This window comes from Typopeltis vanoorti, chromosome 23 (genome assembly GCF_054136105.1).
Source record: "Typopeltis vanoorti isolate ZY-2024b chromosome 23, IOZ_Tvanoo_1.0, whole genome shotgun sequence".
NCBI classification, from domain to species: domain Eukaryota; kingdom Metazoa; phylum Arthropoda; class Arachnida; order Uropygi; family Thelyphonidae; genus Typopeltis; species Typopeltis vanoorti.
This window is the reverse complement of record NC_143571.1, coordinates 1056319-1344676: the sequence shown is the minus strand read 5'-3', so window position 1 is coordinate 1344676 and position 288358 is coordinate 1056319. Positions and strand designations below refer to the sequence as shown.

The 288358-nt window shown below is 34.9% G+C and overlaps 2 protein-coding genes across 4 annotated transcripts in view; both read left to right on the top strand.

Moving 5' to 3' along the window:
* LOC150093566 (uncharacterized) overlaps positions 1 to 45114 on the top strand; it is a 125313-nt gene extending 80199 nt beyond the window's left edge. For both annotated transcript variants that reach the window (XM_090412882.1, XM_090412883.1), the window contains 15 exons: positions 19525 to 19662; positions 24545 to 24629; positions 25521 to 25609; positions 29676 to 29738; positions 30217 to 30309; positions 31234 to 31293; positions 32980 to 33080; positions 33376 to 33439; positions 34032 to 34195; positions 35818 to 35896; positions 37652 to 37706; positions 38128 to 38204; positions 38883 to 38985; positions 40819 to 40893; positions 44852 to 45114. In XM_090412882.1, coding sequence (XP_090269008.1) covers positions 19525 to 19662; positions 24545 to 24629; positions 25521 to 25609; positions 29676 to 29738; positions 30217 to 30309; positions 31234 to 31293; positions 32980 to 33080; positions 33376 to 33439; positions 34032 to 34195; positions 35818 to 35896; positions 37652 to 37706; positions 38128 to 38204; positions 38883 to 38985; positions 40819 to 40893; positions 44852 to 44904 — 1299 coding nt within the window. In that variant the 3' untranslated portion in view covers positions 44905 to 45114. The remainder of the gene's footprint in view (positions 1 to 19524; positions 19663 to 24544; positions 24630 to 25520; positions 25610 to 29675; positions 29739 to 30216; positions 30310 to 31233; positions 31294 to 32979; positions 33081 to 33375; positions 33440 to 34031; positions 34196 to 35817; positions 35897 to 37651; positions 37707 to 38127; positions 38205 to 38882; positions 38986 to 40818; positions 40894 to 44851) is intronic.
* Positions 45115 to 47393: 2279 nt separating this feature from the next.
* LOC150093565 (uncharacterized) lies at positions 47394 to 219511 on the top strand. Of its 2 annotated transcripts, XM_090412755.1 has the most exons (40): positions 47394 to 47667; positions 61675 to 61856; positions 69479 to 69732; positions 72394 to 72459; positions 73142 to 73252; positions 73470 to 73582; positions 82306 to 82361; positions 84516 to 84568; positions 88527 to 88642; positions 89048 to 89192; positions 89582 to 89637; positions 91928 to 92046; positions 92313 to 92410; positions 92562 to 92600; positions 92859 to 92986; positions 100955 to 101025; positions 104996 to 105060; positions 107140 to 107287; positions 108386 to 108503; positions 110654 to 110754; positions 114050 to 114121; positions 117316 to 117422; positions 120913 to 120985; positions 133445 to 133549; positions 140748 to 140921; positions 145497 to 145631; positions 146593 to 146677; positions 149496 to 149584; positions 150261 to 150323; positions 155103 to 155195; positions 157309 to 157368; positions 159437 to 159537; positions 165085 to 165148; positions 172699 to 172862; positions 176352 to 176430; positions 190265 to 190316; positions 197132 to 197208; positions 200010 to 200112; positions 203646 to 203720; positions 219238 to 219511. In XM_090412755.1, the coding sequence occupies exons 1-40, from the start codon at positions 47610 to 47612 to the stop codon at positions 219288 to 219290; spliced, it is 3921 nt and encodes a 1306-aa protein (XP_090268881.1). In that variant the 5' UTR covers positions 47394 to 47609; the 3' UTR covers positions 219291 to 219511. The 2 variants fall into 2 exon arrangements, with proteins under 2 accessions (XP_090268881.1, XP_090268882.1); XM_090412756.1 differs by lacking the exons at positions 89582 to 89637; positions 91928 to 92046; positions 92313 to 92410; positions 92562 to 92600.
* Positions 219512 to 288358: the final 68847 nt, after the last annotated feature.

Here is a 288358-nt window from a genome sequence, read left to right as displayed (position 1 = left end):
CCCTACTCTATGCAACATTATGTCAATAGCAATGAAATTTGGTCGCATTCATGCCTCAATTTTCTAAATTTCACATTAACTCGCGTAATTGGCGAGTGCTAATTACACGACTTACTGTGTAATTTAGGTCAAAGACAAAATCTGCGTCTCAAATTATAATTATACAAAAGTTTCGTTGCTGAGTACCTCGTTTTTGTTACAGTAAGTAGAATTAATACATATAATTAATAATAACAATAATAATATAAATAATATTTAAAAAATTGTTATTCTCATATGTGCAAACAAATACTCTGCGCGTTTTACATTTTGTGATATGTTTTTGAGTAGCATGGGTATGGGATGTGATTTCACTGCAAGATCGTATGTTGAAGGGTCTAGGAGTGTAAACAGTTGTGGGTGGATCATGTTTTGTGATGTGTATCTCTGTTGTTGTGGAACAAACCTGAAACACTAAGTAATATACTTGTACCTTAGCGAAATTAAGTAGTGTTTCAGATTTATAATGCTCAGGATTTTGTGTGTCTTCATAAGGGTTTCAGTTACTGAATATATATATATATATATATTCAGAATTCATTTTTACTCTGTTGGAATATTATAAAAAAGCTTTAATGACTGTTACCGAGAGATAAAAAGATGACACAAGATATATTTAAAAAGATACTACTAGTTTATTAGTTTCGTTGAATAGATCAACATCCTCAGGTATCACAATCAAAGAAGTATATAAAAAATTACAGAGACTTAAAATTGTACTAACAGAACAAGTATAAAAAAACAGTAGCGTGTTTGAAAAACAAATGCGAGTATGAGTTCCAAACAAACGTATACTATGCGCTGTCGCGAGTGCACCAGTACTGAACAGAAGCAACGTGTGGTTCAGAGAGATTGTTACTCAGGCTCTTGTTGATATGAGAGGAATCTAGAGAAATTTCCCTAGATTCAACAATCTTTCTTTCGAGTTCATCGTAGCACACATGGATGTTAGAAGTTTGAGTCCAGTTTACAATGTGTTGGCGGCCTTCGTCTGAGTTAGGTGAAAAGAGAACGTGGCTAGAGAGAGCGCTAGCTCTAGTCCTGTTATAGGCGATATCTCTACGGTGTTCATCCAAACGTAGACGGATGGATTTAGCAGTCTGTCCATAATATGGCTTTCCACAATCACACAAAATCTTGTACACTCCTGGAAACTGAGTAGGAAGATGTTTCTGTCTATGTTTGCTAAGTAATGAACGAAGTTTTGGAAGCGTAGTGAAGCAAGTTTTGAAGTTAAATTTCTTGAGAATCTTGGCCAGTTTTGGTGAAACAGAGCTGATGTAAGGCAAGGAGATGAAGGCTCTTGGGGAAGAGGGATCTTCAGAAGTAGTTGAGTGCCTGGGGGAAAGAAATTTGTCAATTTTCTTTGGAGAGAAACCATTGTTAATAGACATTTTTTTTAAGAAAACGGAGTTCATTTTCAATTTCTGTTTCTTCTTTAAGTAACGATTTGGCTCGGTGAGCTAAGGTGGAAATAATACCACATTTTTGTGGGGGATAGTGATGGGAGGAAGCATGACGGTATCTGTCAGTATGAGTAGGCTTTCTAAAAATTGAGATTTTAATGCTCTCAGCACATCTGGTAAGTTTGAGGTCTAAAAAGGGGAGGCAGTCATCTGATTCCAGTTCGAGGGTGAAAGAGATTTTTTCATGGCACTTGTTTAGGTGGTCCAAAAATAAATAGAGGTTATTGAAACCGTCTTCCCAGATGAGGAAAATATCATCGATATAGCGGTACCAGACTTTTGGTTTAAAGTGAAAGGAGTTAATAGCTTTTTCTTCAAATTCGTTGAGAAATATATCCGCGAGAATCGGCGAGAGTGTATACTGCCCATAGCCAGACCTGAGTTTTGTATGTAGATCTTATTATCATATTTGAAGTATCCTGACTTTATGCAATGGGAGAGAAGAGCAAAGAGTTTTTTTGATAATTTGTTCTTGAGAAGATCGAGGACTTCTTGAGCGGGTACATTTGTAAAGAGAGAAACAATATCAAAACTGGCCATTAAATCTGTTTTTTTTAAGTTTGATATCTTTGATTTTTAATATCTGAAATATCTTTTAATATCTTTTTGACACATGCTTTATTTCAAGAAACACTGAAAACATGAAACGTTATAGCACGTGAGTATACCAAAAATGTCAGGTTACGCAATATGCGTGAGTCTGGGTTTCGGTAAAAAAAAGTGCGTCTCTTGAAAACTGCATTCATAAGAAAAGCATTCTTCATAAATTATCGAAAACTTCAAAGAGATTCGAAGCGGGAAAATATCTCAGTAATTGCAGAACTGGTTTTCTTTTAAATTTTCAAAAGCAATTAGGTATATGACACAGTTTTGAATCTGTACTATCGATCTTATTGAATTGTTCCTTCGTGCAATAATTGTGAATTTACTGATGCATCTCTAGTATCTCCATGAAAGTCAATTATCAGTCTTTAAATTAATCGTTGTAATTAATTTAATAATTACTTGATAATGATGACTCATAAACAATAGTGTTTCTGTATGTTCTTATGCTTCCTTTATAAACGGTTCTAAACCTACTAAGTGGTCATCCAGAGTAGAATAAAGTTTTTAATATCTTTATTAATTTCTCCAATTGGTTTCTAGTCGATGAATATTTAATGAATTTATCGTTCGCAAATATTTATCGACACAGCTGAATTCAGACACATGCCTATATGTTGGAGAAATTACATGAGAGTCACATGATCAATAGGGCGACATTTACAATGTGGAAAGGGAATAAAATTCTTTTTCAAATGAATTGAAAATTAGTTGCAAATGAATACCGTAATTATCTATGGCAAAAAAAACCCTTTTTATTAACTGTTGGCTCTAACAATGGTTTCCATTTTAGTCATGTGCAGATATAAAAAATAACAAGTATTTTTCTATAAAGATAATTAAAACTATTTTCTCACACTTTGCAGAGCAGCTCTACGAAACTTGTTGTTAAAATACCACATCAAGCAAAAAGGTTTGTTATTGAAGCTCCAGCATTGTTTTAAAGCATGTTGTATGAAGAAACGGTTTGACCGTTTCGAAGTCGTCATCGGAGACCTTATGAGAATTCAATCCTCGCATCTGGGTTACCTTGGATTTCAACATTTTAAATCACGAATGCACATATAACGCAAATATACGGAACCTTCTGGTCAGCTCTCGTGTCGTTTAAGTAGTGTAACCCAATTCAACTCCAATACCGAACAGTTTATGCTCAGAAACTCTCTGCTCGAAGTTTCGAAACCTTCAAAGCTTCTACATACATTCGGATTGGAAATTATGTTGGATCTTGATTTCCATTATTCCTGTATAACTGATGACTCCGAAATGAAGCCGTGTGGCTCTTTTCGACCGATAAATTTCCTTAATCACTTACAGACTATTATGGATCAAATACATCCTCATACGCTTCGTATCCATAATATATTTCAATGAAATATCAGTGGTCTTACATTTTAATATCCACTTCGCATCCATGATAACCTTGACATCTTGACCGGTAGCGAGGTTAAAACAATTAAGGATTAAGGAAAAATTATGACATCTCTATAGTGCTAAATCTGAAGGAGTTGCAGGCAAATTTATGTGACACATGATTTCTTCGAGAAATACCTTTAAGATCAGACATTGAAACCCACATGTTATACAGTCGGTTGCTTTAAAGAGTGACATTACGATACCCTACAAATGCTTGAAGCGTTATGCATATTATTTTAGTAACTTCGGTAATCACCATACGTTTTAAGCATGATGGCTTCTGACATATTATCCTCAAGTACTTCCAGGTAGAAAACAACATTCAGGAATGTGTAATATTGACACTAATATCCATGTACAAATGCATATATATATATATACAGTGTTTCGATAATAGAAAGGTATTTACTTTGATGTAATGAGATAACCAATTACATAACTCTCTGCAGACACATAAATTCATTTTTATTAATCTTTTATACTAAATTAATTCATTAAATATGTGAATATCTACCCCACTTCCAGCTCCATTTCCATTTCCATGACCGTCGAACTACCTACCAAATAGTGATTTAAAAAAAGGTAAATCTTCGTTCCTCTTCGGCACAAGCAACAATCTTCTGCCATCGAACCGCCATTTAAGAAGCGATTCAAAACAATAGAATTGCCTTTCCTCTTCGGCAAAAACAACCTGGTAAGGTTGTTTTTGCCGAAGAGGAAACTACCATACCAGGCAGTGATAAAACGAGATAAAATTACCCTTCCTCTTTGGTAAAGGAAACAATCTTCTACCATCGAACTAGCCATTAAGGCAGATTTAAAAAGATAAAAATCGTATTTTCATTTAGTAAACGCAACTATCTTCTTCCATCAAACTACCAGAAGTGTTTTTTTCGTGAAAGGCAACCATTTTTTGCCATCGAACTAGGCAGTGATTTAAAAAAAAAAAAAAAAAAAATTTACCTATCCTCATCGACAGCAGCAACCCTCTATTCACTCTGACTCACTGATATTAGTTGGTAGTAGATCTCTAATTAAGTTTTACGGCAATCTTAATTAGACCCGCTACACCAACCCCAATTCGCCAAGAACAATTGCCGTTTGCTCCTCCATTTAAACAGCATATTATATAACCAATGTTGTATATAAGCGCTTAGAACTTAGGGATAATAGCACTTCCTTAAAGGAGATTTATTGCACATTCATAGTGAACCAGATATCCTCCATTTCTTTCCAACATTAATCCTAACATCCCTTTGATCAAGCTGTTGATTATACTCTAAAAACTGAAGTAAACAGAAACGAATATAAGCATATTCGTTGTTTATACACGCATGTTTATAATAATAAACATGCGTATTTTTCTCCTGTTACGTTTAATTACAGTTGTAAATCAAGTCCGCAGAGGGTCACTATATCAGTGCAGTGTTAGTTGATATTAGAAATGCAGCAGTTGAATAGCAAAAAAAAAATCTTTTTAGTAACTGTGTCCTCTAACAAACGTTTTTCGTTTCAGTCATATCTATCTATATCTTTACTGGACATCCACAGATGTCCACTGGGCAGTATGGTCACTCCGATGCTCAGTGATAGCCTACCCCTTCCTCTTTTTCCAGGAACTTTACCTTCTATTACTGTTCTGAGAAGTCCTCCTTCCATCCTTTCTGTGTCCAAAATATTTTAACTTTCTTCTATCAATATCCTTAAAGAACCTTAAAGTTCTACTGATCTTTTCTAACACCCATTCATTTGTACGACTTTCAGTATATCCACAGAAGGCTGTTGATATCCTCAACAGCCTTCTGTGGATATACATTCCTATCAACAACAATCTTACATTCTTAACCTTCTTCTGATGCCTCCTGAACAGCATTTCTTCACATTAATAATGGATCCTAGGTACTCAAACTTGCTAACTTCCTCAATTCTTTTTCCATTAAGGTAAACTTGTTTCTCAAGAGCTTTCTTGTTTGTGAACCTTTCTTCCTTTGAGAACCATAATCTTTGTCTTGCTATGATTGAGGTGAAGTCCTCTTTATTACTGATCTTATTAATTATGTCTAGAATTTGTCCTAGTTCTTCCGTGCCATTACAAAGGAGTTCTGTATCATCAGCATACCTCAGATTACTGATCAATTTACCTCCTATCCTAATTCCTGTCTCGAGTTTATCCAGTGCTTCACGCATAATGTCCTCCATATATGCAGTATACTAAACAAGTGAGGAGAAAGTAAACATCCTTGCCTTAATCATTTGCCAACCTGAAGCCAATCAGTCAATCCAACACCTGTTCTTACAGTGGCCTCTTGTTACGTGTATACGTTGGCTATCAACCAGATAGTGTGGTAAGGAAAACCCATTCTTTTCATTACTTCCCACAGTTTCACATGTTGAACACAGTCAAAATCTTTAGAGTAGTCTAAGAAGCACATTACCAGAGGAAGTCTAAATTCTTTATATTTTTCTATGATTTGTCTAAGGCAATGGGTCCGATCTCTGGTGCCATTACCTTTCCTAAAACCTGCTTGTTCCTCAGGCATCTCTGCCTTAACTTTGACCTCAATCCTATTTAACATGATCTTCAATAAAATTTTGCTTGTATGAGACACTAAACTAATAGTTCTATAGTTGTTGCGCGCTTTCATATCTCCTTTCGTATGTAGTGGTATGAAAACAGACTTCTTCCGGTCTCTAGGCCATGATCCTGTCTCCCATATCATTGTAATCAATCTATGAAACACTCTTAACCCCCCAACACCTGTGGCTTTAATTAACTCTGCTGGAATTCATCTGCACCTGGTGCCATATTGCTGTTAAGCTTCTTAACTGCTCTTTCAACTTCATACCTAAGTGGAGGAGGTTCCAAATCAAAATTTTCCTGGTGAGAGGGCTCCGCCACATTTTCTTTATTCACTCTACTGTACAGTTCCTCACAGCATTCTTTCCATCTGTTTTTTGATTTCCATTTCTTCTGTTAGTAATGCTCCATTCCTTTCTTTGATAAGATTAAATTTGGACTTAAAATGTTACTTTAAGTCAAGAACTAAATAAAACATCCTTTCATAATGAACCTCCTCATCTGGAACTTTATCTCTTCACATTTATCAGTATAGAACTTTTCCTGATCCTGCGTGATGGCTCTTCTGACTTCTTTATGTAATCTCTTATATTCTTCGGTCCCTGTGTCTCTTTGCTTTTCCAATCGCCTTCTTTTGATTAGTTCCATGTTGAATCTGATATCCATGGGCCTCTTGGTCTTCTTATTGGGCCGAGATACTTCTTGGCTGTATCCTGTATTATCACCTTGATTCCTTCCGAAAGTATTTCTGGTGAGTTCTCCTCATTTGTCTCCAGAAAATCATCCAATCATGTTGATGTTTCTTCTGTAAATACACTAGGAATTACTCTAACATCCAATCTAGTGGAATGTGCCTGACTTGGAATTTTTCGGAGTCTTAGTCTTAATTTGGCTCTTACTAGCTGATGCTCTGTACCACAATCTGCTCCAGGACAAGTGTGCACATCAGAAATGCTTGTCTTCCACCGCTGGAGAGCCAGGATGTCACCAGAATTGGTGCCTTGACCCATCAATGTTAGATATCCAAGTATGGATCAGTCGTGGGTATTTCTGGAAGCATGTACTGGTAATAATTAATCTGTTAGCATGGGTATATTCTAACAGTCTTTCACCACGGGTGTTGCTTTCACCCAGACTAAACATGCCACACTGCGGCCTAACTCTCCCACTCTTTCCCACTTTTGCGTTTAAGTCCCCTAAGATGTAAAGCATATCTCTCCTTGGTAGACAGTCCAAAACAGTCTGTAAGTTTTCATAGAATTGCTCATTCTCTTCTTCAGGCCTATCTGGGGTGCATAAGCTACCACGATTGATACATTGGTAGGCTGAGCCTAAGTCTAATCATTATTAGATTCATTATTAGTCTATTTTGCATTTTCTATTATTCATTATCTAATCATTATTAGATAATCCTATCATTAATGCGGTTATAACCAAGAAGGCGTCTTGCCTGAGCTGTCTTCAGTATCACATCTACCCCATTTTGTTTTGAGTCACCACCTGAGCAAATAACTAGCTTACCATCCTGTCTTTTGAAATGACCTTCTCCATTCCATCTGGTATTCATATAATTCCCAGGATGTCAATCGTATACCTATCCATCTCTTTACAGACAATCTCAAGAGCCGATCTGTAGACCTCGAACATTCCATGTGCCTATGTAAAATTCCCTTCTAAGATTAATCTTATATCTTCTGTGTTGCTAATTCACAATATCACTGATTTTTGATGGAGATGGAGACTGTAATATACTTCTCGAACAGGACCGTCTTCCTAAGCCCTGAACGCGGCTCTGATTATTCTGCGCGACAGCCGACGCAGCATGAAATGTGTTATAAGGCACAATCATATTAGCAATTTGGAGTGAAGTCACTGCAAGAAGAAAGTGGTACGGTTGCAGAGGCCCTTTCCACATTAGATGAAATAGAAAAATAGGAAAGATTCACCCCAGCCCTCGAATACTCTAATAGCATCGCGGGAAGGAGCAGGAAGAAAAGAAAGAAGGAGAGAAAACAAAAAGGGGAGGAACCAGTCTACAGATAATATAACAGATGTATATTACGTGAAGTAAGGCATGGTCTCCAGCATCGGGTACCTCGGGTTTGCCATGCCCGTACTCACTAAAGTGAGCCCATGAGGTAATTTAGTCATATGCAGATATACAGTATATAAAGAAAACGAGTATTTTTGTACAATCATAAGGGAATGTATTTCCTCGCACGTTGCAGAGAAACTTTATCGAACGTTTTGTTAAAACACCACATCATATAGAAAAGTTTGGTATTAAAGATTGTGCATTTTTTTTCAATTTGAAATGTATGGTAGAAACTCTGAAGGCTTCTAAATTTTTACCATGGAGCTAATGAGAAGGCAAACCCCAGCATCGGATTTGTCTTGGGTTTTAATACTTTAATACGCCCTATCTATTCATTCTCAGGTACTAAAGAGGGCTTTTTTAAACTGATCCCAGAATCCCTGGAGTGGATCCGGGAATTAAGGATTAAGCTCTAGCTCCTGATTCTTAATTTTAATGTTTAATCATTTCAACCTATTGTAAAATGATTTTTACAATTGTTTTTATGCTGATTTATGTAATATCCTGAGACCTGTACATCGTACACTAAATAATATAAATAAATACTTAAATGCACAAACAGTTCCAAAATGCACCAAAAGAATAATATGTTGAAGCTTTTGATCGGCGCTCGTTCCTTTTTACTACTGCAAGCAAGTCAACTCCGATGCCGAAGTTGCATTCTCAGTTGCTCTGTGCTCAAAATTTTGAAACTCAAAATGTTTACATATATTCGGTTTTGGAATAATTTTGGATTTTTAATTTCACTCTTTCTTCATCACTGACATCTCAGACATGAAGCTGTGTGACTTTTTAATTCACTATTAGCACATCTATATATCTTGTAAGAATATTTAGTTTATTTGTTTATTAATTATTTTCTTTATATTGACGTTACGCTGAGTTCCACACAATCAACAACGTCGTCTATTTCGTTCTTTCTCTGCACAACATTTCACTAGTTGCTAGTCGATTCCCTTTTAAATCTCAATTGGGCGGAAGATGGGGTTGATGTAGATGATTGGTAGTTGAGGTTCGGTGTAGTGTGAAGACAGAGAGTTGTACAGTTGGTGTCCTCACGCGATGAGTCTACGTGCTCCTTGGAAGTGTCACGAATAATAATAATAATAATAATTTTTTTTATTGTTCTTTCAAATATTTACATATGTACAATGATCATCTATTCAGTATATTATTTTACAAGGTTCAGTACTTTGTGCTACATATAATGAGATTTAAATAGTAATGATGATAACAGTTTTTTTTTATATATAAAAATCATAATAATAATTTACAATTATATTGTTCAGAGTTACATAAGTTGTATAATATTACATGTTGTGGTTCACTATTTTTTTTTTTCAAATTTGAAAAGGTGTGATTATACAACAGTATTTACACATATGCAATCTGAATATTATGCGTCCTTATTTTCACAAACATACGGTGTAAACTCATGATTTATTTTTAAAATAATTTTTTTTTATATTGCATACATTTGTTACAGTTATTATATACATTACATACATTTGTTACAATTATTATATACATTACATTCATTTGTTTACATATGATACATTACTTACATTTGTTTACATATGATACATTACTTACATTTGTTTACATGTGATATTTACATTACGTACATTGGTTTACATATAATACATACATTGGTTTTCTTGTGATGCGTACATTACATGCATTTGGTTACATATGATACATTTTGAATGTATCGTATGTAACCAATGTTACATATGATACATCTTGGATGTATCGTATGTAACCAAAGGCGTGTAATGTATTTGGTTACATATGATAATGATACGTAATATGATATGATACGTAATTTTTTTTTCCTTTCATCCTCGAAGCTTAAATGTAAGCTTATCTGAGGATGACACCAGTTTTTTATGTATTTTGTATTTTTCTTTTTTTTTGCTGTTAGGATACTACGGAATCTATGATTGAGAAATTCACGCGGGCGCACGCGCGCACGCACGCACACACACACACACACACACACACACACACACACACACACACACACACACACACACACACACACACACACACACACACACACACACACACACACACACACACACACACACACACACACACACACACACACACACACACACACACACACACACACACACACACACACACACACACACACACACACACACACACACACACACACACACACACACACACACACACACACACACACACACACACACACACACAATAAATTGGAATGTACTGATGAGTAGCTGAACTGGAAGCCTGAGCGAATATATTGTGTTTCATTAAGTTTGTATGGTATTTTGGGTGCGGGTTTCTTGTTCGTAGTATGTCTTTAGAGCACTTTTCAGGCTATTGTAGTTTGTAAGGTTTCTGTATTCAAAATTTGTTTATCATGTCTGGGATGTAGAAGTTTCGCGTGGCCTTTCCGTAGTGATTATTGTATTTATATGTGATATAATTAGTAGTCTGAGGTCTTGTTATACGGTATATATTTCTGACTGTCCTGTAGTTGGCATCAAAATAATGTTTTAGCAAGGCTGCATAGTGACGTATATGTTTTGTGTCAGTATTTTGTGTTCTGCCATTGCAATGTTTATAAGGTTGTGATTTTCTCTTTGTTCCCAAAAGATCAGTTTTGTCATTTTGTACTGTATCGACATTAATCTATTTAATTTGTAGGGTACACAGAAAGCATACGTTGTTATAGCGTATCTTAGTATATTTTGGCATAGTGCTTTGTATATTAGTGTTTTTAGGCGTATGGGAACTATGTCTTTTAATCTGTAGAGTTTGCCACTTATTGTTCGGAGTTTGTTGTGTAGATGTTTTATATGGCTCTTCCAGTTCATATCTGCATCGAGGTAAATTCCAAGGTATCGTATTGTTTCAACCTGAGTGATTGTAGTGGTTTTGCTGTTCTGTGTGTTTTTTGTGTTGGAAAGTGGATGTTGGATGGTTATATATTTGTTATCAACTGGTCGAGTCAGTGGATTTCTGAATACAATTAATTTTGTCTTTTCTGAGTTTAAGTGTATGGAGTTTTTCGTGAGCCAGTCTATGATCAGATTTATATCATGTTGCATATTTGTTTGGACTATGCTTGCGTTATTATGGATGGATATTATTGCTGTATCGTCTGCGTACTGGAATATCTTACCTTTGAGTGGTAACTGATTAATATCGTGCGTGTAAATGTTGAATAGAGTTGGGGAGAATACAGCTCCCTGTGGCACTCCACGGGTTATTGGTAGCTCTCTTCTTCGGTTTGATCCGATACGTGTGATATGCTTTCTATTTTGGAGGTAGTTTGTAAACCACCTGTGAAGAGGCCCGTCTATTCGAACATGCCTCAGCTTTTCTAACAAGGTTTGATGTGTAACTGTATCGAATGCTTTGGTTAGATCTATAAAGACTACCATGGCTATTTTGTTTTTGTCTAAGGCGGTATTAATTACGTCTGTAAAGTCTTCCAAGAGAGATGTTGTTTCCTTATTTTTCTGAAAACCATATTGTGTTTTGGGGATAATATTAAAGATCTCAGTGTATGCTGTGAGTTTCTTCAGTATGATCCGCTCCATAATTTGATTTATAATTGGTAATGTTGCTATGGGTCTGTAATTGCTGATTAAATTTCTTTTTCCTTGTTTGTATATGGGTGTAATTATGGCGGTCTTTAGCGTACTTGATATCTGTCCTGTTTTAAATATTTTATTTATTAGTTTTAGTAGCATAGGACTTAAACTAGTTGCATGTTGCTTTATATCTTTAGGTCTGATACCATTTATTCCTGGGCCTTTGTTTGGTTTGATTTGATGTATTGCATAGAGAAGTTCTGCTTCTTTTATGGTAGGGAACCATAATGTCTGTTTTGATCGCGGTCCAAGTGGAGGGTCTGGTTTTGTGATTGGGGGAATATTTCTGTGAAGTTCTTGGATGGAGTCTGCAAAGTATTGGTTAAATTCATTTGCTAGTTGTTGGATAGGTTTTGCATTTTTCATGAAGCTGTGTTTTATGGTTTCGGAAGCAGTAGTGTTGGGAACAGAATCTAGCATCTCATTAATCAGATGCCAGGTTTGTTTCATGTTGTTTTGTGCGGAGGTTAGTTTGTCTCTGTAGCAGCTTCTTTTTGCATTTCTGATTTGTGTTGTAAGGCGATTCCTTATTATCTTATATTCAGTTTATAAAGTTGTGTTATTTGGATATCGCTTTAATTCTTTCCATAAAGCGTCCTTTCTGTGTATTTCTAGGATTAAGATTTGTGTTATCCAAGGATTTTGTGTTGTTTTTGATCGAATTCTGACTTTCTTTGTAGCTTTCTTATATATTTCCTGCAGTGTGAGTTTAATGTTGTTGTATAAGTTTATTTTACATTACAAATACATTTTAGTATTTCTCAGATAAATTACATACATTATATGAACACAATTATGCATAACAAATACTTTCTCGCTCATAATTGTTTTTTAAATAATAATAATTACAACATATCTTATTATAATTTTCATAATGATGATTTTTACAGATGTTTCTTTGCAATTTTACACTCTATATATACAATATCAATGGATATAATCACTCTATATTGCATACTTTTATTACAGTTATTACATACATTTGATTACATATGATACTTACATTACATACATTTGTTTACATATAATACATACATCACATACTCTGGTTTACATGTGATACGTACATTACATGCACTTGGTTACATATGATACATCTTGGATGAGAACTAATTTCGCTGCTTGAATCCTCGAAGCTTACATGTAACCTTATCTGAGGATGGCACCCGTTGGTTATTATTTATTGTTTTTTTTTGCTGTGTTGGGAAGCTACGAAATCTATGATTGAAAAATTCCCGCGCGCGCGCGCGCGCACACACACACACACACTGGTAGCTCTCTGCTTCGGTTTGACCCGATACGTGTGATATGCTTTCTATTTTGGAAGTAGTTTGTAAACCACATGTGAAGAGGCCCGTCTATTCCAACATGCCTCAACTTTTCTAACAAGGTTTGATGTATAAGTGTATCGAATGCTTTAGTTAGATGAATAAAGACACCATGGCAATTTTGTATTTTCTTTTTGCATTTCTGATTTGTGTTGTAAGGCGATTCCTTGTTATCTTATATTCAGTTTTTAAAGCTATTTTATTTGGATATCGCTTTAATTCTTTCCATAAAGCGTCCTTTCTGTGTATTTCTAGGATTAAGTTTTGTGTTATCAAAGGATTCTGTGTTGATTTTAAACTAATTCTGACTTTCTTTGTAGCTTTCTTATGTATTTCCTCCAGTGTGAGTTTAATGTTGTTTTATAATATATCTGCTGAATCTGATGCCAGGTGTTCCCAGTCTGTTTTTCTTATTTCGTTGTTGACTATTTCTTCGTCTATTATTGTTTTATCCTGCAAAATATTCAGACCAGCTGAGAGAATACTGTGCAATTTACAAACAGGATTCACCGCCTTCATAGTCCGTAACTACTTTCGGGTGTAATTTAAAACAGTGAAACTCACAATTGGAAGAAAAATAAATAAAAAAGAAAGTAAAATATTATCTCTTTTGTGAGACATCTTTAAGAAAGGCTGAAATGCTGCACGTTTTCTTTATCTTACCTTTATCTATGATAAAAATTTATACAGACCTTCATTCCACTATCATCTACATATTCCAACGAGATTTAACTTTTAATTATAAAATATTTGCATAATCATGTGTTAATATTGTCGCTTTACAAAATTCTTGTAGGTTATCAAATTGCTCACTTTTTTTTCCCTAATTTCTCTGATTTTCTTACTAGATTTTTTATTCAGTTGTCAAATATACTTTTTGATGAACTTTAAGGAGATCTAATAAACTGCTCATTAGGAAACTGTGTGTTTCTCTGTTTCGGAAACCTCTTCTCTTTGGATTTTAAGGTCATTAATACAGCCTTAAAATTATATCTAATTCCAATATGATTTCTTGCACAAGGAATGGGCGTCCTGTATTAAGGAACAACAAAAATATATTTCATAAAACGAAATGGAGAGCCCAGCACTAATAAAATATCTTATTTATGCTGCTCCTCGTTGGCTGAATGGTTAGTGTTTCCGTTCTTAATCAATAGATTACTGGTGCGAATCCCACCATAAGCACGGATTTGAGTAAATATAAGACCATCACCACCTGCTCATTAAAGGAGTGAATGGACTTGAAAGTACCATGCTTCTCTGCAGAAGGATTTCCAAATCATAATTAATCACTGTAAAATTTCATAATTCATCTTAATTTAATTGGTTGTAAATCACTGACTTCACTGACAGCCAGATAAAGTGCAATTGAACTCGATCAACTAGTTTCTCTAATGAGTAGTTTACAATATTTTAGAAGGATTTCCAAATCATATAACACTTATTTTTTTATGTGGATTCCACGTACATAAAATGTTTCTGCTAACTTATAAGATATATTTGAACCATGGTTAGGCTAAGGATTTATCCCTATTTTTATTCATTCTTATATATATATATATATATATATATATATATATATATATATATATATATATATATATATACTGTACTGTATATTTTTTATTTTTACAGAGTGTGGAAACCCTGCTCTTGAGATCAACATGGAACTTTTTCGAGCCACTTCAGACCTTCAATATATGTGGAGGTTGTCTCACACTGGAAGATGAAACTCATCTCCCACCTAACGAAAATGACAAACATCCATGCACATAGAAGGATTCGAACCCGGGAGCTGTTGACTGTTGAGCAGACACGCAATCACTTGGCCGATCTTTTATGATGTACTTTACACTGATTTACTATCTTTAGTGTGTGGGATTCACAGGTTTCTAAATCCATCATTTTACACATAATTAATTATCTGTATAAACTGATCTCGAGCGGGTTTTCAGTTTTGATTTGATCAATTTTTTCTATTCTTTTTGCATCATTACTTATTAAGATTATTAAAAAACGTTGTAAAACTATTCATTAGAGAAACTAGTTGATCGACTTCAATTGCACTTTATCTGGCTGTCAGTGAAGTCAGTGATTTACAACCAATTAAATTAAGATTAATTATGAAATTTTGCAGTGATTATTTTAATAGTAGTAATGTGACATTTCAACGTAGTTATAATGTTTTATTTTTAAATTAAATGTTTAAAAATAAACTCAAAAAAATTTGAACAAAATAATTAAAAATAATAATTACATTTACGTTTTATTGAAATAAAGTTATATTTAAATTTGTAAGACTTGAAGAAGGTAATTATTAAAAACATAACTTATTATTACATCAATTAAAAATTAAAGATAAATATTTCATTTTCTCTATCTTTCTTTCATTTAAATATTTTGTTATTTAAATGAAAGTTTCAAATAGATTTTTAAATTAAAAAATTGCCTTTCACTTGTAACATTAAAATTGAAATGCATCTTAATTGTACTGAAACATATTTTAAATGTAATCAAGCAAATGGTTCTTACACTTTGCTAATGTAAGCGAATTAATTTTATTTGCATTTTATGAACGTGTTATGCAATGTTATAAATTCTGAACTCAACAACTCTCAAGTCATTTAAATTTTGCATCCCTCAATTTTTGTATATTGTTTTAAATTGATTAATATCGATTCTGTTGCCAACCCCATTTCATAAACCACCGACACCGAACCACCAAATCAAAACATAAATAGAAAAAGATAAACCACTTTATCCCCGAATCAAAAGCCCTTCATTTCTTTCTCTTTGAATCACAGAAATGAACTGGTAGTAGCGAATTACAGTACTTGTTAATTAAGATTATTTCTTTTAATGAGAACAGCTGTAGAGGCCGACAGTAAATACTGTGATTCAATATGATATCGCCTGACCCCTTCCAAATTAAGATTCAGCTGTTTCACCTATATTTTACTAAGGTTTATGCACAAAAAGTAACATAAGTAAAAACCAATTTATTTACATAAAATTCAACAATTGGCCGAAACACTTACGCAATAATAGTAAAAAAAATTGAAATGGTCAGAGCGAAATCAACAGAATATTTTAGCGATGAGAACAATGCTCTCATATGTGTCGGACAATACGTTTATTTGAATCACTGTGGGACATCAAATTACAGGCAAAACCATCATGAATGTACCATACTGTAACGGAGACTTGGAGAACCAATATGTTTTTCCATTACATTCATCTTTTTTTGCAAAGAAATTCGACAGTTTCGATTTAAAATATATGAGCAGTTATTTGTATCTTTCGAAATAAGCCGCCTTTATGATGTGAATTCTAAATAGGATTACGGCCAAGTTGAGGCAGAGATGCTCGAGGAACAAGCAGGTTTAAGAAAGGTAAAGGTATCAGAAATCGGATCCTTTGCTTTAGACAGATGATAAAAAAAGTATAGAAAATTTAGACTTCCTATGGTAATGTGTTTCTTAAATTACTCTAAAGCTTTTAACTGTCTTCAGCATGGTAAACTGTGGGAAGTAATGAAAATAATGGGTTATTCTCAACACACTACCAGGTTGATAGCTAACTTGTACAGGGAGTAAGAAGCCATGGTGAGAACATGTGTTAGATTTGACTGACTGTCTTCAGGTGGGAAATGGAGTTACACAAGGATGTTTACTTTCTTTTCACTTGTTTTGTATGTATGCTAAGGATATCATGCCTGTAGCATTGGATAAGCTCAAGACAGGACTGACGAATGCTGATGATAACGTACTCCTTTGTAATGGAGTAGGTTATGATCAGCATGGAGAGCAAGGACGAACTAGCACAAATTCTTGACAAAATTAATGAGATCAGTAATAACAGAGGACTTCAACTCATTCCTAGCAAGACAAAGATTTTGGTTCCCGAAGGAAATACAGACAGAAAAGCTGTTGAGAAACAAGTGTACCTTAATGGAGAAAGAACTGAATAATTCAACAAGTTCGAGTACCTAGGATCCATTATTAATGTGAAGAATTGCTGTTCAGAAGACGTCAGAAAAAGATTAGGAATGACTAAAACAACAGTCAGAGACGTGTTTAAATCTTGTAAGATAAATCTATCTCTACGGGAACAAAATTGCAGATTTTGGATTCCGTTCTTTTTCCAAAAGCGACTTATGGATGCCAGATTGGAGCCCAAAGAAGTCTGAAAGGAAAAGGACAGCTGCTTCTGAGATGTGGTGTTACAGAAGGCTGTTGAGGATTTGTCCGCCTTTTATCATCTGCTAAAAGGCGGACAAATTAACGGTTGCTAGAAAGGATCAGTAGAACTTTAAGGCTCCTTAAAATATTAGCAGAAGTAAGTTGAAATACTTTGATACATTGAAAAGATGGAAGGAGGATTTCCCAGAACACTAATAGAAGAAAAATTTCATGGAAAAAGAGAAAGGGGTAGATAATCAATGAGATTGATGGATGGTGTTTCTAGAGTGACTGCTCTTCATAGAGTTAAAGCCTTCAGAAAAGCATACAACAAGATCACATGGCAAGGACTGGCATCAGCAAGTATCGGGATGACCATACTGCCCAATGGATGAATGATGATGACATGACTTGAAGGAAGAAAGGAGTATATTCTTCTATTTATTTCCACAAGTTGAGAATGATAGCTGAAATCCTGTCAAGGATGAAAGGAGGTTTTCCACTCATTCACAACCGAAAGTGAATTAGCTTTTAAGAAGGTTTCAGACGGGTGTTGGAAATTTGGAATTTTCCACCAACAAAATGTTGTTTTGAAAAATGTTTCTCCGTTGTCCTGCAAAGCAGTCTAGAATAATTTATGCTTTAGTCGTGTGATTTAGTTGTTTCATTTAATTAAGTTGATGACATAAATACATGCATCTGCCACGTGTTTAAGCCGGTGTGCTTTTCTAATGGCAACTGCTGCCTGCTCGTGAGACCAGGTAACCCTGTTCTTTAAGAGGAGACGCAAATCGCCTCGTATTACTCAGTCTGTCTTACAACTTATATCTACCATAGCTCTTCGCATAGTCTCCCACTCCTGGTTATAACTGTAATTGGAGGATCGTTACATGAATTGGCTGTGTTGATATACGTTGATCTGATGAAGAATTCAGCTCATGTTGCACAGACGAGGATCAGGAAACCTGATGAATGCTCTTGCATATTATTAAGATCCTCCAAACCAGTATGCACTCTCCACCCATAGACCACCAGTATGCACTCTCCACCCATAGACCACCAGTATGCACTCTCCACCCATTTATTGTAAGAATTTCGTGTTTCTTAATGGCAACTCTGCATTACAGAGCAGGAACCATAAGAAAGCGGTGAGCTGATTCAGGCATTAAACCTAATGGACTGAAGTTTCAACTTGACGAAGTAAAACATGTTCGGATGCTATGAAAAAAATGCTACGGGTATCAGTACACATTATCTTACGTTAAATACCAATGGTCTTTACTGTAACGCCAATCTGGTTGGCCAGTAGTCAGCGTGTCCACTCTCCATTCAACAAGGTGTGGGTTCATATCCTGCCATAGGCATGGATGCTTGTGATTTTCTTTAGGTAGGAGATGAAGATCATCGTCGCGTGTGAGAATTTCCTCAGCTTACAGAAGGGCTAAAAGAGGCTTGAAATATTTTCATGCGTTCTTTACGGCAGAATTTCAGGATTACGACGAAATAAAAAATAAAAAAGTATATACAATAATAATAATAATAATAATAATAATAATAATAATACAAAAAAAAACACGGTACTGATGTATTACAACCTTTCATCGGTTGAGAGTCATGAAAAAAAAAAAAAAAACAGCTTGCGCCATTTACAAGCAATCATTGTTTATGCATTCCTTAAAACTGTAAGTAGCTTCCTGTTTTGCAATCGTTGCGTCATTAGTTGCATATCGTTATATTTGTTACGTGTTTTTATTTCTTAAACACAGAAACATGCATTAAGTATATTTTTTGCTTTACCTGAAAAATAAAAAGGAGGTGGAAGACAGAGGAGGGGTTAATCCTTCTTTTACTGGTACAATGTAGGCAAACGTTGTTCTACGCACACAAGTATCGAAAGTTCACTTTATATTACTGCTTGGTAAAGGAAACCTTGCAAGTATCTCTTTTGTTAATGATTCAAAATTTCATTTCCAATCATAATAAAAATACTCAAATACTCTTAAATGTCATAGAAAAAATACGCACATTTGACATAGCATACTTCATCATTCTGAACAAAACAGTTTTATGTTATTATTAAAGTAGTTATATCTGTTTTATTTTTCTACTCTGCGTTATTAAAGAAAACATCGTATTGTGCTTCATTTGATTCTAATTGATTTGGTGTTCGTTTTCAGGACATGTTCAGAGCGCCCAGCACCCTGGATAAAGCAATTAAAGAAGTGTATGCTAATTTTAAGATACCTTACGAAAAATGTACAACCGCATCCCAGACATTTCAAATGATTCTAGATAACTGCACTGTCTTAGCTCCGGTAAGTAATTCAATCCCAATTGCTTGAGCATTGTATAAATTCTGATCCCATACTTTGTTTTATGATAAATTATGTTTGTTGTTTATTCATTTAGTTTAGTAAATAGCTTATTTGCAGTTTATCATGAAAATTTATAAATGGGTACTGATTTGAAATATATACTGATATATAAATTTATGCATTAAATGAAAAAATTTAACATATTAAAATTTTAATTATCTTGATTAATATAAGATATTGGAAGAAGCAGATAGAAATCATGTAAAAAGTAATACATTTAGATTACTTTCGTAATTCATGACATGCATAATTCATGACATTTTAAGCCTAATGTTTTTAAGATATTTATATATTTAATGATAATATAAGGTAATAATGTAATTATCATTACATTATTACCTTATATTATTATTTACATATCATTACCTTATTACATTACACTATCATTTATATATCATTACATTATTATATTAGATTAGCATTTACATATCATTACATTACACTATCATTTATATATCAATATATTATATTATTATTTACATAACATTATCTTATTACATTACATTACATTACATTTTATTTACATATCATTACATTACATTATCATTTAGATATTACCTTATTACATTACATTAGCATTTACATATCATTACATTACACTATAATTTTTATATCAATACATTACATCATCATTTACATATCATTACCTTACTACATTACATTACATTACACTATCATTTACATATCATTACCTTATTACATTACATTACACTATCATTTATATATTAATATATTACACTATCATTTACATATCATTACCTTATTACATTACATTACACTATCATTTATATATTAATATATTACACTATCATTTACATATTATTACCTTATTACATTACATTATCATTTATATATCAATATATTACACTATCATTTACATATTATTACCTTATTACATTACATTATCATTTATATCTCAATACATTACACTATCATTTACATATCATTACCTTATTACATTAGATTAGCATTTACATATCATTACCTTATTACATTACATTAGCATTTACATATCATTACATTACACTATAATTTATATATCAATACATTACATCATCATTTACATATCATTACCTTACTACATTACATTACATTACACTATCATTTACATATCATTACCTTATTACATTACATTATCATTTATATATCAATAAATTACACTATCATTTACATATCATTAGCTAATTACATTACACTATCATTTCCGTATCATTACCTTATTACATTACATTAGCATTTACATATCATTACATTACACTATAATTTTATATCAATACATTACACTATCATTTACATATCATTACCTTATTACATTACATTATCATTTATATATCAATACATTACATTATCATTTACATATCATTACATTATTACATTACATTATCATTTGCATATGAAGGAGAGGAAAATAGTTCCACTGCATAAAGGAGGATCCAAGACTACTGTTGCAAATTACAGACCGATCAACATATCAGGAGTCGTTGTCAAGGTCGTGGAGTAAGTAGTCAAGGAAAAAAATACAGGAATGGATTGATGAAAATGAGATACTGTATGGGGACAGCATGGCTTTGTGAAGGGTAGATCCTGCCTCAGTAACTTGCTCAAGTTTTATAACACAGTGACGGCTGAACTGGATAAGGGTAATGGGTTTACAGTGGTACTGCTGGACCTGGCTAAGGCCTTGACAGGATACCACATGGAATTCTAATTCGTAAACTGCGACATATGGGAATGGATAAAGGGTTGGTGAGATGGATAGGAGGGTGGTTGATGGAGAGATATCAGAGAGTAGTTTATTCAGGAGTAGAGTATAAAAGACGGCCTGTGACTAGTGGTGTGCCGCAGGGTTCTGTTCTTGGACCGCTGCTGTTTAATTTGTTCATTAACGATATAGGGAAGGATCTGAGTGGAACAGCTCATTTGTTCGCTGATGATGCAAAGTTGGGTAGGGCAATAGTGAATGCAGAAGATGTCAAAATCTTGTAGGATGATTTGGATAGATTAGAGATCTGGGCTAAGAAGAATTGATGTCAATTTAATGTGACAAAATATAAGGTTATGCATTTTGGGTGAAAAGATTAGCAACAATATACCACATTGGTGGAACTGTACTCCAGGAGATTGATGATGCCAGGGACTTGGGAGTGTTGGTGGATAGGAAGATGAAGTTTAGGGGGGCACATTACAAAAGTGGCTAAATCAGATAATCATATCGCTTGGTTGCTGAAGAATACTTTGACAAGCAGAGATAAGCAAGTTATTGTTCCTCTGTATCGAGCCTTGATAAGACTCCATCTAGATTACTGTGCCCAGATCTGGTCACCTAGGTTTCTTCTTGATGGGGAGGAGGTTGAGAGGATCCTGAGGCCAGTGACCAAGAGTATAGCAGGTCTATGGAATGAACCTTATGAGAACAGGCTGAAGATTTGTGGGTTGCAGAAATTGGTTGATAGGCAGAAAAGGGGAGATATGATTGAGACATTCAAATTGCTGAAGGGTTTTTATACGATTAATTCAGAGGATATTTTTGAGATCAGGACTGGTGGCGGGAGGACTAGGGAATATCTATGGAAGCTCGGAAAGAGTGTGGTTAGTAAGGGTGTTAGTTACTTTTAGAGTGGAAAATGAGTGGAATAAGCTGCCAGAGTCTGTTTTGGGTGCTAAGACAGTGAATGAGTTCAAGGCAAGGTATGAAAGATACTGTGAGAATGTCGAATAGTTGTGTGGACATGATGTTCAGGGCCTCCCTCGATGAGGCTAAAGACTCCTTGGAGTTGCCCGTAGTAGTAGTAGTAATAATAATAATAATAATAATAATATCATTATATTACATTATCATTTACATATCATGACATTATTACGTTATATTATCATTTACATGCCATTACATTATGTTATCATTTACATATGATTACATTATTGTAAAACAATGACATCCTATGTACAACCCAAGAGCATGAGCTCATCCGAGTTACAAGAAGTATAACAATTGCACAGCATAAATGGTACACAAAATATTGACAATATATTTAGAGAATAACATGTGTGTATACAAATTTAATACATAGAAATACAAAGAGATTAGAAATATTTATTGATTTTGCTAAACCTTAGCTATTTTTGTATGGAAGTGAGGGTTAACAATGAAAAGAAAATGTTGACAAAAAATAAATAACTTGGGAAAGAAATATTTTGAGAAAAACAGAGAGAGAGATATGTATAGAAAAAAATAGAATGAGCATGTGTAAAAAATGTGACTGAATGGACTCGTAAAAAAGTGAACTAAAAACAAAAAGAAAAATGAAGGTTCACGGAAATAAACGAAGGTTGGTAGAAATGTCTTCAGTATATCCATCAAGAAACGCATCCATGACAGCTTGAAGTACGCTCTGAAGCTCCGACAAGACGCTTTTCTTTCTGTGTTTCAAATAGAGAAAAGATTTTAGTAGTTAAAACTTCTACTGTTTCTATTTTTAGCGGATAAATTTGACTGAGAATACAAATATGTCCAATCGACAACATTGCGATGCATTTTTAGAGACACTCTAAAATTTGCAATAATTCTAATAACACACTTCTGTTCGAATGTTTTGGGCATAAAAGATTTTTTCATCGTTTGCTAATAATTTCAGAAGATAAATATTCATCGTTTCTTATCAAAATATAATTTTTGACTACTTTCAACGCATGTAATGTTACAGCCATTCTCTTTGTTATGAGAGAAATTTCAAGAAAGCATTTCAGAGCATGTGTGTTAAAAGAGGATTTTGCATTTAAAGGGGTAATTGTCTTATAATATCCCTCTACATATTTGTATTTGGGTTCTAAAGTAAATTTATGACAGAAAAAAAGAATATATAACACAAATATGCACGTCCCAAACTTCCTTCTACATAGAATCTGACACTATCGGCTTATTATCTCTGTACACGCGTTAAGTTGACATCTGAGAATGTTCCAAAATCTGAGTGAATCTGGGATGAGTAGGACACTGCACTATTTGAAAATATTAAATGAGCTGCAGAGATTTCCCCCCCCCCCAACAATGTACATAGCAATTAAAACTGGCTGAATATTTATAATAACTGACTTAGAGACATATGAGCAGAGAAACAGTTATATAAATTTAATATAAAAATCTACAATTATATGTAAAATAAAAACGCAATGTAAATATAAATTATATATAAATTATATAAAAAAATATATAAATTATATAAAAATTATATATAAATTAAAAACCTAATGTGCACCGTTCTTTGTAGCTCAGTTGATAATGATACCGCAATTTTTGTCGACTTTTATTCCTTGAAAGTCATAAATGTCTATAAAAGAATGCTATCGTCGATACTATATAACTTATTCAGTTTATAAGACTTACCTTTGAAAAAAAAATAATATCGTAAAATAAACATTGTCAACCACATTAGTTACATGTTTAGTTTGAAATTTTTTTGCAAAATTTACATTATGATCAAAATTAAAACAATTATACTCTTTACGTGGAAAGTGCCTTTCCACGCAAATAAATCCTCATATATTCCATTCCATTCTTGCATTAGGCTCTAAAGCCTAGATATGTAAGGAACTTTTTCAACCGAGAAAAAGCCCAGAATAATCTACAGATCTCACACAAAAGTTAACTAGAGAGAGAGAGAGAGAGAGAGAGAGAAGAGCTGCATATACACAAATATATATGTGTTTTAAATATCGAGTACTATTTTGTATTAAAATGGTCTTAATAAAAAAAACATTCTTAGCAGTAGTTCTAGTTTTCTTTTTATCTTGAATATCCTAAGTATACTTTTTTACTTGATTGCAGTCTTTAAAATGTCACTTGGAATGCACTCTATCTTCAGCTGTCTGGAATATCAGCATGCTGACTACATTGGCCACTGCTAAAGGAGGTATTGTAGTTAATCCATTTCTCTCTAAACTTTCAGTTGTATTAATGACATTTTGCAAAAGAAAACAAAATTAGTTTTGGTATTCGTAATGAAACTGAATTTTGGATATTTATGTGTGTAGTTGGAACTACTAATATTAAGCTGTACTGAGGAACAACAATTTAGAAACGTCGTGACATCTGTATTATCTTACAGAATAAACCTCCTTTTTAAAATTGCGCTCATCAACTACGACCTTCTTACAGAGCGCCCTCTAGCTACGTATAAATTCGCATGTGATAAAATAATAATTATTGAGTTAAGTTTGGGAAGCGCAACCACTCACGTAGTGTTCAAATATACTTTCGAATTGTAAATTTTTGGAAGACTGTTTGTAAATGTTTGTAATTTTTTTTATTTCCATAAAAATTTGTAACCATCAATATCTCGCGACACAACTTTTATCTATATCCTGCATATTAATGCTGCAGTTAAGGGTTGGAAGATTTTTTGTAAGAAAACAATTTTTATTTATACCATGAGATAACGTGTGGTGTAATGTTTTCAAGTTTCTATGAAAACAAGTCCTGTTATTACTTGTCAAAGTATTCAAGTGTTAAGATTCACGGTCAAGAGGTAAGATCTCTTGTTATTCAACCTCACTGATATTCTCTTTGCTGTGAGAGAAATTTCAAGAAATCATTTCAGAGCATGTGTGTAAAAAGGGGATTTTGCATTTAAAGAGAGTAATTGTCTTATAATATTCCTCTACATATTTGTATTTGGGTTCTAAAGCAAATTTATGGCAGAAAAAAGAATACGGCAATAATCTGAATATTGCATGTTTATGCTTGTGTTTTATAATGAACCTTGTAAGTCTAATCACTCGCATATACTAACTCTTTTGCTTAGACTGGGGACCCGACGTGTTCTCTGACTTTGCCAGTATACTGACAGCTAGCAGCCAAGTTGAAAGTGCTGATGTTCCAGCAGCTATGCAGGTAATTATTTCTTACTTTAAATGAAATTTATATTTAATAAGATAATAATCCTAATTTTACTCTGATATAATAGTATAAATATTTCGTACTGGCAAATTTATTTTTGCTTGGCTTGAGTCAAATGGTTATATAGGAATGCTGCTCTTCATTATGTGTATTTTCCAAATGGCTTGGCTATTTTGTGGTGGAGATAGACCTTCAGCTATTTCGTCGTGGAGATAGACCTTCAGCTTTCGGAAGAATTAAAAAAAAAACTTACTTTTCGTATGAGATCCAGTAATTTATCTTCAACTGAAAAATCCAACTCATATCTTTCCATCCAAAGGACTAAGGTTAATCTTTCCGACTGTTCCAGCCCTATATCGATAAAAATCGTTTTACTAACCGATCTAGAAAGAAAATAGTTCTTGAGAATGAACTTACGAATTCATTTCTTTTGAGATCAGTTAGTTATTTGTTATGTTTCTGCTACAAATCTGTCTGATTAAATGCATAACTCATTTTGCCGTATATCTCCAATATGAGTCCAATATCGTAGTTTCTAACAAATTTTGTAAATTAATTCTGTCCTCTAACGCCTTTCCCCTATAGGGAGCAGGCGAGTCCATTAACCCCATACAACTTTTGGAAACTGAGGGCATTTCAATCTCCACCGGTAGCCAATCAGAAATAGCCAGTCTAATGCTACCACTAATTATACTCGGCACTAGCGAAGAGATGAGGATAACAAATGCAGCCATCTCGTATCCCCTAATCCTAAATATATATTTTAAAGAAATATGTAATGGTTAATTTAATATTTTTTCCTAAAAATATTTTTTAAGAAATGAGATGTCATAAATTTTCTGAAATTGTTCAATTTGCTAGTTCTTGAAAATACTTCCCACACATAGCAATAAATGCTGTAAAAAATCACTAAGTACATCATGCATTATGGTAAGATATGCTTATTCTAGCATGTGTATTTTTCGTGCACTGGCACCTGCCTCTCTGTCCGTGATACCGTAAGGTAAGCTCATATTTTGCTTTGAAAACATCTCCATGCAACTGAGCGTTATGGTCTGTATAATCCTCTGCTCATCCACAATAGTAATGAACGATAGGATAAGTAACAGGTTGCGTGTCAAATCCCACAATGGTCTTGGATGTTTGTGAATGGTGGGAGATGAATTTCATTGATCGGTGAGACTACACCCTCTGTTCATTAGATGCCTAAAGTGACTAGAAAATGCTTGGTATTATCTGACAGATTAGATATTAAATATATGCCTGAATATGCGGGTTATTTCCACACAGATTCCATAGATTACCACACAGATTTCCATAGAATCTCGCTATTATCATACACACACATTATAGGAATAGACATTACGGTATCACGTACAGAGAGAAAGAGTATTTGCACACGTGCGCACGCTTCTAATAATATGTTTCACTATCGTTTTGCTTTGATCAAAAGACCGATAATATTCCTTCAAGAATCCTCATCAAGCCGTGTCAATGATCAAATCAAGCAGCAAATTCAGCATCAGATATTTGGGCAATCATAAGTTTTTAATCTGGCTTATAGGACAGAAAAGCATGAATCACGATTTTCAATTATTACTGTAACAAGCAGTCTGATCAATTACAACTGTACATAATACCTGTAACTAAATTTCCTTTGCTAGCAGCAAATACGGAGAATATTTTATTGTTCTTTTTAAAGATATGTTCAGAGAAGCGGGTCCAAGTGGATGACTACTCATTATAGGAAAAGCCTTTCCTTCATAAAAATGTCATCATGAAGAATGGTACCCTTCTGATAGTGTGTATGACTTTAAAATCTATTGTGTCAATTCTATTAAAATATTTTATTTTTTCTATGTACACTTCATCTTCCCTGAAAATTTCTCTCGTGACTGAGTAACGGTAAATTTTTTTTATAATTTATTATTATTATTATTAGTATTATTATTATTATTTTAAATAATAATAATAATAATATTTTTTACATATGATACATTATATGTATTTGATTACATATGATACATATTTGATTACATATTTTCTTTTAAAAAACTTCAATCTTTTTTTGTTATTAAAATTATGATTGCATATTGTGATTACACATTTACAACAGGTTTAATTGTGTTTTTTTTTTTTGTAACAATGAAATTCGTAGAGATTTTTTTCTTTCTTTTTCCCCCCGTATAATGTATTAATAATAATAATACAACATTTATTCATTTAACAATGAGGTATATATATTTACAATTTTGATTTTTCTTTTAGTATATTTAAGCGCTGTAACTATAGCAGTTTGTTTGCTGTGTTGGGAAGTAGGCTAATGTTTAATGGGTTTGATTTCCACTGCAGCCGTTGATTGAGAAATTCACGCACGCACGCACGCACGCGCACACACACACACACACACACACACACACACACACACACACACACACACACACACACACACACACACACACACACACACACACACACACACACACACACACACACACACACACACACACACACACACACACACACACACACACACACACACAATAACTTGGGAATATCTTGATGCGTCGCTGAACTGGAAGCCTGAGCGAATATATTGTGTTTCATTAAGTTTGTATGGCATTTAGGGTGCGTGTTTTTTTGTTCATAGTATGACCTTAGAACTCTTTTCAGGCTATTGTAGTTTGTAAGTTTCTGTATTCAAAAGGTAATTTGTTCATCATGTCTGGGATGTAGAAGTTTCGCGTGGCCTTTCCGTAGTGATTATTGTATTTACATGTGATATAATGATCTGAGGTCTAGTTATACGGTATGTATAATGTTTTAGCAAAACTGCATAATGACATAAATGTTTTGCTGTCAGCATTTTGTGTTCTGACTTTGCACTGTATATAAAGTCGATCTTTTCTCTTTGTTCCCAAAAGATCAGTTTTTATCACTTTGTATTGTAAATACATTAATCTATTTAGTTTGTAGGGTTCACAGAAGGCATACTTTGTTATAGCGTATCATAGTATATATATTATATTTTGGCATAGTGTTTTGTGTATTAATGTTTTGGGGCGTGTAGGAACTGTCTTTTAAGTAGAGCGTGCCAGTTAATTGTTCGGAGTTTGTTGTAGGTGATTTATGTGGCTATTCCAGTTCATATCTGCATCGAAGTAAATTCCAAGGTATCGTATTGTTTCAACCTGAGTGATTGTAGTGGTTTTGCTGTTCTGTGTGTTTTTTGTGTTGGAAAGTGGATGTTGGATGGTTATATATTTATTATCAACTGGTCGAGTCAGTGGATTTCTGGATATCATTAATTTTGTCTTTTTTGAGTTTAAGTGTATGGAGTTTTTCGTGAGCCAGTCTATGATCAGATTTATATCATGTTGCATATTTGTTTGGGCTATGATTGCGTTATTATGGATGGATATTATTGCCGTATCGTCTTCGTTTTGGAATATCTTACCTTTGAGTGGTAGCTGATTAATATCGTTCTTGTAAATGTTGAATAGAGTTGGGGAGAATACAGCTCCCTGTGGTACTCCACAGGTTACTGGTAGCTCTCTGCTTCGGTTTGATCCGATACGTGTGATATGCTTTCTATTTTGAAGGTAGTTTGTAAACCACCTGTGAAGAGGCCCGTCTATTCGAACATGCCTCAGCTTTTCTAACAAGGTTTGATGTGTGAGTGTATCGAATGCTTTGGTTAGATCTATAAAGACTACCATGGCAATTTTGTTTTTGTCCAATGTGGTATTAATTAAGTCTGTAAAGTCATCCAAGAGAGAGGGAGATGTTGTTCCCTTATTTTTCTGAAAACCATATTGTGATTTGGGGATAATATGAAAGGTCTCTGTGTATGCAATGAGTTTCTTCAGTACGATCCGCTCCATAATTTGATCGATAATAGATAATTGCTATGGATCTGTAATTGCTGATTAAATTTCTTTTTCCATGTTTGTATATTATGGTGTGATTATGGAATAAAATACAAGAATACTTCTTTGAAATTTATTGACATTATAACATTCATATTTCATTGTTTCTTTTTCTCTTTTGTTTTCTTTAGAGCTTGGCTTATTCTATAGCACACGATATGGACGTAAACAAATTTAAATCCTTAAGTACAGAGGTAAGCATTTCCGAATAATAAAAATAACTTAAAGTTATTTTAATTGTTTCTTATTTCTACATTTTTTTTTAATTTTGAGATACAACGAAGATTAAAGTAAATGTCAAATTTGCTTTTAGTAAAATATTATAAAAATGTAATCTGTTCAAATGCAGTGTAAGTTTTAAAGCATTTTCGTTTATCTCAAATAAAGGAAGTATCTTTCTGAGCAGTGGCATTACTTCTCATGCCACTTCTCAAAAAGCAATGCTAAGGAAACTCCGCGAGTTCAACACAAGCACGCAAGGGATCCCACGAGATAGAAAATATTTCAGGGTTTACCCATTTCCTTTCGGTGAGAAGGCAAAATCATAGTCATGCTGGTGGATTGTCAATAAGTGTTGTTGTTGTTGCCAATTCCAAAATTTAAATAGTTCCACTCATTCTAAAATCACTACTACAAGTCTAAATTGTAAAACAATATTTTTTTTTCTTGCAGGAAATATTAGAATGGTTGAGGACCACAGCTTCTGCTTCTGGTATTAAATTTAGAAACTTTATTCAGAAACATGGTCACAGGTGTCTAAAGGAGGTAATTACCAATTTTTAAATATTCTCACGTCTTTCTTCTTTCGTAACGTCTTTAAATTAAATCAATAACTCAACTAGGCTGTTTACCATCTCTGATGTAATGTTCGAATGATATTATGACGACTAATTCTTCTTCATTTGAAAATCGCTAATATTGATCTTCCGCGTCCTAGACGATACTCGAAGCGAGGTCTTTCTAACCCAAGAGTATCGCAATACTCGGCCATGGCGCTTACATTCACTTGATAATTATTTAGAATATTATAGCTATCCAACAGAAGTCAGCATATTTAGTTAAGCTTTATTCACCATCGTAAAGATCAAAGAAAATAAATATTATTGGAATAGTATTACTTGTTCGTTACACGAATGTCAAATAACAAAAAAATTTCCCACTTAGAAAACGGATAATTTAACTTTCAGTTTATTATATTATATTTTTATAGATATTTTATTGTATCTTCAGTTTATAACAATGAACATGACTTCATAATTATACATCGTTAAATCTTCACAATTATACAGAACCTGAAAGCTTAGTCGGTATCGACAATCTCATTTAGTTGGAAACACTTGGGTTCCGCTCCTGTTTAAGACGATAAAAAAATCCTTTTCGAGGGATTTTAAATTAAAGATATTCTAGCCGGTATGATACCGACATGATAAGATTTTATTCTCGAAATTCGGATTTTGTTTTTAATCTCACAAAACAGACGAGTCGGTCCGAAGAGAATACGCAGTTAACAGACATAATTCATGGGCCACATAGCTTTTTATTTATTTTAGTCATAACTCCAAGTTCATAATTCTGCAATAATTTTCTCATCACTTAATACAAAATGTGCTTAATTTGATAATTTAAATTTTCTTTTTCATAATTCCATTCCCTCAACTGAATTGTCTTTTCTGAATGTAACTTTTACAGTTCGATATGCGTTCCGAACCTTGGGGAAAGAATCCCGAGTCTCTCATCAAGATGTTACAGGTAAATAATTAAGTTCTGCAACTTATGCAAGCAGAAATGAAATATTTCTTAATTAGTAGTTATTAGAAAAGAACTGTAGTGATTCTTTTATGTTCCAAAAATTATTTTATATACCATAAACTAAGTGCAGTTTGATATTTACGATAACAGTGTAAACTATTTTTCACACTTTTGAAAATAATAAAAGTATTACTTTTGAAAAAAGTGCCATGTTTGGTTCTTAGTGAATGATTTACCAGATTGTAAAACCCTTCTTCCGCCACTGCATCCATTCACTAGAGGTTTATAACTTTTCGTGGACGTTTGAAGTTAAATTATGACAATGTACATCTTAAATTTACTATAAAATAACATTACTTTTGAAGAATCGCAGAACGAATACTTTTTTGTGACGCTTCAAAGTAATGTTGTTCATTTCATTTGTTCGATCCATTTTAGGTGTGTTTCGCAAAAAGCGCAGGCCTATATCATTTACTTCTGAGACTTTTGCTGCTGAAGTCGCGTTGCACTCTACGCCACTTGACCGCAAGAAGGAAGACTTTGGTTCGAATCTAGTCGCCGAGTAGAGGAACAATTTTTGTCCTGTTAACTCAAAAAAATCGACCGTCGAACCTACACTATTTACAGACATTAAAAACATTGTTTTAGGACTAGGTACCACGAGATGGCGGCACTTGTTAGCAGTTTCTTCATTGCGTGCCAATTAAATTCGTGATAGCCTTGGAGCAACTATCTCTGATTGGATACCAGTGGAGATTGAACCGCCCACTCAGTCTCCAAAAGTTGGATAGGGCCAAAATGGCCTCGCCTGCTCCTTATACGGGAATAAAAGGCGTTAGCTGATTTTTCAGTTGTACCATTTGCAGTACGCAAAACGTGTCAAAAGTTTATGTTGAATAACTGCTTTCCAGCTAGATTGAATTGGATAAAATTTAACAATTACAATGAACCTAATATGTTAGTATGTTTCATTTGGTTTCCATCAGTGCACTGTTCGCAGCAAACTTTCTAAAATAATCCGAATTAATATTAATAATATCCAACGCCAAATGGCTAGAATTTAATAATTTGATTGCTAATATCTCAATTAAACGTCGATTATTAATGTCTATACCTCCGATGTGTGATAGAATTACTTGAATACAGTTACTTTATTGTGGACGTCCTGGTTGTTCTCGTAAAGACAACTGAAATATCGACAATTCGAAAAAAAAAAAAATTCAGAAGTTCAGACGTTATTACTCGTAAACAATTAGAAGCATCCCTGCTCTCGCAGTATCCTTTCTCGTTTGTTATAATTCCATTTTTATTAGCAAAAGCAATTCGAAATTATATATTTTTGCTATAATAATTTATCTATAATAATTAAAAAAAAATAATTTATCTGTTTGATAAATGTAACGTCGTTTCCTTGTTTGTTGTATATTTCATCGATCAGATTATATATACATTGCTACTAAGTTGGAATCTCTAAAATGACTATAATACTTAGTCCGTTAAAATGGCTTTTATTTGAAACGTGTATTTCAGCGCATGTTGTTCCTTTCTATTATACGAGAATATTCATAGTTATGATATCTAAAATCCGATTTATTTCTTAAAAAAACTTCCATGCGATATGAAGAACATATATTTATCTATCTATTTCAGTAAGCTTAATAAATTGAATAAATGCCTTTTTTTCAGGGACTTGTTGGAAGTGTGAAGACAGAAATGAACGCCAAGGATGAGGCGAAAACTGAAGAAATTTTGTCTAAACTTCAAGTTCCCGTCACCTTTAAAACCAGGTATCATTGAGCAATCGTCTCAAATTGAAATTTCAACTTATTTTAATTAGAGCTCTTGACACAACTGCATTTGAAAATCATGAGATTTACGTCACGTCACTATGAATCACTTTGTAAACCTAAACCTCACTATCAGTTTAATATAAAAATGGGACTTCTATTTCATATATGCAGCAATAACTTAATATAAAACAAGTGATTAATAATCACTTGTTTTATATTAAGTGTCACAATAAAATTGTATACTATCCATTGAACAACGAAATGATTAATAGGAAGAGTTTATTTTAATCAGATTGCTACTGAAGTTCTTAATGCCATACTGTCGGATAGGTGTAAGGAGCAGGGAGAGAGCAAAGGTGAGTATGTCGTGTTATGTTATGCAGAACAAATACTGCTTAAAAAAAATTCGATTTCTATATTTCACTTTCGGTTTAAAATCGACTTCGAATCCAAATTTACTTTTAGTTTAAAAGTACTCTGAAGAAAAGTAACTAATTTTATCTTACAGATTGCATTTATTATTTCATTCTAATAGTTAAGGATTTAGGTTTTTTATAGTTTTTTTGAGCCATCGTTTAAGATATCGTATTAATTAAAATCTTATTCATTTCTTTCCCCATTGATTATTTGATGTAAAATACGTAGATCTTAGTTCCGATATGCTATAATATTTTTTAAGTTAAAAACTACACTATCGGGCTGAAAATCTTCGATATGAGACTTAAAAAATAAATAAAATAATAATAATAATAATAATAATAATAATAATAATAATAATAATAATAATAATAATAAATATTTAATTAAAAAATGATCGATTTCATAAAGAATAGACTGCTGATTTATGGACTATAAACTAATATTAATCCAATAATTTAGGTATCAATTATTTAGTACAAATAGAAAAATTATAATATTGCTATTTCTGCTTTTTTTATTTTTTTAAAGTCCACAATGATCAAGGCAGTAAACGAAATTCGTCTAACCTTCCACCATATGGCTAAATTGATGGTATCTGAAGGAAGATTGCACGATGCCGATCTCCTTTTTTTCTTGACGATTGAAGAAATAAAGGAAGTTCTAGATACTCGAGATCCAGGTCTCATTTCAACGTAAGTCGAAAGAAAAAATTCTAATGTTGCTTGATTTCTGATTTCCATCGGGTCGCCCTGTTCAACACCGAAAACTGCCACAGCTGTGTGTGTGTGTGTGTGTGTGTGTATCGACTAACTAATACATCATTACACATTCTCCTTAGGCAACTTGAGTATTATATACTATTAGTTTGCTGCGGCAGGGGGAGTGAAACAGATGCACGTGTATTCTGTATGTAAATTTCTTCTTCACTTTGGGTGTTTATTCAGGTTTCAGACACTACTTTGTGAGACAGAATGCAGGGTTTTGATGCAATTTAACATCACGTTGGATAACAATAAACTCTTCAGAAACTTCTTCGGGATAATCGGGATTTTTCATTTAATAGTATAATTGTTTCAGCCATTGAGCAGTAGAACTCTTCTGCAAAAATGTTGCTCATTATTTTACTACTAATAATAACAAATAAGTAAAATAATAATCCTCAATAATAATGAAATGCTACGGCTTCGAAGACCGTGTGTTGTTTCCATTATATAATTAGTCTCTTTTATTTTATCTCGATATTCTCAATAACAACCATTTTGCTTCGTGTGATAATAGACTACTCATTTTTTGTTCTAACCGTGTGGCAAATGTAGTTTATAAGTTTATTAAATGTTTAAGCCATGTTCCTTTATATTCTTTATATAAGTCATATTCTCTTTCGCTCAGCTGTTAACATTATACAAATCACAAATCCGCCCAGCTATTAAATGCTGCTCCCACATATGGGGTGGGGCCCCTAAAAGCTCTCTCAAAATGCTTGACTCAATACAGAGGAGAGCAATTAGATTGATTAATAACCCGTCTCTTACCATCTCCCCCCCCCCACTTTCGCACAGATGTTTGGTTTCTGCAGTATGTATATTCTACAAATATTTCCATGGGAAATGCTCATCCGAAATAAATCAATAATTCCTCCACTCAGTCTAAGCTCGTTGGACACATGCAGCTGCTGCTCAGTACCCCTTCACAGTACACCTAGAAACAAACAGAACAAGTTTCGTTTCCTCCTCCTTCATCCCTGCTGCACCGTGGAACAGTCTATTCCCTGCTGTGTTTCTCAAGGAATACAATTTACAGTTATTTAAATCGAATGTAAACAACTGCTTCCTTTCCCAACCCGCCACCTACACACGGTACTAATATACTATAGGTTGATCAACCAACCTCTTGTGAATGAGCAAAACATTAAAAAAAAAAAAGAAGCAAACTTTAAAACTAAAATTTCAAAATTAGGTAGAAAAGTGCAACACCGTTTCCCATTGTGCAGTGGCGTGTATCCTTTGCTTCTAGTTCTATTTTCTGAATGATTAAATAGGAAAATATGTGAAAGAATCAGTTACATGAACAGTTAGGTACACTCCTGAAATTCAGTTTTCCCTTTTCTTAACTTTGAATCACTGACGAAGAATATTAGCCAGCCACTCAGTGAAACCCATTCTCTAAGATTCTTTATAGCAGTACAACAAATGAGTACAACAAAAATAATTTTATGACTCCTATATGGCGTGTTTTAAATTGTAAGCAGAACTGACAAGTGTTCTCATTTAATGCAAAAATAATACTTATAAGTGGTTTTACTATTTATTTTTAGTGCTATAAGAAGACAACGTGCGCATGCACAACTAGATGGACTCCGATTTCCTGAAGTAATCAGAGGTGTACCGAAACCAGTAGGTCACAATTTTAAAATATTTGCTAAATACTTTATTCTTATTAATGTATAGCTTAAACTGATATAATTAATTCAAAAAAAAGTCATTTCCATGTATCATTTGGTCTTATCTTTGAAATAAGTTTTAAATATTCTAGAAAGTGTATGAAGAAGAAGAAAGGCTTCATAGGACTCGTCACCCCTGAAGTGGTGAAGGAGAGGGGTGGGGGCGCCTGTTTCAATGATGTATTGAGATATGCCTGCGCTGTGTTTTCCACCAGGAGGGCCACCCAAGCCGGACAGTTCAATACCGAGGAACCAGACTAAGCGGAATTCTGAATGGGCGCAATGGTAGCACCATTTTCCCAACCGCATTTACGATCCATTTGAAGTGGAGACAGCTAACTACAAATACTCTAACTTACAAATACTGATTTAAATACTCTTGTCTCATTCGTATATATTGCTTAATCATCGCTGTATGGGTTTTTGTTTCTTTTCTCCCACGATTACTAGCTGGTTTGGGAGCGAATTGGCCGTAGCCCCATCAAACTAGAGTTATGAAACACCATCATTGATAATATCACACTTGCAGCCAACAGGATAGGTTCCATTTTTCCCATTCAGAATACAACTCTCTACCACAGCGTATGCCTATATTTGGTTGCTTATAATACGATCACTAATAATAATTTATGCATACAGTCATTCACTTTATACAAATATGTTTACTAAGAAATACATTTGTAGGAACATTTAAAGAGAATACTTGATCAAAACGAGACATTACCTGGTGACCATTATTTCAATTATCAGAAAATCAAATATGAATAATTAAGACGAGAAAGGACTCAAGCCGGCTTTAAGTCATGACTTCAGTCTTATTACACGAATCATTATAGCCAAAATTCATCGGTTGTAATATGTGATATGTAAGCCAAATATCATTTGTTGTAATTTGTAATGTAGTGAAATTTCTAATATGACGCTCTTAATCGATAAAGGTGTTCAGTAGTACGTGGATCTTTTCGTGTTGTATTCATATCAATACAGATTGTCTTCCTCAACTTATTTCTGTATAAATTGGTGGTATGTCTTTGTTGATTAAGGACTTGCAGGACTTGTGAACACTGCAATACAATAGAAACAAGGAAAAAAAAGTGCAATGGAAATTTCCCAGCTACCTGGGCACCTCTAAGGATTGCGTCTCCTCAGATTCAGAGATTTTCACTAAATTTGGAACGATATCTGATTCATATATAATTAATATATATTCATATACTAATTAAGATCCTCTTAGATTGTCAGCACGTTTAGAGTAAAATAAGGATGACGAGAAGTATTTGCTTCCACCTAAGACTCGACAAGCTGCACTGTTGAACCGGTTTATAGTAAATCTGGAATAAATCCGTTTCTTAAGATTCTTTGAAAAGTACAATTGCTGTACAATGCCTTTTGAAACTGACCCGCTGATTTTCACTTTACATTTGATCAGGGTATTGATCAAATAGCAGTTTCCAGCACACTTCACAATCCAAATTTCAAATTTCAGGAAATTTTCCTATTTCCTCAGTACCCGGATAGCGCTTATCGCGATTATATCGTGAAGAAGTGACTGCAGATAAACAAGAGGCAGAGAGAGAGAGAGAGAGAGAGAGAGAGAGAGAGAGAGAGAGAGAGCAAGATGCATGAGTGATGGTATCGAACATGCACGTGTTATAATATTAATATATTACTAATATAATTTTCTGATGAAATATCTCTTCTGTTGTAGATTGACACTTCCACTAATATTTCTGCACAAGATGGATCTTGTTTGGAAATGAAAGGTGAGATGTTATTCACTGTTATGGAAAGATGATTTGCATGAGTTCAGAAAATAATATTGCAGAGATTGACTTAAATGACTTGCCATTTTTAAAACAATAATTAGCGCATGCGCATTTCTTGATAATTTTATTTCCATTGGTGAAAAACAGTTAGTACTCTGAGCAAGCTAGGCTTTTAGGAAAGTTTTTAGGAACTTACAATAGGAAAGTTTGAGCAGTTTTAACACTATCAGCTAATTTATGAATTATAAAAAAATGATAGGAAATAATGATCGATTTTTTTCTAAATTCCATCACAGACTCGTTTTGCTAGTTTTTCTGATTTTACTAATTAATAAATATACAATTTGGTTTACTTTCCACTAGTTGTAATATATTCTATCAATTCTTTGTTCGATTAATTTCCGCTTTTAATACTTAGGTGTTCCTGTTAGTCGTGGTGTAGTTCGAGGTCCTGTTAGGGTAGTCAACTGCATCGAGGAAGCTCCGTCTATTCAGGTATGTATTTATTTTCACTGCAAAGCTGATCTATCGTAATCTATGTAGAAGTGAAAAAAAAATGAGATACTCCTCCGCTGTCGTACTAAAAGATAATATTATCAAACGAAACATAATATAAAGAAATAACGAAATACAACGAAAGAGGGGAAAGGGGTGTTAATATTATGTTGCATTTCTTTACTGGTATTAACTGTATTGATGTTCAGAAAGCGCGTTAAAATGTATCTCTAGTGACGCCCTCTGGTAGCGAATTCTGTAAACGGCTAACTAGCTGAAAATTGAAAAATTATTATTTCTTACGGATGTTTTTAAAGCATATCACGTATCAGAATCATGGGTTGTTAATTTTCCATTCACTCAATCTCACGTATAACTATAATGCACTTTATCCGATGCCTTCAAATCCCATGATAAATGTATGGATTTATTTAAATTACTTCGTCTACGTACGGAGTTCGTTGCTAGGGAGGAGAACTAATCGTCACAAAAAAAAAAAAAAACTGTTTTCTTTTTAAACACGCAGTTTACTCAGTTTGATAAATATAGACAAGTCGACCAGAAGGTTTTTTATGGTATTCTAGTTTCACTTATTAAGAAAACGTAGCTAGTGTAGTGAAGCGGTAAAACAGTACATCGATAATATTTTCTCTGATCTTGGCTATCCATTTCTTGCAGCCGGGAGACATACTAATCACCTACAGTACGGATATAGCCTGGAGTCCATATTTTCCTATGCTAGCTGGGGTCGTAACGGAGATTGGTGGTTTAATTTCTCACGGTAAGTGACTAGGTACTTAAAAATTGTCTGTTAATTATATGTGTAGCAGTGTAATCTGTGAGGGAACAGAATGCTCGAAACTCAACATAAAATAAGTAAAAAAACGTTCACTATATAAAAAAATCACTATGCGTAAATTAATCTTACATTATTTGTGTATTTGTAGAGTAGACGAATCAAGTGTTGTTGGGTATATTTTATATATATTTCGTTTTTAACACTTCATAAAAGTTACAATCGAAGAGCATTAATTAACGAAACCAGACCCAATATGTTCTGCAACGTAGATTCATTTCTTCGCGGATAATTCAATTCTTTGACAATATACCACACACGGTTCTTGAAAGCGACAAATTCTGGCACCACCTTGATTTCAGTGGACACTGTCTGTTAAATAACGGGGGGGGGAGGGAGAGAGAGAGAGAGAGAGAGAGTTTTTTTTAGCCTCTTTGAGTTTTGTTGTGTGAGGGCCAACGTTACTTTATTGGAGGGACAGCCACTTTCGGTTAACCGCCTTACATTCGCGCAAACAGCATGTCTATAGTTGTCAAAAATAAAGGAGCATTGATGACACCCTCTGGAACGATAAAAAGTTACTTCTGTTGACTAACACATTGTCTGCTGCATTGTCGAGAGGACAGTATCTCTGTTGTCCAACCAATGGGCTGTGAGTATCGAATCTATACAAGGATGTTTCTGCTGCCATTACATGGCAGATAAATTTCATCGTTCCATGCGACATGCGACGCTTTATTCGACAGCTTTAAGAGGCTAATAAGAAATACAGAGCGCACGCAGCATAGTTGATAACAGTGATGCTCTTTACTAAAAATATCCAATCCGGAAAGCTGGAGAAATTTATAAAACATTTCAAATAAGTGTGCTTTTGACAGTATGATAAAATTCTTGTGAGACGTAACAGGGTTTTAATACTAGAAGCTTGGGTTTTTTCCTTTTGTAAAAAGTGAATAACTGACCAGAGTACACATACGACTTGACAGGCATAACACGCTATGAATATTGGAATAAACACCTTTCCTGCTTTATGAAAGTCAAACGCACTGACTTTAAATGGCCCTTAAGGCTAATATGTCAGAGAAGGCGGAAACGGGGATTAAAAAAACAAAATTTTAAATAAATAAATAAATAAAAATAAAGGGATATTGTGGTTGTGCAAGCAGAACAAGATTTATTAATAAACATTAAGACGAAGTTGATTATTTTCACCATTACAAAAAAATATGATTCAATATGATTATATCATCATCATGACTACAAAAAACGACTTGTTTCTTAGCCTAATTATTGTGAGTATTGTATATATAAGAAAAATGGAGACCAAAGAACAGTCTTTTCTGTGTCCTCCTTGTAGTTTTTTAGTTGATTATAAGATAAAAAGAGATCTTTATCAACAGTCATCATTTACAGTGAGTAACCAAAGAGAAATCTACATACGAAAAAAATAGAATAAAATAAATCATTGGATACGAACTTAATACAGAATGCCTAGTATTTTTGGAGCACTATCCGAATCATTAATTAATTAGAAAAGCGCTCAGAATTGCTTAGAATGCTTAAGAGAGAGAGAGAGAGAGAGAGAGAGAGGACAGTGGCAATAATTATAGAGTAAAAATCTTCGTTTTTAAGATGAACTTGGTATCTTCAAAATTTCATATGTTATAATAATATAATTCTAGTTCTTTTTCCATTGGAAAGGAATGTCTTTCAAAACAATAGATATTCGTGAATTATTCTTAAAACGGGAAACAATTTTAACACGAATCTATTGGTGTAACTAGCACAAAATCAACAATATATTCTTTTATTTTTCAGGAGCTGTAGTGGCACGAGAGTATGGTCTTCCGTGTATAGTTGGACTTGACTGTGCAACAAGAATATTTCATTCAGGTATAAATAACGTAAAATGATGTAAATCTAATGTTCTGTTTGAGTTTTGCACAAATGTTTTAAATTTTCTTCTTCACGTGGTATTGCGCGATTGACTGAGTAACTCACAGTGAAAAAAATATTCATAAACGCATCTACTGTAATTTTTGGAGAAATCAGAAACAAAATGGTACATTTTCCTGAATATTAAAATCTGCTTCTTCTCGCCAGTTTAAAAGTTTGGCGAATGCCCAGTAAAATGAGTATTCTGCCGACCAGCAAAATACCATTGCCTGTTGTGTAGAGAGGCAAGTATCCCAGACTGGTTTCAACCTTTATTGAGGTCTCATCAGTGAGTAGGTAGACCAAGTAATACTGAGGTTATAGCGAAGAGAACTTTATACTTTGCTATCCTGTCCTGTCAGGAAAGTTCAAATGCTGCTGTTCTTCTGTTTAGATAAATGACTCGATTTAATGTAAATTTAAGTTTTGTTTTTTAATTTCATTCTAATCATCTTAATAATGATAATTCTCTATGTTTTCGATAACTCTATTCTCATCGTACCATGCTGAGAGAAATGAAAAAAAAAAAACAAACAAACATACAGATATTTCGCACATCATGATTCCAAATACGCATATACATTCAAAACAAGAGTCGCCTATAAAATAATGTGATTTCTGTAGGCTGCCTCCTACCGTCAGCATTTCTAGATTAAAGACATAAAAAATCCGATCCTTCAGAAACTTTCATTTGCATGTTTAGACTTTTAAGTATTTAAATCTAACATGAAATACAACGTAGACTGCATGAGACTAAGCTACATTGACACATGTGAATCCCCCATAACAAAAATAAAAATATACATATGCAGAAAGGTGATATATCTCAAAAACTGAAGATTTATCCCACATATAATTGGTCAAAATTTAACAATAGATTTATTATGAACTTCTCATAGTATGACTCCACAGATCTTTAGCCTAAAGGAGGTCAGAAAAATACCCAAATAGCCTCCACAGTAATAAGACTCCTAGTCTAGATTTTATTGCACCAGTTCTATTAAACTATTGTGCGCCAGAAGTAACACTCATCCTGTTTCACCTTTTCAAGCTATCATCCTCAACTGGCATTTATCATGGATCGATGCTCGATAAAAACAGCATGGAAACAAAGGAGATAGCAGTTGATATCAAACAAACAGTTATTCCATTGCTCTCACGAAAAAAAAAAAAAAAAAAACGATAAACATCATTAACAGCCAACTACTTCACCATTTGGGGATCCACCAATGAATTATTGATCCAAATATGGCAATATGGATTCTGCTAATATCCTATTTAATTAACCTTACTCACTTTTAGACATGAACCATGGAATAGTTTGTAGAAACACTTGTAGTCGCACTTGATATTTCCAAAGCATTTGATTTATCAAGTCTGGCGTACCAAGATACCTTCATATGGTCTCTCTCTTCTACCATTTGCAGTTGAACTACCGGCTTCCATTTTGGTGTTTGCTGCGTGTAATGTGCGTTTCCTCTCATCAGTCGTTTTTATATATGCTTTCATCAGTGCAGAAGTAATTCAGAGCGCTTTGCTCTTACTCATACTTTTCCTCCTATACATTCTGTCTTATTTTTCTAAAGAAAGCTCTCTCTCTCTCTCTCTCTCTCTCTCACACACACACACACACTAGATAATATCCTAATTTCCAATAAAGATCAGTTTTGCCTTCTTAGGTTGACTTTCACGTTTGGCCTATCCGTGCACAACGCATCGCTTCTGCGTCCTCATCAGCCTTCAAAACGTAGTGTTCTCTTTCGTTCTTTACATAACTTCTCTTTCCTCTCGACTCCTAACACTTTATGAATCTCTATATCTGTCAGACTTTAGAATATTGTTCTGAAGTCTCACATTTCGGATGTATATGACTCTAAATTCCCCGAATTCGTGACTGTATCCAGAACTATTCGCTTAATAGATGATCCAATCACTTTCTTATAGATGCTCTTTTTATGTATTATGTCATTTCATACGCATTTTCATAAAGCAGTAACTATGGAAATACCTATAAAAGGACATAATGCAAAAACTTTCCACCCTTCCCCTCCATCATTTACAAATGCGAGCAGTATTGGTCAACATCCATATAGAATTCATTTCCAGATTTATCGAACTATCTTCTCATCTGCGTCCTTTATCATATTTCCCAATGGATTCTGTTCCCAGCTTTTTAAGGAACATATTAATAGACCGCTTCCTTATATATATATATATATATATATACGAATTATGTCTGATGGAACCAAGTTAAAACCAATGATCATCTTTCAAACGTAAAACTAGACCTAAGATAAAATTTCCTTCAGGTGTTTTTGTACATTCTCACTAAAAAGGATGAATGAACGAAAATAGTGTGAAATTATGGATAAATAATGTGTGGAACACGCGACCAGGCGGTATAATGAAGAAACGCAGTTTATTAGTATGGGATACGTTTCGTAGTCATTTAACTGAGAATACTAAAATTCTTCTAGAAAAAATAACACAAAAATTGCTGTTATACCAGGTGGTTTACCTTCTATATTGCAACCACTAGACGTCTGCTTGAACAAAACATTTAAATATCACATGCGAGTAGAGTGGAATAATTGGATGTTGACTGGTGAAAAATCATTTACAAACGGAATCTTTTAGATAGAATAAAGTAAAAGTAGAGACTGTAATAAAATCATTTAAAAAGTGTGGTATCTCTAACTTATGCATGGTACGGAAGATGATCTGTTGTAAGACCCTGATGCCGATGAATACGAAATGAATTTACCGGATTCGAACTGGGATTCATATGACGATCATTTAAACAATGAATCTGAAGAACTATTTTCAACAGATGATAGAGAAAATTAACATAAAAATGAGGTTAATAATGGTTATTTGTTTTTTAAGACTTACATCTATTGTAATATTTTACATAAATTTATGTAACAAAAAATAATCTCATTTGTTTATAAACACTACTTATTTTCTTATATATATATATATATATATATTTTTTTTTTTTTTTGCAGTGCTTATCCAAAATAACCGTAACATATGTGATGATAGATAAATTACGCTGTAATGTACGTTGAGTTTCACGAAGTTAGAAGGACTAATAATACTGTACAGTAAGCCCGTATTTTAAAAATAAAATTGACCAATATATCGAATGTGATATTTTCAAGCTATTTCAGTAACTTGAAAATATCAAGTTAAAAATAGTTACTGAAACAGTAATTTCATTTTACTATTTAATAAAATGAAATATCTAGCCATTACGGCTAGACATTTCATTGTGTGACACCACATTATGGGAATATGGATAATATTATTATCCACAATTCATTTTCAAGATCATCTGGTATCTTCTTGCTCATACACACCATAACAGTGATATTCAGGTCGTGAAAAAATCTTTTCGAATTTGGTTAGAACAATATCAAAGATATGTATAATATATGAGCTAAGGGATAAACTGAATAATTCATTCGAAAATTATATATAAAAGTGGTCTGTATTGATTCCTATGACAGTCTATGAAAGCATAGTGGGAAACCCATTAAGCATTTTTCCAATTTGATTGTATTTTCATATTATTGAATAACATTTAAACCTGTCAAAGTGGAGTCTCTAAAGCAATAGCAGTACAGAACCGTTTGTCACAAAGAATATCTATTCAATAGTGTCAAATGCTTTTTGGTGGATTAAAGAAATGAGTGAATTATGATGGGATGAAACCACAATATTATAGCAGATATCAGGTGAGGGAACTTATTTTTAGGAAGGTTAACGTATATTTATTCAGATGTTCACATAATAAAAGATATCATTCTGTTGTAGAAAAGTCTGCTAGCCCTTTGACAAATAGAGTTCAGCATAATATAATTTGAAATACTACTCGATATATAAAGTAAAGTTACTCTCCTTTATTTTTCAGGTGACATCGTTGTTCTAGATGGCAACCAGGGAATACTGAGGAAAGTGAATTGAGTTTTCGATTACCATTCCACAGAAATAAAGTGCTTGTCAAGTTTGTGTAAAGAAAGGCGTCTCATAAATATTTCATTCAACACATAATTATGCAACATTCACAAAGTACGCGTTCAGTGACTTGTCATCGTCCATTTCATGTAGGCTTGTAGAACTATGAAACTTGATCGGCGCAGTGAATGATTAAAGTTGATCTCGTTTTGTGATTCAGTTTTTTGCGAATTAGCCATATATTTCTATAAAAATACTTCATATACTCTCAGGACCGGTGCAAAAGTATCTGACTCCCCTAGGCAAAGAAAATTTAGGCGCCCCTATACAATATCTCTATGCAGTAATTAGTGCGTCTTTTTTTTGATACCCAAATTCGATTAGTGCGCCTATATACATCTTAAAAATAAATGTTACAGATTTTTAAAATTTTCTATCGATACATTTTTACGGCTAACTATTTTAAAAAATCACTCACCAGAATGAAATAATTTAGTTACCGATTTAAAACATTTTACAAAGTTATTTTTAATAACTTTGTAAAATGTTATTTTGTAAAATGTAAAATGTACACTATGTATACCAGGGTTTCCCAAACTGTGTTCCTCGAGAAGTTCCTGGAATGTCATTTTAGTTTTCTAAGCATTTTTTATGAATAAATATTTTATAGTGGAAATATTCTGAGGAGAATAATATTCGAGAATACGTCGAAAAGCTCGGACCCAGAACGCCTAATAACATTTGTGTATCGTTAATTTTCACACATCGAAACCTTTCAACATTTGGGAAAGGGAATACCGCTGTTTACGATCGGTCATAAAGATTGCCTGCAAGCGGATTATAACAATCGGCGGTGTATAATATTTTTCGTACAGGTGAGGTTTTTAAGCAGCAATAGAGAAGCAGTAAAATTTGCAGAAGAGTAGAAGAGGCAATAGGGCCATACCGTTGGTTGTATGAAAAAAATAAAAAAAAAATGCCCGCCAAACTACGTTAGCTCAATTCTTTGTTAAGAAGTAGAATAATAAAATTTATATTCTGAATACGTTTTATTGTCTTTCAGTTTCATGATTTTACTTTAACTAGGCCCTGAGACATATCCTAATTCTTTTATAAAAAAAATTAAGGATCAAAAAAGAAATTTGAGGAACGAATTATACTAATTATATTTGAGGAACGAATTATTCGATTAATGCGTTTTCGATTAATGCGCCTGTTTTAAAGAACGAATTAAGCTCACTAATCGAGGGATTACTGTATATATATTTTGTCATACTCACAAAAGCACACGTACACCTACACATGTGGATATTTATAAAAATAATATCATTATGAACATTTATATATAAATGTTTATATATAAAATTTATTAATCAAAACCAATACATTTGTATACATATATGATTTCTCCTGATATTTGCATAGCAAGAAAATTATTATTTATTAAATATAAAAATTATGAAAAATTAATCTTTCGGGCATTTGCTTTGGCAAAGTTTTCAATTAATTCATCTATATTGATTGTAGATGCAATTTCATGCTCTATAGATATTATTGCTAGACTAGTGAGTCGTTCCTGAGCAATCGTAGAGCGAGTGTAAGTTTTTGTAAGTTTTAATTTCGAGAAACTCCTTTCTGAACTTGCTACCGATACTGGCAATGCCGAAAAAATTCTTAGAGCAATAAACACATTTGGAACACTATTTTCTAATATAAGCATTTCTCGAAACTTCTAGATTGAAATATGTCTTCTAATCATTATAGATTTCTTATTCTGTGATCGATAATAATAAATAGTAGTTCTTATTGAGTAATAGTGACTGACTCGACTGCGACGAGGATCCACAAATCAGTTTGGTAAGTGAAATTACAAAAAGTAACTTAGGCTATGAATCGAGTGCATTATGTCTGATAAACTCGTGTTTTCATTTGCCGGTTTGCTTCTTTTCAAGATTAAAAATGGAGGAGGAACCCCACCATAGCAGTATGAGATTTTTTAAAAAAATTCACCTTTAGCTTAGATGCGTTTATAACGGTTCCTTGACTGTGATGAGAATCAAACTAAAGTATTTAAACCAGGAAAAGGGCATCATTGCTACACGAACTATAGATCAAATCGAAATTATAAATATTGTTCGTTTTTATCTATCGAAAATTTAAGCAATATTTTCACTGGCACAAAAAATTAAATTGAATAATTTCTGTGTGTTAAAATTTGCAAATAATACACTCTGTGGATGAAGATGTTCGTGATTGACCCTTAATTACTGTGATGTATTAAAAAAAACACGAAAAGGTCACAAATATTGTCAGCTACATGAAAAACATAAAGATTAAGTTTACAAATGAACAGCTTTTGTCCTTCAGAGTGATCACGAACCTTGAGATAAATGAGGGATATCTTCTGATAAAGATAAGTGTGTAGTATATATAAACAATTGTCTGTGATAAACTCACTTATCGAGTATTCAGGTCATATGATGTGCACTTTATGAATAGCTTTATCAGTTCACTCTAGTTCAAACAAGACTTGTTAACAACACGTAAATTAAAGGTTTGTGCGTGCGCGTGTGTGAAATCAACGTTCTCACAAAAAAGCACGAGATTACAGCAGACAAGGAACAACCTCTCGGAGACACCAAAAGGATTAGTTCATAGTTCTGAATTCGTGAAGATTTGAATGCTCTAGAAGAGAAAGCCAGCACCGTGTCAGTATGGATATTTTTCTCTCTGTTTTCATAGGAATTCTTACAGCCGGGCTGATTCTAACAGGTAAGTACTTTGCGCTACAGCGTTGGGTGGGTGGGAGTATATTACAGAGTTGTAATTATCAGTCATTATCAATTCCATGAGGTAAAACCTATTGGAAAATATTAAGCGTGATTTTTAAAAGCGCGCAACATTAGTGGCCTCGGTAGTCGACTAATAAAATCCCCACTCTGAAGCCGAGAGCTGTAGTTTCCTTATGATGTTTATAAAATCATTTCATTTTCCAAAACTATTAAGGTTGTTCTTTTTAATAATAAAATTTGGAACTAAGCTACACCAAAGATTAATCAGGAAAACAATCCGAAATACAAACTAAGCCATTTTTCTAATATGTTATTCCTCCTATGAATGATACTGTTAATGATTTACGCTTTTCATAACATTAACAATATCATTCATAGGAGAAATAACATATTAGAAAAATGGCTTAGTTTGTATTTCGGCTTGTTTTGTTCTATCACTCCTTAAAGTTTGGCCCAAGAGTTCCGAATCACCCTGTCAGTAATTCAGAACTCTTGGGCCTAAAAACGTACCTTCTCTCAGGTTCGTTTTTAGAGATGCTGTGATTGTTTTCGCCTCCAATGACAAAAGTAAGTACTCGTAATACTGAACGTTGGGTTGTTTCGTCTCGAGTAGCAAGCACGCCCTAAGCATATATAATCCTTCATCACTTTTACTGAAAATGCATCAATAATTATATGATTCATTCTATAAATATCAAGCATGATGTTTAAGAGAATCGTAGCTAAGAGACGTTCATGTTATTTTATAAATGGGAAGGAGGTGCTGTAAAGTCAACGACTCCTCAAAATTGCTTTAACGCCAATTTTGAGGAGTCGTTGAATTAAACAGCAAGACTTCTAACAAAGACGTCTTGCTATTTGTTAATAATAAACTGCTATAGGGAATGAACTGCATTATATAGATGGAGATTTTGCTACATATGGTGTCTAACAATTATCATATACAGTAATTTAGCTTTAATTATTAATAAATTAGATTGAGAATCCCTTACTGCCGTTTTGTTTTGGGAAAACTGATTCTTTCACACCGAGTGCTTTTCACACAGAAGTTTCATGTTTGGTCTTTAGAGCAGGATTTCTATGTAAAAATCTAAATCTAAATCTAAATATAAATAAATAAACACACACGCACGCACACACACACACACACACACACACACACACACACACACACACACACACACACACACACACACACACACACACACACACACACACACACACACACACACACACACACACACACACACACACACACACACACACACACACACACACACACAGAGTGATTCAGAACTCTTGGGCCAAACTTTAAGGAGTGATAGAATACATGGTTCGGACTCGAGCGGTGAAGCGCTAGAGGGCGCTTTCCAGTGAACATAACTGGTTTTTGCAGTTGACATTTTTTCTACCGTGAAGTGCAAAAAGGATGGATTCTTTCACAAATCGGGAAAAGGCTGACATGCATTTCATTTACGGAACTGCAGACGGGAATGCGAGGAAGCCCAAAGACTGTAACGGGAGCGCTTTCCGACCAGGCCGTAAAACCTTTCAGCGATTGCACCGGTATCTGTGCGAAATGGGCTCCTTTGTCAGCGCATGCAGGATACAGGGGGTGCAAGGAGTGTGAGGACGCCACGTGTTACAGAGGAAATTCTATGCAGGGTTGTAGACCGTCCAGAATGTTACACGCGAGCAATTTCCCATGCCGTACGTGTGCCCCAATCGAGGGTGCACGCCTTGTCACCTGCAGATTACCGGCCTCGTATGGATTTTGCACAGTGGTTCCTGCAGCGCAGCCGGACTCTGATGGACATGTCTTATTCACTGACGAATGCACCTTTGCAAGTGACGGCATTTTTAATACTCGCAGTTATCATGTGTGGGCGAGCAGAAATACGCACGCCACACGTCCACATTCTTACCAGAGGCGTTTCTCCATAAATGTTTGGGCTGGAATCCTACATGACCATTTGATTGGCCCACACCTTCTGCCAGCACGACTGAATGGGAGAACGAACCTCGTATTTGTACAAGAGGTCTTGCCAGAATTACTGAGCCCCGTTCCTGCAAACATTCAAATACGTATGTGGTTCCAACACGACGAAGCGCCATCCCATTCCAGCGTGGATGTGTGGAATGCCTTGGATGCAACATTTGTAGGACGATGGATTGGTCGGGGTGGTTCCATCGCTTGGCCACCACGATCGCCCGATCTCTCATGTCTGGACTTTTTCTTAATGGATTATATGAAAAGCCTCATCTACGATAGCCCAATAGATTCCAATGAGGACCTTATTGCTAGGATTTCTATTGCCGCTGCAACTGTACGAGAAATGTCTGGTTTTCGCCAATGTACGCCAATCACTACATCGAAGGTGTGAAGCCCGCATTAATGTTGGCGGTCGCTCTTTTGAGCAGTTTCTGTAATTTGTTCAATCAAATTCTTTAATTTATGTTCTGTAATTTCTGCAATTATTTCAAATCTCCTCTGTCATTCTTGTGTTTCTTCATTTCCTGACACAGTAGTTGCTAACCCCTAGCGCTTCACCACTTGAGTTGGACTATGAATTGTATGACGAAAAGTGCTTTCTTAGGCGTGTTTTATCACCCCTTAAAGTTTGGCCCAAGAATTCTGAATCATCCTGTGTGTGTGTGTGTATGAAATTAATGAAATAGAAAAAATTCATTATCCCTATCCACGGTACGAATGTACTATAAGTTTACAAATAATCCTTTTGTGAGTGATAATCACATAAAAAATATCCTGGGTTTTGTACCCACAGGACGTCAGTTTGTCCATAGAGTGACCAAATCAGACACTCGTTATAATATTCTCACTCGCCTCTGGATCCTATCCAACGCCTCTTCATCTTCAAGTAATCCAGGCGAAGCGATCTACGCGCAGTATTCCTAGTATCGCCTCAGTAAAGCCCAATAAAGAAGACGGAAAATAATCCCTGCTTGACATGTTCGTCAACAGCCAATCGTATGGTCTACTTGGGCTACCTTTGCAACATATGTCCTCTAAACGTCAGTGTCATTCTACAATCATTCCCAAATCCCTGCCCTAGTCAATCACGTGCAGTTCATTTCGCACAATGTCTTTTCAGAGGAAGTGCTTCCTTATTAAGGTACGTGAAACTGATAGCTATTATTCTTTGTCCATACTGCTGATCTATTTCAGTAATCTTCACCATTTCTATACAGTTTTCATTGACTATGGCTCTTCTGTGTTTGGAGTATTGCAAGCAACTGAATATTTCTCCATAACGCATTTCCTATATCATTGAATTACTTTTAATTTGTACTTCAATGATATGGGAAATGCGTTAGACTGAGTCTGGTATACAGACTGTATACCAGACGCGGGGGGGGTGGAGAGAGAGAGAGAACACAGTAACTCACTGTTGATTCTGATTCCTTTATCTTCTCGCCATTAGCTCTCTTAAAATGATCCTATTGTAGTCATTCTTCCTTTTACTTGCTATGTAATGAAAATAACTCTTTGGTAATTTTTTCTCCTCAACCAGTTTCTCTTGTGCTTTTTGCTGCTCATGAGCATGCTGAGCATACTGATAATCTCTCTCTCTCTCTCCTGATATAGAGTCTGATATACAGTGTGTATACCCCTTGACCATCTTCCATCTACTGCTAACATGCTTTACCTCTACATTCTTGTGCAACCACACTGCTCTAAGCTGTACCCTCAATTTGTTATAATCACCTGTTTTGTAATCCCACATATATCCCATTTTAACTGGAAATTCCACGTGTCTGACAATCTCTCATATCAGGCCGTATGATCCTTCACTTGGGAGATTGCACACCCCTCAATCGGGGCTACCGTGGTTACAGCTAATTTCTCTGATGCTACCACCAGATCCAGCCCTCTCCAATCCCGAATCTCCGCAGTTCCATGCTGTCGCAGGTAATTATCTTTTACAGCAGCTGTATAAATTCTATTTCCTTTTCCTCTCTGTGGCCATTCCTCTTTCTAGGCTATGTCCTCGTAATTGAAATTTCTATAATAATTATAATTACTCGTTCCGAACGCACTAACTTTATCTATTCTTTTTACTGATTCCACATCCTTTCTTGTACTATCTCATCTATCAGCAGCGATATAATCAACTATAATTGATTCAGTAATGTTGGAATTATGTTTGAAAACGTATAACTTTAAGTGCATTTTGATTACTAATTGACAGAAAGCATTCATATGTCTAGAGCAGTGGCATACTTGCGGCACCCTAGGGTGCCGCAAGTATGCCACAAGGGTGCCGCGAAATTTTGAATTGTTTATTTGAAAAAAGCAAACTATTCTATTGCCACAAATAACGAAATCGAAAACAAAAAAATTATATATTTTGATTTTAATGGATGAAGCGTATATAAAAATTATCATTTTTTGTATCACTCATATTATATCCTGGGATTTCATTAGATCACTGCGTGTCGTAGTAACTAGATATGTGACGGCACCTAAATACTGGGGAAAATGAACTAATGAATGGTTAGTTGTCCTGCTGTCTGTTTTAGTATTTCTCTGTTCAGTGTGACAAGTATTATACATGATCATTTCCCCTAAACAAAAGTCATGAGTCTTTTGTCATCGGTGAGAATAAATGAAGTACGATATTAAAGTCGTTAAATTCAGGGAGTAGAGGTTTTTCTTATTGTTATATATTCCACCTATAACGAGAGACATCGAACAAACGTTTTTCCTTTTTCCATCTGGAAAAAAAATTATTTACTTGAAATAAATTTAAAAATAAAATATTACAGTTACATATGCCTTTCAAAATCATGAATAATTTTTTCCTTAAAAAAAGAAGTGAAGATTCTGACGATCAAGAAATGTCTACTTGTAGCAAAGCTAACGAGCCAATTCGCACTAATAAATTATCAAAAACTGATACTTGCATTAATGAAGATTTGACTATTTTTAACGTTCAGCAACAAAAAATCACTAATGAAACAACAGAAACAGAAGGAATAAGTTCATGTAAAAAGGGAACAATGAAAAAGAATGTAAAAACTCGTTTATATCAAGAGAGCTATCTAAAAATGCGATTTACCTGGTGTCGTGATAAATTAATTCCCAGACCTAAGTGTATTTTGTGTGGTTTGGTTCTATCAAATGAGGCTATGGTTCCTAGCAAATTATTGCGACATTTCTCCACAAAACATGACAACTTGTTGAATAAAAATCCTGAATATTTCAAAAAGTTAATAAGATTACAAGAAAAACAAAGTAAAAGTTTTGTAAGAAAGTTTACAATTTCCGACCGACTTCAAGAAGCGAGTTATTTGGTCGCTGAAATAATTGCGAAGGAAATGAAGCCTCGTACTATCGGCGAAACCTTGATTCGTCTGGCCTGTTCAGCAATTGTGAGAACAATTTTTGGTACTGAGGCAGAAGAAGAAATAAAGAAGATTCCATTATCAAATGATACTATGAGTAGACATATTAAGGATCTGTCAGTCGATATTAAAAAGTCAGTTATAACCAAAATAATCGAATCAAAATTTTTCAGTTTGCAGTTAGATGAGTCAACTGATATCGGTGGTAAAGCACACTTACTTGTTTTTACTCGATTCATTGAAAATGATAATATTATCGAAGAATTTCTATGCTGCAAGGAATTCGAAAAAACTACGACGGGAAAAGATGTTCTTGATATAATGAACACATATTTTAATACAAATGGTCTATCTTGAAACACTTGTGTGGGTATATGTACAGATGGTGCACCTTCTATGGTTGGAATTACAAAAGGGTTTGTTTCCTTTGCTAGAAAAGAAAATGAGAACATTATAACGACTTATTGCTTCATTCATCGTGAACCATTGGTGGCAAAGACAATAGGTTTGAATTAAAAAGTGTATTAGAAGAAATCATTCAGATGGTTAATTATATCAGGGCCAGACCATTACAATCTAGAATATTTGCAGGACTATGTGAAGAGATGCAATCTCATTACAAGAATATTTTTCTTCATACGGAAGTAAGATGGCGCGTATTGGATCGTTTTTTTGAACTTAAAGAAGAAATATTAATGTTTTTCCAAAATGAAGACAAACCAGAATTCTATAAATTATTACAAGATGATTTTTGGTGTTCCAAACTAGCCTATTTAACAGACATATTCGATCATCTGAACAAGCTGAACTCCAACATGCAAAGATGACATGAGAATATTTTGACATCTACAGATAAAATTAAAGCTTTTAAAGATAAAAGAAAAATGTGGAAGATAAAATTAAGCAACAGCAATGTAGAAATGTTCCTTAAAGTTGCCTCCAGAAAATGTAAGAACACTGATCTGCAAAAGCTTATTTACAGTCATTTAACATCGTTAGAAGAAAAAATTGACCATTATTTTCCAGACATTTCAGTCAATTTATACGATTGGATTCGAAATCCATTTGTAGAGTCAACATCAGCAATGAGTGAGTTAAGTCTTATAGAAGCCGAAGAATTAATTGATATAAGTAACGATCGTACGCTGAGATTGAAGCATTCAGAAATGTGTCTGAATTCATTTTGCATAACAACTATGAAGGAGTACCCCCAATATAGGATTCAAAGTACTTAACATGTTATTGCAATTCTCTACATCTTATTTGTGTGAACTGGGTTTTTCTGCACTCGTAAATATTAAAACAAAGAAAAGAGAAAGACTAAAGGCCCTTGAAAATGAGATGAAAATATGTCTCTCAAAAACAAGGCCTAATATCAAAGAATATGCAAACAACACCAGGCACATATTTCACATTAAGTTCATATTTTATTATCTGAACCTTTATAATAGCTTTTGTTTTGTATGTTTTGGGGTTATTTGAAAATAAACCAATTTAGTTTAAATAAAATCTGTTTTCTTTTAAACACGCTTTCCTTCATATCTTTAGTATCTGTAACATCAATTTATTTATGGGTTATATATACGAGTCTTTCAGAATCAATTAATCGGCAATTTACTCTCTATAAAAAGCAAACAATACTAGGGGTGCTGTGAAATTTATTTATTGATTTTAGTGTGCCGCCAGACAAAAAAGTTTCAGAACCACTGGTCTAGAGGGCTGTAGCTAGACAGTGACTCACACTAAATATATAAGGTATTGGGCGATGAAATGACCAGTATTGCGACAGGTATCGGGAGTTATCGGATTGGATGTAGCTTTTAAGTACTTCAAAAATAATCAAAGTATACAGAGTGAGCATAAAGTCCAGTAATTGAGTAATCAGCTTCGAAATGTGATTACCGTTTTTATCATTATGAACTAAGTGAAAGGAAGATACGCCTTTTGTATTACCTATTTCCCCAACCGTACATACATATACAATTTTCTGCAACAAGGGAGGTCACTGGTATGCCTATACATTTTACAGATAAGTATTTTATACTTTTTCAATATGGCACCAAAAAAAAAAAAAAAATCGCAGTATAAAGGAATTATCTAAAGAAAAAATTATTAAACATTTAGCTACTATTAACAACCAAAGAAATGTAAAATAGTTTAGTACGAAAATATCAGGATTTCTAAACTAATCACATTGTTTAACTGTTCTGGAGTGACTTAAGCAATCGAACCAAACCAATCAAAGATGAGATTCGCTTCATAAAACGTAAGTGCATTTTTGAAGGCATACTTTATCTTTTCAACAGAATATCTATGAAGTTTTATCAAAATATTTTAGTAACAATAGAAGCAGTTATCTTCACATGCCATTACAAATCTCATGAAACGATAACCACCAAACTCACTTTCTCTGCTGGTAACTATTCATTTTTAAAGTATTTTCTCTGTTGAGTAAAAACTATTAGAAATTATAAATTTCATCAATTGTGACTGTTAGCATAAAGTGCTAAGCATATTAATGATTACAAATACAACAAACTTGCTTAATGAAATTATGAAGCATGTATATCAAAATTAACTGAGAAATCAACTAAGATTAATGGTTTCTGGAACCCACGTAGTTTATGAAACTATTCATTAGAGCGATGGCCTTTGGTGTCGAAGATCTGAGTTCAAATCGCTTCTTGGACACAAAGAACCTTCACAAGAACTTTTCGAGTGAAACGGACTAGCTACTCTCGTACAGTGGTAGAAGTTTTAATTTGTTTTATTTTATTATTATCCCGGAAATTCGGGTTTACGTTCCCCTGAAAGAAGCGAACCATCCAGTATTAATTAGCATGTAATTAGCATGCAGTAATTATGCCACTGCTTACAGGCCGTTTTTATTGCTCATTTGATCACCATCAGACGACCTTCGGGCTCGATTTATTGTTTTTGCATGCCGAACTTTTACATCTGAACTAACGTATATGAGGAGTCATTATATACCTTAGTTTAGATATAAAAGTAACGTATATAAGAAGTCATTTTCGCTCTGTTTTAAGGTTGTACTATTTTTTTCACTCTCATAGTATAGGCTGATTAAAATGCCAGATGGTCAGTTATAAATCTTAATCTCAGTATGAAATCTAAGGCTTAGTTTGAATCTTAATCTGAAGCTACAGAATATGTAGTTTATACTGAAGATTTTTTCAACTTGAAAACGTTGCTGTGCTTTATTCTGCAATAGAATTTTTAAATTCATTCTTATATAACAAATGATTTTTAGAAACATCATTATTTTACTGCTGCAAATATGTGTAGTACATTGATTTTATTCAAAAACTACACAAACACTTTTGTTTGTGTAACGTTTGAATTTGACAGCAGTTGCAAGCCCGTGTAATTTTTCACAACACCGAACGAGAAGCAAAAACTGAAGCACACAGTTAATAATCGCGCTTCGATTTACAGCCTGTGCAATAATGTTATAAGATCATTGTATTAAACCTCTTAATAACGTGTGTTCTCTAGTCTGTTTGGCTGTTTTGTTCAGTGAAAAATTGTATGAGACCTTTCGTATGAGACCAAAACTAACTTTCTGTTGAAACCTCTTACTTTAAAGGTTTTCGTTTTCTAGAAAGGAATCCAACATATGCTTTTGAAACCAGCATCGTCAATACCGACTGGGCCAGTATCAAAGATAATTTCTAATTTTTAATTTCAAAATTATTTTCATTTTTCAACATAATCGGATAATGATAAATTACTACATTTATTCCAGCGATTCTCCAATAAATCCAATAAAGGATTTATTAGGCCTTTAATATTAGGCCTTTCCATGCAGACACTTGTCGATAATATCATCCAATAGGACAAGGAACTTATTATGCAGATATTTTTCGTCTTACGTATCGTAAGACATCATCTATAAAACTACCGAACAACATTAAGGAATTTAAATAAAGAAACAGTGAAACGCATGCGTTGAATTAGAATCCCTCTATGTATCCATGCACCTGTTCGTAGTTAAAACTATTAGGCTGAAAATAAATTAAAATAAGTTGATGAAAAATAAAATATAAGACACTACAACTTTATTTAAGACATGTGAGGATAGCAAGTTCCCAAAAGTTTGGAATAGTAAGGCTCATCATCGAACGAATCATTACGATTCGTTCGATGATGTAGGGCTTTCTTTGATGTAGGGCTTCAGCACGTTCATGTTTATAATATAATTTTTAAATAACGGCTTCACGCATGTAACTAAAAATTAAATAGAATTTATTACTATTATATATGAGGGTGGTCTGAAACGTTCACGGCCTAACAATGAAAAACCTAATTTCTAATTTAAAAATTATTTTCATTTTTCAACATAATCTCCCTTGAGACATTTATTCCAGCGATGCTCTAGCGCCATCATCCCATCCCTGTACTGGTTCTCAGCAGTAAGATCTGCAAAATGCCCCTCTACAGCTGCAATCACCTCTAGATTCGAAGAAAAACGCTGACCCCTTACTTTTTGGGAAGAGATAGAAGTCAGAGGGATCCAAATCTAGGGGAACAGGGCGGATGTTCCAACAGTTCATAGTGCAGATCCCTTAATTTTCCCATTACCAAAACACCTTTGCGGACAGGTGCATTGTCCTGATGAAAGATGATTTTTGATTCGGCAAACCGGGTCTTTTCTCACGAATTTTTTTGTCTTGTCTTGTTAAAAGATCGGAATCATATTCTCCAGTTACTGCTTTACCCTATTCAAGAAAATTAATGTTCAAAATGCCTTCAGCATCCCAAAATACCGAAACCATGACCATTTCTGCTGATGGAACCGACTTTGTCTTCTTTGGTGCTGTTTTGACTGCTGTTTGGATTATGGTGTAATGGTGAAGTGTGTAATGGTGAATCCAAGTCTCACCCATAGTAATAAATCGACGCACGAAATCAGTTTTATTCTTGTTAAAACGTTCGAAGCACTGTCCAGAGATTTTCATGCGAGTGTATTTTTAATTTGCTGTGATCAAGCGCTGCACGCATCTTGCGCAAAGCATTTTCATTTGCAATTCTTCCTGCAAAATATATCATACACGTTCTTTGAAATACCTCAGCAATTTCACGCAATTTGAATCGCCGGTCATTCAATACCCTATCGTGGACTGATGAATGATTTCTGGTGTTGTTACACTTTTGGGGCGTCCTTCACGTGGATGATCTTCAAGGCTGGTATGGCCACGTTGAAACTCTACAGCCCATTCTTAATTGTCTAAAACGAAGGAGAAGAGTGCCCATAAACTTTTATGAACTTCGAATGAATTTCTTTTGGCGTTAAACGTTCTTTTACAAAAATATTTATAACCGCATGATACTCAATTTTATGCATTTCAAGGGACAGCCAACACTTTTTCTTAAGACAGCTGTATAAAACAAACTACTTGATAGAATGACTTGCAATTTCACATGGATGCTTATGACAGATGTACCAACTTTGAAAATGCAAATCGTGCCGATAGTTTTACCATCTATGGTCTAGAACTTTTCCGGCCCCCATGTGTATATATATATATATATATATATAATGATAATACACTATGTTGACAAAAGTATTTGTACACCTTACGTGACATGTAAATTTAGGAGCCTACCACATGCAAATATTCAATAGTTCTAAATAAATCCAGTATAAGTTTGCAGGATTGCTTAACTAAACTGCTATCATCCTGAATTCAGGAATTTATCCTGAATGGAGAAACTAAAGAACAAATGAAGCATTTTATTTATTATACACATCACTATGGTATATGATTCGTTCTTCTAAAAAAACTATTAAAAATATGTAAAAAATAACTCAAATATAGGCTTCATATTGTTCAGTATAATGTACCATTTGTATCATATAATTGCAGCATTTTGAATAACTTTTTTCTTGCTACCTTTTGTCATATGACTTTTCGAGATCTATGAAACCAAACACAGATCAGAATTTCTCTCTCTTTCTCTCTCTCTCTCTATGTTGCTCCGACCCACGAAAAGTTACTTTGTAAACTTATAATATATTTTGTACCGTGGGATTTTTTTAAAATCAATTGTTATATATATTTTTGTATTTTTCATTTATTTTTTATCTTTTACATAATCTGAAAAGCCTGCTCTAGAGACCAAACATTGAACTTTTTCAAGCCACCTCAGGCCTCCAATAAGCGGTGGTCTTACACCAGGCGATGAAATACATCTTGCACCGCAACACAGTCACCAACATCCATGCCCACGGCGATATTCGAACCCGCAGCACACTTGGCCAACTCGGGAAACTCGATGAAGGAATGCAACGCGGCGTGGTCGCTCTTCGCTTGGTTTTAATTGCTTCGCAGTGTGGGTGTTCCTTCTCCCGAAGCATCACGGTAAAAAATTCTGAATTACTTAATTAGAAAATCCCTACTCCTCACCCCAATTTTGGTATCTGGAAGGACCATAAGCTTGCTGTTTCCTAATATGAGAAGGGATTTCTCTTCTTTGTCGCTACGTGCTGTTCCAGAAAAATAGGTTACTCTTAGAAGATAATCTCATTTGTTGCCGTGTTATCAAAAACAAGTGTTCTTGAATCTGTGATAACATTTCACTTTCACTTGAATGCAATTGCCTTCTTTCACATGCTGATAACAAACAGTGAAATATAAACAGCCTATCAAAATGAGTTTATCTGTTGATGTGATTTTTTGCACTTTTGTACTACTCAAAACACAGGAAGAGATAAACAAATGCACTCAGTGCTGATTCTCGGTATATCGATAATATAATTTCGCTTGCTTTAACTAACACTAGAAATATTTGCTGACATTAATTGCAAAATAATAATAATAATAATAAATAAAATAATAAATAAAAAAATAAAAAACATAATTTAGTTTAATAAATCTTATCTGTTGAATTTAATTATGAAAATAACGCAGTTAATTCTTCACATACCATGGGACGAACACATCAGATAATATTTTTATTATGTTCATAAACTTAACATAAACATGACATACTCCAGCATTTGAAGACAACGAAACCCGACCGACTTCTAGCAGAACCTCAGCTGCAACCATAGCAACCCATATGTACAACTAGCATGTGAGTTATTCCTTCGTTCGCCAGATTTATACTGTGCATTTATAAAATCTAACATCCAAAGGCGTACGATACCAAACTTAGAATTGCCCTTTTTTGATATTTCATACTAAAAATATTTTATTTCACTGAATTCATTTGTTGTTTTGTCGCAAATTGAGAAAATCACTCTAATCTTACTAATCGTTATTTCTGAAGCACGGTTTTGTGAAGTTCTTATACTCAAAACAAAGCAAAAAAAATTCCAAAAATGATCACTATGTAAGAAATGACACGGTATTTCCTGTTAGCGACAATTAAATTCTGTTTTCGACTAGAACACCATAAAATTCACACTTCTTAAAAAGTACTGACTTTTGTTACTGGTCTTCTTCTTTCAGATAAGTTATCGATATTAACTTCAGCCACGGTAACTCAGACCCCACCGTCATCCAAGTTTACTTCTCAACGGAACACTTTGCAGAGACTCAAGGCAACTCAACAAAATACTTTAGCTCCTCAGACTCGGCCTATACTGCAGAACAATAGCTTGAAAACAATCAACAAACAATCAACATTCAAGAGAAAGTGCAACCTAAGTGGGAGCTGCTGAAAAGTCAGTTGCACTTTAGTTTCATCGCCAAATCAACTGCACCAAACCTGTGCACTTTCATGCTTCCGCCAATCTCACGTTCAGATGGTATCATCATTCTTTTCCTCCAACTAGTGCATAAACAATCAAGAAAAATTATTACCTCTTACACAGAACAATTTAACGCATGCTTCTTTTATCTTTCGTCACGAAGACATGAGAGGAATCCTGCATAACTTGGATGCGAAGAATGCCAAAATTTTTTTTTGTCCGCAAAAATATCGCTTGAGTTTTAGAATTAACATTTTCCTATTTCGTGTTTGAAATGTTGCATACCCATTCCATCATTTCTAGTTCATGAAACCATGGAAGAACATCTATAAAAAGGCATAAAGCTGGAAGAAACCGTCTGGGAGGGAAGGAGTGTTGGAGTGGGTGGGTGAGAGAGCATCGATTAGCTGAAATAGCATATTTTAGACAGCACCAAGAATTTCAGTTTTTAGCACATCACCACATTTATTAATTAGACAAGCAAGATATTCATGTCTAATAAAAAAAGCTCACTTAATTTTACCTTACCTTGTACCCACATTTCCACGTGAGATCAGATATCTCTTCCTGGGACGACTTATTACTTCTTATTTTTCTTGGCATATCCAAAAAACTTGGCGTCCTTTCCTTTTCATGAAGAATCTTTTCTCCTTTGTGTAACTGCTAACACTGAGGAAATTAAAACCTCCCGAACCTAAAATACTATTCTCGCATTTACTGTGATGCACCAAAAACCTCCGTTGAAAACATCATTTTTATGATTGCATGATATCACTACAACGGTGAGTTTTCATACGTGTTTTGATCATCATGTCCAGTTTCTTATTTTAGATTTTATTTAGATTTTATTTTAATGAATTCTCTGTCCACATTAGTAATAAATGCAATTAACTGCTGTTCCAGGTAACATTCAAAATCTGAAATGGCTTGTTGCTTATCTCTATCTGCATATCATCCGCTTACGCACCAAACGTCGCTTAGACATTTATGACTACGAAAGTGACGATCCATATAAAACAGGAACGCTGGTACCTAACCTTGAAAAGAAACTGGAATTTCCTCAAAAGGAGCATCATCTGAAAGAGGTAATTGTTAGTGCAACAATCTAAAATCAGACTTTAAAAAATAGAGAAGGAGAATTAAACATTCTTAGAATAGATCCCAAAACTTTTCTGCAATTTTTCACACTGAATTGCTAACATTGAAATTTCTCATCTGAAGTAAACAAATAGAACAAGTTTTAATTGAGATTGGCATATATAAAATGTATATTAAATTATCTTTAATATTGGTATATTTTTCTTTCTTTTCATAATTCATATTCTTTAACTAAGAGTTCCACCTCTACTTAAATAATATAAATAAGTCAGAGAGAGAGAGAGAGAGAGAGAGAGAGAGAGAGAGAGAGAGAGAGAGAGATCATAAACATATTTTTCTTTTCTACGAAGAATATCAGACATGGATATTTCCACATGTATAATATCCTACATATTTTTACTGTACTGGTTGAATGGATAGTTTCCGCTAAGTGGGCTGCAGGTTCGACTAGCACTGCGGACATTTTTCATAAATGTTCTATGTGGTAGATGAACTTAATTGCGCTGAAAAAACCATCAGCACCTCACTTATTGGAGGCCTGAATTGCTAGAAAAAAATTATGTTTGGTCTGTAAAGTGTCATTGTCAAGTAACTTTGCTTTAAAAAACCGAATTAATGCTCTCATATAGCGGTCATTACTATCCATCTACATTGTCTTCTGTGCCTGTTAAATGTGTGTACTTATGTATTTACCGGCGGCTTACCTCTTTCCAGAATTAAAAACCACAGATGGGCAATAAAGGCATCAGTTCAGGAGCGGCTACTTAGCTGACACTATTGTTTTAAGATCAGCCGAGAATGCAAATTCTTCTCTAAATGTGAAATGCAAATTCACCTTTGAGCTTTAAATTATTTCATAACTAAAGGCAACAACAATATAATTCATTATTAAAAATAATATCATCAATTTTAAAATTAACTGCTCTTAAAATGTAGCCAACTTCATTTCTAATTGGTGGCTCCCTTCTTTCTATATGATTTTTTGAAATACTAAGGTAAACCTTAGTATTTCAAAAAGCATGTTTAACAGTCTGTTAGTCATAAAAGAAACGCCCATCACAATCTCTGCTAATATCAATTCTCTCGCACTGTTCTTGTATTTTTACATTTTCATATACAATTTAATCATTTTAAAAGGTACACGAACATTTCATGGGTATTTCACCAGATAAATTCCATATTACAATACACAATTCCTTAACAATTTCGTTATTTATTGTGTGTAATTAAAAAAAATAGCAGAATAGTTTTCTATACAAATATTTATTTCATAGTGCAGATATAACGATAATGCCCTCTACACACGCTGTTTTTATGTTAACTGCACAGTTAAACTGAATAAAAATTGGAATCAAAAATTGTGCATTTTTCTCATACAAAAGAGCCAATGAGTTCATTACATTACAATATCGCTCTCCAATCCATGTTAAAGAAAGAGAATAAATAAAATTCAATGAGTCCCAGAAATCATAGAGCATGAATTGTTACTGTATTCATTTGGCATAAATGAGTTCAAATGTTTTAATAATTAATTATACCAATAATCATACTGTCAGACACACATGTCACTTCTTGTTTGTTATTTTTATATTGTTTTCTTTGAAAGAAAAGGTATTTCTGTATCAGTTTTTAGCGCTAATTTCAAATATGGTTTTAAAATTTTTCTATCACGTACCATTCTGGAGAAAACCAATAGCTCCTATAAGAGCTATTGTTGCTTATTGTGATTCAGTCAAATTCTGCTGTTATTGTATCAGCCGTGCTTAGTTAACAAGAGATGACGCAACACGTATGTAACTATTACGTAAGATCAACACATTACATCTTTCCACATTAGCCTATACAGTTCATTTGGTGTGCGAGTCTCGGATATATCTTGCGTCGCAGTCTTTCTGGGACAGAAAAAGCCTCGTATGTGTGCCAATTCTCCTAATTTGTTTTGCTATGTGTGGGAAAAGTCCACCGCGAAGTAAGAAGAAACAAAGACCAGTTACAAAATTAATTAACGAAGCCTAAGAATGTTATTCGGTTGTAAGGTAGGTGATCAAGATTAAATCTGCGCTCCACATGTGTTGTGCAAAGTTGCGTGGTCAATCTTCAGGCTTGGTTAAAAGGAAGACCCTGCACCCTATTGGCTTGGCTGTTTTAATGATTTGGAGAGAGCCATCCAATCATTTTACTGATTGTTATTTCCGCATTAGAAAGCTTCAGGATTTTTATCTAAATGTAAGAAACACGTTGTATTTCCAAATGTTGCATCGGCTTGAGACCAGTACCTCATACTGTTGATTTTTTAGTACCGAAACACCCAAATATCTGCAGATATTGAGTGGTGGCGGAGAAACAGAGGAAATATCTAACATAGATTTTCGGACTCAAAAACTACGATCCACATTTAATCATCTAAGAGGAAGTGAATGATCTTGTAAGAAATGTTAATCTTACATAGGATCAAGCAGACGTGTTAGCGTCACATCTTCAAGGATGGAATCTCCTAGCTGAAGGAACTGAGGTCACATATTTCAGACAATATCAAAGTATCACCTTCACTGAAATAACGGATGTAGTCAGTTATTTCAGTGAAGGTGATATCTTGAAGGTGATATTTCAGTGAAGGTAATATCATTTGCACTAACATAGATTGTCTAATGAAGTACTATGGCATTGAACACACACCATTTGAATGGAGACTTTACTGATTCGTGAAAATCCGGTCTGACAGCTGTTCTTCTTGAAAATGGGGACTTGTATCCATCCATCCATCCCAATAGTACATTCAGTTACTATGAAGGAAATATACGAAAAAATGAAAATAGTTCTGGAAAACATTAATTATGGTGCCTACAAGTGTAGGTTAGAAATAGGATACACTCTCTTGCTTCTTATGCGGATGGGACAGCAGAACCATGAGTAATCATTATGTTGTTAAACAACGGCATTTGCGTACACATTTCACACCTGAAGAAAAGAATGTTAAACATGCACCATTCGTAGAGACTGAAAAAATCTATTTGCCACAGCTTCACATCAAATATGGACTCATGAAAATCTTTGTGAACGCAATGAATCCGAGAGAAGCAGGGTTTCAGTATTAAAAAAAAATCAAAAATCAGCTAACGCCTTTTTATTCCCGTATATACGGGAGTAGGCGAGGCCATTTAGCCCTATCTAACTTTTGGAGACTGAGTGGGCAGTTCAATCTCCACTGGTACCCAATCAGAGACAGATGGCCCAAGGCTATCACTAATTAAGCGGTACGCAGTGAAGAGAGACGGCTCAAATGTGCCGCCATCTCGTGGTCTCTAACCCTAACACAATATATTTAATGTCTGAAATAATGTGGGTTCTACGGTCGATTTTCTTGAGTTTACAGGACGAAAAACCCGAGTTTCCGGGAGGAAAAACCTGCTTGCCCGTGCCAGAGATCGACTAACTCGGGAACCGGTCGAAAAAAGGCTTAGAAAAATTTCCTCTAGTCGCCGACTAGATTCGAAACCAAGACTTCCTTCGTGCGGCCTAGTGCGGTGGTGTGCAAACGCCACATCCACTGAGCTACACAGGCTCGGGTTTCAGTATTTTAAATAAAAATTTCCAAAAATAAGTGATGCTAAAGTAAAAGAAGGCATTTTCATTGGGCCAAAATTTAAATTGTTAATGAACGATCCCAAATTTGAACAAGTTCTAAATCAAAAGGAAGCTAACACATGGATAATTTTAAGTTAATTTAAGAATCCGTTTTGGGCAATCACAAATCTTCAGATTACAAGAATACTCCTTCTGGACTCACATCTAGACTTTTTCTCAGAAAATCTCAGGTTCGTAAGTGAGGGACATGGCAAGCGGTTTCATTAGCATATTATGAGGATGGAAGGGAGATATAGTAGGAAGTGAAGTCGTGCTATGTAAGCTGATTACTTTTGGAGTCTAAAACGGGGAACACAAAGTTCATCTTATAAACGGAAGACGTTAGGACAGTCATTCAAGTTTACTTAAATTCTGGAAATGCGATATTTTTAATACTGTTTTATATCACAAAAAGCGTATAGACTTGTTTCTCAAAAACTACACGTGATAGGAAAAAATTAAAAACAAATTTGAAATCAGAATGAGAAATTGAGTAAGAATCACACACCGCTGGAAAGGAAACCTAAAAGGTTAAAATTAAAATAGGGAATAAAATTTTAATTATTGGATAAATTTAATAAATTATTTATCGAATAATTACAATAACATTAATAATAATATCCTAAACTAATGGATAAATTATTTAGAAAATCACACATTTTTCTGTTCATATTTTGCCTAAAATCCGAACTCAAATTTATTCTGGATTCAGCGAAAGATGGACAAAAATGACAAAGTGATTTTAATCGTTAATCTGTAAAACGTTAAACGTTAATCTGTAAATAATAATAATAATAATAATTTTTTTCATGCGTTTCCTTTTTTTAGACCCAGAAAGAGCCATTACACGCTTATCCTTTCTGTACACATCAATAATAATAATAATAATTTTTTTTAAAACTGTAATAACATTTTATTTATCATCATACAGAGTATTCACATATATACAATAGAGTATACTATTATGTTTTCTGTTGAGTCACTGTACAATAGAGTACAGATTTTTTTATATATAAATATAAATGTACATAATTTTTTTTTCAATATCAATATCATAGCTTTTTATTATACAGACTATTTACATATACATAATTTTTTTTTGCATTTTAATATCAGTATATTCATTATTGTTATACACTTTACTGACTGTTTTGTTACATAATCTGCTTCTTTGGTTACAAGGATTACGTGTGGTTGAGTGAGGCGAGTTAATCCCACCTACTTCGAAGCTTGGGTAAGCTTTTGTGAGGAGAGTGGGATTTAGCCTTCACAATTTATGTTGTTGTTACTATTTATGTACAGGCTGGTGATTTGTGATGATTTATGATGATGCTGGTGATTTGATGTGTATATTTGATGCGTATATTAGTGTTAATGGTATATTAACTTTGTTGATATATTTCCCAGAGTTAGTGTTTTAATGTTCTGTAGTTATCAATGTGTTTTAAATTTCTTGGTAGGTTGTTGAGTTGCGTGGGTATCTGATGTGATCTCACAAAAGAACCGAATGCGTTGTTAAAGGGTGTAGGGATGTAGAGAGTTGTTGTAGGTCGTGTCCTACGATATGTGTCTCTGTTGTTTCGATAGGTGATGTTGAAGTAATTCATTATTAATGTTATATAGAGTTTCAGGTTTTTAATGCTCAGGATTCTGTTTGTCGCATGTGCTGGTCGGATATTCGTTGTTGCGTGTAAGGTGTCCAAATCACTTTGACACAATTTTCCTGTGTAATGTTTCTAATTTTGTTAAGTGACTGTTTAATGTGTTTGCATAGACTGTTATACTGTATCTGGGTAGGGATTCGCAGATACCGTGATATAGGAGTTTTATTATGTTGGATGGAATAACGTTTTTTACTTGGAAGAGTTTTGCTGCGATGATCCGGAGTTTGGGTGTGTAGTTATTCTACATGTTTCGTCCATTTAAGGTGGCAATCTGTGTAGAGACCAAGGTATTTTTCATTTGTTACTGGTTTGATTTTGGGACATTGGCTGGTATTTTTGTTGTTAGTGCAGCGATATGTGTGACAATGTATCGATAGTGATGCGGGGCGTATGATTCTTCGGTTGTGTATTATCAACATCTGCGTTTTGGTGCCGTTGATTAGAATTGCGTTTTGGTAGAAGTATGCTGTGATTTCAGTTAGGTCTTGTTGTGCTTTGGAGAGAGCCGTGTTGATGTCTGTGTGGATTGCTAGTAGTGCGGTGTCATCTGCGTACTGAAATATGTGACTTCTTATGGATTTGTTATGAACATCATTAATGTATATGTTGAATAGAGTGTGTGATAATATGGCACCTTGAGGTACACCGTGTTTTACTTGTATACTCCGACTGTGACATGTACCTATTTTTGTTACTTGTGTTCTGTTTGAGAGGTAGTTCTTGAACACTACATGTATGTAGTGTTCCTCTTATTGGGTATAGGTTTTTGGTGAGTAGTATGTCATGTTCAAGTGTGTCAAATGCTTTGGTTAGGTCCAGCAGTATAAGGACGGCGTACTTGTTTTTGTCAAGAGCTTTGTTTATTGTGTCGGCGATGTCTTCTAATAAAGTAATGGTGCTTTTTGTTTTCTGAAAGCCATATTGGTTTTCTGAGATGATGTTGTACTTCTGTAAATAGTTCTGTAGTTCTGGTGTGTGTTATTTTTTCTAGAATTTTTGAAATGCCTGGTAAGGTAGCTATTGGCGTAATTACTGCAGTTTTAAATTGTTGTGAAATAATGCCTGTGTCGAATATTATGATCAGAAGTTTCAAAAGTATTGGATTTATTTGTTCAAAGTGTGTTATAAGGTTTGCGAGTCTTATTTTGTCTATTCTTGGAGTGGTCTTTGGTTTTAGTTGTAGGATTGCTTCTTTCAGTTCCTGTTTTGTTACGGGTGGAAAATACATCGTTTATTTTTTATTTGTGTCGGTAGTTTTTTGTTGATCGTTAGTAGTTTGTCTTTTTTGAGTTGTGTGATGTTGTTTGTGAAAGCATGGTTGAATGAGTCTGCTACTTCCTCTTGGCTTGTGTCCTGACCGATGCTTTTTGCAATAAAATCTTGTGCTGAAGTTTTCTTTTTTCTAGTTACTATTTCGTTGAGTGTAGCCAATGTTTGCTTCATATTGTGATTATATTCTGCAAATTTTTGATAGTAGTAGCGTCTTTTTTGCTCTACGAATTTTTGTTGTTAGTTGATTTCTTGTATTTTTATATAATCTTTGTGGTTCAGTGTTACTGGGTGACTTTTTTAGTCTATTGCATAAATTTTCTTTTACAGTGATACTATTTAGAATGTTACCATCATTTATCCATGGATTATTGTCTATTTGTTCTGGCGTATATTGGAGCACCTTATGAAATTCATTCAGCGTATTAATATAAGTTTAGTTTCAATTGTAATGAAAGACAAAATGGCTTCTGTTCTAAGTGCTCCATGTGTATATCAATAAATAAATAAACCAGTGTATTATAATCAAAAAAGGTTGAAACCGGGCTGGGTAGTGATCTCTTCTCTATTACTTACACTTGGGCTCGCCGATAGTTTTTTCGGCATGAAACTCTATGGATTCGATGGATTTCGATACGAGTTTCTTACCGGCTATAAAAAAAACGGGATTTACCATCTCCTTTAACTTAAACCAGTATATTATTTAATTATCAGGAAAACACACACAATCAATGTCAAAATTTTCATATAATAATTTTAACAAGTAAAGTTAAAATAAATGTGTCTCTGTATAAAATATAATAATATTAACATAATAAAGTTCATTTGATTATTACGGAACAAGTTTTATGCAGTATTATTATTTAATTGATTATCGAATAAAATTTATGCTAAAATACTTGTTAACAATTATATTTTAAAAGAAAAAAAAAACTGCGCAAAAATGCAGCCTATGAGTGATAAAAATCTTAAATTCAGTTTTGGTATTGAAGATAAAATTTAATTGAATTTTTAGTGAAGTTTTAAGAATATTTATTTTTATATGCATCAAGGCCAGTGATGAGGTCTGTTTTTACGGATGTAACTCCAAAAAGGAGCACCTCGTCGTTAGGATAGCACGCGGACTTCATCAACAAGCCGAAGCATGGGTCCATCTGACTTTGGCTAATGGGAAAACGTATTCTCTTCCTCCAGATATTGTTACTACACAATCGGGAGATTCAAACTGTTATACTGCTGGTGGCCTGAAGATTCAATGCATCCTTCCAATGAGAAAGTGGCGAATATTCTTCAACGGAATGCTCAAGTAGGAACTAAAAGTTTATTTCATCATTCTCTGAATTATTTTTCAAAATAAAATTTAATGATATCTATAATTTATATAACTACCATAACTCGAAAAACTGCGATGTAGGAGAGGGTATAATAAAAGTGAAAATGATTTCTGTTAGCATATGAAAACTGTTAAGAAGCCCATCTAAAATTCTTAAGAGACTCAAAGAAAGACGCTGCCGATAGAGAAAAAAACGAAGTTACACCACTGCTTCAATAAATAATGAACTGCCTTGAGGGGGCAGCGAATCAACAGACTAAGATATATCACTCAAATTATAGCTGATTGTGGTATTCTATTTTGTTTCTATGCAAATCGATTCGTTGTTAAATCGTTTTCCAAAACTACGCAGTCTTAAAATGGTTGCTTCATGTTCTATGGTTTACATTGCTCACTTCTGCACGAATGAAATATGAAATCCAATATTAGAAAGTGTATTTTTAGTATCATTAATATGAAAGGATACTAAATTATAGTATCCTTTAATATTAAATAAATATGCCTCATATTAATACTTTAAGTTGCCGTAAATACCAAGTAGTAAATGTATTAATTTTATAAGTCAACTTATCCAACAATATTAAAGATCGAAATATTAATATTCAGCAAACAAGAGAGCAAAGAATTCCAATTGTGATGACGACATGCACTCACGAAGTAGATATCTAACTCCTATGTTTTATATATAATCAACAGTTTGTATAAAAACAACTTCTTTATATCAGTTACTTTTTTGTGTTTAATAAACTCGTTCATATCTGTAGTCATTAAGACATGACTTTATGTATGGAAAAGGCGAGCATACTCAATTATAAACTAAAAACATGATAATTGTTTTTTGCGGACGGATAAAAATATGGTCTTTTTTATTTAATAAAGAGCCAACAGGATTCATTTCGGCGATGTAAAACATTATTTAATTAAAGGAATATTAGATCCCACATTGTTTTAAAACCGAATAAGAAACTCAAGGATCGGAATCGAAGAGTTTCATGGCGAATATAGTAACTATAAACGTATCAGTGACTACTAGCGTGAGCTAAAGCACGTAGTGCAAACTAGGGCAACCCGTTGCAAAGGTGTAGAAAGTTCTGATCGCTATTCTTAGTATTTTCCATAATGTAAAACCCATCTCCTAGGAGATATATGATGTTATACATTATGGTGGGAGGTCACTACCCAGACCGGTTTCGATCTTTATTGAGATCTCATCAGTGAGTAGCTAGACCAAAGTATAATACTAAGGGTATAGCGAAAAGAACTTATATATAAGTATATATAACTTAAGTAGCAGAGTATATAAGTTCTTTTCGCTAAAAAATATTGCTTAAGTTATATATAAACTTATATATAAGTTCTTTTATATATAATAAACATATATAATATATATAAGTTTATATATATAACTTAAGTAGTAGAGTATATAAGTTCTTTTCGCTATACCCTTAGTATTATACTTTGGTCTAGCTACTCACTGATGAGATCTCAATAAAGATCGAAACCGGTCTGGGTAGTGACCTCCCACCATAATGTATAACATCATACAGCTCCTAGGAGATGGGTTTTACATTATGGAAAATACTAAGAATAGCGATCAGAACTTTCTCCACCTTTGCAACGGGTTGCCCTAGTTTGCACTACGTGTTTTAGCTCAAGCTAGTGGTCGCCGATACGTTTATAGTTACTATATTCGGCATGAAACTCTTCGATTTCGATCCTTGAGTTTCTTATTCGGTTTTAAAACAATGTGGGATCTAATATCCCTTTAATTAAATAATGGTCTTTTTTGTTGGTTTTATCGATGGCATCATACGTTTTGAGATTAATTTCAAGGTCCTGGTTACTTTCTGACATGTAGCAGCAGGATTCACTCTTTAAAAGGGAGGACAAGAAAGCTAAAGATGCTCCTACTATTAAAAATATGGGATATAAAGTATTCCATACAACACCATTGGCCAAATCTCGGCTACGGAGCCATACGTCGCTATTGAGAAATTTTATTTTTTTGATATTTGAACTCCGTTTTTGGATATTTGAACAATATCCATGAACGGAGTTCCTTTGAGTGTTTTTCATTGAGCAGTCACGAAAATCTAGTTTTCAATCCAGCTGTTTTTCAGTTTTGTTTCTATTTAAGATTGTTACAATCAGCTGTCTGGATCTAAGGACACTTCTTTAATTGGAATTCTGTTTGGAATGGATTGGAATGGATTTTATATGGAAGTAAAATCCATTAAGATGATAGGAATCCACTTCTTACGGAAGTGGATTCCTATCATCAAGTTATCAGCTTTAAGAAACTAGACAGCGATAAAAGGGAATATTTCCTACGAAGCATTTAGTCTTAAACACTAGAAAACCATCAGATGATAATAGAATAACAATACATTTATAAATGCAGAAATGAGTGTGGAAATGTGTTTAATGAAAAAATAAAGGCAGTGTGGCTTTCTTAAGCTAAAGGAAGATAACTTATTTAATTTAATGAAGAATTCTTGAAAATGATATCAGCATTGATTTTACTGTTAACTATGTGCAAGACAACTTGTCGAAAACAATTATTAGCATAAATAGCGATTAAATAGAATTACGTGTGTTGCTGAAATTGATTTGCATCAATAATTATCTTTGCAGAGAGACTGCTAATGAAGAATCGGATCAATCGGAAGAGAGATATGTCCATGTGAAGTTTGTCTTTCTGTAAGTTCAAACATTATTTGATTTAGACACCTTTAGAGTTGTTATGTAATTCTTCGCCAGTGGTAGTCACTTGATCTTCATGTTGTTACGTGAGATTCGTAGTTTAGTGTTTGCATCTCCCAAAATTATTGTTCAAAACAGATAATGAAGGATTGTCTATTACGTGACTTGACATGGGCAAATCAATGCAAAGATTCTTCTGCATCATTGGCTTTGATACATGCAAATGATTGTCACAACTAACTTCTAAAATGTCCTATCACAGAAGAATGGTAACTAAAAATTACATATGAAACAAGGAACGTTTATTGGTTACAATTTAAACCATAGCTTCCTAATTAAGATGCGTGCATCCTTCTGATTCTGTTATGAAGCCATAATGAAATTTATATTGTATTATGATATTAGTTAGCATAATAGTATTATTATAATGGATATCAATGCAATAATAAAGCATGAAAAAATCTAAATCATAGCGCAAAACAAGATATTGGTGAGAGAAATCAGAAATTAATGTATTTATATGTGCATGTATGTGTATGTTAGCGAATTAATAAATGACTAATTATCCTCCTGTACACTGCCGTAACGTATATAATGATAGCAGAAATAAAATTTAGCATATTCTAAAACATAGTTATCTAATGTTATTGAAATTTTGAATGTGTTTCTTCTTTTCTAGATTTGTAGCTTCTTCAGATGTCTATGATTTTACTTACGACATTAACAGTTCGCTTTTAGCTGAAGGGTTTGCTAGGGAGAAATGGAAAGGATTTCTACCCCCTGTTTTCAAGTAAATCTCAGAAAAATATTAATTAATTCTTAAATTTAGTTGCACTTATTCTTTATCAGCGAAGTTGAAGAATAATTCCTTGAAGAATTATTATTATTTTTTTTTAAAAAGAATAAGCCTTTTAAAATTATTATTGTTATTAAATAGAAATCAATAGCGATGATTCACAGTAAATTATTAAAACTTATCTTCCCTTTATTAATGCATCTTATTTTAGATTTCAAGAATTATTCGACTCATACGAACAAATGGGAATGTTCTTGGGGTCAGTTAGTATAGAAAACGAAGAACAAGAACTATATCTGTGGGGAGCCCGTTGGCGATTCAAAGGTAAGTTGTCTGCAATTACAAAAATATTCGTAAGCATATAATCGACTATAGAGATATGTTACATTCGGCTGTATATAAAAACAATATTTGTCCGGGAAAAAGATGGAAACATTTTGTGAATTTGTCGACCAGCGATTAATCCTTAAAACACATATATGTAGATGCTAAAAAAATTTACTAAATAACAAATTAGTTGCATGTTTTATGTGAATAATTAACGTATATGCAAAACGTGCAAATTTTTCATATTATAGGTATGGATAAAATTACTCTCAATTCCTGTGATTTATATTTAGAAACCTGTGATATAGTTCGCAGGCTTATAATTCATAATTATATTGGACGCATGCTACATTGTTATGATTCCTGGTCCAGCATTTTACTTATTTTCAAATTAAACATAAACTATGTAATCAAATATATTTGTATGAAACGAGACATTTTCTTGGTTACAATTTAAGCGCGAAACTTCCTGATTAAGGTGTGTGCATCCTTCTGATTCTACTAGGAAGCCAAAATGAAATTAATATTGTTAAAGGATGCTACTGAATTTACGGTAAATTAAATGTTTTCTGAGACTTACTGGGAAATAGGAGATCCCCTAGCAAAGCCTTCAACGTTAATGTCGTTACGTTTGAAAAAGCTGTAACTATCTCTTTTCGGAATGATTCTTACTCTAAACCTTTCCTAGCACGAGCATATCACTTCTATAGCATCGTCAGCTTCCAAAAACTTGGCATTATTTTCCGCTCAATACGGAACGGTATTTCTATGTCGAACAGTTACTTTCTCTGTATAAATCCTAAATCCGATCAACATTGGAAAACTGCTCTCATGTATGGGGGTGGTGCACTAAGACCTCCCTAAAAATTCTTGACACTGTTCTGAAAAGGAAAATTCGGTTGAATGAATAGCACTTATCTTATAACCTCTCTTCTTCCACTATCCCATAGAAGATCACTTTCTGCATTGCGTTCTCTTCTACAGCTATTTCAATCGCTATTTTTCCAGCAAAACTAGTATTCATTATGCCATACATGAACTTCATTTGCAGAGCAGGAACAGGTCATAAAAAGCCTATACCTAAATTGCTCAGATGACTACGATGGTTAACAATACTTCTACTTTGTTGATGTAATCTGTTGGTCTAATTTGTCCGAGAAAAAAGAAGAAAATAACTAATTATATGAAGAGCCAAAGGCTTCAATTCGGTGACATGAACTTATTTAAGTTAAGGGATATTTTATCCCATATTGTTTCTTAGCCGAATAAGAAACTCAAAGAGTTTCATGCCGAATATAGAAACTATATAAAGTTTGGCGATTACAAGCGTAAGCAAATACCTGGATAGTGCAGCAACTGACCCTTGAAGGTAGTGCAAGCTGAGGCAACTCATGTAAAAGGTAGAGCAAGCTCCGATCACTATTCTTGATATTTACCCATAATATGAACTTAGCTCCTAGGAACCTATATTGAGATCTCATCAGTGAGTAGGTAGACCTAGTTAATACCAAGTTTGTAGCGAACAGAACTTACATCCCTTCTATGAGAATTGCCAAGAGGTGTCCTATTAAATTAGTAATTATAATGAAGAGCCAAAGGCTTCAATTCGGCGACATAAATTTATTTAAGTTAAGGAATATTACACCCCATATGGGATGTAATATCCCTTAACTTAAATGCAATATAAGTTAAGGGATATTACTTATATTACATTTATATAATGTAATATAAGTTAAGGGATATTACATTTAAGTTAAGGGATATTACATATAATATGTAATATCCCTTAACTTAAATGTAATATAAGGTAATTACAGGGTGTTCGGGATAAATTTGACAGTTTCGTAAGGAAAAAGAAAATCTTCTTTGTATCTATTAAATTTAATGAATTGACAAAAAAACATTACAGGCAGAGTTAATTACAATACTATCAACAAGATTTACTCAAAATAACCACAATTAGCATCGATCACAGCTTCAATTCTGCTTCGGAACCTCGAACAAGCTGATGCTACAGTCTCCCTGGGAAGGGCCGCAAAAACTGTTTTAATTTTATCCATTAACTGGGCTTTTGTATTACTGGAAGTGCGATTGGTGTCTTTTTCAACTGCGCCCCATACAAAATAATCCATGGGGTTAAGGTCTGGGGAGTTTGGAGGCCAAACATTTGGACTGGTGAAGTCGTAGAAATTTTCAGACAACCATTTTTGACTTTTCCCAGAGGTGTGGCAAGGGGCCGAATCCTGCTGCCATACATACGGCCTACCATTGGCTACCCTTGTTATCCAGGGCTTGACTACAGTTAGCAACTCCACGAACAAAGCCCGAATTCCAATGCCAGGGTTCTTCAACACCTGTTCCTGCAGATTTGCGAGGAATTCTGCTGTACGAACGCAATCAGATCGTCTGCTAGGGATCTTTCTTCTTGCTACATCCTCGTAGTCACCATTGCAAGTCTCTAGTTCATGCCTGATTGTTTTTACTGTATTCAGGGAGCATTGGGCAGCAGTCGTAATATCCTTATTTTGATGGCGGGCACGAATCATCATGATACAAGTTATTCTCTTCCATGATTCAGGTGGGTTCCAGCTATCCATCCTTTCTGACATCTTGTATATGAATGAAGAAGGGTCCAAACTTTTAAATGAAGAGAAGTGTGTGTTAATATATGTAACTTACGGAAAAATATAATTAATTATAAATATGTCAAATTTATCCCGAACACCCTGTATATCCCATATGGGATGTAATATAAGGGATATAACATCCCATATGGGATGTAATATCCCTTAACTTAAATAAGTTCATGTCGACGAATTGAAGCCTTTTGCTCTTCATACAATTAGTAATTTATTAGGACTCCTTGGCAATTCTCATAGAAGGGATGTAAGTTCTGTACGCTACAAATTTGGTATTAACTAGGTCTACCTACTCACTGATGAGACCTCAATGAGTGTGGAAACCGGTGCGGGGCGGATCTGACTTTGAGAGGCTCCACTTGGTGGTAGGTTTTTGCCTGTCTCTGAGTGGGGCCACTGCTGAGATTATGGCTCTGCTTGGTGCTGTGGTGAGCCTAATACTGGGTAGAGCCAATGCTGAGAAATTCTTCTCGGTGACGGGGTGAGCCTGTCATCGAGTGGAACAACGCTGAGTTGGGTGATCTTTCGGGATCGTCTTATTTTTAGCCGCTTGACTTATACATAAGGTTGAAATCGGTCTGGCAATGCTGTAGTCAATGAAGTTTAACTGAGGCTTGGCTATTGCTAATATGAGTACGCTCTCTTAAGATTTTTGCCATAAGGGAGCAATTTGAGTCTCCGGGGAAATGTTTTTTCGGTACGGCCTGGTGAAGGGCTTTGTCAGTGAATGCTTTTCTCCGGAATATGAGCGGTTCTGCTCGGTGGTGGTGGGTGGAAGGCCATCACTGAGTGGAGCCAACGCTGAGATGGACGGTCTTTCGCCCACTATTGAATGGCCTAGGGATCATCCGATTTTTTTTAGAGTCGGCTTTACTTATTCATAAGGTTGAAACCCGTCTGGGTAGTGACCTTCTCTCATAATGTAGAACACTAATACAGCTCCTAGGAACTAAGTTCACATTACGAGTAAATACCAAGAATACTGATCGGAGCTTGCTCCACCTTTGCTATGAGTTGCCGCAGCTTGCACTACTTAATGGGTCAGTTGCTGCACTATCCAGGTATTTGCTTAAGCTTGGAATCGATGAACTTTATATAGTTTCTATATTCGGCATGAAACTCTTTGAGTTTCTTATTCGGCTAAAAAACAATATGAGATGTAATATCCCTTAACTTAAAGAAGAAAATATTTTGTGAATTTGTTGACCAGTGATTAATCCTTAAAAAAGCACATATGCTAAAAAAATTCCTGTCAGATCTATAGGAAGTTGTACTGCAACTGCTTCGCATCCCTTTACAATTAAACTGATTACTCACTGCATCAGCTACTCGCAGTCATCTTTCATTCCTTCCATCCCAATTCTTTGGAAAAGTCTCCTTCATGAAATATTTTCAAAGAACTACAATCTGAACTGTTTAAGAAGAATATCAGCATATTACTGTATTCGTGACACTGAACTCACGCGGCATCTGTTTTCTATAGGCGGCTCTCCTGCCTTTTATGTGTGTGATAAATAAAAAAAAAATTAAGTGGTGATTTTATTAATTAACATCATAAATTATAAAAGTAAATTCTTAAAATAAATAAATCTTGAATGCATTTTAAATACAAAATTCAATAATGTTTGCATTTTAACAATTTAATGCTTTTATTTAACTTTTAATTTAACTTTAAGCTTAAGCAGTTTTATTAAATGAAGCAAAATGAAGAATTTGTTTTCTTTAATCCCTGAAAAAAAATGAAGATCATTATCAGTGTATGATCGGTAAAATACAAGTGCTTTTATAAAAGAATGAAAAACCCACAGTTTTTCATTATCTACCCTAGAGAGTTATCAATCTCTTACTGAAAGTCTGATCGTACTGTTAATAAACACACACAACTGCATTAGCTTAATTGTGACGTCATTTTACGAAGGAAGTTATTACCTATTTGTAAATCGTTCTTATGTCAAGAAATAGAACAGATAGATAGATAGACAGCTGATAGAGAAGGAAAAAGAAAGAGAGAAAATAGATGTTAATGGTTTACGTGGCAATCCAGGCAGAACTCTGCAGAGCTAACAAAGATTTCTTCTTCAACCGGAATACAGCTGCAAATGTGAAAATTCCATAAGTAAGGGCATAGTAATGTTGAAATTAAAGAAATTAAGAAGAGTGTTAAAGGGAATCAGAAATCGGCATGAATGAATACGTAAGAAGCAAATCCTGGATCCCGAAATAAAGACAATGAAGGAAGCAATAATGAGAATATATCAGCTTTTATCTGTAGTTTAAACCATACATAAGGCAACCCATAAAATATTTTAACTGGAACATTTGATCGCTAGCAATTAAAAAATATATAAATAATCAGCAAGTGAGAGAGAGACAAAAAAAAAAAAGGAAACGTTGCTGAGCGTTAAGAAAACAGAAAGAATCAGAGCAGTAACAGCAGCCATAACCGACCAAAGGAGAGAACATGGAGATTAGAACCACTTCAGATCACATAAAATTAATTAGAAATTTAGAGGAAGCGTTCGTAGAAAGCAGATAGGGATTTATATCCTGTGTGGAAGAGACCAGGGAGAGCGGGGAAAAAATGAAAGAACAACAAATTCCTTGATGCATGGACATGAACTGCTTTAATATATATATATATTAAAGCAGAGATGGGACTTGGCATTATCTTCTACATTTCTCGATCATGCCTTTCACCTATATATATATATATATATATATTCCAGTCGTGTGTATATATATATATATATATATATATATATATATATATATAGAGAGAGAGAGAGAGAGAGAGAGAGAGCGCCCTTTCCAGTCATGTTCTCTTCTACGCAAACTCTAACCTCGAATAACGGCCACACCAAGTTGATTGGGACCGCACAACCAATTTAGATATATACAAGGATGAATTTGAGAATCAAAAGAAATAGTTCTGGACCCTTCACACTTGAACAACAATCTAAGCTATAATTTGCCTGATTCCCATAGCGCAGTAATCCAATACTGGAGCTCTAAAATTAGCTATCACAGACATTCAACTCATGCCAACAGTAGCACGCGGTCGCCTATTCAAATATGACTGTTACTATTCTGCTTCTTTTTATTAAGCTGGAAAGTCCATGTTTTTTACCTTGTTATTTTTATGAGTCTTATGTTATTTCTTACTCACCTGAAAAAGCCGGAACACCGATGAAACTAGTCGTGATTTATTAAAGTTTTTATTATACTTTCTCGGGCTCTAGTCAGTTAAATTTTAATTGTATAAATGTATACATCCCGAGTCAATCCTAATTACAACAATATATATCTACCTTCTGACGAGGTTAATGTACATCATATCAAGGATTATGTAAAAACTCTGGTAAAAATTGGACTTTTCATTAACAGGTTAGTTTTTCCGAAAAGATGAAAATTTAACTCTGTCATCCCAAATGTTTTTAGAGTTCAAAGAATCGGTTCGCACTAAACGTGCTTATAATATCTACCGCAAGGCTAAACTTGATTTATTAAATGAAAGAAAATTGCAGATACCAAGTCCTCGTTAGCTTCTTTGTTCTGTAAAAGAGATTCTTTTGAAAATAACTTAAGTTCATCTTTAGATAATAGTTCCTGGATTGATATTAAAAACATGAGCTCTCTCCGTGTTTCTAGATCGCAGCACTCCTTATCAGAAAATTCAACCAACTTAAACAGGAGCAAACTCGCCAACCCCATATCAACTCACAAAATTTAAAAAATGTTGTGATTAACAAATCCTCACACACACTTTCTCCTGCAGAACTTAGTGTGCTCTCAAGAGGTCTTAACTTCGTTCCTTCTCCGACCTCCATTCCTAAAGAACTGTTTCTTACAAAAGTTGAAAAGGCAGTCACCAAAACAAACTGCGAATCTACTTCGGATCGATGCCATCTTTACTATAAACAACAGTCGTCGTCCTACAGATAATCTATCTCCGACAGAAGAAAAGCAGTCCACCAACTTCGTAACAAAAATGACATTATTATCTTACCTGCTGATAAAGAGAATGCAACTGTAATCTTAGACGAATCTGACTATCGTTCAAAGATTAACAACTTATTAAGTTCTGATACCTATTCTATTCTAGAACGTGATCCCACAAAAGAACTTCATAGTCGTACAAAAAATCTTCTGAAATCTACTTCTGAACTTCCTAGACACACAAGACTATCTCTTCGCTCTCTTCATCACCTCATTCCTCGTTTGTACGTCCTGTCCAAGAACCACAAGGTTGACACTCCTTTAAGACCTATTGTGGAAGGTATTGTCTCACCTACGTACAATCTGACTGAATATCTTGCAGCTTCTTTAAAACATCTAGTCGGCAATTCCTCCTCCTTCATCAAAAACTCCGAAGATTTCATCTCAAAAATAAAAAAATTAAATCTCATAGATTCTGACGGAATGGTGAGTTTTGACATCGTGTCTCTTTTTACGAATGTATCTACAGATGAAGTTCTGATTCTTCTTAAGGACCAGGTTTCTAAGAAAATATTTGCTCTTCTAACTCACTGCATCAATTCCGGCTATTTCTGCTATGAAGATAAAACATATAAACAAACAAGCGGGATAGCTATGGGAAGCCCTCTATCCCCAGTCTTAGCTAACATTTATTTAGAAGATTTTGAAGAGAGATTAACTAGAGATTAACGGCGTTCTCCCCTTCTTGGATTTAAAGATCAGCAGATTACCTGACCGTCTTAAATTTTCAATTTTTAGAAAAACCACCCACACTGATAGATATTTGCATGGCTCTTCTCATCACTTCCCTCCTCAGAAACTGGGCATCATCTTCACCCTTGCCCATCGAGCAAGATGTCTCACTTCCACAGAAGAAGACCTTCAAACAGAGCTAAACTTCCTGAAAAAGACCTTCTTAAATAATGGATATTCATCTCGTAACATCACTAAACGTTTGAGACCACCTCAACAACCTCGGCAAGAAGATGAATCCAACCCTATCACTCATATACAGTTATCATTTGTCAGCTCTCTTACCGCCAAAAACTATCTAGGATTATGAAGAAATTCAACATAAAGACCGACTATACTACTCTGCCAAAACTTCGTTCTTTTCTGAGTCGACCAAAATCAAAACACAATTTTGATTTTGGTCGACTCAGAACTGCATTTTCCTGGTGTTTATAAAGTTATGTGCGACTGTGGTCGACCTTATTTTGGCCAGACAGATAAATCTATTTCACTTCGTCTTGAGGAACATAGACGTGACATATTCTACAGTAGAACACGAGCGAGCGCCCTTTCCAGTCATGTTCTCTTCTACGCAAACTCTAACCTCGAAGAACGGCCACACCAAGTTGATTGGGACCTCATCACCAATTTATATATATGCAAGGATGAATTTTAAAGACGAATTATAGAATCAAAAGAAATAGTTCTGGACCCTTCACATTTGAACAACAATCTAAGCTACAATTTGCCTGATTCCCATAGCGCAGTAATCCAATACTGGTGCTCTAAAATTAGCTGTCACACACATTCTACTCACGCCAACAGTAGCACGCGGTCACCTATTCAAATATGACTGTTACTATTCTGCTTCTTTTTATTAAGCTGGGAAGTCCATGTTTTTTACCTTGTTATTAAGATGGGAAGTCCCTGTTTTTTACTTTGTTATTTTTATAAGGCTTATGTTATTTCCTACTCACCTGAAGAAGTCGGAAATGAAACTAAGCGTGATTTATTAAAGTTAATTTTTTTTTTTGTTATACTTTCTCGGGTCAGTTAAATTTTAATTATATATATATATATATATATATATATATATATTGAGTTTATGAAATTGCGGAAAATGTCTTTTCTAGACCGAATAGTATATCCTACTATTCGGATACTACTACAAGATATAATATTTTCATTTTATCTCCAAACTTGGTAGTTGATAGATGCAACAGTGCCTCCTATTGATTTCTGAAACACTTTGATAAAACTTAGGATGGACGATGCGTTTTCATCGCATCTTTTCATACCATCTTTTCTTTCTTTCTTTTATGACTGTGTTCGTTTTTTATATTTATTATTGTGTATAATTTCTTCATTCCACAGGAAAAATAAAGAACATTGATAAGGCAGATTTCTGGCACATACAAGGATCAGCTGAAGTGAGTACATCTTTTTAAAATACTATTTTAACACTCTGAGAAGGGTCAAGAAATCGCTGCAATAATCGGAATATTATATATGTTCCTAACTTAAGCTTCTGTGACTTCCAGGTATTCAACTGTTATTTAGGTGAAATTATTTAGGTGAAGTGTTATTTATTGAAGCAGACTGCAATTACAGAACATTAACATACCTTTTTTATACTAAATATCACACAACACTTTGTGCCACTAACACCTTCTGGATGTAGGAGGCACTGATTTTCTGATCAAAAGTGATCAGTCGGTAATTCACATCACAAAGTTGTAAGGAGTAAGAGATGATCCAAAAAAAAAAAAAAAGAAAAAAACAAGAAAAAACTGGGAATTCTCCAAAAATATCAGCGGCATATTCTTGGATTCATTTAAACGTTTCACTAAAAGATATCAAATTTTAACTGCGTAGCAGATAACTCTAGTTATTTCCAAAATTTAACTTCACAGTTATGACCTCGTTGGCTGTGTATAGTAGATACCTTTAACCCGCAGTACGTTGATTTGCAAATATTCAAATATTTTTAGGTCATAAATGAATTTACCTACATGTTGTGAGACAGGCTGATGTGTGTTAGTTTGTTATTTTATGTACTATTATGTGAGTAGGGTTCTCGGATTATCTTATCATTAGTCACCCCTCCCCCAGTGCCAGTAATCAAAAGGTTTACAACCTTTATGGACAAAGTGGTCACAAAACTACTTACGGCGGTTCAATTACAAAATTACCTACACCAGCGAAATGTTAGAACCTTTGCATTTAGGAGGCCTGATTTTACTTAAAAGGCTGCTAAATATTCTCTAATTATGTTCTTATGGTTCCTAACATAGGTTATTAAAGGTTTCACTGTTGTATAAGAACAATGTTTGTTCTTGTTCGTAATGTTTTCTTTCTTTTAGTGGAGTATATTGTTTTAAATATTTGCATATTCATTACCGTTTTAAGAATAGCACCAGTTTAATACAAGATTAGATATTAAGATATACGCCGAACATGGTGTTGATGTATTGTACACTGCAATCCTCTGATATTTATTTATAGTGATAATATTTTTATGATATATTTTGTAATGAAATTTAGAGGTTTCAATGAAGAAGTGTAGATGCCTAAACAACGTAAAATACGATATTTTAGCGTGTGTTTTTTTTAATTTCAGAATCATGCAGCTATTAAGGTCTATTGACCTTAACATAATCTATAATCTGCTAACTATTTCAGTGATCTTTGTTTCCAACTTCAATTACAATAAATGTTTTATCCCAAAGAGGATGAGAAGTTAATTTTTATATTAATAGCCATGCAACAGCACTTTTATCCTCTTGCAATCATAGGAAATTCTTAAATGCAGAATATTGCACTTTGTAAATTGATAATCACTAAAATTAATGATATTAGTAATTCCTTTCATTAAAAAAATTGAAAGATTGGTATGTATTTTAAAAAGCCGTTTTCCGCTTTGGAAACTGATATTGCTGAAGCCTTCTTACAAGTGGATAGGAATGAACCAGTCGTGAGCATTCGACTAAAAATGTAACTCAATGGTTACGAAATGCACATCTCTTATTCCTTTGACAAGATTGAGATTACTGCAACCGTACTTTTACTAGATTTAGACTAGTGCGAACATTTCTAATTCTACTATAAGGAGCGACGAAATCCGTAGGAATTGATATCACTTACTTCAGAAGTCTAATTGGAAAAATATGTTTATTACTAATACTAGAAGTTTTTCTCTGATTATCGAATTCTTCAACCAATATTTTGTCTTTATCTACGAATGCTGCATTGCTATTAATATAGTCAAATCCAGGAAGAATTGGCTCGCAAAGATATTTGCGAGCCAATTCTTCTATAAAATGAAATGTTTAAAATGAAAGTAAATTTTATACGTTTAATTTTCTTATACTTTTAACCCGTTCTCAATGTATTGTCATGGATCTGATTATAATCGTTAGTGAGTTGGAGAGAATGGATTGTACTAATAAGTATTAAGTAATTGTCGAAGTTACGCAAATTTAACTGATAAAAATTGTTGGAATGGAATCTGAAATTTGACTTATTGTTTTATGGTGCTTTTATGAATATGCATAAATAAATTTAATCATGGATTCATTTTACAGAATGGCTGCTACGCTCACATAGCAGAATTATCGTTTTCAGGACTAGTTAAAAAGTAAGTAAAACATGATATGTTATCACAGGTATTTCGTAAATGGGCTTCTATTTTACTTAAAAACGAATATATTTTAAGATGTTTTCATAATATTTAAAGAACTGAATTTGATATTCTTTAATATCGAATAGGACGCAGGACGCAGGACATATGTGGCGCAGAGAGTGAAGCTTGACGCTTTTCATATTCCCTGTTGTCTGTTTCGGGAGCAGTGATGGGAGAGATTTGTGAGCTATTTTAGCTCGCCCTGAGTGGGCAGAAGTGGTTATTCGTCGTTGGGTGTTAGGATGGCTTTCGGTCTTTTATGTTTCCAGTAGTCATTACCGTCATAGTTTCCGGCTTGTTGTATCAGTTGGTTTGGATGGATAGATGTCTTCATAAAGGATTTTTCTGCTAGGGAGCGTAGTAGTGAAGAGATGTAGGGGATATTTATGTCCCGGTGGATCTGGACGTTCCTGATGAACCACGGGGCGTCCAGAATCATTCGCAGGCATTTGTTCTGTAGTCTTTGTAGCTTGAGGATGTTTGTCTTGGAGGTATGGCTTCAGGCTGGGGAGGCGTATATGACTGTGGAACGGATCAATATCTTGTACAGTAGTATTTTATTTGTTGAGCTTAGTTTACTGTGTCTGTTGATCAAGGGGTATAGCTGGGCGATAACTTTTGAAGCTTTGGTACATATGGTCTTGATGTGGCTGTTGAAGCATAATCGCTTATCGAGAAGTATTCCTAGGTATTTTGCTTCAGTTTTTCAGGGAATTTTAGAGTTGAACAGGGTGATATCTCCTTTGGGGGATGCTCGTCTTCTTGTGAAGTTGTATCATTGTACTTTTCTGGGGGTTTAATTGTAGTCGCCAGTCTTTAAACCATTTTTCTAGATTCAGGATGGTGTCTTGTAGTTTTTTGGTGACGAGAAGTGGTTGACGAGATCTGGCTAGAATAGCCGTGTCATCAGCATAAAGGGCGATGGTGGATGTGAGAGGATTTTGAGGGATGTCTGCCATATAGATGTTGAACAGGATCGGGGCTAGCAGTGATCCTTGAGGAACTTCTGCGACGATTTTCCGTTGGATTGAGACTGTTTCATTGATTTTGACTTGCATCCTCCTGTTGGAGAGGTATGATTTGATCAGGTGTATCATATTTAGTGGAAGGTTAGCGATGATAAGTTTGTAGAGGAGGCCTTGGTGCCAGATCTTATCGAAGGCCTTTGAGATGTCTAGGAAGACAGCTCCAGTGTGTTGATTCCAATTGAATCCTCTGGTGATGTATTCTACCAGTCTATGGATTTGATGGGTGGTGCTGTGATTTTGACGGAAGCCGAATTGTTCTTCTGGAATGATATTTAATTGGTTGACATGATCTTGGAGTCTGATGAGGATGATTTTCTCAACTATTTTCCCTAAATTGGATAGCAGGCTGATGGGACGGTAATTCTCAGGTAGGTGTGGGTCTTTGCCTGGTTTGTGAATTGGGATGATGTCAGCTATTTTCCATGACTGGGGGAAGTGCTGCCATTTGAGGATGGAGTTTATGATGTTTGCCAGATGTGCTATGGCTTTGCGTGGTAGTGCCTTGATGACTTGGTTAATGATGCCATCCTAACCTGGGGCTTTTTTGATCTTGAGATGGTTGATGATGCCGATTATTTCGGTAGGTGAGGTAGGCAGTATAGGACTTGGATTGACATCGGGACGATTTACTGTGAACCTGACTTTACGATGGATCTTGTATACGTGGCTGATGTTTAGGTTATCATATGCAGGACTGCATTGTTTCTCTAGGTTTCTTGCTATGGCTTCGGCTTTGTCAGCATCTGTGTATGCAAGGTGCTGTTCTGCTTGCAGAGGGGGGAGGGATTTGCGCTTGATCCTGAGGTTGTTTAGGAATTGCCATATAGAATGATCTGCTGTGGAGATGGAGGTGAGCTTGTTGTCCCATTGTTGGTTCCTGTGGTTCTGAAGAGCTTCTCGGACATATTTGTTTAATCTGTTGAGGGCTGTTTTGTCCTGGGGAGCACGAGTGTTGTGATATCTTTTTCTTTGTCTGTTTTTTTCCCTTATTAAGTCCATGATTTCTTCCGGGAGACGATTTTGTTTGTGGGTAATCGTGGATACTGTGGCTGCTGTTATGGCTTTATTGATTTGATTGGTGGGGTTCTTTATTACAGTGTCTATTTCTTCCTTGACTTTTATATGGGGAACCGGACCAATATGTTCTGGTAGCACTTTCTTGAGTTTCTCCCAGATGATGGAGTTTTTTTTTTTTGGGGGGGGGGGTGACTGATCTTTATTCCCTAAGTGAAGTAGCATTGGGTTGTGGTCTGATGATAATTCGTTCAGTGCTTGAATGCTGTGCTGATATTTGATGTTGTGTAGAATGGCGATGTCTAGGATGTCAGCTGTGCCAGTTGGGCTGTGGTGGGTTGGTTCACTGGGTCCTGTTACGACAGCGTTGTTTAATACTGTGTAGCTGAAGAGGATACGGCAATTTTTATTTCTGGTTCTGCTGTTCCAGGAGGGATGTTTGGAGTTTAAGTCCCCAGCGACGATGATGGATTCATTTGTGCCCAGTACAGCATCCAAGTCAGAAAATAGCAGGGTCTTAGCAGGGAAGTTGTAGGCAGCGTAGATTTTGTCTTCCAGTTGAATTTGTGTGGACTTCGACACCGGTGAGTTCTAGGTTGGAGGTTGGGGGTGAGTATTCCATTGTGCCTGATGCAGTTCCTGATAAATATGGCTGTAACACCACCTCTGTAGTCCAGTCGGTCGTTTCTGTATAGTGTGTAGCCTCTCAGTTTTGGATTGTCTGCAGGTCTTAGATGAGTTTCATTAATTAGGATGTCGTCAGGGTTGTATCTGTGAGAGAATTCTTGAAGTTCCAGAGTCTTGTTTTTTAGGCCATTGGCGTTCCAAGCTGCGATCTGTAGTGAGTCTGGCATTAATCTAGTTTTATTCATTAACAAGCATTTATAATATGGTTTGAGTTTCTTTTAGAAATCTTTTTGTGGAGTTTCGTGAAGGGTTTGACTTACTGAAGTCTTGAAGCATGTTTGCCAATGAGGCTGTGATGACTGTTGTCATGTTTGGAAGAATTTGGTCCTGCTGGATATATTTGGATGAGCGGGCTACTTCGGCATATGTCCTGCTTCGACGGTGGCTTACCAGACTGTTGGTATTTTCCACTTGTGAGAGCTAATATCGAATATGATATGAATATTCAAGATGTAATTTTCTTATTTCGCCTACTACCAGGTGTATCTATTGACGGTTTTGATGATTTTATTAAAAACCTTTTTGAAACCTAATTAAGAATAACATTAAACAGAAATGTGTTGTATTTTCGAAATGAAGAGGAATTTTAAAAAGGTGAACCTTGATGATCAGTGTAATAAATTTTCAACGTTAAATTATTGTAATATGCGCAAAAGAGAAAGTACAAAACCATTCTGTGTCGATAGTTTAGTTTTCTTAATACGAAAAAATAAAATTTCTTTTCTTATTTTTATTAATAATTATAATACGAGTTTCATTTAAACACTCTATTCGCTCTTTCTTTCATTCTAATATAACATATGTTTTAATAAATATTCTAATCAATACACGACTTTGACAATATATGACAATATGAAATTTTCTTCCTTATTCATCACTGAAGCGAATGAAAGAAGGTTTACCAGTGAACATCTGCTAGAAAATAATCTTCTGATGTAAACCATACCGAGAAGATGAAAACATACTTTTAAACAAACTAAGCAGAATATTGTTGTGTGGCCGTAACTAGATCTGTTTGAATGTACTTCTTCAGAAATCGTTTTACCCAATATGAGAAATTCTCTGGAGGTATAATGTTTAACACTCGCCTGCTACTGGCAACACACTTTTAAAAGGCCTTATTAAATGAATAAAAACATATTCAGGTAAATGTATTATCACGAAATTTTTTTAATTTATTACAGACTGCTATTTGGTTTTGTGTTACAATCCGACGGCAATATTCATTCGATATCCTCTTGCTCCATTGCCACTATAAGAAGAGAAAAAAAGAAGGAAATGCAGCTTTCTTTTCGTGCAGGTAAACTATTGTTAATACATATACATCTCCTTTACAGTTTATTATTTTTTAATATTATTTTTATATATTAAATTTATATTTAATTATATTGATACTTAAGTATTAATAATAAGACATAAGTAATTTTTATCTGTATAAATAAGTTTATAATATAATTAAGCAGGAAATTACAACTCACAGCATTCCCATTGTTTTACAGATAGATAATCAAAAAGCAGATAACAATAAAAATTCAACTATTCTCATTTGCTTGTATCTAAATGCTATCGTAACTTAATATTAACGTGGGGAACATGCCAGCTAATAAATACGACTGCTTGGATAGCACCGTTTTGCATTCACTCTACATATGAAATCGCTGCATGCTTGTCATAGTTCCAACTGCAATTATTTATTCTCTTTCAGGAAAAAGAAACTACATCATGAAAATCGATCATGAAGATAGAACAGCAAATTTTCAGAGTAACTGTGGATGGGATGGAACTCTGAGCAACACACCTGTAACTTTTAAACTAAACAATTTCAATGGAGGCGGTCTTAAATTTGAAGGGTAAGTCGAATAGATGAAAAATAGCACTGCATTTTATAACAAAATGCAAATTATATATATATATATATATATATATATATATATATATATATATATATATATATATATATATATATATATAAATGAAGGCATTTTAATACTGAAAGCTGAATACTAGAAGACTCGATTTATTATATCTTGTCTAGCTATCTAAAGCTGCATATTTCCTAAACATTTTGCTAATGAAATAAATGAAACTTTCAGAGAACCAATCAGTCATTACATTATTTAAATATTGAATTAATTGGTTAAAACTTAATTAAATGATACCTAAACTACTTGTCATTATAATATATGAAATGCAATTAGACTTCTTGTTCTATTTTTCTTCTTTTTTTTTTTTTTTTCAGCCATGCATCAAAATCTCAGATAGCCAAGAACATTATATCAAAAGCAATATTGAGAGGTAAAATAGAATTGAAACTTGATTGTATGTATTTAAAATGCATAGGGGGTTCCTTGTGCAGATATATTCGATTCTGCAATGAATTATTTAGTACACATACCTGTCACTGAATTAGAAACTTCGTAGAAATCAATGCCTTCCATATAAGCATGGGACTTTCAATACCGAGCCTCTCTTCAATTTCCTGCGCATAGTTCGGTGAGATATGGTTATTCGGGAACAGCCTTCGTTAAAAGCTTCGGTCAATGAATGTTATGTTTGCACACAGGATTATGTACAGGATTATGTACAGTGCCTTCTCAGACGACAGCCATCTTGTTCCTGACAGACTGTCTTAGGACCACAGTTACGCCTCCTAGACAAGCAATGTGCGTTCTGTTTCCTCTCATTAAACACCCGTGTCATTAACCAGTAGCATTCTTAAATAGTTGTCAAGCACGTAACCAAGCACTTTGCATTTGCGCTGCATAAGTAACGTTTATGTGCATTTGTGAAAAGGTTTCTAATTCAGTAGCCGGTAAGTGTAAATGCTAACAGCACTTCAGGAAAAAACAGAAAAAGACGTAATTTTTAGATCACACTATTTATGAGCATAATGTAATGTACGGGAAGTATCATTATTAGTTGTGCTTCTAGAAATCTAAGCAATTTATTTAAACTTATAAATTGTATTAATTTAAAATTTATAGCAGTATATTTTAAAGTAAATTAAAGTGTGAAATTGAAATCGTTTGTCATTAAACAGGAAATTGTAATGTTGCTCATCATCACTGGTTGTATGTGGCTTGGAAATTAAGAAGTCCATCAGTATTCTAAACAAATCAATTTCACCAGATGCAAGCGATGAGTGGGAGTTACAGAGCTTCTTCTGCATCCAACTCACACAAACGTTTCTGTTGGATCATGGGTGATGCCGAACATACTCCTTAGGAAGCTATCAAACTGTTGAACAAAGTCACTGATATTGTCTTGTGCGATTTTAATCTCATCTACGAAAAACTGTAAATATATTACATTTAGTACCATGAATGGGATAAGGGTCAGAAGATAATTCGGTTCTCCTACTGCATTTGCAAATGCAGTAGGAGAACCGAATTAAATCTTAAAACTAAAAAAAATCTTTTTGAACCGAACTTGGTTCAAAAAGATTTTCTAAAACTTTTACTCCCTGTAAAAAGAAGATGTGATCCTCACTAAGAAATAGAGTCGTTCATAATTAGTCAAAAGGCAGAGTAGATAGAGGGGAAGTATCCACTTGGTCAACCAGGCCAGCAAAATCTTAGCTGATGAGATTTGACGAACCGCTAACTCTTCATCCAATGTAGCAGTAGCACTGTGCACCACGTTGCACCCACCTGGTTGATATATCGTAGCAAAGTGAGCACTCATTAACTGAACAATACCTCCTTAGCTTCCGACACTATAGCACCATCTGCGTTCAATAAAGTTATTATTTCGCATTCTTTCTCTCTTTTGCTTTAGGGAAAACGATAAAATTCTTTTGGATTGCTTTTAACCTTTAACCTGCATAATTAATTTCATTTTATACTCCGATTGAGCTTTCTGCATAAAACTCGTAACTTTTCTGGCCTCTGCTTTATATATTTCATAACTCCTCTCACTGTTATTCTGACAATATTCTTTCCTTATCATCATCTTTTTTGTGGATCTCTCTCTTAATAAGGTTGCACGTCCATTTCATTCCTAACCAATTCATTTTTCGAACACTAGGGATATATTCGGATACGCTTCATTTACGCACTTTTTAAAAGATTCCCATGCATTGTTGACAGTTTTTGCATTCAGTTACTGATGTCATGGGACCAAACATAGTATTTTCCTAAATTGAAGATGCACGTAATTCCCAGCTCGGTAGTTCAGCATGTTTTATTCATCTCTTCTGCAACAGAAGAATTGACGGGCAATGATTATCTCACACATGCGCAAGCAGTAGCTTTGCTCCTAGTTGTGAATCACATGACACTCAAACTTGGAGATATTTCACTCTAATTTTCGAGATAGAAAATATTCTATGTTAACTCAGAATTCATTAATAAAAAATAATTACTGAAATTCCAGCATTCTTTCTGGGATCGCTATATGGGCAATATATTCCAGTGAGACTGCTCAATAGTGATGTTTTGTGAAATAACTATCGTGTAGTTAATTCTTGGAATATTATCTCCAAAAGTGTTTAATCTACAACATAATAATCTGATTTTTTTTTACTTAGTGATTTTTTTTTCATCTCAATTTCAACTGAATTTAATTTCAATTCCTTTTTCTTCAGATACTCCGCCTCCTTTCGTTGCACTATTTGAAGATCCTCAGTGCCAGTTCTTAGATTTAACAGGAGGAAAGGGATCATCTCTCGCCAAATTAACTGAAATGAGCTCAAAACAGAGCAAGGTAAATCATGTAATTTTAAGTTGTGTGAAAATTGTATACGAATTTTGAAGAAATGTGTCAATTTTGGATCTTCAACAGAATATAATAATACACTGCACATTTGGTTCAAATTAAACAATTGTAACTTATGACATTGTCAGCTCTTGGGTTCTTATTGCGGTTAATTGTTATCCGTGTTTATTTACTATAACTCCAATCAAAATATTAAAATGCATTTTTATATTTTGTAGCAGTGCTTTTATTCTTAGCATTATTTTACTTTCTAGTTCACTGTGCCTCGTGGTCTCGTTGTGACTACGGCTTCCTACGTGGAATTTGCTACAAATATCACTTCTCTCCTATCAAACGTGGAAAATATTTCGAAGTAGGTGACTATATACTCGATTTATGCAAAAATAAGATATCTTACTGGTAATCAGATAGAATAAAATAAACTGAACGGTGTGTTATTAATCATATTTTTTCATATATATACACATAGGAATATTTGCTGAAATTATTTTTTTTACTTACAGCGGCCAAAAGAAAGGCGATTTGCAAGCTGAATGCCAAAAGTAAGACGGATTTTGCATAATTATTCATTTACTTCATGTCATTCGTTTATTTAAGCTATTCCGTGCGTATCGAGTCATTATCTGTTAAGCAACACTTCAAATTGATTTCAGAATCAGTATTTAAAATGCATTTTTATGCCGATAATTTGAAATTATGATTACAATATGATCTCATTTTCCTCTTTTGTATTTTATATTTCTGTTTTAAATTGCGAAAAATGTGTAGTAACCAAGTTCTTCGTATGTGTCTGCTTTTAGAGTTGTGAAGAAAATCGAAAAGCAAATAATTCCTGATCTTGTTTATAAAGAGATCGAAAGAAACTTAATCAAACTCTATGGGAGTAACATAAACGCAATAAAATTTGCTGTGAGGTCCTCTGCTACAGGTATTTTTTTTTCTTTTATAAATCTCGCATTGTCATTATTTCTACGTTATATTCCAGGGTATATTTATAAAAGTAAATTACAAATCACTGTTTGTTATTCAGTTTCATGAATTGCAATGATCAGCAATTGCGATTTGTATTCACTTTAAACATTGTGTAAAATAAGGGCGGAAGCAACATTAATAAATGGTCCAGTGTGGCAACCCTGCTTTCGAGCAGTTGTTCTGCTCCGCAGTAATTTCCTTTTAAATATATTTGGATACCTTTCACAGAGCACAGGAACGATGGGATAGAATTCCTGAATTCTACTGCGGCAGAAATATTCACTATTTTGAATAAGTTGACCCAGTGAAAACATTGCTAAGGTTTGTATTATTTTAAAGGAAATTAACGGCTCAATTACAGAGAAAACAGTTCAAATAATGTTTCACAAAATCCTTCTTTTGTTTCGAATCGAAACAAAAGACTATGGATGGACAAACAAAAGAATCGAGCATTTTCACAAAATGCTCGATTCTTTTGTTTGTCCATCCATATGTAAGTTATTTGTGATTCTACATGACTTTGTTATTTTCTTCTACAGTTCACACTGCAAATATAAAAATAAATAAATAAATAAAAAATAATAATAATATCTTCTTCTTCTTTCCTTCGAAGTTGTGCATTTACCTGTTCCAGTTTCACTGGTCTTCCCGTGTTGGTATCTCTCTCTCTCTCTCTTTCTCTCTCCCCTTTTGGTCTATATCTATTCACCTCTTTTGGTAGCCGATATCTTTCCATCCTAAATATGCCGATGAATAAATTATATTTATTCAAAAACATGAATTAAACTTGTTTTTCCATTTCTCTCTTTCCATTGATCCAACAAGATGTTCTTTCTATTTCTCTCTATGTTTATTGATTGTTTCATTTACATTGTAAATATCTAGCTCTCTTTTAATGTCTTCATCTTTATATGAATTTTACTTTCATCTTTCTTTAAAACAGCCCGTGTTTCTGAGCCATATAATAGAGTTAGAGTGGCTATTACTTCATAAAGATTCAGTTGATTTTCTCGCCTTTCATTCAATGTCCCTTTAATTTTCTGAAATTTCTTTATTTCTTAATCAATATATTTATCTTTTAGATATGTTATGAACCTAAATAAGTAAACTGTGCCAGCTTTTCTATTATTTTATTATCTGTGACTATTTTTGATCCAACATGAACTCGATCTTTAAAAGCCTGAAAGTTTTAAATTATATTGTTGGCTTTATTTCGTTTAATTCATGTTTTTGAATGAAAATTTATTCATCGACATACAGCAGGTTATATTAATAACAGTTCTTCTGGTTAACTGGATACCTTATTTTATTGTTTTCTGTATATATATATATATATATATATATATATATCCCCGAAAATTAATGACAATGCACCATACCCTCAATCCTTGCGGTGACATTGATAGGCTCTATCTGTCACGCAAAAAAGTAGGTAGAGGATTATTACAAGTAAAGCAAGTTGTTGAAGAAGAAAAACGAAATTTGAATGATTATTGGCAGAAAACAACGGAAAATTTTCCTATTGAGGTAAGGAAAGAGGACTTATTTAAACCCATGGAGACAAAATTGGAATACAAAACCAACTAAGTAAAAGTGAGAACTGAAAGATGGAAAAGTAAGGCATTGTATGGAAAATATCTTCACAGCATAGAGAACAACGCTGACAGCAACATGACCTGGTAACGGTTGCGAAGTGCAAAGCCACTAGGCTAACCACGCGGACTGTTACGGAATAAACGTTTATTAAAAGAAATATATGTTTTCACATGATGGTTATGCACAACCACACCTATCGGTGGAATCTTGGTCGAATAACGCATTAACGACTTATCACATTCTCGAAATAGCACCTTGTGTTTCAAGACAGGTTTCGTATGGCATGCAAAGTTTATCTCTCACCTTTGAGAACAAGGGTTTGGGGCATCTGCTGGACACATCATGTAATTGTATCCCTTAGTTCAGTGGTTCCCAACCTTTTTCCACTTGTGTACCCCTTTTAAACCCATTTCTATAAATTGCACTCCTTCTTTTTAAAATAGCTGTTTTTAAATACTGTCATTTACCGTTCCATAACTAACGTTTTGCATTTTGTTTACTTTACTTGTTTTTCCGCCATTACTGATTATTTGTCGTGTACCTCTGAATGCACCCCCGGGAATACGCGTACCACCGGTTGGTAACCGATGCCTTAGTTTATCAAGGTCTGAAGGAATGAGTTATCTTGGTAGATAACTCATTCCTTCAAGATTCCCCAAACGAAGATCCGGAGAACGTGACGGTTACGGGAATTCTGTAAATCTCGAAATGAGCCTCCCAGGTAAGTGTTCTGATAAATTGGCCCTAGAACCACCTGATGTGTGACAGGTTGCTTCGTCCTTTTGGAATATGCACGAAGTGGAATGTTTTTTGCACGACACATTCTATGCAAATCCTGGGTGAACGGAACCAACCCGTGATTCTAATTTATGCTAAGAATTCCTGGTGACTCCGAATACCCTTTGCATTGTGGCAGAACACTCGCAGTATGTCGGAACCTCTCGATTAGGGTAACGATGACACAATTGCTTGGGGAACGCTTATAGAAACATCGAAAAAACAGTTCATAAACATATGGTATGCGTGTACCATTCTCTCCCAACTCTGTATGAACGAAAATAACACTCAACAATAAACTTGTTTTCTTCCAAAGTGAACGCAATTGCTACAGCTAAATGTAATGACGTAGATCCTACATGTGCTCTTCCATTAATGCGAATGCAGTCGAAGGCATATGTTATCAACTAATAATTGTCCGGACACTTTAGCAATTTCCAACTTATACCAGCAGGCGAACCCTAATATCAGCTATGTCCACCTTTGGCTTTTATCACCTCCGGCAGACAAGAGGTGAAAATTTTCCCCATTTATCCAGTCCAGGGTAATCGTTTAACACCCATCTCTCTTCATGTCACTTCATAACATCTGCAGCTTTGTGGCATGGGGCATTGTTGTCTTGAGAGCAACACGGGCCCGTTCCATAAAACTTCCGCAGTGTAGGCAATACGTCATTATCCAGAATATCACTGCACTGCCTTCATGGAAACATGAACAACGACCTGTGGCTCCACTCCAAACCGAATTAATATCCCCCCCCACACATTTACTCCCTCACTACCAACCTTTACTGTGTGTACAACGCACTATGGTAACAAGCGTTCACCAGGCTGCCTCCACACTTACACCCTGACATCTAATTCGAAACAGATGAACCTGGATTCATCGTTCCAGAGTACCGTTTTCCGCCGATTAATTGTCCAGTTCACACGCTCTTTGCATTAGGCCATACAAGCCGCCTGATTTGTTGTTGGGATGTTCGGTTTGTGTGCCGCTGCTCTTCCGTGGAACCCAGTAAATGGAGTTCTTTTCAAACCGTATTTTTTAGTGCTCACCATGGTGTTATTAGCGCTCTGGAACTGTTCACGAACTCTACAATCGACTCATCTGTGTCGATTGTAGCTGGTTTATGCGTGTCACCTGTGTTAACATCCTCTCGTTCTTGCGAGTCATTTTTGGTTAGGCCCTGGGTATTTTCCTGCACTCATGATGCCAGAACGTCTCCATTTGTTGATTACATCGTCACCTGTAGATTTTAGATGAAGTTGAGCGACAATGGCACGTATGGACATGTCACTAATGTGACCCCCCGCGATGACACTTCTCTCGAAGTCACTGAATTCACGCCACGTTGTCATCCCACCCGTATTCAACTGCTACGATGAAATATTACTTTCTATTATCTGTAGAAACTTCAAATAACTTGCCTAACTTCAAATAACAAGGGCGTCCGAACAATTGTTGGTAGACGGTGTATCTCACAGCGAGTGTACTGAAGGGGATGTCGAAGTTCAGTCCTCTTTTTTTCCTCGCCATACATACACATACATACATACACATAAATACCGTCTATAGACGATCTTCCATGTCGGAAACAATTTAGTTCTTCTGAGTGTAGATTGCTTTCAATGCTTCTAAGCCTTTTATTCAGGATTTTACTAATAACCATCATGTCTATCAATGCATTTAACACTGATTTCCCTGTAATTTCCACAAGCATCGCTGTCTCCTTTCTTAAATACAGATATAACTTTAGCTTTTAACCAATCTGATGGAACATAACATTTCCTCCAACAGTTATTCTTTAATTTTAAGAATCTGTGTGATGTAAATATTCTCCACCATATTTTCGAAACTCTGCATTTATGCCATCTAATCCGTCGATTTTCTAGGTTTTGATTCTTCATTGCTACTTTTAGTTCTAATCTAATTGGTTCTATAACAGTACGGATTTCTTCATTATTGTTTTCTGTAAATTAAATTTGGGTCATAGCATAAATTCTTATGTTCTATCCATTGTTTCTCTGGTATTATGTTGATTTGCGCTGTATTCTTTCTTTCTTTCTTCGTTGTTTAATTTCATTAATATTCTGTCGGCTATGTATGCTTCCTCTATTTCATGAACACGTTCGCTACCACGCTACTCAGTCATAGTTTGTTCCCGCATGCCAAGCGCTTTTCGCGTCTTCAAGGTCACTGCGAGTAATCTCGTAGCCGGCTTATCAGATCGAATTTTGTTTCATACGCCAACTACGAGTAATCTCGTATCACTTCCATCGTATCACTTCGTATCACTCGTATATATTACATGTGCTGACGCCAGTGTTTATTGCTTCTAGTTCAGTTTTAGTTTCTAGTCTCTAAGAACCTTCAATTTCGCCATGATCGTAAAAGAAAACTTACTGATATAGAAGTAGAAGCTTATGCTAATATGAGCGATGATGAATTTCATGAAATATTTGGTTCCGATTCCGAAGATGATCCTACAGACGACTCTAGCGCGGTGACTCCGATAATGAAGAAACTTTTGAAGATGAAGTTAGCAACCAGCCAAATACATCAACATCAACTTATTGGGAAAATTCAGAAGCCCCCCCCCCCCACACACACACACAATTTGACTTTGTTGAAACTGCAGGTTTTAAAATTGACACTGGAAATTTCAGTATCAAAAGGTTAGTTGAACTTTTCTTTTCTGAAGATTTTCTCACAATTTTAGTAGAACAAACCAATTTATATGCTTTACAAAATATAGAGGAAAGCCGAGTTTAAAATTGATTTACAAATTACGATGTTATACTACGGATTAACTCGCGCTTGGCATACGAGGTTGGTAATCGACATACGAGTATACTCGTAGTTGGCATCTGAGGCATATACACAATATACTATATTTTAGTTGAAATTATTTCTCCTCTACCAAGCCCCCAGACGTGCTCTCCGCTTTATTCAGAATCCAAGGGTCCAAATTAAGGTAATTATACAAAGGGATAACTCGTGTTTGGCATAGGAGGTCGGTAAATCGACATACAAGTATACTCGTAGTTGGCTTGTGAAGCTCATATACGAACTACGAGTATACTCGTAGTTGGCAGCGAACGTGTTAACAAATCTGTTATTTTATTAACAAATCTTGGTGGACATTATATACTATAGTTTTAGCTATATTTCTTTTGATTTTGTATATTTCTTCTTTTAAAAATCAGGATATTACTTTTCCGATGAATTACTGGAAAATTCATCAGAAAAGAATATACTGAACTGAATAAATAGTTAAATTATTTAAATATAACAAACCATATATATAACAATGCATTAATATTTTATGTTAGAATTAAAACAGTTACATGACTACTGTACTTTAATTATAAAAACGGTTCATATTTTAAACAATAGCTTGGTATTTAAATACTGAATATCAGAAATAGTAGAATTATTTAATAAATCCCATTTTGAACAAACTATCAGCTGCTGAAGTTTGCAAAACTCTTTAAACATCATCATCATCATGCGTATCAAGGCTTAGGCCTAGCGTGGCCTGTTCTGGCTTTAGTCATCGTTGAATCTTTTTAAGAGGACGTCCTGGTTTTCTTTTTCCTAATGGCTTGTTTCGGTAATCTTTCTGTTTTCATTCTTTGAACGTGTTCCATCCATTTATGTTTATATTTTTTAATTTTTTCTATTACTCGTTCTAGGTTTAATTCTTTCATAATTTCTTTTGTGATCAAATAGGGTATACTTTGCAGTTTTTCTCATAAACTTCATTTCTGCTGTTGTTAATCTTTGTTTGTCTTTTTATTTTATTGTCCAGATTTCGCTTCCATACATTAAGACCGGTAGGGCTAATGTATTGTATACGTTTAGCCTGGTTTGTTTTTGAACTAGGTTTGGTTTAAATATAGAGTTAATTACACCTGTTATTTTTAAATATTTTGCAATTTTTATGTTTATATCTTTTTCATTTTCATATGTGATCATACATTCTAGGTAGTTAAATGAATTCACCTGTTCTAAGATCTTGTTATCTATTACTATTTTAGTTCATGCTGGATCTTGCCCTTTAAAGGCCATAGTTTTTGATTTTTCTGTTGATATTATCATTTCATAATCTTTGGCAATCTCATTTAGATTTAAAATAGCTTTCTGTAAGTTATCTTCAGAATTTGTAATTATTAATTTGTCGTCGGCAAAAAGGAAAGCGTTTAAGTTCACATCAGGAGAAAGTTTCATACCTTGATGGAACTCTTGAAACAAGAAATTAATTTTACAAGGAACTACAGAGAGAGAGAGAGAGAGATTTTATACTGCAAGGGATTTTATATTGCTCCATCTCTTTATCAGTATATTTATAAAGTAAGGAAGAAATTCCTTCAAGAGTGAATCAATTAAGGCGCATTTAAAATTGCAATATGATTCTATTAAACTGGGGAAATGCGTCCATCTATCGCTCCAGCTCTTATCATCAGGTTGTGCAGAAAGCGTGACCTATATTCTAAACTTTAAAAATAAAGCACCTTTTGGTTACGTTACCCTACTTTTAAGTATTATAATTACGGCTATTTTGCCTGCTTCCGTTTAGGAGTGCTCCTGTTTAAATGTCATTGGCTATTTACTCACGGATTCTTAGGGCATTATAGATGGAAATGTACCAAAAGTATATATAGCATAAGGAAGAAAAATTTACACATACTTTTTTTCTGGGTGTTGCGGCTTTTCCTCTTTCTGCGATGTCGAAAAACTACTGAGTGTGTGGAAGGGGGGGGGTAGGTATTTGGGAGAATTAAGTTAGAAAAACCCGGGTTTTTTCAGTAATATATATAAAAACATATATATTATATTATATAGGGTGGGGAAAAGTGAAAGGGTTGATTTTTTATATAGGGAGGGGAAAAAGGGGGTTGACGGGGCGCGGTCCGTTTCGACTATTATTGGTCGTCATAATAGTCGAAACGGACCGCACCCCGTCAACTCCCTTTCCCCCCTCCCCCTCCCTATATAAAAAAATCAACCCTTTCACTTTTCCCCACCCTATATAATATAATAATATAATATATATGTTTTTATATATATTACTGAAAAAACCCGGGTTTTTCTAATTTAATTCTACCAATTCTCCAATTTCATTCTCCCAAATTGCCTACCCCCCCCCCCTCCACACACTGAGTAGTTTTTCGACATCGCAGTAAGAAGAAAAGCCGCAACACCCAGAAAAAGGTATGTGTAAATTTCTCTTCCTTATACTACATGTACTTTTTGGTACATCTACAATGTCCTAAGGATCCGTGAGTAAATAGCCAATGACATTTAAACAGGGGCACTCCTAAACTGAAGCAGGCAAAATAGCCGTAATTATAATAGTTTATTAAAAAGAGTAACATGGGATTTTTCCCAGAAATAATGTACATAATCTACTTTTACGTGTTTATTTTACTAACGTATGGTAATAAATAAGAATTTTGCATTCGATTTTGTGTGAAGAAATTATTAAGTGACGTTGCTTTGTTTCTCTATTTTTGTGGACTACCTTTTTTTTTTTTTTTTTTTTTGGTAGGTGAAGACACAGAACAGATGTCATGTGCAGGACAAATGGATACCTTCCTTGGAGTGCAAGGCATTAAAGAGGTGAGAAGAAAATACTTATTTATTAGAGTATTCAAGTGTCTATTATGTAACATATCCAGCTGTCACATACTGCATAAATACGGTTGAGATCAGGGCCATGTGGAGGCCATTCACGTGTGGTGACGTTCATTACTACAAAGCAGTCAGTTACAGCAGCAGCCGTGTGACACAGGGCATTGCCTTGCTGAAAGAGACAATGGTCAGTTGCGTAGAAACGCCACATAACAGGAAGCATTGCATTGTCCACAATGTTCAAATGCCTCTCGAGTTGTGGAGCTTGCATATTGCGGCCCTACCATGGAAACTCATGTCATGAGCCTTGATTCTGAATGTCTGTCTGCTGATTCCTGTTCCACTCTTCGCCTGGAAATGTGCATCAACGTATCGACAGAAGAGTGGCGGTTTTTACATATTATCCTTCATAGCACACTGCGATCGCGTTCGGTGAGTGCGGTGTGTCATCCACTGCGGTAGCATTTGCAGTCGACTCCCTGCGCTTCCTTCTTGGTATGGTGTTACTAATTGTTGACCTGAAATGGCCAAGTTTATAAACAATTTGCTGAACAGATAGGCCTGCAATATGTCATTCTATCAGAACACCTCTTTCAAACTCCGTCGGTTCCCTTCTTGCGGCCATTTCACCTGGTCACAGCTACACTGACTTGATAGAATCATATTCCTTCAATCTATACCAGCCAGAAATACGTCACTTGTTACATGTTGTGTGTGTGGGGGGTTATGTTGACTTCTTTTCAAGCAGCCTAATTCACTATAATCAGAATGATGTGTAAATATGGCAAGGATATTCCCCTTGTTCTTGATTATTGTACTAATCAAGCTATACTAATCTAACATAACAAAGTAAAAAAGCAAGGAATGCACGTTAAATAATTGTAGTTGTATACACCACTGGAGATCGAACGTTGTTCAGATCTGAACGATTTACCGAGAAGTAGATCATTAGATCGCGTCTATTACTCAATCAGTTGCTGCGGTTGCAGCACAACCGGGGCACATCTGTGAAGTCTCTCGAAAAGAAGATCAGAACGTCCAGAGTTGCAGGGGTATTGTGCCAAAAATCCTCACATACTAATCACCGCTCCCTTGTTTTTTCATGGAAGAGCAGTTTAATGCATACCAAATAGCGTTCTTTTTTATCTGATAGATGTGTCTGAAAATATGGAATAGGAAAATCTTATTAATCAGGGTATGAACCATATGTTAAGTATGATGATTATGTATTGGATCTTCTTTCGCTTTCAATTCTACTTCCTACAGAAAACAGCTGTCATTTACAAGATCAAATATGATGGATATAATTATCGCCGTGAGTTTGAGGTGATAAAGTAAAAACACTTCGGCAGATATAAATTTTTCGATGAATTCTTTTATAATTCATCGAAGAACTAATTTTCTTGCGAACTATTGTGTTCGGTAATAATAGTTAAGGATGACGATGAATAATACCTGACGTTACTCAAGATAGTCATTGAGATATCATAATATTAATTGAGATCACAATAACAGTGGTCCGATTAAAACTGACAGATTTTAATATTTGGTTCTTAACTATAAAATTTCTTAAATTTCATTTAAGAAATTTTAATTTACAGAGCGGAATTACTGATATAATTTTGAAACTTCTTTACGAAAATGTTAGAATAAAAGTGATCTAGTTTCGGCACGGTGTCCCTTTTTTAACTCGAATGTAGTTTAAATGAAAAATAAAACAGTTCGACAATTTTTGTAATAATTTCAATGCTAAGCTTTAACTGAATCACAAGTTAATCCAATGAGAACTGCTGTTTGTTTTGATAAATACACTTCACTTCGAGTCTTATAATTCAAGATTCGATGATTTATAGTTTCGGAGAATTGTGATTTTTTGATGAATTGTTGGTTCCCGGTTAATTGCCTTTCGCTAAATTGTGTTTTCGATTAATCGCCATTTGATGAATTGCTTTTTCGATTAACTGTTGAATAACGGATGGATGATTTTTTAAAATTTATAAAATTATGAAAAATAAAATATTAAAAATTCTTCGCCTCTAAATATCAACGATGAAATGTTTTATTTATCTGTTGGTCAGTGTAACAGAAGTTGACACACACAATGTTCATTGAATATTGATTATAAGGAAGACTCCAGGCTGTGTACCTTTTTTGAGAACGAAAGCTAAACTATGTTTGGTATCCATAATCATTTTTGCTAAAAGTTCTAGTTTGGCCTTGCGATAAATAATATGCGGTCGTTTTTTATGGACTCTTTAAATTGTAAGAATTTAGAGATGATTTAATGGAACTTACATCTTTTTAAGAACATAAGTCTGTTTATGAAAAGTCCAATATTTTAAGAGACTTCTGGTACTCTTTTATGAGATGATGGATATCCTCGTCAGAAGGAATATGGTTATTTACAGAATAATTGACTCGGTTTAATGACATGTTTAAACTTATTAACTGACTTAAACGCCGAGAAAAATATAAGAGTTTTAATAAGGTTTCACTACTAGTTTCATCGGAAATGTGACTTCGTCAGATGAATACAGTACCATGGAGAAAACAACATCTTAAAAATATATTGTTCTTCATAACAAAGCTGACAGAATGATTAATTTCGACACAGACCGAAGCTATTCACCAATGTTCCAACCCAGAGTTATCAAGTTATCTAAAATGAATTTCGCCTCACTTGTGCATTGTGTGAATTCAGACTATTTCTTATTTGAAGACAAGCTCTACAAACAGAACAGCGGTTTGGCAATGGGTAGTCCGTTGTCTCCGAACTAGCCAACGTTTTTTTGAAAGAGTTTCAGGAAAAAGCCATTTCTTCAGCGACACTGAAACCCAAAATCTGCGTGCGCTACATGGACGACATGTTCCTAATTTGAGAGCACGGCCCAGAAAATTTACAAACCTTCCTGCATCATTTAAACAATTTTCATCAAAATATAAACTTCACATCCGAACCAGAAGTTAATAGTATTTTGGCTTTTCCAGATATAAAACTTATTAGAACAACAAATGGTGTCAAGATTTCTCTCTTTATAAAGCAAACACACCGATAGATACCTACATGCTTCGTCTCACCACTATCCCCCTCAAAAATTAGGAATTATTTCTACACTAGCTCATTGGGAGAGATCCTTGTTGGAAGAATAAGAGGAACTTCACTTGTTAAAAATATCTACAATCATCTTCGTGTACGTAATCAACATAGTAATGAAGATAACTCAAATCCCACAGCCTACACCTCCTGACCGTATATAAGTTCACTTTCCCCTAAGCTGGCGAAAATCCTGAAGAAATTTAATGTTAAAAGATATTTCTCTACCTTTCCAAAACTCCGATCTTGCCTCGGTCAACCTAAAGTAAACCACAACCTTCGGTTCCCAGGAGTATAAAAAATCATTTGCGGTGCGGCAAATCATATTATGGACAGACAGAAAATTCCTTCTCTCTTCCCCTATCCAGCCACGTTTTATTCTCTGCCAATACTAATGCTGAAAGACGTCAAAAACATCAAATAGACCATAACTTAACTTCAAACATCCATAAATGCTCCGATGAATTAGAAAGACGTATCTTGGAATCCAAAGAAAGAGCTCTCGATCCTACCCATCTAAACTGAGATTGCTGTTTAGATGGGTAGGGTCGAGAGCTCGTGTGAATGATATCCCAATATATCATTCACACGCAAAGTGCTTCACGCCAGAACTAACGCTCGGACTCAATTTCAAACACAACTACTATTTGTCTAAACTCTGTGTTTGTCTAAAAAATAATACATTTTTATGATGTTGTTTTCTCCATGGCACTGTATTCTCCTGACGAAGTCGGCATTTTTCTCGGTGTTTAAGTCAGTTAATTATTTTAAACATATATATATATATATATATATACACACACACACATTACATTTGTTTTTACCGTCCTTCCTAAAACCAGCAATGAATTTTCCTTTATTTAGATACTACAGGCTGTTAAAAAGTGCTGGGCCTCTCAGTTTTCTTTCGTAGCGATACAGTATAAGAGGTAAGCAATACGATATTTCTCTCAATATGTGAAGATTAAATGAAAAAGAGAAAAGAAAAACGATCAGTTCAAAATAGTTTTAGTAAACGTTTGACCAAACAAGACACTTGTTATTATGTTTTGTGACCTCTCGTATATGGGACTAATATTTAAAAAAATACATAAAAGGAAATAAAGAATTAATCAAAAATGAAAAGGAAGTTTTCATTATCTACTTTATCTTTAAAGAGGTAACGAAAGACTCTGCTATTGTCCTCGCGCAACGTGATTGGAAAGTCATGTGTTCGATGCCTGTCTAGGCAGGTGGAAACATTATAGCAATTTCTTTTAAAAATAAATATCTAGCTGGATTCATACAACAGCTTCAGGGATTTTTTCAGGAATCTCAGGGATTTTATTCAGTATAATATACAGTTCGATCAGTGCACATGCAAATTAGAGTCATTATAAAACATTTACAGATTTGTCTTGGTCCTTTTGGAGAAATAACGTAAGTAATCCAATCAAACAACGGTCAATTTCAATTAATGTAAACGATAAAAGTTAAGGGGATAAACATCCCTACTTGTTTTTCAGCCAGTAAGCGAAACTAAGATCGAACACTACGATCTGTAACGTTTCATGCCGACGAACTGTCAGCGTATCCAAGCGTAAGTGACCACTTGGTAGTGCCACACCACGGCAACTCGTTGCAAAGGTGAAGCAAGCTTCCTCACTGTTCTTGATATTTTCTCATAATGTAAAACACAGCTCTTAAGAGATGTAGTACTGTTTTACATTATGAGGAGAGGTCACTACCCAGACCGGTTTCAACCTTTTTTGAGGTCTCATCAGTGAGTAGCTAGACCTAGTTAATATCAGAGTTTAAGTGAAGAAAACTTACATACCTTTGCTATACTTACTGGCTGAAAAACAAGTAGGGATGTTTATCCCCTTAACTTATATCAACCTCGCCAGAAAAAAATAGCCTTTTGGCTTTTCATCTTAGTTATAATGTAAACGATGTTATCACTCTGCATATCACGTCTACTGTAAAAAATACCTATAATCATTATCCTTCAAACACTCTACTAATTGTAATCTGCTTTATGAAATAACCCAAGAATTATCACAGTCACTACCCGGGATTTGTTTTAAATTTTATTTAGATCTTTCCTAAAAAACTCTTTCAACAATATTAAATTACATCGTTCTTTCTAACATAATCTATATGGTCTGTTTACTTATGTTATCATTGAAATAAGAAACTAAGGAAAGAATTACCTCTCCAGTACTTGTGATATTTTAATAAAATATCAAATACCGAAGAGTTAGTGAAGTCACGACAGATTTTGTTTTCATTTAATGAGAACATGGAAAATTTTTCAAACTCGGTGCATTCTGCGTAGCGGACCACTTAACCCTATATGAAACTTTCGATGACATGTTTAACTGCCCACGTGAATACTCAATATACACAGTCATAAAGTTTGCTGTTGGCCAAGGAAAGCAACGGGAAAGCACCTTGTTATATAATCAGTATTATTCCTAGTAAACGTGGCACTGCCGCCTCATCAGCCATCAGATTGAACTTCGCATAATCTTGTCTTTAATTTTAAACCGTTATAATTATTTGTATTTCTAGTTTTCAAATGCTCCCATGTTAATGTTTCTCATAATTCTGTTATTTGAGTAAATTGGATTCATTCAATTCCGTGTTTACAGTCGCGTCTTCAGCTCCCGTCAGAGGACGAACTTTTCACAATAGCAAATCTCGCTTCGCATTCAAACGGAAATCCAGTTAACAAAAATAAACGTGTTTTTTTTTTAAAAAACCAACTGTCATTTTTTTAAAGTTTTGTCGTTGCTATAAATAATTAAACTAAACTTTTTTGAGTTTAGAATTAAGTTTTCTCAAAGTGCATCTAAATTTATTGATGTCTAAACTGCTGTGAATAATTGGAGGTGTCAGGAATAATAATAATAATAATAATAATAATAATAATAATAATAATAATAATAATAATAATAATAAAAAGCAAGTAATCTAATTTATTAGTCTACTTTTGAAAGCAATATAAGAGTTTATTTTAAATCCAGGGGTTACGGACAGCTATTGAACACGCCAATGGCAGTTGTGATTCAAGAAATGGTGTCTTGTGAGGTAGCTGGAGTGATGTTCACGTGTGATCCAGTCACAAGCAATCCATCCATAATTAGCATAACCGCTAACTATGGACTCGGAGAGGTATGTAATTTCTTATTTTAACCAGTTTAGTTCCGTTTGTTACCTTCATTGAGTTTTCAATCAGTACTATAAAATTATTGGATTCCAACATGTCGCAATTTATGCTAATTTTAGAAACACACGCATTTATTACAGATTTTGTATACGGTAGTTAAAATGAACTGTGCGCGAACCTAAGATTTTTTATCCACACCTGTTAGTTTATAAGGACAATATTCTAACAAGCCTTGATAGTCATGTTAGAACAAGTTTTAAGCACATTCGCGAGCAGACTGCACCTATTAGTTTCGCTACGATTGTTTGTTGTCAATCCATCCGCCCATATGTATCGATGAACTTAATATTTAAGTGTTGTATATATAAATATATAAGAAACAAATTGCAGAAAGCAAGTCTTTTACCTAGAGATTAAAGAGGATGCGATACGATAACCGTACTGTTTGAAACGCCTGTATATCAAGGAACGTGAGAGAGTGAGCATTGCCATTGTGGAGAAAAGGATCCTTGGCCGAGCCGCTTCCTTGGTCTTTTTATCGTATATCTCTTCATCGTATGTACATCAATGGCGTTATAGGACACCCTCCTGATCCGTCATTGTTTCATTCGTTTTGCTGGCAGATGGACATCCACAAAGCAGCAATTATTAGTCGATTTCTGAACTAGTAAAACCAATAAATATTTGAGGTCTGTTAATTGTGCCCACTCCGGAAGGGAATTTGAGCGTTTACCCTGCTCTTATTCGAAAAGTAGAATTCGCAAATGACATCACACTCCTGAGGTGGTTCTTTCAACAATTAGGATAAAACTAAAATAAACTGCGAATGACACCCTCTACCTAAGGACAGCGGGCAACCTTGTATTAACTGTAGCAGTGTCATTCAGCAGTGAGTCAGAGAAAAAAATCGACCACTTCTCGGTTCCATTAATACAGAAGTTCATAATAATTAAAAAGTTTATGAATCTGTTTATTTTTTGCATGTTATTTAAATTGATTTTTTTAACAAACAAAACAATTATATGTTTTCAGTAGTTAACTGAAAAACTATTGTTTCATCAGATTCCAATCACCAAATGTAGACTTCTATTTTTCCTTTCTAGTCTGTCGTATCGGCTTCCGCGGAGCCGGACACAATAACCCTGAAAAGAGATCTCAAGAATCACCTTAAAATTTCTTCCATCTCTGTGGGCAGTAAAAGTAAGAAGATTGTTCAAGACGGTAAGATACAAAGAGGTTTTTTTTCGGTTTTGTACATTCGTATTCTATTGTACTTTCAGTTGTTTCATTCATTCAGAATACGTGGATCTCTCAAAAAAATAATACCAAAATGAAATTGTGTATTATTCTTATATCTTAGTCAGAATCAAGTTTTTCACGGAATTACAACGTAAAATAGTTCGCATTTTCTAGTTAAGGATGTTGACACACGTTAGTCAATTTATTGATTTAAAGAGATTTGAATCTCCCATTAAAATAATCTATACTAAACCCAAACACGTTTCGTGTTACGTTCGTTTTGTACCCTTTTCTTAAATGTTGACAAATACTGTGCCATTAACGTGTCGAAATCAGATGGCACTCTCGCTTCTACTTCGTCATCTTGCAAGTAATGGATCGTCAGTAAGAGATGACCACGTGACATATCAGGTATCACATAAAGATTCCCATGCAACACAAAGAAAACTGCCATTCCATTCACATAAAGAAAAATGCGAAAACACAAACATTTTTGCGATCTTATTTATTTTTTAAACACTCTGGTAATATGTATTGCTATTAAAAAATTAGAGGTCTTCGAGTTATACTGATGTCGAAATTTTCTTTATGTTGCGGATGTGTTCTTCAGCAGTGGGAGAAGCATTTGCACTGGAAGATAAGCAACTTCTGGAAAGATCAATTAGATATTAAAAGCTTAAGCTATGACCTGAAAACAAACAATGAAGTTCATCGTTCACATTGCATCACTTGACTGCCACGTGACAGCGATTTAGGGCTTCTTAGTTGCTTTTTATAAGCAATTTTCAATCTAAATTACTTCCAGCAATTTATAAGCGCTAAGCCACCCGACTCGTCAAAGTAATTGCTAAAAAAAAAAATACAATGCTGTGACACATTTTAGTAGAACTATGCTGCATTGCACTTTCAGCTTCTAAATGTAAAATTGAATAGTACTAATCTTAAGAGAAATAATCTTTGAATCTTATTTATTTGAATATTTGGTCATTGTCTTTGTTTATACGGTAGTTTATAATGCTCAAAGAGCTGAAATATCATACACCATGGAAATTCAAATTTCTGTCGTCCTTAATTTGTGAACATTAACCAATAGGGAAACTTATTCACTCCCAGATTGAATTGATATCAAATGATTCACGGAGACTATCTCCAATTGAGATAGTCTCCGTGTATCATTTGGTATCAACAATGCCCTTTACTTGAAAAGACCTAGGTCTGAGTCCCACCAGGAACATGAAGAACTTTTTATAACGACTTTTCATCTCGTCCCCTATGGAAGTACAAAGTTTATTCTCCTAAAAACATGGGTTTTCGTTATATATTTAGTTTAATCCTTTATCCAAGTGTAAGCAAAGAAACTTTGCACCTGAAGTATCTTCAGAACTGAGGCAACTCGTAGTAAAGTTAGTATAAGTTCTCATCACTTGCCTTATTATCTCCCATAATGCAAAGCACATCTCCTTGCGGATATGTATATAATGATATGCATTAATGGAAGGGATCTCAATAAAGGTAGACACCGATCTGGCTAGTGGCCTTTTCCTTAATGCATAGCATTATACATGTCCGCAAGGAGATGTCCTTTGTATTATGCGAGATACCTAAGTCAAGTGATGAGAACTTATACCATCTTTACCGAGAGTTGCCCCAGTCCTGAAGATATTTCAGGCGCAAACTTTGTTTGCTTGTATAAATGACTAACTATATAATTTAGAGTCTAACTAAGTGAAAAACGTCCAACGGATTTTTCGTTATAGCGAACGAAGCTGACAGACATAGGACTGCCCTCATAGATTGCTTCAACCGTAATTCTGAAACAAAAACAACAACTGAATACGGGGGAGAATCATATTTTCATGGCATAACTGCGTTCAAAAATCTCCGACAGCTCTCATTAAGAGGGGCGCATACTGCAATCTTTTCTTCTATCAGTACACTAATGGCATCTTCCAATTAGAACAATTTTTGATTTTCTATGTTTGATCGAAATGATTATTTAGCTATTTCTGTTATTAATATTCCATCATGAAATAATCATTATCATGAAGTGTTTTTTATTATTTTGTCTCTTTCCTTTCTTAAAATCCCAATCCTGATCATGGTAATCACATTAAATGATATTTTTGTTTCAGCCTCCAGCGGTACAAGAGAAGAAGACGTTTCCGATGAGGAGGCTAAAAAGTGTTGCCTGAGCGAAGCACAAGCATTATTATTGGGCGAAGTTGGTGTTTGGGTGAGTTTACTTTAGACTGCACGATTGTGAAATTGCATAGTGAACGAAATGGAAAATTTTTCAGCAGCATCATCTCGATGACTAAAATAGTGCAATAAAAGCGTTGGATTTTAAGGTTTTTTTTTTTTTTTGAAATTTGAAAACAGGATACTTCAGTAAGTTTTATATTATTTTTGATTCCATATGAAATAGCTCATAAGCTAAAATGGACTATTTCATTTATCATACTACAATAAAAGTAATGTTAAACTTAATTGAAAATAACAACATTGCACTGAAGTTATTACTAAAACTTATCTGTCGCTAATATTTCAGCAATTATTCTAAGACAAGCAAAAACGTTAATTGTTTGCGCATTGCTATTACTGATTAAGCCTGTGTCCGTATGATTCTCATGGCAGATAATGTAACAACCTTCGGTTCAGTTGTTGGACGTACAGAAGTACAGCGTGCTTCTGGTTCATCTAGTGAGCGATATAGTACTTTTTAATGTAATATAAGCATATTTTTCTCGCAGAATACATAAAAGATGCCCAAATTTTAGAGATGACAAATTAAATAAAAAAGGAGACTACAAATTTAGCAATGGAATAAGACAGAAAGTAATAATACACTGACGTACAGGCATACATGAGAGAATGTGGAAAATATTATGGAAGTGAACAATTGCCATCAATAGCTGAACTGTATTAAAATGGAGATACTATGAAGGAATTTGTTATATTTGATATGTTTGAATTCGTGTGTGTGCGTGTAGAGCTGATCTCGATCTATATTGAATGGAAGAGGCAAGTTTAAAAAAACTAGCATTTGATGAAAGAAATGCAGAAAAAATACCCAGAAGAAGAAGAAAAGATCAAGATCTGAATATATTCATGCAGTAAGAAGAATCTTAGAAGACTGAAATATAAGATGTGACAATATTAGAATCCTGACAGATAGTAGACTAATTCAGATTAAAAATAGGAAGTTCGCAAAGCTGTACACCTTTCATGTACTACTATCATTGTATTCTGTATACAATTCCCCTCCGAGAATACATTGTTGTGACCTATTCTTCTTATTCTATTCTATTAACTTTCTTATACTTTAAATCCTACCGGCTGCGCCATTTATGTTGTGTCCCATTTTACGATTTTTATTCTATCTAACAATTGCTTCTTATTTATGTTCTCCTTTTATCTACGCACGATATATCACCAAAACTTATACTAATATCTAAGTTATTTCTCCCCTTAGTACCCCTAATATTTGTATTTATACTGCGCCTTTTGGGATATTTAGTTTGAGATAATATATACAAAAACAAGGAGGAAGAACTCAAATATGTCTGAAAGAGTAACTATGCTGCAGTCGTGACACTTTATCTCGTTTCTTAACATTGATTTCCCGCGTGATTAGGTTCGAAATTTTTCAAGTGGTGCATTGGACAGCAATTTCAGACAACTCTTTTATCATTGATCAAAGGTTTATTAAATTCCTTAACATGGTACAAATTCAATTTTTTTGTGATTACTCAATTTAATGCTAAACTAAATACTTACAAACTAACATTAGCTTAATACAAGTAATTAGGCTATGATCCTATAATGAGTATTACGATCATGCCGCCATACACATTCAACACATAAATTCACTTGATATGGACACATAAGATTAATTCACACTATTTAACTATTCAAACTTAAGTAGATTAACTAAACCATTTTTTTTTGTACTAATATACAACTATGACATTTTAACTTTCCAGTACATTACAATAGACATGCAAAATTCTCAGGACACTTAATTATTCACATAACATTAACACTAGCCAGCTTACTTTAATATATTCTGTCAGATACTAAAGTCCTAGTATAAATTTTCCTTGGTCACTTCAACAGTTCCGTATTAGAATAATGATACTTATCACAGACACATTTTTAGTTAACATTAGATATATTTTACAGTACCTTTCTTTCTTGGGTTTTTCACATGGACCTTTACTTTCTTCTGATTGAACTATCTTGATATAACCTCACCGACAATCTGCTTCTCCTACGTTCTTTTTGGAATTGAACTAGGCTTATGCTGGCTTAACTTTTCGTAACTCCGAACACACTCTGAATCATTTATATATCGGCTGTGCAACTCGCCACCTGGACATCGATTTCTTTACCTCTTTCCGTAGTTGTCACTGAAGTTGGAACACAAAGAATATGTTTTCTTTTCCTCGACTATATAGCATTCTTCGCTTCTCACATAGGAAATACGGAACCGAAATTCCGCTCACTTTTGTTTCCGTGTTGTGGCGCCGAAGATATAACTCCAATCTCGCCATTCAGGAAATCACCGTGAAATCCCAACGAAAGAGCTCGCGAAGGACTCCTTTGGAACAGAATCAAAACCAAAACCCAAAAAAGCCTCGTGGGGGGGTTTTCAACCCTTTTATACCTGTTCTCCTAACGGCACTTTTTCTAACTTCTTTTCTCCGCCCCCTTCTTGTTTTTACTTCACCGACCAATTAGGGTGGCGTTTTTCTACCAAACGTCCTTTGATCAGCGAGTCCGTGACGATGTCTCAATCCGGGAATTGACCCAGCGATTTTCTGTTGTTTTTCTTGTGCTAGCCTCTAACTTAATCCCTTTCAAAATTTTTCTACGAATTTACTTAATAACTTAATCTCTAGCCTCTCACATACCATCTTTTATGACCAATCCTTTTCTGTCTTATTTATTTAACTTTTCTTATTTAAATCATATCACAATATTAATACATTCTTTCTTTTGTTAGTTGGTTTAACAAAACCTTTATATTTTATATATTTTATTGGATGAAAGAATCTTTCTTTTTCTTTTAATTAATTCAACTATTATCTTTTATGCAGGGTTTTTAATTTATTTTATTTATTCTTCATGTTACACCATGATAGCTGAGAATTCTACATTCTTAAGATATCAGGTGTAACAACATACGGGCTTTGATTATGATGATAATGATTTTTACAGCAGTTTCGAGGGCAACAAGTTGTTAAACCCATTATATAGTTGATTAATGCTGCACTTGGGTAGTGAAATTGAAACATTCATTTATATATGATATATGATATAATATATAATAGTATAATATGTGATAAACCTGGTAATCAGAAGCCTAAGAAAATATAATTAAAAATGACAAATATAAGATATTGCTGTAATCAACATATTATTTCTTCATCGGACTGGGAAGAAAAAATTCTTAAGTTTTCATTAGTACTATTTTTCTCCTTGAAATTCTTCTTTCAGAATATTGAAGTTTGTTTTTTCTTTAATAGGTAGAAAACGAATGCTGTGCACCTAGGGATATGGAATGGGGACTAATAGGGAAAGATGTTTACTTACTACAGGTGTGTACGTACTTAATAACGAATAGCGAACTAGACCAGTTCAATTTTTAAACCTAATTATAATTAATTAATTAATATTAATTATTAATATGTACAAATATTTGGTCAAATTAATCATTATAATTGTTTATCATGATTAATGATAAACACATTGATTCGAGCACCGTAACACCTCTTAATATGACAATTATCGGAATTTAATTCACTTTTTATAACTCTCAAGTAAGGAATAGTGGTCTTGTAGATAAAACACATACATGTAAACATGTTTAGTTAACGTATCCAAAAGGATTGTAAAAGAGCTCTACAACAACAGTATCCAACTGGAAGCCATCAGAAAGCGAAAGAGTAAAAAGAGTCTTAATCGCAATAACAGAACTTCATCGCAGTCGCCCCACAATATATTCAACTAAAAATACGATAATCTCCAATCAGTGTAACATTTCCAATGAAATGCAGTAATATTAAAATAATTTGATTAAAATAATATCCTTTGAACACACGCACAACACTGTGTGTGTACGCGCGCGTGAACATGTTTTCCAATCAAATTCATCATTAATCATTATAATTGTTTATCATGATTAATGATAAACACCTTGATTCGAGCACCACACCTCTTAATAAGACAATTATTAGAATTTAATTCAGAAGATAATTTGATCTACAACTAAAATTAAAAGAAAGGGTGCCTTAAAAAAAATCGACATCCAAATATCTGAATTGTGATAAAATGCTACACACTTTGCCACAAGATAAACTGACTCAACCTTCCAAGGTCCAGCAAATCAAGAAGAGACCTGCCTTCTAATATGACCTCTGCTAAACAAATGTGATTTAAATAATCCTTGGGGTTTCTCATTTGATCGATCAAACTGTTGTGGAAATGTTCGCAATTCCTCACATGCCCCTCCTCCACAAATAAACTGAAGGACCGCAACTTATCAGTTTGCAAAGAAAAGCTGGAATCTCACATAAAAAAACCTCATTAATTCTATTTGAGTGCAGGAAAATCAGGTTCAGTTACAAACAAGTGCTAGCTGAGATTCTAGTGCTTAATGATCGAACTGAATTATATGTGAATAAGAGGAAACAACATGGTTACATGAAGACTTCTACAATAATAATACTCTGGATAACAATTTGTTTATGGATCAATCAAACTTCCTGCATACCATTTATAAAATGTACATGTGTACATAGGTGCAAATACATACACATACACAGGTTATATGTTCCATATTGTAATATTGTGCTGTGTATATAATGTAGATGGAATTCTAATGTTTAATTTCAGTACTAATTAGGATTAAACGTTGCTCACATAAATATGCATTTACAATTCATTCATATTTAGAATTCTGTATTTACGATACTAGTAAGATAAATACATCTTTTTCTTGTTTTTATTAACATTCATTTTGGATGAGGTGTAAGGTGCCTCTTCGAAAATTGTTTTATAGTTATCTCAGGAACACGTTTATTAGTTATTGTTTATTGTTGGTTTTGTAACTATGTTCAGTAGTTCAGGTATATATCACTGCATTAGCATGGGAAACACATGCACGCACACGCACGCACGCACCACACACACACACACACACACACACACACACACACACACACACACACACACACACACACACACACACACACACACACACACACACACACACACACACACACACACACACACACACACACACACACACACACACACACACACACACACACACACACACACACACACACACACACACACACACAGAGAGAGAGAGAGAGAGAGAGAAATGTAATAATCATGGGTCACTGAAGCACAATATGTAAGAACAATAAAGATTATTGTGCTTACATGTTACATCGTTAGTTATCTGACATGTTCTTATTAAGATATTTTGCCTTGTTTTTAGATATATTGATTCTTCATCGACGAGATAGAAGTCTTGAGATATTTGTACTTCATAAGAAAACACATACAAGGCAATATATCCATACATCGCCTTCACCATCCTCCGTTTCAGAAAAAAAAAGTTGCCATGAAAACTGCAGTGCAGCATGTCCACGCTTTGTGTTCTACGAATGCCTTACTACATGCTTCAACAATTACAGAAAGTTAAGTCACATTCTTAGCAAATGGTTTCAATGAGCCTTTAACAATAAAATATTAATCCTTGCTTGACCCAAAGAAAACAAACGTCCTAAATTGAAATCCAGGTAGATGCTAATTTTCTTACTCCTATGGATTAAAATTGCTTTTACAATCCAGAACATCTCCTTCATGAAATTGTATGAAAATGAACAAAATATGATCTTGTGGAATGTGCTGCCTTCATTAAACCAGAGTCCTTCATAAGAAGACAAATTTTACACCAAAGCCGACTTCTTGTAGATTATTATTATTATTATTATTATTATTATTATTATTATTATTATTATTATTATTATTATTATTATTATCAAATACCAGACTTATATGGAGTCAAAAGATTCATTGCGAGAAGCACACACTATCGCACTAAAAGCTCATCAATTCGACAAATTATCAGCTCATCAAATCATCAACTAAAAGCTCATCATTGCTGAACTGAATGTTTTTTGTTTTCAGTCTATACGGTATTCTGCCCATTTGCATACTGAGACTCATCGAACGTATCTGCATTCATCGCACATTTTGCTCAACCCATGCAAAGAACCTCCTCGCATCCTACTTATACAGTTTACAAAGAACGAGGAGGGCGAAAAAGAGGCCTTGTTCCCCCTCTCCAGTTCTATGAAAAATATCTTTCAGAGTAACACATTACTGATTTATGTGTATCATACTCCTCTCTCAGAGGCTTGGTAAATTGCATGCCCCCACTGTGTCTTTATACCCCCACATCCTGAACTGAATGTTTTTTGTTTTCAGTCTTTATATTAAACGATGTTATTTTGACACCGATATCTTCAGTTTGTAACCTTAGAACTTGATTTTTTCCTAACATTGAGACTATTTCTTACCAGTTAAAATTTTAGAAATTATGATCATTTCACCCTACCTATTCTTTCTCTCTCTTTCTCTCTGGGCAAGAGCAAAATCGTCAACCACATATCTACTCACGCATACTTTGTCTTTCTGCTATGTGTGAAACTACCGTTCTGTTGTATGAATTTGAAATGAAACTGATATCACATCGAGAATATTTCTTGAATTATAGGCTCGTCCAGTTACGTCAATCGACATACCGACAGAATTTGAAATAATGCATGAATTCGACACTCCCCTGAGAACCGAGACGGAATATTTATCAAAAGCAAATGTTGGGTAAGTAGAAAAAAAAAAAAAAACCTTTGTTTCACATAAGTTTATTACTTCTTTGCTTCATGGAGAAGCCTAATTAAATATATTCATTTATCATCCAATTGGATTATTTGACTTCGCTATGAGTGTTATAAACAGAAAAAACAAGAATTGTTAGAATATACATCAAGTAAGCTAAAATCCTGAAAACCTCAACCTAGAAGGAACTGTCCCACTTTTCTTTCTTCCCGATGCCACTACTTGATCTATCATTTGAATGGATCTCCAGGAATAGTTTACAATATATGAATCAAATATATAGATATTTATAGATATTTAAATAAATATTTAAATATATTTTATTCTTGATAAATTAGCTTTGCACATCATAGAGTTGCACATGACAGATGTAATTGGCATGCATTGGTAAAATTAGTATGAATTGTATGCAATTGCAAAACTAAAAGGCAATGTATTTAAGGATATCTAGTTTGAGATAAACATTAGCACGCAAAAATCTTCAAAGAAAGATGTAATTGGTATGCATTGGCAAAATTAGTATGTACTGGTATGCATTGGCAAAACTGAAAGGCAATGCATTTAAGGATATCTGGTTTTAGATGAACATTAGCACGCAAAAAACTTCAAAGGAAGATATAACTGGTATGCTTTGGCAAAATACTTCAATACGGCGAGGAAGAGTAATTAGCATAGGAGACGAATTGTCATCATCATATAAAGGACATTCCCGGTTGACATGGATAGAAGATGAGACATGAATTCTTAATCAAGGTGCTTAGCTATTATGTAATCTAAGCACCTTGATTAAGAATGCATGCCTCATCTTCTATTGTAATCCATTTGTTATGTCTATAGACTTGTCCCAGTAATTTTCTTTCATTCCATGTTAGTCTTCTTCAATATTAGGTTCTCTTTGATTTCACGCAAAACTTCTTAACTCGTTTTTCTTTCTCTCCAATTTACTCCTAATAATACTCTCCAGCAGTATATTTCAAATCTTTCAATTCTTTTCCAGTCTTCTGCTGTTATAGGCCAAGTCTCACAACCATACAAGAATACACTCCATATAGATGCTTTTATAAATCCTTTCCGTATGTCTTTATTTAATTTACTTGAAATAAATGTTATATTTTCTTTATTACATCTTTTGTCAAAGTAATTCTTTATATTCCCAAGGTATATGAATGTTTTAATAGGAGATGAATGTGGAGCTATTCATCTCCAGTAAAAGGAAGTGAATTTAAGTAAAACGAAATAGGTTTGTGAGTGCAGGGGTGTATCATAGCCACGATTTCAAAATCTGAAGAGCTGATTAGTTTACCAAAAGGTGAGATATCCCAGGTATTAAATCAGTGCAAAAATAACCCACCAAGAAGCTTAACAGTCTTTCAGGAATGACATCGCCGTCGTCTGAGAAGGCCGTCGTACAAACAGACCTCCCTGTGCGCAGCAATCGACAGAAACATTTAACGAAGACTGTTCAGTCCCATATCTCACCTAACTATGAGCAGTGAACTGAGCCCGATATTGACAGTGACAGTGAACAGCGGTATCCTATAAGTAAAATAAATATTTCTGATTCAGTGACCAGTATGTGTATAATCCGGTATATAATCTAATATACGAGGATGGTCTGAAACGTTTTCGGCCTAACAATGAAAAAACGAATTTATAATTTCAAAACTATTTTTTATTTTTCAACATAATATCCATTAAGACTAATACCTTTATTCCAGCGATGCTCCATCCCCATTATCTCGTCCCTATAGTGGTTCTCAGTAAGATCTGCAAAATACCACTCTACAGCTGCAATCACCTCTTGATTCTAAGAAAAACGCTGACCAGGAGGAAGAGTTTTAGTTCTGGTAAGAGGTAGAGGTCAGAGGGAGCCAAATGTGAGGAATATGGTAGATGTTATAACACTTTACAATGCAGATCCCTTAATTTTCCCTTCGTGGACAGGTGCATTGTCCTGATGAAAGATGATTTTTTTCTTCTGCAAACCGGGTCTTTTCTCACGAATATTTTTGTCCAGTCTGGTTAAAAGATCAGGATAATATTCCACTGTTATTGCTTTACCCTATTCAAGATAATTAATTTACAAAAATGCCTTTAGCATCCCGAAAGCATGACCATTCCTGATGGTCATGCTTTCGGGAAACCGACTTTGTTTTCTTTGGCGCTGAACACCGGCTTCTGTCCACTGTTTTGACTACTGTTTGGTTTCTGGTGTGTAATGGTGAATCCATGTCTCTTCCATAGTAATAAATCGATGCACAAAATCAGTTTTATTCTTGTTAAAGCGTTTCAAGCACTGTTCAGAGATTTTCATGCGAGTACGTTTTTGATCTGCTGTGAGCAGATCAAAAACAGAACAAAAACCTGCACCCATCTTGCGCAAAGTTTTCATTTGCAATTCTTCATGCAAAATATATCCTACATGTTCTTTTGAAAAACGCCTATAGTCTCAGCAATTTAACTCACTTTAACTCACCGGTCATATAGTGTCATATCTTGCACTTAATCAATGATTTATGGTGTTACACTTTTTTGGACGTCATTCAAGTGGATCATCTGCAAGGCTGGTACGGTCACCTTTAAAATCTGAAGCCCATTTCTTAATTGTCGAAAACAAAGGAGAAGAACGCACATAAACTTTTATGAAATTCAAATGAATTTATTTTGGCGTTAAAGCTTCTTTTACAAAGAATTGTGTAACCGCACGATACTCAATTTTATCCATTTCAAGGGATACAGACAAAACGTTTGCTTCAGACAGCTGTATCAAGAACAAACTACTTGATATTTCACATGAATGCTTATGACAGATGTACCAACTTAGAGAAAAAATCTCTTGCCGATAGTTTTGCCATCTATGGTCGAGGCTGGACACGTTTCAGACCACCCTCGATAAACTTCGACACTTATCGCCCATTAATACACTATGTAACGCCAATTTTTCAGAAGAATATCATCCAAGTTTCCAGAAACAGTAACCCTACTACCTCCGTATGAGATCGCTAACTCACTGATATTAAAGGAACATAACCTAATACACTTTAGAAAATAATAAATCGATTTTGATTTCTAGAATGTCCTTTCATTTGGAATGTAAGCAACAAATTACACTACAATTTAATTATAGATATTTAATTTAAATAATTATAGAGGCATATTAATATACCTCTAAGAATTTTGAATTCTTGGAATTGTCGCCATCCTTGATTTAAACTAAAAATAAAAATGACTAAAGCGTAGATCTTTATTTTTAATTATTATTGTTCTAGATATTGAAAATTATCTGCCTCATATATAAAGATAAGCATTCATTTTTTATTATTATATTTTAGATTTGATTTAAAATAAGGACAGATAATGTAAAAATGGTAAAATGTAGCAATCTCTAAATGAAAATCTGTGAACTGTGAACTAAACATTATCTTCTAAACTAATGCAAGTAATCTGTAAATTCATTTTTTTTTTTTTTTGCTAGGGAAGTGATGCCTGGTGCCACGAGTCCCCTTGGATTAAGCCTTACTTGGACCCTTTTCGCGGTAGGATTTTCGGTGAGGATTTTCTATTTTATGTGAATATATTGTATACATTCATAAAACGTTTAATTATAATTACCCACAGAAATGTGGGTATGTATACTTAATTAATTAAATAAATATTATCAACAATTAATAACAATCACTTCTAAAACTTAGAGATAGGTATACACTCTGTCTGATTACGATTAGGATAGAGGCGTAGGATTCTCAAGATTCCAAATACCTAATATAATACTGATGTTCTTCGATTCTAATAGTAGCAGAACGGCCAGTCTGTTTAAAGTAGCAAAGATGACGCGAACAGGTTACTTGACAAACATCAGGCTAGAATAGAGGTGATGATGTATCTTTGATACATAATCTTGATGTTAATATGGATAAGAAAGGTGACAACTTCAGGGCTTGTTTAAAGGTGGAATACAAATTATATCTGCGAAGGGTCCTTGCTATTTGTTCAGATGTTCCTTTAAGGTAGGTTATGCTGATCCTATTAACAGCAGATTGCAGTCTGGAAGGGGAATGATAATTATCAAATATTTTCTGTACCAAGGTCTCGCTGTATCCATTAAGTAATACAGTAAGGCTTATTTTATTTAATTCTTTTAATAAAAGAGACGTTCAATAGTGAAGTTGATTCGGGTATAAAAGGAGTTAATTTTATCTATAAATGAAGTAGTTCTGTTTTAGATGAGACCAAATTGCAAAGATATCATCGACAAAACGTTGCCAACTGTGAGGTTGAAGAGAAATTGTGTTAGAAATCCGATCCTCTAAATGCTATATAAAATAATCAGCCAAAGAAAGTGATATAGGACTACCTATCGCATACCCTCAATCTGCTGAAATAATAAATTATTTCAACATATCGAGATATCGTCAATTATTGAAATAATTTCTCGATGTCATCAGGGAAACACACTTCTAATAGCTGTAGCGTTTCTTGAAAGGATGTATTTGTAATCATTGAATCAAAGGAAACCGTCATTTCAGATTCTTGAAGATCTTCAATTTTTTTTCTTTAAAGATGAAAACAATTTTCATATTATTATTATTATTATTATTATTATTATTATTATTATTATTATTATTATTATTATTATTATTATTATATAATATTATTATAATGTAGAGGGCGCCTTAGCAGCAAGCAGTCACAAGCACGCTATTTCGATGCTCCCATATTTTAAGTTGCAAAGTAGATCTTTTCTTGTGAATTAAAATTTAAAGTACATCAGTGAACTCCGTTCTTCAAGACGAACATATAGATGTAAAAACTGTAAGTATCTGTTAAGTAACAAGTAAAATATAAGTATTCAAAGTTCGAAGTATACGTTGGTCAACTACGCGAGAAGAGAACAAAGGAAGACGCCATATTAGAAAATACAGCAAGATCGTCAAACAAGAAGTATGAAGTGCTACAAATGCCAAGAAGACCTAACGGGGGAAGAAAACCACGTAACATGTAGGAACTGCCAAAGAAACATGCATTTTGTATGTTCAGGATTGTCCGAGACTACCTGGCAGCGAAAATCAAACAAAAATCGTGACGAGTGGAAGTGTCCCCATTGCAGAGATAACAAGGGAACGTCGCCTTCGACCGCAGGCGGAAAACAGCCAACGCAGAAAACAACCGCAGGCAGTAAACAGCTATCAACAACAGAGGGAATTAAAAACAAAGAAAACAACAACGGAAACCCAGGTGAGCCATCTTTAAATGCATTACTTGAAAATAGATTACAACCTAAAAGACTGTTTAATGGTTTTTGTTGGAGAACTATTTAAAAAACATACCGCACAAATTACAGAAAAATTTAACCAATACGAGGCATTTATTAAATTTAATAATAACTCGATAGAAGATATGTTACAGACCGTTAGAGAAATTAAAAACTGCGCCAAAGAGCTAACTGAACGACAGCATAATTTAATTAAAGAGACAACGGACCTACGGCAAGAACTAAACTCTCTAAATCAACAGTACGAGCTCTCAAACCAACAGCAGCACAAAAAATAACCTCTTCATAAATGGTCTCCCAGAAATAGCTATGGAACCTCTAACAGACACTGTAATACAACTAAGCCAAAAAATCGGCTCCCCCATTGAACCAAGAGATATCCAGTCAGTGCATCGGTTACCACAAAAAAGGAAAAGAGAAAATAATATCCGTCCTTCTCCTGTCGTAGTGCGACTCACCAACAGCCTAACAAAAACTACACTTATAAAAGCTAGCAGGATTAAAAATCCCGTAGTAAAGGATCTGAAAGGAGACCACGACAACACCCCAATATACTTGTCTGAATACCTTACTTCACACTATCAGAAAATATTCTACCAAGCAAGGAAAGTAAAAACAGAAAACAATTACCAGTTTATATGGATAAGAGACAGCAAAATATTCCTTAGAAAGACACAAGACTCAAAACCAATCGAAATAAAATCCGTAAATGACCTCAACAGGCTGTCACATTGAAAGGAATATTGACAACTCGTAAAGAGGGACCAGCACCCCAACCAACATGAATGCACACCATCAAGCAGACGTAATCACTCCGGAACATGATAATTGCCACATTCTGAAATCAATATCAGAATGGAAACAACTGACAATCCCCAAAAAAGAACTATCTGTTCAACACATCAACATCAGAAGCATTCAAAAATACTGGCTGACCCTGCAAGCTTATTTGAAGGAAGATATAGACGAAATAGACATTTTAATACTGACTAAAGTATCTACGACAAACGAAGAGGCATCCTCCTACCAAATGCCACACTTCCAACAACACAAACACTGCAGACAAACAAAACGAGGCGGTGGTATAATAATATTTACCAAACATAAACTAGAAGTAACAGAAATAAACTATAAATTAGAATACGCAGAAAACATATGCATCGAAATTAAAAACATCAAACAAGAAAACTCCCTGATATTAAACGCAATATACAGACCACCCAACTTAAGCACCACAAAATTCCTAGAAGAACTAAACAGATGGCTTTCAGCCACGAAAGTAGGCACCTCAAAATACTTGATAATAATAGGAGACATTAATATAAACATTAGGAACATAAATAACAACACAGAACAATACCTAGACCTATTATCGGCATATAACATAACCCCATACACGAGAAGAGATAGTCGGAAACACAACAACCTCAACCTGCATTGATCATATAAATATAAGGGCCCCTCCAAACAGCCACACAGCAGCCGTCATAACATGCAAACTAGCAGACCATTATTTCACAGCATTGCAGTTACACACTGAACCAGAACCCATAAATATCACTGAGACTACAAAACAGTATCACAGCATTGTAAACGAAGCAATAGTGAACGATGAAATCAGAAAAACAGACTGGATGCAGATAGCATCTTTAGACTCTGCTGAAGCTGTATATAATAATCTTAAACTTGCATTTAACAAAATATACAACAAAGCATTAACAAAAATAAAAATACGCCCCCAAACGAAACAAAATCCATGGATAACAGACAACATACTAACAGACATACAAAGAAAAGATGCCCTATGGAAACAACTTAAGAAGTCACCGAACAATATCGCTTTAAAAGCTGAATACAAAAGAAAACGGAATCTCCTAACAACCCAGATTCGAACGGCAAAAAGAAACTATTACAGCAAGAAATTAACAACAGCACAGAATGACATAAAGGAAACTTGGCACCTGATTAATGAAATGCTGGACAATATACACATAACCACTGCCTCAGAAACAATAAAACACAGCTTTGCCTGCGACCCCAAATCCCTTAAACTGTTGGCAAACAACTTTAATCAGCACTTCGTGAACTCTGTCCAAAAGCTACAAGAAACAACCTTTCCTCACACATACGAACATTCTCCACTAGGTCCACGAGCAACCCAGTCGATGTGGTTCCCCACAGTAACAAAAGAAGAACTATCACTGGCAATTCAACAAATTAATCGTAACAAAGGACCGGGGATAGACGGAATCAGACCAAAAGACATCAAGAAACACTCAACCGACCTACTTCCAGTTATACAAAAACTGTTAAATAAAATCTTCGAAACGGGACACATACCTGAAACACTGAAGACTGCATTAATCACACCCATACACAAACAGGGAAAAAGAAACATAATAAGTAATTACAGACCTATCGCCACGCTGCCTGTAATCAAACCAAATCATGGAGCGCATTGTATATCAGAAACTCTCCACATACGTTGAAAAATTTCAAATCATACCCAAAACACAATATGGCTTTCAAAAAAATAAAGGAACAGCAACACTCCTGGAAGATTTCACAGATCTAATAAACGCTGCATTGGATAAAAACAGAATAACATTAGTGGTATTCATTGACCTAACAAAAGCATTTGACACACTAACACATAAAACCTTGTTAACGAAACTTACCCATATCGGAATTGGAGGTCGTCTACTCCAGTGGTTTAAAGCATACACGAAAAACAGAAGGCACATCACACGTATAGGATCAGCACACATCAAAGAGGTACATGTAACCTGTGGAGTACCGCAAGTAGCTGTCCTATCTCCCATTCTATTTAACATATACACACACGACATAAGCCAACTCCCCCTAAAAAGTAAAATCTTCCAGTATGCAGACGACACTGCCATAGTATTCATTCACATCACTGCAAAAATCGCTTACAAAAATATGCAACACGACATCAATCAAATCACTAACTGGTTAACCGAAAACGGCATATATATAAACCCTGGAAAAACAAAGCTAATGATATTCAAAAACCCCCAAACCCTGCCCATAGAAACTAAATATCTCACTATCAAACATTCATCCTCCTATACACAAAGTGCAGAACCTAAAATCACAACCATCACACAGGTGAAAACAACACGCTACCTTGGACTTCACTTCGATGCAGATCAAAGTTGGAATAGCCATACAAACTACCTACATACCAAGCTTAGGATAATAGCAAGCAAACTATACAGATTAAAAGACATTGCCCCAACCCACATAAAAATACTAATCTATAAAGCATTATGTGAAAACATTTTAAGATATGCAATCACATCATGCGCAGACTACAGACTTAACAGGCCACAATGGTTGCAAGATAAAATGATAAAACTGATATTCTGGGAACAACCCACTCTTATGCAGGAAGCATGGACAAAACACAAAATATTTAAGGTGAAACACTTACGCCACTACACACTCATGTTAAAACACTACTACAGCCCAATATATAGAGTAACCAGAACAATATATCAAATAACAAGACCACAGTCAACAAACTACATAACATATAAGTACAACAATCACCACGGCAAAGCCACCCGAAACTTCTACGTACCTGACATGATAAACAAACTGCCGTTCGACAACAGAAACCTAGGAACATACAGAGAGCTGAAACAGGCACTATATAAATATTATAGCGAGAATGAAAATTAGAGCAATTCCTGTTTCTCTCTCCCCCACCACACATACACACACACACAAACCACGACAACCCCCCTCTCAAAAACCACCACTACAGGAACACAAAGAAACAAACACACCATGTCTAAATCCAACCCTATTTGCACAAAAAAAAAAAAAAGTTAAACTGTAATAGCAGTCGAAGTCTTTCAAGCACGTACCAACAAACAGTAAAATCAACACCTGGCTTGTGACCACTATAGGAACACAACCATGAAACCACCACCCTCTGTCATCTATTATCTTCCTCAGATAAGCTCCTAAGCTTCGAGGAAGAAAATTACTAAGTTGCAAGTATCTGCTATACACACTTGTAATGCGTTATAAATATTATATACATATAATTACTACAGCAACTATGTATGCAATTCATCTGAGACATAAAAAAAAAAAATTCTGTATAATCCTTATTGTAAATACTGTAAATATTATTATTGTATGTAACTTATACTGAGACATAAAAAAAATAAAAATAATAATAATAATAATTATTATTATTATTACGGTGTCTCCATGGAGTCAAAAGACTCATCGCGGGAGACCCCACATTGACACACTAACCATTATTTACACAATACCTATCATATGTCTCCTTAAATTCATTCACAGACGAAGCATCCACAACCACTTCTGGCAACGCACTCTTAAATAATCTCCAGGGATGGCCTCTCGTTCTCTCTCTCCCTTCCTGAGCTGGTCTTAAAATGTCATCAGTATCAATCCTATAAAACCCCTTTAATAATTTATATGCCTCTATCATATCTCCTCTCTTACGTCTATCAGCTAATTTTTGGAGCCCACTGATCTTCATTCTATCCGGGTAGGGAACATCCCACAGACCTGCAAATCTTTGTAACTCGCCTCTGAATCCGCTCCACCATTTCTTCATCAACAAGAAATCCAGGTGACCAGATCTGTGCACAGTAGTCCAAATGCGGTCTTATTAATGCCTTATAAAGTGGAACAATAACCTCCTTATCCCTGCTTGTCAGTGTGTTCTATAACAACCATGTAATTTGATGTGATGTTTTGGCAATCTTCGCAATATGCCCTTTAAACTTAAGTTCTCTGTCCACAATGACTCCCTTGCCTCGTCAACTTCTTGCAGTTCAGTTCCGTGAATATAGTAGACAGCATATAATCTCATTCTCCCGAAGTGCAGCATCTTACACTTATCCACGTTAAACTGACAGCCATTTACTTTAGTCCATACCGTCAGCCTATTTAAGTCATACTGCAAGATATCTCATCTGAATTGACTATCGCTCTTCCTAATTTTGCATCATCAGCAAATAAGTGGATATTTCCTTTCAAAGTATTCCCAATATCACTGATGTACAAATTAAACAATAGAGGACTAAGCACTGAGCCTTGAGGTACACCACTAGTCACTTGTCTTTTCCTGGACTCAGCTCTTCCATATACCACTGTTTGATATCTATCCACTAGCCATCCCCTAATCCAGTGGTGTTCAATCTTTTTTACTACGCGAGCTACTTTTCTTATAAAAAGTTATTCATTGTTAATTATTTTAATACAAAAATATTTGTATTAAAATCAATACAATAATACAAAAAAAAAAAAAAAAAAAAAAAATATATATATATATATATATATATATATATATTGGAATAAAATATTTATTTCTCTATTTTGGAAAACCAAAGTTAGAAAAAACAACAAATTGATTACAAACTCACAAGTTACAGGAAATGCTGGTTGATTAAAAAAAAAAAAAAAAAAAAAAAAAACATTATTGTGAAATTTGGCATTGTTTGGACCTCACAATATTTTCATAGCCAAGTTGATATGAAGAAGTGGCCAATCATAGACAATCATCCAAATTATCATTTGTAATTTGGTTTTTGAATTGATTTTTTTATGACGGTCATATTTGAAAAAGCGGATTCTGATAAGTATGTCGATCCGAAACAGGGCAGAATTTTTCGCGCAATATCAGTTAATATTGGTAATTTTTCATGTGCATACTTCCAAATTACTTCATTGTTTATTGATTCTAAATGTAAACTATTCTGAATGTTTATTATCTCAAGTTCTACTTCAGCTTGGTTTATATCAAACAGCCCACTAATTTTATTTGAAATTTCTGTGATGTTGAAGTTTTCTTGAAATGGATTATTGATAAAAGGTACAATCATTTCAGTTTTATTAAAATCTTTAAATCTTGAATTTATTTCTTGCTCAACTAATTCTATTTCACGAATAAATTCTTTTAAATCATAGCGAAGCATTTTTTGATTTTGCTCACAAAATGTTAATAAATATGGGAGATGTCTAAATTCGCGGTCATTTATATTTTTCTTTAATAAAAGTAAGTATTGTTGGAAAGTTTTTATTGAACTTAACATGTCAATTAAATTTTTATCTCTATCTTTTAACTCTAAATTTAAATTGTTTAATTTGGTACAGAAATCTACTAAAAATGATAAGTGTAACAACCATCTTTTATCACTCAATTGTGGATAAATATCTTCTTTTTCATCAAGAAAAAATTTTATATCGTTAATTAATACAAGAACTATTTCTAAAAATTGACTTCTGCTGAGCCAGCGAACATTATTGTGCAATAGAAGTTCCCTATCATCATCTGCCTGTAATTTAAATAACCGCCGTTGCAGGGCTTTTCCTCGAACAGAATTTACAATTTTAAATGTAATATCCAAAACATCTTTTGTGTTTAATCTTTTACTACACAGTACTTGTTGGTGGATAATACAGTGGTACGTTAAAAAATCTGGACATCTGTCATCGTTTTTACATAATGAAACGAAGCCTGATTTATTACCTATCATTGCAAGAGCACCATCAGTAGTAATAGACACAAGTTTAAAAAGCGGAAGTTTGTGTTGTTTCACAAATTCATCAAATGCCGAAAAAATGTCTTCTCCCCTAGTCCTTCCCAATAATGGTATAATTTTCAAAAGTTCTTCTTTACTTGAATAATCTTGAAATACCATGCGAATAAATACCATTAACTGAGCAATATCAGTGAAGTCGTTTGATTCATCAAATTGTAATGAAAACGCAACACACTGGTGAATGTCTACATTAACCTGGCCTGGAAACTTTTCTCCGGCAATTGGAACTCTTCCTTTTGGCAATTTGAAACCTTGTCTGCGGCCTAGAAGTAGTCTCTCTCTCTAGTGACGTCTTGAACCGAGAAACTCCTCTCTCAAGCAACGTGGATCCGAGCAGTCTCTCTGACTGCGACTCTGGACTGGGCAGCCTCCTCTCTGACTGCAATTCTGGAACCGAGACCCCTTCTGCTTGCTTCAGTCCCTTTTTATTAGGTCTCCTCTGAGACCTCGCATGAAGTTTGGCAACCCCCAAAGAATCGGTAAGAGTCTTTCATCTTACGTTTCAAGTTCGGCACGCATTTTGTTCTCCTCCGCTTTCTTTTGATTGTAAGTTGCTGGCCATCGGAAAGTTGTTTGAACTCTTTCTGACTGACTTCGGAGATGTTTACGCTTAGAGCCTGCAAGCCTTTCTCATACATACTAGTTTCAATAACAATCTTTCTAATGCCGCCATGTACCGCTTCGGCGACAAAAATTGCCTTTGTTTTTAACACTCTAACATATTCTTATAAAAGCAGTATATACAGTTAGCTTCAAAAGAGTTATTTACAAAAACATCTAATACAAACTATACCGAGACAAACAAGTTTATTTTTTACAACATTCACATGGGGCTTAACCTAAGTAAAAAATTGATGTAATGTGCTTGGGAATATTTAATATTTAAGCTACAATCGAGTTTTTACACTTTGCTTATAATCGTATTCACTCAGCTCGCTGTTTGACTTCCACTGATCCAAATTAATTCATTTACCCGGAATTATAAGAAAATTACTGATTTGACAATTTTAACGAAAAATAAATAACCAATAGCAATACACTTTAAGCGAATTAAAAATAATACAAAATAATGATAAATAAAATATTATGTTTTCAGTTTTAATTAAATTTGTAAGTAAGGAGGAATACACAAGAGATCGACCAAAAATCGCTCCGCGATCGACGGGTTGAACAACCTGCCCTAATCCAAATCACCAGCTTCGGATCCATACCCATTTGCTCTAATTTATGCAACAGAGTTCTGTGTGGAATCTTGTCGAATGCCTTTGCAAAGTCCAGCAGTATCACTGAGTAAGGATTTGTTTTATCCAACTCCTCTGTTACTTTATTATAGGAAGTAAACAAGTTACTGAGGCAAGACCTACCTTTCACAAAACCATGTTGCCCATTATAAAGTATCATATTGCTGTCCACCCAATCCTGAATTCTAATTTTTACCAATTTCTCGAAAGCTTTAAGCACCACTCCAGATATATTGATCGGTCTATAATTTGCAACCTCAGTCTTGGATCCTCAATTGTGCAGTGGAATTATTTCCCCCTCTTTCCACTCAGTTCTGGTAAAGTACCAATACTTTACCAGAACTGAGGCTTAAATTAAACAGCCTGGTTAGAGTAGGTGCTAATTCTCTTGCACATTCTCGTAACACATGGGCCGATATGCCATCCAACCCAATGTAAGTGTTAGCATTAAGGTTCTGTAATATATTAAGCATCTCTATTTTTGTCTATCTCTAGACTCTCATCAGTCAATGACTCATTCAGCACCGCGCTATCACAACCACGATGGTACACATTTGCAAAATGATCACTAAGCAACTCAGCTATTTGATTTGCTTCTGTTATTTCTCTACCATCAACACTTTTTAAAGTAATCTTTCCATGGTTATTCTTCCTTTTACTTGCCACATAGCGAAAGAACTCCTTAGGGTTTCTTTTGGATTAATCAGCTAGCTTCCTCTCATAATTAGCTTTGGCTTCCTTACCATACAGGTTACTCTCTTTGCTTGTACCTTGTACTGCTCATGGGAACACTCATCACCTTTTTCTTTATACTGCCTCCACAACCTTTTCTTTATTTACAACTCTTGCTTAATAATATTATTCATCCATCTTACTCCTACTTGATATATCCTTCTACCTCTGGGAATAAAGTGTGATACAGCTTTCTTTAAATACTGCTTGACAATCTCCCATGCATCATCAACATCTCTCCCCTTCAAATTCTCATGCCATTGCACTGCTGAAAGCTAACTTCTCAGCTTGTCATAATCACCAGCCTTGTAATTCCACATATACCCCTTCTTAATAGAATATTCAGCACATCTTACAATCTCCCAGGTCAAGACCACACGATCGCTTTCCCCAAGTGAAGACATTGTAACTAAATTACTTATTGATATGTTCTCCGGTGTGATGACCAGATCTAACACTCTAGAATCCCTTGTCCCTTCTATTACATGCTGTCTCAGGTAGTTATCTCTTAGCAACTGTATAAACTCCATTTCCTTTGTTCCTTGTGACCATTCCTTCTCACATCTATGTCCCCAAAGTTAAAATCCCTCATAATAATTACTCGACCATCACTCACCGTGCTAATTTGCCAATACATACTATCTACATTCTCCCTTATACCCCTTGGATTACAGCAACAACCAATTACATATTTCGCCCTGTTCATCTCTATCTCACACCAAACAGCCTCGAATGAACTGCCCTCTACATACCCGTCACCTTGAGGCATCTCTACCTTTTTTGGCCGTAACGCTTCGCCTGTCATTAGTAAAACCCCTTCCCACATTCTGTCACCTCTGTCCTGCCTGAAAATACTGTACCCCTTACATTCAACCCCTATAACTATATTATTCTTAGTTAACCAAGTCTCACTAAATCCCATAATTTTTGGCCAAGTTGTACTAAGTAATGACAAAAATTCTTTGCATTTATTCCGAATACTTCGAGCATTAGTATACATACACTGCAACACCCCATTCCTCTTATAATCTCCCAGTGTGTGTTAATTACCCCACTCTGTATACTGTTAATTTTCTGCTAACAATTAATCCCAAATTCATAGCGATTAATGGCATTAGTACTATTTACAGCTGAATCTATCACCTGCCTCCCTAGCAAATCACATTTCCCTATTTTTAAGAGGTGGTTTTTGAATAAAATATTTTAGAAGCCATGAAAGATATTTTGCCAGATAATAAGTAGCAGATCCTATGCAATCAATTAATGGACGTAATGGATGACCCGATTTGTGTACTTTTAAGAAGGCCATAAATGCGTGTAGGACTATCATGAATCGCATCTTTTCAGTAGTATTAGTATTTAAAGAATATAACAATTTAACAATTTATTTAATTTGTTTAGGATCAGCGTAACGATCGGAGAGCTTGTAATTCAGGTAAAGAAATATTCAGAGGAAGAGGTTTAGCTTTATACAAAATCTGTGCACAGATTTTGCACAGATATATACAAAATCTGTGCGATCTCAGACTTTATCTTATTAGTAATTTGTACGTAATTTCCTCATATATTTTTCTACACTTACCATAAAGTCTTAATGAGAGAAACGACGAAGTGTTACAGCAACAGTTGACTCTGTGATTTATGTGCCTCCAATTTTGGTATCCTAAATATCATTATTTAAGGAATTATTGCTATAACTTTTAAATAACTTCTAAATTAATTTTGTGTTACATATAAAATTGTTTAGACAAAAATTGTTACGAAATTTACGTAGAAAGCATATTCAACTGTAAGCACATGAAATAAACCACCCCATCAGTCTGCAAGTATTCGGAAAAGGTGCTAACAAAAATGTTGTGACTCCACTCTCTCTCTCTCTCTCTCTCTCTCTCTCTCTTTCTCTCTCTCTCTCTCAACAAACAAAACCTATTTTAGTAAGTTATGGAATTCTATCTTATATGTATCCCTGAATGATAAATACAGGGTTTTGAAAATATATTTTAAAATTAAAGAAAAATTAAACAATATCGGAAATTTGTTTCATTTGTTATTGTTTAAGTAAACAATTAAACAATAACGGAAGAGTGTGATGTTAATCAAAATGGTTATTTTTATTTTCTATTTTTGAATTTTTTTCGTTCTTTACAGAGGAAACAATGGGAAAAAAGAGAGAATTCACAACTTCCAAAAACTCCTTATTTTATAAAAGGAGGTGCCAATGTGTTTTGTCATACATTTTTTAATGTTGTTGAGGTATGTATTTCAAGAAATATTCTCTTCTCTTCACAATCTTCTAATTCTTCCAATCTGTTCTTCCTTCTTCCTATCTAATTGTTATATTCAATTAGGTTATAACTTTACAATTAAAATTTTTAAAAAGGATTTAAAAGCAAAAAAAAAGGTAAACAAGAGTGCTGTCATATCTTTATGCAAATGTATGTAAAATACGTAATAAACATAATTAAAAATTTTCACGGCACATTCAACCAAAAAATAAGTAGAATTTTATTCAAAGACTCCAATATATTTCATCCACACATTTCATCATGTGATCATCATCGGGGAGACAGACCGTAACTACATTCAGTAGTTATGGTCTTATAAAGCATGAATCATGAAGCATATGTTCACTTTCTCGTGTCTTGGTCTCAGCTAAAGTACATGATTACATTATTAGAGTTCAAATGAACTGTAAAAGCTGTTATAAGAAAAATACATTCAAATTTTCACTTGCCGAAATGGAGAATCTTTTTATCTGATTCCAAAGAACTCTGCTCTGCCTAGTGTCAATAGTATGAAGAGCAAGGCCAGACTTTTTGGTTTTCAAAATTGTGATTCCAAAATTATATTCTTCGATTCTAACCAAAATAGAACTGTTTGTCTGTCCAAATGAGCAAAGATGGTATGAGAAGGCTGCCCGATAGGCTCATGGTAATAAAAGAGATCGTAGTGTATCCTTTGCAGATGGTACGAAGGAACACACTGTTTCTGAGCTGGTTTAAAGGAAGTGTATAGACTGATTTTACGAAGAGTCCGTGATATTTATTCGGAGGTACCTTTAAGGTAATCTATTGAAATTCTATTCACATCGGATTATAATCTGATTGAAGAATGATAATAATCAATAATTTTTGGATGGTAGGTTGCTGTATTCATTAAACATCAAATTGCTTTTAATTTTAATCATTTCGTCTAACAAAAGGGAATCATAACAGCACATGTGCACCATGTACATGCTATCGATAATAACCATCTTCTGTTATAAATGATGATGTTCAGTAAATATAAATATCAAAGAGTTGTTTTTCTAGATGGTTCGTAAAATAGTCACCTAAGGTTGGTGAGATAGAACTGCCCGTTGCTGTTCCTTCGATCTGTTTGAACAACTGATTACGCCATGCAAAATAGCCTGCATTGGTGGGAATTTTAACAGGCTAACAATGTCTTCTTGGAAATAATAGTGTAAAACGGAAACGTCCCTTGCAGTGGTGTGTTGGTGAATCATCAAACAAAACCATAATCTCGTTATTAGACAAACACAGATCGTAGAATCTGTTTTTCTTTTAATATAAGAGCCAGTGTGGCCAATGAGATTCAGAAGATGAATCACACATAGAATATTTTAGAGGTGCAGCCTGTGTAGATGAAATCCTTACTAATTTCACTCTGGTTCTAGTTATACATCTGATGAAAAATGAAAATCTGCATTTCAAGGGATAATTCTCCCTCCTGTTCTTCGTATAAAACAAGATGAAATCGTTCTAATTCTTGCTTTATACGAAGAACAGGAGGGAGAATTATCTCTTGAAATGCAAAATATAAAAATTCGGATTATAGAATAAAACAGTTGGTTGGTGTAACGTAGGTAGTATCCCGATAATTTTAAAGCAATAAATTTACCATATTCTGTAAGACGAAGAGAAGGCATTGAAGTCCCTAAGGCAGCAGTTCAGTTCTCAGACCTTTTTCTGATACTTGCACCACAAAAACCCAAACTAAAAATTTTTGGTACCACTTATTAAAATATCTATTTTATTAAAATATGTGCAAATGCACTATAAAATACTTTATTGACATGATGATACAATATCACTGTAATTAAATGCAATAAATCTGTAGAAAATGAACAAATATTAACAAAAGTAAATGAATTAATGTAAGCTTTAAAATCTTTTTACAGTAGTTAGCACCTTTATACTAGTTTTATTTGAATTAATTTCAAACGTAATGCTGAGTCGAAACAAAGAAGGCCCACGATTCCAGAAAAAGACACGATAATCGGGATGCGAGGGACAGCAATTTTGTGGTCTCCAGTTATGGAAACATTTGTCACAACGAATTTTATTTCACCAGAAAACGTAACCGTAATATTGTACTGGCAAGAATTACAATGCGTAGTAAAAACGTTTTCCAGGAAGAAATAGAAAACAACGCCAGATAAGACTTGCTCGCGATTTTAAGATTTCTGTCCAATATATACGTTTATCTTCTCACTCGGAAGTAGAACAAACAAAATATTTGAAAATCAACACATTTGTCAACTCCTGCCATGTTGAAAAAAGATAGATAAAACATGCAAATATATATTTTAGAGGGCGGGGAAGATTTTCAATATTTATTTTTATAATTTCATTAACTTACAAAATCCGACCGTCCGTTATACACATATCATCAAATCATCAAATATTTTTCAACGTATCACCAATTACGTGTACTGTTGGTTAAATCTGGTTTATGAAATACTGTGTCGCTCGCAGTCACATTCCTGCTTCCATTTTCTAAATTGAACAGTAACTTGTATAATTAGCGTTACGCTCTAAGATCAAAGGCTAACTATGAACTCCAAATTTTTCTATTTAGGGATGATCATAAAATAGTTGCCGCCATTGCGTGTAAGAAAAAACATTCCCTCCGATGCATACATTCCTCGATGTATTGCATTATTCATGTTCACTGAGATATATTCATTTTGACACCGCTCTATGCATGCAGAATAGCTGAAATCGCTGGTGTATCATGAGGGGTAGAGAAGTGGGTTGTTATTTATTTAAATTCTCATATTCATGTCTGCGTAGCAGAACAATAGTAAACAACTTTTAGCATGAAAAATCACAAAATCTTACTTCAAAACATTTTATTAAGGTGGGAAATCATCCATAATCTACTAGCGGATTCCTGAGATTCTTACTTTGGAGTACAAAATAAAATAAAATAAAATAAAAATAAATAAAAAATAGAAAATGAAATAATTCATGAAATAATTTTGTTTGCAATTATTAATGCAAACAAAAATCAGTTATTTACAAATAAATTTTACAGATATTTGACATTGTTCTCAATAATTTATTATCAAAGTTTGGTAACTAAATCCGACCGTTTAAATTATGATTTTCAAATTAATTATTAATATTTTCTTAAATTTAAACGTTTGAATAAGATAAAATTGATATTATAACATTCAGAATAGTTTGAGATTAAAATGAATGACAGTATAATTGACATTCGTTTTATAAAACGAATATTTTATGATATTTTACGATATTACGATTCATATTTTACGAATATTTTAAAACGAGAATTGTATATATAAAATGAATAAATATCAATTTAATTTTAGTAAGAACTATAATCAATAACTTCATTTGTACTTCTTTTAAATAATATTTAATAGGCAATAGTATTACAAAAATTACATAAACACGATTTCATTAATGGTTGCGTTAGTTTATCTCGTTAAGTATGTGAAGCTCGATCCCCGCACAACCAGCCCCATTTCTGTAACCACCTCGAACTTCCAGTCAAAAGCAGTGATTTAAGAGGATAAATCACCTCTCCTCTTCAGCAATGGCAACCATCTTCAGGGTTTTCCATAGTTGAAGAAAATTGCATTTAATCTTAGTGATAAGCAACCATCTTCTCTCTCTCTGACTCACTGACTGAGTTGGTAGACGATTTCTAATTAAGGTTTTATGACACTCTTAACTAGACAAGCCGAACCACCCCAATTCGCCCGGAACAAGTGTCTTTTGCTCCTCCATATCATATTCTACAATCATTCTCATAGATGTGTGTTTATAGCTTAGGGATCTCCTTAAAGGAGCTTTGCTACCCAGTCACAGTGAATTTAAAATTCTCCATTTCTTTGCAACATTAACCCCATAGAAATTTATTTTATTTATTATTTTTTCCAAACCTGATGAATATAACATATAACTCTAGATAAATGGAACAGAGATATTTCTCTCTGTGTCATCTATCCGCTCTCATAAACAGTACACAACATCAAAATTTAAAACCTGAGTATCATAATTTAAATAAAATAAATTGTCTAAAACAATGAGTTTAGCAAGTATCAGAATACTCGAATCTTGTGCTGCCTAATTGTCGAATATTAAAATTTCTGGAAGAATATTGTGACTGTTTTTTTAAATTCACTTATATTACAAATTACAATAGCTTTATGGTGGCTTGCATTCGTTCCTTCACTAGAATTTCTACTGATCCTTGCTTATGGAACAGATGAAGACGTTCTGCATTTTCTTCTGATGATTTTCTCAAAAACAATTTACAGAATTTAAATTCGAATTTAAATCCGTACTGTGCGAAAGAAAACGTATCCGCCATCATATACATAAATAGGCAGTTTGTGTTGTCGCTGTACACCCAATTTTAAGATTTATCCACAGTTTTTAAGACGTGCACTACCTCATATTTAGTATTTTATCTAGTTTTGATTAAGGTGTTTTGATTATTTTATGTATGCGCTGCTCTCCATGATCCCTTTTAAAGGATAATTTAAATGTATTGATACCAGATCAGATTAACCATTGAAATCGATACAAAATTAATAACGGAAAAAACTCACGTAAAAAGATTATTTAATAGTAAAATTTTTGCCTGTATGTCACAGGCATCTTCAGTACATTAAGCTCAAATTAAACAAAAACTGACAATTCCAAAAAGCACCACCTAAGTAGCTGGTGTAAGATAACTAAAAAGGTCAATAACTTTCCTAAAAATAAAATAAAATAAAATAAAAATAAAAATAATAATAATAAAAAAATCAATACAATAAAAGGTTAGGAAAGGTTAGCTGATTTGTAAAGTACTATCTCCCATAAAGGGTATAGACGTAAGCCGTCGGATCTGTTTAAGTTAGGAGAATGAAGTAGAGTTTCACATATTTCTTTATAAAGGCGTTCCATGAGAAACTGATTTTTATGAAGAACTCTTGTCTTTCTCCAATGAACTCTGTGTCTAGTGAAGATGGCATGTTCTGCAAGTCCAGACTTTTTAGGTTTAAAGTATTCAATATAAGATTGGTGTTCTTCTAGCCGAATAGAGACAGATCTTCCCGTTTGTCAGAAATAAGATAATCCACAAGAGCACGGAATTTGGTAGATACCTGGATGATTAAGATGTGGAAGCTTGTCCTTAGGAGAAGTGAGAAAGGTGGAGATTTTTCTAAACGGTCGAAAGGCAACAAAAATATTCAGTGGTTTTAAAACTTTTGCTATACGTTCAGTGATGCCTTGTACATAAGGGATAGTAATGCGCGTTATTTCCTCTGTGTTTGAAGAGGAAGACATAAAACTACTCAGTTCTTTTAATGAAGCAATTCTTATAACCATTAGATAGAAAGGAAGAAGTTATATATTGTAGTTCTTTCTGTAAAAGATCGTGTGAAGAACAAAAGGAGTGGGCCCAATGAACCAGCGTTTTAATAGTTCCTGCCTTTTGACTGGGATGGTAATGGGATTCCGCATGGATATAATGGCCTGTATGAGTCTTCTTTCTATAAACTGAGAAATTTAGGTTACCAACTGGTTGGCGAAGAATTAGAAGATCTATAAAGGCTAACTGCTTATTTGATTCTACTTCTAGGTTAAACTTGATCTTAGGATAAAATGCGTTTAACTTAGTGAGAAATTGTTGAAGTTCATCAGAAGAGCCATTGCATACAGCAAAAATGTCATCGACATATTTGAACCAATGAGTAGGTTTGGGAGAAATGTTGTCAAAGATACGTTGTTCAAAATGTTCCATAAAGAATTTGGAGATAGCAGGAGAAAAAGGATTACCCATTGCTGTTCCTTCAACTTATTTTTAAAGGAAAAATAACCAGAATTTATTACAAAATCAAATACGTTTACAATGTCTGAAGGAAATTCCTGTTGTAGTAATTCAATACTTTCCGAAAGAGGCACATTTGTAAATAAAGAAACAACTAAACTGATCATGATATCAGAAACGTCCAAATGAAGATCTGAAATTTTATTTTTGAAATCCAAAGTATTTTTTATATAAGTATCAGTTCTTCTAGTTGAAGAGGGGAGTAAATTTGATAAAAATTTTGAGATTTTGTAAGTGGGGCAACCTATACAATCTACGACTGGTCTTAACGGAATGCCTGGTTTATGAACTTTTGGAAGACCATACAATCTAGGTGGACGACCGAAGAAGGTTTTAAGTTTTTTCTTTGGATCTTCATTCCATGTAGATACATTATCTATAAGAGAATTAAGTCTCTTCAATTGACTCTGGGTAGGAACATGCCATCTTCACTAGACACAGAGTTCATTGGAGAAAGACAAGAGTTCTTCACAAACGTCGGTTTCTCATGGAACGCCCTTATAAAGAAACATGTGAAACTCAACTTCATTCTCCTAACTTAAACAGATCCGACGGCTTACGTCTATCCCCTTTATTGGAGATAGTACTTTACAAATCAGCTAATCTTTCCTAACTTTTTATTGTGTAAATTTTTTTTATTATTTTTTATTTTTTTAGGAACGTTATTGACCTTTTTAGTTATCTTACACCAGCTACTTAGGTGGCGCTTTTTGGAATTGTCAATTAGTGCTTAATTTTGAGCTTAATGTACTGAAGATGCCTGTGACAGACAACCAAAAATTATACTATTAAATAATCTTTCCACGTGAGTTTTTTCCGTTATTTATTTTGTATCGATATGTCTACTCACGGTATACCTCTTTTAAAACTTAACTACTGAAATTTGCTTCATGCAGCATGCAGGCAAAGGATATTTTTATGTTAATCCTTCACACGAAATGTTCTAAATCATTTCTATTGGTAATCTAAAGGTGAAATTCTATAGTAAATATCCTTCCCTAAAAAGACCAAACATGGAACAATTTCAAGCCGTTTCAGGGTTCTAATAAGGGCAGTGGTGGTCTCGCAGAGGGCTATGAAATTCTCCCATTTAATTCTGCCAAACAGGCCCACCTATCAGGATTTGAGGTGTCTGAGAACGTAGATCACGCTGCCTGAGGATGCCATGTTACTCGTTGAGAATAATCCAATGTTCTGTTAAGATATAAAACCAGCACTATATTATTTTTCTTAAAATAAAATTGGTGAATTTCAAATATGGAATTCGATTATTTCACACTGTAAAGCAGTGATTTTTATTTTTGTTTTTATTTTATAGGGACTTTTGCGTAACAGCACGAAAAAAGGAGCTCCTTTTACTAACTCTCAGATGATTTCCTTTTTTGGAAGATTTATTGACGATGATCGCATGTACGATATTGCTGCTGAACGGTATCCTGGAGATTTAAACTCAAAACTCAAGTCCATCATTGCTATTCTTTACGTGCTAAGGGTAAATGCTTTAGTTTTTGTCCTCTTAATATAATAATTTTATTATTAGTTACTTTAAAAATAGCATTGATGAATTATTTCGATATTTCTTTTATGTGTTTCTGTATGCGTTTAAAAAGTAAAAACATTTAGAAAAAATGAAGTAAGATTGAATAACACGTCAACACAAGGAATGATGAATATAGTGTCAAAATTATGAATATAGAGAAGGATGAATATAGAGTAAAAATTTAATAGTCATATATTTCAAGCTGAAAATTAGAAGACATCAAGGTCGAACGTGAACAATGGATTAGTTGAAATAATACGATGAAATAGCATATATGTTTTTTTTTTCATTAGAAAAAAGTAATGCTTCATAGCATATTAGTGTGTATTTTAGTCTTTTTTTATAGTACTTAGCGTAAACACACGCTAAGTACTATTTTGATTGAAATTCTAATAGGTACGAACATAGATATTCTTCTACATAGATTCTGTAGAAGGAATGGATATGAGTTTTTGGGTGTTTGGAGTGAGTCTGAGGGAAGATTGGATTTGTATAAGAGGGATGGCCTACACCGAATGCGTTTGGTATCAGAAGTCTTGAAAGACTATTAACTGGCATGAAACCTGACACAATCAAGGAAACTAAATTATTGTGGGAAGAATAGATAGAATCTGTGTATAAGAGAGACAATGTTATGTAGCTCTGATAATGAAGGGAATGGGCATTATCATGAAAATGATTATGAGAAGAAATCGATTTTGTGTTCTTCCGGTTAGGACGTATCAAGCATGTGCAAAGAATATTTCTTCTTAAGTAAGGCGCTAGATAAGAACAGAGATCTTCAAGTTGTCCAACTGTATCATCTAGACCACAGACAAGAGTATACAAAATAAAATGCAAGCAACTTATTAAGTCTGTACACGTATGTAGGAGTATCAGAAAGAGAGACCTACCTATCAGAGGCGAACATGCTGACTAATATCAACTGTGACAATGCAGTAATTTTAGGAAGGATACACAGGATAGGAGAGGAGGAGGATGCTCTACTCATGGTAGTGGACAACTTGAATCCAGTTGAAGTTGGGACCATGACTGCAAGACTAGTAACAATTTTTCATGTGGCAGTGAGTTTAAAGCCATCTAGTGTGAGGTGGAGTCTAGCAAGATTAAATATGTAGTGGGGTGTTGTTACAGACCTGATGGATCGGTTGCTAGCGACCGTAATGGCCAAATATAAAATGCATGCATATCTCTTTGGAATCGTCCTGGAGCTTTTTATTTCAGATCAAGCAATCTTAAAAAAACAATTCTTTTAGGGAAATTTGGTTTGCGGTCGTATACTAAGCTCTAATCTAAAGAAAATTATGCTACTGCTAAAGAATAGAGTTTTGCAATGGCCAGCCATTTCAGATCGTTTCGTACCTGGGCTTGCACAAGGCCAGGGACGAAATTCACGTTCACCGCGAGCATCATTGTGGCATGATCACTCACCATTTACTCTGCGACTGTTCTCAGTGTCCTTACACTCTTGGAACACCTTAACTACAGCACTCCGCGAACAGCCTACAATACTGAAGTTTAATTTATATTGCCACCCTTCAACTAGTACTCTACAAACGTCGCTTTTACCAGCGTATGATCATTCCTTCCAACTTCGAACCAGCAACTTCCAATGAATAGCACGTCACATACCTCAGGTATACCGGCTTTTACCGAGATTCAAATCTGGATTAGCAGGATATAATTGGACGATTGTGAAATAACGGTGGAAATCATAATATTTTGATTGGACTATGCTTATTAGAGAAACCGTAAAATATAACCAAAAGAGAACAATATTATTGAAATATGCAGAGGGTATTATTTTAGTAGGCGAGAATATTGAATACATTAGAAAAACATTCAAAACATAACATAATATTTAAGCCAACGAACAAATAAAAAGGGCAATTTTAGTTTTAATAATAATAAGTTTTAAAATACTACTTTTTCAAATATCTTGACACATTAACAACTACAGATCAATAGAGAACCCAGGATTTAATCTTTGTGGGGCGAGGCTCCCAAGCCCCACAAAGGAAATAATTGATTTTTTTCCCTTTGAAAAGGAAAAAAGGAAAAATTGATTTTTTAATTAAAATTAAAATGTACAAAACAGTCGTTAGTCTTATCATTTCATGTAGATCAAAAATCTGGAACATAATAGATCAGCCATGGTGAAAAAAGCCAATCTTTGAAAATAAAATCTTTAAAAATATCTTTGGGCCCCTGTCAGGTATTGCAATAGGAGAAGAAGTCATAATCAAGAGCTTTGTCAACTATATCGATTTGTACTACTAACTGTCGAAATTAGAGTTTTACAGTCTCAGCTTAGACACAGTTAAAATATGGTTGAAAGATCATGTTAAAGTATTTAAAATGATGGACGGTGCCTGCCAATCGTGTAGAATAACATTCAAAAAAGACTTGTTTCCGATAGGAATCTAGGATTGTACTGGAAGGATTGTATTGAGGACCTCTTCCAGTACAATCTGCGGGACAGAAAAGATAGAAAAGATACTGCCACAATGAAAGTTAGACCAGTCTAGAAGGATACGAGGGATGAAGAAGATAGTGATTGTGGTATGATATATTTATTTATTCAAAATAGTGTGTGCAATTCAAGAAACAAACTGCAATACAATGATGCACAATAAAAATAGAAAATTAAATATCACAAACAATACAAACAATATAAGTTATATACGGATGGAAATCCTATATTGTACAAAAAATTTTCAGCATTGAAAAGACTCTGGTTATTATTATATAACTCTTTCAGAGCAATGATTTCTTTATGATGGATATTATTTCTGGGAGGCTTAGACTTGATTAGGATGTTGGCTACATCTAAACGTATGTTATTGGCTATTGCTGGAGGCAGTAATTAACATCCTGATCAAGTCTAAGCCTCCCAGAAATAATATCCATCATAAGGAAATCATTGCTGTAAAAGAGTTATATAATAATAACCAGATTATCATAGCAAAAGCAGACAAAGGGAATGCAACCATGGTGATGGACACAACAGAATATGAAAACAAAATGCACACACTTTTACAAGATCAGTCAACATACAAAATTATAGATCGCAATCTCACCAACACACAAAGCAATAAGGTACGTAAATTACAGAAAAAAGTCACTTCCTGGCCCAAAGAAACAGTAAACAAATTCACGCCTTTCCATGTTATGGTGCTCCATATATCCCAGCTATTTACCTGGGATATATGGAGCACCAAAAATTTACAAACAAGTACATCCTTACGCCCTATTGTGGATAGTATAAATGGTCCCACATACAACCGGGCTGCACATTTAGCCAAGCTATTAGCCACTCTCACAAACAATTCTCTCTCCTTTGTCAAAAATTCTGCCCACCTAAAAAGCATTTTATAACACCATACTTTAAAAAGCTCAGACTTAATGGTAAGCTTTGATATCTCCTCACTTTTCACAAATGTATCACTAATTGAAACCCTTAATCTACTAAAGTCACACTTTCCTCCTGATATAGTTGAATTATTTAAATTCACAATATATGCAGGATATTTCACATGGAAAGGGAAAATATACAAACAATTAGATGGGACAGCTACGGGCTCCCCCCTTAGCCAACTTCTACATAGAACACCTGGAAAAACTAGCTATCAATACAGCCACTCTCAGCTATCAATACACTTTGGTTACGCTATCTTGAAGATGTGCTTGCAATTTGGCCACATGGTCCAGGGACATTGGAAATATTCTTAGCGCATTTAAATAGCCACCATCCTAAAATCCACTTTACAATGGAACTGGAAGCTAATAACTTTGTGCATTTCCTAGATACGCTGATCACACGTCTTTCAGATTGTTCCTTATCATTTTCTGTTTTTAGAAAACCCACCCATGCAGGGAGATATTTTACACAAACAATCACATCATCCCCCTTCTCAAGTGTATGCTATTTTAAAAACGCTAACCCACAAAGAGAGACAGCAATCTGTTCCAATGACAATGCTCTTACTGCTGAACTGGCTCACTTACTCCACACCTTCTTGGCCAATGACTAGAATCCCCATAAGATAAACAAAATACTAAATGCTCCTAAGAAACCCCTCCCACTATCCACCACAGTGAACTACAACAAAACGGTCACCATCCCATACATTAAAGGCACAAGAGAAAAGATATCTAGAATTCTTAATAAACAGGAACTACGCACAGTTTTCAAGTCGTGTGTAAAATTAGCTACTCTCATCCGTTCACACAAGGACAGCATCCCTCCTTTATCACATCCTGGAGTCTACGAAGTACCCTGCTCTTGTGATCAAGCTTATTATGGTCAAACAGGAAGAATTGCGAACTTCCGCATCAATGAACATAAAAGATACATACACTTATAATTTTGTGTTCTGATATATACCGTCAAATATAAAATAACTATTATAGCATTATTAACGCTAATAAATTTGAAACCGCAGTCTAAAGATATTGGATTTTTAAGACATTTGAATATGGCAATGGTTTTATTTTGAGTGATTTTGTTTTCTTTTTTGCTTCCAGGATATGTTCTTTGCAGAAAAACGTCTGGAGAAGACTTTACAAGATTTTTCCAATTTTAGAATTTCATGTGAAAGAGCTTCTACCTCGACAGAAATCTTCGACTTGATTCTTTCCAACATGACTGAGTTTATTCCGGTAATGATTTAACTACGTGTTGATAATTATTTCACTTACCATCTTAATGTTAAAATGAAATTAAAACAAAGAATTTATGAACTGCATACAGAAATTATAGCAAAACATTATACCGAGTAGCAATGAGTTTATAAAATCATTCCATATTAATTCCATTAACACTTATCATCATCTGAGGCGATAATAGGAAGCACACAGTTATGTCAAGCAGAATTACTACCAAAAAAGAAATGGCATGTTTCTGGAAAACAGTCCCATATTTAATCCCGGAGTTTCATTCAAAGATGCAGAGATTCATCAACCGTTTGTAGAAGGAAGAATTAGTTATTCCTCCTAAGTTGAGCATCAATTTTCATACAATGCAAAAGTCTTCCTTTAGAGCTAAGAATCTCAATGAGGTTCTTAGCTCAAAAGAACCTCATCAAGGTTCTTTAGAGGAATAGAGGTTCTTAACAATAAGAACCTCAATGAGGTTCTTATTGTTACCTCATTGCTGTTCTTCCTTAAGTACCTCAATGAGGTAACAATAATAATTTTAATGTACTAATTTTTATTGTTACTGCACTAATGAACGAAAACTTCGACTATAGTACATATCTGAGAACAAAGAAGTAAAAGGTAAATAACAATTTCAATATGAACAATGATTGGAAGTTATTTCATAAAATAACTTCCTTAAATTAACTTCTTGAAGATGATAATATTCTGTAATTAATCACATCTGCATATTGTATTGATAAAAAATTCTAGTTCTTTTCTCCAAATAAGCCTATCATTGAGGCTCTTAGCCCTAGGTGGTGCACATATAAACTATTCTTCAAAATGTTTTATATTTTTCAATTGAATTTTCATTATGATTCAACATGATGTCTTGCTGACTAGAAGTTAAACAATAGTTTGTTGTCTTGAGTTAATTTTTAGATAACAGAAATTGATTCCTAATAGAATTATTTACTTACAGACTCAGTATCGTCATATAGAATGCACAGTCGCATCCTCAGTGTGGAACGTAGCGGTAATGACATCATTAGCTAACTGCAAAGGAGGTAGGTCACTTGAACCAACGTTTCTATTCTAATCAATGATTAACGCCATTTAAGCTAATATTAAACATATTTCACTACCTTCAAGGTTTCTTTTGTTTTGGAAAAGAATACAAGTAACTGTGTACGTTGCATTGTAATATAGTAAGAATTTTACAAGTGAAACAAAACTAGAACAGCACATCAGATATAATTTCAAGAACTCCTGGAAAGCGTCTGTCAAGTAACAGCGCGAAGTACTAATTTGTTGAATTGCAGTGAACTGAGAATCGGTTTGGTTCTCTGTGAATCGCAAACCATTAGCGAATTACAAAAGAATGTTGTCATCAGTCTCAAAATGAAACAAGAATTATATCTTAAATAATTCGCTTATTTTCCTGCAGAAATAAATACATATGCTACCTGATGAAAATTATTCGGATTCCTCACTCTAATATAAAAGACATTAATATGGAATTGTCCATCCTCTGCTGTAACAACAGACTTCAATCTTCCGGGAAGGCTTTTCACTAGATTTTTTGTATGTTCTTGCTGTAATTCCCTTTCATTCTTCCAGAGGAGCATTAGTGAAGTCGGTCATTAATGTTGAGCAAATCAGCCTGGCTCACAATCAGCATTCCAGTTCATACCATAGATGTTCCATGCGGATTGAAATCTGGGCTCTGTGCAAGTTAGTCAAGTTCTTCAACAATGATCGCATCAAGCCATTCCTGCACAGATCTCGTGTTAATACAGGAAAGGATTCACCAAACTGCTTCCATGAAGTTGGAAGCACAGAATTGTCTCATTATAGCCACAGCATTAACAACCCACTTCATACTAAAGGGGCCAGCTCCAAGTGATGGTACCAGGAAAACGCAATCTGCATGAATGAGTTGCGTCAACGGTGAAGTTTGGTGGGGGAAGATTGACCCGGACTCGTCTGTCGGAATGTGAGATGATGAAGCGTGATTCATCACTCCAGAGAAAGCGTTTCCACTGATCCAGAGTCCAATGGCTGCTTTTCCTTGATGATTTTAGGCTTGTTTGTGGCTGCATGGCCATGGAAACCAAAGTTCTTCAGTACCCAACGAACAGTTATGTGCTGACTTTGCTTGCAGAGGAATTCCGGAACTCGGGCCTGTGTAGGACGGCATTTTTTCGCGCCAAGCTCTTCAGTACTCGGTAGTCCTGCTCTGTGATTTGTGATTTTATGTGGCTAGCACACCAGTTGGTGATTGTACTGTTGTTGCTCCTAAGTACTTCACAATAATATCACTTATCAGAACAGCTGCAGAAGGGAAGAAATTTTCTGATCCAAGATGTTGCAAAGGGGTATATGAAGATTATTGATTAAATATTATGCACTTAGTTATTTTGCATTAGGAACACCCACTTAATAACACGTAGATCTACTTCTATGTGCAATCACGGCTAGCAGACGCCTAGGAACAAATTCCATAAGGTGTCGAACATCCTCAATGAGTAGTTGGGGGAACCTCAACCACTCGTACATCAACAACTCGCACAAAACAACTCGTACGTGTTGCACAGATGACAAAGTGCCTTGTCCTTTTGAAAGATGGCACCGTGGTCGGGGTAGACTTCCTGCAGATATGGTTCGAGATGGCTGGGTAACAGGTCCCTGTTGCATTCACCATTCAGTGTTTGTGGGATGCGTCCAAAAAAACGCTCCCCAGACCATAAACCCACCTCCACCGCCCTGTTGAACCCCAACTGTGCAACCAGGGGATAGGGCTCCACGCTGTTTATGCCAAATGCGAACCCGGCCATGAGCATGGTGCAGCAGAAAACAGGACTCATCTCCAGATGACCTTCTTCCGTTTGTCGAACGTCTACTGCCAACGTTCCTTCACCCAGAGAGGCGTAGTTTGCGATGCTTGGATTGGTATTCATGCTGGTTTACGATTGTGGAACCCCAGGCGAAGCAAGGTTACGGCTGAAGTTGCATGGAAAATGGCTCGAACTGCCTCGCTGCTGTACTAGTGGGTGATCTGTACGACTGTTGCACGTCGTTGCTGAGATACGGTTGTGACACCCAGCACTTACCGCTAGGATCAGCAACGCGTGGCTGACCTTCTGCTGGATGTCTCTTCATGGTTAATCCAGTCTTCGTACACCGTTGATACAGTACAATGGGAGCAACCAACAAGTGCGGCTGTTTCCGAAATACTACCGTCCGTGCTCTATCTGCCCATAGTCAAATTGGTTTACGTCGCTACGTTTCCTGATTACTGGCAAGTGTTTACTGCTTACGTACAGAGGATAGTGTGCCTTTCATAGAGTCGTGCATGACGTTTATATCACGTGGTACTGCATTATCAGGGTGGGTGTTCCTAATGCAAAGCTAACTCAGCGTAGTATAAGTACGTTCAGCACAATAATTAAAGATTCCATTCTATACGAAAATCTACAAGTTATATACATGGTGACATTAAAATACCCTCTTTCAATCAATCTTTCACTAAATCTAACATTAAACTGGATTAAAGAAAACAAGAAAGCATACTTGATTAATATAATTGCCGTGAAAAGACATTGAAATTAGGCTATGGCCAAGGTTCGCACTCCAGTATTAGACTACAGACAACACACTTTCATGCGGAAATATCTGAAATTAGTTTCAGGGCTGATTTCACATCTTAAACCGTCAAAAAAAAAGTCAAAAGTCAATATACCTTTGATTATGCTGTTAAATGTGTTTACATTTTATTATAATTGCTGTATTAATATAAGAAATACATTAATATGGAAATCTGAATTTGTATCAACGTTTTGAAAAAAAAATATAAAATTAAATACTAAAGGTAGTTATTTTCAGAGTGGGACTCTGAGGTCTTTAGTGACTTTGCCAATGTTCTAACAGATTGTAACAAAGTAGAGAGCGCTAATATTCCTGAAGCGTTGCAGGTAAATTTCAACTGCTATTTTTATTCCTACTGAGAGCTCTGTTGCAAACTCTTCAATCAAACCTAATATGCGAATCAGTTACAGACTTGTTTTACACGCTTTTCACATTTATCTGTGTGAGAATGCCCTTTCCTCTTTTTTGCTAAAACCAAATAATTTGCGATGTGTGTGTGTGTGTGTGTGTGTGTGTGCGTGCGTGCGTGCGTGCGCGTGCGTGCGTGCGCTTTTTCTCTCATAAATTAAGTTATCGATAAAGGGTTTGCATCAGAAATGTTCTAATATGAAAATATGTAAGCGATTTTATTTGGCCAGTCATAATTTTTAAAAACATCTATATAAAATAAAACAACCAATACATGCACTGTTGCTTTGGTTGTTTTATATAACATAAAACAACCAAAGTGCATGTATCAATAGATCCATTGATGTGATTTGTATATAATCTTAATTTCAGATAATAGTCATTAAATGAATTTCATTTTCTTAGAGTAAAATTAATTCCAATATCAGTCATTTGATTTTATATATAAATATAGTAGCAATTAGTTTATATGAATCACAGGACCGATGAGATATTAACTGCTTTAATAAAAGACAAACTTTCATTACCAGAAAAAATAAAGATTATTGTTGAAATCTTTATTTTTCAACAATAATCGTACGACTTTTTTTCCAGAGTATTGCATATCTAATAAAAGAGGAAATGAAAGCAAGCCAGTTTAAAGAGATGAAGACTGATGTGAGTATATATATATGTGTGTTTGTGTGTGTATTTGTATTATTATTATTACACGACACCTCCACTACAATTGTCTTCTCTCCAACTACATCAACGCCATCTACCGCCCAATACCACCATTTTCACAGACAATTACAAACATCCATGCCTACAGCGGGATTCGAACCCGCAGCCTTTCGGCTGACACACACACACACACACACACACACAGATATTTTGTGTGTGTGTGTGTGTGTGTGTGTGTGTGTGTGTGTGTGTGTGTGTGTGTGTGTGTGTGTGTGTGTGTGTGTGTGTGTGTGTGTGTGTGTGTGTGTGTGTGTGTGTACACAGTATATAATAAAACGATAACGAAACACATTTTTGGAAACGTCATTATCGAAAAATAAAAATAACAGGATTTACTGTTTTTGAGATTCTTAAAGAAATCATGAAAGAAATTTCCGTGTAGTTTCTTCTGAACTCTACAATTTTTCTTTAGCGAGAAAGGCATCCCTCGCTTTGCGTAAGATGTTCGAGATTCGTTCCGAATTTGGATCACTTTAAAATTCAGTTTTCTCTTTCCGGACATGTGAACACAAATATGCACTGCAAAAGTAAATGGTTTTAAATTAAACTGATAAAAGATAAAAATTGGTTGCAACTGCAAGTTGTTGTCTTACTTCCTCTCTCCACCTGGAAAGTGATCTTCGCAACATGATTCCTAGGAATGTTATTATTTGTTGTTTCCTTTTTTAAAAAAAATAATGTATATACAATATATTCTTATGTAATAGCATAATGCAAAAACAAAATATCTATGTGCGACGGGTGGAAGTCTGTGAGAGAATGGCAACTTTTTAGGCGGATTATCCCCTTCTTATATACAATCAAGAAAAAAAATATATATATATATATAAAGAGATATATAAAGTGTTAGGATTTGAGCAGAAGACAAGTAGCATTTTGTACAACATAGAATACCAAGCTTTTAAGGAGACTGAGGCCGCTATGAATGCAATATATTTAGGCCATGATAAGCTGGTGTGTAAAAGTCAGTCCAAGAAGAGATAACTGATCTTGACTGGAAATCAGAACATTACCAAAAGTAAGAGAGCGAAGTATGATTTTCTCCTAATGTGTTAAACATATTACGATGTTTAACATATTTAGGAGGTAATCACAGCACCTCCTTACCTTTAAAAGTTAGCTGATATCCATTAGCGCTCTTAAAATGTTTGATGCATGTTAGTTTTTTCGTTCGTTCATGTTGTTGATATTTATATACTTTTATTATATCAAACTGGCTAGTTAATGGTATTAAATCAAATATAACGTCAGACCAGATTTCAAAGAAAATACAGAATATCAGTCACACTTTAAAGATCGGGTAATATTTCAAGAGATTATTTAAACATTGTAATGCAAATTCAAATTGTAAAATGCGAAACGTAAAAAGCCAAAGTGATGGATTTTGAGTGAGATGCTCAGATTATTATTAATAATAATAATAATAATAATAATAATAATAATAATAATAATAATAATAATAATAATAATTATTATTATTATTATTATTATTATAACGCACTTGTAATGCGTTATAAATATTATATACATATAATTACTACAGCAACTATGTATGCAATTCATCTGAGACATAAAAAAAAAAAAAAATCTATATAATCCTTATTGTAAATACTGTAAATATTATTATTGTATGTAACTTATACTGAGACATAATGAAATGTAAAAAAAAAAAAATTATTATTATTATTATTGAATTGTGTGTGTATGCTGCATTACTACATTGTATCGTGAATTGTGTGCACATTGATGCCAATCCATATTTAGCTAGTTTAAAAAAATGTATACTCATATTTATAAAATGTACACTGCATTTTGTATATCAAATTTTCGTACTGTACAGAAAAGATAATATGTTTTTCATTGTGTGTATGCAGATACTCTGTGTGATAGTAAACCTTATCATTTTCATTGTAAAAACAAAAACAAATAAGTCGTTTATAAAAAAAAAAAAAAAAAAAATATTATTATTATATTCTAAATTCAAAAATTCTGTATAAACCTTATTGTAAATATTGTAAATATTATTATTGTATGTAATTTATACTGAGACATAATAAAATGTTTAAAAAAATTATTATTATTATTATTATTATTATTATTATTATTATTATTATTATTATTTAATCGTATGGATACAAAACAACTCCACGTATATATGAATATACGGAAAGTATGTCACTGAAGTGTGTTGTGGAGATAAAGCAGATTTCAGAGAAATTTCCACGGAACTCCCGGAGAATCAAAGAAAAAATCACCCTTTAATGTTCTATATTATTTAACCCTCATTCTATGATGATATTAAGCTATTATAGATTTTTATCTTTTGTGGATGGATGATCATTAAAATTAATATGCTATCCAATGAAGTATCTTTCAGAGAGTCATTTTAATGGTATAAATGTTATCATTTAATGCTGTTGATTACTTTATAAAAGCCAAAGCATTTTAACTCAGAATCTGCTAACCGATAGAACGTCTCATAAAGAATTCATTTAAACAGATTTAATTCTGTACGACAAACCGAGCATTAATTTAATTTGCAAAATGAAGTGTTTTTGTACTCTAAAAAATTGTAAACTTAAGGAGACCAATGATAGATAAAAAAGGATTATAATTAATTTATTTTGTGCTTAGCATATTTGCAAATTCAACATATACCATTGTACATGCATGACCCATATCCAGAGCTTTGGTCACTTTGTTATAATAAGTAAGTACGAGTAGACTAGTAAAACACGATCTTTTCGTAGCATATACATGCTGATTATCAAAAAGAATGCTGCTGTGGTCAACCCAGTTCTATATCCTGGTCCTGATTAATTTCTCTAATATTTAACCACAACTCCAGACACACAGATTCGCCTATAATTGGAAGTGTTAATCTTATCACATCCCTTATGAAGCAGATTGAGTTTTTCCTCCTTCCACTCTTTTACAATTCGGCCCCAATGCAAGACTTTTCTTAAAAAAGGTATACGAAAGGTGTCGTTAATTCCCCGGAACATTCCTTCGAAACACGTGGTGATATGTTATTAAGCCTTATTAACATCACGCTTACTCAACTTCTCATAGGAGGTCTACTTTCTGCTCACTTACCATTAGTGCCTCTTTCTCCGTCCTTCGCATTGTACTGATCTGCAAAAATTTATGTTCGCAAGAATGAAATACCTTTAAAAAATGCTCGCGAAACATTTTATCATTAAGTTGTTATTATTCCACCATTTTCACCAACCAACATCCTCTTTCCGTAATCATCATTTCTTCTATAATCAAGGAGTTCCCAAGGATTTGGGAACTCCTTGATTATAGAAGAAATGATTAAATACTCCTTGATACGTTTCGATACTGAAACGTATTGAACGAATTCCTTGAGATTTTTTTTGCTTCATGGAATAACTGACTCGTACTGCCCTTCTGCTCCCCTTACCAAACGACTCACTTCTCTTTTCTGTTCTTTGTACAATTCGTAGACTAGTTATTGCTACTCATCTTATGCTGCTTCCATAACACCTTCTTTTGCCAGACTGTTTACCTTTTCTATTCATTCATCCATTTTAAAACCACCTTGTTTAACCTGCTAATTTTAGAATATGTTCTGAGATTGTCACTACCAAATGTTTCTTAAGTACTCATTCTTCCACTATCCAATTCCTCATTCGATGATATCGCTGCAAACTTGGGGAGAATGGCCATGATCACTTCATGGCCATTCTCCCCAAATGGAGGAATATTTGACACTCCATTTATAATAACATTCTCCGATGAGGTGATGAAATCTAAGACCTTTGATCCACATGTACCCTCTGTTACGTACTGCCTAAGATAAATGTCGTTCAATAATTCCAAAACTTCATTCTATTTGCTACCTCCCGTCATCTTTTTATTCCTCCCTACATCCATAACGAAAATCACCAATAATGATCATTATTTTCTATGATTTTCTTATTTACCGGGATAATTTGTTTATATTTTAAATGATTTAATTTTTTATACATATAAATATTTATAAATGTCAACATTTTTTATAAATAAGCCTAGAAAATTCCTTTAATGTAATCGGTTCTTGTACAAAAATATAAGCTACAGCTTACAATAATATATCCATAACTGAATACAGGATAAATTAATTATCTCTGTTTATATGTCGTTAGCCATTGAAGCTTTCAACTTTAAGAACTTCATTTTGCAAATTTATCAGCGCTCGGTTTATGGCACGAATTAATATTTTTCATGACTTTTTTTTTAAGTTTAAACTACCAACTAGAGTTTGAAAACTATTTTTGGTTCTCATCTGGTTATTGAACAGCTACGCTAACATTTATGTTTGTCTTTCTTAAACAAAAAAAAATCATCTTTTATAAATGACTTCAAGCTATTTTTAAAACCACGTCACATATTCACGATAATTATGGAGCTCCCTAAAACGGATACCATTAAAAGATTATAAAGAATTTCGCAATGTATTCAAATAATTGCATAAAGCAGTGCTGAAAATACGTAAGCAACAAGCATGATTAGTTTCCATTTTAAATTAAAATTTAAGAAAAAAAAATACTTAATCATAAAAACATTCTTTATTTTAGTTTCTCTGATAAAAAAAGTCCTCTTATCGCTATTAGTACGCTGAATAATCCCCAGTAATAGTTTAACAAACTTCTAGAATAAGATAAATATATCAGATTGTTAATTGCTGTGTGTGTTTTTCTTTTATAGGAAGCTCTAGAATGGTTGAAAATATCCCAGTCCAAAGCAGGCAAACAATTTAGAGAGTTTCTCCAGAGACATGGCCACAGATGTTTAAAGGAGGTAAACAGTTGAAATCTAATGGCTTAAATTAATGATTTTTGTACTTTTATAATTGTATCATGAAAATTCTATAAATTAATATAGATATATTCTATAAATAAATTAAGTGCGTTTCGAACTTGAAATAATTATTTGATTTGATGCAGTAAAATTATGAAATTCCTTCAATTTCTATCCAACAATTGCTGCTTGACTTTGTTATAAAATTTCAGTTGTTTCTGTCCTTAACCAATGCCCATTATTTCATGTCAGAGTTTCGTAGATTATCTCCCCTTTTCTTCTTTAATGATTTTTATCTTGGTATTCACTAAGTGCTTAATTTTGTCCATCTTTCACATATTAATTTACCAATACGGCCTGCCCATCTTCATTTACATGATTTACAATATTTCACAATATCCTCTACTCCAGTCATCTCTCAATTATATTATTTCTAGATCTCTCGTTTTTGTTATGTGGAACATTCTTCTCTCCAAACGTTTTGAGCTGCAAACGTCTTGCTGTTTTTTTTAATCGTTGCCATGTCACTTCCATAGCTAAACATGGGAGTAATGCACATATTAAACAACTTTTATTTATAAACAGAGGCAAATCTCCAAACAGTTGAAGTAAATATAGTTTCCATATTATATATCCACAATTTCAATCGGATTATCTGCTACTTTTACTTCAATGTGATCAGAATTTGTCATTTCAATTTTGTTTTACTTAATTGTTAAACATATTTTCCTTCTCTCTCTCTCTCTCTCTCTTTTAAATTCACTACCATTAGCATTTCTTGAGCTTTTTCTTCATGTTTGCTAGCAGAACAACATCTAATGTTTTCTGAGAAATATTTTATCTCTAAAAATCTGGCATTAGACCTGCCAAATCTTGTACATCAGAGATCCCGAATCTCACATTAAACATCGAAAATGTACTTGAAAGGAAGCTTAAGACAGGACCTGTCCTAGTTAACTTCACTTCTGTCTATGATACTGTCAACTACAGACTCAGACTTCTTTAGCAATTTAGTTATTGCATTATTACTACAAACTCACACAGAACATCTTTTTGTTATTGCTGTTGAAATTTCGATTATCCTTTGTGAGTTTGTTTGGCAAAAACGAGTTGGGGGATGCATGGAAAAATGGACCATCGTTTTTAAATATTAATGAGAAAGGAGTGGAGCACTTGCTTGCCCTCTTCAAAGAGAATAAAATCATCATTTCTATGAATGTACAACCAATTATTGTATAACAAGTTTTGCATATGCAGATAACATAGTTGTTGCATTACAAGCCCCTGACGTTAACCTCATTGAGACTAAACTTTCTTGACTGGCAAGATAATTTCTTCTATGCCAATCCAGCCAAGTAAACCTTTTTTATTCAACAATCAAGGCTAACAGAGAATTAATCATTACATGGATCAATGCAGGTCTAATACACCTAAAACATCCAGTATATCTGGGTGTCACTTTTGGCAAAACCCTGACATTTAAAACACATTTAGAAAACAATAGCCAAAGTCAGTGCAAGCAACAACATCCAACAAAAAACGTGCCTAATCAAAATTGGGTTCAACTACCGATACCCTGAGAACTGCATATTTTTGCTTCTATTTTGCACCTGTAGAGTATGCATGTCTAATATAAATAAATTCTTGCCACAACTCCAAACGTGATATAGTTTTAAATCAGAGTTATTACTTAAAAAAATCTCTTCCTCCTAATACCTGAGGAGAGCTCTAAACGGGAATACTTGGGAGAGCTTGAACAGGCTAAGCATCAAGATGGGAAATCCAAACACAACTACAGAAAGTGAAGTTACATGAAATCCTCAGATCTCTGAGAGCGTAGTGAAATAGAAACCATTGAACATTTTTGATATAGTCACAACTAGATTAATGTTTGCACAACTGGCGATTTGTCTGAGTGCACAGATGATGCTATCCAGTGTGCAAAATTTAGGACTGATATCTACGTTTGAACATTTATATTATTGCCACTGCATGTGTGCCTTATATTATTGTCCTTTTAATACACATTTCAAAGATTTTAACTTGTAATTATGATTTTGATTTGTATAATCGAAAAAATATAATTTTTTAATCACCCTGTAATTATTTCCAGTTTGATACGCGCCCCGAGCCTTGGGCAAAGAATCCTGAACCACTGATAAAGATGCTTCAAGTAAGTAAGAGTGTGTTTTCTCCATCGAGACAAATCAAAGTTTTTTCCTACCAAAGGATTTTATTCTGAATGACATAAGTATTGAGTGTATCAGATGAAAAGGTCCTCTCACTTAATTGGATAACAAAACATAGTTGTAATTTATGTAACGTTTTCTTATAAAGGTATTCAACCCGATAACTAATTATAGCGGGAAACCATCCCTTCTAGATTTTTTGTAATACAGTGAACAAACAGATTTGGAAATTTGGATGAAACGGTGTTTAATGAATTGCCACGTGACTAGATTTTAGATTACGTTCGTTGTGATAATTTTCACATTCATACTTGAAAGTTATCATTACTTCTGCATGGAACGCGATCTATTAATTGCACCTCAGTGGCACATTTAGGAATTGAAATGCTATGCGTTCTCATAGAGCAATGTTTCTAAGTTAATTCTGAGCACTAACTCAGAATTTTACGAAAACATCTTTGTATAGGCTACCTTAGAAAGTGATAAAGTGCAGCTTGATAATATTACTATTCTTTATATTGTGTCAGCAGATATGGAGGAAAATGTCGTTTAATGTGCAAATCTGTAGGAAATATTAGTTAAGAATAAAATCTGTTTTGCAAGAATTTTGAAAATGACCTGTATAGGGAAAAATGAATAATCAGATATAAATAAAAATAATAAAACAAAAACAAGCATATATATACTTTCTTGTTAAAATGATAGTCAATATCACCGATCATTCATTTTCTCTCCTCCAATTCTCATTCGCTTATAAACCACACAGATTTCTAGTCTCTTTCCCCTACTGTATCAATAATCTCCTCCGTATTAATCTGAGAAAATCCTTCACTAACATAACATCAACAACTCTAAGAACAGATTGTTGACTTATCTGCCACACTCTACAATTTACAACCCCTCGAATTATCATCATAAAAACTAACATTGCACACTGTTTGATATTACCTTTATTACACGTAAGTGGATCGTCCTGCTGTTCTGAGTTTCTTGATCACGGAAATCACATGACCGAACGTGTATGGAAGTCACAATGATTTCTGTCACAAACATTTGATCTAGTCTCTTCTCGCAATGTGTCCTTTGAACTATAGTTCTGTAGAAAATTTCTCCCGGGATCCTGAATCTCTTTCAGTGTTAAACAACAGGATGCTATCAGCAAGAAACCAATGGTAATCAGAAGGGAGGTACGGAAATATTTACAATCCGTTGTGAAAGCCAGACGTTGAGAAGTCTGGCGGGATGTTTGATGGCAGCAGTATATTTACGTAAAGATATTTTTTGTATGCGACTACCACCCACGAAAGATTTAGGAAGTGTTCTATGTGCAGATTAGGATAGAATAGTGTGATTTCATTGCGATAGCTTTGAAACATGGCACTTTTCGAATCAGTTTTGGAAATTCATTGAGCAGCTTGGTGATCTACCACCTATTAACGTAAAGAGCTGCACAATGGCCGTATAAATGGAAATATACCAATACATAGGACAAACATCAACAATGGCAATCAATACAGGTTATACTAGTTTCAGTTTATACTAGTGTAAAGAATATTAAATTTAAATCATCTGTAGGAGCAGTTCTGGCAGCTAGAAGGTGGCTACGATCTATACGAACGACGATCATATTAATAGACTGTGTAGTGTTGGGTTCAGTAAACCTCTCCATTGGAGAAATGTTCTCTATTGAGAAGCATATTTTTAATATCTCGAAATCTATTCTACTTTATTCCATAAATTATTATGACTGTTTTAAAGAACAATCATTCAAATCTGAAAATGAATTTCTTTCAAAGTAATCCACGTACTCTTCATAGCAAGCTGCCGCATCAAATTGCTGGTTTAATTTGATAGCAGTTATGATTCCACAATCTGGGACTTAGATTTAGATCTATAACTGCATAACCCAATTTCAAGGGTATGGGAGGAGGGAACGTGGGTATAGATGTCGATAGAATGGTTGGTTAGGGAGGGAGTATTATCTCAGAAATAATTGATATTTTAAAATGTTGAATATGAAACTTCATTTACATTGCTAAATTCTTCTTATAGGGATTTATAGAAGGTGTTAAAAGTGAAGGAACAGGAAAAATAAATCCTACGACAGATGAAATTATCTCTAAACTTAAGATACCTTTAAGTTTCAAAAGCAGGTAAGATTTGCTCCTTTGTTATTGTTTTGTTAATGTCTTGTAATAATGTTAAAATTGCATACTTTGCAGAACATATATTGTAATGGTATGTCAAGCGTAACAATCATTATGCATTATTAAGATAATTCTTCCTCTTCCATCATGTATGTGAATTATGATGAGGCCGAATGAACTCTTTCGACTTCTGTCTGTTCCTGGAGAGTCCGAACAGCTCTGTCTACTTTGGTGTCGCTTGTTGTGATTTGGTTTTCAGGTCCTCTTTTATTTTGTCTATCCCATCTAATTCTGGGCAGTCCTTTGGATCTTTTACCTTCCATTGTTATATGAAGGACTTTAGTTGGTAATCTTTCTGTTCCCATTCTGGTCACATGGCCAAACGATCGCAGTCTTCTTTCTTGGATTTTGTCTATTATTGATTTTTATTATTTTATTCGCTGCCTTATGTCTTAATTTCGTAGTATATCCAGCAGAGATACTAAAGTAATCTTCTTAGCCAACCCATTTCAGTAGTTAATAATTTTTAGCTCCAGCTTTTTTGAGATCCCAGCATTCACTTCCATAGAGAAGTATTGGGAGAACCATTGTCTCATAGATTCTTAGTTTTGTTACTTGTTTGTTGTCTCTTGACTTCAATATTTTATTTAGTCGTCCAAAAGTTTGAGATGCTTGTCTAATTCGTCTGTTATATATCTTTTGTAATTTCACTATTGTACTCAACTACTCCTCCAAGGTAGGTGAAGTTTTCTACTTGGTATAGATTCTTACTATCAATTTGAATTTTCAGATTGGTGTTTCTTTTTCTTATTTGCATAATTTTTATTTTGTCTATATTTAGGTTTAATCCAAATTTCATACATTGCTCTTTTATTTTATCCGAAATTAGTTGTAAATCTTCTTCCGTGTTTGCAAGAAATGCAGTGTCGCCTGCAAAGTTTAAGTTTTTTATATTTTCCCCATATATTTTGATTCCGGAGTTCGTCTTTGTTTAAGACCTTACAGGGATGCAATCAGTCACTGGGATGCCAGTGACTGATTGCATCATTGCATCCCTGTCTTTCTCTACTCTCTCTGTGACACCTTAACCAACTGGTTCCACACAGAGAGTAGAGAAAGACAGGGATGCAATCAGAGAGTAGAGAATGACTCATTGCATCCCTGTCTTTCTCTACTCTCTGTGTGGAACCAGTTGGTTAAGGTGTCCTCCACATGTACTGCACTTTCAGATTTCTCCTAGAGAATCTTTACTATTCTTATAGTTTTGTTGTGAATTCCAAATTCCTTAATAGTTCCCATAGTTCTCTCTACGGATTGAATTAAATGCCAGACGAAAGTCTATGAAATTTATATAGCAACTTTGGTTGTACCCTAGAATCTTTTCTAATATCTGTCTTAAGGTGAATAATTGATCATTTGTGCTTCGTCCTGGTCTTCAACCTGCTTGTTCTTCTCCTAATGCCAGTTCTATATATGACTTAATTTGTTTTTGGAGTACTTTCGTGAAAACCTTAATTATTGCATTCTATTTTATCTCGTTTTTTTATATAGGAGTTATGACAGATTTGGTCCAATCAGTAGGCACCGCTTCGTTTTTGTAGATCCTTTCAAATAATGTTTTTAATTGTTCCAAAAGTTGTTCCTTTCCTGCTTTTAAGAATTCTGCGTATATTTGATCAATACTCAGGTGCTTTCCTAGTTTTAAGTTTGTCTATACTATGTGCTATTGTTTCTTTGGTAAAGATATTTTGTTTCCTCATCCATTTCAGTGCCTGGAATAGTAATATCCTGAGTGTTGTTTTTATTATATAAATCTCTAAAGAATTCTTCTCATCTGGCCATTGTTTTACTTTTAATTAGTTGTTGTCTTTGTTTTTGATCATTATCATTTTTGTTGTCCGTACCAACTTACTAATTTGGTCTATTTGTTTATGTAACCCATGGAGGTTATTTTCTATTGATAGCTTCTCTGCCATTTTGCATTTTTCTTCTAACCAGTTATTCTTGTCTCTTTTAACTAGTTTTCTAATTTCTCTGGTTAATCTATTGTATTCATTTCTGTTATAGTCCTATTTTAATTTCATGCTTTTCCTTTGATCGCTTAACCTTTTTACTTTATTCGAGATCCATTCCTTTTTACTTCCTCTGTCTGTTTAGCCTGTTGTATTTTCTTCTGATTTTAATATTATTTCCTTTAATTTGCACCAATATTCTTCGATTCTTATATTCTGTTTTGGTAGTGTAAAAATATTTATGTAGCTCCAAAAAGTCTAAATATTTTTACATAAATTTTACCATGGTCAAGCCAAGTAAGAATTGTAACTTGTATATAGATGTTTGTTTGTTTCGATGTAAATAATCCCAATGGGAATTGTATGCTCTCTGCCAAATAAGGGAATATTCTAGAAGGTGTAGTATTAAGGCAATACATTGTCACTAGTAAACAGATATTTTTAGCTCTTTGTAAAGATGTCAAATTTTGTGTGTTTTATAAGTGGAAACGCTCAAGGTCAGTGCTAGGTGGACAGACAAAAGCTTCAAACGAATGTCTGCTGCCAGAAAGAATAGGATTTAGGGAGTGTTGAAGAAAAACAAAGGAAGGGTCAATCGCAGAAAAGGATCAAGGGATTTCACCGAAATGTTTGGGGGTTACATATCTCCGTGCAAGGATTCGCAAGTGACAGAATAAAAGGCGTTGGCGAAAAGATCGCATCATCGGTTCCAAAAAATTTTGTCAGTGATTCAGAGGTTGTCTAGAAGTCGTCGGCAGTTATCCGACAGATGTATGTCATTGAAATCGCGACTTCAGGAGAAATCATGCCAGAGATCTAAGAGAAAGATGACGAGGAGCCGATCCGCCAGGCAAAGCAGATATTTGATGAAGAATCGACGAGTATTTGCCGGGAGCTGTTAAGCAGAGGGAAGAAATTGCTCTGTTAGTCCAACGCATGCAAGCATTCCACAAGCCGACAATCTTCGTCCGAAGTGCGGTGAGTACAGCATTCCAGAAGCGTCAAAAAATATATCGCCAGTGTAAAGAGGGAGAGAAAAACCTGACACGGAAGTAAAGGGAACAGAAGTGCAATTCGAAGCCAAGTGCACAGTGGGTAGCAGCTATAAAATGAGTTGACCCGTTTGTTAAATTTTCTTGAGCTTTTAAGAGAACTTTTATTAGTGGACTGTAAAGCAGAGGCTGATCTAAATAGGCATGTTTAACAGTTAAAGATTATAAGGTAATTAATTGTCAGGAATTTGTAATTGAAATAAGTCATAGTGTAACTGTTTGCTGAATTGGTGGAACTTACCTATAGAATATTCCCAGCATAGAAAGGAAAGAGCAATATGTGTAAAAGATATTGTCTATATGTTCAATGAATAAGAGTTAACAATTAAGTATTAAGTACCATTGCTCAGTATAAATGATTTATGTTATATTAAGAAAATTAGTTAAATATGTGGTATGATTTGTGTGAGTAAAATGCAGGAACTTAACTAATTTACTTATGCAGATTTGAATTGAGATGTTTTAATTTATATTATTGCAAATGCAGTGAAAATTTGTCTTATGTGAATTAAATTTTGTTGTTTAAATATTAAATGAGTGTTGCCTGATTCTTAATTATTTGAAGCACTGTTCCGAAAAAAGTATTAGAGCCTATTAGCGGGAACCCGATAAAAAGGATAGTAAAGAACAGATAGTACACCACGACTGCAGATACTAGTTAAATTAGAGATATTCTGAGGGTAAACAGAAAACTACTGGACGCATGTTACACTTCTTGTTAATAGAAAACGTTAATACATTTTATTAAAGATATACCAAAGAGTGATAAGAAAGAATAGTTAGAAGAATATAATAACAAAAGTTGCATTAAACGTATATATATATATATATATATATATATATAAATAAGATATAAATAATAAATAAGCAGAATAGACCCCCCCCGTTTACAATGGCGCAGTTCCGACAGGATTAAACCATCTCAGATATTACAGTAATTCCTTCAAGTTATTATCTAGTTCTAGTTGATATTTTCTTAGAATAGGATTGTCTTGTAATTTATTTATATTCATTCTCCTTTTGACTCTAGAAGTCCTTTCAGATTTTAACTTTATTCTTAGGTTTCTAGTACTAGCTTATCGTCTAATCCACAGTCTGCAGCAAAGGATCTGCAATTTACGATATTAGGATAATAAAAGAAGCACATTTCTAGAGAATCAGAATCAGCTCAGTGAGGAGTTTTGGCCTGCAGAAATGATCATGTAAAATTGCTTAATGTTGAAGTGCATCGCAGTTGTAGAACAACGTCTTGAAGCTATTCTTTCGTTTATATTGTCCGCACGAATGTATTGATATTTTTGCAATACCAGTAAAATCATCTTTTAAAATTATTAGAAAAATGGATAACTGGATTTTTTTCTATGTTTCTATGTAGAAGTTTTTGAATTTGTAATTGGGTTAAAAATGTTTAATGCATTATATTTTTAATTTGAATTTTTGTAAACAAGACTTTAGCTTCTACATGTACTTCAACTTTTGATGTCATATTATTCCAGATATACTTCACACCACCATAGCCAATGTTGCGTACCAACTATTGTTCTTTGAAGATCACAATATCACTTAATTATAAAGCTGAAGAGGACTCACAGAAAGATAAAGGGGAGATTCCTTATGGAGTAACGGGTGATGGGAAAGGGTTAGGGAGTACTTTGAGTTATATGAGAATGTTGAAAATAAGGGAATGGAATAAGAAAGATTTTGCGCATGGGAAGAAGTGAAAAACTTGAATATTTTGATGGGGACAGTAGTGAATGAATGTCGCCATTAAATGCTAATAAAATGCCTATCATAAATGTGTTAGGACATTTATGACAGGCACTCTAATTATTAATGTAGAAATACTACAATAACTCACTGTACAAGAGATACATGGAAATGAAGAGCAGAGAAACGAAGAAAATAACCTACGTATGTGCGATACCAACTAAAGGAGATTTTAACTACTTCTTTCAAACTAAAGGACATCATAATTATTAACTGAGGTATGGAAGTAAAAAAAAATCACTTTTATCACATAATAATACTGGAACTATGAAAATCTAAAACATCCCTTTTTTGATAACGTATGAATTTCATAATTTGGGCATAATTATTCGGTGTAACTTACATTAGAGCCAAATTAAAATTAGGAAATTGAATTAAAATGAAGTTCTCTGGTTCACTGAACCTAACGTAAAGAAGGTGAGATGAACTTCGCAGATCTTCTACAGGTTTCTACTTCATTAATATAAAACAGTGTATACATGTCTGACATGCAGGTGCTATTTAAATCTTAATCGCTGAATTCACGAAGTCTGTTTTTTTTTTTTTGCTTTTTTTTTAAATCAGTCATAATGTCATTTTTATGTATTAACTTTGCAACTAGGTTAATATATATGAGGTGTAGTTCGTTTCTATTTCATTTTTTGCATTGTTTAGAATCAATAAAAAATAAGTTGCAAAAATGTTTCTCAGATAATTTGAAAACATATTTTTACTACTTATAGATTGCTACTGAAGTTTGTGATTCCCAGATGCCGTAATGGTGTAAGACTTCGAGAAAAATCTAAAGTAGGTCTAATATATTTTAATAGTCTACAAAGTGAAAATTTAACTTTGTTATCAATGTGCGAAGGTTAGTGCTATTTTCTATGGTTCAGGACTTCCTAGTGCAACTCACTAGTTCATTTCAAAAACGGAACACTCTGAAAACATTAACATTGAATGTAATTCTTGAAAATGAATAAACAGACACAAAACGGTAATTTCAAAAAATATTGAAATTAACTGTTTCGTGTTATCCCAAGTAGGCAAGTTAATATTCGTATATCAAACGTCTTTAGAAGTTTCTCAAATGCGTGATAGTGTATGAAACTTACGTTACCTTTGACATAAGTTACTTGGCACTGCCTGTTGACAGCACAAGCTCTCGAGAGATAGCGCATATTTTTCATTCACTATGTCACTGATTCTACTACACGAGCTTGAAAAGTCTAAATGGTAGATGATTGACATTGCCCAGTGTGAATGAGATACTGTCTTCTTATTAGTACAGACATCAGGTAGTTTGATGACTTTATACATTTCATTTCTTAAGCAGAATTCACAGATTATCTAAATCCTCAGTCCCGTTTTCAACTTTTCATAGGGAAGATCGATGCTATAAAATATAAAATAAGATGATGAGTCCCATTTGAAATGGTTATTTCTTCCCATGTTCTAACCGAGGAATCAGTTTTAACACTTCTTCTTGTAAATTTTACATCATATACAATAATTTTTTTACTGCGCATAACATATGAATATCAAATTTAGGTCCGAATCGGGCAGGTATATTTTTTCTTTACGGGAAACCTCGGGTTTGGAATCCCACAACTCAAAACAATTGAAAGTTCTGCGGTCGATTTTCTTGAGTCGAAATCACGCTATCTCATAATATACAGTGTTAGGGTTAGGGCCCAGTAGCAGTAGTCTGCCGTATTCTCCTCCATGGATGGATATTAAAATCATTGTAGCTTTGGACCAGCTACCTCTGACTGGCTAAGAGTGGAGTTTGGCTGCTCCTTCAGTCTTCGACATTTAGTTAAGACTTAAACGAATCCGTCTACTCCCTTTTATGAAACAAAAAGCATTACTAGACTTATTTTATTTATTATTTATGGATAAAATGCATATGAAACTTTATACCATACCTATTCGATTATTGAGTTGTTTGAAACTTTCCACTGTTTGGGTTCATTTTTCTTGCAATAATTTCAAATGTCATTTCAGTCACAATCATAACTTACGAATGAACTTATGATGAATTTTCTTTCACTGTTTACATTATCAACTTTAGTGGAGGAGTATTGAGCAAAAATCTCCTTTATTTCAGATGCAGTTCATGATTTTGTCTCATTATGGTAAGGATGTGTGAAATATTCCTCTAATTCGAAATTATACGAGTTTTTCTAAAGACAAAAACTGGCTTGCAATGGTATTCTCTTTACCCTGTATGGCACCACTATCCTTAATTAATAAAAAGTCAATAATGGATAAAAACTAAAATCCTGGATCCAAGTAGAATTTAATCTAACGTATGACCTACACGTGGCACTACCTGTGATAGATTTTCAATCTTTCTTCAGCAGAGAGTTTGCTATTAGAAATTCAGAAAAGGTAGTATTACAGTACATACCTCCATTATGGCATTCCATACTTTACACTAAAGCATACACTCGCATTTAGGAAATATTTGCCCTTTCATTCCTACTGTTCCAAGTTTGTAAATATTCTGTGTGATTGAGATATAGTCAGGAGAACTTGTAATAATTTGTTTCCAACATTCCGCACAACATTCATGCAACAAGATTTTTCAGAGATTGCGTGCACAATTCATTTCAGAAATACTTATTTCGAAGTGCAAAAGATTCTAATTTTGTTTGTTTGTTTTGAGAAATCTGGTGAAATTTTCCACGTTTTAATTTTAGTGCAGTGGTGGGATGCACTTAATAGCACCTACTTTATTCAGTGAATAGGCAGAAAGAATATAGTTATCTGCGAATGTTTCATGAATTGATTCATAACGCAATAATTCAGTATTCAGTACGAGGTGTACTTACAGCAGGATGCTGTGCTTAATACAATTTCCCAGCTGCTCTAAAATATCTCTGCAAAATGATTTCAGGAAAATGGATTGGAAGGATATGAGAAACAACCAACTTCTTTCGATGGCCTTACGCTCATGGCCTTTCGACCTGTAACAATGCAGTGGAAAAGAAAGAAGAACACAAACAATCATTAAGGGGGGGGGAACTCTGTACTCTTCAGGACATCACAAAGCACGTGCTATAAACTACGAATCCTCAAAACTAGTGATATTCATCGTTGTTCTCCGTAGGGAGAATAATGCCCACATAGGTGTAACTGATACTTAATATGCTAATATATAAATCCCGTGATGATCAAATTTAAGTATATAATTTCCATAGGATACCTGTTATACTTCGAGGTATTTCGCTACATTCTGTTCTAAGCGGAATTTTAGAACAGGATGTAGTAAATTTCATTTCTAAAGAAATGTGAAAGATTTTCTTTTACAAACGAAAAGTAAAAATAAAATAAATTATTTAACTGCTTTTAAATCTCCAAACTGTGACGTTGCTCTTTAAGCCTTAAGTTTTTTGGAAACCTACTGGCCTGTCTACACCTTTCATGATGTTAGGTCAGTGCATTTCCAGTCAGTGCAGTCAACAAGACAAAAGCTGATTAACTGGAACTGGCCGAAAGAAGGAGAGTAAAAAAAGTCCCCGTTGAATTAGCTGGTCTCAACTAAGGCGGAGAAAAAGGTGGTGGCTTTTTCTCCTGGAAACCTAGATTTTTCATCTCTAGTAAATATTCTCTCTAAACAGGCAAATCGGCCGGAAGAACATACGCAATATAAAGACATAGCACACTGCTGGAATACGGATTAACCATCCCATTCTGTCGGATTTAGTAACGAACACCTGCAAAGTGGGGAAATGCTGATCTAAGCGTAAATCAGGGAGAGAGATAGAGAGAGAGAGAAACGAGAACACAGCGTCAAAGTAACTTATCCCTGACTTTAATCATTGCTCACATCAAAAAGAGTGCTAGACAGAAGAGACGTTCCTAATCCAAAGATTATTTAGTTGTATGCATACTTTGTAAGTTTCACGGTCTATTTTGCTAAATTTGACCGACAAAAACCGAAATAATTTTCGAAAAAAAAAAAATCTCACTCACCTACACCAAAGATTGATTTCTGTGAACCTAACTGAAAAATTGCCTAGAAAAAGTCCTCCAGACTTTGCAGTTATGAAATATAGATTTTTCAGTTAGGAACGTGCGCAGCCATTCTACGAAATATTTTCAAGATAGCCTTTTTATATTCTTTTTATAATCGATTAGAACACTTGATGGACTTGCATTTCAATTCTAAGAACGTTTGTTGGCTGGGATGTTTCTTCTGCATAGCAGTCATCACCTAAACAGAACCAGCAAAAATACAAGATGTGAAAACACGCGCAACCATCAGGTATATGGTATATTTTGCTACTGCCCTGCACCACAGTATTTACTGGTCAAATCGTGCTAATCAAAATCCACTATTAGCAAACAGGCAGTTAGCAGTAACATTTCTAGAAGGAGTGATCCTTTCTCATCGTCCATATAATACACTGGTTGCCATAAATTGAGGAAAAAAGAGAAAAATCGCGATAACTTGGAGTGAGAAAAGGGAAAAAATCTGAAAGCAAGGTATGTTATGTAAAAAATAACGATGAGTCCGGTTATCTTGTCAAATGAGTGTCGCTTTAAGCGGTATACACAAATGAGTCACGACATAAAAGAGAACGTTTTGAAGTAATTTTCTGTTTCATGTCTGGAGCGAGAACAAGACATTTTGCGATAGAAAAAATCTTGAATATGGTTACAAGACATCACTTAACTGATGAATTCAGGTAGCAAGCCATCATAAGACTAGAGGCCGGCCAAAGCCAGGCGAAGGTAGCCAAATGGTTGCATATGAGTCGTTTCGTAGTTTACAGACTCTGAAACCAATTCCAATAATCACAAACAGCATACTGGAAGATGCAGTGAAGGAAGGCCACGGATTACAACCGCAGTGTTCATGTTGGAGGTTTAATGGAATATTATCTGCACTGAGAAAGAATTAAAACTAATTTTAATGCTTCCAGTATTTCGTATCAGTCACAGAGACATCTTCAGGGATTACAAAAAACTTTTTGTAACAACACACACAAATACAATACAACAGGGAGTGAAACTAAAGTCCTATCTAGGTGGTGCGCCGTTTATCGGCGTTTGCAAATGGCATAAGATATCAAGAGGGATCTCTGATAATTAATTTTTCCCAAATTTTGAGAAGTTTTATTCAACCGTAGTTTCAATTAGGTGATTCCTGAGTGCAGATGCAGATTCAAAGAACAGTATTACTTTTTTGAATTTACTATGGTGGAGCATGTTGTTTTTTTTTCCCAGGAGATCCTGTGGATTATATCCAGAACATGTTGTATTATCCAGAACTGCAAATGCCCATAGAGGGCGCACCACCTAGATAGGACTTTAGTTTCAATCCCTGTTGTATTGTATTTGTGTGTGTGTTGTTACAAAAAGTTTTTTGTAATCCCTGAAGATGTCTCTGTGACTGAGACGAAATAATTTGAAGCATTAAAATTAAACCTTTCTCATTGCTGATAATACTCCATTAAACCTACAACATGAATTCTTTACAGTATTAGGCCGAAACACACGGACAACCGCAGTGGGTGACCGATGTCTCCAATTATCCCCTAATCATCTACGATCTATCCACATGCCGACTACAGGAACATTGGTATCTGTTTCCATTGTGTGTAGACATCTTCCCGAAGGCAGTCTGTATGCTAAGCGACTATTAGTCTGTGTGCCCTTATCCATGCTCCTTATCCACGTTTAAAATGTGCAGGCTTTACGTCAATTGGACCCAAACTAATGGGACAAGGTCGGCATTGTTTTCAGATGAACCCCTATTTGCTCTACAAATTGTTTGCAGGCGTGCCTAATCTGGAGAGATCAAGTTACACTTGTAATCCCTCTAATATTCCTGAAAGAGACTTATGGTGGAGACAGCGTGATGGTTTGTGGAGGAATCTGACTGGGTGGACACATCGATCTGTGTGTGTGCCTTCCTAGTGGAACCGCGAATGTTGCAACTTATACACATGAAGTCCTGTATCCCGATGTTTGTCAGAATGCAGGTGCAATAGGAAAGACATTTATCCTACAATAATGTTCTCTTTCATCGTGAGATGCTCGTGGACCACGATCTTCAAAATGAGACTATCATACGTACATATGGACTAGCCAGCCAGGTCTCCTAAATCTTAATCTTATTGCGCATGTCTGTAACGAGCTGCGTAGATGTGTTTCTTCTCGCAACCTTCTCTCCCCCCCCCCCCACATAAAATAAATCCTCCAGAGAACTTAAAAGAGCTTTGCAGGAGCAGTGGTTTATATTACCAACTGAGCTCCTGGACACCATTATAAACTGTGTGAAACATCGTTGTGACCCAGACTAACGTGTGACTTATCTCATGTGACATTGTTTTTAACTATTCATTTGTAATTGAATTAAACTATTTATTTAGAGTTTTATGGGTGTGTCTTTTCACATCTCATCTCATATATGCTGCTTTTCACCGAATTAAAAAAAAATCATCATAGTTTTGAGTTATCCTGATTTTTCTCTTTCTTCCTTAATTTATGGAAATCTGTGTAGCAGTGACAAATCAAGTACTGACTAGCATACCATTGCCTGATATTATGTATTATTATTCATACTATAGGTTAATACCTCATATCTAATCAGACTTTTAACGATTTTAACATAATAATACATAATGTAATAATCATGTAGTAGTATTTAGGCAAATGGCAGTTGTGCGTTCCATAATTATTAAACAGATATTCATATAATAAGAACCAAACTATGCTGCGAGTACTTAAACAACACTCTGCGGTCCCTTTTCTCAACAGCCAGTAATAATAATGCCCTATTCCCTAAACCAATTTATATGCCACTAGGACTATTCTAATAGCAAAAGTATGCTGTAATATTTGCAAAACACATCAAGATGATAAAACGAATTTAAATTTTATAAATTATATATGGCAGTTATAATAATGAGTGTTCACTTCCGTTATATCAAAATAATAAGATAATAATATTAATAATGAATCTGATATTATCATATATAATAAAAATCCATTCGGTGAAATTTTGAAAAGTTAACACCATCATTATTCAAATATGTAAACTATCTGTTTCAGATTATTATTAGTGTTGTTACATTAAATAATAAACATCGAATATGTTCAAACGGAAATCATTAGACTCCATATAAAAGAAACGTATAAGTAATAGATATTTAATTACTACCAATATGAGTTAAAAACTATAAGACAACAAGCATGTGTCAGCCTGGTTGGCCCAGTGGTCGGCGTTTCCACTCTGTAACCAACAGACTACGGTTCGAATCCAGCATTCACACACACACACACACACACACACACACACACACACACACACACACACACACACACACACACACACACACACACACGAGCGCCAGGTCAGTGTAACTCAGTGGAAGTGGCGATGCATCTTCGGCGCTAGGCCGCCCGAAGATACGCTTCAGTTCAATCCTATTAGCTGACTGGAGGAACTTTATCTAAGCGTATTTTCGACCGATTCCCGAGATAGAGAAAAAACTCGCACAAGCGAGTTTTTTCTCTCTCGGAAACTCGGGTTTTTCATCCCGTAAACTCACCGTAGAACCGACCTTAATTCAGACAGTGACATATCCTGTTAGGGTTAAGTACCAAGAGATGGCACCACTTGCTTGCCGGTTTCTTCATAATTGGCGGCTTATAATTAGTGATAGTCACGGGTCTGCTATCTCTGATTGGCTACCGGTAGAGATTGAACTGCCCACTTAGTCTCCAAAAGCTAATAAGGATTAAAAGGCCTCGCCTACTCCCTATAAGGGAATAAAAAGGCGTTAGTTTATTATTATATTATATTATTATTATATTCACGACTTAAATTGGTACTGAAATATTCATAGTAATATTTATGTAAAGTATTCTGTCATGATCTCTCCCAAGCGAAACGTGAAAAATAATTTGATTTGTTATATACAATACTTTGTTTTGTTGTATATAACATATTTTAGACGTGTGCTTTCCATGTTATATGATAATGATCGATCTATTACACAACACATGCAGGAGCATTGTTGAACAACAGCTCAAAGGTTTCTTCACGAGTTTTATTACGTTGTATTATATTGTATTCATCTCTAAAATAAAAACTACTATATGATATATTTTATTTGATTAATATATGATTAGATTTTAAATGATAATTATCATCATATGAATGGTGACCAGTAGTACCTTGATTTTATATTACTTCTTATGAAGCAAATATTGTCTATAGCCTGTGCAATACTGATCATATTCAGAAAGCAGACTTTGGATGTGTCATTTTATAAAAGTTTGATCATAGAAACCAAACTATCGCTTATTATAATACCATATTCTTGTTTTCCTTACAGTCACTTATGATTAAAGCATTCAACGAAGTGCGGTTAGGTTTCCATTACTTAGCCGAAGTAATGGTAAAGGAAGGAAGAATACCAGAGCATGATCTTTTCTTTTTCTTTACAATACATGAGATTCAAGAACTTCTGACAACAAGAAATCCACTACTCTTAGCTAAGTAAGTAGCGAACAACACTTTTACGTGCATATACGCAAAAATAATGTAGTTTTAATTATATTTACTTACATCCAGCAACCGATCCCATTCCACTTAACTCGGTTGGTCATAATTTCCTGCTTTGTAGTTCAGCATGTAACCATTTCTGAATGGAACATTCATAAACTTAGTCACTTCCCAAGTGAGTGCCTCATGACCACTGTCACCAACCAGAGGCAGAATATTTACGTCTTTAACTGAAACGCCCTCTGACACCATGATCAAATCAAACACTCTTTGCCTTCGAGTTCCTTCTCTCACATGCTGCTTGAGGAAGTTGTCCATCAACAGGTGAATAAATGCATTTTCATTTTTCTCATGAGATTTTACTGCTACCCAATCAATATTTGGATAATTAAAGTCTCCAATTATGATTACTCTTTTAGCGCTCATCTTTTCTATTCGGTGATGCATTTTTTCATCATTAGCAACTAATCGACAAGGTCTATAACAACACCCAACTATTTTAATAATCTTGTTAGATTCCACCTCACACCAGATGGCTTCAAACTCACTACCACATGAAATACTGTTAGTAGTAGTATACTGCAATCATCGGTCTCAACTCTAACTGGATTCAAGTCATCCGATATTATTAGCAGCACTCCTCCTTCTCTCCTCTCCTATCTATCATTCCTAAATATATTGTGCCCTTTACACTCGATACCAGTTAGTAGGTCTGATTCTGAAATTCGGGTCTCACTAATGCCAACAGTCTGTGGTCCTAACATATTGACCAAGGCAGCAAACTCTACCCCTTTGTTCCTGATACTCCTATCATTCGTGTACTGAAAAATGACAATCAGATTGGGTATAACTAAGGTTATACCCAATCTGTTATACCCAGTTCATCGCAGCATCTAAAATGTTTTCTAATTTGTTCCGGATTACTGGATGAATGACAGAATCTTTATCGTTAGAGCGAGTAGAATTGAGAAAATAATTAGATAGTGCGCTGGCTCTAGTTCTTTCATAGCCATTGTTCAGAAAGGTTGTAAGAAGAAACTGTAGTTCTTTGGCTATTTCTACTTCACTGAGGAGAGAGTGAGCACGTTTGTCAAATGTAGAAATAATGAAAAGCTTTTGGGACGGATAATGATGATGAGATTGCGCATAAAGGTATCTGTTTGGTATGTGTGAGTTTTCTATAAATAGAGATCTTCCGTTTTTCCGATACACATGTGTCTTCAGCTATCCAGCCTTGGTGCTCACGAGCACGAGATCATGCCCGACTGAACGTTTCCAACAATACCATCGCATCCAGAACGCCTTCAAATATCAACAATCCGTTTGCAAATTAACTTTGCTATTGTTTCTCTTGTAACATATTTTTGTATTTCTCTTTTCATGTTATGCACCCGATGAAGTTTTCTAAAAAGACGAAACTAGTTGTGAACTCAAATAATAAATAGTTTTTTTTTATTATTATTGTTTTGTTTTGATTCTGCTTCTCCTATAGCCGAATAAATCCGTTGCATCATATACACAGTGTGCCTGTTAATTAATGCGATTGAGTTTTTACAAGACATCCCTTTGAATAAAAGCAACAAACATAATTATAGTTTTAACCGCTAAGAGTGTGTTGTAATCGCAGGTGTAACTTTCCAATATGGTGAAGCAGTAGTTTTTGTGTGGCAACCGTTAGTGAGTGGAGTGCGTCAGATGTTATGTCTGCAGCAAAGAGTTGTGATAAAATTTTACTATAAATTAAGCAAAACTGCTACAGAAGTGTACCAAGTGTACACCTGTGTTTCTTGATCCAGTGAAGAGGTAGCAGTGAGCTCAATGAATGGGAGCATTATCCTGTTGAAATGGTAGCTGCATAGAAGAAAAGTGTGTCAATATGGGACAAAGATGATCGAAAGATAACATGCAGCATCCACTTTGCCTTCTATTACAACTATTAGACCAAACCATGATAAGAGAATGCGCCCCAGACCATTACAGAACCACCACCTTTCACAGTTGGAAGTAAGCACTGACTGGTAAGCTACCTTCGGCTGACGGCACACACGTACCGTCCGTTTGCAACAAAAAGTGTGAGTGTGGATTCATCTGACAATATCACATCCCTTCACTATTGTGTAGTCCATTGCCTGTGATCTTTGCACCTTTGGACGTGACGACGTGCGCTGACGGGAGTGATCAGAGGCTTGTGTAAAGCAACCCGACGGTGATATCCAAATCTGTGTAGTATCCGGCGCAGAGGTTAAGCTGAAAATCCACTAATCCTCTCTTCCATTAAGCTTCATTTTCGTCCACTATTGAATTTCGCTGATGATGTTTGTCTTGCCGACTGCCATGCTGACATAACCTTAGAGGCTGCGACTCGACGAACATGTACAATTTCAGCTGTTCTGGTCAGAGATGCTCCTTCCAGCCTGGCTCCAACAATCACGCACACCCCTTTCAAAGTCACTGAGGTTCTCTTTCTGGATTCCTTTAACATGTAATAAACGACGGCAGCCCTCCGTTTGCCTTTATACACACATCCCTAGTAATGTCAGGAGTATATTTTCATATCAACAGCATCTGTGTTCATATGCAATCGTAGATGCTGCATTGCAGCTACCAATAACGCGACCGGATAGCCCAGTATTTCCATTTTTTGTCTATTACCTGTATATCTTCGAGTCGATTTCTTATTTATGAATAATGGATGAGCAGAAGATACATATCTAAGTTTCAGTGTCTAAACGTTCATTATGAGTATGGAAGAAGGCATCGAAAAAATGAAACACGAATACGCTTCCTTTTTTGTTTTAATACTGAACTAGTAAACAGAATGTTTAGGTTTACAAATAAAATACTTTTCTACAGTTCCAAAGAAAAGGACGATGCATTATGCCTCTATGTGATTCGGAACTGGAATATCTGACTGAAAGAACAGTCAAAATGATAAATAAAGTTGGTACATCTGCCTTCAAAAGCCATTTGGATATTTGGTAGGAGAATCTAAATAATAAAATTGTAAAAAAACCGCTCACAGATATTCTGTAGTGGTGTTCGACACCGCCGACAAAAACAGTTCCGCACTTCAGTACCACTACAGAATGTTAGATCTTTACGCTGAGTCCTCAGCTTGGGAAAGCGGAAAACCGTCTCTCTTCGGCTTTTTTTTCCCCTGTTTAAATCCCATTCACGAAAGATTGGAAACTTACCGTATAGTAGTGTACTAAGTACTAAGTTTCATTACCTGACGAAGGTAATGAAATTAATCTGCTACCTAAAGGAATTCGGTAACATCCATGTCAGCATGTCATTTCCTTCTTTACCATTAGTAAATAAAACGATCATAAGGACTACATTAATCCTAAAAGCTTATATCTGATATTCAGTTATATATTGAATATTTATAGTTTTTCTCTAGTTCATAGACTACTTCTTTCTCTACAAGATCACTTTCAGTCAGTCGTTTTGCAAATCTATGCAAGTGATAATTTTTAACAGGGCCAAGAGAAGAAAACGTATACATCAGGAACTAGATGATCTTCGGTTTCCGGAAATAATGATTGGAATCCCCAAACCAGTAAGATAATATTATTAATTTCGGTATAAAATTAGTTATTTTTGATTAATATAGAAATGAATACAGAATTAAGTTTTGCTTAATTCACATTGGTTATAATGTATATTGAAAATGTTCATATTTTCACATCAAATTATAAAAAATAAACAAATAAATAACATGTATACACTCTTTGGGAAATAAAAGGCATTAGGATTATGCCCCACTTTACTAGGTGTCTATTAAATTGGTTGTCGTTGGAAACTTCAGAATTTAGTGCATAACTGAATGGAGCTGATGTATGGGATCTCCCATACGTGATGTCTCTAACGTGTTCATACGTATGCTGTGCTATGGATTTTTCTGTTGGCTGCAATATAGGATATTGCAATCACACAAAGAAAAAAAAGCCCTGGATGCTTCAGGCTTGCGTTTTTGGGTTTGAATGAAAGAGCAAGGATCATAGCTGGGTTTTAGGTGTGATTGTGGTCAATATTTTTTTTAAAGAATCAACTTTGTAACAGCCTGACGTACGAAGAGAAATATAACCTCTTATTTTGCTGTTGTCGTGGCTGGAACAGAAATCTGCTAACAGTTTTTCTATTCCATGATATCATTTATTCTGGAGTATGGCCGAAAGAAATTTCGGTTCTTTGGTTATTTCTTCATCATCGTTAATGAGAGTGCTGACTTCATGTCCTAATGTTGATATAATACTAGTTCCTGCAGCTGATAATGATGAGCGTGATCATTTAAATATTTGTTAATGCGTTTTCTGTATAATGTAGTCTACAACATGTCTAAAGAAAACGAGTAAATCTAACATCCAAATGAAAACCATTGGTTTCTAACTCTTGAGGGAATTTAATTTTGCGATGTTGATTCCATATCAAGAACACACCATCACTGTATGTCTATATCTATTTATCTTGCACACACAACCGTCATTTGCCGGACAACAACGAGGCGTTCCGGACATCTACTAGAACACGAATCTGCACAAAAACATTCAGAACTGAGGCTCAACAACATGAGTTTCCATGATAGGACCTCCATAAGTGTGGGACATGGCAGCTTTTCAAGCTGCCACGTCCCACACTTATGGAGCGACGAATCACGCTTTACCCCTCTACCGAGCAGATGGACAGGTGCGGCGGATGTCTGGTGAACGTCTCTTACTGGAGTGCATTACCCCAACTATGAAATTCGGAGGTGGTGGTGAAATGGTATGATCCTGGTCTGGCATCGGATCTTCGTGATGCCATGAACATTGAACTTCGAGAGGTAGCTGAAAAAAATTCTGGACAATGCATTGCAATGTTTTGTACTTTGTTGCGTTTTTCAGAACCGATCGTTGTAGCTTTCAGCAAGACAATGCACAGGCTGTTGATGTAACTGTAGCGTAGGATGAGGTGAAGGGACGTCCACCCTATATATTTCTACAACCGTCCAAAACTACAGGTTGAATGGTCGAAAATTCCATAGACCGCTTTTCGTATGCCTATTGGAAAGTATGCCCCGTTGCTACAGTCATTGCAGCGAATAGAGGTCCTACATCTTATTAAAGTGGGTTCCAAGGCTGTTTGTTCCTCACATTATGGTGTCCGTTGACTTCTTTCCAAGCAATGTATATATTTTGCCTTGTTGACCGTTATGTCACACACCACATTTATTTATTTTATGTCATCTCCACACATGAGAGATCTCAAGAGCTACAACAAAACAGTTCTGTGGAATGGGGAAGTGAAGAAAGAGGGAAAAAAAAGGAATTGGTTAATAAATGTAATGAAGAGCTGAGAGCTACTGCTTAATAGAAAAAAATAATGTCGCGAAGATTGTTCCCAGGTATATGGAATAAAGGAGGAGGATAAAGTATTGGTTCAGTGACTTTGATGCTGAAAGCCACATAGCAGTTTACCGGCAGTCTCTGAACAAATATGCCTGGACATTGAATATTGCTCTCACATCTGCAGTGGCGCTCCTAATAGCTCCCTAAAAATACTGTATTCTATACAGAAAAGGGCAGTTTAATTGATAAATCATCGCCCACTAATGTATTCTGCCCACTTTCACAGGCGTTCAGTTTTTGCAGTCTGCATCTGCTATAAATACTTCTCTGGCCGCTGTTCATCAGAATTAGAATCAACTGTTCCACCACCTTCTGGCAAAGTGTTCAAACGATTGCAGCAGGCAACCAGTACCCTCCGAGAGTTCAATTCCAAATCCATTGCCACCCTCTAAAACGGTTTGCCGTTGTCTGTGCTTCCCAAGGAATACAATCTACAGCGTTTCATGTTAAATGTGAACATTCCTTATTCCCTCCCCCCATTTCCATGGTACCTATGCACTATAAGTTGACCAATCTTTCGTGGATGAATTTTCCATAAAAAAAAATAATAAAACACATATACGTTCTTAAGCGGCTTATTATCGGATTAATGTGAAAGTTTTCATAAGAATGGAGGAAAAATAAAAGGCTATACCTGGAAGCTATGTAAAGAGAATATATGCTTACTTTTTGCATGGAGAGTGGCGAGTGATTGGAATGCATTATTTGAAAGAGAGTGGCGAGCGAGTCCTTGGAGAGAGAGAGAGAGAGTCTGCAATCCACATACTCGCAATCTGTCCTAGTAATCTAAATCCCATAATCCGGATATAATCTTTGTAACTCTTCTTTGCACCATTTCCACAGCTTCTTTATCCCCTTGGAACTCGGGAGACCAAATCTGCGCACAGTATTCAAGGTGTGGTCTTATCAAAACTTATAAAGAGGCAAAATGACTTCCTCATCCCTACATGTCAAGGTTCACTTCAACATAGCAATTAACCTTTCAGATGTATTTGCGACTTTTGCTATGTGAATTTGAACTGTAAATTCTTATCCACCAATATCCCTTGCCTCTTCAGTTTTTTGTAGCATAACTCCGATAATATAATATGCCACTGGAACTCTAATCACGCCAAAGTACATAATTTTACAGTTACTAACATTAAACTGACGGCCATTTTCATTTGCCCAGATTTCCAGTCTATTCAAATCATTTCGTAATTGAATTGAATATCAGTAGCATCCCTGATTGCCCTGCCTGTCTTCGCATCATTAACAAAGAATTACACATCTGATGATAGATCCTGCTTGATATCATTAATGTATAGATTGAACAATAGTGGCCCAAGGACTGAACCCTGAGGTACACCACTGGTTACCTTACATCTGGTAGATTCACACCCACTGCATACCACTTTACGATATCTGTCTGTCAACCATTCCCTGATCCAAGTCAACAGATTATATTCTAATCCCATATTCTCCAGTTTATGCAACAGCCTGTTGTGTGGTATCCTATAAAATGCCTTAAAAAATCCAACATTATCATGATATATCACTTTTATCCAACTCGGCCGTAACATTGTTATAAAATATAAGCAAACTGCTAAAACATGACCTTTCTTTAGTAAACACATGCTGTTCCCTGCAGAGTATAGAATGTTTGTCTACCCCCACTTCTGTATGCGAGTTCTTACCAACTTCTCTAAAATCTTCACTACTGCACCAGAGATACTAATAGGTCGGTAGTTAGACACATTAGTTTTTGCAGCACTTTTGTGCAATGGAACTATCATACATTCCTTCCATTCCTGTGGTATCATTCCTGAGCTGAGACTCAAGTTATACAAATGTGTGAAAGGCCTAGCTGAACATTCCTTTAGCAGACGGGCTGATATTCCATTTGTTCCTATTGGCAAATTCTTCTCCGGTTATGCAAAAGCTCTTCAACCTCATTTTATTTTCATGAACCTCTAACTCTTCATTCAACGTAGCAGTAGCACTGTACTTCATGCTACATACACCTAGTCACTGTCAGCATGGTCGCTGTCACCAATTGTTGGTAAAATAGCCATAGTCTTGACAGAGATCCCTTCTGAAGTTATGAGCAAATCCAACACTCTTTGACCTCGAGTACCTTCTTTCACATGCTGCTTGAGAAAGTTGTCTCGCAACAATTCAATGAATTCCTGTTCATTGTTATCATGAGATTTCTCTTCTACTCAATCAGTGTTTGAAAAAGTAAATTCACTCATAATGATCATTCGCTTGGTACCCATAAGGTTAAATTAGCGATGCATTTGTTCGTCCCCTACAACCTAGCCGCCAAGTCTGTAGAAACACCGCACCATATATTTCATTCTGTTAACCTCCAGTTCACACCAGATAGACTATAACTCATCGCTACGGGACATTGTTACCATCATTGTTTTCTTGTATTTCTACCCTAAGTCATTTGATATCATTAGTAGCACTCCTCCTCTCGTATCTCTTCTGTCATTCCTAAAAATAGTATATCCATTACACTCGATCCCACTTACCATATCTGATTCTAATAGCCAGGTTTCGCTAATGCAAGCAATCTTAAGCCACATCGTATTTAATAAAGCAACGAACTCAACCCCTTCGTTTCTAATGCTCCTGGCATTTGTGTATAAACATAACAAATTACGACCTAGCCTATTCTCATAATTAGATATGCAATCTATTTGGTCTAGTTCTAGAATTTTCTCTTTTCCCTCCCCAGACATACTTAAAAGGTTCGAACCCGAAGCATGCTTTTCCACTCCTTTGCAACATACATAACCATGTTCAAAGGCATTGATATCTTTATCACGTTTGTATACCATAACTGAACTTTCACACATATTTCCCCATTCTCCCTTGATGATCTAGTTTCCCTGACTCTCTGCATTGGTTCTCATACCAAGAAGTATGAATTCAAGTGCAGGTCATCATTCTTATATAAATCTTTTCTGCCATCAAGCACCCCCACACATCTAAAAACTCTCATCTATATCATCTTCTACATAGCCTGCACGTGAAATCATTTGCTATCATCGCCTTCCTTCTTAACTTAGTACCATCATATCTAGGTAGTAATCGTACAATCTTTACTCTCTCAGATTTCTTTCTCGCTTCTTCCAATAGACCTTTCATATCTTTTCTCATACTATGTTTGTCACCACTTAAATTATTCGTACCTTCCAACACTACCATTTCTTTTACATTTCTTTTTTGGTTTTCAATTACGTTTGTCATATTTTTAATTTTCGCTCCCGGGAAACTAAAAGTGGTGACTCCCTCGGCGAGCGCAAATTTTAAAATTGAGTCACCATACTATATTATCTCTTTTTTCTTAGATATTAACTGACTTACCTTGTTGTTCTTAATATTTTGGTTTCCATATTCAGTATTTTTCTGCTTGTTCTTGTTCTCATCCTTTTTTTTTATCCTGTCGAAGTTTAGAAAAACGTTTTTCTACCTTTTTCAATTCCCTGACCGATTTCCTAATAATTTCTTTTAACCGAGCTATTTCTAATGTTAACGTATCCTCAGATAAATTATTATGATCATTGAAAATATTTCTCCGATGAAGTGATCTTACGCAGCAAATTTCGATCTTTCAACACTTTATCATAAAACTTCTCACACGCCATGACACAATTTTGTCTTACAACTAGCATAGACCTCATTGTCTCAACACTTAATCTAGATTTCTCCTTTGACCACATACTGTTCATAACAGAAAATATCCTCTCAACAGATGCCGTAATTCCTGGGAGACAAGAAATAAACTCTACAATATTACAAAAGCCTTGAAAGTCTAGGCGTTTTTCGCTCATTTAAGAAAAAATCTGTATACCCATTTGTCAAATACAGGAATGTTTTCTTTATTCCATATATCCAACTTCCTCACAATTATAGATTTTATGAAGGTCCACTGATCGAATACAGGAGTTTCTTCTGTTTCTGTGCATGTGATTTCAGGCTGTCCTGTATTTCTTTCCATTCAGGTGTCTTCATTAGTAGCACCCACTTGAACTTCTCAGTGTTTCCTAAATTTCACTTTCACTTGTTGACATTTTCTAAGCTAGTTTCATAGAAATTCTCAACTATCTCAAAAAACCTGCCCTTATTAATTTCTCCTGAATCTATTAACATTTTCAGTTGTTTTTTTTAAAACCAATAGTTACAAACACTTCACTTTTTCTGGACTCTAAATTGTTTATAAGATTTTCAATGTTCATGGCTACTTCTGTAGCTGAAATATTATCTTTTTCAATTAAGCTAATGTATGTTTGGAACGTAGACACTTGATCTCTTGCAAATGACAGCAGTTTCAAACAGGGATCCTCAAACAATTTTCGCAACATAACAGGGTATTTTTCTTGAAAAAGAAAGTAAGAACGAAGCCCACCAAATGCTTAAAATCTTGTATTTCAATGCGTTAACAATTTAGCGTAATTGATTCCTACAAAGCCACAAACGTTTTTCAATTAAATTTTGCAGTGAAAGTATCTGTATACTACACTTTCACTGCAAAACAGAGTCTCCGTAACTCAGTCGGTATAGACGAAGCCCTTTGGTCGGAAAGAGCTACGTTCGATTCCCGTCCATGACATGAGGAACCTTTATCTGGTCTCTTTCGACAAAATGTGAGTTATCCGGAAGTAAAGGGTTTTTCATCCCTCAGTACAGGCAAACCGGCCTGTGAACACACACGGAGTTCTAGTCATAAATTCATACTTAGTCTCTCACTAGGAGCGCTGAACCAGTCCTAAGGGATAGTTGAGGAACGGGGGAAACCCCATACGAATGATAATAATAATAAAAAAATGCAAAACATTTAATATCGATTGGAATTTAACAGTCGACAGCACACTAGAGACAATTGTGTATAAAGTGTACCCCACAACCAGTACGAATAATCTGCCTCTTTTGTTCAATTTCGAGTTTTTGCCACATTATTTTTGCCAAGTCTTTTGCAACCACCAAAACTGTTTTTCGTGTTATTTGCACACAAAGCAACAATTTTGTTTAAAAAGCAAATTCACTTACCTCCTTCAACATAGCCCACTGTTGGTCGGATATTTCACCAGTTAAAGAAATAAAGTCTATAATTTTGTCTTGGCAAAAAGTACCGCACATTGGAAAAAGTTTGTCTTTTATGTTTGATGCATCTGAACTGAGTGTAATACTTTTTGTTTTATTTAAATCCTCTATTACTTCGCCCAATATGTATGATGATAAAACATTGGTAATTATTGCTTCTGATTTAGTACGAGCTGAAGAAAATTTTGGTTCATAAATTTTATTTTTCAATGCCGACAAGCAGTCATTTGCGCGGAAACTTTGACCGTGACGCACAGTATGATAAGCAACAAGATCTTCACTTGCTGCTATTTTATCGCTTTCACTATCAACATCACGTCTCACCGTAAATGAGCTGATGTTTTTAACTAAACCAGAGTATTTTCAGCATGCTTATGTTTCTGGCTACGTAGATGTTGGTTGATGTCGCTTGAGTAACGGAAAAATGGACATTACAATATTGGCATACTGCTTTTGTTCCATCGCTACACAGCTTGTCCAGTTTAATAAATTTGAATTCTTTCTGGAGATCGTCATTAAAACTTCAGTTTCGTCTCTTTGACATTGCAAGGATAGCCTTAAAGCTTTAAAAATATAAGACTTAAAGCTTTAAAGAAATAAGTCTTAAAACTTTAAAAACTATGAAATTTAAACCAACGGCATTGAATAACAAAGCCACCGGTTAGCATACATGCAAAACAGAAACTAACGCTATGGCAGAACAGATGTCGCGTCTGAGACGCGCAAGTGTTGACAACATGTATTTTGCTTTATTTTCTCTGAATAAATCATTGCAGATATCGATATTTATTATCGAACAATGCGACGACTTCATGGTTAAATTACTGAATTACTGGTATCGATGATATTGATATACGATTATAGGTTATGAGTAATAATTTATGATTGACGAATATTAAAGTATATTTATAGTTTTTATTAAAAACGGGACAAAAATGACATTTTTATTAAAACGACGGGACAGCCGGGAAACATGAAGAAAAACGGTACTGTCCTGTTCGAAACTGTACGCATGTTAAGCCTATTCAGCACAGCACTACCAAAAGAAGATTACACAGGTATAAAGAAATTCACGAAAATGTGACACAAAACTACACCACAGAAACACGTCCACATTCCTTTCTTAAGACCATAAAGGAACCTTTATCGAGACAAAAAAAAAGCAAAAACAAAAAACGTATTTTCTATGTTAAATTAAGATAAAGAGATGTCATTTCGTTCAAGAAAAAACTTACTTCAACTTGATGTTTGAAAGTAGAGGAATTAATGTAAACTGACTTGGACAGGGTTTCCATATTAGCATTTAGGTAGCAAATTTGACCATAAATTTACGCTTTCACCATATTTACATTTTGGCTATGTTTTCGCCTTTTTGAAAAATAATTTACTTTCATGTATTGTGCTCAAAAATTCAGCTATTATAATTTTTTAAGTTTTGTGGGGATATTATCAAAATGATAACATGTTACAAATCCAGATAATATAATAAACATTATATTATCTGGATCCTCGCTTACTCCCTATAAGATTCCTTATAGAGAGTAAGCGAGGCCGTTTAAACCCCATTTAACCTTTGGAAACTGAGGGAGCAGTTCAGTCTCCACCGGTAGCCAATCGGAAACAGCTGGCCCATGACTAATTATACACTGACCGCCTCACTTCACCAACACTTTTGGTGAAGATAGTAAAACTATGTTTGCTGCCTGAAAATAGTGCGAGTTCTATGATACATTTTCTTGAGTTTACGACACGAAAAAAACGCTTATTCGTGCGGGACTTCAATTGACTGGAGGCTGTCAAAAAAAAAAGTTAAGTAAAAGTTTCTCTAGTTGTCGACTAGAATGGAACTTAAGATTCTCTTTCTTGGGGCAGTCTTGCGCCTTGGATGGAAAACACCACTTCCGCTCAGCTATAACATTATACAACACATATTACTGAACTGTACCATCAGTCTCCAAAACGTTAGAGAGGACTAAAACAGTCTCTCTTACTTCCTATAGAGAAATAAAGGGCATTAGTAGATGGATTATCATATTTCAGGAAAGATAATCCAGGCGCTTCATTGAAATAGAGATAATCTGGAATATCTTTCCATTTTAGGAAAGATTAATTTCAATGTTAAGAAAGCCAAAAACTTATGTTATACACTCCTGCATGCCAAACAAACGTTGGTATGAAGAAGTAAAAGGAAATCGTGGTTTTATGTCTTTATGATTTGAACTATCAATTGTTACAGTTATGTAACCAAGAGTTTTTAAATCATCCAGCATTTCATTAAAAATTAATGGCGATATCATTATCGCCATTATAATTATCGCTTCAGGTTTTGTGCTAGTGGCTGAAAATTTTGGTTTTCAAATAAATTTTTGATTAACTTAGGTGTACAGTCTGATGTCTTGAAACCGATTTCATCCATTACAGAATGATAAGCAAATATGGCTTCTTTAGAAGCGTATTTAAGGTCATCATCAGTAGCATCTGTTGATTTAAAATAAGCAGTAATATTACGCACTACTTAGTGCTCTCTTGTGTTTAGCACATTTTATATGATCTTTAATATCATCTTTTCCCTTGTGTGCACAAACGTCTCCATTACGCAATATACAACTTACACGTACGTACGTACGTACAACCTACAGATATTTTCATGCACAGTTCTCTGCTGAATTGGTCACTATTGTTACACCTGATATCTTAGGAATATAGTATTCTCAGCTATCATGGTGTAACATGAAGAATAAATATCATAAATTAAAACCCCTGCATAAAAAAATGAATTATTTAATGGAACATTTCTTGCATCCAGTAATATGTATAAAACATAAGGGTTGTTGTTAAAGTAGCTGATAAAGGAAGGAATGTATTAATATTAAAACAAGGAATTCTAACTAAATAAGTAGCTAACAAAGGAAAGTATAGATTAATATTGTAATACGATAAAAAATGAGAGAGTTAAGTAAATACGTTGAAATGGGTGAGTCATAAAATACGTTATGTGAGAGATTAAGTTATTAAGTAGAATTCATAGAAAAGGTTTGAAACGGGATTAAGTCAGACTAGCACAAGAAAGGCAAAGCGATCGCTTAGGGCCGATCCCCGGATTGAAACATTGAGAACGGGCTTGCCAATCAAATGACGTTTGGCGGGAAAACGACACCCTAATTGGTCGATGATTAAAAAACAAGTAGAAGGAGGAGAAAGGAAGTAAGAAAAGGTGCCGTTAGAAGAGCAGCTATAAAAGGGTTGGTAGCCCATGAGAAAGGGTCTTTTTGGATAGTCGCTTTTGGCCTTGGAGTTTGGTTTGGTTCCGGTGGAGTTCACGGGGTTTTCCTGAGTGGCGACAGGGGTGATATCTCCTCGTCACAACACGGAAACGAAAGTGAGCGGGATTTCGATTCCCGTTTTCCCGAGTAGGAAGCAAAGAAAATTTTGCCATAGAGTCCTAGAAAAGGAGGGATCTTCTTCGTTTCGACGTTAGTGATAACTACGCAAAGCAGAAAGCTGTAAAGAGATCGATGTCCTCGTTGATGATAGTGGAGAAAATATATGTGTGTTAAAGTATTCCAGAGTTACGAGAAGTTATACCAAAGGTTCGTTTGGAAAAACATTATGGCCCATACGAAAAGCTCAAGAAAGATACTGAAAATCATAACCTATTTTAACTAGAAATGTGTCTGTGAAAAGTATCGTGATTCCAATACAGAACTGTTGAAGTTATACTAGGACTTCATTATATGATAGAATGTGTTATGTGTATATTGACTAGTGTTAAAGATTTGTGAATAGTTAAGAGTCCTAAGGTATTTTTGCATTTCTATTATATTACACAAGATATTTAAATGACATAATTGTGTGCTAGTGCAAATAACGGCATAACGGAACAGTGTGAATTAAGTAATTATGTATCCTAAGAATTGAATGCCTAATATAATGTATAAAATAATCGAAATGTCACAAGTATGTGTTAGCAGTGAATAATTTGTTAATCTACTTCAGTATGAATATTCAGATAGTGTGAATTGATCTAATTTGTTCACATCAGGTGAATTTATGAGTTAATGTGTATGGCGGCATAATCACAAATAGCCATATTACTTGTAATGATTTAATGTTAGTCTATAAGTATTTTAGTTTAGTATTTGAATTGTACCATGTTTAGAAACTTAATAAACCTTTCGTTTAATAATAAAAGAGTTGTCCGATGTTGCTAATCCAATGCACCGCTTAAAATCATCGTACCTAATCACGCGGGAAACTTAATGTTGAGGAAAGAGATTAAGAGTCACGACTGCAATAATATTTAATACTAAGAGATATATTCGAGAGTGACTTTCTCCCTGTTCATGACAACATAAATGGTGCAGTTGATAACCACTTGAAAATATTGTACTTAGTCACGTGGAAAATTTAAGTTGAGAATCGAGTTAAGTGTCACGACTGCAATAGTTACACTTCCAGATATATTTAAGTTCTTTCTCCTTGTTTATGTATGTAATATCCTAAACTAAATATCCCAAAAGGCGCAGTATAAATACAAATATGAGGGGTACTACGGGGAGCAATAACTTGGATATTGGTATAAGTTTTGGTAAAATCTCGGGCATAGAAGTTAGAAGAATATAGATAAAAGGAATTTGTAAGATTAGAGTAGAAATCGTAAATTGGGACAGAACACTATTATTCCTCCAATCTCCTCCAAAATAATTAAAACAAGGTCCATTGCTAACCATCATCCTTTTACAGTCTTGAAACCTACCTACTGAACCAATGTCACTGCCTCCTCTTTCATTCCATCTATGTCTGTTCTTTGGAACATTCTCCTCAACTCTGCCTTTCCCAAATATTACATTCAGCTGTTCACAAAAAATGTGGACAGATTTCTCCTTTCTTCTATTCCTCTTACCCACATACAGCACCAATGCTATAGGTCTTATGGTCTTTCATTTGTAGGTCAGATTATAAAAATAAAAAAAAAATAAAAGACTCAGTCTCTCCTCATATCTGGCATTCCATTGAACTGACACTAACTTAGTAAACCTTCTCCAATACATTCTCATTCCCCCTGAAAACCAGTCTAATGGAACATATTCTGTGGTATGCTTGTGTGTGAAAGTCATATTTGAGTGTTGAGGAAGAACATCATCCTATAGTCAATGGGTATCAAGTTGTGGCCTACTTCTTGAAGAAATTGATTGAAATATGAAACCTGATTTTGTCTCGTATGAAGTGATAGATCATTGACTACATTCTATTCATAAAATGTAAAATGCGGTTGGGGAATAAGAATCTTGAAGTGTACGTATGCTATACACTTAAAGTACCCATACTATAAAAAGGATTATTACTTTACCATTAATAGATGCTGAAGACCACTTTTCAAGAAGTTTCTTTACGCATTCAATTTGTACGTACATACCATTTCCCATTACATAAGAGCTCACATCTAGAAATCACGAGGTGATTTCTTAAGAGGGCCAGAAAGCAGACTGCCTTTTTTCATTCTTCAGTGTGATGATTTTGTATAGACTTATATGCATTAATGAAATCCAGGGCAAAAATCATAAGCTTAAAGCAGATGAATAATCACGATGTTCAATATAGTGGAAGACTTGTCTTGATCTAATGAGGTGCAGGTTTTAATGAATGAAACTTCTTAGAATGGAGCGCCCCAAATCCTTGTCCATTGTTTCATTCATTGCAAGTCTAGACTTGTTCACAATGAATACAGTTTACAAGTTTAGTAAGGTCACTTTTTTGGGGGGTGACAGATATTATACCAACTGAGAAACCAGCAGTAGGTACCAAAGAATGTTGGTAAGAGCAACAAAGGCCCATGTTGCTCCAGAAAGCACTGATTACTCAGTGATTCTGGGTGTAATCTTATCACTTACTACCAGATAAAATTCACTAATAAGCCCATTAATTCATGGAAACTTGTCTTTTGGCTGATAATCGCAGACATTTGCCATTCTGCATAATGTGGTGAAACCGTTTCACAGAAATCAATGATAAAAGCTCTTGCACATCGGATAAGATTTTGCTGTGGTATTGATGAATGACGTGTTAGGATCCTTCATGATGCCATCACTATTTGTTGCTATATACAGAATGTTCGATGCATGCTTGCATTTTTCTAATGACAAGTAATATTTTGTACCTATATCTATGAAGTTTATGTGCACGCATCATGATTTTATTAGGGCCCCTCTTGTAGAGTATTCCATATTTATAAGGAGTGTAGTTTTTTTAAATACTGGTATTCTGTGATCCTGTTCATGCTTTATATCATGCTTCAGTTGATATAATGTTTAATGCCTATTCAGGTTTAGCTTCTGACTGTACTGTATGACACCTTTATCTTATTTACCGTTATATTAATATTTTGTTTCTGATGTGGACTTCAAGAATAACGAATCAGTAATTGGTAGTGTTATGACTATGTCATGATGAGAATGCCAATGCAGTTTTAAAGCTAAAACAATAACCTGCATTCTGTAACAAGTTACTTTTGAAGATCAAATATTTGTTTCTGTTTAATAATTTTATTTAATATTTTGTTTCTGATGCATCATCAGTATCAATATTTATGTCTTGCAATTTCCTGGTAGTGCAATCTGTTTTCCAATAAACTTCCATGTGGTGATTTCCATTGCTGTTATTTATGTGATTTCCAAGCAAATAATTTCTGTTGAGTCTAAGTACACACACCTTCACCATGAGAGGTTACCAGCCCACATCTGACCATTACTGACATTAGCATTACCACTGTCTCCAGTTGGTACACACAAATGAGTTGTAAGATTGGCTGAATTTTTGGGAGCTTAACTAAACCTGTTATTTATGTGATTTATGTGATTCTCAAAAGTATCATGAATGTTTCTGTTCTAATTCATGTATGTTTATTTTATACAGAGTAAGCCTGCGGTCTCACAGCATGAAAATGGAAGCTGTCTGGAAATGAGAGGTGAGTGATTAAAAAAAAATAAAAAGCAATTTCCACTCTCTTCAAGACTGAAATTATTAAGCTCATAACTTAAATCTGTGATGATTTAAGTTGCTTGCTATAACTAATTCATAAATATGGTTCCATTTAGTAATTGTTTCAAATCATTTATTCAACAAAATTTCCATATTTATAGTATATGAAGTGTGTTTGTGAAAGGTTGGTCTTGCTTTAGCAATTTACTTCCATTTTATGAGGTGGTAAATATGTTGAATGAGGAAGACTTAGATTACCACATTAATATTCAAGTTGGGGGGGGGAGGTGGAGAGAGATATCAGATTGTTTACATGCAGGCTTTCTCTCTCTCTCTCTCTCTCTCTCTCTCCCCCTTATACCATCTAGCTTTGTGTAATGGCCAGTGTGTGTGTGTGTGTGTGTGTCAGATAAAGGAAACCAAGGCCCCCAACAACAGAACCGCACAGTTCTGTACTTGTTCAGTCTGTTATTCTCTTCAGTGAGAGGAGCTTATATTGATTTCCTTCAGAAAGATTTGAATAGACTTGAAAAAATTATTGGGATTGCAGTTTTAATGTTAATAAACACAATAAATTATTGGTCAGGTGGGATAATCCAGATAAATTACGCTGTGCATCGATAAAAAATGATTACTCTTATTAAAATATTTAATTTTTTCACTTGTTTTCATTGTTGTAATGATCTTATACCGCGCGAGAAGTTTGAATAGAGACGAATGCAATTTCATTAGCAAATGCCAGTCGGACTGCGCGAGTATGGGATCAGGGGAAAGAGAAGGTTAGCGAACAGTGAGAGGGAGGAGGAAAAAAAGAGAAATCATGCTTGTGTCACTGAATGTGACGTATGGGGAGGTGGGAGAAAAGAAAAATATCAAACTCAAATGTCTAACTCTCATGTTATTATTATTATTCAGAAGGAAGAAAGTACTAGATCTGTTGGTGAACGTACTAGAACACTAAAAATTTCTAAAAGTACTAGTAGTGGTCACCCTGAGCCTGCCTCACGGCGTGGCTTAAAATAAGGGCGCTCGTTCAGCCATATTGCGGTAGGCTGTTATCGTAGCAAATGCGGAAAGACGTTTTTCCAAGCTTAAACAGATTGAAAATTATTTGCGAACTGAAATAACCCAAGAAAGATTGGTTCGCTTAGCAACTATATCGATAGAGGCGGACATAGTTTATAATTTAAATTTAGAAGATTCTAGAACCGTGTTAAAATAATTCTTTTTATTATCCCGACGTTTCGATCTTCATATCAAGATCATCATCTGGAGCATATATAAATATACAAGACAATCTGCGTTATCTGCGTTACATTTCAAACTGAAAGCTACAGAAACAATGATTTGATCACATGCTACTCACTGGCATGACCTCTAGTGAAAAAAAAAATACATCAAGCTAATTTAATTTTTGATTACATGAATAAACATTCTTGCTTACAGATAGCTTTCCTTCCAGTAACAGTGATGTCCTATTTCTATTATTACGATTGTTATTGTGGATTTAAATATATATATATAAATTACAACATGAATAAACTTTCTTATAGATTTTAACAGTGGTGTCCTTTTTTTTCAGTATTAAAGTTATTATGGATTTAGGATCCTGGATTTTCTAGAGTCCTGTTTATAGGATTCGTAGGATGAATATATGCCTTCTATATGTATGGAATTTTTAGACCATCATTATTGTTTAGATTAGGGTGGTTGATAATGATCTCACAAGCTTCATTAAATTTGCGTTCATACCATGTTTTGGTGTGATGTAGACAACTAGTGCTTTTCCAGTCAGTTCTATGTAAGGTGTTCAGAGCATGATCAGAAAGGCTAGCTTCACCATAATTATTATATTTGATATGTCGTTTATGTTCTTTTTGTCTGATTGGAATTGCGCGTCCTGTTTCTCCTATGTATGGTATGTTGCAGGTGTAGTAAATACAGTATACTCCAGGATGGGCCAGCGGAGGGAGAGGGTCTTTGAATGAGTTGAGTAAGCTATTTCATTTTGCAAGAGGTTTAAAGGTGGCTTTGAGGTTGTATTTTTATAATACTCTGTTTATTTTGTCTGATATCCCTTTAATGTAGGGAATGGTTATAGTTTTACTGTAGTCTGGTTTGTCTTTGTTTTTTATTGAGGTCTTTTAGAGAATTTTGTTAATAGTGTTTTCGCTGTATCCATTATTTTAAAAAGTATTATTGATCACTTTAAATTCGTTTTTTCAGTGCCTATTCACTGGAGAAGATCTTCAGAGCTCTGTTTTTTAGGGTATTGATGACACCTAGTTTTTGTGTTTGGTAGTAGTAGTTTATGTGTAGGTATTGGCCAGTATGTGTCGGTTTCCGGTAAACAGTGAAGGAAAGATTGCCCGAGGGAAGACGTGTGACAAGTGTATCTAGAAACGGCAGTGCGTTGTGTTTTTCAATCTAAATTGTGAACTGTATACGTTTCTGTTGCTTGTTTAGGTGACTAAGGAAAGTGTCTAGTGTCTAGCAGCCATGAGACCAAATCGCGAAAACATCGTCAACGTATCTGAGCCAAACTTTGGGTTTTAAAGGGGAGGAACCTAGAGCAAGTTGTTCAAAATGTTCCATTTAAGTTAGCAATCGGGGGGGCGGGGGAGGATAATGGCGAGCCCATGGCTGTGCCTTCTTTTTGTAGGTAGAAAGCGTTTTGCCATACAAAATAACCAGAATGTAATACATGCGCAAAGAGCGCCGTGATATCTGGAGGAAATTTGTTCTGTAAAAGAAGAATTGTGTCATTGATTGGGACATTCGTAAAGAGAGCAGACACGTCAAAACTGACTAATATGTTTTCTAATGTAATGTCTTTGATGATGTTTATGAAGTGTTGTGTGTTTTTTATATAGGAGGGGAAATGACCTACCAACTCCTCGAGTTTTGCCGCTAATTTTTTTGGCTAAATGATGTCGGACTATCAATTCCTTCGACTATTGACTTTAACGGTATGTTTTCTTTGTGAATTTTCGGTAGCCCGTAAATTCTAGGGGAACGAGCGCAGTATGGAAATAGTTTTTTGACCGTATCCTTGGGCCATGTAGTAATTGACTTAAGTAGATTCTCTGTTTTCTTTTTGATTCTATTAGTTGGGTTATAGCAAACTAATTTGTATGTGTTATTGTCAGAGACCAGCAGATTCATTTTTTCAATATAAGTGGTTCGTTTTAGGATAACGGTGGCACTTCCTTCATCTGCTCTGGTTATTAAGATGTTCGGATTTGACTTTAGTGATTTTATCGCTGTTATTTCGTGTTGAGTTAGGTTGCTTGTTATTGTTTTGTTATGATTTAAAATGTTGGCGGTTTCTACACGTATTTTTTCTGCTATGTTATTTTGGATGAATCTTAGGCCGCTTTCAATATTACAAATAAATTCAAGTTTGTTTATTGATTTGGGTGCTATGGCATAATGTAGACCTTTGTTAAGTATCGCGATTTCGTCTCTGTTTAAAGCGTGGTCGGATAGGTTAACTATATCATTGTTACCTGTCGGTGATTGGTGGCTCCTGTTGTTTCTTGCTCCTGGTTGGTTGTCATTGTTCTTTGGGGAGAAATTTGAATATGGCGGCTTGTTCTTTCGATCTTTTAGTCTTTGGAATTTGGAAATTAGATTTTCTTTCTTCGTTTGAAGGATGTGGTTCGCCGTGTTGTCACTAATGTTTTCCAGGTTCATCCAGATATCTGCGTTTACATAGCTTGAAAGTTCCTTTTTTCCTTTGGTTTTGTGTAGCGGCCAAGTTCTTTCTGAAAGCTTGGATTTGTTCTCTGAGAAGTGCTTTCTCCATGCGGAAGTATATACGTTGAGCTTTTGCTGAGGTGAATTTTCTGTTTAGCCTAATGCAATTTGGTATTGCTGTCCCTACATCGTTTTAAAAAAGCCAGTCGATTGATAAAATTAGAAACCTGATTCTTTAGCTTACCGTATTGATTGCATCGCTTGTGGGTCGAATCTCCATGAATTATAATAATCCTTTATTTTAGTGTTACACGGTGATCAGCATTCATTTTTGAAATTATGGATTCTACAACTGTGTTAGAATAACTCTTTTTATTATCCCGACGTTTCCATCTTCATATCAAGATCATCATCTGGAGCATACATAAATATACAAGAGAAGTTGCGTTACATTTCAAACTGTAAGTTAGAGAAACAATGATTTGATCACATGCTGCTCACTGGCATGACCTCTAGGGGAAAAAAATTACATCAAGCTAATTTAATTTTTGATTACATGAATAAATATTCTTGCTTACAGTAACAGTGACAGCTTACAGTAACATTTTGCCATTGTTACTTTTGAATAAAATTTTGTGATTGATTAATTAATTAATTTTTTTTTTATTTTGATGTGCTTCTAGAGTTTGATCTTTTATTTCCAGGTCTTATATTTTTATGCACTCATTATTAATCGATCTTACTTTAGCTTGCCTGCATGCATTTTGCTTGTCTTCTTTTGCTGAACAGATTTTGCATTCTTTCATTTTCATCCATGGTTTTCTTCTATTTTGTATATTTGGGGGTTGGGATGCAATCAGAGACAGTCTTTAAGAATCTTCTTGAAATGTTTCCATTCTTTTTCTTTTTTTTTTTCAATTTGTTATCACTATGCTACTTCTTGTGGCAATGATAACAAATTGAAATAACTAAATAATGACTAATGAAATAACTAAATAATGAGTCACTTATTTTAGTGACTCATTATTTAGTTATTTGATATCCAGTGATGTTCGTTATTTTTAATCTGAGTGTCTTACATTTAATTAAAACCTTACATTTAATTAAAAAAAAAACGGAATGTGGTCTAAGTCTACAACTGCTCCTGGGTAACAATTTCTTTGTACTGTATTATTTTAAAATATTTTTTGCAATCACTATATTTGAATTCTGATTTCTTGGTTTCTGATTTTACCATATGTGCCTTCCCATAAAAATAATCATATTTTTGTTTGCTGAGAGAAGATATTTGATTATTGTCAGATCATTTAAAGCTGTACTGTTGAACTGTAAAGCTAGTAGTTAAGACAGTCTTAGGGAGCATCTTAGAGCAGTTCCATGGCTTCAGAAATTACAAGGAAAGAATGTGTAGTGCATGGGAAGTGGTCAGAGATTGTTTGAGAGAGAAAATATTACACTGCATAATCACAGTCAGGAGGATGAACTAAATGGGGATTAAATAGACGAGTAGAGATCAAGAGCTCAAGAGATCAAAATAAAAAAATTAATTAATTAAAAATTAAAAAAAAAACATTGTGGCAGGAATATAAAGAAAAAATTTGATCAGCATGCTCATGAGCAGTACAGAGTGCAGGCAAGAAAGCTGACTAGTAAGATAAGAAAGGCCAAACCAGCTTATGTGAAAAACTTAGCGAAGTAAGCCAAAGTAAATTCTAAAGAGTTTCTTCATTATGTAGCAAATAAGAGAGGAATAACAACCTTTATCAATGCCAATGGTAGGAAGGTGACAAAAGCAAAATAATAGTGATCATTTTACAAAGATGTATCATCCAGGTAGAGATTTTGCAGTTGCTGATGTGACAGATGAATGTCATAAATAAGGTAGATGAACAGGAGGTGCTGCCTTGTACCTCCTCCATAACGTTTTCTTTTCCAGCAGAGCTTGCTTAATTTCATCCATTTCACTCCTACTCTATTTACTCACTTAACCCTTGGTATGCAGTCATGCGTTGTTTTGTCACATACTGCTTTGTGAGTTTCTATGCATTTTTAACATCTTTTCTGCTCAGCTCATCTACCCAATTTACTGATGCTAACTGACTACAGAGCTTCCTATAATTACCTGCTTTATACTTCGACGTGTATCTATTTTTGACAGTGATCTTTTTTGTCTCATCACTTCCCAAACAAGTACCTCATGATCACGCTCACCAACTGGCGTCAGTGTCAACAACTACATCTTGTGAAGTTATCACCAAATCAAAAACGGTAAAAGTCTTTAGGTGCTTCAATCATATGCCGCTTAAGATACTTATCTCTCAGAAATTCCACAGACTCTTTCTCTCTATCTCTCTCCTTGTTTCCATCAGGGCAACTCAGATGTCAGTGTTTTGGGCCTCAAACCGAGGTCCAGCGCTCAGAGGGCCCGCATTCCAACATTTCTAAGAAAATATGATAATAGAAGTTTTGTTGTTTCAGAGATGTCTTGATATGGGAAATATTTGAATTAAATTTATATCGATTCTTTGTCCTTTTATCATTGCCAGTACCTGGTACCAGAAATGATAAAAGGCACCGGCAAATACGAGGGCCCCACTAATACATTTTTCTGAGGTCCCGCAAACCTCCAGCCGGCCCTGGTTCCCATACACTATCTCCTCCTTCCACTCTATATTCCTGTAATTAAAGTCTCCCATTAGGATCACCTCTTTACATGCCCAATTAATTTGCCTAAACATTTCACATGATAAGCCATTCATGGAAATTGTATAAATGTGAACTACAGTGGTGGTCGAGTGAAATGCATTGGTTTACAATGTGGTAAGTACAGATACAGTGAGTAATGTTCAACATGGCATTATGATTATAGTGATGTTTAATGTAGACATCACATGATGTAGCCATTAACTTAACACTTATTAGTAACTTATTGTAGGTTCTCTTGTGGAGAACTAGTAATAACAATAATCATAACACTATTTTGTAATGAATTATGAATTAGTTTTCATTTCTTTCCTAAGCAATTCTCAGATTAAACGATTTGGAACAATTACCGAAGTATTTTCAATGAATATTTTAGTAATTTTCTGCTTGTTGTATTAGGTGTTCCTGTAAGCAGAGGGATAGTTGAAGGACCTGCCAGAATACTGAACTCCATTTCTGAAGCACATTTAATTCAAGTTAGTGAGAAAACAAAACTCTTCTCTCTCTCTCTCTCTAATATATCTGTGTGTACTTGTGCACATGGGATTTTTAAATTCTTATGTTGTCAACTAAGGACACAAAAGCTAAATTTTAGACTCAAAATCTAAATTTCCAAATGTTTATAGATAATTTACTTGTCCCAGAGGGTGTCTAATAAGTCTGGAAAGGTGGTGGTGGGGGGATATGTTAATCCTAATATGCTTAGCAGTAGAACACAGAAAAACTTATTTTGTGTGTCTGAAAACATGAAGTTAAAAAAAAACATTGAGCACACTTGAAAATGTAACTAACGTTGTTATAAATACATTTTCCCAAGTTTCCAGACTTCTTGAACATTCTGCAGATATAGCTTATTTTATATATTAGCATATAAATGTTGAGCATTTAGGGAAAAAAATAAAAATGGAATTAAAAGTGCTCAAGAAAAGGTTTTTCAGGGATAACTTGGATAGGATAGGAGTACAAGGAATGCAAAGAATTGGCTGAGGCTTCTGATTCTGAATGAGGATGGGCTGACAATATAGGCCTTAGTTAACCAAATTGTGTTCTGTATTAGTAACAAATGGCATTTTAAAACACGACCAGATATCATTCTTCTAGAAGGAATTGTACTCTCTGGAGGTTCTGACCCAAATATCAAATCCTCACTTTCACACAGTGCATCCCCATTAATAAGCATCCATTAAATAATCGAGAGTTACAAAGCTCTAACTCTAGATGTAAGTCTACTTCCCATCCCTTCTTCACAACTTTACACAACTTGTAGGGATGGCCTGTCATATGCTCTACATATAATCTTCTGCATTTATCCAGTAAACTCCCCACGACAACCAACTGTCACCTCTTTTCTTCCTATCTTCTGAACTCTGCAGTTATATTTCCTTAACCTTTCTCCATAAACAACATTCTAAAGTCCTGATGAAAAGCACTGCTTTGCAATTCTGAAATGAACTTTGACAACTTTAAAAAGATAACGATGTCATTTTACCTCTTTACAAGGCCTTGATAAGACCTCACATGGACTATTGAACGTAGGTCCGGTCTCCTGATTTTCATGGTGTTCTGATGGACAGAGTGCAAAGAGAAGTGTTGAAAATGATATCAGGATTGTGGAAGATTATAAAGACAGATTGAGAATTGAGAATTGGAATTTTTCATTTTATGAAGGGTGAGGAAAGGATGAGAGAGTCCTTGGAAGCTGAGAATGAATGCCATCAAGAAGAGGGTGAGATCTAAAATTTTGTCTCATAGAGTGGTGTGTGATTGGAATAGATTACCATTGAATATTGTGTGTGAAAGTAGCGTGAATGAATTCAAGAACAAGTATGACAGCTGGCGTTTGGCCTCCTTCGATGAGTTCCTCACTTTCTGGAGGTCTCTCTCTTAATAATAATAATAATAATAATAATAATAATAATAATACTTTATTCTAAATGAAATTCTGTATTTTAGATACACTACTTGCACTGTTGATCTCTCTCTCTGCATGTTCATTACAGTATGCATTACCTCTAGAACATTCTCAACATTTAATAAGTGCACATTTGATTATTGTTATGCGATAAAGTTTTTCAACATCCAATGAATCCAAATATATATTTTAATTATTTCTATAGTTAGGCTTGTTCACTTTAGCATTGTTTGTACTAAATGTTTTTAGTTAATTGTTACAGCAATAGAAGAGCAATGATTGTTATTCTAAAATACATTGATGGCAAATCTTCCTCTAATAAGCTATATACGGGTATCCCTTGCTTAAAGCGGTTTTGCTTAACGCGGCGAAATTAATTGCGGCAATCCCTTGATATACGTGGCAAGAGTTTTGATTAACGCGCCTTTAACCCTGCATAGCTCGCAGCTGATCTCACAGATACATGCAAAATGTTTAATATAAACATTCTTACAGAATTCAGTGTATAGCTTGGAGGTCATGAGTAGCTATGCATTCATATGTTACGAGTGATATTCCGCACTATTTTTTGTTATCAGTTTCGTTTAACACATGTTGTGTAGAGGTTTGCAATATTTGACAATAAATTGTATCTGAGAGATACTGCGACCTCCGATGTCAGTAGAGCATGGTTTAGTTGTTATTCCTTTGACTCTCTGTTTTCTGAAATAGAGAGTCAAAAGCTTATTTATCATACCTGTCCTCTAAGAGATGTGCTTTACATTATGGAAAATATTAAGGAAAGTGATCTGGATCTTACACCACCTTTACTACGAGTTGTCCATAAGGTTGCTTATGCTTGCATCCGCCGAAAAGTTTAGTTTCTATGTATTCTGCAGGAAACTCTTGTAGTTTCTATATTCGGTTATGAAATAACGTTGGATTCAATATCCACTTAATTTGTACCATCATGTAATATATTTGCAGTGTTTTTTCTTTATGTTTTATTGCATTTTAGCACATACTAGTAATGAATGTATCTCTCAGATATACCGCGAACTACGCTGAAATTTTTACCGCCGTGAGCTCCAAAGGGTTACATTTACCACGCAAAAACATGCAAGCCTCGTGGCGTGAGCATGATGACATCATTCCTCCTACGCAGCCTCCAACGAATTATTAATACAGTAATCGATCATGGACGAATTGTAATTTTTTCCATTTGTTATTAGATTTGATTAACGCGATGTTGATATACGCGGTAACGCCGAAGGATTAATTAACCGTGTTAATCGAGGGATTGATGTATTTGAGAGTTGGCTACAGTGAGAGCCACCTACTTATTTTTGAATTATTTGATAGCATTTTTTTCTTTATCTTATGTAGCCAGGAGACATCTTGATTACGTACAGTACTGATATAGCTTGGAGTCCTTATTTTCCAATGTTAGCTGGAGTTGTCACAGAAATTGGTGGACTAATTTCTCATGGTATGTAATGGCTGACTGTTTTCACCGTTCTTTCAATTGCATAATTCCCATTACATTGGAACACTCGTTAAATGTTTGTACTTGAAACATATGCTGCAAACCACACTATCATCCACATCATATCAAGTTTAATGACACTTGTGGCATACTAAAACACTGAAACATGAAGTCACCAAAGGTTTAATAATAATTTAGTAAATCAAATATTTTGATGCGAACATAGCAGCTCATCAGTGAACAGAACAATTCAACAAACGTAACTAAGGACAATGGATTTCAAGAGATGTGAAACAAACAAGAAAGACTACTTGCACTAATAAGGATAAGATTCTTCAAATATTTAGGTACAGAAAGGCAGTCATACAGTTTTCAATTTGGAGTGCTTCCAGTGGTGTAGTAAATGAGTTTTAGAGAGAAGATTCTGTGATTAGTGTCAACTCCATGCTCGACCAGACTTCTCCGTCTTATTATAATTGATATAAGACTCAAAAGTAAAAGAGATGATTCACAAGGAACTTGGTAAACATCCGGGAATGATTGACGATCATTTATCCTTGGTGAAAGGTAACAAAGTGGAGTTTGTTGGCAGAAAAAACAAACAAACAAACAAACGAACTTAGGCACTAAATTATTTCTTGAGGATCTTCAAAACTGGTTCACAGATTCTAGCAACTTAAGGAATCAGAACTCTCCAAACAGGTTTAGGGTTCTTTGGAACAGGCCTGTAAAAGCACTATCTCTTGCGTGGGGAAAAGCTATGCTACTGCACAATCGATAATGTTCTTAAGTTTCTTCAATGTATGTTCTTGGCATTCAATCCTTCGCGATCTCAAATGCCATTCAGAAATTTATCATTAGATATCATCTCTCAACCAGACTACAATCTGAAGGTAAAAAAAATGTTTGTATACTCTCCTTCAAAGAAATATCACAATAAATAGCATAGGTTCTTTGCAAGTTCAATTTACGCGCAATCTTCCAGCCATTCTGGAAACTCATTTTCACTATCTATCAAGGATAAATTATGACCTCTCTCCTTTTCCGATGTCTGTCAAGTATACCATTCATATTGACTATTATTTTGCGCATAGACTATTCTGCTGATATAAGAATTCAAAACATCAAGACTGCATTCAATTCCTACAATGTGATAAGTCTGGGCTCCTTCCATAATATTCATTGGGATCAAACCAAATTTCTTGTTAAAGGATTTTTTCACTTTCGTTCTAAAATAAATTAAAGATGAGAAGAAATTATATTCCTGGTTTATCCTTTATCCAAGTGTAAGCAAACAAAGTTTGCACGCGCAGTATTTTCACGACTAAACTATTTGTATATAGAGGCTAATGTCTACACATTAATTGCCTTAATATCCCTAATACAGAGCCCACATCCTTTTGGGTATCTATAATGCTAAGCATTATGAGAAGAGCCACCACCCACACCGATTTAGACCTTGATTGATAGCACGAGCCAGACCCAGAAGTCATACAAAAGTAGAAGTAAAGCAGAAGTTATATATATCCCATATGTATGCTTAACATTATACAAACCACCCAAAAGGATGTGGGCTTTGCATTATGGGATATTAAGGTGAGCTTAGTCATGAATATACTTCACGCACAAACTTTGTTTGCTTACACTTGGAAAAATGATAAATCAGGAGTATAATTTCTTGGCATCTTTGATTTATTAAATTTGACCTCTTCCTTGAAACTCGTGAAACATCAAGATACTATCCATATCTCAAAGTTTGGGAAAGTAATCACGATGTGCATGTGTAATATGCAATGTGCAATGTACATGTGTACTTTGTAAATAATGACTCAGTTATACAACCTTCTGTTTGAGTTGCAAAAACTAACCACGTTTCTCTTGAACTCAAATAGTGGATTCTTCTGTTTACTAAGTTGTGAATAAAATAAGTAAGTAAATATATGACTCATGTTTTGAATGTCTTCAACCAATCTCTTCTCTTCCTAATGATATCCTTGTAACAAAAAAGAAATACAGGGTGTTCGGGATAAATTTGACATATTTATAATTAATTATATTTTTCCGTAAGTTACATGTATTAACACACACTTCTCTTCATTTAAAAGTTTGGACCCTTCTTCATTCATATACAAGATGTCAGAAAGGATGGATAGCTGGAACCCACCTGAATCATGGAAGAGAATAACTTGTATCATGATGATTCGTGCCCGCCATCAAAATAAGGATATTACGACTGCTGCCCAATGCTCCCTGAATACAGTAAAAACAATCAGGCATGAACTAGAGACTTGCAATGGTGACTACGAGGATGTAGCAAGAAGAAAGATCCCTAGCAGACGATCTGATTGCGTTCGTACAGCAGAATTCCTCGCAAATCTGCAGGAACAGGTGTTGAAGAACCCTGGCATTGGAATTCGGGCTTTGTTCGTGGAGTTGCTAACTGTAGTCAAGCCCTGGATAACAAGGGTAGCCAATGGTAGGCCGTATGTATGGCAGCAGGATTCGGCCCCTTGCCACACCTCTGGGAAAAGTCAAAAATGGTTGTCTGAAAATTTCTACGACTTCACCAGTCCAAATGTTTGGCCTCCAAACTCCCCAGACCTTAACCCCATGGATTATTTTGTATGCGGCGCAGTTGAAAAAGACACCAATCGCACTTCCAGTAATACAAAAGCCCAGTTAATGGATAAAATTAAAACAGTTTTTGCGGCCCTTCCCAGGGAGACTGTAGCATCAGCTTGTTCGAGGTTCCGAAGCAGAATTGAAGCTGTGATCGATGCTAATGGTGGTTATTTTGAGTAAATCTTGTTGATAGTATTGTAATTAACTCTGCCTGTAATGTTTTTTTGTCAATTCATTAAATTTAATAGATACAAAGAAGATTTTCTTTTTCCTTACGAAACTGTCAAATTTATCCCGAACACCCTGTATATTATTACTACTATTATACTGTGTCTCCATGGCGTCAGGAGACTTACAATAACTTTTATCCACACCATACCTATCATTAGCTACTTTTGGCAATCCATTCTAGTCATTCATCACTCTCAAGCAAAAAATTTAGTCTGTACACTCTTATTAATCACACTTCTACACAACTTCCAGAGGTGATGCCCTCCTTCTCTCTATTCACATTCAGAAAATTTTCTTTTGTGTTAATCTTATAGAACTCCTTTAGTAATGTATAAGTTTCCATCGTGCCCCCTCTTTTATGTCTCTCAACTAAATTTTGCAACTCACATGCCTTCAATCTATCCTCAATATGTAGGAATTAATAAATTCTCTACATGATAACCGTTATACAGCATAATATGTCTACTACATGTATTCCTTCAAAACAACAGCATAAGTTTCTAACTTTAAAATTTCTGAAAGGTTTATTATAATAAGGCTGAATCTTGATTATTATTGTAATTGTAATGTGAATAAGACTATGTGAATTTTGATTCATTTATTAATATCCAGTTAAAAATATATTTCAAACTGCAGTTAAACTGCTTATCAAGCTAGTGTACAAACAATAACTTTTTTTTTAGGAGCTGTCGTGGCAAGAGAATATGGAATTCCATGTGTGGTATCATTACATGGTGCAACCCAAACTTTTAATTCAGGTAAACCTTGCTAACTTGAAATTTGCAGCAATGGTAATCGTTCATAAAAATGTTCTCCTCCTCCCCTCCAATTTTCTAAAATTTACATTTTTTTTGTGAATTGGTGAATTCACCATTCACTAAAATGGTGAATCAGAATAATTCAAATATGTCAGAGGAGAAATGTGGCTTAATGAGGTCAATGGTCTCTTTGAAAGGTGAATTAGTAAACAGGAAAGTAATATCAAAGGTTGCATAAAGCCAAAATCTGTCAGAATGAGATTATTTTTATGTTTTAAAGTGAAGTGAAGTGAATTGTAACAGATAAGTGAGAGTTGCCTGTAAGGGGGGAAAGAAAGTAATTTGGATAAATATTTGGCTAGTTTGTAGGTGGGACTGTCTGTGCTTTCAACTAATGGATGAAAAGATGTCTTAGGTCTGTAAATTTCGGGTATCCTATTTTAGGAACAGATAAATGAGTAATCTCCTTTAGGAGGACACTTACTAAATTACAGACTGGAATCATACCACATTTCAAAAGAAAATAGTGCATAAATTATTGAAAAAAAAAAGGTTATATATTTGACTCAGAGGTTATCAAAAAGTTGAGAAAACCTTATCATATCAAACCACCAGGCATATACGAGGCATCCAGAATTCACAAATCTAATGCCCCACCCTCATAATAGCTAGTGTGTTACAGTCTTCTGTGTCAATCTTATGAAATCCCTTTTTAATCAACAGACCTGACACAATCTTTGTCACTTGTTTCTGCACTAACTCCACATCCTACAGGAATCCAAATGTGGCCTTATTGAAGCCTTAGAGCAGTGTTTCTCAAGGTGTGGTACGCGTATCCCCAGGGGTATGCGAAAGGTCTTCAGAGGGTATGTGGCAATTTTCGGCTATGTATTATTAACGCGTGGAATCATTATTAAGAAAAAATGAATTATTTTAAACGTATATATTTCTCATTAAATTATATATTATGTATGAATTCTGCTACTAAAATTTCGAGTTACTATCGCCACGACGTTCACGTCCTGGGGATAATAACTCGCTCCCTGCGGTAAACAACACGCTCTCCACAACATCATCATTATACTGAAGAAAAAGAAAAACAAGTAGTTTTATTGTATCACTTAATAAGGTACAGAGACATTTGAAGTCTATGTAATATATTTTTCAACAAATAGTGCAATAGAAACAACTGAGATAAAAACGGCACCAACTATTGAATCACATCTTCCCTCCAACAGAAACTGCTGTATAGACTCAAGAAAAACCATATGTTGCAAGTGCAACATATGGTTTTGCTTGACAACATCCCCCCTTGTGAACGTGTTAAAACTAAGAAATATGTAATCCATGTGTTTCACATATTATGGAATATGGTTGAAGAGATTTATTATTATATTATTATTAATATTATGTGAGACCTCCAGGGAGTCCAAAGATTCATCGAGGGAGAGTGTGCCAACAGCATCGAATGATAACTCCTTCCAACTACTAACCGCGCTCAACTTTGCTTAACTTTTTGCATGAGCCAGTAGCAGAGGCTCTACCAATCGACCAACCTTTGCTATTTCAACTCAACTACTGGCTTGCCTTTTCTTTGGTTCGCATGATTTTTTGTTAATACTGCACCAATCATATGCACTTCTTCATAGATGCTCTATCTCTACTCTCCTACCATTACTGTCTGTATCGCGCTCTGCTTTTACTTCTCATTAATCATTTGTGAAGGATTGTTCATTAGGTATATCAAGTCTTGTAAATCACTGGTAATTTTTGCTTGAAATGATGGGAAAGAAAACGAAGCTATTTGGGTAGATGACTTTGACGATGCACACAAGGAAACTCTTCTCGATGCCAAAAGTAGTGATAGCGAATAGGAGCTTCTTGGTAAGTCGAGTGGTGTTGCTAGAGGTTTTGCTGCCCAGGACGATCCTTGAGTTTGCTGCCCCTCTCACTACACACCAAAAAAATACTACAAAAAGTCAAAATCACTTATAGGGAAATAAATTGAAAACACCATGTTTATTTTTTAAGTAAAACTTTAATTTCAACATTCTAAAACGTTATTGTTCTTGCTTCCTGTTAGCAAAATCGTCGATGACATTGGCGAAGTCTATTTCATAGTAATGTAGGTAATTCTTAATCGATTTTATTTAGAAAAACTCCTCTCACATCTAGCAACACTTACAGGAATTGTGCGGAAAATTCGCAGTAGTATTACAATATTTGGAAATGAGTTCTCGAGACTGTATTTTAGAATTAACTGCAAAAGTTCCAAAAGGTTCAAAGTGCTGCCCGGGGCACTCTGTGGTCCCCACAGCAACGCCTCTGGATAAGTCACAACTTTTTCATTTTTTTTCTGAAAACTTTAGTTTCCGAAAATTCCAGCATATATCTCGCACCACAATTTTTTATCTTTAATTTTGGGAAAAAAAGTGCGAGTTATATTCGCGTAAAAACGGTACTCGCACAAAAGAGAGCAATATAGCAAAAGTAGCTCTAAGCAACAAGAAAACGTTGATATTGTATAATATCTGGATCAAATGAAATTGATAAGGGTGTGTTGTCTGACATCTCTAGAAAACCAACTAGGAAGGAGATGAAAAATCTTCGTAAGTATGATATGAATTATTTGAAATGTGGACTTTCATGGACGATAAACGAAGAGGAACCTATTCCAAAATTTGTTCTATTAAAAATAAATCATATTTTTTTGTTTACATGAACATATAAATTCAAATAAAATAGACATTTACCATGAAATATAAGTTATTTATTTATTTATTTCTTATTTTGATAAGGGGGTACTTGGTAATAATGAAAATTTAAGAAGGGATACGCAGATATCTGTAGTTTGAGAAACACTTCGTTAGAGGAAGTGTTTCTCAAACACTTCGAACAAAGAACAAATCGTTCTATCGCTGCTTCTTTAGTTTGTTCATCCAAGTAATCTGATGAGTTGTTCAGACAATCTTTGCAATATGCGCTCTAAACTTCAACTGCCTGTCCCCGATCATTCCCAAATCCTTATCCTTATATTTTGCATTACATTTTGCCGTGCCCATTCTGCACCTATTTAGGCCATTCTTCAGTTCGCTATATTATCTTAATTGACTGCTCCCCCTCTGAGTTTTGCATTATCAGGGCAGATATTCAGTTTTGCAAACAACTGAATATTTCCCCTTAAATTATTTTCCTGTATGACTGAGGTACAAACTAAATAGTAGTGGTTCAAGTAGAGAGCTCTAATGAACACATGAATTACTTGCTCATCTTCTCCTGGATTTAGTTTCCCCATTATGCTGCTCTGATAACTGTCCATCAGTGCTGACTTATCAATATCTCCAGTTTCATATCCAGCGTATCAGCCTCACTCACTGTAAATTATATAAAGTGTTCATGTGTCATTCTGTCGAATGGCTCTGCAAAGTCTGGTAAGGCAGCCATTTCCTTTTCCAACTCACTTGTCACTTTATTAAAAAAAATACTATTGTGAGACCTACCTTTCACAAAACCACATTCCTTTCGAACCATTCCTGAAGTCTACCTTTTACTAACTTCTCCAACATCTTAACTGTCACTCTTGATATACCAAATGTAATTTGCTGTCTCTATCTTGGAGCATCCTTTATGCAATGAAACTATTTCTTTCCACTCTTGGCACCTATGAAGTGAGAGACTCTCTTATACATTCTTATAATATACAGGTGATATCCCATAGTTGCATTTGCATTATGTTTTTGCAATATCCTAAGCGTTTCCAGTTTATCTACTTCTGTTTTCATATCAGTCATTGTTACATCTGACTACTGCATAATCTCCATCCGAATTGTACACACTTGCAGAATGATCACTTATGATCTCAACTATATCATAATTGTTGTTGCCTCCCTGCCAACAGTACTTGCTAAAGTTATCTTTCCCTAATTGTTCTTCCTTTTACTCACCATATAGTGAAAAACTGTTGGGATTTTCTTTGGTCTCCTCATCCTCAGATAGCCTCATCACATAATCTGCTTTTGCCTTCCTTAACATATTAGCGACTATATTTCTTGTACTGCTCGTGAACTTGTGATTGCCTTCCTTTCTATACACACCGTTTTTCGTTTCTTTAGCTTTTTCTTCTGTAATTCCCACTTAACTATCTATTCATCCATGTAATCCCTGCCTAATTTACCTCATGACTCTGATTACAGTTTGACACTGCTTTCTTCAAGCACTTCTTAACTATCACCCGCACTGCTAACATCTTTCCTCTCCTGATTAAGTCATGACAATGTACCATGCTTGCTCCTCGGTTGTAATTCCCTGCTTGGAAATTCTCACATACCATTCTTAATTGAAAATTCCAATAGACTGGCCATCTCCGAGAGCAAGACAACTTGATTCTCTCTCTCTCTCTCTCTCTCTCTCTCTAATCTCAGGTGCTATTGCTTGCTACATTGATTACATTCTGGTCCTCTGATGTTATCACCAGATCCTGCACCCTTGCACCCAGAATCCCCTTCATTACCTTCAGTCTCAAGTTCACTCACCACCAGATCTGTTCTGAATTTCCTCTGTATTAATCTTGTAAAAACCGTACAGTAATTTATATATCTTAATCATATCATCCCTTTTCTGCCTGTCAGCCAATTTCTATAACCCACAAATCTTCAAGCTGTCCGCATAAGGTTCATTTCATCGATCTGCTGCCATCTTGGTCACTCGCCTCTGGATCCTCTCCACCTCTTCTTCATTGCCAACAAACCCTGGTGGTCAGGTCTGTGCACAGCAACCAAGATGGGGGTCTTATCAAGGCCTTATAAAGAGGAATAATAACCTACTTGTCTCTGCTTATCAAAAGTATTCTTCAATAATGAAGTAATCCGATGAGCTGCTTTAGCCACTTTTGTTATGTGCCCTCTAAACTTTAACTACTTATCCACTAACACATCCAAATCTCTGGCTTTGTCAATTTTCTGGAGTACAATTCCGTCATTTTGGTATACAGATGGTAATCTTTTCATCCTCACAAAATGTATAACCTTATCCTTTGCCACATTGAACTGATATTCACTCTCCTTTACTCAGATTTCCTGTCTATCCAAATAATCCTGCAAAGTCAAGTTAGGCATTTTCTGAATTTTTGACACACCCAACCTAAAAGGTTTGCCATCACTGCTGTAAACCCATTACCTTTATCCAACTCAGCTGTTACCGTATCATAAAACGTGTGCAAAACCATATTTTTCCCATACAGTGTCCTATTTCCATCTATCCATTCATGTATCCCTTGACAATGAATACTCGTGTTGATTGGTCGGTAATTTGCTACATCAGTCTTGGAGCCTCCTTTAAACTTTGGAACTATTTTCCTCCCTCTTTTCATCCTCTTGTGACTAACTCAGAGCTGAGATTTAGATTAAACAATGTGGTCAAAGGCATTAACAATGCCTTTGACCACAATCCACTCCCTAGCAATTCACGTAAACCTCGAGCTGGTGTATCATCTAATCCCATAGCTCTATTCACATTGAGGTTCTGTAATATGCTGCACCTCCATTTCATTTATCTCAGATCCCATCTAAAGCTTTGCCTCTATTGTTACTGCAATATCTCCACCTGGATGATATACTCTTGCGAAGTGTTCACTTAGTAAGTCTACTACTTAGATTGATTCAGTTACCTCCCTATCATCAGCATTCATTAAAATCATTCTTCTATAAAAATTCTTCCTTTTACTTACAACATATCGAAAGAACTGTTTGGAATTATTTTTGTCCTGTACTACTCATTTTCTTTCATACTCTGCTTTTGCCTTTCCTACCATGCTGGGTAACCTTCTGGCCCGTGTTTTGTACTGATCATGTGCCTACTAGTCATCTTTCGTCTTGAATTCTGTCCAAAAAATTTTTTTTGCATCTCCAGCTTAATGATGATGTTCATTCCTTTAACTCCCACTTGATTTATTCTCCTGACTCTAGGTATTCAGTCTGCTATTACTTCCCCCAAATACTCCTTTCCCATTTCCCATGCACCACCAACTACCAGCTCTTGAATTTCACATAGCATGGTACTGATCCAAGCAATGTCCTATACTTGTACTTACCAACCTTGTAATTCATATATAGCCTCTTAACTGAAAATTCCACACATTTAGCAACCTCCCAGGTCAAGACCATATGATTACACTCACCAGTTGGTGACAATGTGGTTATAATATGCATGATACCTGCCATCTATATTTTCCCTTGCATCTGGAGCAGCGACTAGCTATATATTTCTCCTTTTTGACATTATCTCACACCAGATAACCACAAATGTATTGTAATCTGAATCCTCCATCTTCCTGTTGAACTCACTCTTTTTGTTTCCAGTTCTTTTATCATTATCAAACCTCTCTCCTAATCGGTTCCCTGTGAAATTACTATGCCCATTTTATTCTAATCCTATGACAATCATCTTTCATCAACAAAGTCTCACTAATGCCTGTTAATATTCCATTAAGCCTCCAACATGAATTCTTCACAGCACTTAAGCCTCAACACACGCATTCTAATCACTCATGGTGATGAAATAGCACGCAAAGCAATACGGTAAGTCGAAACTACGCTTACTTACCGAGGCAATTAAATCGGCTGGTCTTTTTAAAAAGATGTCGGAACTCAAGAGTTATTCCTAACTGTGTTATGCTTAAAACCAAATTTAAACCAATAAAGCCCTCCGGATATACAAACGTGCTAGTTTGGCACTATTATGAGAGCAGATTACCGCAACTCGCGCCAGCCTCCCACGACAAACGGCGCCATTGGCTCGTTACGATCAGAGCTCTCCGCTATACACAATCCTGACCTTTGCTCCATTCTCTTTGGCATCTCAGAAGCTTCCTCTCAGAAAGAATTCCAAAAAATAAAAAATAAGCACATCGAAAAGTTTTATAATCTTTGTAAATCTAAACCGCTACCTCAAGTTCAACCGCTGCATACAGTAGTCAACCTATCGTCTCAAAGACTCAGTGAAGATGCCGTTGGTGCCCTAAGCCTCGGACACAATTTTGCCGTCGCACCTAAAGAAGTTCCGGTATTGGATATCATGTATAACATCAAACGCGGAATCTGTCACTTAGCTCCAGAAACAGCCAATAACATCAGACTTGACGTAGCTAACATCCTCTCCCGGTCGTCACCTCCTAAAGTTAATTTATCTTCCAGTCAACTCTCTGCCCTCAAAAAATTACGGAAAGAAAAAAGTGTTCTCATCACCAGAGCTGATAAGGATAATGCCACGGTTGTTCTCAACGCCTCAGAATCGGAAAATGGATATTATTCTCCGTGATCACGTAACCTACTACACTTGAACACGATCCCACAAAATCTCTAGTTAAGAAATTAAAAAGCCTACTAAAAAATTCTCCTCCTGGCCTCCTGACATTACGAAAAAACTCAAACCATTCGGTTCTCGTCCCCCTCGTATATATGTCTAAAATCCACAAACCTAATTCTCCCCTAAGACCTATACTAGATGCCACCAATGCACCTTGCTACAGATTATCAAAGCAGCTAGCTAACGTTTCTCTCCTCCTCACTGGTCTTACCACATCTAATATAAAAAACACTTTAAAAACTTAATTGAAAATCTTACTTTAAATAATACAGACACATAGGTCAGCTTTGACATCGTCTGATTATTTATCAGTATTCCCCTAATTGACACCTTAACACTCTTAAAAAACACTTTTTCTTCTGATATCTTAGAGCTCTTTTTCGTTTGCCATCAACGTTGGTTATTTTTTATGGAAGAACAAAATCTACAAAGAGAAATAGGGAAGTGCCATGGGTCCCCACTCACCCCTCTTGTCAATTTTTAATTAAAAATTTTGAAAAACGATCCATAGACTCTTCCCCTATTAAAACCTTCTATCTGGCTATGATATGTAGATGATGTGTTCTCTATTTGGCCTCATAGTCCAGGCACATTAAATTCCTTCCTCATTCACCTGAATAGTCTACATCCAAGAATCCAGTTTACGATGGAAAAGCAAGTTAACAATACTTTACCCTTCCTAGAACACCTTAGTAACACGCCTTCCTAATGATAACCTTTCTTTCTCTATACATAGAAAACCTACTCATACAGGCAGATACAGTCATAAACTCTCCCGCCATCACCCCTCTCAGCAATATGGCATTATTAAAACTCTGACCAATAGGGCCCACAATCTTTCTTCAGTAAAACTTCCCTTTCAACCGAACTCAAACACATACACAATACCTTCCTTTCCAATGGCTACAGTGGTAACAGAATTAAAAAATAATAAAGTCCTTTCCCATTCCCCGACCATCTCTTCAGAAGGACTTTAGAAATGCCATCACCATACCTTACATCCCTGGTACATCAGAAAAAAACAGCCAGATCATTAAAAAAGTACAGCCTTCATACAACATTTAAGCCTCACCAACTTGCTACCCTTATCCTTTCCACTAAAGGTCAGCTCCCTCCTCTCTCAGTGCCTGGAGTATATAGAGTACCTTGTGCCTGTAAGCTGGCTTACTTCGCTCAGACAGGCAGATCAGCAACCATCCGGTTAAAAGAACACAAGTCTGCAATCACGATTATGGTCAATCTGACCTTGCAGACCATATTTTGTATACAACCCACAGGATCTCCTGGGAAAAAACCACCGTGCTCCACCATAGTAAATTCAAAAAAGAATAACTGTTCTTTGAATCTGCATCTGCACTCAGGAATCAACCTAATTTAAACAAATACGGTTGCATTAAACTTCCCAAAATTTGGGAAACATTAATTATCACAGATCTCTCTTTACATCCTAGGCCATCTGCAAATGCCCAATAGAGGGTGCACCACCTACATAGGACTTTAGTTTCACTCACTATTGTACTGTATTTGTGTGTGTGCTGTCACAAAAAGGTTTTTGTAATCCCTGAAGATGTCTCTGTGACGGATACGAAATACTGGAAGTATTAGAATTAGTTTTAATCCTTTCTCAGTGCTGTTAATATTCCATTAAACCTCCAACATGAATTCTTCACAGCACGTAATCCTGAACACACGGGTAATGCCTATAACATTTGACCAAAATGAGCTAACCTGTGCTCAAAACTGATCTCCCTTATTACGAATGCTTCTGGCATTAGTATACATAAACTACAGTCTTTCCCTTTGACTCTCAACCCATCCTGTCCAATTTCTGAAATTTTGGTGCTAGCTCTATGTGAAAGAAATTTCTGAATTTAGTTCCTAATATTCCCACCAGCATTGATTAATGCTTGTCACAATTCATTTTTCAGACACGAATTCACTTGTTCTATTGGCCATCACACCTTACCTTTGGGGAGAAGGTGGAATAGGAAAATCAACATTACTGCTTAGTTGGTTCACGTACATTTACTTTTGGATTATAGAGACTTACATGTTTGAGTAAAAGCATTTCCTCATATGTTATCATTTAGACTATGCATCCTCTTATGTCAAAAAATATTCAACTGGTTCATTTGCAAAATTTAGTAGCAAAAAACCAGGTATTCCTAATTATAATACTTTTTTAAAAAATTAAATAAAAATATTGTTACTTGTTGAGGACATAAATAGAACATTGTTGATGATAATTGTTTTATAAAAATTTTCTAGCCACTAACTTCCGAGTCTGTGTTCTAGTTCTTCCTCTTCTCATTAAGGATTAGACATCTGTCTGTTCTTTCCATCTTGTAATAACTGGTCTTCCTCTCCACCCCACCCCCCTCTTGGTTCCATATGGAGTAAAACCAGGTTTAAAATTGCTTGGTATCTTTAACATATTTATACCCAAGGTAAAAATACTTTCTATACTTTCTACATATACATATATACATATATACATATATATATATATATATATATATATATATATATGAAAAAATTGAATGACTAGAACCGAGATTTAATTAAAAAGGTTTTAATATAAACACACTACTAGTTTCGGCTTGTAACAGCCTTCATAAGGTGACATTATAAAAGAAAAAACACTAAACATTGAGGGTTAAAAGACTATGAACAACATAGACAGTCTTTATACATAATTAGCATGAAAACGTTGTAGTTGTATTTGAAGCTTTTCAAATACAACTACAACAATGCACGCACTCTCCCAACAATGCAACAAATGAAATTTGTTGCATTGTTGGGAGAGTGCGTGCTTGCTGCATCACGTGAACGCCAGTACATGATTACAGCTGAATGACTATCTGAGAGGTTGTAGCTTAAGTTGTTATTTAGATGAACAGGATTGAAGATGATTTCTCTCGATTCCACAATTTTTCTCTCTATTTCGTCACTGAAACGGAAGATGTTAGTAGATTTTTCCCAGCAGACTTTGTGACTTTGGTTATCATCATTAGGATTAGCCGAGAAAAGGATATGACTTGATAATGCACTCGCTCGCTGTCTCTTGTAAGTAATGTCTCTCATGTGTTCTTCCATACGCATTTCGACAGATTTGTCTGTCTGCCTGAAATAAGGATTATCGCAGTCACATAATATTTCATTCAATTTTTTCATAAAACTATGTATGTTAACCGAGTGGGTATAATAAATGTTAAAGATCCCAAGCTATTTTTAAACCTGGTTTTACTCTATATCCCAAGTAAGCAAACAGGCAAACAAGTCAAGATTACTCATAGACTCTTCCCCTACTAAAACCTGTTATCTGGCTATGATATGTAGATGATGTGTTCTCTATTTGGCCTCATAGTCCAAGCATATTAAATTCCTTCCTCGGTCACCTCAATAGTCTACATTCAAGAATCCAGTTTACGATGGTCTTGCACGTAGTGCATGACCAAGGCAACTCATGGTCAAAGTAGAATAAGCTCTGATGACTAATCTTAATATTTACCCTTAATGCAAAGCGCATCTCCTGGAGGAGATGTATAATGCTTTGTGTTAAAGGCAAGGGGCCACTCAGACCGGTTTCGACCTTTATTGAGGTCTGATCAGGTGGAAGCCAGGCTAGGAATACCAAGATTTTAGTAATACAGAGCTTTTAGTAATACAGTTCTGGTAAAATACAAAGTATTTTACCAGAACAAGTTACCATAAGGTGTTTTAACCTTTGTTGTGTCCCTATCTACGATTATTAAACTTTCTTTTATCCTCTCAAGTGAATCTCTATTTTCTTTATTCAAAACTTAACTATGCACGAGATATTACAAAATTAAAATATTTAAGCTTTTTACCCCCCTTAGTGTCCCTAATATTTATATTATACTGTGCCTTTCAGGACATTTAGTTTAAGATATATAATTCGAAAACAAGGAGCAATTACAAAAATATGTCTGGGTGTGAAACAATCAAGCAGTCGTGACCCTTTGTCTTGTAACTTAACACATTAATTTCCCACGTGATTGGGTGCGTACGTTTTTCAAATGGTGCATTAGGCAGCAATTATAATAAAAAAAAGTAAAAATAGTAAAAAAAAGTTTATTTAAAATCTCAAACATGGTACAATTCAATTTCTATTATATAAAACACAATTCAATACTAAGAATAAAAATTACAAAATTACACAAGCAAAATAAAAGTATTACGGCAAAATCCTATATGGCAATTTGCGATCATGCCGTCATAACATACTTTATACATATAAGTATACACATATAATTATGGAACAAATTAACACTTTACTTAACCTTATACTAGTCAGAATGCACCATATTTCTATAATACCACGGACATTAATGTTTAATTTCAGTTTACCTTTTCTAACTTACAAAACAAAACAATTTAGGTTAAACTATCCTTTCGCTATACCCATACATACATTTGACCTTTAAGACAGTCTCATACGATACCATGCGCATACATGAATCTCTGGCACATGAATGCTTATCAAATAATATAAACTAGTTTACTCTCATTCTACTCTGATTTGAACTAAAGTCCTAGTATATCTTCGACTGACCAGTAATTAACAATGATTGCAACTATATGCGATTTCAATTGATACAAGATTTTACAGTACCTTTCTAGGACAAACCCTGGTTTTCACGATCTATACCTTTCGTGCTTGAATTAAGGACACACACACAGGATGTTCTCTTCTATCACTATGGAACTCATCACGTGGGGACGGACTTCTGTATGGATTTTCCTTCCCTCAATACGAGTACTGGATGATGAGATACATAGACAATTCTTTCCTTCTTGTAACTATACGGCGTTCCTCGTCTCTTGCAATAGGAATACGGAATCGAATTCCCGCACACTTTGTTTCCTTGATGCGTCGGACGGGGATAACTCCTATGCCGTCACTCAGGAAAACCCATGTTACCTATACCAAAAATTCGTGAAGAAACTCTGAGGAAAAAAGCCTTCTGGGGTCGGATTCCTAACCCTTTTATCTCTATGGCTCCTGTCGGCACATTCTTCAATTTCTTTTCTCCCCCCCCCCCCCCCTACTGGAGTCGATCACACTCACCAATTAAAGTCGTGTTTTTCTGCCCAAAACATGCTATGGTTCGCTTGCACGCGACTCTCACTTCGGGAATTGACCTTGAGCCAACGTCATTTGTTGTAAGCTAGCCTCTATACTAAATTAATCCCCTTTTTAGAATTTACTTGAATATTTTAATCTCCTTTTTTCAAGTGTTAAACTAGCCTCTCACATACAAATTCTCATCTCTAATCTTCTTTGTCTTACTTAACCTATTTTTTCCATAATCCTTTTTTTTTTTTGTAATAAGATTCTCTTTTTTCATTATTTAGTTAAACAAACTATTTCTGCTATAATTAATTTTCTTGGATGCAAGCATATTTTCTGTCTTTAAATATCTTGTATTAGCTACTTACATAGGATTTTATATTTTTTATTTTCTGTTACACCATGATAACTGAAATTTTTACATTCTTGATTATCAGGATGTAGCACCTTATTAAATAAAAATCTCAGGAGGAGATATAAATGTAGAAAGTATTTTACCTTGGGTATAATAAATTTAAAGATACCAAGCTACTTTAAACCTGGTTTTACTCCATTTCCCAAGTAAACAAACAGACAAATAAGTCAAGTTTGTGCCTGCATGTAATGCAAGTCTAGCTGACCCTGCAGGTAATGCAAGACCAAGGTAACTCATAGTAAAAGTAGAATAAGCTCTGATCACTAATCTTAATATTTACCAAATATTTACCCAAAGCACATCTCCTGGAGGAGGTGTATGATGCTTCGTATTAAAGGCAAGGGGCCACTACCCAGACCGGTTTCGACCTTTATTGAGGTCTCATCAGTGGGAGCCAGGCTAGAAATATCAAGATTTTTAATAATACAGAGCTTATAAGTATTTTACCAGAACAAGTTACCATAAGGTGTTTTAACCTTATTAAATAAAAATCTCAGGAGGAGATATAAATGTATTACATGCAGGTGCAAACTTGACTTGTTTATCTGTTTGTTTACTTGGGATATGTAATAAAACCAGGTTTAAAATAGCTTGGTATCTTTAACATTATATATATATATATATATATATATATATATATATTCACCAGAAAGTGGTTGAGAATGAAAAAGCTAAAATACTCTGGGATTTCAAAATCCAGACTGACAAAAGCTTGGAATGTAACAGACCCGATATCACAGTGGTTGAAAAAAGTGAAAAAAAAGGTGTTACGTTAATCGAAATATCAGTACCAGGAGATAGTCGGATTGACGACAAAGAAAATGAAAAAATTACAAAATATCGCGATTTGCAAATCGAAGTTGAACGAATCTGACAAAAGAAAACAAAAGTTGTTCCCATTATAATAGGTGCTTTAGGCGCCATCCCTAAAACATTGAAAAAACATCTAGAAGCACTCGAGTTAGATGGATTAAAGATTGGGCAGGTGCAAAGGGGCAGCTTTGTTCGGCACAGCTTTATTATTATGGAACATAATAATAGGCGCCTAAAGCACCTATTATTATGTTCCCATAATAATAGGTGCTTTAGGCGCCATCCCTAAAACATTGAAAAAACATCTAGAAGCACTCGAGTTAGATGGATTAAAGATTGGGCAGGTGCAAAGGGGCCGCTTTGTTCGGCACAGCTTTCATTTTCAGAAAGTATTTCCACAACTCATAGGCCCTTGGGTAGGGCCCGAATTAGTGGAATATAACCAGCCTTTTCTTAAGAATGAGGAAGCAAATCAAGCTTTGATGATTATATATATATATATATATATATATATATATATATATATATATATATATATATATATATATATATATATATATATATATATATATATAGACACACACAACACACATACTTTTTTCGGGCAGCCAATATATTTTTATTTTTGTCTATATTCGTTATCTTCTCAGTTAAACTATACAGGGTGTTCGGGATAAATTTGACAGTTTCGTAAGGAAAAAGAAAATCTTCTTTGTATCTATTAAATTTAATGAATTGACAAAAAAACATTACAGGCAGAGTTAATTACAATACTATCAACAAGATTTACTCAAAATAACCACCATTAGCATCGATCACAGCTTCAATTCTGCTTCGGAACCTCGAACAAGCTGATGCTACAGTCTCCCTGGGAAGGGCCGCAAAAACTGTTTTAATTTTATCCATTAACTGGGCTTTTGTATTACTGGAAGTGCGATTGGTGTCTTTTTCAACTGCGCCGCATACAAAATAATCCATGGGGTTAAGGTCTAGGGAGTTTGGAGGCCAAACATTTGGACTGGTGAAGTCGTAGAAATTTTCAGACAACCATTTTTGACTTTTCCCAGAGGTGTGGCAAGGGGCCGAATCCTGCTGCCATACATACGGCCTACCATTGGCTACCCTTGTTATCCAGGGCTTGACTACAGTTAGCAACTCCACGAACAAAGCCCGAATTCCAATGCCAGGGTTCTTCAACACCTGTTCCTACAGATTTGCGAGGAATTCTGCTGTACGAACGCAATCAGATCGTCTGCTAGGGATCTTTCTTCTTGCTACATCATCGTAGTCACCATTGCAAGTCTCTAGTTCATGCCTGATTGTTTTTACTGTATTCAGGGAGCATTGGGCAGCAGTCGTAATATCCTTATTTTGATGGCGGGCACGAATCATCATGATACAAGTTATTCTCTTCCATGATTCAGGTGGGTTCCAGCTATCCACCTTTCTGACATCTTGTATATGAATGAAGAAGGGTCCAAACTTTTAAATGAAGAGAAGTGTGTGTTAATACATGTAACTTACGGAAAAATATAATTAATTATAAATATGTCAAATTTATCCCGAACACCCTGTAAATACCTAGTTCTTATTGTACATATTTTTTTTATGTAGTCTAATTTTATGAACCCTTTAATTGTTCTTAAGAATGTCATTTCTATTGCCTGCATTTTCTTGGCTTGCCTAATTATTCCAATTTCATTTAATGAAATTAATTGTAATATAATGGATGTTTAACATATTTTCTCTATCATACTGTCATGTTCTGGCTGTTGTAACACATGTATCATTCTGTATACATGGACATTTTACATATTTTGTATTTCTTCCAGGAGACATAGTCATGCTCGATGGTAGCCATGGAATTTTGAAGAAAGTACGGTAACTAATGTCAAACGTTGACCAATATGTCAGAGTACACTCATGTATAAAAATTATACTAATTTATTTTGGTTAATTAACTAAGTTTATTAACAGAAATACATTATATTATTAACTACTGAATAATCCAATCTTTCCAAATCAGAAACATCAACATTATGTAACGCTATGAGAAGCACAGGGAACTTAAAAAATGCATATTAATTAAATTCAAAATTTCTTAGATATTTCTTAGAATTAATTTTGATTTAAACACAACTTCACTATTCCAGTAAGTTCCAATATACTTAATTGTTCCAAGAAAAATAGTCTTGCTAAAAATAAATATACAAGACATTGACAAGACAGTACTTATTTATTGGAATGAAGATTGGATCATCAGAAAATAAGATATATCAATCAATACATAATCAATTCCAATGAAATTTCAGAAAAAACTAAATATACCTATTATAATAGACAAAATTGATTACTGCTGTAAACAGATGGGATCTATGCATAGCATCAATACATACAGAGGAAAGCTCAAGACACGTCTATTATTAATACCACTAGGTTTACTGGAAGATTGAAGTGGCCAAAAACCATGTTTAGATTAGCATTGTTATATATATACTTCTCTTTAATTTTATTCTCTATTAACTACAATCTCCTATCGATTCTTTATTTATGTTGTATAATTTTTTTCCTTTTCTTAATTTTTTTTTTGTACAACTATTTTATATCCTATCTGCTGCGCAGTTTATGTTGTAACCTTTCTTCTCAAATACAATTACTTTAACCTTTTACTATATCTTCTTGATACATTCTATCAGGTAACACGTGGTACCTCTGAGGGACAATGGAATTTCCTCGAAATCGAGGCAGTACCAGAGTATCAGATAAATCTCAGTATTTTTCAATACTGAGATTTACCCCTCTTAAAACGCCAAGAAATTTATTTGTTTCGCTGCGCAACTTAGCGCTATTAGATTAATTAATATTAACAACCAAGAGGTAATCTCAGGACAGTACTCAGTGATACCAATTAGCTCCGCAGACGTGACCAAAATTCACTCTTTTCAAATATCCCGCATAGGTTCATATTAATACTTTATAAGCGGTGCATCGGATTCCAGAAATCACAGAAAGTCTTTGTTAGAATCAAAAGCAAGGTTTATTATACTCTAAGGTTGATACACATAAGGACACTAATATAAATCCCATCTTAAGGGACTTTCAGACAAGGTATATAAAATTCAAACGCTACTGTTACACATATAAATTAATATACAGTAGCTTCCTAAAGTATGAATTATATTAACCTTTGCTAATGCGTTATATATGTACTATTTTCACAATCAATCTAAGGCTCCATAGCTCTGTCAGACTACACAAGATAACATTCATATCTTTCGCAATCTCTTAATATTATGCCAATTCTTTACTCTAAACATATCCTTAATTTCATTCAATATAAAGGCGAACATTAACACAACAACAGTTAATAAACATAATTTCAATGTCTTTCTTAAGTCCTAGCAATATAATCTTATCCAATATCATTAATGTTCCTTTTCCATAACATGTTAACTTGGCACATATTCTGTTAAACACAAATAAAGTTTACTTATCTTCGCCTTTGGTTCTTTAGAGCTTCAGAGGTTCACAGGAAACTGGCCTTCTGTGGACTTGAAGATTTCGTTCCTTCCACGGAGAAAACGGCCGCCAAGACCGTAGCTACCTATCGGATCCCGTCCTCCGACATCGAGGACACACGCGTCCCACGCTACCACACGGGTACCGAACACCAGGAAATCCAGGAAGAAAAAAGCCTTGTTTCAGGGTCGCATGACCCTTATATTTCCCTCCTATTTCTCGGCGTTTCTCGCCCCTTTCGGTGTCTAGCGAACTACTACGTCATACTGTCCATTGTATGCCCTGCTTGTTGCAGGTACGCGGACGTGCGAGTCGCTCCATCGCGTTACGCCCTTTGGACTTTACTCCCCCTAACTGTTGAATTTGTGCTTACATTTTATAATCCTTTTGCACAGGTTAATTTCTAAAGCTCTGGTAATGTTTTACATTTTTCAATACTAAATTAATCACGTTCGTGAATGGCACAAAATATACACTTACTTAACCTTTTCTTAACAGAACACACTTGATTTATATTTACATAATACTTATTCTACACTTAGAGGCAACTTATTGTATTTAGCTCATTCTTTTGATTGGAAAAGCATGTTAGACTGTGATAAGATAGGAATACTTAATTATTCACTCTATCACAATCTAACAGCATGAAGACCTGATTTATTTTTCCACGTATTTTCAGAATACAAAATGAGCACTGTTTCAAATCAACCATCATAAAGTTCAAGATTTCTTCTTTTTGAGGATACAGCTTCAGAACTATTATTTTACAGACCAGCTTCTTGTGAGAATATAAAATCAATTGTAATGATAATGCTTTGTGGACGTCTAGGTCATGAAGTGAATATTCGTGCTTCAAAATTCTGCTAGGTGTGCCTAGCTGTACATATATGTGAGGTGTTCTGCAGAGAAAGCTGGGTGAATGATTCCTTGTGTATGGTTTATGTAAAGAATCCATTATTTTATATCAAACAGAAAGAAACAGATTATATGTAAAGAAAAAAAAGACAAAATTCCAAAAATTTCTAGATTCACTTCACAAATTATTATTGTTATGTGATGCCTCAAGGAGTCCTAGATATATGACGACATTAATTTATGCAGCAAGTATGATATTTCAAAGCATATTATGCAAAATTTCATATTTTCCAAAATGCTGGGTATACCTTTCTACAACAGAATGATATCTTTCATTATATCAACTTCTGAATAAAAACACGTTAATCTTCCTAAATAAAAGTCACCCACCTAATATCTACACACCACTATGATATTGTTTCACCTCCTCATAATTCACTCATAAAAATAAATAGCTACCTTGACCTTCAGAAGGCATTTGACATGATTGAATGGATATTCTATGTGGCAAAATTATACTGTACTGGGATGGCTTCAGAAAATTCATTTTTCACAGGTTTGACTGTTATTAAAAATATAAAAATACAATAAAATTGAAAACGCTTTATTCCATCTCCCGATAAACTTTCATAGACTGTTATAGGAATCAATACAAACCACTTTTATGTATTAATTTTGAATGATTTATCCCATAATACAGATATGATCACACATGCCGATGATATTATTCTAACTAAATCTAAAAGATCTTTCCAATTCTTGAATACCACTGGGCAGTATTCAAAAGAATAAGGAATCTTGAAGATGTTCGTTGAGAAACACTTCAAAAACATATCTTCACAATGTATTTTTCCAGTGTTTCTTCACGTTATTTATCTGTATTATTTAGCACAGAAATTATTTTCCTATTTATGGTCCCAGTGAGGAGAGAAATCAATTCATTTTGAATGTTTTTCCCAAGATAATGTTGGGCCCATCCACGATATACTCTAAGTAAATGTTCAGAAATAACATTATCGAATCGGGAAATTAATTCAACAATCTTCAAAAATTTTCTGATATTATGAACATACAATTTATCAGATGTTCCACGAAAGGGCCAACATTGTTGAGCTAAAATCTCATCAATGGCAATTAGGCATCCTATTATGCTCCTCCAGTGCCGAGCCTCTGCATTAAAAAATTTTTCTTGCGTTGATTCAATCGTCTGTCCCAATTTAAGCCTAGACGACAACTGAATCCACTTCTTATGGGACTCCAAGTGGTTTTTTGATTTTTCGTGTGCATTAAGATACAGATATAAATACCCCCAATTGTTATATCCATCGGCAATGAGCGAAATTATATTATTGGAAACCAACTTGCAATAGAAACAAAATACAGAATCTTTTCCTTTAGAATACACTAACCATGACTGATTAATATATCTTCCATTGCTTAGTTCCCTAGTGTAATGATTTAATGAAAATTTCGCCCATTAGAGCGACCATTCATTACGATCTCCAGTCTTTCGGCATCACTTAAAGAGAGATTCCATACTATTATTATTATTATTATTATTATTACATGACACTCCCAGGGAGTCCAAAAAGGCTCATCGAGGGAGGGCACCTACTCTACATCTCTTTGTCTCCACCAACTATAACTAACCGCAACTACACCAATGACCTACTTCCCGCCACCACTACTAGTATTTCACAGACTATCATGAACATGGATATTCGTGATTGTCTGTGGATATTCACTTCGTGAATATTCAGTGTTTTGCTGCTGCAAATGGTATAAAAATGTAGGATATCTCTCCAAAGTTTGGTAATGATTCAAGCATTGAATCTGAATAAAAATTCGTCAGCAAGCATCTAGGAATAACGCGTGTAGATGAAAAGGACAAAGCAAATAATAAAGTTTCTTGCGCTTTTTTTTGCAAAATGCTCCTGAAACAGGAAGAACAAATGAGTTCTTAGCCCTTTCTGTGACAATTCAAATTAATGATATTTTATCGTAAACATAAGATGTATATTAGCAATATATAACTTGGAAGGATACATATTTTATGTGAATATTATTTACGAAAACTTATAGAACATCAGCGTTATGCAGAACCGAAGAATGGATATCCAAGGAAACCCTGCTCTAAAACAAAATTTGGTACTTTTCAGAAATAATATTTATTTATATTTTTTTTTAAATGTGATTCCCACTTGTGAAAGATGGTAAACTTATAGTATACTAGTACATAGATGTGGTAAGAATTTTGTTTAAAACTTTTATTATATATATATACTTTACACACAGGTACACAAAATTATGAAACTATTGGAGAGCAATGATTGCGATTTCATTAATGTTTGACTGTATTTGTTTTTCCACAAAAATGTATTCTCATTCTCTGAATTCATTTTAGTAATACAAATTTAATTCCTTCCTCAATAATGAGAACTCATTGAAAAAAGGTTGTTTGTGTATGTTTATATGCCTCCTCCATAATAGATTGAAACCTATACAACATTATTACCCTGGGTGTATTAAGCATTTTTAATGTTTTTAAAAATTTCTTATTAAAATTAAGAAATTATTAATTATTATTTTTTTTACATAAGTCAGAAACTCTACTTTAGATACAAACATTGACTTTTTTTCAATTTTTTCACATCAGGCCTCTGAGAAATGGTTCAGTGGTGAGAGAACACTAACCCACTTCTCGGAGTATTTACTATTTCAATTTGTAGGACAACTTCAAAATTCATGCTCAAATTAATCAAAAATGCTTTCTAAATATATAATTCAATGATGACATTATTTTTATTAGCTGTTTCTTCTACTAAAAGTTTTCTGTTTTGTGATCTGTAGAGAATGAAAACATATATTTTTAATTTAATCGAAATTAGTTAATTTTTCTCATTACCTGGCAGAGACACTAGTAGTATGGGTGTCACTAATAACCAGATCAAGACCAAGATAAGATAAGTGACATGATTGGTCGGACACTATGACCCCGATCAAGATCAAGATAAGATAAGGATTCATGACATCATTGTTTGATAAGATCAGTGACGTCATGAGTATGGAATGCTTCGAATTTCACTGAGGGGACAGATCTGTCTGAGATGTCTCATTGTGTGTTTTGCTTCCTGTATGGAATTCTGGGTTCTCATATGAAATTTTGGGTGATGTTTAGAGATAAGATTGAGTATTGAATCCTTAGAATTCTCCAAGGGTGACACAGCCATCAATGATGTCATGTTGTGTGTTTGGTTCGAGTGTGGATTAGTGGGTAAAGGTTCGAGTATGGAATTCTGGGTGATGGTTAGATATGGTTAGATGGTTAGATAGAGTATGGAATTCTGACAAGATTGAGATGTAGATAAGATAAGAATTAGAGAAGTGACATCACATTGTGCTTGGTTCGAGTGTGGACATGTGGGTAAAGGTCAGAGTATGGAATTCTGGGAAGTGGGTGTGTTTGTCATTGACATGAGATGAGCTTTTTGGCTTGCATGTGGCATTATGGGTAATGAATAGAGATTGGACGTCTGGAAGGATAATTGGTCAAGTGTTGGGGTATTTGGTTCGATTGTGGAAGTGTGGGAAAATATTTGTCTATAGGCAGCACGAATTTTCCAATATTTTAATATTCCAATACTGAAATGTGTGGTATTTCATTCCTATTATTGACTATGGAAATTTTAAATTTAGAGTCAAGGGATGGCACTAACAATGTTTCTTTTTAATTTAGATTCACGTTTCTTATCATTAGGTGCTAGTTAGACACTTTCTAAAATGATTAACTACTGGATATCAGTGTTTCCCCTCTATCAAACACACACACACACACACATCTTTTCCTTTCATGTTCAAATTTTCTAAAATAATTAACTACTGGATATCAGTGGTGTTCCCTCCATCAAACACACACACATTTTTCCTTTCATGTTCAAATATTCTAAAATAATTAACTACTGGATATTAGTGTTGCCACCTCCATCAAACACACACATTTTTTCCTTTCATGTTCAAATTTTCTAAAATAATCAATTACTGGATATCAGTGGTATCGCTCTCACCTCATCAAACAAACAAACATATTTTTGTTTGTGTGTGTTTGAGGGGAGGTGAGAGGGATATTTTTTTCTTTCATGTTTACATTTTCTGACATAATTAATTACTGGAATCTCAATTTTACTGTTTTCTTTCATGTTTTTCTTATGAATAGGTTGTAATTAGACATTTTCTAAAATAATTAATTACAAACTTTTTAATTATTTTAGAAAATGTGACATGATAGAAAAAAAGATGTGTATGTGTGTTCGAGGGGTGCACCACTGATATCCAGTAGCTAATTATTTTAAAAAATGTCTAACTGGCACCTAAGGACAAGAAACATGAATGTAAAAAAATAAACATTGTTGGTGCCATCCCTTGACTCTAAACTTAAAATTTCCTTAGTCAATAATAGGAATGAAATACCACACACTTATATTGGAAAATTCGTGCTGCCTATAGACAAATAGTTTCCCACACTTCCACAATCGAACCAAAGACCCCAACACTTGACCAAATATCCTTCCAGAAGTCCCATCTCTAATCATTACCCATAATGCCAGATGTAAACAAAAAGCTCATCTCATGTCAATGACAAACACACCCACTTCCCAGAATTCCATACTGTGACCTTTACCCACATGTCCGCACACGAACCAAACACAACGTGATATCACTTCTCTAATTCTTATCTTATCTACATCTCAATCTTGTCGGAATTCCATACTCTAACCATTATCCAGGATTCCATACTCGAACCATCACTCAGAATTCCACACTTGAACCAAACACACAATGAGACGTCAGTGACGGATGTGGCGACCAGCGAAATTCCAAGCATTCCATACTCATGACGTCACTGGTCTTAACAAACAATGACGTCACAAATCCTTACCGTTATTGATTTTGATCTTGTTCATAGTGTCCGACCAATCATGGCACGAATCCTTATCTTACCCTGATCTTCATCTTGTTCTTAGCGACACACCTAATACTGACACTTCCCCAACGTGTAGATAATATCCTGATTTACGCTCACGCGTAGACGTACACTTCTTATCATTTAGGCATTCGAACTGAAATTCTAAGGAATAAGTTGGTTACTCTTTATTCCTGGAGGTATCCTATGTCTGTAGAAGCATGTGTTCATAGGGCCGGTTTGCCTGCTTGTGAGAAGAAAAACCCTGAGGTCCATGCCCAAGACCAGATTACTTGGTTATATCTGAGAAAGATCCTAAGCTCCTCACGTCAGCAACGGTAATCGAACGCGGGACACTCCTTTCCCGGCATATGGTTGCACAGCGCATAGACACTCGGCTAACCACGCGGACGTAGATAAAATAGCACGTCCATATTCCTTGAGAACATTTGATTCATCATCATCTATCTGCTTTCATGAAATGCCTGACATATACTCTCGGGAAGAGGTGGGGCATACAGGATCTTATGATCATACTACATGAAAAGTTACATCATTATTAACTTCCTATCAATAATTTTCCTGTATATTAGCCTGTTTTTGTCAACATTTCAATATTATCAGATGTGATATTTTGTTGTCTTCAAAGCACTTTTTAATGTGCCAATCCACCTATATCTTGGTCTTTTTCTTTTCCCTGCAATCCTGGCAAAGAACACTTGTTTAGCTAGTATTTCCTCTACCATTATTAGTGGCCATACCACCTGAGATTAGCTCTGTTAACACATTCCTGAATGGCGGTTTCTTTCCGAATATCCTCGTTTTTAATATAATATTGTCATTTTATCAAAGTACCCCCCCAATATTCCCAATACTCTCATATCTGTGGACTCCAATCTTTAATCAAAAGACTTATTTCAAACCCAGTTCTCAGATCCATAAGTTAAAATTAGTTTGAAATGATTGTGTGCAGCTAGTTTAGTGTTTTGACTAATCTGTCTCTTACACATACATCTGTTCAGTTGACTTAGTACCATACCAGTTTTGCTAATTTTGCTGTCTATTTCCAAACTTAATTTGCAATCTTCACTAAACATTTTGCCTAAATAGCTAAAATAGGTTCTCCGTTTAGAATGCAACTGGTGTTTCAATGTTTCTGCCTATTTTCATTGTCTTTGTCTTTCTAATGCTGATTTTCATACCGAATGTTTTAGAGAAGTTATTCAATTTGGTCGGGGAATCCTGTGGACTTGTCCTGGATTTATTTAGGAGTATGACATCATCGACATAAAGTAAAGAGCAGAGATTAACATCTCCAATTTATATTAGGTTTAATACTCATTTCCATCATAATGTGCTCCATAAAGATGATGAATAACAGTGGAGATAATGTACACCTTTGTCGCACATCTGACTTAACATCAAATCATCTTCCTGTACCTCTCAATCCTACCTGCTAATTTACAACTTAAACAGAGATTATGTATTTCTTGATATAATGTCCCATTTACACCATATAACTGGAGCGTTTTGAACAGCTTTTCTGTTCAGAAAAGCTATCCTAATGCAACATCATTTTCTAATTGCTCCCCAAAATATTCAAATCCCCTTCCGTGGGGCGTACGCCCCACGTTCAGAAACACTGGTCTGGAGGATTATTGACACATGAATGTAATGAATATACAGGGTGTTCGGGATAAATTTGACAGTTTCGTAAGGAAAAAGAAAATCTTCTTTGTATCTATTAAATTTAATGAATCGACAAAAAGCATTACAGGCAGAGTTAATTACAATACTATCAAAAAGATTTACTCAAAATAACCACCATTAGCATCGATCACAGCTTCAATTCTGCTTCGGAACCTCGAACAAGCTGATGCTACAGTCTCCCTGGGAAGGGCCGCAAAAACTGTTTTAATTTTATCCATTAACTGGGCTTTTGTATTACTGGAAGTGCGATTGGTGTCTTTTTCAACTGCGCCCCATACAAAATAATCCATGGGGTTAAGGTCTGGGGAGTTTGGAGGCCAAACATTTGGACTGGTGAAGTCGTAGAAATTTTCAGACAACCATTTTTGACTTTTCCCAGAGGTGTGGCAAGGGGCCGAATCCTGCTGCCATACATACGGCCTACCATTGGCTACCCTTGTTATCCAGGGCTTGACTACAGTGTTTAGCAACTCCACGTAGCCATCTGAAGTCAGCCAGGGTTCTTCAACACCTGTTCCTGCAGATTTGCGAGGAATTCTGCTGTACGAACGCAATCAGATCGTCTGCTAGGGATCTTTCTTCTTGCTACATCCTCGTAGTCACCATTGCAAGTCTCTAGTTCATGCCTGATTGTTTTTACTGTATTCAGGGAGCATTGGGCAGCAGTCGAAATATCCTTATTTTGATGGCCGGCACGAATCATCATGATACAAGTTATTCTCTTCCATGATTCAGGTGGGTTCCAGCTATCCATCCTTTCTGACATCTTGTATATGAATGAAGAAGGGTCCAACGTTTTAAATGAAGAGAAGTGTGTGTTAATACATGTAACTTACGGAAAAATATAATTAATTATAAATATGTCAAATTTATCCCGAACACCCTGTATAATAATAATACTTATATAAAAATATTTTTATACTCCAAAGAAATTACGTGTACACAAAAGTATATAAACGAAACTAACACTGTAATGCAAACATTTTTCACAGTAGGTATAATTCATACATATGTAAAATAATAACAATACTAACTTTTAATGAGAGTATGAATAATAATCTTATTGGCCTTCCAGAGTAGTTACACTTATTTTAAAAATACCTCGATAAAAGAAGTTTTATTGCTGAGTACTTTTCTGCTACAGTGAGTAGAATTAATACATTTTTAGACAACAATACTACATTTTACTACTTGTGGTTCAGTACAAAGTTTAAATAATATCTTTATTATTTGAATAACGTCCAATTGGTATGATCATCCATGCATTGCTATTATTATTAATAATTACAGTGATAATTTACCATATATAATTCACATTTACATAATGTAATTAATAACATACGTTGCAGTTCACTTTTTTTTCTTAAAAATTTAAAAAAGTGTGATTATGCACTGCATTTACATTTACAATTAAAATATTATATTTCCTACTATTTCGTACAACCATACAGTACAAAGTAAATTCAATATTTATAAACATTTTTAGTAATATTAATGTTTTATGATATTGTAATTTCATATATTACATAGTAATATTATTACATTATGCATAGTGGTATTGATATATTAATTATATAATAAGATTTGTACATTATTACACTATATATATTAAGGGTCATATTTTACCTAATAATATCATTACATTACATTTAGTAATTTTAATATTAGTAATTATTTAATTATGTTTTATAATGTTCTTAGTCTTTTATAAACCGTATTTTAAATGAACCTAAAAATGAAGTATTTGTTTACAGTTAAAATACGGTTTATAAAAGACTAAGAACATTATTTGAGTAATTAACTATGTCTGCGTATGTTTTTTATGTATGTGTGTGAGTCTTATATAAAGTAAAGGAATGGAAATGATATATTAATGAATATGAGTTCCCCCCACTTTGTCCAATAATAATTTTAGATTAGATCACATGCTTAATAGCGTAATGTTTCTTTCTTTTAAGGTTACACGGTGATCAGCATTCATTTTTGTAGATTTAGGGAAAAGGGAAAAGGATTAATTAACTACGTAGATTTAGTTTACCGGTATGCAGGGCTAGAGCATGTAACTTGGTTCCTTATACACTTGTATCCTTCCGATGATGACCTCGATACAGGGGTCGAAACGTCAAGTTTTATTTTATTAGTAAATAATAAAATAATCTGTTCAACACGTGTGTTTTTCTGTCCCTAAATCTACAAATATAATAACGTAATGTGATTTCTGGAACGGAAGTGATATATTTACGAAAATTAGTTCGATGCTAATATTTTCAGTAAATGGATGATGAGGAGGAGTAATCCACTGACTTCGAAGCTTGAGTTAGCTTTTCTGAAGCCAGTGGGATTAACGATTAACTAAACTTTTTCTCCTTTTTTCTTAACGTTTGTTACTGTTGGTAATATGTTATATGCGAAACGCATAGTACCTGTTGCAGTTCTAAGTGTGCTGATACAATTTAAGGAAAAACATCTGATCAGTTACAGAACATTAAATTCTGACTGTTTGGATGTTTTATCTTATATGGCAAGTTGTTGATAATAATAATAATAATATTTTTTTATTGATCTCTGAAATATTTACATATATATAATAATCATCTTGAGTAACATTCAGTATATTATTAACATTCAGTATATTGTTTTACAAGATTCAGCACAAAGTGCTACATGTAATGATATTTCAATAATATTGATGATAACATAGTTTTGTGCTAAGAAATCCCTTATTGTTTTGAAAAAAATTGTTTTGAAATAAAAATCCCTTATTGTTTTGAAAAACAATAAGGGATTTTTATCTCCTTAACTTATAGTTTTGTGCTATTTGTTTTTACTCACAGTAATAATTTACAATTATATTATTCAGAGTTACACAAGTTAAATAATATTACATGTTCTGGTTTACTTCTTTTTTCTTTTTTCAAAGCTTGAGAAAGTGTGATTATATACACGTTATCTACACTTATGCAATTAAAATATTATTTTCCTAATTCTCACTAACATATAATGTAAACTCATTATTTACATAATTTTTTAATAATAATAATGTTTTCTTACATTATTTTTTCTTATTACATATTAATATTATGTTAGTGATATTATCACATAATAATAACAATAATAATAACAATAATAATTTTCTTTGATTCTTTTATTTTTTATTGATTGAAGAAATATAACTGATTTCTTCCTCGAAGCTTTGCACAGCTTATTCTGAAGAAGATAATAGATGGCGCTGCTTTCGTGGTTATGTTTCTATACCGGTCACAATCCGGGTGTTGATTTTACTGTTTCTTGGTACATGTTTGGAGGACTTCAACTGCTATTTCGCAGTTTAATTTTTTTATTATTTTTTTTTTTGGAAGTAGGGTTGGATTTGGACGTGGTGTTTGTTTATGTCCTTGTAGTGGTGATTTTTGAGTGGGGTTTCTCATAGGTTTTTTTTTGCGTGAGTGTGTGTGAGGGAGAGACAGAAAGAGTAACAGGAATTGCTCTCATTTTCATTCTCACTATAATATTTATATAGCGCCTGTTTCATCTCTCTGTATATTCCTAGGTTTCGTTTCTGTCATCAAACGGCAGTTTGTTTATCATGTCACGTATGTAGAAGTTTCGGGTGGCTTTGCTGTATTGATTGTTGTACAGGGTGTCCCAAAATTCATGCAAGATTTAAATTTAGCGCCATTTGTGCGGTAAAGTGTTGCCAACGAGAAAAAAAAAAGACAGCGTGACAGCTGACAGTTCAGGGTTATTAAAAATGACCACACACAGTGAAGAGAGTTCGTTGGATGGATTATGGCTTTCTCAACAACAAGTGGATGCTTATTTTTCAAACAAAATCATCTTCAGCGATGAGGCTCATTTTCATCTTGATGGCTTCGTTAATTGACAAAATTGTCGCATTTGGGGTTCAAAAAATCCACGAGTGATTGTTGAGAAACAAATGCATCTACAACGTGTCACTGTTTGGTGCGGATTTTGGGCTGGAGGCATCATCGGTCCATTCTTCTTCGAAAATGCGGCTGGTAAGGCAATAACAGTTAATGGTGCTCGCTATCGCGACATGATAATCTAATCCAGTTTTCTGTGCCTAAATTGCAAGATATGGATGTGTACGACATGTGGTTTCAAAAAGACGGTGCCACATGCCATACAGCCCGAGAAACAATTCAATTACTGCATGAGTCATTTCCTGATCGTGTAATTTCCCGTTCTGGTGATCAGAATTGGCCGCCCAGATCATGTGACTTAACGCCGTTGGACTTTTTTCTTTGGGGTTTTTTGAAGTCTAAGGTTTATGTCAATAAGCCGACGACCATCCACGCCTTGAAGGAAGAAATTGAGCGCTGTATCAACGAAATTCACCCGCATTTATGCAAAACGGTCATGGAAAATGTCGACGAAAGAGTGCGTATGTGCCAGCAAAGCCGTGGAGGCCATTTACCCGATATGCTATTCCATGCATAACCCTATACTGTATACTTTATGAATCAATAAGAAATTACAATTTTTAATTAAAAACCTGTGTTTTCTATCAAAATTACTTCTTGCGTGAATTTTGGGAAACCCTGTACTTATATGTTATGTAGTTTGTTGCCCGTGGTCTTGTTATGTGATATGTTGTTCTGGTTACTCTTTAAGTTGGGCTATAGTAATGTTTTCACATGACTGTGTAGTGGCATAAGTGTTTCATCTTAAATATTTCGTGTCATGTCCGTGCTTCCTGCATAAGTGTGGGTTGTTCCCAGAATATTAGTTTTACTATTTTATCTTGCAACCATTGTAACCTGTTAAGTCTGTAGTTTGTGCAGAATGCATATGATGTGATTGCGTATCTTAAAATGTTTTCACATAATACTTTATAGATAAGGATCCTGTGTAGCTCAGTAGAAGTGGCGTTTGCACTCTACAGCGCCTGACCGCACGATGAAAGGTGTTCGAATCTAGTCGCTGACAAGAGGAACTTTTTCTAAGCCTTTTCTCGACCGATTCCAGAGTTCGATCTCTGGCACGGCCTAGCAGGTTTTCCTCATGGAAACTTGGGTTTTTCGTCCCATAAACTCAAGAAAATCGGCCGTTGAACCCACACTATTTTTAGACATTAAAAATATTGTGTTAGGGATCACAATATTTTTAATGTCTGATAGTGATAGCTTTGGGCAACTATCTCTGATTGGGTACCAGTGGAGATTGATCTGCCCACTCAGTCTCCAAAAGTTAGATAGGGCTACAAAACGGGCTCGCCTACTCCTTATACATGAACAAAATGGCTTTAGCTGATTTTTTGTTTTTTGATTTGCTTTATAGGTTAGTATTTTTTGTGTGTCGGAGCAATGTCTTTTAATCGGTAGTTTGCTTGCTATTATCCTAAGCTTGGTGTGTAGCTAGTTTATATGGATATTCCAACTTCTATCAGCATCGAGGTGAGGTCCGAGTTGTCCCAGTGAGTCCTGGTTGTGGCTCTAGGTTCAGTGCTTTGTGTATAGGAGGACGAATGTCTGATAGTGAGGTATTTAGTTTCTATGGACAGGGTTTGGGGCGTTTTGAATATCATTAGCATTTTTTTCCCCAGGGTTTATATATATATATATATACTGTATATATACATACCATTTTCGGTTAACCAGTTAGTGATTTTATTGATGTCGTGTTGCATATTTTTGTAAGCAATATTTGCATTTTTGTGAATGGATACTATGGCAGTGTCCTCTGCATACTGGAAGATTTTACTTTTTAGGGGAAGGTGGCTTATGTCGTGTGTGTGTATATGTTAAATAGAAGGGGAAATAGGACAGCTCCTTGCGGTACTACACAGGTACTACCGGTACCTCTTGGCTGTATGCTGATCCTATACGTGTGATGTGCTTCCTGTCTTTCATGTATGCTTTAAACCATATGAGTAGGCGACCACCGAATCCGATATGCGTTAGTTTCGTAAACAAGATTTTGTGTGTTAGTTTGTCAAATGCTTTTGTTAGGTCAATGAATACGACTAATGTTATTCTGTTTTATCCAAAGCAGCGTTTATTAGGTGTGTGAAATCTTCTAGTAGTGTTACTGTTCCTTTATTCTCTTGAAAGTCATATTGTGTTTTGAGTGTGATTTGAAATTTTGCAACGTATGTGGATAGTTTGCAGTTCACGATGCGCTCCATGATTTGGTTGATTACAGAAAACGTGTCGAAGGGTATGTAATTATTTATAATGTTTCTTTTTCCATGTTTGTGTATGGGTGTGATTAATGCAGTCTTTAGTGTTTCGGTTACAGGCAAATTCATCGAAAAACAGTTAATCGAAAGATAATACATCGAATGTAATTCATCGAACAGCAATTCATCGAAAAAGCTATTCGCCGAATAAACAATTCGCCGAACGACAATTTAACGAATGGCAATTCGTCGAAAAGGCAATTCATCGAATGACCAATTCCTCGAATGACAATTCGTTGAAAATGCAATTCATCGAAAAAACAATTCACTGAAAATATTTCGATGAATTCTTTCATAATTCATCGAAAAGTCATTTTTCTTGCAAACTATTGTTTAGAAAATGTTCAATAACAATGCGGAACGTTACTCATGATACAAACAATATATGGAAGCGGTCATTGAAACGTAATAATTATTTTCTTGCATTTTAGAGCCTTTAATGTAAGTGTACATCCTTCTTCATTTCGATTTATCTGTAGGGAAGACAGGAGTACCACATGCACTTATCTTCCGAATAACCTCGAAAACATGTAATTGCAGTTAATAAGGGGAGGAATAGGCTAAGAAATTCGTTCTACCAAATTTTGTCACAATAAGTCTAGTCGATTGAAATTAAAAATTTCATTAAATTTCATCCAGCCAGAGTGAAATTGCTAATATCATTTAGGAACTTCTTTACGGAAAATGTCATGATACAAGTGATCCATTACGAACTAAAACTGAACCGTGCATTCAGCTTCTTGTTCTGAAAACTTCTGCGAATTCTGCCAAGTCTGCGAGTTATTGTAATACATAATTTCGACACTTTTCTTTGTAGCCACGAATATAGCTGAACTGAAAACTGGAATGATTCGACATTTTTTTGTAAAAGTTTCAAATACGGAATCCAAATAAAATTTTTTCATTAATAAATGTAATAAATAAATAAATTTACTGAACGTAAGTTAGTAGGCCTAATACTGAGATGACTAGGCTTTTCCTCCTGGAAATAGGCAAATCGGACAAGAAAGACAATAAGAATCCATATTGTTCTGTAATTATTTCTTAGTAAAGCAGCATTGCTATACCAACAATCATTATATTGAGGAGAACGAGGGAAAATAGCATTAATCATTAATATTACTACTAATAATGCTAATAATAATAAATTGATTATTTGATGGAAATATTTTTCACAATATAATCATAAAATATATAGGAATTCAGATTAAAAATATTGGAAAACTTGAAAAAAATTCATTCCTGAAGATTTTTCAATCATGTTTTTTATTTACTTATTTATTCCTGTTTCTGTTATTCCTCAACGACAGGAGTGACACGTGCACTTATCTCCCGAATAACCTCGAAAGCAAGTAATTCACTTAATAAGGGAAGGAATAGGCTAAGAATACTAATGAGTATATGTGTGGATATATTTCTTGGTTTTGAGGAGGTGATCGGTGCAGTTTGTTAAAAAAAAATAAAAAGTTAAAATATTCTCTAGGAAAGGAAAATAATAAAATAAGGAATGATGAATAAAGAGTCTTAAAAAACAAACCTGTAAACCTTTTAGAAGCATACTCATCTGGTGTTATGTTTAGATGAGCAACGGTTGGAAATCTTATTCGACTTTTGAAAGATGCCAGTGGTCGGCAGATCACAGTTAGAAAACACAGTGCTAAAGGAAATTGGAATTGTGTTGAGTTGTTTTGAATTAAGGAAGAAGCAACTGGCCTTAAATCCCTGCGTGTTTTTCCAATTCGGTTTGCTTGTTTTTCGGCAAGAAAAAAACCAAGTTTCAGAGAGGAAAAACCTTCCATCCTCGTATGAGGCAGGCTAACTCACCTTCAGGTTAAACGCCCTGATAAAGGCGCTTGACATCCTTGATAAACGTAGGATGCTGAAGTCCTTTTCAGCAGTTTCATTCAGTGAGGTGTAGAATTTTTCTCTTCTCGGTTTCTGCAGTTTTGTAGAAAATAAGTTTAGGATGGAGGACTTTTTTTATACATTCACGCCAAGTTTTTTTGTAGTCTTCCATTTTCCAGAGATGAGATGTTTCTTAAAGTTGATTTTTCTGTTTTGGAATTTTCGATTTGGTTCGAAAATATGGCTCAACAATGCGATCATGCATGATCGCATTGTTGAGCCGTTTTTTTCCATGAGGAGACGATTACGAGAATGGCATACCTAAATATGCTAGAGAACTTTGTGTTTCTCAAGATTGAGAATGTGTAGGGCCTCATTTTCCAACATGATGGAGCAACTCCACATTATGGCCTGCGCGTATCCCACTGCTTGTGGCCACCGCGCAGTCCCGATTTGATTCCGATGGATTTCTTCTTTTGCGTATATTTATATTTGTGTATAAATAATTAAGTAAAAGAGTTATTTTCCCAAATGATTACTTTTTCCGATTTCTACATATGGCTATGTTCGTATCCGAACAATTCATTGCGAGGAAAAATCAGAAAAATTCATCTCGCGAACTATTGATTGCAGAAAAAATTCGCTGAAAATATTATTCGCTAGTGAAATGATATTGCATTGATACCGATTTGAAAAGTAAATGCAGTGAAGATAAATTTCGTAAAGGAGTAAACTTTTATTAACGCATAAACTGAACAAACTTATTTGCCATCGCAATACATAAATGTCTTTTTACTGTATTCAGTGTTAAACAAAGCCACATGTTTTCTGGCTTCTGCATTATAGCATCTGTTGAAGCGAAAGTTTCTTTAATGGTACATGGACATTTTCATTGTAGTCTTCGGACAAAACAGAAGTAGTAAAAATTTATCAATTACTGAGTAATAATGAATACTTCTGTGTGTTAAAAGAAGTTGATTTACAACAAAATATTAGCATTTTTGAAATATCTTCTATTATGGATAAGACATAAGAGCTGCTGACAGTAAAAAAAAAAAATAATAATAAAAAAAAAAAACCTAATGTATTGAGATTAACAAATTGTTCAATGCTAGCAATGTTGAGTTCTTTCCTCATATCGTTGTTTTTAATATGATATTGCCATTGATTCCCTCTATTCACGCTTCTAATCTTTCTCTCTAATATCTGCGGTCGACTTTGATAGTGTTTTTTTTTTCTAAACCAGCTTTCAGATCCATAATTTTTTAAAACTGGTTCGAATACTCTCTTGCATACAGCTAGTTTTAGTGTTTTGAATAATTTATCTAATTCCACGAAACTTTGTTTTTTTCCCTTCCTACTATACCAGCTTTGCTAATTCTGTTGTCTATTTCCATATTTAAAATTTTAAATTTGCCAACTTTACTAAAAATTGTGCCTAAATAGCTGAAATATTATGCTTCTTCTGTAAGTTCTCCATTCAGGATGCAGTTCACATTTCGCCTTTTTATTGTTGATTTTCATACCAAATTTAATACAGCATTTATTCAGTTTATTTAGGGAAGCAGACTTATACTGGATTTATATGAAAGTATATATATATATATATATATATATATATATATTTTTTTTTTTTTTTTTTTATTATTATTTTTTTTTTGTTGTTGGATGCACATTTCTATAATATCCAGTGCGTAACCACCGTAGATATGTTGAAAATATAATATGAAGGCTATCATATACAAAATGATTCAAAATGTATGCTTATTTTGAAGAATTTCTAATGCTTACGCCCCTTCCCCCTTCTTATTCTCTCCAGCAATTCAATTACATAACCACTCTAAATTTCTATAGGTTTGAAAACGTTTCCAGATAGTATTCAAAATCTATTACTTCATTTTACCATTTTGACAAAAGAAATAAGAGAATAATATTGTTGTACCCTAAAGCTTCTAATTCTGTAATCGTTCTTTGCCATCTAAAATCAGCTGTTCTACTGTCTGCTGAAATTATTTGAAATTTTAGAAACACTATGCTATATTTTCAACGTGTAAAACTGCTTATATGCATACCACACAAAAGATAGTTCAGTAGAAAGTTCAGATTTTTGTTTCGTTTTCTTAAAATAATCTAAATATTGTTACTTCTACTTCTGATGCTGGTTGCTATTTCTGAAGTAATCTACGTCTTAGAAATACTACGTCTTAGAAATAGTTGATAGTAATGCTCTTAGCTGGAGGAAAAGGGTAAAGGCTTAGATACTCTCGGTGCTATTGAGAAAGAAAAGAGAGAACACTTAATCAGAAGGGACACTAAAATGCCTCAAGCTATAGGGCGAATTACATCAAGAATGTCGTGTTTTGTTTTCAATTGTTGAATAGTAGACATCCTAACATAGAAAAAAATATCGACATTTCTTTCCCAGGCTGATACAGTATTTATGCTAAAATAAGTTCTTATTTGTAATGATCAGTTTCATTTTTATTATCGAAACATTATAAATTATTTCTTTCAATTATCTTGAAAAAGGAACATATGCATAATCTTATTTTTTGGTGGGGCGGGGGTGGGTTATAGACTTATTCAATCTGCAGATATTTCAGAGAATTTATTTTATAAATCGTTCTCAAGACAACTGTTACAAAAGTAAATCACTTGGGGAAACATGTCCATTCATTTTAGTGTAAATAGTAGCAAAGGTTTAGCTACTTCAACGATGGCATGTATCTAAACTGGAAGAAAAAAATATTTATACAAGAGTAATAACATTTATACAAGAGTAATAACATCTGCTGATGTTCTAACATCAGCAGGTATAAATCTACTGATGCTAGAACTCTTACATAAATAATTTTTCTCTGACATATCTCTATTAGTTATAATGTAATCAGTCTACAGATTTTTGCCCTCTTGTATTCTACCATCTTCTGGCCAGCGATTTCTTCTTTGTAATACAAGAAAATAAAATCAGATAACACAAGAAAAAAATGTAATATTTTCTTTATCATTGGGTGAATTTACAATATCCTTTCTTTGTGTTTTGGAAGGAAAGCGTAAATGATTATTTTCTTACTATTTTTACCGTTATAACATCTGATACAATTAGTATATCTGAACTAGCAGAAAATATATACATATCAATTTAAATCATACCTTTAATTTCATTTTGTATTGACCAATTATACAGGGAAATTATACAATATAAGGAAAATAAAGAAAAAAATTAGTGATATGATTAAAGAATTTCAATTTATTCTCTATAAAACAGAGTCGCTCAAGCAGATCCTTCAGGAAATCTGTGAAGTATTCTTCGAAACATGATTTTTAACAAAAATATAACATAATCTTGAACCTCTGCAGCCTGTTTTTTTCAAAAATAATTCAAATATTTCAAATAATTATAGTGAATTAATTTTTTTCGAGAACAAAGAAAATGTTTTATGGAGTAAGCGATTAGAAAAAATTAGCAAAAAAATAAAAATAAATAAAAATGAAATTAGTGTTCCAAGGTAAGACCATATTTAAATGAAGAAACTGTGCAAGAAACCTTTATTTTGTCCAGGCATTAAAATTGCTTCGTACAATAAAAAGAGAAAATAAAAATAATTTCTATATTTTTAGTTTATCCAATATAACTAGGATTGAATAACCCAGCATAGAACGAGGAACTGCATTCCTTGTTATAGACAACTGAGATGCAGCTATGAGCGTGAGTAATCCGATTAACTGTTCTCTTCAGCGGGAGCGTTTATCACACCTTCTAATGGACATGCTGGCCGAATTGCACTTCTTATAACTTCAACAGATAGCATTCATCGTATATCCAGATTTATCTGGACATCTATAGACGTCCTGACCGGTAGAGGCGGGAGGGGGGGAGGGTTAAACGAGGAGGAACTGGTACAATTAATAGATGACGTCGAACCAAATGGCGGGGATAAGTTCTGCCAAAGATTATGATTGTGATGAGTCCGTTAAAGAATTCAGTTTAAAGAAATTAGCAATAGGATTAGGCTTGGCAAGAAAGTTATTTTATGGATAATGATCTCTCAATGGAGCTTTCAAGAAAATTTACGAGACAATTGGATATTTGTTTAGTTCCTTATTATGAAATTAATAAAAAATTGTAGCATAGTGGTAAGCAAGGTCTTATTACTGACTTCTTGAATTGATAATTAAACCAGCGAAGTATGCAATAAAAACTATTGCATATATAAATAAAGAACATCTACGAAGTATACGTACAATTTATAATTTTGATAATTTTTTATTATGCATTTGTTGCATAGTTTATGTTTTCTTAACTTACATGAATTACCTGAATATGTCATTGTTTATAAAATCTTAAAAGAAAGAAAAAAACGATTTGGGAACCTAAACCTACTTTTTCTATGTGATTTGAGTCCCACTACTACTACCGATTATTACAATAATTTTCTTCTTCTTTGTAAGATTGTAGAGGAACCAAAGTAAAAAAAAAAAAACTTTGAAAGTTTTTTACTTTGTTTTATTATAACAGATGCCATGAAATTATAATCTCGGTTTTAATCCTTTATTATTTAATTCTATATATATATATATATATATATATTAATCCTTTATTATTTAATCCTATATATATATATATATATATACAGGGTGTTCGGGATAAATTTGACATATTTATAATTAATTATATTTTTCCGTAAGTTACATGTATTAACACACACTTCTCTTCATTTAAAAGGTTGGACCCTTCTTCATTCATATACAAGATGTCAGAAAGGATGGATAGCTGGAACCCACCTGAATCATGGAAGAGAATAACTTGTATCATGATGATTCGTGCCGGCCATCAAAATAAGGATATTTCGACTGCTGCCCAATGCTCCCTGAATACAGTAAAAACAATCAGGCATGAACTAGAGACTTGCAATGGTGACTACGAGGATGTAGCAAGAAGAAAGATCCCTAGCAGACGATCTGATTGCGTTCGTACAGCAGAATTCCTCGCAAATCTGCAGGAACAGGTGTTGAAGAACCCTGGCTGACTTCAGATGGCTACGTGGAGTTGCTAAACACTGTAGTCAAGCTCTGGATAACAAGGGTAGCCAATGGTAGGCCGTATGTATGGCAGCAGGATTCGGCCCCTTGCCACACCTCTGGGAAAAGTCAAAAATGGTTGTCTGAAAATTTCTACGACTTCACCAGTCCAAATGTTTGGCCTCCAAACTCCCCAGACCTTAACCCCATGGATTATTTTGTATGGGGCGCAGTTGAAAAAGACACCAATCGCACTTCCAGTAATACAAAAGCCCAGTTAATGGATAAAATTAAAACAGTTTTTGCGGCCCTTCCCAGGGAGACTGTAGCATCAGCTTGTTCGAGGTTCCGAAGCAGGATTGAAGCTGTGATCGATGCTAATGGTGGTTATTTTGAGTAAATCTTGTTGATAGTATTGTAATTAACTCTGCCTGTAATGTTTTTTTGTCAATTCATTAAATTTAATAGATACAAAGAAGATTTTCTTTTTCCTTACGAAACTGTCAAATTTATCCCGAACACCCTGTATATATATATATATATATATATATATATATATATATATATATATATATATATATATATATATATATATATATATGTATGTATATATGTATATATATATATATATATATATATATATATATATATATATATGTATATATGTATATATATATATATATATATATATACATTTGTTGTATATATGTATATATATATATATATATATATATATATATATAGGATTAACAACGAATCAACAGATGAAGAAATCCACAAAACTTACAGACAAAGAATGAAAACAGTCATTGACACTCCTGGCAACGACTTATTTGCAACTAATGAAATCGAGTCAGTATTAAGATTAATGGATCCAAAAAAAAAACTCCTCGAGAGAATGGAATAACCACCGATATACTCCTAAAAACGTTGTCGAATTCCCCGAATTCATAGCAACAGTTTACAACGAATACCTAAAAAGAAGGCGATTTCCTTTAATATGGAAACGCTCTAAAATTATCCCTATAATCAAACTAGGGAAAGAAACACCCGACGAAGATAACAAATACAGATAAATCAGTCTCATTAACGTTACTGGTAAGGACTTGAAAAACTTCTGATAAATCGAATAATGCACTATGTCTACTCAAGAAACCTATTAACAGCAATCAAAATGCATTTAGACCTCCGTCCAGCACAGTAGACGCAATTATGGAGGTTAAAGAGTTCACTGAAAACAATATACAACAACAAAAAAAAAAGATTCCCTACTGATCTCACATGACATGCAAGGAGCCTTCGATGCTGCATAGTGGCCATCCGTAATCAATCAATTAAAAGATTTAAACTGTCCAGAAAAACCTATTCTACCTTACAAAAATTATTTTACAGACAGAACAGCAGTAAGACATTAAGAAAGCCACAGTTATAACGAAAGAAGCTGTCAGCAGGTTTCTGGAACATCCAGTACGATTCTCTATTAAGATTTTGTTCACTACCGAAATAAAAATAATATCTTTCGCCGATGATGTGATGATAATGTTTCGGTCACGCGACGGCTTACATTTTGAGGTAACGACCAACAAAGAACTCTTCAAAATGGCAGAGTGGACACGCGAGAAGAAATCACCTTTGATAGCACTAAGTCTAAAGCAGTGCTTCCCAAACGTTTGGATGTAAAGGCCCCTTGGAAAAATTAAAATATTTCACGGCCCCCATCGAAACAAAAATTCGTATTATAAACATATATTATTATAATATTTGTTGTATTTATATTCAATACAAAACATACACAGCGAATATTGCAAAAATCAAATATTATACTTTTAGCATCTAACATACACATTTGACAACATTTTAAATCTGTTTTCATTATTTCACAGCCTTCTCAACAAAACTAACGGTCCACAAGGTGGCCGCAGCCCACAGTTTGGGAAGCGCTGATCTAAAGTACACCACATCTGTCGCAAATAATCAAAACAACAGGTAATGGTCTTCCAAAAGGGCAAAGTTCTCGAGGTAGCCAGTCAGCTGAAATACCTAGAATTAACAAGAGATGGGAAAACTTTCCTTCAATAATCACATCTCATATGTTGCTGAAAAAAGCTTACAAGTAGTAAACCTTCTAGCTAAGTCAGCAAGGATTGAGGGATTAGGCTGATGAGCGCTGAAAACAATATATACAGGAGCTATATTACCATTGATAATTGAAGGTCAGCTTAACAGCACAATGCAACTTATATCTGAGACTTCTCCACAAAACTAACAGCCCCCAAGGGGGCCGTGCCTACATTTTGGGAAGCGCTGGACTAAAATACTCCACATCTGTCTCAAATAATCAAAACAACCCATAAGGGTCTTTCCAAAGGTCGAAGTTCTCGAGGTAGCCAGTCAGCTAAAATACCTAGGTGTAACAAGAGATGGAAAATTGAGATTGAGGGATTAGGCTGATGAGTGCTGAAAACAATATATACAGGAGCTATACTACCATTGATAATTGACAGTCAGCTTAACAGCACAATTTGACTTATATCTGGAACCATTAAAACAACTCCTATTTATTGGCTTACAATGCTAAGCAACATAATACCACCAAATCGAAGAAGTGATGCTCTGTCACGAGAATATGACAAAGTACTCAGAAATACTGAATTGCCTATTCATAACGACATATCAGAATTATAACTTAACAGATTGAAATCAAGAAAGCTCCCTCTTCGTGAAGATAAACATCTGAGAATTACTAATTAAAATACTAAAAATTAATGGAAACGAGTGTGGAGCATAAATACTAATGCCCAACTCGAAATTTAGTTTGATAGTTGCTGCCTCAACATCCCGGCAGGGGCGCACCAGCAGTGTCTGGCGCCTGTGTGTAAAACTTTAGTTGGCGCCTCTAACCTCCCCTCCAATAAAAAAAATCACTTTAAAAAAACGGAAATACTTTTTTAAAAAAAGTATTTCCGCCTCTTTGGCCCCTTTACTATCCTGGCACCTGTGTGCGTCGCACACATTGCACATATGAATCCATCGAACCAATAACGAACCAATCAATCCATTATATTTGCATTGAGTGCAGTCTTCGCGCATATACGGGTTAAAGGAGACTTCCTAGAGGCGACACCGCCTTCTATAGACTGGATCAGCAGGGCCGCATTTACCATTAGGCGCATGAGGCACAAGATGGGGCCTCACTCTCTAGGGGAGCCTCATTTTAAAACCTCTCTCCTCACAAAAAACAATAAAAAACAGCGTAGAAACGTAAAAAAAAACAGTTGCAAAATAAAATACTTATTTTTAAATATTAAATTCATAATATAAAAACTAGAAGCTGCTGAAAATTTTGTGAGGCTTCCCACTTCCATTTTAAATACGTTGTTTCTTTCCTTAGAATATGAAAGTAACAGGAACTCCTGTATTCCATAACATTCATGTATGTAAGCATACCATTTCTTTGCTGGACGTATATACGCCTCCAGCAAACCTGAATAATATTCTGTCCACCTGCTGAAAGAACATGGATAAGAAGTGTAGTTTGACCGTCATGTCCATTAGAAAGGGCGATAATCCTTCACGCTGAAAAGAACACTTAACTACATTACCTGGCGTACGTAGTAGCTATGTTCTGTGGCCTACAGCAAGAAACGCTTGCCGTTGGCTCGGTAACCGGAATCTTAAGTTATCGGACTAAATACCTATGAGTTATATTCATTTTGCTGCTTGTTTTTATCGTATAATTATAGTTTTTAATGTCAGCGTAAAATAAGAAATCCTTTCATACTTTCTTCACTTCACATTGTATCACTTTGGAAAATCAATGGCACTATGAATTTTTTTTGCTAAATATTTTAATCGCCAATACATTTAAAAATTCTCCAAGAACTCGATTGAAGATAATTATTTTTGTGAAACAATTATTTTGTAAATTCGTGAAAATCCGAATCTAAAAATGAATAGTCTCCATCTGTTCCAAATTAAATTTCCTATTTTATTCATAATCTTAATTCGAAAGTTAGTTATCATACGTAAATCTTGAATCATATCATGTAATGCATAATTTTTATAACGTAATAAATAGGTTTTTGCATTTCAACTTTCTTGGTTTCCCCCTAATCACTCACTACAAATCAAAATAAACGGCAGTTATGAAGTCAACTGTTATGTACATATTTTCGGCTAATTTCGATATTATGCAGCAGTTTTGAAGTAGCGATATTTTCCCTACAGTTTATCTTTTGAAACATGTGTAGGTGCATGCATCAAAATGAAATTTTATTTCCAAAATTTTCATAACAAAATTAATTCGCCTTTAATGGCTAACTCCCCCCCTCCCAAAATTATCACCACACACACACACACACAAATGCTGCTAGATAACATGTGCGGACTTTCTTTTTGTTTGAAATCGTTATTTTTTCCTAAGTATACTGTTGCAGTTTTAAGCAAAAGACAAAGGCAAAGACAAAGACAAAAAATTATCACCACACACACACACACAAATGCTGCTAGATAACATGTGCGCACTTTCTTTTTGTTTGCAATCGTTATTTTTTCCTAAGTATACTGTTGCAGTTTTAAGCAAAAGACAAAGGCAAAGACAAAGACAAAAAATTATCAACACACACACACACACAAATACTGCTAGATAACATGTGCGCACTTTCTTTTAAGCAAAAGACAAAGGCGTAGAATCTCTGATAAAATACTATTGGATATAAATTAAAAAGACTCACAATCGGAAACCCCACAGTAATGCAGTTTAACCCAATTTGTTGTTCATAAAAAAATAAGAAAAAAAAAATCGTTCCTAAAACAAAAATATGCGACCCATATAATCTTATTTTGCAAGAAAAGGAAGCAAAATGTCATATTTATTTCCATAAATGTTATTTAAAAAATATAAATGTTTGTCATAATATTTCTAATGCAAACAAACATTTTGATTATTTATTTTCGCACATGTGAAATTCGTTTTTATTTGGGAAGAGACACAATAAGTAAATTGTGCAGCAAAAATGGGTCAATCCAAGAAATACAGTACACATAATTACAATAATCAGTTAACTGCAGGGAGGGGAGGGGAGGGTAATTGCATTTTAACAGATGAAGTTTCATCAGCATTCTTCCTTTTTATAAGGTCAAAGGGATTTTGAGTATATTTGCGAACAGATATATTCAACATAACTTAGCCAGTTTTGTTGTATTTTAAAGTGCTGCATTTGCAGAAATATTAGTGGCATAATAATAAAATAGCAAAATTCATAATGCTTCAGAATAACTTGATAATACCAAAACAAGATGAGACACATCTGTAGAAATCTATTATTATTATTATTAGAGTCCTTTTAATTATGAACTCTATAAAGATATACTTAATAAATTTGCATTTTTGTGGTTTTAAATAAATAAACTAGTTTCATTTTGTCACAGATGGTTTCCGCTGGACCACCTGGATTTTAGACTGATATTGTTATCAATATTGTAAAAACTCGATTGTAGCTTAAATATTCCAAGCACATTACAACGATTTTTTTACTGAGGTCAAGTTCCATAAGAATGTTGTAAAAAATAGCCTTGTTTGTCTCTGTATATTTTGTATTAGATATTTTTGTAAATAGCCCTTTGGAAATTAACCGTTTATACTTCTTTAATGTTTATCGAAAATGTTATGTCAAATATTTATATATGTTTAAATAATATTTATTGAAATAAATATGTCCTTTTGCTTTCGTTTCTAGCCAAATAGCATTATATGGATCACCACATTTCAGTTTTAGAAACGATTTTTCGTTATTCATAAAGACAAAATAAAAAAAAATGTTAAAATGCTAAATTGCATTACTCGGTTTCCGATTGTGAGTCTTTTTGGTATCAAAATTTATATCCAATGATATAAATATAAATTCTTCGCCTTCGTCTTTTATTTATTTGTATTATGCATATTACGATAATATCTAGTGCTAATATCTAGTACGATAATATCTAGATAATATCATATTACGATAATCATATAAGGAATGATTCAAATTTTTTGCTCATTTTGAAGACTTTCTAATGATCCCCCCCCCCCTTATCCTCTACTGGAACTCATTTGCAAAACTACTGTAAATTTCTACAGGCTTATGTAAGCTTTTTTAGACAGTATTCAAAATCTACGGCAATCAGATTGTACCGTGAAGCTTCTAATTCTGTACTATTTATTTGCAATCTAAAACCAGCTGTTCTACTGTCCGCTGAAATTATGTGAAATTTTAGAAATAATATGCTATATTTTCACCATGCAAAATTGTTTATATGCATACCACGCAAAAGAAAGTTCAGTAGTATTATTTTTGTTTGTTTTTCTTTAAAAAAATCTAAATATTACTTCTGCTGCTGGAAGCTATTTGTGAAATAATCTACGTCTTATAAATACTTGATAATATCCTCTTAGCTGGAGGAAAAGCTGAAGGATTATTACTCTCAGCTATTGAGAAAGAAAGAGGAGAACACTAAAGTCGCACTAAATTGCCTCAAGCTGTAGTGCAGAATACATCAAGAATGTCTAGTTTTCTTTTCGATGTTGATTACAGATATCCTAACAGAAATACTGACATATCGTTTACATGCTTATACATTATTTAGGTGAAAATAATTTCTTAATTTATAATAATCAATTTCACTTTTATTATCGAAAAATTAGAAATTATTTCATACAATTATCTTGAAAAAGAGGATTTGAATTATTTTCAAAGAAAAGGTGCATATGCGTTTCATAATCTTCTCTTTTTTAGGGGGGGGTATAGACCTAATTAATCTGCGGATATTTCAGAGAATTTATTTCATAAATCGTTCGCAAGACAAATGTTACAAACGTAAATCACTTGTGGAACATACCCATTCATTTTAGTGTAAAATAGTAGCAAAGGTTCAATTACTTTAGATAGCTAACCTAGAAGAAAATATTATGTTTGATGATATTAGAGTCTTGGTGAATAATTTTTCTGACATGATTTCTCTATTCGTTATAATGTGCGTTTCTTGGAAGTGCATTTCTTGTCATAGGCAAGTGAGAGGCAGCTAGGAAAGTGAGATAATCCGATTAACCGTTCTCTTCAGCGTGAGGGTTTATCACACCTTCTAATGGGCATGACGGTCAAATTGCACTTCTTATCCCGGTTCTTTCAACAGGTGGGCTGAATCATATCCAGATTTAGCTGGACGTCTATAGACGTCCTGACCGTTTGGGAGGCATTTTGAAACACGTTCCAGTTACAACATAGGTTTTTTGTGTACTGCTGATAAGTGTATTAATTATTTGGGTAAGAGCAGTTTTTATATATCACATAATTAGAGCATTTGAATTTCAAGTTTATTATTATTTATAAATTAAATTGATTTTTCAGTTCATTTTTAAGAATATATTAATATAAAGGTAAGAATATATAATTCAATTAATTATTAAACTTATTTTATTGATACTCGTTTATTTTAACAAAACCAAGATGCTAGTGTTCCTATTTTTGTATTTTTATAAGCTTTTAACGTAATTATTTATTTTATTTATAGTTTATTTTGGATTTAATAAATATTTATTTCGCTTTTGATAGATAAATTTGCATAATGATGCAAAGAAAATTTGAATCCAGAGCGAGTAAAAGAAAACGACGTTAGGGACGATGAACCTGAAGGTTGAACTGACTCCACACCCTACAGGTTCATGATCCCTCTTTAGGGACGATGATGCTCAAGGTAGAACGCATTCGCCAGTTGATCTACCTTGAGCATCACCCTCCCTCTATATGAAAGTCGCTATTTTTGTACTTTGAGGGTCATCTACCTTCAGGAAATATTTAATAAATGAGTAACATAACCATGACTATGTACAAGAATGAAAATTGAATTGTGGCGCTGTTATCGAACTAATGTTGAATTTTTTAAAAATTTGCATATCACCCGATTAAGTTCTTATTAGCACAATTTGATACATATCAATGCCCTATGCCTATATAAAAAGTTTCATATCGCTCGGATCATTTTCCAGCGAGTATCAGCGTATTCGTGCTGTAAGAGTGGAAATAAGCAGCTTTTGACTAAAAAACACGAAAAAATTGACTTTTTGCAAAATTTCACGGAAACGTTATTTTCGTGTTTTACACACACAAACGCTATCAGATGAAGCTATTTGAGTGTATTTAAGTATATTTCGTTATATGGCACATAATTTAACGCAGAGGTTGTTAAAGAAACCAGCAATACACAGTATAGTGCTTTCTACCTTGTTTGAACATTATGTCGTTAGAGGGCGCTGTTATCGAACTAATGTTGAATTTTTTAAAAATTTGCATATCACCCGATTGAGTTCTTATTAGCGCAGTTTGATAGATAACATTGCCCTATGCCTATATAAAAAGTTTCATATCGCTCGGATCATTTTCCAGCGAGTATCAGCGTATTCGTGCTGTAAGAGTGGAAATAAGCAGCTTTTGACCAAAAAACACGAAAAAATTGACTTTTTGCAAAATTTCACGGAAACGTTATTTTCGTGTTTTACACACACAAACGCTATCTAATGAAGCTATTTGAGTGTATTTAAGTATATTTCGTTATATGGCACATAATTTAACGCAGAGGTTGTTAAAGAAACCAGCAATACACAGTATAGTGCTTTCTACCTTGTTTGGACATTATGTCGTTAGAGGGCGCTGTTATCGAACTAATGTTGAATTTTTTAAAAATTTGCATATCACCCGATTGAGTTCTTATTAGCGCAGTTTGATAGATAACACTGCCCTATGCCTATATAAAAAGTTTCATATCGCTCGGATCATTTTCCAGCGAGTATCAGCGTATTCGTGCCGTAAGAGTGGAAATAAGCAGCTTTTGACCAAAAAACACGAAAAAATTGAAATTTTGCAAAATTTCACGGAAACGTTATTTTCGTGTTTTACACACACAAACGCTATCTAATGAAGCTATTTGAGTGTATTTAAGTATATTTCGTTATATGGCACATAATTTAACGCAGAGGTTGTTAAAGAAACCAGCAATACACAGTATAGTGCTTTCTACCTTGTTTGGACATTATGTCGCTAGAGGGCGCTGTTATCGAACTAATGTTGAATTTTTTAAAAATTTGCATATCACCCGATTAAGTTCTTATTAGCACAATTTGATACATATCAATGCCCTATGCCTATATAAAAAGTTTCATATCGCTGGAATCATTTTTCAGCGAGTATCAGCGTATTGGTGCTGAAAGAGTGAAAACAAGCTGATTTTGACTAAAAAACACGAAAAAATTCACTTTTTGCAAAATTTCACGAAAACGTTATTTTCGTGTTTTACACACACAAACGCTATCAGATGAAGCTATTTGAGTGTATTTAAGTATATTTCGATATATGGCACATAATTTAACGCAGAGGTTGTTAAAGAAACCAGCAATACACAGTATAGTGCTTTCTACCTTGTTTGAACATTACGTCGTTAGAGGGCGCTGTTATCGAACTAATGTTGAATTTTTTAAAAATTTGCATATCACCCGATTGAGTTCTTATTAGCGCAGTTTGATAGATAACATTGCCCTATGCCTATATAAAAAGTTTCATATCGCTCGGATCATTTTCCAGCGAGTATCAGCGTATTCGTGCTGTAAGAGTGGAAATAAGCAGCTTTTGACCAAAAAACACGAAAAAATTGACTTTTTGCAAAATTTCACGGAAACGTTATTTTCGTGTTTTACACACACAAACGCTATCTAATGAAGCTATTTGAGTGTATTTAAGTATATTTCGTTATATGGCACATAATTTAACGCAGAGGTTGTTAAAGAAACCAGCAATACACAGTATAGTGCTTTCTACCTTGTTTGGACATTATGTCGCTAGAGGGCGCTGTTATCGAACTAATGTTGAATTTTTTAAAAATTTGCATATCACCCGATTGAGTTCTTATTAGCACAATTTGATACATATCAATGCCCTATGCCTATATAAAAAGTTTCATATCGCTCGGATCATTTTCCAGCGAGTATCAGCGTATTCGTGCTGTAAGAGTGGAAACAAGCAGCTTTTGACCAAAAAACACGAAAAAATTGACTTTTTGCAAAATTTCACGGAAACGTTATTTTCGTGTTTTACACACACAAACGCTATCTAATGAAGCTATTTGAGTGTATTTAAGTATATTTCGTTATATGGCACATAATTTAACGCAGAGGTTGTTAAAGAAACCAGCAATACACAGTATAGTGCTTTCTACCTTGTTTGGACATTATGTCGTTAGAGGGCGCTGTTATCGAACTAATGTTGAATTTTTTAAAAATTTGCATATCACCCGATTGAGTTCTTATTAGCGCAGTTTGATAGATAACACTGCCCTATGCCTATATAAAAAGTTTCATATCGCTCGGATCATTTTCCAGCGAGTATCAGCGTATTCGTGCTGTAAGAGTGGAAATAAGCAGCTTTTGACCAAAAAACACGAAAAAATTGACTTTTTGCAAAATTTCACGGAAACGTTATTTTCGTGTTTTACACACACAAACGCTATCTAATGAAGCTATTTGAGTGTATTTAAGTATATTTCGTTATATGGCACATAATTTAACGCAGAGGTTGTTAAAGAAACCAGCAATACACAGTATAGTGCTTTCTACCTTGTTTGGACATTATGTCGCTAGAGGGCGCTGTTATCGAACTAATGTTGAATTTTTTAAAAATTTGCATATCACCCGATTAAGTTCTTATTAGCACAATTTGATACATATCAATGCCCTATGCCTATATAAAAAGTTTCATATCGCTCGGATCATTTTCCAGCGAGTATCAGCGTATTCGTGCTGTAAGAGTGGAAACAAGCAGCTTTTGACTAAAAAACACGAAAAAATTGACTTTTTGCAAAATTTCACGGAAACGTTATTTTCGTGTTTTACACACACAAACGCTATCAGATGAAGCTATTTGAGTGTATTTAAGTATATTTCGTTATATGGCACATAATTTAACGCAGAGGTTGTTAAAGAAACCAGCAATACACAGTATAGTGCTTTCTACCTTGTTTGAACATTACGTCGTTAGAGGGCGCTGTTATCGAACTAATGTTGAATTTTTTTAAAATTTGCATATCACCCGATTGAGTTCTTATTAGCGCAGTTTGATAGATAACATTGCCCTATGCCTATATAAAAAGTTTCATATCGCTCGGATCATTTTCCAGCGAGTATCAGCGTATTCGTGCCGTAAGAGTGGAAATAAGCAGCTTTTGACCAAAAAACACGAAAAAATTGAAATTTTGCAAAATTTCACGGAAACGTTATTTTCGTGTTTTACACACACAAACGCTATCTAATGAAGCTATTTGAGTGTATTTAAGTATATTTCGTTATATGGCACATAATTTAACGCAGAGGTTGTTAAAGAAACCAGCAATACACAGTATAGTGCTTTCTACCTTGTTTGGACATTATGTCGCTAGAGGGCGCTGTTATCGAACTAATGTTGAATTTTTTAAAAATTTGCATATCACCCGATTAAGTTCTTATTAGCACAATTTGATACATATCAATGCCCTATGCCTATATAAAAAGTTTCAAATCGCTCGGATCATTTTCCAGCGAGTATCAGCGTATTCGTGCTGTAAGAGTGGAAACAAGCAGCTTTTGACTAAAAAACACGAAAAAATTGACTTTTTGCAAAATTTCACGAAAACGTTATTTTCGTGTTTTACACACACAAACGCTATCTAATGAAGCTATTTGAGTGTATTTAAGTATATTTCGTTATATGGCACATAATTTAACGCAGAGGTTGTTAAAGAAACCAGCAATACACAGTATAGTGCTTTCTACCTTGTTTGGACATTATGTCGTTAGAGGGCGCTGTTATCGAACTAATGTTGAATTTTTTAAAAATTTGCATATCACCCGATTGAGTTCTTATTAGCGCAATTTGATAGATAACATTGCCCTATGCCTATATAAAAAGTTTCATATCGCTCGGATCATTTTCCAGCGAGTATCAGCGTATTCGTGCTGTAAGAGTGGAAACAAGCAGCTTTTGACCAAAAAACACGAAAAAATTGACTTTTTGCAAAATTTCACGGAAACGTTATTTTCGTGTTTTACACACACAAACGCTATCTAATGAAGCTATTTGAGTGTATTTAAGTATATTTCGTTATATGGCACATAATTTAACGCAGAGGTTGTTAAAGAAACCAGCAATACACAGTATAGTGCTTTCTACCTTGTTTGGACATTATGTCGTTAGAGGGCGCTGTTATCGAACTAATGTTGAATTTTTTAAAAATTTGCATATCACACGATTGAGTACTTATTAGCGCAGTTTGATAGATAACACTGCCCTATGCCTATATAAAAAGTTTCATGTCGCTCGGATCATTTTCCAGCGAGTATCAGCGTATTCGTGCCGTAAGAGTGGAAATAAGCAGCTTTTGACCAAAAAACACGAAAAAATTGAAATTTTGCAAAATTTCACGGAAACGTTATTTTCGTGTTTTACACACACAAACGCTATCTAATGAAGCTATTTGAGTGTATTTAAGTATATTTCGTTATATGGCACATAATTTAACGCAGAGGTTGTTAAAGAAACCAGCAATACACAGTATAGTGCTTTCTACCTTGTTTGAACATTATGTCGCTAGAGGGCGCTGTTATCGAACTAATGTTGAATTTTTTAAAAATTTGCATATCACCCGATTAAGTTCTTATTAGCACAATTTGATACATATCAATGCCCTATGCCTATATAAAAAGTTTCATATCGCTCGGATCATTTTCCAGCGAGTATCAGCGTATTCGTGCTGTAAGAGTGGAAACAAGCAGCTTTTGACTAAAAAACACGAAAAAATTGACTTTTTGCAAAATTTCACGAAAACGTTATTTTCGTGTTTTACACACACAAACGCTATCAGATGAAGCTATTTGAGTGTATTTAAGTATATTTCGTTATATGGCACATAATTTAACGCAGAGGTTGTTAAAGAAACCAGCAATACACAGTATAGTGCTTTCTACCTTGTTTGGACATTATGTCGTTAGAGGGCGCTGTTATCGAACTAATGTTGAATTTTTTAAAAATTTGCATATCACCCGATTGAGTTCTTATTAGCGCAGTTTGATAGATAACACTGCCCTATGCCTATATAAAAAGTTTCATATCGCTCGGATCATTTTCCAGCGAGTATCAGCGTATTCGTGCTGTAAGAGTGGAAATAAGCAGCTTTTGACCAAAAAACACGAAAAAATTGACTTTTTGCAAAATTTCACGGAAACGTTATTTTCGTGTTTTACACACACAAACGCTATCTAATGAAGCTATTTGAGTGTATTTAAGTATATTTCGTTATATGGCACATAATTTAACGCAGAGGTTGTTAAAGAAACCAGCAATACACAGTATAGTGCTTTCTACCTTGTTTGAACATTATGTCGCTAGAGGGCGCTGTTATCGAACTAATGTTGAATTTTTTAAAAATTTGCATATCACCCGATTAAGTTCTTATTAGCACAATTTGATACATATCAATGCCCTATGACTATATAAAAAGTTTCATATCGCTGGAATCATTTTCCAGCGAGTATCAGCGTATTGGTGCCGTAAGAGTGGAAATAAGCAGCTTTTGACCAAAAAACACGAAAAAATTGAAATTTTGCAAAATTTCACGGAAACGTTATTTTCGTGTTTTACACACACAAACGCTATCTAATGAAGCTATTTGAGTGTATTTAAGTATATTTCGTTATATGGCACATAATTTAATGCAGAGGTTGTTAAAGAAACCAGCAATACACAGTATAGTGCTTTCTACCTTGTTTGGACATTATGTCGCTAGAGGGCGCTGTTATCGAACTAATGTTGAATTTTTTAAAAATTTGCATATCACCCGATTAAGTTCTTATTAGCACAATTTGATACATATCAATGCCCTATGCCTATATAAAAAGTTTCAAATCGCTCGGATCATTTTCCAGCGAGTATCACCGTATTCGTGCTGTAAGTGTGTAAACAAGCAGCTTTTGACTAAAAAACACGAAAAAATTGACTTTTTGCAAAATTTCACGAAAACGTTATTTTCGTGTTTTACACACACAAACGCTATCAGATGAAGCTATTTGAGTGTATTTAAGTATATTTCGATATATGGCACATAATTTAACGCAGAGGTTGTTAAAGAAACCAGCAATACACAGTATAGTGCTTTCTACCTTGTTTGAACATTACGTCGTTAGAGGGCGCTGTTATCGAACTAATGTTGAATTTTTTAAAAATTTGCATATCACCCGATTGAGTTCTTATTAGCGCAATTTGATAGATAACATTGCCCTATGCCTATATAAAAAGTTTCATATCGCTCGGATCATTTTCCAGCGAGTATCAGCGTATTCGTGCTGTAAGAGTGGAAATAAGCAGCTTTTGACCAAAAAACACGAAAAAATTGACTTTTTGCAAAATTTCACGGAAACGTTATTTTCGTGTTTTACACACACAAACGCTATCTAATGAAGCTATTTGAGTGTATTTAAGTATATTTCGTTATATGGCACATAATTTAACGCAGAGGTTGTTAAAGAAACCAGCAATACACAGTATAGTGCTTTCTACCTTGTTTGGACATTATGTCGTTAGAGGGCGCTGTTATCGAACTAATGTTGAATTTTTTAAAAATTTGCATATCACCCGATTGAGTTCTTATTAGCGCAGTTTGATAGATAACACTGCCCTATGCCTATATAAAAAGTTTCATATCGCTCGGATCATTTTCCAGCGAGTATCAGCGTATTCGTGCTGTAAGAGTGGAAATAAGCAGCTTTTGACCAAAAAACACGAAAAAATTGACTTTTTGCAAAATTTCACGGAAACGTTATTTTCGTGTTTTACACACACAAACGCTATCTAATGAAGCTATTTGAGTGTATTTAAGTATATTTCGTTATATGGCACATAATTTAACGCAGAGGTTGTTAAAGAAACCAGCAATACACAGTATAGTGCTTTCTACCTTGTTTGGACATTATGTCGTTAGAGGGCGCTGTTATCGAACTAATGTTGAATTTTTTAAAAATTTGCATATCACCCGATTGAGTTCTTATTAGCGCAGTTTGATAGATAACACTGCCCTATGCCTATATAAAAAGTTTCATATCGCTCGGATCATTTTCCAGCGAGTATCAGCGTATTCGTGCTGTAAGAGTGGAAATAAGCAGCTTTTGACCAAAAAACACGAAAAAATTGAAATTTTGCAAAATTTCACGGAAACGTTATTTTCGTGTTTTACACACACAAACGCTATCTAATGAAGCTATTTGAGTGTATTTAAGTATATTTCGTTATATGGCACATAATTTAACGCAGAGGTTGTTAAAGAAACCAGCAATACACAGTATAGTGCTTTCTACCTTGTTTGAACATTATGTCGCTAGAGGGCGCTGTTATCGAACTAATGTTGAATTTTTTAAAAATTTGCATATCACCCGATTAAGTTCTTATTAGCACAATTTGATACATATCAATGCCCTATGACTATATAAAAAGTTTCATATCGCTGGAATCATTTTTCAGTGAGTATCAGCGTATTGGTGCCGTAAGAGTGGAAATTCCCTCGTTAGGGAAAGATGAACCTGAAGGTTAAACTAAATCGACACCCTTTAGGTTCATGATCCCTCGTTAGGGACGATGATGCTCAAGGTAGAACGCAGTCGCCATCCGATAAAACACGAAAACGTTATTTTCGTGTTTTACACACATAAACGCTATCAGATGAAGCTATTTGAGTGTATTTAAGTGTATTTCGTTATATGGCACATAATTTAATGCAGAGGTTGTTAAAGAAACCAGCTATACATTGTACAGTGCTTTCTACCTTGTTTGGACATTATGTCGCTAGAGGGCGCTGTTATCGAACTAATGTTGAATTTTTTAAAAATTTGCATACCACCCGATTAAGTTCTTATTAGCACAATTTGATACATATCAATGCCCTATGACTATATAAAAAGTTTCATATCGCTGGAATCATTTTTCAGCGAGTATCAGCGTATTGGTGCTGAAAGAGTGAAAACAAGCTGATTTTGACTAAAAAACACGAAAAAATTCACTTTTTGCAAAATTTCACGGAAACGTTATTTTCGTGTTTTACACACACAAACGCTATCAGATGAAGCTATTTGAGTGTATTTAAGTATATTTCGATATATGGCACATAATTTAACGCAGAGGTTGTTAAAGAAACCAGCAATACACAGTATAGTGCTTTCTACCTTGTTTGAACATTACGTCGTTAGAGGGCGCTGTTATCGAACTAATGTTGAATTTTTTAAAAATTTGCATATCACCCGATTGAGTTCTTATTAGCGCAGTTTGATAGATAACATTGCCCTATGCCTATATAAAAAGTTTCATATCGCTCGGATCATTTTCCAGCGAGTATCAGCGTATTCGTGCTGTAAGAGTGGAAATAAGCAGCTTTTGACCAAAAAACACGAAAAAATTGACTTTTTGCAAAATTTCACGGAAACGTTATTTTCGTGTTTTACACACACAAACGCTATCTAATGAAGCTATTTGAGTGTATTTAAGTATATTTCGTTATATGGCACATAATTTAACGCAGAGGTTGTTAAAGAAACCAGCAATACACAGTATAGTGCTTTCTACCTTGTTTGGACATTATGTCGTTAGAGGGCGCTGTTATCGAACTAATGTTGAATTTTTTAAAAATTTGCATATCACCCGATTGAGTTCTTATTAGCACAATTTGATAGATAACATTGCCCTATGCCTATATAAAAAGTTTCATATCGCTCGGATCATTTTCCAGCGAGTATCAGCGTATTCGTGCTGTAAGAGTGGAAATAAGCAGCTTTTGACCAAAAAACACGAAAAAATTGACTTTTTGCAAAATTTCACGGAAACGTTATTTTCGTGTTTTACACACACAAACGCTATCTAATGAAGCTATTTGAGTGTATTTAAGTATATTTCGTTATATGGCACATAATTTAACGCAGAGGTTGTTAAAGAAACCAGCAATACACAGTATAGTGCTTTCTACCTTGTTTGGACATTATGTCGTTAGAGGGCGCTGTTATCGAACTAATGTTGAATTTTTTAAAAATTTGCATATCACCCGATTGAGTTCTTATTAGCGCAGTTTGATAGATAACACTGCCCTATGCCTATATAAAAAGTTTCATATCGCTCGGATCATTTTCCAGCGAGTATCAGCGTATTCGTGCCGTAAGAGTGGAAATAAGCAGCTTTTGACCAAAAAACACGAAAAAATTGAAATTTTGCAAAATTTCACGGAAACGTTATTTTCGTGTTTTACACACACAAACGCTATCTAATGAAGCTATTTGAGTGTATTTAAGTATATTTCGTTATATGGCACATAATTTAACGCAGAGGTTGTTAAAGAAACCAGCAATACACAGTATAGTGCTTTCTACCTTGTTTGGACATTATGTCGCTAGAGGGCGCTGTTATCGAACTAATGTTGAATTTTTTAAAAATTTGCATATCACCCGATTAAGTTCTTATTAGCACAATTTGATACATATCAATGCCCTATGCCTATATAAAAAGTTTCAAATCGCTCGGATCATTTTCCAGCGAGTATCACCGTATTCGTGCTGTAAGTGTGTAAACAAGCAGCTTTTGACTAAAAAACACGAAAAAATTGACTTTTTGCAAAATTTCACGAAAACGTTATTTTCGTGTTTTACACACACAAACGCTATCAGATGAAGCTATTTGAGTGTATTTAAGTATATTTCGATATATGGCACATAATTTAACGCAGAGGTTGTTAAAGAAACCAGCAATACACAGTATAGTGCTTTCTACCTTGTTTGAACATTACGTCGTTAGAGGGCGCTGTTATCGAACTAATGTTGAATTTTTTAAAAATTTGCATATCACCCGATTGAGTTCTTATTAGCGCAATTTGATAGATAACATTGCCCTATGCCTATATAAAAAGTTTCATATCGCTCGGATCATTTTCCAGCGAGTATCAGCGTATTCGTGCTGTAAGAGTGGAAATAAGCAGCTTTTGACCAAAAAACACGAAAAAATTGACTTTTTGCAAAATTTCACGGAAACGTTATTTTCGTGTTTTACACACACAAACGCTATCTAATGAAGCTATTTGAGTGTATTTAAGTATATTTCGTTATATGGCACATAATTTAACGCAGAGGTTGTTAAAGAAACCAGCAATACACAGTATAGTGCTTTCTACCTTGTTTGGACATTATGTCGTTAGAGGGCGCTGTTATCGAACTAATGTTGAATTTTTTAAAAATTTGCATATCACCCGATTAAGTTCTTATTAGCGCAGTTTGATACATATCAATGCCCTATGCCTATATAAAAAGTTTCATATCGCTCGGATCATTTTCCAGCGAGTATCAGCGTATTCGTGCTGTAAGAGTGGAAATAAGCAGCTTTTGACCAAAAAACACGAAAAAATTGACTTTTTGCAAAATTTCACGGAAACGTTATTTTCGTGTTTTACACACACAAACGCTATCTAATGAAGCTATTTGAGTGTATTTAAGTATATTTCGTTATATGGCACATAATTTAACGCAGAGGTTGTTAAAGAAACCAGCAATACACAGTATAGTGCTTTCTACCTTGTTTGAACATTATGTCGCTAGAGGGCGCTGTTATCGAACTAATGTTGAATTTTTTAAAAATTTGCATATCACCCGATTGAGTTCTTATTAGCGCAGTTTGATAGATAACATTGCCCTATGCCTATATAAAAAGTTTCATATCGCTCGGATCATTTTCCAGCGAGTATCAGCGTATTCGTGCTGTAAGAGTGGAAATAAGCAGCTTTTGACCAAAAAACACGAAAAAATTGACTTTTTGCAAAATTTCACGGAAACGTTATTTTCGTGTTTTACACACACAAACGCTATCTAATGAAGCTATTTGAGTGTATTTAAGTATATTTCGTTATATGGCACATAATTTAACGCAGAGGTTGTTAAAGAAACCAGCAATACACAGTATAGTGCTTTCTACCTTGTTTGGACATTATGTCGCTAGAGGGCGCTGTTATCGAACTAATGTTGAATTTTTTAAAAATTTGCATATCACCCGATTAAGTTCTTATTAGCACAATTTGATACATATCAATGCCCTATGCCTATATAAAAAGTTTCAAATCGCTCGGATCATTTTCCAGCGAGTATCACCGTATTCGTGCTGTAAGAGTGGAAACAAGCAGCTTTTGACTAAAAAACACGAAAAAATTGACTTTTTGCAAAATTTCACGAAAACGTTATTTTCGTGTTTTACACACACAAACGCTATCAGATGAAGCTATTTGAGTGTATTTAAGTATATTTCGTTATATGGCACATAATTTAACGCAGAGGTTGTTAAAGAAACCAGCAATACACAGTATAGTGCTTTCTACCTTGTTTGAACATTATGTCGTTAGAGGGCGCTGTTATCGAACTAATGTTGAATTTTTTAAAAATTTGCATATCACCCGATTGAGTTCTTATTAGCTGGGGGGGTGGGGGGGGGGGGGGGTGGGGGGGGGGGGGGGTGGGGGGGGGGGGGGGTGGGGGGGGGGGGGGGTGGGGGGGGGGGGGGGTGGGGGGGGGGGGGGGTGGGGGGGGGGGGGGGTGGGGGGGGGGGGGGGTGGGGGGGGGGGGGGGTGGGGGGGGGGGGGGGTGGGGGGGGGGGGGGGTGGGGGGGGGGGGGGGTGGGGGGGGGGGGGGGTGGGGGGGGGGGGGGGTGGGGGGGGGGGGGGGTGGGGGGGGGGGGGGGTGGGGGGGGGGGGGGGTGGGGGGGGGGGGGGGTGGGGGGGGGGGGGGGTGGGGGGGGGGGGGGGTGGGGGGGGGGGGGGGTGGGGGGGGGGGGGGGTGGGGGGGGGGGGGGGTGGGGGGGGGGGGGGGTGGGGGGGGGGGGGGGTGGGGGGGGGGGGGGGTGGGGGGGGGGGGGGGTGGGGGGGGGGGGGGGTGGGGGGGGGGGGGGGTGGGGGGGGGGGGGGGTGGGGGGGGGGGAGAGGGAACATGAACCTGAAGGGTGTGGATTCAGTTCAACCTTCAGGGTCACCTTCCTAACAAGAAAGCACTGTACTATGTATTGCTAGTTTCATTAATAAATTCTGCGTTAAATTATGTGCCATATAACGAAATACACTTAAATACACTCAAATAGCTTCATCTGCCAGCGTTTGTGTGTGTAAAACACGAAAATAACGTTTCCGTGTAATTTTGCAAAAAGTGAATTTTTTCGTGTTTTTTAGTCAAAACCTGCTTGTTTTCACTCTAGCAGAACGAATACGCTGATACTCGCTGGAAAATGATTCGAGCGATAGGTAACTTTTTATATAGGCATAGGGCATTGATATCTATCAAACTGCGCTAATAAGAACTTAATCGGGTGATATGCAAATTTTTAAAAAATTCAACATTAGTTCGATAACAGCGCCCTCTAACGACATAATGTCCAAACAAGGCAGAAATCACTGTACTATGTATTGCTCGTTTCTTTAACAACATCTGCGTTAAATTATGTGCCATACAACGAAATACACTTAAATACACTCAAATAGCTTCATCTGATAGCGTTTGTGTGTGTAAAACACGAAAATAACGTTTCCGTGAAATTTTGCAAAAAGTGAATTTTTTTGTGTTTTTTAGTCAAAATCTGCTTGTTTTCACTCTTACAGAAACAATACGCTGATACTCGCTGGAAAATGATTCCAGTGATATCAAACTTTTATATGGGCATAGGGCATTGATATGTATCTATCTATGCTAATAAGAACTTAATCGGATGATATGGAAATTTTAAAAAAATCATTATTATTTCGATAACAACGCCCTGTATTCAATTTTCATCCTTGTACATAGTCATGTTTGTGTTACTCATTTATTAAATATTTCCTGAAGGTAGATGACCCTCAAGGTACAAAAATAGCGACTTTCATTTAGAGGGAGGGTGATGCTCAAGGTAGATCGGCTGGCGACTTCGTTCTACCTTGAGCATCATCATCCCTAACTATGGAACATGAACCTGAAGGGTATGAAGTCAGTTCAACCTTCAGGTTCATCTTCCCTAACGAGGGAACATGAACCTGAAGGGTGTGGATTCAGTTCAACCTTCAGGGTAACCTTCCTAACAAGAAAACACTGTACTATGTATTGCTAGTTTCATTAATAAACTCTGCGTTAAATTATGTGCCATATAACGAAATACACTTAAATACACTCAAATAGCTTCATCTGATAGCGTTTGTGTGTGTAAAACACGAAAATAACGTTTCCGTGAAATTTTGCAAAAAGTGAATTTTTTCGTGTTTTTTAGTCAAAACCTGCTTGTTTTCACTCTAGCAGCACGAATACGCTGATACTCGCTGGATATTGATTCGAGCGATATGTAACTTTTTATATAGGCATAGGGCATTGATATCTATCAAAGTTCGCTAATAATAACTTAATCGGGTGATATGCAAATTTTAAAAAATTCAACATTAGTTCGATAACAGCGCCCTCTATCGACATACTGTCCAAACAAGGCAGAAAGCACTGTACTATGTATTGCTGGTTTCTTTAACAACATCTGCGTTAAATTATGTGCCATACAACGAAATACACTTAAATACACTCAAATAGCTTCATCTGATAGCGTTTGTGTGTGTAAAACAGGAAAATAACGTTTCCGTGAAATTTTGCAAAAAGTGAAGTTTTTCGTGTTTTTTAGTCAAAATCTGCTTGTTTTCACTCTTACAGCAACAATACGCTGATACTCGCTGGAAAATGATTCCAGTGATACCAAACTTTTCATATAGGCATAGGGCATTGATATGTATCAAACTATGCTAATAAGAATCGGATGATATGGAAATTTTAAAAAAAATCAACATTAGTTCGATAACAGCGCCCTGTATTCAATTTTCATGCTTGTACATAGTCATGTTTGTGTTACTCATTTACTAAATATTTCCTGAAGGTAGATGACCCTCAAGGTACAAAAATAGCGACTTTCCTTTAGAGGGAGGGTGATGCTCAAGGTAGATCGGCTGGCGACTTCGTTCTACCTTGAGCATCATCATCCCTAACTAGGAAACATGAACCTGAAGGGTGTGAAGTCAGTTCAACCTTCAGGTTCATCCTCCCTAACGAGGGAACATGAACCTGAAGGGTGTGGATTCAGTTCAACCTTCAGGGTCACCTTCCAAACAAGAAAGCACTGTACTATGTATTGCTGGTTTCATTAATAACCTCTGCATTAAATTATGTGCCATATAACTAAATACGCTTATATACACTCAAATAGCTTCATCTGATAGCGTTTGTGTGTGCAAAACACGAAAATAACGTTTCCGTGAAATTTTGCAAAAAGTGAATTTTTTCGTGTTTTTTAGTCAAAATCTGCTTGTTTTCACTCTTACAGCAACAATACGCTGATACTCGCTGGAAAATGATTCCAGTGATACCAAACGTTTTATATAGGCATATGGCATTGATATGTATCAAACTATGCTAATAAGAACTTAATCTGATGATATGGAAATTTTAAAAAAATTCAACATTAGTTCGATAACAGCGCCCTGTATTCAATTTTCATACTTGTACATAGTCATGTTTGTGTTACTTATTAAATATTTCCTGAAGGTAGATGACCCTCAAGGTACAAAAATAGCGACTTTCATATAGAGGGAGGTTGATGCTCAATGTTGATCGGCTGGCGAATTCGTTCTACCTTGAGCATCATCGTCCCTAACTAGGGAACATGAACCTGAAGGGTGTGGAGTCAGTTCAACCTTCATGTTCATCCTCCCTAACGAGGGAACATGAACCTGAAGGGTGTGGATTCAGTTCAACCTTCAGGGTCACCTTCCAAACAAGAAAGCACTGTACTATGTATTGCTAGTTTCATTAATAAAGTCTGCGTTAAATTATTTGCCATATAACGAAATACACTTAAATACACTCAAATAGCTTCATCTGATAGCGTTTGTGTGTGTAAAACACGAAAATAACGTTTCCGTGAAATTTTGCAAAAAGTGAATTTTTTCGTGTTTTTTAGTCAAAACCTGCTTGTTTTCACTCTTACAGCACGAATACGCTGATACTCGCTGAAAAATGATTCGAGCGATATGTAACTTTTTATATAGTCATAGGGCATTGATATCTATCAAATTGCGCTAATAAGAACTTAATCGGGTGATATGCAAATTTTTAAAAAATTCAAAATTAGTTCGATAACAGCGCCCTCTAACGACATAATGTCCAAACAATTCTTTAACAACATCTGCGTTAAATTATGTGCCATACAACGAAATACACTTAAATACACTGAAATAGCTTCATCTGATAGCGTTTGTGTGTGTAAAACACGAAAATAACGTTTCCGTGAAATTTTGCAAAAAGTGAATTTTTTCGTGTTTTTTAGTCAAAATCTGCTTGTTTTCACTCTTACAGCAACAATACGCTGATACTCGCTGGAAAATGAATCCTGTGATATCAAAACTTTTTATATGGGCATAGGGCATTGATATGTATCAAACTATGCTAACAAGAACTTAATCGGATGATATGGAAATTTTAAAAAATCAACATTAGTTCGATAACAGCGCCCTGTATTCAATTTTCATACTTGTACATAGTCATGTTTGTGTTACTCATTTATTAAATATATCCTGATGGTAGATGACCCTCAAGGGACAAAAATAGCGACTTTCATTTAGAGGGAGGGTAATGCTCAAGGTAGATCGGCTGGCGACTTCGTTGTACCTTGAGCATCACCATCCCTAATTAGGGAACATGAACCTGAAGGGTGTGGATTCAGTTCAACCTTCAGGGTCACCTTCCAAACAACAAAGCACTGTACTATGTATTGCTGGTTTCATTAATAACCTCTGCGTTAAATTATGTGCCATATAAAGAAATACACTTAAATACACTCAAATAGCTTCATCTGAAAGCTTTTGTGTGTGTAAAACACGAAAATAACGTTTCCGTGAAATTTTGCAAAAGTGAATTTTTTCGTGTTTTTTAGTCAAAACCTGCTTGTTTTCACTCTAGCAGAACGAATACGCTGATACTCGCTGGAAAATGATTCCAGCGATATCAAACTTTTTATATAGGCATAGGGCATTGATATGTATCAAACTATGCTAATAAGAACTTAATCAGATGATATGGAAATTTTAAAAAAAATGAACATTAGTTCGATAACAGCGCCCTGTATTCAATTTTCATACTTGTACATAGTCATGTTTGTGTTACTCATTTATTAAATATATCCTGAAGGTAGATGACCCTCAAGGTTCAAAAATACGACTTTCATTTAGAGGGAGGGTGATGCTCAAGGTAGATCTGCTGGCGACTTCGTTCTAGCTTGAGCATCATCATCCCTATCTAGGGAACATGAACCTGAAGGGTGTGAAGTCAGTTCAACCTTCAGGTTCATCCTCCCTAACGAGGGAACATGAACCTGAAGGGTGTGAATTCAGTTCAACCTTCAGGGTTACCTTCCAAACAAGAAAGCACTGTACTAGGTATTGCTAGTTTCATTAATAAACTCTGCGTTAAATTATGTGCCATATAACGAAATACACTTAAATACACTAAAGTAGCTTCATCTGATAGAGTTTGTGTGTGTAAAACACAAAAATAACGTTTCCGTGAAATTTTGCAAAAAGTGAATTTTTTCGTTTTTTAGTCAAAATCTGCTTGTTTTCACACTTACAATACGCTGATACTCGCTGGAAAATGATTCCAGCGATATCAAACTTTTTATATAGGCATAGGGCATTGATATGTAACAAACTATGGTAATAAGAACTTAATCGGATGATATGGAAATTTTAAAAAAAATCAAAATTAGTTTAGTAACAGCGCCCTGTATTCAAGTTTCATACTTGTACATAGTCATGTTTGTGTTACTCATTTATTATTTCCTGACGGTAGATGACCCTCAAGGTACAAAAATAACGACTTTCATTTAGAGGGAGGGTGATGCTCAAGGTAGATCGGCTGGCGACTTCGTTGTACCTTGAGCATCATCATCCCTAACTAGGGAACATGAACCTGAAGGGTTGAAGTCAGTTCATCCTTCAGGTTTATCCTCCCTAACGAGGGAACATGAAACTGAAGGGTGTGGATTAAGTTGAACCTTCAGGGTCACCTCCCTAACAAGAAAGCACTGTACTATGTATTGCTAGTTTCATTAATAAACTCTGCGTTAAATTATGTGCCATATAACGAAATACACTTAAATACACTCAAATCCTTCATTTGATAGCGTTTGTGTGTGTAAAACACGAAAATAACCTTTCCGTTAAATTTTGCAAAAAGTCAATTTTTTCGTGTTTTTTAATCAAAATCTGCTTGTTTTCACTCTTACAGCAACAATACGCTCATACTCGCTGGAAAATGATTCCAGTGATATCAATCGTTTTATATAGGCATAGGGCATTGATATGTATCAAACTATTCTAATAAGAACTTAATCGGATGATATGGAAATTTTAAAAAAATTCAACATTAGTTCGATAACAGCGCCCTGTATTCAATTTTCATCCTTGTACATAGTCATGTTTGTGTTACTTATTTCCTGAAGGTAGATGACCCTCAAGGTACAAAATTAGCGACTTTCGTTTAGAGGGAGGTTGATGCTCAAGGTTGATCGGCTGGCGATTTCGTTCTACCTTGAGCATCATCGTCCCTAACTAGGGAACATGAACCTGAAGGGTGTGGATTCAGTTCAACCTTCAGGGCCACCTTCCTAACAAGAAAGCACTGTACTATGTATTGCTAGTTTCATTAACAACCTCTTCGTTAAATTATGTGCCATAAAGAAATACACTTAAATACACTCAAATAGCTTCATCTGATTGCTTTTGTGTGTGTAAAACACGAAAATAACGTTTCCGTGAAATTTACAAAAAGTGAATTTTTTCGTGTTTTTTAGTCAAAATCTGCTTGTTTTCACTTTTACAGAACCAATACGCTGATACTCGCTGGAAAATGATTCGAGCGATATGTAACTTTTTATATAGTCATAGGGCATTGATATCTCTCAAACTGTGCTAATAAGAACTTAATCGGGTGATATGCAAATTTTAAAAAAATTCAAAATTAGTTCGATAACAGCGCCCTCTAACGACATAATGTCCAAACAAGGCAGAAAGCACTGTACTATGTATTGCTGGTTTCTTTAACAACATCTGCGTTAAATTGTGTGCCATACAACGAAATACACTTAAATACACTCAAATAGCTTCATCTGATAGCGTTTGTGTGTGTAAAACACGAAAATAACGTTTCCGTGAAATTTTGCAAAGTGAATTTTTTCGTGTTTTTTAGTCAAAATCTGCTTGTTTTCACTCTTACAGCAACAATACGCTGATACTCGCTGGAAATTGAATCCAGTGATATCAAACTTTTTATATGGGCATATCGCATTGATACGTATCAAACTATGCTAATAAGAAATTAATCGGATGATATGGAAATTTTAAAAAAATCAACATTTGTTCGATAACAGCGCCCTGTATTCAATTTTCATACTTGTACATAGTCATGTTTGAGTTAATCATTTATTAAATATTTCCTGAAGGAGATGACCCTCAAGGTACAAAAATAGCGACTTTCATTTAGAGGGAGGGTGATGCTCAAGGTATATCGGCTGGCGACTTCGTTTTAACTTGAGCATCATCATCCCTAACTAGGGAACATGAACCTGACGGGTGTGGATTCAGTTCAACCTTCAGGGTCACCTTCCAAACAAGAAAGCACTGTACTATGTATTGCTGGTTTCATTAATAACCTCTGCGTTAAATTATGTGCCATATAAAGAAATACACTTAAATACACTCAAATAGCTTCATCTGATAGCTTTTGTGTGTGTAAAACACGAAAATAACGTTTCCGTGAAATTTACAAAAAGTGAATTTTTTCGTGTTTTTTAGTCAAAATCTGCTTGTTTTCATTCTTACAGAACCAATACGCTGATACGCGCTGGAAAATGATTCAAGTGATATCAAACTTTTTATATAGGCATAGGGCATTCATATGTAACAAACCATGCTAATAAGAACTTAATCGGATGATATGGAAATTTTAAAAAAAATCAACATTAGTTCGATAACAGCGCCCTGTATTCAATTTTCATACTTGTACATAGTCATGTTTGTGTTACTCATTTATTATTTCCTGACGGTAGATGACCCTCAAGGTACAAAAATAACGACTTTCATTTAGAGGGAGGGTGATGCTCAAGGTAGATCGGCTGGCGACTTCGTTGTACCTTGAGCATCATCATCCCTAACTAGGGAACATGAACCTGAAGGGTTGAAGTCAGTTCATCCTTCAGGTTTATCCTCCCTAACGAGGGAACATGAAACTGAAGGGTGTGGATTAAGTTGAACCTTCAGGGTCACCTTCCTAACAAGAAAGCACTGTACTATGTATTGCTAGTTTCATTAATAAACTCTGCGTTAAATTATGTGCCATATAACGAAATACACTTAAATACACTCAAATAGCTTCATTTGATAGCGTTTGTGTGTGTAAAACACGAAAATAACCTTTCCGTTAAATTTTGCAAAAAGTGAATTTTTTCGTGTTTTTTAGTCAAAATCTGCTTGTTTTCACTCTTACAGCAACAATACGCTGATACTCGCTGGAAAATGATTCCAGTGATAGCAGTCTTTTTATGTAGGCATAGGGCATTGATATGTATCAAACTATGCTAATAAGAACTTAATCGGATGATATGGAAATTTTAAAAAAAATCAACATTAGTTCGATAACAGCGCCCTGTATTCAATTTTCATACTTGTACATAGTCATGTTTGTGTTTCTCATTTATTGAATATTTCCTGAAGGTAGATGACCCTCAAGGTACAAAAATAGCGACTTTCATTTAGAGGGAGGGTGATGCTCAAGGTAGATCGGCTGGCGACTTCGTTGTACCTTGAGCATCATCATCCCTAACTAGGGAACATGAACCTGAAGGGTTGAAGTCAGTTCAACCTTCAGGTTCATCCTCCCTAACGAGGGAACATGAACCTGAAGGGTGTGGATTCAGTTCAACCTTCAGGGTCACCTTCCAAACAAGAAAGCACTGTACTATGTATTGCTGGTTTCATTAATAACCTCTGCATTAAATTATGTGCCATATAACTAAATACGCTTATATACACTCAAATAGCTTCATCTGATAGCGTTTGTGTGTGCAAAACACGAAAATAACGTTTCCGTGAAATTTTGCAAAAAGTGAATTTTTTCGTGTTTTTTAGTCAAAATCTGCTTGTTTTCACTCTTACAGCAACAATACGCTGATACTCGCTGGAAAATGATTCCAGTGATACCAAACGTTTTATATAGGCATATGGCATTGATATGTATCAAACTATGCTAATAAGAACTTAATCTGATGATATGGAAATTTTAAAAAAATTCAACATTAGTTCGATAACAGCGCCCTGTATTCAATTTTCATACTTGTACATAGTCATGTTTGTGTTACTTATTAAATATTTCCTGAAGGTAGATGACCCTCAAGGTACAAAAATAGCGACTTTCATATAGAGGGAGGTTGATGCTCAAGGTTGATCGGCTGGCGAATTCGTTCTACCTTGAGCATCATCGTCCCTAACTAGGGAACATGAACCTGAAGGGTGTGGAGTCAGTTCAACCTTCATGTTCATCCTCCCTAACGAGGGAACATGAACCTGAAGGGTGTGGATTCAGTTCAACCTTCAGGGTCACCTTCCTAACAAGAAAGCACTGTATTATGTATTGCTAGTTTCATTAATAAAGTCTGCGTTAAATTATTTGCCATATAACGAAATACACTTAAATTCACTCAAATAGCTTCATCTGATAGCGTTTGTGTGTGTAAAACACGAAAATAACGTTTCCGTGAAATTTTGCAAAAAGTGAATCTTTTCGTGTTTTTTAGTCAAAATCTGCTTGTTTTCACTCTTACAGCAACAATACGCTGATACTCGCTGGAAAATGAATCCTGTGATATCAAAACTTTTTATATGGGCATAGGGCATTGATATGTATCAAACTATGCTAACAAGAACTTAATCGGATGATATGGAAATTTTAAAAAATCAACATTATTTCGATAACAGCGCCCTGTATTCAATTTTCATACTTGTACATAGTCATGTTTGTGTTACTCATTTATTAAATATATCCTGACGGTAGATGACCCTCAAGGGACAAAAATAGCGACTTTCATTTAGAGGGAGGGTGATGCTCAAGGTAGATCGGCTGGCGACTTCGTTGTACCTTGAGCATCACCATCCCTAATTAGGGAACATGAACCTGAAGGGTGTGGATTCAGTTCAACCTTCAGGTTCACCTTCCAAACAAGAAAGCACTGTACTATGTATTGCTGGTTTCATTAATAACCTCTGCGTTAAATTATGTGCCATATAAAGAAATACACTTAAATACACTCAAATAGCTTCATCTGAAAGCTTTTGTGTGTGTAAAACACGAAAATAACGTTTCCGTGAAATTTTGCAAAAAGTGAATTTTTTCGTGTTTTAGTCAAAATCTGCTTGTTTTCACTCTTACAGAACCAATACGCTGATACTCGCTGGAAAATGATTCCAGCGATATCAAACTTTTTATATAGGCATAGGGCATTGATATGTATCAAACTATGCTAATAAGAACTTAATCAGATGATATGGAAATTTAAAAAAAAATGAATATTAGTTCGATAACAGCGCCCTGTATTCAATTTTCATACTTTTACATAGTCATGTTTGTGTTACTCATTTATTAAATATTTCCTGAAGGTAGATGACCATAAAGGTACAAAAGTAGCGACTTTCGTTTAGAGGGAGGGTGATGCTCAAGGTAAATCGGCTGGCGACTTCGTTCTACCGTGAGCATCATCATCCCTAACTAGGGACATGAACCTAAAGGGTGTGAAGTCAGTTCAACCTTCAGGTTCATCCTCCCTAACGAGGGAACATGAATTTGAAGGGTGTGGATTCAGTTCAACCTTCAGGGTCACCTTCCAAACAAGAGAGCACTGTACTATGTATTGCTGGTTTCATTAATAACCTCTGTGTAAAATTGTGCCATATAACGAAATACACTTAAATACACTCAAATAGATTCATCTGATAGCGTTTGTGTATGTAACACACGAAAATAACGTTTCCGTGTAATTTTGCAAAAAGTCAATTTTTTCGTGTTTTTTAATCAAAATCTGCTTGTTTTCACTCTTACAGCAACAATACGCTGATACTCGTTGGAAAATGATTCCAGTGATATCAAACGTTTTATATAGGCATAGGGCATTGATATGTATCAAACTATGCTAATAAGAACTTAATCGGATGATATGGAAATTTTAAAAAAATTCAACATTAGTTCGATAACAGCGCCCTGTATTCAATTTTCATCCTTGTACATAGTCATGTTTGTGTTCTTATTTATTTCCTGAAGGTAGATGACCCTCAAGGTACAAAATTAGCGACTTTCATTTAGAGGGAGGTTGATGCTCAAGGTTGATCGGCTGGCGATTTCGTTCTACCTTGAGCATCATCGTCCCTAACTAGGGAACATGAACCTGAAGGGTGTGGATTCAGTTCAACCTTCAGGGTCACCTTCCTAACAAGAAAGCACTGTACTATGTATTGCTAGTTTCATTATCAACCTCTGCGTTAAATTATGTGCCATATAAAGAAATACACTTAAATACACTCAAATAGCTTCATCTGATTGCTTTTGTGTGTGTAAAACACGAAAATAACGTTTCCGTGAAATTTACAAAAAGTGAATTTTTTCGTGTTTTTTAGTCAAAATCTGCTTGTTTTCACTCTTACAGAACCAATACGCTGATACGCGCTGGAAAATGATTCAAGTGATATCAAACTTTTTATATAGGCATAGGGCATTCATATGTATCAAACTATGCTAATAAGAACTTAATCGGATGATATGGAAATTTTAAAAAAAATCAACATTAGTTCGATAACAGCGCCCTGTATTCAATTTTCATACTTGTACATAGTCATGTTTGTGTTACTCATTTATTATTTCCTGACGGTAGATGAGCCTCAAGGTACAAAAATAGCGACTTTCATTTAGAGGGAGGGTGATGCTCAAGGTAGATCGGCTGGCGACTTCGTTGTACCTTGAGCATCATCATCCCTAACTAGGGAACATGAACCTGAAGGGTGTGAAGTCAGTTCATCCTTCAGGTTCATCCTCCCTAACGAGGGAACATGAAACTGAAGGGTGTGGATTAAGTTGAACCTTCAGGGTCACCTTCCTAACAAGAAAGCACTGTACAATGTATTGCTAGTTTCATTAATAAACTCTGCGTTAAATTATGTGCCATATAACGAAATACACTTAAATACACTCAGACAGCTTCATTTGATAGCGTTTGTGTGTGTAAAACACGAAAATAACCTTTCCGTTAAATTTTGCAAAAAGTGAATTTTTTCGTGTTTTTTAGTCAAAATCTGCTTGTTTTCACTCTTACAGCAACAATACGCTGATACTCGCTGGAAAATGATTCCAGTGATACCAATCTTTTTATGTAGGCATAGGGCATTGATATGTATCAAACAATGCTAATAAGAACTTAATCGGATGATATGGAAATTTTAAAAAAAATCAACATTAGTTCGATAACAGCGCCCTGTATTCAATTTTCATACTTGTACAGTCATGTTTGTGTTACTCATTTATTAAATATTTCCTGAAGGTAGATGACCCTCAAGGTACAAAAATAGCGACTTTCATTTAGAGGGAGGGTGATGCTCAAGGTAGATCGGCTGGCGACTTCGTTCTACCTTAAGCATCATCATCCCTAACTAGGGAACATGAACCTGAAGGGTGTGAAGTCAGTTCAACCTTCAGGTTCATCCTCCCTAACGAGGGATCATGAACCTGAAGGGAGTGGATTCAGTTCAACCTTCAGGGTCAACTTCCAAACAAGAAAGCACTGTACTATGTATTACTGGTTTCATTACTAAGCTCTGCGTTAAATTATGTGCCCAATAACGAAATACACTTAAATTCACTCAAATAGCTTCATCTGATAGCATTTGTGTGTGAAAAAAACACGAAAATAACGTTTCCGTGAAATTTTGCAAAAAGTGAATTTTTTCGTGTTTTTTAGTCAAAATCTGCTTGTTTTCACTCTTACAGCAACAACACGCTGATACTCGCTGGAAAATGATTCCAGTGATACCAAACTTTTTATATAGGCATAGGGCATTGATATGTATCCAACTATGCTAATAAGAACTTAATCTGATGATATGGAAATTTAAAAAAAAATCAACATTAGTTCGATAACAGAGCCCTGTATTCAATTTTCATCCTTGTACATAGTCATGTTTGTGTTATTTATTATTTCCTGAAGGTAGATGACCCTTAAGGTACAAAAATAGCGACTTTCAATTAGAGAGACAGGTTGATGCTCAAGGTTGATCGGCTGGCGAATTCGTTCTACCTTGAGCATCATCGTCCCTAACTAGGGAACATGAACCTGAAGGGTGTGGAGTCAGTTCAACCTTTAATGTCACCTTCCTAACAACAAAGCACTGTACTATGTATTGCTAGTTTCTTTAATAAACTCTGCGTTAAATTATGTGCCATATAACGAAATACACTTAAATTCACTCAAATAGCTTCATCTGATAGCGTTTGTGTGTGTAAAACACGAAAATAACGTTTCCGTGAAATTTTGCAAAAAGTGAATTTTTTCGTGTTTTTTAGACAAAACCTGCTTGTTTTCACTCTTACAGGACGAATACGCTGATACTCGCTGGAAAATGATTCGAGCGATATGTAACTTTTTATATAGGCATAGGGCATTGATATCTATCAAACTGCACTAATAAGAACATAATCGGGTGATATGCAAATTTTTAAAAAATTCAACATTAGTTCGATAACAGCGCCCTCTAACGACATAATGTCCAAACAAGGCAGAAAGCACTGTACTATGTATTGCTGGTTTCTTTAACAACATCTGCGTTAAATTATGTGTTATACTACGAAATACACTTAAATACACTCAAATAGCTCATCTGATAGCGTTTATGTGTGTAAAACACGAAAATAACGTTTCCGTGAAATTTAGCAAAAAGTGAATTTTTTCGTGTTTTTTATTCAAAATCTGCTTGTTTTCACTCTTACAGCAACAATACGCGGATACTCGCTGGAAAATGATTCCAGTTATATCAAACTTTTTATATAGGCATAGGGCATTGATATGTATCAAACTATGCTAATAAGAACTTAATGGGATGATATGGAAATTTAAAAAAAAATCAACATTAATTCGATAACAGCGCCCTGTATTCAATTTTCATACTTGTACATAGTCTTGTTTGTGTTACTCATTTATTAAATATTTCCTGAAGGTAGATTACCCTCAAGGTACAAAAATAGCGACTTTCTTTTAGAGGGAGGGTGAAGCTCAAGGTAGATCGGCTGCCGACTTCGTTCTACCTTGAGCATCATCATCCCTAACTAGGGAACATGAACCTGAAGGGTGTGAAGACAGTTCAACCTTCAGGGTCACCTTCCAAACAAGAAAGCACTGTACTATGTATTGCTGGTTTCATTAATAACCTCTGCGTTAAATTATGTGCCATATAACGAAATACACTTAAATACACTCAAATAGCTTCATCTGATAGCGTTTGTGTGTGTAAAACACGAAAATAACGTTTCCGTAAAATTTTGCAAAAAGTGAATTTTTTCGTGTTTTTTAGTCAAAATCTGATTGTTTTCACTCTTACAGCACAAATACGCTGATACTCGCTGGAAATTGATTCCAGCGATATCAATCTTTTTATATAGGCATAGGGCATTGATATGTATCAAACTGTGCCAATAAGAACTTAATCGGTTGATATGGAAATTTTAAAAAAAATCAAAATTAGTTCGATAACAGCGCCCTGTATTCAATTTTAATCCATGTACATAGTCATGTTTGTGTTACTTATTATTTCCTGAAGGTAGATGACCCTCAAGGTACAAAAATAGCGACTTTCTTTAGAGGGAGGTTGATGCTCAAGGTTGATCGGCTGTCGAATTCGTTCTACCTTGAGCATCATCGTCCCTAACTAGGGAACATGAACCTGAAGGGTGTGGAGTCATTTCAAACTTCAGGTTCATCCTCCCTAACGAGGGAACATGAACCTGAAGGGTGTGGATTCAGTTCAACCTTCAGGGTCACCTTCCTAACAAGAAAGCGCTGTACTACGTAATGCTAGTTTCATTAATAAACTCTGCGTTAAATTATGTGCCATATAACGAAATACACTTAAATACCCTCGAATAGCTTCATCTGATAGCGTTTGTGTGTGTAAAACACGAAAATAACGTTTCCGTGAAATTTTGCAAAAAGTGAATTTTTTCGTGTTTTTTAGTCAAAACCTGCTTGTTTTCACTCTTTCAGCACGAATACGCTGAGACTCGCTGGAAAATGATTCCAGCGATATGTAACTTTTTATATAGGCATAGGGCATTGATATCTATCAAACTGCGCTAATAAGAATTTAATCGGATGATATGGAAATTTAAAAAAAAATCCCCATTAGTTCCAGAACAGCGCCCTGTATTCAATTTTCATCCTTGTACATAGTCATGTTTGTGTTACATTATTTCCTGAAGGTAGATGACCCTCAAGGTAAAAAAATAGCCACTTTCATTTAGAATGAGGTTGATGCTCAAGGTTGATCGGCTGGCGAATTCGTTCTACCTTGAGCATCATCGTCCCTAACTAGGGAACATGAACCTGAAGGGTGTGGATTCAGTTCAACCTTCAGGGTCACCTTCCAAACAAGAAAGCACTGTACTATGTATTGCTGGTTTCATTAATAACCTCTGCGTTAAATTATGTGCCATATAACGAAATACACTTAAATACACTCAAATAGCTTCATCTGATAGCGTTTGTGTGTATAAAACACGAATATAACGTTTCCGTGAAATTTTGCAAAAAGTGAATTTTTTCGTGTTTTTTAGTCAAAACCTGCTTGTTTTCACTCTTACAGGACGAATAAACTGATACTCGCTGGAAAATGATTCCAGCGATATGTAACTTTTTATATAGTCATAGGGCATTTATAACTATCAAACTGCGCTAATAAGAACTTAATCGGGTGATATGCATATTTTTAAAAAATTCAACATTAGTTCTATAACAGCGCCCTCTAACGACATAATATCCAAACAAGGGAGAAAGCATTGTACTATGTATTGCTGGTTTCTTTAACAAACTCTGCGTTAAATTATGTGCCATATAACGAAATACACTTAAATACACTCAAATAGCTTCATCTGATAGCGTTTGTGTGTGTAAAACACGAAAATAACGTTTCCGTGAAATTTTGCAAAAAGTGAATTTTTTCGTGTTTTTTAGTCAAAACCTGCTTGTTTTCACTCTTACAGCACGAATAAGCTGATACTCGCTGGAAAATGATTCGAGCGATATATAACTTTTTATATAGTCATAGGGCATTGATATCTATCAAACTGCGCTAATAAGAACTTAATCGGGTGATATGCAAATTTTTAAAAAATTCAACATTAGTTCGATAACAGCGCCCTCGAACGACATAATGTCCAAACAAGGCAGAAAGCACTGTACTATGTATTGCTGGTTTCTTTAACAACCTCTGCGTTAAATTATGTGTCATACAACGAAATACACTTAAATACACTCAAATAGCTTCATCTGATAGCGTTTGTGTGTGTACAACACGAAAATAACGTTTCCGTGAAATTTTGCAAAAAGTGAATTTTTTCTTGTTTTTTAGTCAAAATCTGCTTGTTTTCACTCTTACAGCAGCAATACGCTGATACTCGCTGGAAAATGATTCAAGTGATATCAAACTTTTTATATAGGCATAGGGCATTCATATGTATCAAACTTTGCTAATAAGAACTTAATCGGATGATATGGAAATTTTAAAAAAAATCAATATTAGTTCGATAACAGCGCCCTGTATTCAATTTTCATACTTGTACATAGTCATGTTTGTGTTACTCATTTATTAAATATTTCCTGAAGGAAGATGACCCTCAAGGTACAGAAATAGCGACTTTCATTTAGAGGGAGGGTGATGCTCAAGGTAGATCGGCTGGCGACTTCGTTCTACCTTGAGCATCATCATCCCTAACTAGGGAACATGAACCTGAAGGGTGTGAAGTCAGTTCAACCTTCAGGTTCATCCTCCCTAAAGAGGGAACATGAACCTGAAGGGTGTGAAGTCAGTTCAACCTTCAGGTTCATCCTCCCTAAAGAGGGAACATGAACCTGAAGGGTGTGGATTCAGTTCAACCTTCAGGGTCACCTTCCAAACAAGAAAGCACTGTACTATGTATTGCTGGTTTCATTAATAACTTCTGCGTTAAATGATGTGCCGTATAACGAAATACACTTAAATACACTCAAATAGCTTCATTTGATAGCGTTTGTGTGTGTAAAGCACGAAAATAACGTTTCCGTGAAATTTTGCAAAAAGTGAATTTTTTTGAGTTTTTTAGTCAAAATCTGCTTGTTTTCCCTCTTACAGCGCCAATACGCTGATACTCGATGGAAAATGATTCCAGCGATATCAAACTTTTTATATAAGCATACGGCATTGATATGTATCAAATTGTGCTAATAAGAACCTAATCGGTTGATATTAAAATTTAAAAAAAATCAACATTAGTTCGATAACAGCGCCCTGTATTCAATGTTCATCCTTGTACATAGTCATGTTTGTGTTAGTTATTTATTTCATGAAGGTAGATGACCCTCAAGGTACAAAAATAGCGACTTTCATTTAGAGGAAGGTTGATGCTCAAGGTTGATCGGCTGGCGAATTCGTTCTACCTTGAGCATCATCGTCCCTAACTAGAGAACATGAACCTGAAGGGTGTGGAGTCGGTTCAACCTTCGGGTTCATCCTCCCTAACGAGGGAACATGAACCTGAAGGGTGTGGATTCAGTTCAACCTTCAGGGTCACCTTCCTAACAAGAAAGCACTGTACCATGTATTGCTAGTTTCATTAATAAACTCTGCGTTAAATTATGTGCCATATAACGAAATACACTTAAATACACTCAAATAACTTCATCTGGTAGCGTTTGTGTGTGTAAAACACGAAAATAACGTTTCCGTGAAATTTTGCAAAAAGTGAATTTTTTCGTGTTTTTTGTCAAAATCTGCTTGTTTTCACTCTTACAGCAAGAAAACGCTGATACTCGCTGGAAAATGATTCGAGCGATATGTAACTTTTATGTAGGCATAGGGCATTGATATGTATCAAACAATGCTAATAAGAACTTAATCGGATGATATGGAAATTTTAAAAAAAATCAACATTAGTTCGATAACAGCGCCCTCTAACGACATAATGTCCAAACAATGCAGAAAGCACTGTACTATGTATTGCTGGTTTCTTTAACAACATCTACGTTAAATTATGTGCCATACAACGAAATACACTTAAATACACTCAAATAGCTTCATCTGATAGCGTTTGTGTGTGAAAAAAACACGAAAATAACGTTTCCGTGAAATTTTGCAAAAAGTGAATTTTTTCTTCTTTTTTAGTCAAAATCTGCTTGTTTTCACTCTTACAGCAACAATACGCTGATACTCGCTGGAAAATAATTTCAGTGATACCAAACTTTTTATATAGGCATAGGGCATTGATATGTATCAAACTATGGTAATAAGAACTTAATCGGATGATATGGAAATTTTTAAAAAAATCAACATTAGTTCGATAAAGGCGCCCTGTATTCAATTTTCATCCTTGTACATAGTCATGTTTGTGTTACATTTATATTTCCTGAAGGTAGATGACCCTTACGGTACAAAAATAGCGACTTTCATTTAGAGGGAGGGTGATGCTCAAGGTATATCGGCTGGCGACTTCGTTCTACCTTGAGCATCATCATCCCTAACTAGGGAACATGAACCTGAAGGGTGTGAAGTCAGTTCAACCTTCAGGTTCATCTTCCATAACGAGGGAACATGAACCTGAAGGGTGTGGATTCAGTTCAACCTTCAGGGTCACCTTCCTAACAACAAAGCACTGTACTATGTATTGCTAGTTTCTTTAATAAACTCTGCGTTAAATTATGTGCCATATAACGAAATACACTTAAATACACTCAAATAGCTTCATCTGATAGCGTTTGTGTGTGTAAAACACGAAAATAACGTTTCCGTGAAATTTTGCAAAAAGTGAATTTTTTCGTGTTTTTTAGTCAAAATCTGTTTGTTTTCACTCTTACAGGACGAATACGCTGATACTCGCTGGAAAATGATTCCAGCGATATCAAACCTTTTATATAGGCATAGGGCATTGATATCTATCAAACTATGCTAATAAGAACATAATCGGGTGATATGCAAATTTTTAAAAAATTCAACATTAGTTCGATAACAGCGCCCTGTATTCAATTTTCATACTTGTACATAGTCATGTTTGTGTTACTCATTTATTAAATATATCCTGAAGGTAGATGACCCTCAAGGTTCAAAAATACGACTTTCATTTAGAGGGAGGGTGATGCTCAAGGTAGATCTGCTGGCGACTTCGTTCTACCTTGAGCATCATCATCCCTATATAGGGAACATGAACCTGAAGGGTGTGAAGTCAGTTCAACCTTCAGGTTCATCCTCCCTAACGAGGGAACATGAACCTGAAGGGTGTGAATTCAGTTCAACCTTCAGGGTTACCTTCCAAACAAGGCAGAAAGCACTGTACTATGTATTGCTGGTTTCTTTAACAACATCTGCGTTAAATTATGTGTTATACTACGAAATACACTTAAATACACTCAAATAGCTTCATCTGATAGCGTTTATGTGTGTAAAACACGAAAATAACGTTTCCGTGAAATTTAGCAAAAAGTGAATTTTTTCGTGTTTTTTAGTCAAAACCTGCTTGTTTTCACTCTTACAGCAACAATACGCTGATACTCGCTGGAAAATGATTCCAGTTGGGGGGGGGGGGGTGGGGGGGGGGGGGGGTGGGGGGGGGGGGGGGTGGGGGGGGGGGGGGGTGGGGGGGGGGGGGGGTGGGGGGGGGGGGGGGTGGGGGGGGGGGGGGGTGGGGGGGGGGGGGGGTGGGGGGGGGGGGGGGTGGGGGGGGGGGGGGGTGGGGGGGGGGGGGGGTGGGGGGGGGGGGGGGTGGGGGGGGGGGGGGGTGGGGGGGGGGGGGGGTGGGGGGGGGGGGGGGTGGGGGGGGGGGGGGGTGGGGGGGGGGGGGGGTGGGGGGGGGGGGGGGTGGGGGGGGGGGGGGGTGGGGGGGGGGGGGGGTGGGGGGGGGGGGGGGTGGGGGGGGGGGGGGGTGGGGGGGGGGGGGGGTGGGGGGGGGGGGGGGTGGGGGGGGGGGGGGGTGGGGGGGGGGGGGGGTGGGGGGGGGGGGGGGTGGGGGGGGGGGGGGGTGGGGGGGGGGGGGGGTGGGGGGGGGGGGGGGTGGGGGGGGGGGGGGGTGGGGGAAGAGTGTAAACAAGCAGATTTTGACTAAAAAACACGAAAAAATTCACTTTTTGCAAAATTTAACGGAAACGTTATTTTCTTGTTTTAGACACACAAACGCAATCAGATGAAGCTATTTGAGTGTATTTAAGTATATTTCGTTATATGGCACATAATTTAACGCAGATGTTAAAGAAACCAGCAATACATAGTAACAGTGCTTTCTGCCTTGTTTGGACATTATGTCGTTAGAGGGCGCTGTTATCGAACTAATGTTGAATTTTTTAAAAATTTGCATATCACCCGATTAAGTTCTTATTAGCGCAGTTTGATAGATAACACTGCCCTATGCCTATATAAAAAGTTTCATATCGCTGGAATCATTTTCCAGCGAGTATCAGCGTATTGGTGCTGTAAGAGTGAAAACAAGCAGGTTTTGACTAAAAAACACGAAAAAATTCACTTTTTGCAAAATTTCACGGAAACGTTATTTTCGTGTTTTACACACACAAACGCTATCAGATGAAGCTATTTGAGTGTATTTAAGTGTATTTCGTTATATGGCACATAATTTAATGCAGAGGTTGTTAAAGAAACCAGCAATACATAGTACAGTGCTTTCTACCTTGTTTGGACATTATGTCGTTAGAGGGCGCTGTTATCGAACTAATGTTGAATTTTTTAAAAATTTGCATATCACCCGATTAAGTTCTTATTAGCACAGTTTGATAAATATCAATGCCCTATGCCTACATAAAAAGTTGCATATCGCTGGAATCATTTTCCAGCGAGTATCAGCGTATTGGAGCTGAAAGAGTGAAAACAAGCAGATTTTGACTAAAAAACACGAAAAAATTCACTTTTTGCAAAATTTCACGGAAACGTTATTTTCGTGTTTTACACACACAAACGCTATCAGATGAAGCTATTTGAGAGTATTTAAGCGTATTTCGTTATATGGCACATAATTTAACGCAGAGGTTGTTAAAGAAACCAGCAATACATACAACAGTGCTTTCTTGTGTGGAATGTGACCCTGAAGGTTGAACTGAATCCACCCCCTTCAGGTTCATGTTCCCTAGTTAGGGATGATGATGCTCAAGGTAGAACGCAGTCGCCAGATGATCTACCTTGAGCATCACCCTCCCTCTAAAGGAAAGTCGGTATTTTTGTACCTTGAGTCTCATCTACTTTCAGGAAATATTTAATAATTGAGTAACACAAATATGACTATGTACAAGGAAGAAAATTGAAAACAGGGCGCTGTTATCGAACTAATGTTGAATTTTTTTTAAAATTTCCATATCAACCGATTAAGTTCTAATTAGCAGAGTTTGATACATATCAATTAACTATTCCTATATAAAAAGATTGATATCGCTGGAATCATTTTCCAGCGAGTATCAGCGTATTCGTGCTGTAAGAGTGAAAACAAGCAGGTTTTGAAAAAAACAAGAAAAAATTCACTTTTTGCAAAATTTCACGGAAACGTTATTTTCCTGTTTTACACACACAAACGCTATCAGATGAAGCTATTTGAGTGTTTAAGTGTATTTCGTTATATGGCACATAATTTAACGCAGAGGTTGTTAAAGAAACCAGCAATACATAGTACAGTGCTTTCTTGTTTGGAAGGTGACCCTGAAGGTTGAATTGAATCCACACCGTTTAGGTTCATGTTCCCTCGTTAGGGACGATGAACCTGAATGTTGAACTGACTCCACACCCTTCAGGTTCATGTTCCCTAGTTAGGGACGATCATGCTCAAGGTAGAACGCAGTCGCCAGCCGATCTACCTTGAGCATCACCCTCCCTCTAAATGAAAGTCGCTATTTTTGTACCTTGAGGATCATCTACCTTCAGGAAATATTTAATAAATGAGTAACACAAACATGACTCTGTACATGGATGAAAATGGAATTCAGGGCGCTGTTATCGAACTAATGTTGAAATATTTTAAAATTTCCATATCAACCGATTAAGTTCTTATTAGCGGTGATTGATACATATCAATGCTCTATGCCTACATAAAAAGTTTGATATCGCTGGAAATATTTTCCAGCGAGTTTCAGCGTATTGGTGCTGTAAGAGTGAAAACAAGCAGATTTTGACTAAAAAACACGAAAAATATTTCACTTTTTGCAAAATTTCACGGAAACGTTATTTTTGTGTTTTACACACACAAACGCTATCAGATGTGGCTATTTGAGTGTATTTAAGTGTATTTCGTTATATGGCACATAATTTAACGCAGATGTTGTTAAAGAAACCAGCAATACCCAGTAACAGTGCTTTCTGCCTTGTTTGGACATTATGTCATTAGAGGGCGCTGTTATCGAACTAATGTTGAATTTTTTCAAAATTTCAATATCACCCGATTAAGTTCTTATTAGCACAATTTGATACATATCAATGCCCTATGCTTATATAAAAAGTTTGATATCGCTGGAATCATTTTCCAGCGAGTATCATCGTATTGGTGCTGTAAGAGTGAAAACAAGCAGATTTTGACTAAAAAACACGAAAAAATTCACTTTTTGCAAAATTTCACGGAAACGTTATTTTCGTGTTTTACACACACAAACGCTATCAGATGAAGCTATTTGAGTGTATTTAAGTGTATTTCGTTATATGGCACATAATTTAACGCAGAGGTTATTAATGAAACCAGCAATACATAGTACAGTGCTTTCTTCTTTGGAAGGTGACCCTGAAGGTTGAACTGAATCCACACCCTTCAGGTTCATGTTCCCTCGTTAGGGAGGAGGAACCTGAAGGTTGAACTGACTTCACACCCTTCAGGTTCATGTTCCCTAGTTAGGGATGATGATGCTCAAGGTAGAACGAAGTCGCCAGCCGATCTACCTTGAGCATCACCCTCCCTCTAAATGAAAGTCGCTATTTCTGTACCTTGAGGGTCATCTTCCTTCAGGAAATATTTAATAAATGAGTAACACAAACATGACTATGTACAAGTATGAAAATTGAATACAGGGCGCTGTTATCGAACTAATATTGATTTTTTTTAAAATTTCCATATCATCCGATTAAATTCTTATTAGCAAAGTTTGATAGATATCAATGCCCTATGACGATATAAAAAGTTACATATCGCTCGAATCATTTTTCAGCGAGTATCAGCGTATTCGTGCTGTAAGAGTGAAAACAAGCAGGTTTTGACTAAAAAACACGAAAAAATTCACTTTTTGCAAAATTTCACGGAAACGTTATTTTCGTGTTTTACACACACAAACGCTATCAGACGAAGCTATTTGAGTGAATTTAAGTGTATTTCGTTATATGGCAAATAATTTAACGCAGACTTTATTAATGAAACTAGCAATACATAGTACAGTGCTTTCTTGTTAGGAAGGTGACCCTGAAGGTTGAACTGAATCCACACCCTTCAGGTTCATGTTCCCTCGTTAGGGAGGATGAACATGAAGGTTGAACTGACTCCACACCCTTCAGGTTCATGTTCCCTAGTTAGGGACGATGATGCTCAAGGTAGAACGAATTCGCCAGCCGATCAACCTTGAGCATCAACCTCCCTCTATATGAAAGTCGCTATTTTTGTACCTTGAGGGTCATCTACCTTCAGGAAATATTTAATAAGTAACACAAACATGACTATGTACAAGTATGAAAATTGAATACAGGGCGCTGTTATCGAACTAATGTTGAATTTTTTTAAAATTTCCATATCATCAGATTAAGTTCTTATTAGCATAGTTTGATACATATCAATGCCATATGCCTATATAAAAAGTTTGGTATCACTGGAATCATTTTCCAGCGAGTATCAGCGTATTGTTGCTGTAAGAGTGAAAACAAGCAGATTTTGACTAAAACACGAAAAAATTCACTTTTTGCAAAATTTCACGGAAACGTTATTTTCGTGTTTTACACACACAAACGCTATCAGATGAAGCTACTTGAGTGTATTGAAGTGTATTTCGTTACATGGCACATAATTCAACACAGAGGTTATTAATGAAACCAGCAATACATAGTACAGTGCTTTCTTGTTTGGAAGGTGACCCTGAAGGTTGAACTGAATCCACACCCTTCAGGTTCATGTTCCCTCGTTAGGGAGGATGAATCTGAAGGTTGAACTGACCACACCCTTTAGGTTCATGTTCCCTAGTTAGGGATGATGATGCTCAAGGTAGAACGAAGTCGCCAGCCGATTTACCTTGAGCATCACCCTCCCTCTAAATGAAAGTCGCTATTTTTGTACCTTGAGGGCCATCTACCTTCAGGAAATATTTAATAAATGAGTAACACAAACATGACTATGTACAAGCATGAAAATTGAATACAGGGCGCTGTTACTAAACTAATTTTGATTTTTTTTAAAATTTCCATATCATCCGATTAAGTTCTTATTAGCATAGTTTGATACATATCAATGCCCTATGCCTATATGAAAAGTTTGGTATCACTGGAATCATTTTCCAGCGAGTATCAGCGTACTGTTGCTGTAAGAGTGAAAACAAGCAGATTTGGACTAAAAAACACGAAAAACTTCACTTTTTGAAAAATTTCACGGAAACGTTATTTTCGTGTTTTACACACACAAACGCTATCAGATGAACCTATTTGAGTGTATTTAAGTGTATTTCGTTATATGGCACATAATTTGACGCAGAGGTTATTAATGAAACCAGCAATACATAGTACAGTGCTTTCTTGTTTGGAAGGTGACCCTGAAGGTTGAACTGAATCCACACCCTTCAGGTTCATGTTCCCTCGTTAGGGAGGATGTACCTGAAGGTTGAACTGACTTCACACCCTTCAGTTTCATGTTCCCTAGTTAGGGATGAAGATGCTCAAGGTAGAACGAAGTCGCCAGCCGATCTACCTTGAGCATCACCGTCCCTCTAAATGAAAGTCGCTATTTTTGTACCTTGAGGGTCATCTACCTTCAGGAAATATTTAATAAATGAGTAACACAAACATGACTATGTTCAAGTATGAAAATTGAATACAGGGCGTTGTAATGGAACTAATGTTGATTTTTTTAAAATTTCCATATCATCCGATTAAGTTCTTATTAGCATAGGTAGATACATATCAATGCCCTATGCCCATATAAAAAGTTTGATATCACTGGAATCATTTTCCAGCGAGTATCAGCGTATTGTTGCTGTAAGAGTGAAAACAAGCAGATTTTGACTAAAAAACACGAAAAAATTTACTTTTTGCAAAATATCACGGAAACGTTATTTTCGTGTTTTACACACACAAACGCTATCAGATGAACCTATTTGAGTGTATTTAAGTGTATTTCGTTATATGGCACATAATTTGACGCAGAGGTTATTAATGAAACCAGCAATACATAGTACAGTGCTTTCTTGTTTGGAAGGTGACCCTGAAGGTTGAACTGAATCCACACCCTTCAGGTTCATGTTCCCTCGTTAGGGAGGATGTACCTGAAGGTTGAACTGACTTCACACCCTTCAGTTTCATGTTCCCTAGTTAGGGATGAAGATGCTCAAGGTAGAACGAAGTCGCCAGCCGATCTACCTTGAGCATCACCGTCCCTCTAAATGAAAGTCGCTATTTTTGTACCTTGAGGGTCATCTACCTTCAGGAAATATTTAATAAATGAGTAACACAAACATGACTATGTACAAGTATGAAAATTGAATACAGGGCGTTGTAATGGAACTAATGTTGATTTTTTTAAAATTTCCATATCATCCGATTAAGTTCTTGTTAGCATAGGTAGATACATATCAATGCCCTATGCCCATATAAAAAGTTTGATATCACTGGAATCATTTTCCAGCGAGTATCAGCGTATTGTTGCTGTAAGAGTGAAAACAAGCAGATTTTGACTAAAAAACACGAAAAAATTTACTTTTTGCAAAATATCACGGAAACGTTATTTTCGTGTTTTACACACACAAACGCTATCAGATGAAGCTATTTGAGTGTATTTAAGTGTATTTCGTTGTATGGCACATAATTTAACGCAGATGTTGTTAAAGAAACCAGCAATACATAGTACAGTGCTTTCTGCCTTGTTTGGACATTATGTCGATAGAGGGCGCTGTTATCGAACTAATGTTGAATTTTTTAAAATTTGCATATCACCCGATTAAGTTCTTATTAGCGCACTTTGATAGATATCAATGCCCTATGCCTATATAAAAAGTTACATATCGCTCGAATCAATATCCAGCGAGTATCAGCGTATTCGTGCTGCTAGAGTGAAAACAAGCAGGTTTTGACTAAAAAACACGAAAAAATTCACTTTTTGCAAAATTTCACAGAAACGTTATTTTCGTGTTTTACACACACAAACGCTATCAGATGAAGCTATTTGAGTGTATTTTAGTGTATTTCGTTATATGGCACATAATTTAACGCAGAGTTTATTAATGAAACTAGCAATACATAGTACAGTGCTTTCTTGTTAGGAAGGTTACCCTGAAGGTTGAACTGAATCCACACCCTTCAGGTTCATGTTCCCTCGTTAGGGAGGATGAACCTGAAGGTTGAACTGACTCCACACCCTTCAGGTTCATGTTCCCTAGTTAGGGACGATGATGCTCAAGGTAGAACGAATTCGCCAGCCGATCAACCTTGAGCATCAACCTCCCTCTAAATGAAAGTCGCTATTTTTTACTTTGAGGGTCATCTACCTTCAGGAAATAATAAATAAGTAACACAAACATGACTATGTACAAGGATGAAAATTGAATACAGGGCGTTGTAATGGAACTAATGTTGATTTTTTTAAAATTTCCATATCATCCGATTAAGTTGTTATTAGCATAGATAGATACATATCAATGCCCTATGCCCATATAAAAGTTTGATATCACTGGAATCATTTTCCAGCGAGTATCAGCGTATTGTTTCTGTAAGAGTGAAAACACGCAGATTTTGATTAAAAAACACAAAAAAATTCACTTTTTGCAAAATTTCACGGAAACGTTATTTTCGTGTTTTACACACACAAACGCTATCAGATGAAGCTATTTGAGTGTATTTAAGTGTATTTCGTTGTATGGCACATAATTTAACGCAGATGTTGTTAAAGAAACCAGCAATACATAGTACAGTGCTTTCTGCCTTGTTTGTACATAATGTCGATAGAGGGCGCTGTTATCGAACTAATGTTGAATTTTTTAAAAATTTGCATATCACCCGATTAAGTTCTTATTAGTGCACTTTGATAGATATCAATGCCCTATGCCTATATAAAAAGTTACATTTCGCTCGAATCATTTTCCAGCGAGTATCAGCGTATTCGTTCTGCTAGAGTGAAAACAAGCAGGTTTTGACTAAAAAACACGAAAAAATTCACTTTGCAAAATTTCACGGAAACGTTATTTTC

Coding starts and splice junctions, on each gene's coding strand:
- LOC150093565 (XM_090412755.1), top strand. CDS start 47,610: ATGGATATTTTTCTCTCTGTTTTCATAGGAATTCTTACAGCCGGGCTG. Junction 172,863..176,351: donor AATCCACTACTCTTAGCTAA/GTAAGTAGCGAA, acceptor AATTTTTAACAG/GGCCAAGAGAAGAAAACGTA. Junction 197,209..200,009: donor CTGAAGCACATTTAATTCAA/GTTAGTGAGAAA, acceptor TATCTTATGTAG/CCAGGAGACATCTTGATTAC.